This window comes from Chaetodon auriga, chromosome 20 (genome assembly GCF_051107435.1).
Source record: "Chaetodon auriga isolate fChaAug3 chromosome 20, fChaAug3.hap1, whole genome shotgun sequence".
Classification (NCBI taxonomy): domain Eukaryota; kingdom Metazoa; phylum Chordata; class Actinopteri; order Chaetodontiformes; family Chaetodontidae; genus Chaetodon; species Chaetodon auriga.
The window spans coordinates 8,978,389-9,233,696 of NC_135093.1; the positions used below are offsets into that span (position 1 = coordinate 8,978,389).

At 41.8% G+C, this 255,308-nt stretch overlaps 14 protein-coding genes and 1 non-coding gene across 23 annotated transcripts; 9 read left to right on the top strand and 6 right to left on the bottom strand.

The window, feature by feature from the left end:
* The first annotated feature begins 4,018 nt into the window (after nucleotides 1-4,018).
* On the top strand, nucleotides 4,019-8,161 carry LOC143339440 (ras-related protein Rab-5C-like). 2 transcript variants are annotated; one of them, XM_076760668.1, is made up of 6 exons: nucleotides 4,019-4,176; nucleotides 4,775-5,131; nucleotides 5,768-5,919; nucleotides 6,261-6,383; nucleotides 6,503-6,596; nucleotides 7,222-8,161. In XM_076760668.1, the coding sequence occupies exons 2-6, from the start codon at nucleotides 4,963-4,965 to the stop codon at nucleotides 7,347-7,349; spliced, it is 666 nt and encodes a 221-aa protein (XP_076616783.1). In that variant the 5' UTR covers nucleotides 4,019-4,176; nucleotides 4,775-4,962; the 3' UTR covers nucleotides 7,350-8,161. The 2 variants fall into 2 exon arrangements, with proteins under 2 accessions (XP_076616783.1, XP_076616784.1); XM_076760669.1 differs by having other exon boundaries at nucleotides 4,036-4,176; nucleotides 4,779-5,131.
* trnal-cag (transfer RNA leucine (anticodon CAG)) lies at nucleotides 5,297-5,379 on the top strand. Its single transcript has one exon. It is a non-coding gene; the product is annotated as a tRNA-Leu (tRNA).
* An 8,185-nt stretch (nucleotides 8,162-16,346) lies between the features above and the next one.
* On the top strand, nucleotides 16,347-83,658 carry LOC143339258 (zinc finger protein 385B-like). Of its 2 annotated transcripts, XM_076760426.1 has the most exons (9): nucleotides 16,347-16,489; nucleotides 44,055-44,336; nucleotides 72,349-72,503; nucleotides 73,311-73,418; nucleotides 77,343-77,520; nucleotides 80,925-81,293; nucleotides 81,414-81,616; nucleotides 81,786-81,884; nucleotides 82,171-83,658. In XM_076760426.1, exons 1-9 carry the CDS (start codon nucleotides 16,447-16,449, stop codon nucleotides 82,399-82,401), a joined length of 1,668 nt encoding a protein of 555 aa, XP_076616541.1. In that variant the 5' UTR covers nucleotides 16,347-16,446; the 3' UTR covers nucleotides 82,402-83,658. The 2 variants fall into 2 exon arrangements, with proteins under 2 accessions (XP_076616541.1, XP_076616542.1); XM_076760427.1 differs by lacking the exons at nucleotides 16,347-16,489; nucleotides 44,055-44,336 and adding an exon at nucleotides 55,413-55,845.
* A 1,060-nt stretch (nucleotides 83,659-84,718) lies between these two features.
* Nucleotides 84,719-92,897, top strand: LOC143339341 (dnaJ homolog subfamily C member 7-like). The gene is made up of 14 exons (XM_076760517.1): nucleotides 84,719-84,799; nucleotides 87,015-87,103; nucleotides 87,336-87,460; nucleotides 87,604-87,717; nucleotides 87,880-87,954; nucleotides 88,342-88,460; nucleotides 88,693-88,846; nucleotides 89,322-89,486; nucleotides 89,664-89,755; nucleotides 89,856-89,929; nucleotides 90,018-90,164; nucleotides 90,258-90,413; nucleotides 91,292-91,366; nucleotides 91,473-92,897. The coding sequence occupies exons 1-14, from the start codon at nucleotides 84,729-84,731 to the stop codon at nucleotides 91,508-91,510; spliced, it is 1,494 nt and encodes a 497-aa protein (XP_076616632.1). The 5' UTR covers nucleotides 84,719-84,728; the 3' UTR covers nucleotides 91,511-92,897.
* Nucleotides 92,898-93,629: 732 nt separating this feature from the next.
* Nucleotides 93,630-111,772, top strand: aclyb (ATP citrate lyase b). Of its 3 annotated transcripts, XM_076759465.1 has the most exons (30): nucleotides 93,643-93,802; nucleotides 96,351-96,532; nucleotides 97,219-97,341; nucleotides 98,930-98,992; nucleotides 99,402-99,592; nucleotides 100,473-100,552; nucleotides 100,859-100,989; nucleotides 101,233-101,351; nucleotides 101,441-101,577; nucleotides 101,867-101,928; nucleotides 102,383-102,500; nucleotides 102,754-102,908; nucleotides 103,202-103,295; nucleotides 103,541-103,597; nucleotides 104,246-104,275; nucleotides 106,216-106,357; nucleotides 106,456-106,624; nucleotides 106,734-106,838; nucleotides 106,959-107,155; nucleotides 107,279-107,360; nucleotides 107,474-107,584; nucleotides 107,678-107,805; nucleotides 107,894-107,987; nucleotides 108,386-108,540; nucleotides 108,649-108,799; nucleotides 108,908-109,051; nucleotides 109,255-109,368; nucleotides 109,596-109,678; nucleotides 110,171-110,247; nucleotides 110,331-111,772. In XM_076759465.1, the coding sequence occupies exons 2-30, from the start codon at nucleotides 96,374-96,376 to the stop codon at nucleotides 110,423-110,425; spliced, it is 3,366 nt and encodes a 1,121-aa protein (XP_076615580.1). In that variant the 5' UTR covers nucleotides 93,643-93,802; nucleotides 96,351-96,373; the 3' UTR covers nucleotides 110,426-111,772. The 3 variants fall into 3 exon arrangements, with proteins under 3 accessions (XP_076615582.1, XP_076615580.1, XP_076615581.1); XM_076759466.1 differs by lacking the exon at nucleotides 103,541-103,597; XM_076759467.1 differs by lacking the exons at nucleotides 103,541-103,597; nucleotides 104,246-104,275 and having other exon boundaries at nucleotides 93,630-93,802.
* Nucleotides 111,766-118,068, top strand: klhl11 (kelch-like family member 11). The gene is made up of 2 exons (XM_076759468.1): nucleotides 111,766-113,717; nucleotides 114,775-118,068. Exons 1-2 carry the CDS (start codon nucleotides 113,167-113,169, stop codon nucleotides 116,357-116,359), a joined length of 2,136 nt encoding a protein of 711 aa, XP_076615583.1. The 5' UTR covers nucleotides 111,766-113,166; the 3' UTR covers nucleotides 116,360-118,068.
* A 506-nt stretch (nucleotides 118,069-118,574) lies between these two features.
* Nucleotides 118,575-124,248, top strand: LOC143338741 (7-methylguanosine phosphate-specific 5'-nucleotidase-like). Of its 2 annotated transcripts, XM_076759355.1 has the most exons (10): nucleotides 118,575-118,770; nucleotides 119,415-119,489; nucleotides 119,661-119,759; nucleotides 120,176-120,245; nucleotides 120,387-120,433; nucleotides 120,596-120,681; nucleotides 120,935-121,024; nucleotides 121,323-121,485; nucleotides 122,377-122,577; nucleotides 122,673-124,248. In XM_076759355.1, exons 1-10 carry the CDS (start codon nucleotides 118,768-118,770, stop codon nucleotides 122,790-122,792), a joined length of 954 nt encoding a protein of 317 aa, XP_076615470.1. In that variant the 5' UTR covers nucleotides 118,575-118,767; the 3' UTR covers nucleotides 122,793-124,248. The 2 variants fall into 2 exon arrangements, with proteins under 2 accessions (XP_076615470.1, XP_076615469.1); XM_076759354.1 differs by lacking the exon at nucleotides 118,575-118,770 and having other exon boundaries at nucleotides 119,409-119,489.
* On the bottom strand, nucleotides 124,209-131,270 carry fkbp10b (FKBP prolyl isomerase 10b). Of its 2 annotated transcripts, XM_076759351.1 has the most exons (10): nucleotides 130,873-131,270; nucleotides 130,412-130,557; nucleotides 128,415-128,604; nucleotides 128,053-128,198; nucleotides 127,159-127,348; nucleotides 126,920-127,065; nucleotides 126,473-126,662; nucleotides 126,241-126,383; nucleotides 125,621-125,784; nucleotides 124,232-124,514 (listed from the first exon to the last, which is right to left on the bottom strand). In XM_076759351.1, the coding sequence occupies exons 1-10, from the start codon at nucleotides 131,067-131,069 to the stop codon at nucleotides 124,320-124,322; spliced, it is 1,707 nt and encodes a 568-aa protein (XP_076615466.1). In that variant the 5' UTR covers nucleotides 131,070-131,270; the 3' UTR covers nucleotides 124,232-124,319. The 2 variants fall into 2 exon arrangements, with proteins under 2 accessions (XP_076615467.1, XP_076615466.1); XM_076759352.1 differs by lacking the exons at nucleotides 130,412-130,557; nucleotides 130,873-131,270 and having other exon boundaries at nucleotides 124,209-124,514; nucleotides 128,053-128,242; nucleotides 128,415-128,523.
* Nucleotides 131,271-131,955: 685 nt separating this feature from the next.
* On the top strand, nucleotides 131,956-137,525 carry LOC143338740 (endoplasmic reticulum protein SC65-like). Its single transcript, XM_076759353.1, has 7 exons — nucleotides 131,956-132,566; nucleotides 135,175-135,324; nucleotides 135,496-135,667; nucleotides 136,290-136,418; nucleotides 136,528-136,673; nucleotides 136,832-136,915; nucleotides 137,068-137,525. Exons 1-7 carry the CDS (start codon nucleotides 132,096-132,098, stop codon nucleotides 137,230-137,232), a joined length of 1,317 nt encoding a protein of 438 aa, XP_076615468.1. The 5' UTR covers nucleotides 131,956-132,095; the 3' UTR covers nucleotides 137,233-137,525.
* Nucleotides 137,526-137,539: 14 nt separating this feature from the next.
* Nucleotides 137,540-163,787, bottom strand: adam11 (ADAM metallopeptidase domain 11). Of its 2 annotated transcripts, XM_076759350.1 has the most exons (27): nucleotides 163,417-163,787; nucleotides 162,951-163,102; nucleotides 160,033-160,109; nucleotides 159,433-159,499; nucleotides 153,538-153,620; nucleotides 153,214-153,271; nucleotides 151,480-151,543; nucleotides 150,532-150,671; nucleotides 149,183-149,257; nucleotides 148,907-148,978; nucleotides 147,419-147,585; nucleotides 146,732-146,816; nucleotides 146,482-146,572; nucleotides 146,067-146,118; nucleotides 145,627-145,726; nucleotides 145,300-145,371; nucleotides 145,062-145,154; nucleotides 144,800-144,880; nucleotides 144,389-144,439; nucleotides 144,211-144,274; nucleotides 143,903-144,008; nucleotides 143,678-143,797; nucleotides 143,107-143,275; nucleotides 142,866-142,980; nucleotides 142,289-142,379; nucleotides 140,410-140,427; nucleotides 137,540-139,507 (listed from the first exon to the last, which is right to left on the bottom strand). In XM_076759350.1, exons 1-27 carry the CDS (start codon nucleotides 163,472-163,474, stop codon nucleotides 139,492-139,494), a joined length of 2,337 nt encoding a protein of 778 aa, XP_076615465.1. In that variant the 5' UTR covers nucleotides 163,475-163,787; the 3' UTR covers nucleotides 137,540-139,491. The 2 variants fall into 2 exon arrangements, with proteins under 2 accessions (XP_076615465.1, XP_076615464.1); XM_076759349.1 differs by lacking the exon at nucleotides 137,540-139,507 and having other exon boundaries at nucleotides 140,245-140,427.
* Nucleotides 163,628-172,539, bottom strand: dbf4b (DBF4B-CDC7 kinase regulatory subunit). The gene is made up of 13 exons (XM_076760450.1): nucleotides 172,471-172,539; nucleotides 171,723-171,925; nucleotides 171,424-171,615; nucleotides 170,847-170,897; nucleotides 170,654-170,723; nucleotides 170,309-170,373; nucleotides 169,966-170,005; nucleotides 169,793-169,838; nucleotides 168,609-168,740; nucleotides 168,285-168,423; nucleotides 168,048-168,181; nucleotides 166,432-167,917; nucleotides 163,628-163,768 (listed from the first exon to the last, which is right to left on the bottom strand). The coding sequence occupies exons 2-13, from the start codon at nucleotides 171,870-171,872 to the stop codon at nucleotides 163,628-163,630; spliced, it is 2,646 nt and encodes an 881-aa protein (XP_076616565.1). The 5' UTR covers nucleotides 171,873-171,925; nucleotides 172,471-172,539.
* Nucleotides 172,540-174,598: 2,059 nt separating this feature from the next.
* On the bottom strand, nucleotides 174,599-175,975 carry LOC143339064 (gap junction gamma-1 protein-like). Its single transcript, XM_076760066.1, has one exon. It carries the CDS (start codon nucleotides 175,973-175,975, stop codon nucleotides 174,599-174,601), a length of 1,377 nt encoding a protein of 458 aa, XP_076616181.1.
* An 11,459-nt stretch (nucleotides 175,976-187,434) lies between these two features.
* Nucleotides 187,435-193,306, bottom strand: LOC143338578 (putative phosphatase phospho1). Of its 2 annotated transcripts, none has more exons than XM_076759044.1 (2): nucleotides 193,218-193,306; nucleotides 187,435-190,870 (listed from the first exon to the last, which is right to left on the bottom strand). In XM_076759044.1, exon 2 carries the CDS (start codon nucleotides 190,832-190,834, stop codon nucleotides 190,067-190,069), a length of 768 nt encoding a protein of 255 aa, XP_076615159.1. In that variant the 5' UTR covers nucleotides 190,835-190,870; nucleotides 193,218-193,306; the 3' UTR covers nucleotides 187,435-190,066. The 2 variants fall into 2 exon arrangements, with proteins under 2 accessions (XP_076615159.1, XP_076615158.1); XM_076759043.1 differs by having other exon boundaries at nucleotides 187,435-190,866; nucleotides 193,218-193,300.
* Nucleotides 193,307-195,340: 2,034 nt separating this feature from the next.
* LOC143339405 (synaptic vesicle membrane protein VAT-1 homolog) lies at nucleotides 195,341-210,721 on the bottom strand. Its single transcript, XM_076760608.1, has 6 exons — nucleotides 210,100-210,721; nucleotides 204,595-204,802; nucleotides 200,868-201,038; nucleotides 200,572-200,661; nucleotides 200,188-200,426; nucleotides 195,341-198,717 (listed from the first exon to the last, which is right to left on the bottom strand). The coding sequence occupies exons 1-6, from the start codon at nucleotides 210,478-210,480 to the stop codon at nucleotides 198,526-198,528; spliced, it is 1,281 nt and encodes a 426-aa protein (XP_076616723.1). The 5' UTR covers nucleotides 210,481-210,721; the 3' UTR covers nucleotides 195,341-198,525.
* Nucleotides 210,722-213,608: 2,887 nt separating this feature from the next.
* LOC143339492 (rho-related GTP-binding protein RhoN-like) lies at nucleotides 213,609-244,196 on the top strand. Its single transcript, XM_076760749.1, has 5 exons — nucleotides 213,609-213,944; nucleotides 215,195-215,282; nucleotides 235,397-235,506; nucleotides 240,035-240,169; nucleotides 243,113-244,196. Exons 1-5 carry the CDS (start codon nucleotides 213,840-213,842, stop codon nucleotides 243,365-243,367), a joined length of 693 nt encoding a protein of 230 aa, XP_076616864.1. The 5' UTR covers nucleotides 213,609-213,839; the 3' UTR covers nucleotides 243,368-244,196.
* Nucleotides 244,197-255,308: the final 11,112 nt, after the last annotated feature.

Here is a 255,308-nt window from a genome sequence, read left to right on the forward strand (position 1 = left end):
ACTTTGGGGGAATTTAAGAGGAAGATTGGTGCTCACATGCATTTTAGGGAAGTTTCGTCAAATCAGCGTTCGCACTGTCGAGCTCCAGCTGAATTTGGTTATTAGGATTCATCCAGTGCACCTGTGAAACTTACACTGAAAAGCCAAACTTTTAGAGCTGCTGCTGCCAAATTTCAAAATGATTCTTTTAATTAAATCATTAACATAATCCCACATATACTCGCTGCACAGTCACGGGGAGGTTTGGTTTTCTTTGAAAGAAGGATTTGCAGCTCTTGTTTCTCTCATCAGTGGCTGTGAATTCAACAAGTTTTTGGTTAATCCTTTTTTTTTTTTTTTTTTTTTTCGGCCTGATCTGTCTCGACTCTCGATCCGATTACATAAGTGAACGTACAGTATCTTTCATGTATTTGTTGAGAGAAACTCAACAGCAGCAGCAGCAGCAGCAGCAGCTTCAGCGCTCCTGATCCCGGTTATATCCATGATTGTCAGCTCTTATATGTAAATTTCATTCAAGCAGTTTCATTTTTTTTTTCAGTCAGTGCACACAGAAGTGAAAGGAAAGAACATTCATGATTCATGTTTATTTTGGGTCTGATTCATGTCTGCTGGCTCTCTCGTGTCCACAAAGCGGCTTCTTGTCAGAAAACAGGCACATACAGTACAGCCTGTGATCAATACAGATTCTATGAAACACTAAAAGTGACGTGCCTTCTCCCTATAATGGCCTTTTGATGATTATTACAAGACTTGATTTAGCTAAAAACAAGTCAAAGAACTGATATTGTTCACTTTACTAGGAATTGAAGAGAGAATCTGGTTGAAAACGAACAAACATGAGAAAACATCTCAGTATTGCCTCATACTTAATAGAAATAGATGGCAGTACATCTGTAGGGTTAATGATCTACCACATTGTGCAGTGCCTTTCCTGTCCTTGATGAAATCAATGTCCGAAAAACCCAGATGTCAAGATCAGGAATTTAAAATACACTGAATACACAACAGCAATGATGAAAATTGCGCAACAAAAGTGGATAAAAAGGACGGCAGGGCTCCAACACTCCACAAGCACCATTCATCTGGTTGACTCAGGTGGGATATCTTTCAGGTTTTTCAATATGTGGATTGTAAAAGTGCTCGGACCTTTAATTCAGACAGCGTGGTGTCTGATCTTCTCACACTTCTCCATCCTTTTCTTCACGCAGGGACTTGCAGAGACGTGACATTGTGAAAACATGAAGACGGTGATTCTTGCTCTCGTTGTATTGTTGGCTGTCAGCCAGAGTGAGTTCACCTGCAAACCTGCCGTCGGTTTCGCCTAAATCAGAACAAAGCTGCAGGCCTGGTTTGATCAGGATGATAACATTTCTTCTTTTTTTCTCCAGGTGAAGCGTTGAGGTGTTACTGTGGAGGCGTGAAGCAATGCTCGAGCTCTGTGGAGACCTGCCACGGTTCAAACAACGTCTGTGGCAGCGTCATCATTTATGCTGGACCCAGTAAGTGTTTCAGTCTTCACTGGGCCTGAGCAGCAGTGAAAGACCATGCTAATAAGAAGCAGAAGAGGTGAACATGTATTCCTCCCACTGATCGTTTTCCATGTTTTCACAGACGTCAGCTACTTCAAGGGCTGCATGTCTTCCAGTGATTGCGATATACTGCATCGTCCAGGGGTCTCTTCTGCCACATGCTGCAGGACTGACCTGTGCAACAGATAAATAAACGCCATCGTCTGACTGTCAGCAGATCCTCTGATAAATTAACATTCTGCTGCCATGGTGTGTGTATTCTCATATTATCATATTAAATGTGTTTCAAATGTTGCTGATTTTCTCTTTTCACACCTCCTTATTCTTCTCTTGGAGTTTTCTCTCCACGACATTTTCAGTCAAACTACAAGTTCCAAGATCAATTTTCTCATTTTTGCACAAACTGTTGTTGTTATAATAAAACGAGGAAGGATAAAATAAATAAAAGAGCTCATGAAAGTCTCCATTGTGAGTCAAATTTCAGCTGTAGGAAAACTATTTAGGTTAGGTTCATAATTGTGCAGGTGGGCAGATTGTGCTTTACTGATGTAAAAATACTTCCACTTTAAAACTAGCATTAGCATTCACTGTGTTTTGTACAAACATGACACTGACTAACCTGCTGGTGGATCAATGAGGTCATAGCAGGTTTCCCAACATCATGTCTGGCCTGGATAAGTCACTGTTTGTGAATCATACACTGGATTTGCATCGATTGCTCAATGAGTCCAGGTAAAAACTCCAGTAGTGCTATTTACCAGCTGAGGGATCTCTCAGTCAAGGTTTTCTCTTTACTCTTGAACCTAGAAGTAAGAAAGTGTATTCATTAAAAAGGCAAAAATGAAGCAATAGTAGCAGCAGTGTCATTTAGGCTGTAGGGCACTTCATCATATTTTCCAATGAAAGGGCACCGTAGACATCACTTTATCATGTTTTTCTTTCGCACTGGGCCACTGTTGAGTGCACTTTCATATTTCATCTATCACAGGAGCATTCAAGAGGGCACTTTTGCACCGTTTCACAGCATCATTAGCAGAAGTTACTCAGATCCTTTACTTAAGTTAAAGTGGCAATCGCACAGTGTGGAAATACTCTGCTGTAAGTAAAAGTGAAAGTATTAATTTTTATGTCACTGATCCAAACGCAGGGTTTTCACTTTCAGTTTCAGTTAAGCTTAATGAATCCTTTGTTTTAGCAGTATGTACTGAACTGTGATTTTTCAAATATGACAATGAAAGATTTGGAGCCGTAGTGGGTTTCCCAGCATCCATGTCTGGTCTTGTGAGTAGGCACTTTTAGAGTTAATATTACACTGGATTATCGATTGCTCAGTCCAGATGAAAAGGAAGCTAGCAGCACACATTTGAGGTATCAAAACTCCAGCAGGATAATTTACTTTATCTTTTATAATACGTAGATTATGACCATGCTCCCAGTAAATAACAGCATTTGATTTCTCTTACTTAGCTCAGACAGACAGTGATGCACATGAGACATTATGAAAACATGAAAACTGTAGCCAGGGTCAGTTAAGATGCAGAAAACACAACAAACCTGCAGTGTATTTTTTTTTTTTTTTTAAGTTGAATGATATCCTTCGAAGCCAGGTGGCACAACACTGTACATTATTGTGTTTGCAGCATGTTTGTTGTGTCTGTACAGTATGTGATTTTATAGCTAAAGCTCAATAATTTTGGCAGTTTTTGAGATCTTTCCATTTTATTACCGGTGAAGAATCTCTGGTCCAATCACACAAAGGGTCTGCTGAGTTTCCTTTTTCTCTATCACATTGCACCACCTTGTGGGACTGTAGATGAGATGCTGAAATGAGTGTTAAGGAAGGAAACCCATAATGGGGATTTCACTGTGTGTTGTTTCAGTATGTATTTAGAAGTGATGATGTATTAATGACAATCCATAATTTTTTTTTTTTTTTTTTTTTTAATTTTATTCTTTTTCAGTCAACAGTTCAGAAATACTGGCATTGCATTTGTATACATTTAGAGTTCCTAGTCTGAGAAGCCAATAAATAAGATAATCAATTATTAAAAAAAAAAAAAAAAAAAGCAGAAAAATGTGTGTGCATAAAACATATTGTCATCTGTCCACATAATCTTAAAGATCACATAACACTTGAGCTTCTGAGAGATTTAAAGTCTGTGATCATTTTCAAAAGCTGATAAAAAATGGATTAACCTTTAAATGTCCGCATTTATATGTGCAGTTCAGCAACCATCACACTTTTTTACACAAGTATTCAAATGTTTGATTCTGCATGAAAATTTCAGATTACATTTTACCATATTAAACATCGGGAAACACATTTTTGGTGGCCAACAGATCACGTTCCCGTGGTTAAATGTTAAAATGCCTAAAAAAAAAAATATTAATCACACCCTAAATTTAAAAACTCATTATCAGATCACTGTGATTCGCTCTACTTCTGACGGACCACTATCCGGCCATTTGATTGGTTGTGATATTGCATCACATGACAGATGAATCCAGGAAGTATTTTGGTTTCAGAAGGCGGAAGCGTATAATTTACTGAACCTGAACGTGTTTTGGGAGAAAACGTTCTTAACGAGGAGCAATACGGTTCGAAATACTATTCACAAGGCGGAGTGGATATTACCTTTCGTTGCTGGTAAGAACACCGACGTGTTATTTGTCGCCTTTTAGCCTTTTTCCTCGTTAGCCCCGGTTAGCATTGCTAACTCGCCTCGTAGCTAACTTCCATCTGGTTCTGTTTTTGTCTGCTTGAACGATCAAAGTTGAGAGCAGCAGCTTTAGCTGCTTTTCTGATGCAATCATTTGTTTCGCCGATTGTTATTTTTGTGTTTTTAGCTTTTCTCCAGACTTTGTTTAAGAGAATGTGATGTACAGAAAGAAGATAGTTTATAATGATAGCGGTGTGTCAAGTCAGTTAACGTTATATAATCAACTTTTAAAGTGTTTCTCAGTCAGTGTTTGCGGGACTTGATCTTCAAACTTTTTTAGCTGTAACATTCAAAGTCATTATTACTTACCGGGTTAAATGGTGACTGGTGAAAAACTCACTGTCATGATGAGAGACACGAAATGAGTGTTGGCTATACAAGATTGCTGCTGCGGCTGACGACTTTTTCCACCATCTCCTAGTCTACAGATTACTTTCTCGTGCAATTAATTTACCGTTTTCTTCATAAATTTTCATAAAGCAGTTAAAAACTCTCCCACTCTGATTTTCCATGTTATTTCTCAAGGTAGTCTGGGTCACTGGGGTCACTCCATCACTGCCCACCCGATCCTGCTCTTCCCACCGGTAGTTTGGCTTCTGACCTCGTTCACCATCAGTGCCTGCGTGTCCAGACTCAGCTCCCGTCTTCACATCTCGTTAACCTGTAGTTTCAGCCCATCTCTGGCCGTCTGATCCGTGACAGTTCTCTTGTCAATGGCTGGGCGCGGTGGAGGAGCAACCAGGCCTAATGGTGCCACAGTAGCAAACAAAATCTGCCAGTTTAAACTGGTGCTGCTGGGGGAGTCGGCGGTGGGCAAGTCCAGCTTGGTGCTGCGCTTCGTCAAAGGCCAGTTTCATGAATTCCAGGAGAGCACCATTGGAGGTAGGTGACAAATACCTGTTTCTAGACTTCATGACTTCTCGACTGAATTGTTCCTGTGTGTATATAAAGAATAAATCAGGGAATAAAACCACCAATACTCATGCCAATACAATACCTAAGAAACATACCTGTGTTCTTAAATGCTCCTTTGAGAGTGTTTGACATGTCAGGATGGCCGAGCGGTCTAAGGTGCTGCGTTCAGGTCGCAGTCTCCCCTGGAGGTGTGGGTTTGAATCCCACTTCTGACATAGATGTTTTCCCTAATTCATTAATTAAATAAAGTCCTATTTTATAACAAGCAGCTGTACATTTAAACCAGGAATAATCAATCACCGTAGACGTCACTCAGCTTTCTTCTTGTGGTACCTACGCCGAAGAAGTAGCTCAGAAAATTCTTAAAGGTCCTCTTACTAGCTATTGTTGAAGCCTTCAGCCACATGTGGACCTTCAAGCTGAGTTTCTATTTTCACACATGTTGTTCCCAAAGTCAAGAATGAGCTTATTATTTACTGTTTGATCACACATCCTTGAAGCACTTAAGCATTCAATGCATGCCTGAACAGGATCTTCCAAGAGGATGGACTCTGGGCTAATACGTTATCATTCCACTGATCTTCGTTGTCCTCCTCTCCTCAGCTGCCTTCCTCACTCAGACTGTCTGCCTGGACGACACCACTGTGAAGTTTGAGATCTGGGACACGGCAGGTCAGGAGCGCTACCACAGCCTGGCTCCAATGTACTACAGAGGCGCTCAGGCGGCCATCGTGGTCTATGACATCACCAACACAGTAAGTTTCACCTGCAGGGCAGCAGAGGCCGGCAGTCTTATCAGTCAGTGGCAACATGATGAACTGGGATGGGTTGTTGCTTAAGTTTTGTTGTTACTTTTAGGTGTACTTTAATGTTTTTTCTGTATTTTTAGTCATCATACGTCTATGTTGTAGTCTAAAATTAGACATGTAGGTGTTGAGACTTGTGGGTGTTTTGAGGTGACGTCTTCATATCAGATGTCGGTCAACTTCTTCCAAATTTGTACATGCTGCAAAGTGAAAATGTTCCATCGAAGCTATAGTTGTCATGTGAATACCCAAGGTGAGAAGAATATTGATAAAGTTTGCTGCTCGTTTAGGATACTTTTGCACGAGCGAAAAACTGGGTGAAGGAGCTGCAGAGACAAGCCAGTCCCAACATCGTGATCGCTCTGGCTGGAAACAAGGCAGACATCGCAAACAAGAGAGCTGTAGAGCTTCAGGTATGAAACATAAAGCAGCTCTGCAAAACCTTATTCTGAACTAATTATATCATAGAAATTGTATTAAACTTGTCAGTAAATGTCTCATATTCTCCTCGATGTCTAAATGATGTTCTTAGGAGGCACAAGCATACGCTGATGACAACAGTCTACTCTTCATGGAGACCTCAGCCAAGACTGCCATGAATGTCAATGAGATTTTCATGGCTATCGGTAAGTGCATCATTCTGTTGAGTCAAATGTCCCTTCCCACTCCTCCCACAGACAGATATTTCAGGCAACAGCTTAGTTTACCTTCCCCTTACTTCTGCAGAAAAGCTGAATTACACACAAATTTCAAGAGGAGAAAACTGACACAGCTTTCTCAACCTGACCTAAATTGAGTTGGTGCTGTTGGATTTTAATTGTAGGTTAAGAAAAGACAGTACCCGGAGGGAAAAATAATGTCCACACCGGTTCATTCAAAATCAAATGAAACTACAATATTCAGATCTGAAAGAGCCACTTCCCTCTAAGAAATTTCGAGTAACAAGACCAGTAACATTGACATTTATGTGAAGGAATACTGAAAATTCAGCATTTTTAGGCACTAAAATCCCCAAAACACAGCTGCTAGCCTGCTGCTAATAAACTGACCTGAGCAGCCAGCATAGCCTGTAACTTCAGTTCAAACAGTAACTTGACATTAATTAGAGCTGCAACTAATGATTATTTTTATTGTCGATTAATCTGCTGAGTCTTTTCACGATGGATTGATTAATCAATTAGTCAACAGAATGCGACCATTTGCAAACCCTTTGTCTTGTCCTTTGAAACACCTGCGCTCCTGTCCCTGCAGCGAAGAAGCTACCGAAGAACGATCCTCAGGGCGGAGCTGGACAAGGGGGCCGGACCCGGACCGGAGTGGATCTACAGGATGCCGCTCCTCAGGGGCGCAGCAGCCAGTGCTGCGGCGGGGCCAATTAGCAAGTAACGATGAACTTAGTGAGCGAGCCCTGAACAGCGATTTAAGGACAGCACGTAGCTAAAACCCAGAGAGGCAGGAGAGGCAGAGCCACTCGCCACCCCTGCACTTAAACTGAGATAACAGATGAGATTATCTGGATCCTCTTTGATTTACGGAACATTTGTTTTAAAGAATCATAAGCTAGAGGGAATTCCCATGATCCCTCACTACTTCTCTCCTGTCTTTCCCCAGTGTTTCTATCTACCTCCCTGTTCATCTTCAGCCTCTGTCTCAGTTGATTGATTCTGTCTTAAAATCTTTTTTTTTTTTTTTGAAGGGTGATGCTGAGTTGTTTTGCCATTTTCCCTTTGTTTGAGTGTGTGCGTGTGTGTGTCTGTTATGTATGTGTATGTATTTAGTACATACACATACATGTGTGTTGGCAGTTTACTTTTCTACTCTTGTCATTTCCCTCTACATCGATCATCAAGAAAGATACAAATACCCAACTGTTAATGCTGAAACTGCAAATGACAGAGCAATTAATCTTAAGGATTTTGTCTTATTGCGATTTATTTTGCAGCATTTTGTTGTCTGTAGGGACCCGGACACGACGCAGTGATGAGGAAAATTCTCGACTTTGCTTATCGAAGCTGGTCATGATTGATAGGCTACACATCTGAAGATGTCTCTGAACCGTGCAGCAAATGCAGTTGTTTGCATTCATTGTGTATTGATACCTGTAACACCAGAGAGTTGTTAGCCTTTTTTTAAAAAGAAATGTGAAAATAACTTGTAAATCTAAAAAGTAATAAATAACATGAAAGATTCATTTTGTTTTGAGTTGTTTTGCAGTGGTGTGGTGTGGTGTGGCGTTTGAGGACATTTCCAGTGTGTTTTTTAAAATCTGTTGGTGGCTTCAAACTACTGGTGGAAGAAGCAGTGCCGCCTCTATGGCCACAAACAGTTTTTAGATTCAAAAGACACCATGTTGGCTCAAATAGAGAGTCACGATTCGTGTCCTGGGTAATACATTAATCAACTGCTTCGTGCTAATTCTCTTTTACTGTAAATTGGAATCAGATCTCATTAAGATTATTTTTAATAGTTTTTTTTTATTGATTGGATAACTAGTTTTTTAACAGATAGATCTGCCTGCCTTGTTGAATTCAGTGTTAAAGTCAAAAGTCTGAACAGGTGTTGCAAAAAGGGTGTCGGTATGATTATGTGAATATGATTTGTCTGAATTCTTCATACAACATGCTGATAGCATTGCAGGTGTCAGTATGTAAAATAGTGGCATCATAGCTGATAGGAAGACACAGAGCATGTGTGTTTACCCAAAATATGGCTGCCATGAGGGGCAATAAATCGCCTTTATGGCGTCCATGGGACGGATTCTGGCTTGCACAGTAAGAGCAAGCTACTTTAAATAGATGTATTATTTTGCTAAATACACATTTGACTGTATATCATGATCTTGTTTGCCAGCTCACTCAGAAACATGGCGAGACATATCATGCCTACATTCATCCTGCCTGAACTCCAAGGAGCATCAAAGGGTTTTAACACAGTCTGAAGTTCAGTACAAGGAGTCCATCATTCTAGATCCGTTTTATTCCTAGATCTTTGTTAAATGATGGAACAGATCCTGAATGAAGATACTAATAAACGTCTGAATCAGATATTTGCCCAAATGCAATGCAAAGCCTGAAAGGCTGCAAAATAATCAGAAACAGTATCAGTAAACATGTCCAACCACTAGATGGCAGCATCACACAGGTCCAAAGAGACACATGGGTTTTCTTGAATACATCTGAGACCCTTACATGTGGTCATTATTTCCTAATAATTAAGAAAACACTTTAGTTCTGCTGAACTTAAACAATTAGTAACTGACTTAAAATTAATCTTTTTTTCTAACTGATTCAACATCAAAGTCATTCGTCAAGCAAAAATGTCAAATACTGTGTGTGTGTGTGTGTGTGTGTGTGTGTGTGTGTGTGTGTGTGTGTGTGCGTGCATGTGTGCGCAGAGCACTGTGGTTGAGCTTTTGGCAAAAATATGACCATGTTTAAATGAAGAAAGGGACAAACTCATCCTCATTTTAATGGCTTGAAGAAATTTAGTACCCAGTTGGTGTTTGCATTTGCATGCATATCCATCTGTGTGCATGTGTGGAAGAGTACAGTGTGTAGATCGACTATGCGAAAAGCCATTACTGGCAAAGTGAGGAGAAAAATACCGGCGTGGTAATGGCGTGCTTCACGTGCGCCCACCTGATTATTCTCTGGCTTGTTTTAATGCAGGGTTTCTCTGGGTTAATGCAGCAGCTCACTTTGTTGTGATGAACGGTGGGTGACCTTTTAATAGAGGTGCCTGAAGCTCTTTGAGGTTTTAAGTCTGTTAGTTAAAGAAACTGTATAATAAATGGAGTCCATGCGGCAGAGGTGCTCTGAGTCCGCTAAGGCTTCAGAAATGTATTTGTGGCAGTGGTGTGAGCGTTTGAGGATGCAAACTGTCAGACAGTGGAAAGTCTGTCACCAAACAGTCACTCTTGTGGGTTCATTTGGTGCACCTTGCTAAAACTAATGCAGTCTTGGGCAAAAATGCAATAAATCATCAGGCATGAAGGTCAGAATTTTCTATTATTGTTAAGAATTGATTCAGTTGTTTATTCAACGTAATGGTTTTTTGGAGGCTCATGATTGTGCTGTTGCAGTGTTGGCAGTGCAGTGCAGTAGATAATGTTGATTATTTAGCACAACAAACGGTCAGTAACAGTAAAGAGACATGATGTCATAGACTATTTTAAAGTGAGATGGTAGCTGAGTGACATTCGGTTTCCTGCTGTCACACAAATACTTGACATTGGGCGTATCAAGATGAACAGTCACTTCTGTCGAAGACACCTTTCCTCAGTTCAGTACACTCAGAGGATTTGCTGATACAACCTTTCTTGGTCGGGTTTGACCAGTAGCTAACATTACTGTCTAATATTAGCTCATAAATTTAGATTTTAAACTGTGTAACTGACATCACTGAGCGTGTCCACTGATTGGATGACTCTTCTCTATTTGTGCTACTGTTACACTGTGTTTTATCATTTAGCATTATCTGTTAATAGTCACTTGTGGCCTCAGTGGTTGCTGATCGATAAACGTTACGCAGTCTAGTGTCATCAAACGCTTCCACTGGAAGTTCCTCATTATGTGTCGCTCTGGGTGTGAATTATTGATACATTCACACCCAACTAGCAAATCCAAACAAGAAGTCAAGTATGACATTTTTTAACTTTAAGTTCATGAATGGATTCACTCGTGTTTTACCCGGAGATCGATTGCTTTTAAAGGTTTCTTTGTGTTTCAGTCACAGGTACAGCACATTAAAGTCTGTTCTGCCGGTCTGACCCTCCATGTAAACAATAAAACTACAACCAAGTAAAGATTTTTACACCAGATGAAATGGTGTAAACCGTTTTTCAGGCTGACAGCCCCGCTATTGTGGTTTTGATGCCTCAGACCTAACATTAAATCCGCTTTTAAAGCCATTTCAGCACACACACACAGACACACACACAGACACACACACACACACACACATACTTGCCTCAGAGACATGCAGCATCTCTGCCAAAAGCAGGCGGCAGCTCTGCTCACAGTAAATGATTTCTCATTTGTTGAGCTGTCAATCAAGACGTGTTCTGTCAAAAAAGAAACTAATTTCATACTTGGTGTCTGTGAATCATAATAGTGTGAGAGCTGGACTGAAATTGCCTGTGTTCACAGGAAGAGATTTGCAGAATAAAGGAAATGTGCCCTGAAAATAAATGCAGCCGCAAACCTTTTACGCATTCACATCATTCGGTGTTTCTTTTTTTTTTTATGCGTGCAACAAATTAAACTGGTAAAATGGCCCAAACCTAGCTTTAGCATGGTGTGGTTGTCATAACAGCAAGGTTTTCTGTGTTAGCTTTAGTACTGTAAATGTGTTTTTCTTGAGAAATCACCAGCCCAGTTCATATAGACCGAAAACAAACATTTCCAAATGCTCACTCTGATGGATTCCTTCTATCTTCTTGGACAGAAGGAAATGTCATTAAATACCAAGGGCACAGGGACACGGTATCTGGATTGCTTTCTGTGATTTCTGCTGATAGCGTCGTGCGTGTGATGTGGTGCAATAATTGTCTCTTATCTAAAATGAAACATCGAACAGTGTTTCCACTGGATAGGATGCTGGTGAGGAAGGAACCAGCCTAAAGCGCAGTAAACAGTCACTGAAAGGAGAGTGATTCTTTTAAATATCTTGCATTATGTTGCGTTGTATTTGCCCAACGTTCACACTGTCTCAGCATACGTTTGCACAGACGTATTCAAGTCAAGCAGTTGAAAACAAAGTGGCTTGTTTAGTAGAATACTGAAGACAGTTCAAGTTTTCTTGGTTCCTAATGCAAAGGATCTTAGTGTGAAACTAAAAAATATAAAATCCACATATTCACTGGAGCCAGCTTGTTAACTTAGCATAAAGACTGCAAACAGGGAGAGCCAGCTGCTCAGAAAAGATTGATAGCATTCTCGTGCATGGACAGTGAATATGAAGCTATAGTACAGCTAGCAGCCAATTAGCTTAGCTTGGAAACTGAGAGAAACAGCTAGCCTGGCTCTGTCCACAAGGTACCAAAATCGGCCCAGCAGCTCCTCTAAAGTCCATTCATTTACACATTTTATCTTGTTTGTTCAATCTGTACAGACATTGAAGTGTACAAATGGTAATTCCCCATCTTAAGGGGGAAATATCTCTTGGCTGGGGTTTCCTGGAGTCCCCCATGTTTGTCTTTCAACTGCTTCGAGCCAACGAAAAGTCCTCAGATTACCCACCTTAAAATGGCGAGCGTGTATGGATCATTCAAGGGAGACATGACATGATAATTATTGGCATTTAGAGGTGTTGTTCAGTAGATTTAATTACCTTATATTGAGAGAGCCAAGCTAGCTGTTTCCCCCTGTTTCCAGTCTTAATGCTAAGCTAAGCTAACCAACAGCTGGCTCCAGTGAATATTTGTATTTCCCAGAAGGTCACACTATTCCTTTAAGACTGAGTGGAAAAGATTTTCTTTTGAGCACGTATTAAAAACCATCAAGCCTCACAGTTTTCCCAGGTACCATGTTTCCACTCTATGAACTCTTCATCTCAAAGTTTAACATCTACAGAGCACAATAGCTCAGCTGATGAGGGGAGATTTTTTTTTGTTTGTTTGTTTTTTTGCACACTCACACTTTTCCCAGGATCAAGAGGACCAAGGAAGAAGGTATAGTGGTAGGATTTAAAAATCTATCGGAGCGCTTACTTGGCTAACACTGCAAGATTTTCAATGCTTTAACTTTGTTATTGAAGTCTATTCATGATTTTTGTTTCCAACTAGGCCTTAAAAATGTCTGCTTGTCTTCCCTTTGGCACTTTCTCTTTAGGGAATCACTGACATCTCGAGCCTCCATTACTGACAAAACTCAAGTGTGCTTGAGTGACATTGACCCTCAGGGACAGAAGGACCAGTAGAACAATGATGTACACTTGAGGAGCACATCTTACCCAGAATTCATTGTGATCATTTCCAATTTTCATCAGTTGGTTTTCTGCAAACCTTTCGCCATCCTTCATTCTCAATCATTAGGCCTGCCCAAGAGTAATTGCGTTATTTGTTAAATGCTCCCTCAGACTTTCCCCCGCTCACTCTGAAAGTGTCCACCTATGATGTAGATTCGTATTGCTCAGTGTCAAAGAGAAGTGAAGTAATGCATATTAAATGAGCCCTGGGATACATTGAAGGTCTGGCTCTGATGACTTCATAAGGGTTTTTCAAAATAAAAGAATGACATAGAGAAGGTCAATCAAAGTCATGTAGATAAGACAAGATTGTGGTTAAGTTATTTGTAGTAATTGTAGTTTCATTTAAATGTATATTTGTAATAATGTCACATTGTCGAATCAGTGGAACTCGATAAAACGATTTAATCAATTCAATTCAATGAATTTTTGACCTGTAAGTAAAATAAAATAATGGACACATTTCATATCTTACATGTGTCACGCATCTATGTAAGATGATGCTACTCTTCACCAGTCATTACAATTCACAGACACCTCTTTGCCTCACATCTTGTTTGGTCATTTTCCGTGTCGTCATATCCACAATTGCAAATTAGCTCAGAAGATTTTTAACTTTATTCAGAAATGTCAGTTTAACTTCCTGACCTTACCTTAAAGGTACATTATGCAGGAATTGACGGTTACAGTTTGAAAAAGAGAAAAACAAAGAGTTTTCGGCGCTGTGTCCGCCATTTTCGTGGCTTCCTCCCTTGGATGTGTGGTGCTTACAGTCTGGTACCTGGTCTCTACCTCTTCATGAAGCCCCAACACCACCTGCACACTGTTATGTGCTGGCGATGACAAACCAACCACCCAAAGGTTGCAGCCCAGAAACATCCAGCAAAACAAGAAGAAAATACAGGCAGAGGGCAGAGTCTCTGCAGGTAAATACACCACCACACGCTTCTAGTGGGTCATAAGTGATGACTCAGAGGGATTACTTTTGTTTGAGTCTATACATTTTTTTTTTTTTTTTTTTTTGGAAAATCCTGCATAATATACTTTTGAATTATAAAGAGTTCATAATGGATGTTTATTCATGACATCAGTCAGGGTCTCCTGGCTAATAAATGATCAAAATGCTCCTTGCTGCAGCCACAGTAGAGGACTGATACCTGGACCTTCTGTATATCACACTGAGTCAGAAGTTGATTGCTGTAGTCACGCTCAAATACTCCTTTCTGTGGAGGGTTACACTGTTCCAAGCCGTGAACTGCAGTCATTATCTGGCTCCATAACCAACACAGTGGTGCTATTCTCCTCCACAGTCTCACTCCATCCTTTTAAATGAACCGCTCTTATCCTTCAAGTGCTATCTCAATCAAAATTTGAAGCCAAAAGACAAAGTGTTTTTAAAAAAAAATGTTGCCATAGTGACTAGTAAAGTAAAATTGAAATGTGTGGGGCTGAGGAGCGGCTGGGTCCTCGATAATTGTGGGGCCAGAGGAATAAAAATGTCCCTTTAATGACAGCACTCAAGATGATGATGGAGCTGAATGCTGGTATAAACTTTGATGCCGGGAGCATGTTGATTGGACTCGAGCTTCGTGGAAATGGAACCAGATCTGCCCAATAAATCCTCACCCAGCCTTCACAACAGGAGGCTGATTCTGCTATTGTGGGAGTATGCAGTTTGAGCCAGCTTTGTGTGCATGTGTTTCTGCATATGTGTTGTTTTCTTTTGTATCCACGCGCACACAAGCAGAGACATCAAGAGCGCTTGATGAGCTGTGATATCTTACACCCTTGTCTCTGTTTGCATGTGCACACAAGCAAATGTGCACCTTTATTTTTAGGGTGGCTGCCTTGCGGTGGGGTCGAGCAGGGTGCCAAAGGACTTCAATGAGAAGGACATAGCGCAAACTCCAAGTATGTTTCCACCGTGCATCCATCACTGTCTGGCTGACAGCTGACCCAAATGCACACCACCAGGTCGGCCGCCACACATACAGGCATGTGCCCGCGTCACTGTACTCCCAAATTCATGTGCAGGCATCTGCTTTTGAACATGGGCCAACAATGTTAATGAGGGGTCTAAAGGGGGTGGGATTAGGGAATGATGGCTGGTGATAGGCCATGAAGCACACAAACAGGACCTAAAGGTGGAGAGGATTTGACATGCTAGAATGATACAACATTTTCCTTTGACCCCCTCCACCAATTTATCTTACTCCAAGTGGCTGTTATGTGGCAAAGGGTTTTAATAGAACTGTTTATGGATGTACATTAGCATTGTTTCAAGACTGTAAAAATGCTTGTAGGTGTTTTCCAAAGACTTTAATCGATGTCAGGCAAAAATGTACAAACTGCAAATACACAGAAGAGTTAAATCTTTTCCTGAGACTGAGGGTTTTAGCTTCCAGTCTTATAAGCAGGCAGATTTTTAAAGGGGCCTCCACAGATTTCACATATACGTAACCCTGATGATGTCACAAATTCAAAACAGAAACCTACGTCGGAAACTGGAGAGGTGACGTTTGAAAGACATGGGCTTTAAATCTGGGCATGACGGGAATGGTCTCAATTCAATTCAATACAATTTTGACTGCTATCGCTCAAGTCCCCCAATTTCTGCTGAGGTACAAAATGAAATCCCTGCATAAACCTTTAAGATCTTCTCTGTTGTTACACTATGAAGCAGAGCCTGAGTCGGCAAATATTAGCATATGGTATTGTAGATAATCTGGTGTTTTTCCGTGTGAGTCGTATACTGCATGTTTTCAGGTAGACGCAGTGACAACATTAAATGGTTTGTTCATAAGAGAGCACAGATACACTTAAAGTCTCCTTCAGTGCATAATGGCACAAATTTGAGGAATGTGTATTTAATATGTTTATGTCAAGTCCTGTTGTTAAAAAAACATATATCAATTGATATATTATTATCAGACTCTGACCAAACAGTGAGAGCTACTGGCCTAAAAAAAAGAGAGAAAAAAACCCCCCCACTGTCAGGCTGTACTGGTGGGTAATGTCTCATTTTGTGATCATATGAACAGCCATGTTAAGGACACTAAAACGCCAAGTCTGTGTTTATTTAGTATAAAAAACTGAAATTTACTGGGAAGAAGAAGTCTGACATCCCTGGAAATGCTGTGTCTACTTCTGCATTTCTATTCAAACCACTGCTGTGAGCTATAAGCGTAGCCATAACCCTTTAAAAAGTTCCTCATTCTGCTTTAAGCAAATCTAATCTTTTCTAAAAAAAAAAAAAAAAAAAAAAAAAAATCCAGTCTCATAACGTCTTACCGCTGCTCCCAGATCAGTTTTCTCACACCCATCGATTTCAGCTGCGCTTCCCCCCCCTCTCTCATCCTCGCGCGCAGCGATTTGGTATCTCAGTCGCGCAGGCGGCATTGGCACGGCGCGCGCACTGACTGTACCCGCGTGGTTTGTCTTTTCTTGACTCGCTCGCGGGACTGAAACGCCTGCCGGTTGAGCTCGCGCTGTACTCTGTGACAGCTGGAAATGGACAACAGCAACGAAGGAGCCGTGAAACCGTCTCACACAGGTAGGAAAACGTCTTTCATTCCTACATGTCGAAGCTGTTTGCGTTGTTTTGGACGCACGGAGTCTGCTCCCGCCTGTCGACTAAATGTTTCTACAATATGTCTCTGTGACACGAGGTAAAAATTTCTGTTATTTTGGCCAACGCTGCCACAAATTAGCTGGTGGACAATTGAGGAAGCGAGAAATCACTTTAATGTTAATACCGACAGGAGTGTGTCCGTCGGTCTGTAGGTGTCTTACTTTTTTTTAACATAAACATAATATTTCCTCAGTACGCGCATACTTGTGTGTTTTTTTTAAATAACGTGGTTATACTGTAGTTTTTGGACCAGGATGTAAACATTTTGCTCATTTAAGTTCTTCAGTTACCAGCAACGTTTGTTTTCGTCAAATTAAAACTGTTTCAATTAATTACTATTAGAAAGTGAAGTTATCGCTGATCAGGGAGCAGCTCTGCCTTATTTTTTTTTTTAAAAGGTGATTTCTTGCCTATTGATAAGGTCAAATGTTGTGAATCTAGTTCATGAATGGATCCAGATCCAGTCCAGGGATTGATTGGCTCTGTCCACAGAAGCCTTGTGTGTGTGTGTGTGTGTGTGTGTGTGTCCTTGTGCAGATGCCTGTGTGTGTCTTACAGTCACCTGAAGTATTTTGTGGAAGAAGCTGGAAATTAGAGGTACAGTCAGACAATAGGAAATGGACACAGCTTCAACTGTGGACACTACAAAAGACAAACATTTCCCTGTTTCAGCTGTTAACAGTCTGTTTCTTTGAGGCCATCACCTGCCCTTGGTCCCTTACAGTTTCTTGCTTAAAGGACTGGACATATCTAGGGAAGGTGTTGCTCAGGTGGTGGAGCGTGTTGTTCATTAGTGGCGTTGGTTGGTGGTTCGATCCGTCTGTGCAAGACTGAACCCCAAATTACCCTCTGTGAGTTTATGTTGGGGGAGGCAGAGGACAGATATCTGGCACAACTTCAGCTCCTTCCAGGCTGCATGAAGAAGGGAGGAACTCCTGCCACACAAGCTTATCATCAGCCTGTTTCACTTGTGTAGGTGTCCCACTGGCTGATGTGTATCTTCCCATCATCCGGTTATTTTCTCCAACAATGTATTGATTGTTTGGGTGATAAAATGTAAGAAAATAGTGAAAAATGCCATCAGAATGTCCTAAATCCCACGTTGACTCATTCAGGGTGTTTGATTTGTCCAAAACCAAAAGGTATTCACTTTCACATGATTGAGGACTGAAAAAAATATTCATATATTCACATTTCAGAAGCCGAGATCACTGATTTTTTGGCATTTTGCCAAATAAAAATGGCTTAAAACATGTGATTGCCTATTAAAGCACCAATTATTTTTCTATCGACTGACTCATTGAGCAATTGACTTAAAGTCTCAGCTGGACACATGTGCATACTCGCCCATATCCTTCAGTATGCTGAAGCACCTTATGTGTCGGTCTTGCTCGTGGTATTTCAGTTCAGCCTGTGTTTCTTCCTGTACATGTGTGTGTCTCACACTGTCATTACTGTGTGTTGCCATGGCGTACTCAGCTGCTGCTCAATTCAAGCAGAGTAGACCCACTTAAACACCCAGCCCCGTCCACATCATCATCTTCTGCATCCTCTTTAAATGACCTTGCTCTCCTCCGTCCCCCTCTGCATCGGCTTCAAACCTAAATGGCTCTAAATGACGCCCGCCCGCCTGCCAAACACCGCCGCATCGCCGGAGAGATGTTCTTTCCAACTGCATGCAAGCAGTCATTTTCGCTGTGAACAAAAGGTCCTTGATTCATCAAATCCTGCACCTCCTGCTGCCCACTCTCCAGAGTGATGCTGTAATTTTCACCAGCTCTCCCCCTGTGTGAGGCTGGGAGAGTTTGTAGTTTTTTTTGTGCCTTTGGTGATTCTGTCGGGCTCTTAGGTGTGCTCACAGCTGGACCACACTCACACTATCCAAGCAGCATGAAGGCTCAAATTCACCATCTTCATTAAGAAAGGCAAAGCTGACTATTTAATACTCAGCAGACAGATAAACAGGTGGATAACAGCTTTCTCAATAGGTAATTGTTTAGAGGCTGCTTTTGAAAGAAGTGAGTGCATCTCGAGCCCTCAACAAGGCCATTTCAGTCACTGGGAGCATAAAAAAACAGTTTCACCAGACCAGTGCAGAGTGACCTGAGAGGTCTGGTTAGCTCATAGCTTTTAAGCAGGTGCAACAAATTGCACTGCAAGACCACCCAGTGCTTTGTGGGTGAAATAAGTATTCTTAAAGGCAATTATAGGGAGCACTGGAGAGCTTCCTGGAAATAAATCAGCTGTACCTGTCTTCCCTGTCCTGTGCTCAGAGCTTAATATTTTCTGTGGGAGTTCGGTGGCTCATTTCACAAAAGTGATTTGTGGCTACTGCTCACATGCAGATCGCAAGTAGTGGAAACAGTTTATGAATCAATCAGATGATCAGCGGAACATTAATGGGTGACTGTTAAACAATCAAAAGAGCAAACATTGTCTTACGTGCAGTTCCTTAATTGTAAGGATTTGCTTGTGATGGTAAACTGAATATGTTTGGATTTTGGGCGGGTCCAGGTCAGCAAAAGAGTTTAAAGAAACATGGTTTTAAGCGAATATTTCTTGTAGAATTGTAGAATTTGTTGGTCCATTTCTCAAAACTCTCTGACTTTTGCAGCCTGTCTGTGACACTCAGATTTACTATTGAGGGGCTGGTAGATGTTCAGTTTGAAAAGTTAATTTCCCACCTCTGTAAACGGGTCGTAGAAATATATTTTGGTCTTTAAAAGCTTGAACAAACAGCTTGAGAAGCATGACACAAGTTTTTAGCAAATGCTACTCAAACAGGAGTATGCTGTGTGTTGGTTGGGGACTGTTTACGAGCTATTGATTTGGTGCTTTAGTGATTATGTTCAGCCACAGGACTGTGTGTGTGCGTGTGTGTGTTGAGTGATCCACTCAATATAACCTACAGTGTCAGGTTGATATGATGGGGGGGTAGTTCACTCCAGCTGGATTCAGGCATCTCTGGAATGGTTCATTAAAATGTCGTTGGAGTTATGAATGTGTGGCTTTACCCTTGTTTCTATTACATCTACCTGCATGGCCAGAACCTCACACACTAAAATCAGTGTGTCGTTATGTCTCCTCGTCGTGTTTCAGATGTCTATGAGTTGTTAGCAGTTTCACCATAAAGACATCTTCCCTCCGAACTGCTCAGATATTTTAAATGATTGTTGGAGGCTCAAAGAAGATGGAATTTTACTTTTTACTGGTAATATCTGAGTAGGAATTTGAATGTGATACTTTTCCTTTAATGGAGTATTTTTACATGGTTGTATTGGTACTTTTACTTCAGAGAAGGATCTGAATACTTCTTCCACCACCACTTGTGCTGTCAGGCCAAAGATCTAGCAGTGCCCTGCATCCTTCACCGTCCTGCATCTGACAATAGGACACATTCACCGAGCACTTCTCTCTCAAACGCTGGTGATGAAGTTGACCGACCAGCCAGACCAGCCATCTTTTTTTCTCCCTCTCTAACTTTCTCTCCCACCTCAGAGCGTTCGCCTCTGTACTTTGACATTTGGCTGCTGCCGTCTGTCTCAGTAAAAACCATCAGCTGTGAAATTGAGAATAATCATGTGGAACGAGATTGGGATGGGAGCAGCTTGAGCTCCAGCCCTTCACTGTCTATGGACTCATGGCTCCTGCTGATAAAGTCCACCAAGGATTGAACAATCACCCACAAAACATTTTTTTCTGACGTGTCGGGAATATTACTTTTTGTCATCAGCATGACCCAGCAAAGATTTTCCTACAAGACTCGTCACTGTCAGGCCTTTTGGAGTCGGGCTGGTAAAACGACCAGTAATTAGCCAGAGCTGTGTTTTCTCTCATTGGTAATCCCAAATAATATTTACCCGCCATGGGGTGTGACATTCCTAATGTGTGTGTTATCATCCCAATGAATGTATTCAAGTTTGACTAATGCATCACTACCCATGACACCCAAACTCGCACACGAATCTGTCTGTCTTTATCTAAAGAGCCTCTAGATAGTTGGCAAGAAATAATGCAATTAAACAAGGACAATACACATAAATCAAACAGTCTCTGCACTAACATTGTACTGAAACCACGTGAGAAAAATACAAAAACAGTGTATTATCCTAAGTCTAATATATGAAAACAATCGGACAAAGGGTGATTATGCTGCTATCTTGCCTGCTCTTTGTCACAGAGAAACATGGTTGTATGCTAACCTGAAATCATATTATAAATTATATGAAAGAGGTCAACGTGTTGAAACTACAAACATGTCTGTGAAGTCCCTGTAGGAATAGTATGTTATGAATAATAAGGCTTGAAATAATAATATAGCTGAAGGCTTTGCTCGGAATCAGTAGGCGGTCAAGTTCATTCATAAAACATAACCTTTTATTTTGTCTCTTTTACAACCTTTTCTTTACATCCTGAAACCAAATTACAGAGAGCAGACCACATGAAGGTCGCAGTTCAGTGGCGCTGAGTGAAATTACACTTTCAGTACGCTTCCACTAGCACACATCTGGCGCTGCTTTCTAAATGCAGACAAATAACTAATCACACTGGACAAATTGAAACCATCCAGGTTGAAATTATAGAGTGTTTTTGTAAGGAATAAACTTAAATTAACCTGCACAGACTTGTGTATATATATTTAAATTGTTATTTTTTATGCTCTTATTTTAGTAGATGTGTCATATTTTAGTAGATGTCATGTCATGCACCAATTTCACCAGAAAAGATTCCTCGTATGTGTAAAAGCATTCTTGGCAATAAAGCTTTTTCTGATTCTGATTCTGATTCTGATTCTGACGATGTCTGCTTGAGCTCAACATGTCGAAAACTTTTATCAAAGTGAAATAATATTATGTTAAAGGGACAGTTCACACAAAAATCAGAGGATAATAGCTGTAGAGATGTCTGCCTTCTCTTGAATATAATGGGCCTGGATGGTACTCGGCTTGTGTTGCTCAAAGGAAATCATGACATGGTTACTCAAGATAATCCACAGACCTTGTTGTGGGGACTATTTTCTTTCTACCGAACTACAGCCATGAAGTGTATCGCTGCGCTTTAGAAAGTGTGCATCTACTCCCCTTACCTTAGCCTGACATTGCTACCTTATGGACATTGGTTTATTGCTAACCGATACTGCTAGCTAACGTTACGGCTCAGCAGAGGAGGACGCCATTAATGTTTACATCCCTCGCTCTCATGAGCCTCGCATCCATGAGTAGACACACGCTTGGTGTACGCACCCACATGTTATTATTTCAAACTAAACCCATCATTTTAGTGTGTGCCTGTCAACTCTATAGATAAACGTTCATGTTTTTCACTGACAAAGTAGTAGTTAGTTTTAAAAGCATGTTCTGTCTCTTAATAAACAAATGTAATGACATTAAATATCACACTGAAATCTCAGTCGTGTCATTTGGGGTCGTGGTCTTGAACACAGCTCGTTCAACACAATTATCATCTATTTCAATATAGAGTTTCTTTAAGAAAGGTTCATAACAAATACTACGATAATAATAATCAAATAAGTCTCAGTCAAGCTTGAAAAATGTCAAATGAATTTGTCGTTGTGAGACATTTATTCTACTTTCCCACAGTCTTACACTAAAACACGCTCCGTCTTAGGATAGTTTATTATGGGATTTTTCACTGTATCTGTGACTGTTGGACTTCACAGAGGACGCTTTCAGGAACAGCAATCCATTACAAATACTTCATCATGCAGTAAATTGCTTTTCTACAAATATTGCTTATAGCAGGGTTGTTAAAGGTGCACATGGAGTTTACCACCTGCTCTGTGATATCAAGGACCACAGGTCTTAAATCAGTCGGGGCGGTCCACCAATACATGGCAGAGCACAGCATCAGACACTCCTCTCACCGCAGCCGCAGTCTGTTTGATGTATCAGGGGTTTAATTTCTCTAATTTCACTAAACACCTTCATTAATACTCGTTTAAGGCTAATTTCAGGCGGATTTTTCATGTTGTGCTGTTGGTGTAACCTAAAAATGGTATTTGTTTGTACTTATGAAACCTTCTCAGACCCAGTTAGAAAAACATAATTTGCATGTTTATTATAAAGTTGCTGAATATCTTTTCAAAGGCACCGTATTTTGAAGTGCTAACTCACAAAATTCTTAATATGCTTATTCTCAATTTGGTGCAGATCAACAAAACAAACGACTAAAGACTAGGAAAAACAAAAACACCTGTTTGGATCATTCCACAGGTAAACAGGTTCATTGGTAACAGGTGATAGTATCATGATTGGGTATGAAAGGGGCATCCTGGAAAGGCTCAGTCGTTCACGAGCGAGGATGGAGCGAGGCTCACCGCTTTGTGAACACATGATTGGATAAAGGATGTTACTACATGGGCTCAGGAACACTTATGATTGCATCGTGTTTTTATTTACATTTTGCGCAGCATCCCAGCTCCTTTGGAATCAGGGCTGTAATTATGCTGTTTGATATGTAGAAAAGAGAGCGAAAATATAGGTACGAGAAAAATGGTGCATATGATCAATATGCACTGTACTGCGTTGTCACAGTCACCTCACAGGAGCCATTTTCTGCCCGGGAGTTTATTGTTGCACCTGCTGCCTGCGTTATCCAACACGCATTTCCTCTGCAGATGTCTGATAGCAACATGGAAAAAGTGACAGAAAGACAAGAAATGTTTAGACAAAGGACTTCTGTCTTCCTTCTGTGCAGCTAATCTGGCAAAAAAATACTCCAGCATCAGACATAATTTGAAATCGACTGTTGGTGAAATGACAAACCACGGTCACCCTCAGAGGAAGCCTCCACCAGTAAATGTGCAGCTTACACCTTATCACAACAGACTCACAACAGATTGCTCTTTCCAAACCTTCCCCTCTGAGTCTGCCTCACCCCAGACACACTGAAATGGATTTCTGCTTAAGTCTCCCATCAAAGATGTAATGGCTCTCGGGCTGTGTCATTACAAGTCAGATGACAGTCTCCTTCACACTGTGGCAGCTTAAACCTGCCTCTGGACTGATAACTGTGATCCTTATTTGGCTGCTTAGAAATGAAGACAGGGCAAAGCCACCTCCCCGACTCCCTGCTGATCACTCCTAACCTCGTGTCCAGACCACAAGCATCCTGCCACGACGCGTTCGCGTGAAGACGATGCTCATGCGACACTGAAGTGATTGTCCACACCAGTTCTGTCAAAGCGTTGAGCAGCAAAGAAGCAGCCAAAGCTTCTGTGCATCGATTTGTTTTGATATGTGAGTATTCATGATTGGCTTTTCTATCAGCACAGTTGCATATGATTGACATTTAAGTCATTCATAATTTTACACTGAACCTACTGGCGAAGTTGGCTAGTTTCATATTTTAACCTACATTAGCCCATGAAGTTTGAGTTTATGAATAGCTTAGGTTGCAAAATGTTGGACATCAACCTCATGTTTATGTGTGTATTGTTGAAAAAAGAGACTTAGAGCGTAAATACACGCTTCAGGTGAAAGGCAGCTGAGACAGCAGCATGAATTAAAATGAAAGCGTATCTGTTGCATGACGTGCAAGTAAAAAGCATGTCTGATCCGCTCGCGTTCTAGACACGGGGAAACAAATGTCTGTCAGCTGGAGCTAATGACTGAAAAAGAATCCTCCAAGGTGCTGCAAAAATGTCACATGCCCACAGAAGATCAATGTCGTACACATGCAGTGACAGCGCGAGCAGGTCAATACTTGGCTGTAATAAACTGAGAACTGAAGAGAGACTGGCTTTCTGTCTTTAATGTTTGGTTACACCTACTGTAAGTAGTTTTCACAGCTCACATATATCACTGCATCGACAGCATGAATCATGTCCCCTGAGGTTGGATCATCATCTTCCCTGTTGAGAAAAACATGAAAGTGTTTTTTGCCAGCTGCTGGTCTCATGTGAAGGAATCTGAAACCACATAAATGCTGGCTGTCAGGAACGATGCAGTGCTTACAGACCAATCCTCTTCCTCACACACAACAAGCTCTTCTGTTGTGGTGTCCTTCAATGTCAATGCACAAGGTGCTAAAGTATACACATCACACAGAGAGTCCCTTGATTTCTACATCTCCATCTTTTTTGAAAGTGGCGTCACGTGCTGCTGCTGGAGTATTTTCCCCAAACTGCTGGTGGTTAGGCTAGCAACACCCAAAAAATGGTCTAATGCACATCACATTTCAACCAGTGTTCTGAAAAACAAGCCGAATGTATGTAACATTAGCAGTCCTGATGGATAGTCGCTCTTTGAGTCGCTGTCGTGTGGACAGAAGGATGGACAGACACTGTGAGGGCTGTGTGGGAAGTTGCATTTTGGTACAGTCCATTACCTCTCCATCTCCCTGTGACTGTATCGCAGGTGCAGATTCAACACAGCAGGCAGCAGTATGAAAATGCTTCTCTTTGTGTGTGTGTGTGTGTGTGTGTGTGTGTGTGTGTGTTGTCTGTGCATACACGTACGTGCATGTGCAGCTGTGCAGATGCGTGATATGGCCGCAGAGAAAATGTCCTTTGTATGATTTTGCTCGATTTTATCTTTGAGAATGATGTTGGCTGATCATGAGTTGTGTGAGGCTAATGTCTGAGTTTTGATCTGAGATGAGGACGTGTTAAATTTGGTCAGAAAAGGAGCATCGTGGCCATTTTGAAACCATTTCCGTCCTCGGTTTTTCCTTGGATCAAACCGCTTTGCTTCGCACCTGATTTGTCATGCGGTCTCTTCTTCTGGAATAATTCTGCTCTTTGTTCCTCCATTAAATGGTGTGTTACAGTCTCTCTAATGGCTATTACTGCTGAACACAAAAGGCCAGTCAAGCAGGCCAAATTAAATGGTCGTTAATTGAAGGAGCCATTATAGCTTGGCTTTGCTGCTTGTCTAGTGCCTTCAGCTTCAGTCATGACTGAATCACAGGGAGCTGATGGAAAAGCCTCCGGACTGTTGTCCACTAACAAGTTATGATCATTGGTCATTTGACTGAAATGACTTTCATTAATTTACCATTTGATTTCCGGTAGAGGAAGTGTTTTGTGTATGTTCTGCAAGACTTGAAATCTGCTGCCAACTCCATTCCCTGTGGGGCATTTAACTCCGGCGGATAGATGATCGCTCTTTAAGGTAACAGCTGCTGAGAGCTCCATATTGTTTCATAATGCAAGAATAGTAGTGGAATATCGCAGTTAAATATGTTTTTGTTGGCCATTGCGCAGGAAATGTCTGTCAGGTTCAAGACTTGCTTTTAATATTTGGTCGTGTGGCTGTTTCACTGTCAAAGCCAGTTATTCTTATCTGGTTTTCATACAATCAGAAAGTAAACAGTGTAGTAAAAGTTGGGCCTTTAGTTAGAGGACATTTCTAAAAACATTCATGTGAGGGCATATCTGATGATGTCTTATTCATCTCATACTGTGGGAGAGTGGGACCAGTGATACAGATGAAACAGCCCAATTCAGAGGAAAGATAAGGTGAACATACACCACGAAAATGTCCTTTTTAGGTTGTCACGACCTAGATTGATATAGGTCTGTGTTAAGAGGTTGCACCATGTCCATACGCTGTGCAGCAATGCCACAGCTGATGTGTGTCTCTTCAAAGATGTCGAGGCTACAGTCACTGCAGAGATACAGTGTGGACACAGCGAGAGCTGTCAGTGATTAGCTTGGGCTGCTTTCATCCCAGAGGTTTCTGAAACCAGTGGAGATTGTTGAAAGTGAAAACAGCATTAAACCTGCAATAAGGAGAAACAAGTCATGAACACTGACGTATCATCACCTTTTAAGCTGATCTGCTGAACGTGTCAGCAAACAGTTGCTTATTTACACATCCAGCAATTACAGAGCAACATTATCATTCATCTGGAGTCGTATGTAAGTTCAATATTCACTCCCTTTTAGCTCTGTTTCCGGTCTCTATCTGCTCCTGAGGGAAATATCTGGCTTTTTCTAAAGAGCTAGTCTCTCTCTCTCTGTTTATTTGCTATTTGGTGCTGAGCAGGTAGTGCACAGTAGGTTTTTAGTTTCTTCGCTGAAAGCACCTGACTGCTGTGGTGAAAAACAATGCTGTGTAAGTGGTGCGAATGAGATAAAACAAGTTGTGGGCTGCACAGCTAACTTCTTGCATCAAGTATAAGTCCGGACTATATAAAAATTCAGGCAGTGTTTGTCATTAACTGCCTTTAATTATCAGTTTAATTGTAAGAATTTGATCCAGACTGATTTAAGTGACAGTGAAATGTCTGGTTTATTGGTTTCAAAAGCTGTCCAGGTGCTCCTTGCCCTACCACATTAAGGAACCAGTGAGATAATTCAGGCAATTAAACCCATTTTACCAAGGGAGTGCACCTAATTAAAAGTCAATCCAATTTAGCCCGTCAGGTTTCCAATACGAGTCAGCACAGATAAGAACGTGGAGGATGAATGATTCGAGGAATGGGAGCGAGAAAGAACAGCGATCTTATCTGGAGCCGACTGTCAATGTTGGGATGATTTGCTCCAAAAATAAAACACCGCTGAGTTTCTTCACAATGTGATGAGATACCTCAGCAGTTCTCACTGAAGTGAGGAATCATTTAATCTAAGGTCTAAGGCAGGATAATTATTAATGCAGGTAGCCAAGAATCAGCAAAATAACACTTTTTTACTATTACTCTTTTGTGCTATGACCCACCTTACACACAGTATTACCTCTGATGTCTTCTGCCACAGAGTTTATTGGCTCTGTGACTGTCCACATTGTTTTACAGAGACATATAACGTATTACTGTAGTATAGTACAAATTCCTGTTTAAACCTTCAGCAGCTGTGCACCAAGGGGAAAAATATGAAGTCATCAATCAGGAAGGAAAAAGATGAAACAAACCAGAAGTCATCAAAATAGTTGTCAGTTAATTTCCTGTCGATCGACTAATCAATTAATCATCTCAGCTTTCGTTTTGAATGTACTCTTCCAATTGTGAGTATGCGATGGCTGTGTGTGTGTGTGTGTGTGTGTGTGTGTGTGTGTGTGTGTGTTTACGTGCCTTGAATTTTATGTGGTATTGATTTTACTTTGTTGGTGGTAGTTTGGTTATTTATGAATTGGGATCTGAGTCCTTTAATATTGGTTATCTGCTGATACCGAGTCTCATCTGCCTCTTATATTTACTTATATGTTGATGAAATTTGTGTCTGACACATTGAATAACTGAAAGTTTAACAGGAGAACGTGACTGCATGAAACTCAGTCTAACTCTGTTGGATGTGTTTGAGATACAGATCTCGGCTGCACAGCGATGGTGCAGAGTGGAGGTTGTTCCCTCACAAAGGATCTTTGACGTCGGCTGTAGAGATAACACGTGAATCAGACAACAGGCAGTCGTCCTGTTATCAGGTGACTCACGGAAATAAAGTTAATTAGCGACATCTGATATGAATGGCTATGACTGTTTTGTACATTTCTTTTTGCTAATGATAATTAGCATCGCCGCTTAGCGAAACATGCATTTTGCCAAGCTGCAGCGTCTGAAAGTCATTTTTCACATTCACACACTTTAATTTCCACTCACATATGCAGCAAAACATGACACTGTAGAGCCTGGCTGTTATTAAGGCCAACACATAAAACAACAGAGTACAGTACATTAAGGATGAGCATTTGATTGGCTTCAGTAAAGCCTCAGTATTGGCTCAGGGCGTCTCGAGTGTTAATGAGGTGATTTGAAAGATAAACTGATCAGCTCAGTGTTAGATGATGATGTAATGGCTTAATCTCTATATTCATGTGTTTTTTGCTCACTCTGTGCCGTCTATATTAAGAGCTAGCAGCTACAATGGAGCCTCACTACCAACTTCACACAATGTATATTTATCAGCTGATGAGCTAGACATGGGCGAGACAAATGACACGGAAAACCACCCCAAACACATCTCTTAGTCATCCTCATTAGTCATCCGTGCCTCCACGGTTCCCTCCTCCCACCTCCTGCTATCACTTCACATGGAAAGCATATGTTTCCCCTCCAAATGGAAGGATTTTCTGCTTGGCATGCGATCAGTTAGCATAAACATATTTAGCATTTTGCTGAAGTTCTACAAATAGCGAGAATGTAACCTATAGAGCAAGAGATGCACCTAGAGAGGGAGACAGATTGTGATAAGTCGCCTGTCTGTGATTGAGATGTCATGAATCCCTGTTTTAGCCTGTAGTATCAGTGTTATGCCGTCACTGATCTCAGAGCTGTCAGGAGCAGGAAGCCCAATGTGAAAATAGGCAGGAAGTGGCTTAACCCTGCTCTGCCCCGGGGTCCTCTCCAAATACGAACACGTGTTCACACCCATGTGTCGCTGCCAGGGGAATTGAATGGTCCTGCATCAAAGAGCCACCCCTGTGGTCTTCATTGGCAAGTTTCTGTTCAAAGTTATTTTCAGAATTTAAATACTTCGCTTCCTTCAAAATAGACATTTGGCAAGCTGCTGAAAATATAAGTTAAAGGTGGGACGCCTATTTATAAATAAGTCACACTTGTGGGAGGTGGAGTTATTCAGCCAGACAGCAGATAGAGCTTGTGAAGACAGCTGTGAGACACCGAAACCGTCGCCTAATGACTTTTTCTCCATAAATGGCCCATGACTCCTGTTTTGACATTGTTCCAGAAGATACTTCAGAAAGTCAATGACATGTCAAGGTCCTCCAAAACACGGGTGATAGCAGAGAAGGTAGATAGTGTACACGTTCAAGTGTGAGTACAGGTGAACGACAAAAGCGGCAGACAGAAAAAAAAAGAGCTGTTCAGCACATTGAATATTACAAGTTCCCAAAATTTAATGCGGTAACATTTTGACCTTTGGTGAAAATGACAGCGCCACCGACAAGGATAAGACGTACATAAAAGCATATACATTTTAGCCTATAGTCCTAAAATAGGCTGCAGCCTATACACACTATATATATAATTCATGTTTTTCCAGGTTTGTGATGCTGTTGCAGTACAAGAAGAAGAAATCTGTTGCATTAAGAGTCTAAATTTGGCTCAATGTATTATGCATTTTCATGTGTATAGTAGCTCATTTGGGATGACTGCTTATTTTATACACATCTCTTCAAGAATGGTTAGAAAAAGTAGCTGCACTGGCTTCAAACATCAGGCACTGAACTAACTAAACTTTTTAAAAGAGGTAAAACTGACTGACTGGAGTGAAGGTAACTTGTCTTTGGCATCTCCAAGACTCAGCAAACAGGGGCTGAAACAACCAGGTAAATATAGCCACACTGATCTAACACATCTGGTATTTTACTGTGAGTCAGCTGCGCTCTTCACCTTGAATGTGCACATTTTTACAAAGGCGAGTTGTTCGGTTAATGAAGTGAATCACAGCGAGCTTTAGATTTCATCTTCAACATGGACGATAGCAGCTGCTGAATCCTTGTCGTTAGCAGGGTGGATAGCACAGCAAAAATAATAGCTTGACTTTAACACCACGTACTGTGTCATTTCGCACATTTTTTGGCCTCGCTTAGAGATGCTAATTCTTGCAATAAACCCCCTTTGTTAAATGTATCTAAAACTATTAAAGAGAATTTGGGTCAAGTCTTGTTTTGAGCGTGGAAGGAAGGAAGAGGAGGATTACAGCCGACTGCAGGCCGATCCGTTCAGCAGCCCACTCTCCCTGACAGGAAAGGAGAACAGCGCAGTTGTCTCAAATAATCCATCTTATTATAATCAGCCACATTTTTATGATCCTCAGCCTCCCTGGATGATCTTTACAGCTGGTCCTATTTATTTAATGCATATGCTGACATAATGTTAGTTTGAGGAGTGCACAGTGAAACCTCACAGAGGTGATTTGTCAGGTTTGGTTATCAAAAGCTTACTTATTTCGCACCAAATGATTTCTTATCTAGATTATTTTTATGTTTTGATTTCTAACAGCATATTTGGGAATTTTAAATGGAAGAGTGGAGCTTTGCTTGACCCATTTAGAGTTGTTTCTTAGCGGTGTAACACATAATTAAAGCAGCGGATTACAAAAATATTACAAGCTAGTGTGGCGCCAGAAACATGAGATACCATCTTGGCTTAAAGGAATCGTTCTGACTGGAGCCAATTGGTTAGCTGAGGCTGGAAACAGGGGGAAACAGCTAGCCTCGCTCTGTCCAAAGGCAAAAAAGAAACCAGAGGCGGCTCTAGGAAGTTACCACTCCGAGCCAGGAAATAGTCCAACACTTAATTTTCTACTTCAGTTCTGACACTGATTAAACAGCTTAGATGTAACGTGCTGATTTTGGAGGTTTAGAGGTGCTGCTAGGTGGATTTCATTGCATTGGGTAGAAGCCAATTATCTGTTTCCTTTGTTTCCAGTTTTTAATGCTAAGCTAAGCTAACCAGTCGCTACCTGTATCTTCATATGTACCAGACAGAGATGAGGGTGGCTTTGAGCTTCTCATCTAACTTTTTTGAGAGAAAGAGAGAAAATAAGCAGATTTCCCAAAATGCCAAACAGCGTGATTAATGACTTGTTTGATTCCTCGGGTGTATTAATAGAAAGTCTTGTACTGAATGCTGCACCATATTTTTGCATGAATTGTATTCACCCATTAGATTATTATCAAATTCTAATTTTGCTCAGCAGGGCACTTTCCTCTTTTCCCGTTCTTGCTTTTTTCTTGCTGTTTGCATGTGACTGTAAGCACTGTTAGTGTTCCAGCACACTGCTGTCATTCATGCACAGGTCACATTTGCTTTGGTCCCCACTGCAGCCTTAGGGCTCTCCCAGATGGCCCATGACAGATGCCCACTATTGCTGTTGCCCTTGGTTGGAGTGCAGTCGCTGCCTCCAGATAAAAAAATAAAACTGTCCTTCCCAAGCTCCCCCCTCTCAACGTCCCAGTTCTCCCACTTGTCCTAGCAGTAGATTCTCATAATTCATTTTCCATCGTCCTCTGTCTCTCGTGTGTTTTGGTCTGTTTATCTACTGCTCTGCCTTTACTTTCCTTATATGTTAAAATCTCTCTGTTTGAGCTCCTCTATCCCATTTTGGTTTTTCCCAGCATCCTCTCCTCTCCTACTGCATCATTCTTCATCCTTGGCATGAACCCATGTCCTCTGCTCCCTTTTTATCACGGAGCTGGATGCTTACCGAGGGTTTTAGCCACATTGAGATGTCCTCCCTTATATCCTTTAGGTCACATGGTAGAGACTCATATCTTGTTATTTAACCCTGCGGTACTGAACCATCTGTGCCATATTTGCAGTGAAAGGCTACCTGTGGTGAAAGAAGGACGGCTTATTAGCTTCTCAGTAAACATTTTGCATGTTTTAGCCTGTTTTATGACTGACAGTATGACTACATTACTGCATGCACGGTGATAAGATACTCTTTTTTCAGATCATAAGGAAATTAATGGAAACTGATTGCCTTGTCCAGCGCAAACTCTGCTCTGTGTGGGTTATTTTTTCCCTGTTTCCATATGACTGGAAATCCAGGCAGTCCACATGGCCATATGCTAGAAGGCACTTCAGTTTAAGAGACTCCACCTGGGGGAAGGAGATTACATTTTGTCATTCCTGACTGTGGCCCACCTCAGCTGTGTTTACGTGGAGCACAGAATTATCTTTAAGTGAATGTGTCGAGGTTTGTGCTAAAAGAAGATTAAGTGGAAGGACGGGGATTTATTCAAAATAGGTGGCGACTGGGTTTGTCCGATTATGAAACAGTTTGTGCCAAAATGTGGCCCATATTAAATTTCTTCTAGTTCCCTCCACAAATGTACGGTTGTTTGAGAAAACAGCAATATTTGGACAATTGAGAAGATGCCATTTCATAATTTACTGCATCACTATATAGTAATTGTAATACAGTAAATACTTGATAATGGTTACATCATCGTTATACATAAAGCCGTGGGTTTCACTCATACATAGGCGAAAAGTTGTCCCTCTTCATCTTCTCACCGACCTTTATGAGTCTGTTGCCGAGAACAGGGTCTTACCTCTGGGCCAAAGAAGAGGGGCTTTGCTACTTCACACTTTCCTTTGGTTGAACTTGACACACGCTTTGTTAGTTGTCGCCGTTGACAGAAATGCATCACATAATCCTACACATAAACACGACAACAGCTGCCGGCATCTCATCGATCCCGAACAGATAACATGCTGCAGCTGGTCGCGGTGATGAGGCTGACCTTGTGGTGTGTCCCACGCATGATGGTCTGTGTCGGTATAATAGGTGTGAGTGCATCTTAGTGTGATTGACCTGCTTGTGTTTGTATTAGCCACGTGTTCTGATGCATGCAGCATAGGTGAATCAAAAACTCTAAATATCGGGTAGATGTGAATGTTTGTGTATCTGACGAGTGGAAGGAGCTTTGACGTGTATAAGTCGTACATGTCATGGTTTATTCTTACAACATTCGTCTTGTATTGGGGGGAAAAAAACAGCTTTCCCTTATTAAAGGATATTGTGCCCGTACTCTTTATACTGCTTTGGTCTGTTGCACTGATGCCTTGATTGGGCTTTTAGTTCTCTGCCTAATCAGGATCGGTACGGTGGTGTCATTTCTTTTTCCTCTAAACTGCTCACTGATTTCTCTCTTCAGTTTCTCATCAGCTTCCACTACTGACACCCAGCCATCATCCAAATCAGTGGTTCCCGGCCACGGGGCTGCAGACCAATGCCAGGCCACGGAACATTTGCCGTCAAGTGTTTTTAGAAAGAAGGCGTTCACAGTGTCGCAGTGGAAAAAGAAAGCTTGAGAGAGAATCCTTGCTCCTTTCTCACAGCTGGCCAATCACAGCGTGAAGTGTGGGCATACTGGGTTAACCTTTATTTTGGTCCCTCCACAAGACAACTCTGCAAAGTCGTCTATATAAAACCGGTGCGCTGTGCAGAATCGGTCGGAAACGCCCAATCTGAATGATTCCACAGAAGAGTCTTGACTGTCCTCTGGATGCCCCTGCACAGAGGACAGAATCCATAACTTGAACATTCAATAAGGAAAAAATAATGGAGCACAGTTTTAAACACTGAATATTCATTTGTCCAGTGACCAGCTAATGGATTTTAAAATTCAGTAACCCTGTTAGATTGGGTGAGTAGCCTGCATTGGCAAATCCTGTACAACACTTAGCCAAAGAGATGACATGCATGTGGAGTCTTCCAGCACATCAGAGAAGGTGACAGCTGATTGGCTGCTGCACCTCATATCTGGCTTGCTGTGACACTAGACTGACAAACGACTTGGATTGTACACACTTAGCTAGAGCAGGTGTATGAGTTTGTATGTGTGTGTGAGTGGGTGTCCAAAATGAGCATGCTTGGCACTGCTTTTTTTTTTTTTTATTATTGTTTTTGATAAATCCTGTTGTTCTGTTGTATGTTACAATGTGTGTGTGTGTGTGTGTGTGTGTGTGTATGTGTGTCCTCAGATAACGCTGGTCTAATTAAAGAGCTGGCATGTCAGAAACCTGCTCTCCCTCTTTGTTTAACATTGGATCTAATCTGGTGTGTGTATGTGTGTTATCTGGTGCTTGCTGTGAGGTGTATACAAGATAGATAGAGACACTTGTTGGGAACCCGGCCAAGATACCCCAGAGGAGTGTGTGTGTGTGTGTGTGTGTGTGTGCCATGGTTACTCATGCTACTGGTGCTCCACAGCATCTTGTATTGCCATAATTTTCATAGATATCCTTATGTTTTTCTAAATAATCTGTCTTTTAGTGTCACAAAAGCATTTTCTGCTGTACAGCATATGATATGCTTTTAAGGTAAAACACTGACTCTGGTAAACAGACTGCTGACATGGTTCCTTTCTAGTCTTGCTGACCTCTCGGAGCGTTTTACAACACAAGACAGCGTTCACCCATTCATGCAGTCATACGCCCCTTCCAGAGGCTGCCATGCAAGGTGCCTCCTGCTCGTCAGGATGAAACCGCCCACGTTGTAATTAGCGGACGACTACGTACAACCATACGCACATGCACAGGGTCCTCCCATATTCCCAGTGCCAGTTGAGTCCAAGGGAAATGTAGAGACTAAAAATATGCAACCTCTTAACAGCTCCCACTCACTTACCTAACAGAGTGAATCACTGCATTATATGAGTGGAACATTTGCAAATGACCTTGTCATAGAGATCTGACAGAAAATAGCACTCATGCTGCGGGATTATGTATGCCAGCACAGTTAGTTATGTATCTATATAGTATGGGTATAGTGTATTTGTGTGTTGTTCTGAAGGTCAAGATATGTGGATGTTAATGTCTTGAATGCACCTGTGTGTCTCTGTGTGTATCTCACTTGTGTGCAATCATGCTTCTTTGAACCCTCCAGGTGAGTCATGCTTCTCCTTGAGCTCCTTTCGTAATAAAGAGCTCTTTGTCGTCTTTATTTTAAACGCTGAGAGAAATGCTCACGCAGCTATAAGAAGCTTTTACTAACTAGTTGGCCTTTTCATTAATGTATTAACCAAATTATTGCTTATAAGCACACCTGCTCCTCATTTCCACATCAAGCAGCACCTACACAGATACAGCACTCATCAGCATTTGTGTATCAAGGCTGCAATTAAAGACAATTTTAGTCATCAAATATTCTGCTGATTGTTTCAGTTATTATCTCTGCTTGGCGTAAGCGTTTGGTTGTGTGTCTCCGTGTGTGTGTCTGTCCGCAGCTAATCTTGGATGCTACTGGACACACTATGATTTTGTGCACATTTAAGATTGAATACTCAAGGACGTCTCCTTGTTGCTGTGATTCACACTTTTTCGCGATGGATCAACGGCTTCAGTTAAGAATCTTGTCTCTGCTAGAGATAATGCACCAAATGCGACTAGGCTCAAACCAAGGCTTACCATGTCCATCACAGGACACATTTTTGACCTTTGTTGTGGCTCAAAAACTGACATTCATGGAAAAGTTTGACCTCGTGTTGAACTGGAGCATCTGCAGATACAATTTGTCATGATCCGCTAAAGCTAGGCCTGATATGAGATGGATAAATGCCTGTTTTTGTTATCTGTACCCCCATATGGACTCCAAGCCTCTCTGCTCCATTAATTGTTTTGTCTTTCAAAATGCCCATTATTTCAGTTTTTTATCGCATAAGTCAAAGAAAAGCAGCAAATCCTCATATTGGAGAATGTGTAATGAGAGCATTTCCACTTGCAACATGACTGAAATGATTAATTGATTATTAAAATGAGCTGTTTGCTGTCCTGCTAATTTATGATTCCTGCCTTTTTTGTTGTTTTTTGGTCTCCACTCCCTGTTGTCGATTTGGGCTTGGGCTTCTTACACAACAAAAATTGTTGCCATGAAACGTAATCCGGGCAGGAATTATGCTTCCCTGCAAAATGTAATTGGGAAAACAAACTACATGTAGCAGTATATGTAAATGTATTTTATAAATGTCATTTCCAGCAGACAGGGCTGGTTGTTGAGGCTTTTTTGAGTCCACATTACCCTTAAAAGAAACAGTTGGATCCCAGTTGTTCCCACCACCTTGGTTTTTTCCTTTCACCCTTCGGGGACAGACATGCACATATTAGTCACATTATGACTCATTTTTGTGACTGGATTTGGGACTGTCGAGGTTATAGTTGTGAGGTGTAACAGAAAAAATTGTCTGAAAATGGCAGATACACGAATCTATATTGTAGTTCAGTGCGGTGATGAATACATCTCATGTCACTGGACTGAAATCGGCCTCGCTCTGAACACTCACCTTCAGCTCTCTGCAGATTTTACAGTCTGTGTTGCCCACGTTTCCTCACCCGCCAGTCAGTAAAATGTGGCTTTTTGTCCATTTCTTCGCCTGCTCTGCACAAATTACAGCATAATTGAGCTGCGGTTTGTGTGGAAAAGGTTCAAATTCAGATTTTCACTCAATGCGTGGGGTTGCCTAGGAACACAGCTGTAATTGTAGTCCACCTGTTGTTCAGTTGTTCAATATTCATTTCGACTGTCAAGACTAGAAAGAGCTGCCGGTGTTGACGTTTTGTGTGGGGTGTCTTGTCTTTGGAGATGATCTCCATATGAATTTATTGCACATGGACACGCTCATCACTCAGTAAATATATCCGATGTAGTGAAACAACTGGATTATTACTCATATTCCTCCCCTGTCCGCTTTTTCCATGTCAGGCTTTATCTGCTGTCGTCTGCTGTCGACGTAATGGAACAGTGACGACAGGTGTCGTGGCGAGGGAACTCATCTTGACCTTCGTGTCTGGAACAATGCCATTTTGAAAAGAGCATATGCTGAAACATCTCAATAACAGCTGCCTTGTGTGTAAATGTTGTTGGCCTCAGTCCACCTCTTCACACATCTGGGTTAGACCTGCTCGTTCCAGGAAGTTTCCTAGATCGCAGACCTGAAAGAGCTGCAAAAGTTCACAGGTTCAGGTGGATTAAAAGCCGGGAGGGGTGTTGGATTTTTTCTGCATTCATTCTTAAAGGCCAGTCTAAACAGAGGACTTGGTTCTCTGAAATATATTCTTAGACCACCTTGTAGTTGTGTGTGATTATCATGGATTTCACAGGTGTTGGCTGTGTAGAGACAAATGGGCAAAGTGTATGATTAAGGAGCAAAAAAGCATTACACAGCCCAGGAGCCTTTATAGCGTAATGGATATACAGTTACAGGGAATTAAGCACAGCTATATATAGATAAGTGTCATGCTTCTCTGTGTCACCTTGAGAAAATTTAGGACAACAGTCCACATGCTGACAAGCAATTTTATCATATAATAAAAAAATGAAACAAGATGTTTTTATAATACTGAACCAGTTGAAGACAGAATTAAAAGCTGTCAAGCATTTTTTTCTCACATTAATTTGAATGTTCCCGGAGTAAAACTTGATATTTCCCAAACTCTTTGACAGTTTATTATTCCTAATAGCTCTTATACACTTCACAGCGCCAAAGCCTTTCTTGCAGCAGGCCTTCATTTGTCAAAGCTTGGTGATAAACACGTTCACCCCCGTTTTGAAACCAGAGCACATGGAGGCAGGCAGCACATCATACAGATGGGGAGAGCAGCTTGCTGGAAGCAGACTGAACAGGTTGTCAGTTTTATAGCTGCTTGTCAGCCCAGTGCCCACCTGGTTGGACCGTGAGCCTCTATCCACCATCCCACGTTGAGAGATTAGCATTGATAACACCTTCATGCAAACACTGATAACAAAGTGATTGTACAGCTGACAGAATTTAAAGATGACTGTAGTTATTCCTAGCAAGCACGGGGTCTTGTTTTCCTTTTATATCTTAGCTATTCCAAAACACAACATAAGAGGCTAATGGGAATGTCGTTAGTTTTGCAGGTATTTGGTGATTAAAAAGTAAAAAATGTAAATTTTACCCGATGGTGGTGCTAGAAAGTAAGTTGTTACAGTTCATCCCAGCCTTTAACAAATCTTATATCTGTTGAGGTTTTTCAGTTCTACCAGACCGACCAACATTTCCGTCCGTCCATAGAGCCACATCACCAGCATGGCCAGAAAACATTAAAGTCCAGCACACCCATTCAAAACACCCAGGACTTCATTTATTTTGGATGATTAGAGATCTTCTTGGGGGCGTGTTGGCATGTGCACGCTGTGTGTGATTGACATCCTCCTCCACTCTGTCAGATTCGTCGCACCTGCCCCAAATTACACCTTTATCCTTCTTATTGGTCCAGTGCCCACGTACAATGCCAAGCATAGCTCTGCCCACATTCAACCTGAGCAGGAGTCCAATCAGGATAAGTGAAAACACCTGTGCGGGTGTGTTAAATACAATCTTAAAATTGATCTCCTACTGGCTCCCTTCCTCTGAGCACATAATGTCCTAATGAGCACGATCTCAGGACAAGTTTTTGCTGTTCTTTGACCCCAAAGTAGGCTCAATGAGAGACTGATAAAGACACATACACACACAAGTCAAAAGGCAAAATAAGTGATTCCTCATTACGTAGGCACCCACATGGAGAACATTACACTGTAGCTACGAGTGAGTCCCTTGATAGAGAGGTTTATGAGGTGACAGGTCATTTCCATGCAGCTGTCTCAGGCCATAAAAGAAAGATGCTGAGCATGCTGTTGGCAGGCAAAGTTAGTAGAGTGTTACAAAGAGATGAGATTGACCAGCAGGTAAATTATTACGATATGTGTTGTTGTGTATGTATGTATGTATGTATGTGTGTGTGTGTGTGTGTGTGTGTGTATGTCTTGATTGCCTGGTGACATGAATCATTAGTTGGAATCCTCTAACAAGATGCAGATGCAGGAGGTCACAGCACAGTAGAGTATTTGGGACACTTTCTACTGTGCAGAGTCGTGATAATAGCACAAAATAACAATAGTTTTGGTGCTCAGGTGGACTTAGTGTCAGGTGGGTGAAAGAAATTTCATTGAATGTACAGTTAGTATTAAGATATAGCCCCCTTGCACTATATTTTTTTAACAGGAACTCTTATATTTTAGTATATTAAATGCCTTTTTCTTTTTCTGTATTTACGTAAGGATATCAGGGAATTGCTCAGTGATTTTTAACACATAAATATGATTTTCTAATGCTAATTGTATCCGGTCAAGAAAACACAGGCCTCCGGGTGTCAAGCTGATATGTTTATGACTTCAACTTTATAAGGGGCATCAGGTCAGAGAGAGTGAGTACATGAAGCAGCATTTATGACCTGTGCTTTATATTCTTGGCTTTGATGTAGTCTTCCCTCATCTTCAACTCAACAGCCAGACAGGCCGATGAGTGCTGGTATTTAAAGAGAGCTGCTGAGCCAGATAGCTTCAGTACTAAGAGGACAGCACAGCAGATACTGTGCTTGCAGATAAACACACTGAGCATCTCACAGACGTCCTTGTCATGACACCATGCGACAAACAAAATAGTTCCATAATGCATAGAGATCTTGCTGGCTGGGATTTATCTCCAACCACAAGGTCTGTAGACACTTTTTGAGTACACTAATGTACACCAATATGTGTATTTTTGTGCATCTTTTACTGGTAGTATTAAGTTATTTAAAGTGTGTCAGTTCCCCAGTTCATTTGCTCCTTATCACACTTCTTCTATGAGCACAGGACAGTAATTTATCCTTTGTGATGTATTTATTTGGGGGGTTATTATTAAAATTAATTAATGATGGACCCAGAGGAACAGCTACAGCACAGTCAAGTATTTTACAGCTCCATCCTGGAAGTGCAGGAAATCCAACCTGCTGTTTTATTAGTTAAATAAATGGTTCTGTCTGTTCTTGTTAGTAATAGTGGGAATGTAATAACACAACATAATCTAACATGTCTTTTATCCTTTTCAAATGAAGGGTCATGGGACTTGATGTGTGTTTCTGTCTGAAGTGTATTTAATGGTATGTGTGCTATTGGCAGATGCAGATTTGTCATCAAACTTTGCACTGATGCTTGTTAACGTGAAGTCACCTTGATGAGTTTTTGTCATTTCTATCTCTTTTTACCATTCCAGTCAGCTAATGTTATGAACGATGACTGTGTGCAGCATTGTTTTGGTTCGTTTTTCACTTTCTATGTTGACATCGGCCTTAAAGCTCTATGTCATAACTTGCACAATAACAAGATCTGAACACAGCCTGCTGTGATTTTTGTTGATGTCAGGAGATAAAAACAACGAGCGTGTGCCGCCTGTTGCTTGCAGATCAAGAAGAAATGACATGCAAAATGGAAACGACATTACCTTTATTTTGTTCATTGTAATGATTGAAAGAACAACAACAACAAAAAAAACCCTGTGCACGATCAATCAGTTTTTCTCTTTTCAGGCATAAAGGAAGTACAAGTGGCAGCGTGGATTTTTGAAATTCACAGTTTATGGCTTTCTGGAGTGAAAGAGCTTTGACTGTTCTTTATAAACACAAAATGCATCAGTTCCTCCAGCAGACCATCCAGTACATCACAGATCTGACTGGGCCATTTTGAAGGATGTTAAATATTTTACATGAAGCTGCAAAAAAGAGCTTCAGTCACTTTTTGTGAGGGGTTGTCACTGACTGACCGGTAACTTTATCCATTTGGCCCGTAATACAGGACTGGGCTGTTCCCAGCTGCCGCACTCAGGTGCCAGACAGGCAGAGAAGCCCTGGCTGCGATACAGAGTGCCAGCAGAAGCGAGCAGCTGCTGGCCGGCCGGCCGGCAACCTGTTTAAAGATGTTTTGTAATGGGGCTGTCAGGTGCCAACTCCGACTGACCACATAAAGATGAGTGAATGGAGCAGGTCGGGCGGTTCCAGTGTGATAGAGGGTTTACACCTAGACTGCTGGCATCAGTGGACGGTTTCAGACATTAGCCAATAAGAGCGGCTGACTAGCGCCCAATGTGGATTAAAGACGGTGCCAGTGTGTTAAACCAGCTGCTTGAAGCCTGTGTACATTCAGCATTTAGATAAATGCAAGCATACTTTTCTAAAAAAAAAAATTGCATTTCTATTTTAAATTGAGAAATCACAAACAAAAGAATATACATAAATGCAAAGTAAGTAAGTTTATGAATTGTACCGTATATTGCTAATAAGATTTTACCTCTACCGACTAGTTTTACTTCATCATCTAGGATAGTTTTTATTTTGACATGTGACTTGTAGAAAAAAAGGATCTGACATATATGTCTATAGTACATTTTAAAATATAAGGTATATATATAGTGTCACTGTATGTGCCGCCAAGCTATTTTAACACCTGTTATATCATTTGATTCAGGTTTCTCATTGAGCAAACATTTATTTTATTTGTTCTGAATAGAGTTTCTCTATCTGTTTGTCTGAAATGCTGCAAAATTATCTTAATGCAGAGCTCACTGAGTAGCTTTTTCCAGAGTTTTCAACCACATCTCACTGTCTCTGTCAGCAAATTAAGTCTGTTGTTGTTTATCTTTTATTTACATGGGGCAGTGCATGACAGTCTCAGCAGTGGTATCTTAATAACATGAGACAATATGCGGAGGTTACTTCAACAGCTGATTTTCAGAAAATCCCAAAACACACTAAAAGGAGACAATACAGATAAAACGTTTGAAGGACAACTTCAAAAGATGAGTAAACTGACTTCCGGCAGTTTTCGCATCCGTTTTGCATGTCGATGCAAACCACCTTAAAGTGAGTTAGACGGCCCACACCTCCCTCTGACTGACCCGGTCTGCGGTCTGCTCATCAATACCTTTCTGAGATGCAGGACCGTTTACTGAGGAAAGACTTCGGAGGCAAGAGCAAAAGTCTGAGCTCTTATCCAGCAGCTGTCTGACAGAACTGAGACACATTTTGTACATCAGACAGCGAGACAGCAGCAGCATATATCTGCCTCGGGCTGCAGCTTGTTTGGGCAGGAAAACAATCAATGTGTCGTGATTAAAAAATGACGTGTACCTGCATTCATTGGCATGCAGTGATAAACAGTAACAAGTAAGACTGGGCAATAATAAAACATTTACACCCAGTAGTACAGGAAAGATCAGTTGCTTCATTAGTTGCACCCTAAATTGAATTTCTTTGGATGGTTAAATGGACAAAAAAGCTATTTGAAGACATAAACTTAACTCAAAGTATGCTTTCAATAGCCCAACAACCATTAACCAGTAACTAACTGGTTACAAACGCTGTATTCTTCTGGTCAAAGCCACCAGACTCCGTGTACAGAAACAGTAATTGAAGTATAATCAAATAGTAAATCTGTGACTTTAGAAACAGATTAATTGCATTTGCATATAAATGATGCCTTATAAAAGAAATATAGAAGAAATGCATAATTGAATTTGCCAATTAACACTTAAAAGTCCAGCTCTTAGAAGTCAGCAGCAGGAGCTCTGATTGGTCAGCTATCTGGGTGGTCATTTGGACACATTGGTGAATTATTAATCACATGAGGCTGAAAAATAATCTCATTTAATCCTCCTTCACCCCTCCGTTTAACGTATGTTCACACCTTTATATTTAGGAACCTGTCGTTGCTCCTTCTTCATTGTTTACAGCCCACTCACCTGCAGAAAACATCATTATTAGATGATTCTGCAAATCCAGGATTTTGGCAAGCTCCTCACATGGCAGCATCACCCAGAGAAACACAGCTGAGCAGAGATGTTATATTTAAACCTTGTAATAAAATAAGAAAATGTTTATTCTGGAGAGTGGGTTGACTTCTGTCTAATCCTGTCTCCAAGAAATGTATGAATTACTAAAATTGGCTTCCCAATTAATCACTACTTGGATTATGAGGCGATTTTGTGCAATGGCAGATGTGGCCAAAATAAAATAGTGCTGGTGCTAATGTTGCTAACAGGACCTTTTATATGTTACCACATAAATGTAGAGTTAATCTTTTAATACACTGAGGAACCAGAGGCATCCGAAGGGGCTACAGAGGTCACTTCTCCAGGGCTGCCTGTATGTTTTCACCATGTGTTTTTGTGGTCCTGGTTCGGGTGAACACCTGCTTGTGCAGAAAAACATCACCATCTTCTCCAGCGGTTACTCGTGTCTGTATCCGCTACCAGAGTCAAACATCATTCAAGTAATCACGGTGATGGCCTGCAGCTTTGAAGTCCACGTCGCTGGTCGGAGGCCGATGAATTCCAGTGAACACATTTCCATACCGCTTTCATCTCTCCACCAGTCAAATTGAATTTTTTGAACCTCAAAGATTTCACAAATGATGGTGTCTCTTTGATGGGGGGCTGCATAACGCTAAGCAGACAATAAAATTTCCAACACCACGAGGACTTAATTGATTCCATTGTCATATGAGCAGCTCCAAAACAAAGACTCCAGTTAGACTTTGGGTGACATTTCCACATTCGCAGCAGAGCTCGTGCTTCGCTGCAGCTTGATTTACGCTGTCAGTCTGCCACAATCGCTCAGCCATTACAGGTATTAAGGCTGTGTGCTCTCGCGAAGAAACATGTCGCTTTGTGTACCCCGGGAATGTGATAAATAGAGAGAGGCTGGAACGAGATACTTATCTACAGACTGCACGTGTCTCTGTTGTAATGCTTCGATGTGTGCCAGAGAGAGGCCGTTCTCTTCAGCTAATGGACGTCTAAGGGCCGGGTCATACGACAGAGTGTTTATACCGGTGTTTATCTGACTGTCCTCTTAATTTGAGCCCTTAAATGGGGACATTACATTTGGACATATTGAAATTTGTACATGCTGACAGTGATGTAGATAAATCCAAGTGATAAGCAGCATTTGTCTGCCTGTGAAATATCTCTGTTTAGTACAATGAAATATCGATGTATTATAATGGTGGTGCAGCATAAAATTGCAGTTTTAATCCCACAAAAGGAGAAGACCAATGCTGCTCTGAACAGAGCCGTGTTGCTCTGTTGCCCCCCTGTGGAGGCTGTGACGCCATACAGACTGCACATCCTGATTTAAATGTCTTACATGGGAGCTTCGTTGCACCTGTTTTACATTAAATTTCAACACCTCTGACTAATGCCCTCCGTGACCTTTTTTTTTTTCCCCCTCTCTCCAGATATGAAGCGTCCAAAGAGTCCCGACTGGCTGGACGGCAGCCCTCCTCCCAAGAGTCAGGAGGGACAGGAGGAGGAGGAAGAGGAGGAGGACGAAGAGGAGAGGAGGGTGTCAGCAGGTCACAGGGCCAAACGAGAGCGCCGTCAAAGCAGCAGCAGCAGCAGCGCCACGATGTGCCAGGTGTGCAACATCCAGCTGAACTCCAGCGCCCAGGCCCAGATCCACTACAGAGGGAAGACGCACCAGAGGAGGCTGCGCCGGCTGGCAAAGGCGGTCAGCACAGGTACAGATGCACTGATTTCATGCCCTCAGCACTTAGACGAGACTGAACTGGGGAAGACTTTCTGATATTTACTCCTTATGAATTGAATGAATGGCTCTCATCAGAGCGTCTCACTCCATTGGATGAATATAAAGCTTTAATTTGAGCCCTTTTTTAGAGGTGTCTGATTGTTTCTGGTGCTGGATGGGAATTGATAAGATTTTATTGATACCAATGCTGTTATCCATTCTTCATATCGATCAATTCCCTTATTGATCTGATAAATTCTAGATGAGCTGGCTGTGGTTGATGTTATTATTATAACAGTTTCTTCCTCTACACTTTCTTCCATGACTCCTTCTTGATGCAAGTTTCCAGCAGCGTAGATGCACGAGTTTGACATCATTGTTTTGCACCTGTCAGAAAAACATGCAGGCACCGGTAAAAAGAACCGATAAGCTCAGGACGAGTTGGAACGGTTCTCAACAGTTCCAGTTCTTGATTCCCACCCCGAATGCGGTCTATATGAGTGGCTGGGTGTACCTCTGTACTGATTTCTTCTGCTGTCGTGTGCTCTCTCTTGCAAAAGGGGCCACTTTATCCAGCACAACAGCTCTACCGCTGCCATTTACGAAGCTTATAATGGCTTATAATTGACATGCAAGCTCAGCCACTGTTATGATTTCATCCATAGCAGTGCTGATGAAGACTGTGTGACACAGCTGAAAGCTAATTTCTGAGGCTTGCATAATGATAAATTCTGTATGTCAAAAGTGAGTCATATTAAAATGAATATTACACAAGAATATTTGTGAGCTTTAGCAGACGATCTGCATTTTTTACTGGCTTTTCAAGGCAAATTAAGACGACTTAACAGAGAGAAAGAGGCCAAGTGGTCCCTTCACGAATGGACATTTCCCACAGCAGACATTTTGATTTGCCTTAACAGGAAAAGCACAGGTGTAACTAATAACATTAATGATGGCTCCATTACATAAGTGTCCCAGTCAGCCGTGCTGGTGAGACATCATGCACAATACCAGAGCGCTGGACCTGGAGCACATAAATGGAACATGTCTGTTATCTCAAAGCTGCCACATTAAACTTAAAGCAGCTGAAAATCGTCACAAAGTAAGATTATTGCTGGAGGGGGACTGGAGAGTTTTATATTTGCTTGACAACACTACAAACTGCCTCAAAATGACTGCAGCTTAATCAACAACTCTTGCAGCCTGAACAAAAACAAAACATTATGAACTTCTTCAAATTGATATTTGCTGCAGGGCCCTTGTATTGTCAGTGGTTCTTTTATTTTGACATCCTCTGTGTTTTAATGAATTTTTCCTCCGTTGACGGTCTGTTTAGAAGTGCTAGGAACATATGCTGCTTTGTCCCAGAGCCTCATGCTTCTTGGTGCCGGAGTTTGATATCAAGAAAATTTGCCCAATACCTGCGAACAGAATAAGCATTGTTGTAGGTGACAGTCCAGGTACTGGGTTTCCCTTGGGTTTTGTGCTGTATAGACAGATGAAAGCAACAGAAAAAACAAAAATACAAGGTTTGGAGCCACCACAGCCTGTCGGAAAAGCTTTGTTTCTCCTTGGAACTTACTTTGCAACTTATGCAAATACAGACTCTCCAGTAGAAGTTGTGCTGTTTGGTGTTTTTGGGCCAAAAAAAATATAAAACAGATACTGAAACTGTACCCTGATACCTAACACACCTTGTTCAGTCAGGTGTTTGTTTATTTTGATTTGTCACGATGTTGCAAATGTTCACATCTGCAAACCATGAGGGGTGTTATGCATTCGGTATATATTCACTATTCCAGAAGAGCCCCTCGCCGATTCCAAGCTTTTTCTGCACACCTGTTTTGATGAGGAGCCATTAATCACCTTCACTCACCACCACCTGTGTCACTCTGCCACGCTGACCAGCTTGATCAATCAGCGCTTTGGGGGGAAAAAAAAAGGCCTCTAATGAACAACTGGCCAATAAGATGCAACTTTTTAATGTTGATTTATGAGGCTGTCTCTCTCTGCAGGCTTACCCCACATATTTAGCTGTTCCCATCTAACACAGTGCATGAAAATTAATACTATATCCAGTGTTTAATTTCTCCTTCACTTCAAACTCATTTTGTTATCATCAGAATGTTATTGACTTTCTCTGTGTCAGATAATAGCCTTTGCAGATCATCATTCATACTTAAAAGAGTGAGACTGGTCCAGTGCATAAGAACAGAAGTAGCGGGGTGCATGGTCCCCGTTTTCTGCTCTCTGTATGTCTGCCTATTGTATTTTTGACTTTCCAGCATCCATCAACAAACTTTGACAAGGCTTTGACGTTAGCTGCGGTAACTTTTATGGAAATCTGGGTCAATGGCCAATTTTGTCCATCTTTTTGGTGCAGAAACAGACACTTATGTAAATGTTATTCCCTCTGTAGCAGGTGAAAATGGTGACTCCATATGGGTGAAGACACATGTCTAAATATCCTAAAGAGCTGTGTCTGATAATATGTCTATAAACTAGACTACATAGTACACTGTTAATTGAGATTTTGGACACTTTCAAACAAATGGTGCAGAGTAAATATAATGCACGTAACACAGATTGATGTGGTGCAGCCATCCATCACTTCTAATAAAGACAGATTGTATATCAATCAAGACGTCTTCTAGTTAGAATTAGTTCACGCTGCCTGCCACCAAAAGTAAAGCCAACAGCAGAAAGAGCAGTGTTTAATCTATGCATACTGTATGTGTTGCATGTGTTGTATAATTTAAAGGTAATCTCAAGTCATAGAGAAGCATGTTTAGTCTGGATTTTGATATGCACATGGCGTCACCATGCAGACCGTGCACAGTGCTCTGCAGTGGCTTCCTTTGTGATCCAAAGAGTGTTGACCGACTTGACACAATTTATTGCTCATTACTCACTGCACTGAAGATACGGTTTGGCGCTCTGACTATTAGGATCCGTTGAACTTCCCTGGTGCACATTCAACTACTCTTCTTTGACCTGACACATCTGAGCCGCCACTGATCCCTTGACTCACCTCAACACACTAAATACACCTCACTGTGACATGTACTTGTCTTCTTGTGCCTATTTGTGTTTGCATTTTTGTACTTTGGTCCTTGTGGGAACAAGTGAAAGCTGTTGAGTAAGAGTAGTTTTGGAAAGTGATTCATATGATCTTCAGTGTTGAAGGGCAGTTTAGATTTAGGACTTACATCAAAAGGAAGAGCACAAGTGTAAATGATAAGAATTGATGATGGTTGAATTCCATTTAGCTGCTTCAGTTTCAAGGTCCTGCTGTTTGTTCATGATCACTTATAGTATATAGTACTTCTCGCAGGGACTTACATGCATACTTAACTGTTCTATACTAACAGGAACTGTTGCTAAATGAATTTGACGAATGGAAATCAAAATGGGACAGCAGTTTCCATCAACAGCGCACTCAAAAATCAAGCATTTTTAGCCATTGTTTCAAGTATACTTAATGTCGTCACTTTTCCTTATAAGCACATGGAATTGGGTCGCAGCTTATGTCTGATCGTGGATCGCTGTAGCCCATCATTTAGACTGTGTTGGCATATTTATCTGACTGAGGAGATTTATTATCTAGAGAAAGGAACGAATGTCTTACAATGCCACCACGAGCTGAGAAAGTGTGTATGGCCTTTTGAATGTGACCTCCATTCTGCTCCAGTTTGCTGGCAAGACAGCAGGGAGCGATTTGTTCTTTCAGATGAAATGCTTCCCTTACTGGCACATTTCTCTAAAACAAGGGGAAAATTGTGCAGTAAATACTCCCTACCATAATCCCCTCCATAATGAACACTCCACAGTATTACAGATACAGAATTCGCTTCTTGTTTTACTGCAAACACAGTGGTGTTGACTTATGGAAGTATTTACCACCACTGCAACTGTTTTAAAATGTTTGGGTTTTTCGTTTTGATGTCGAGCATTGCAAAAATTCATTGTTTATTCACAACGTGCCACATGTTGAGACCGGACGTGTGCATCAACTGCATCAACACTGACAGAGTTTAAACACCCGACCTGCTGCGGGCCACAGTGTCAGAGCCATCTCCTCCATTAATTGATTGTTAAGATGAGACTCACTCATGGGCAGCTTGTGTCAGTCCCTCAGGGTGAAGGGCCTCTCGTTTCCCCACATGGGGCACGGAGTGATTTCACACCTGCCGTGTGTGAAGCGGTTAAATGAACCCTACAGCGCTGGATCCCTTTTGTTTGGCTTGTTGTCAATTTGACAATACCACAGTCAAATTGAGCAGTAAAATAACTAAAAATAGCCGCGAAATGGTTTATTTGGAGCAAGAATAGACCAAGACTGCAAACAGGAAAATAGCCTGTATATATATATAAGACACAGAGTGCCTAATTTTTGCCAGTGTCCTGTACTTCTTTGTCATATTTAGGCCTGAATTATGTTTTTTTTAATTACTGATTCCTATAACAACTTCTCTTTTGAGTAACTGTTTTTGGTCTATAAAGTGTGAGAAAACAATGAAAAATGCCCATCATATGTCAAAGATATCCACTTTAATTTCACCAAACAGAGAAAAGCCAGACCAGGGACCAGAGTTTTTGACACTTAAATGATCAGTTATCAAAATAATTGCGTATTAGTGTTCGTGTCTAACCAGCAGAAAACCTCCATGATGAGTTCACTGTCGTGCAATGTAGAGTTGTTTTTTTTCCCCCATAGAGCAAACAGCACCTCTTAATGTGGTAGCTGATACATCAACATACAACGTGACTCATGACTGGATTAAACAACAGTCTTCAGGCAGAAAATGGCAGCCAAGCAGATCGTCTGTTAAACCTTGTAAACAAATAGGAGGGACGACTCCTGCAGACAAATTCACACAAATGCCAGGTTTTATATAATATCTCCCAGTCTATTCTCCCTATCGCCTATTTCACAGTGGGGGGAAAAGGAGGACGAGCCAAGTCAATTAAGGTGACTGTTGGTACAATTCAGTCTGTGCTGCGATGAAACCAGCCTAATAATACCCATTCCCTTCCCTTTATTTAGCCTCATGAAGTGATTGCTCAAATGAAAAGAGATTTTAATAGGGTGGTTCTCACTGGGAGCCTTTTGAAAAGGGAACGGACCAAAGCACTTTCCACCTCTTAGACTCACACTCGGCTTCTGAACCAGTTGTTTAAATTCAGGGGTCATTGTTTCCAGATTTTTGCCGCGATGTGTGTTTGTGTCATGCCATCTCTGATATGTGTGTATGTTGCACACACAGGCAGTCAAACATAGAGATACAGGAGAAGTGTGTGTCTTGCTTTGAAGGTAAATTTGCACAGCTCAGCTTGAACTAAAGACCCAAAGGGCAGCACAAGGTTAAACACGCCTGGAGAGAAAGAAATGAACGTCTTCTATCGCCGGCTAAGATCACTGAATGCATTTATTATCTCAAACGTCATCTCTTAGGCACAAAATCAGTTTAATAAACTGGGAAACTTCGTGAAAGAGCCAATTTTAAGTGGTGGAGGAGATTGATCTTTTTATATCAGATCAGTCTGTGAAAACTCTTTTCCCTCTGGCGGAGCGACCGGAGCAGATGAGGTTAACAAAACCCTCGCAAAACCAGAATAATAATCAGACCAGCACACTCTGCCCATATTTTCAACGCTCATGCCAGCTGGGTGGACGAATCAATGAATATCTAGCAGAATCCCAAGTTAACATCCTGTCATTCAGTGTTTGCGCGATGTCGGATATTAAAAGACAGGCAGCAGAATCTCGCTCTCTAATAACATTAAATTATGAAATTGATGTGAAAATGTATTCCTGGGTTCACTGTGAGAAGCGTGAAGGTTTCGACAGCAAAAATAAGTTTTAAAATCCATCAGTGATGCAGCAGAAGAGAGAGCAGGAAAAGCTGTCTTAACATTTTTACCTCCCTGGTGTTCTGTCTCTTTCTGTTCCCTCCGTAGGAAATATTAACATAAAAGACACCTACAGTATTTTTACATGACAAGTACAGATACTGTAGATGAAGCCAGAACATTTTACTGTACATTTCCCACATAGCCTGACGTGGCTGCCAATCCAGAGTCCAGGGTTCAGTTCTCGCCGGTGGTGCTTGCAGCTTGGCTCCACCGCAATTCTTTGTTTCTTTCTGTGCGCCCGATATTAGAGGTTTTCACAAGTCCACCCCATTGTAAGTAACTGAGACCTGACCCAGGACCAGTCGTGCTCCTTGTCATGCAGGTCCAACTTATAGACGTCCAATGGATCCCTATGCATTGCTTCAGGTTTCAGTTCATTGTGTCAGCATGGCCAATACCTCAGTTCTTCTAAGAGAACATGAAGCATCAGCCGGCGTTCTCTTGCTGTTCTGGTTGACTGAATTTAGCGATAACTATTTTTTCAATGTTTTGGGCAGTTCGGTTATATTACTGGACCTATGAAAATATCAAGGTTGGGGTGAGAAAGTACTTGTTCCAAGGGCTGTACTTGTAAGCATAACCCAAAGACAAGCTTTTCACTGCTTTTCCAGCTTTTTGTACTCCCAACATGTATTATTCTTCATCTTTTTCACACATAACCTGGGCTGGTTTAATATCCCCCCTGATGTCATTCATCTTTTATCCCTGCTTCTGGTCTGACCAAGCGACAACCTCTGGGGCTGAAAAAATGAAACCAGTGGTGAAATGCCCAAAACTGCAGGTCCTTTACAGCAAAAATAAAAGTAAAGAAAATAAATAAAATAAACGTGTTTACAGCCTGGCACAAATCCTGTTCCATAGTTATTGTCGAGTTCACTGCTACAATAAACAATAATAACTAGCATAGCATTGATGTTCGCTAGCTATCTAAAGTGAATATAGGTAAAGTAAAGTAAAAGTCACGATATGCCTCTGCCTTTATTGTAACTCTGGAAAGTGTCCCTCACTGTGGTCTGTCACTTTGGCTGTTGACGTGTTGTTCCTCTGACATGGCATTTATTCGTTCAACAACCGTGGCACCGCGGTGTGACCTCATAAGAAGCTAAAATGCTCCTGCAGCTCTTCTTTCTTTCATTCATCTCCAACAGGATTCAGAGAGGAGAAGACAGAATAATGTTCTGAGCGAAGGATAAATGAGCCGACTTTGAAAAGGACAGTTGTGAGAACACGGACACATCTGTTTGGGAGAGTCTTCCCCCGTCTGCTCCCACATGTACTGTATCTCCAAAACATGTTTCATCTAAGAGGGTAGAAGGGTGATGGGTTCTCCTTCTACAGATTCTTCTCCCTCTAAGCTCCTAACTCTGGTCAGTGTCGTCATTGTCTGACAGTGTTTATTTTCGCTTCATATTTGTAGTTGCGGGTGGCCAATAGGGAGCAGCAGTGGCATTTGTTGCCTGAGTTTTTCCTTAAGACCGTGCTTCTCCCTTGGCTTTGTGCTGTTTTACTGGGGTGTTTATGTTGCCTGATAGGAGATATCGCCTTAAAGTATAAAGTCAGGGATTACATGAAAGACTGTGAAATCATTGCCTGCAGGCTTACTGCGTGCACTGATTCGTATCTTTGGCTATTTCTGCTGTATGCCCATGTACCTGTGTATGCGTCACTACACCTCTGGCTAAAAATCCAAGTTTCGTAGTAACCTAATGTGACTGTACTCGGATTTTCAGTCTTCTTTGATTTTATTTTTCAAAGTGAAGCTGTTCAAACACACACATCCTAAATCAAGCCTGAAAAATAATGTTGTTCAGAGGGTGACCTACAACATTTCCTCCACCGTTTATAACAGTTTTCCCACTGAAAGGGAAAATTAAGCCTTTCTTCTTTCTGGAACAAAGCTTCCCCTCACTAATGGAAAATCTCTAAATTTCTCAAATGGAGCACTGCAGAGTGACTTGGCTTTGTGTTTTTTTTGAAGGTTGAATCCTTCTCCTCTGTGCCAACATACAGCAAATATATGATATCACAAAAACAAGCGTGAAAGCAGCATGTCTGCAGGCGCATATGCACACACAGACACGCATGCTGGAATATAGTGTGCGAGCTGAAATGGGACATTTATCAGCTGGAGTTTTGTGCTGCTTGGCCTCATTTCATACAGCAGAGGGTGCTTAGCAAAAGCAGCCATTTTTAAGATGTCACTTGATCTGTCATCAGCGGCCATTCTGCACAGTCTGAAGGCCTGCAGGAAGGAAGGAGCGTAAGCTGGAGGCGGAGATGCAGAGACAGAATAAAAGGGGTGATGTTTTTTGACTCAGTGGCTGGCAGATCTGGCACCAAAACCCAGCAGGGACTGATGGCGTTAAAGCATTTTACAGTATTCCCTATGGCTGCAGCACAGGTCAGGAGCTGCCCAGGGAGCTGTACCTGGATTTTATACTCAAATAAAGCAAGTAAATAGTTCTTTTGCTATTCTAGATGTCAGTGCATTGGGACTGTGTTTGTGAGAACATGAGTCATTATCCTGCATGTGAAGCAGAGTCACGTGGGCTGAAGACTCAGTGAATATATTTGAATACTTGAAAACAAATATGAGGAATACTGGACTGATCTTGGTAGCGAATGTGTCGCTTTTTGTTTGGACGTTTGGTAAGATAATATAAGTTCATCTCAGTATTATATTATAATACAATATAATATGTCTTATGTCTATTTGGGAAGTGTAGTTATCATTAAATGGTTATGCAATTGGGTGCAATACTGTTAAAATGCAATGCTCTGTTTCCACCCCCCTGTCCTTCCATCACAACATTTGCTAAGTCAGTGGTTTCTATAAGTAGTTTTGCTCGTCTATATGTAAACTGAGGTACGCCGAGCCAATGTTTAATAGGTCCATGGCTAGATGAAAGCATGCTGTGTGTAGCCGACACACAACCGCTCTGCTCGAGGCCATCTCCTTGCACTTTCATTTGAATGCAGCAGCCTGAAATCAAGTGTAAAACTGTCAGGATTTGTCAGTGTTGTGCTTCCACACCACACTTATTCAAGTGGACAAGGAGCCAGCAAGGGGCACACAGGGCAGACACAAGCAGTGCATGTGTGTATGTGTGTGTATGTGTGTGTGTCTTGTATATGACATTTGAGGCCAGGGTTTCAGAGTACAGACTGTGAGAATAATTGTGTTTATTTGAAGTGATTATAGTGACTGTGGAATGAATAACAATGCACTGAAGCCCTGTCCTCCCCAGCGGTACATGCAAGCCTCTGTGTTGCCTCTACAAATATCCAGCCAAGTGCTTCTGGAATGAGTCGAGTTTTCAGATGCACTGAAACTCCTCCTCACCTCCTCTTCAGCAGCTAAATCTCAAGGTTAATGTATACCCTGAATAGAGGGATTAATATTTAAGAACATATCCACAGTGGAAAACGGACACAAATTGTTTCCCTGAAGGCTGTAAGAAGCTTTAATGACACTCTTTCACTTCAGTAAAATTTCTGATACGACAATCCAAAAATACCATTCAAGTATACGATGTACATTTCAAGTTAATATAAGTAACTGAATGGTTAGAGTAGCTGCTGAGACCATTGCTGTGGTTAACACATTGCAACCATTTACGGTAAATATCACACAAAAAGCTGAAAATACTTCATTCAGCTATGAAATGGCCTGTTAGCATTGTGTTGGAGCATGACACAGAACTCAGAACCAAACTCCGCTCTGCCGTGTGTCAATAAAGTAATCATCCAAAGATTAGTCCGGAAAATGAGCAAACTATTAGGTAAACAATAATCTCTCCCACCTGCTCATTACAGTAAACACTCTGTTAGAGCTACGCGCTGCTGGTTGCTTAATCTTAAATTAGCACTGAGAAGGGAAAGAGCTGCCCTATCAACCTGCTGAGCTTTCACGATTTGTTTTTTTGTAATCCGTTACAGTGTTAACTCTCAACTGGGGTCTTCTGATAATGTATCAGAAAATAGATGGAGATTAATTTGCATAAGAGATACAAAATATTTACTCAGTCAAGTTCCTTTCACCTCTGCAGACCATCAGATGCACCTGTGAGGTATTGTTCTAACAAATGAAAAGGCACATTAATAAAGAAATAAAACACACATATGCTGAATTCAGTTTGGGGTTTTATGACCAGTATCTTATGGTGGCTAACGTTAGCTAATGTTAGCAAACTGAAGATATCATGTAAAAACCAGTCTGCCGACCTCATGACTCTTCTTCTACTTATGTGTTTTTCTGTTTACAATTAACCTGAATTGTTTCTGGTGTGGTTTCTGTAGATGTTGAGTTTTATCTTCTCCATTTTCGGCATTGTGCTACATGCGTCTCTACTTCCTGTTCCGGCCCAAAATGCAACACTATAGCCGCTTCAGCTCCCCGTGTGATTCATCAGAAACATGTTGACAGATGCTACAAGTTGAAAAAATGTAAATATTTATAAATGAGAGGGTGGTCAGGAGAGGGTTAATCTTCAGGAAACATAACCAAGGTTTTCTGTAGGAAAACGATACAGCACACAGTTCATTTGAATATTACTCAGGCTTACTTGGCCTCCACACTAAACCACTGCTGTTTAATTATGATCGCAATTATATCAGTCACACTGAGGTGGTGGTGAAAAAAATAATGACTTTGTGCTGCACGAGTGATTCAGGTGTTTTGATTGAAACCTCTGCATGCTCAACCTATTGGAAATGTAAACAGGAGTGTGGAAATAATTGATTCTCATCAAACAGGACTTTGCAATCAATCATCGCAAACACCGGTCTGCCGTGTGATTCACGACAATATCTGTTCTGCTGATGATGTCGACGTATGAAGTGTATCACTTGGATGAGGATTGAGAGCTTTTAAATGTGTCTCCCTGCGTGGCACAGCTGCATTTTAAGCAGGACTGTAAGCAGAATAGAAGCAGATTGATAAATGATGCCTATTGTTGTCAAGTAATGCCAGGAAGGAAATTACATGAGTGTCCTTAAGGGAGCATGCAGGTGTGAACCATGAATAGAAAATGCTGCTGTGAAGAAGAAGTAGAAGAAGGGAGGTAGGATGTTCATGTTGTTAATAGCCAGTCCTCCGCCGGCTCTCTCTCCCTCTCTTCCCCCTCTTTCTCGCTCGCTCTTTCGCTCTCTCTTACATACTCGCACTGAGAAGAATACACACTTGCTCTTCAGACTGTCACCATCACACTCTCAGCCTCTTCTCCCTCTCTGCCGCCTTTCAGTCCGCCTCACCCGTTCTCTCCTTCGCCTCATAAAGGGCAGCGTGATCGGCAGAGCGCGAAGCTTTTTTAATTGAGGCACATGTGTGTCGTTCTTTGGCGCCGGCAGTTTGGATCGCAGCCAGGATGTGGCGCTGACTGAGAAAGGACTGCCATTTCACCTCAGTTTAGAGACTCAAAGTGTTGGAAAGAGACACAGTAGGAAGAGGGTTTTCAGCGAGGAGGCACTTTGTTGGTTTTTGTTCAACTTCTCTGATGGGAGATAAACTGGCAGCAGAAGCCTAAGTCAAACACAGAAGAGAGCGGCAAGCAGAGGAATCACAAAACACGTGGAGATGCTGTTTGGTAAGACTGTTTGTTTACTCTCACAGCCCATGTATGTGTCAGGATCAGTTATTTATGGGCATGCAACAATGGCTCACAAGTAGAGGTTTTATCAGGTTTTATTACTCTTGAGCTGTGATGTGTTTGTGGGTTCATCTGCATAAATGCATGTGTGACTTCTCCCCTGTCGGCGCGTGTTTTACAATTATGACTTTACATCATTGCTCAAGGGCAGGCTCAGTCTCGTGCCGACCATATGTCCCCTTCCAGTCCCTCTGCATCCAAAATGATTTCCTGGCCTGTTTGTTTTCCTAATTGACCCCTTTTGATGAAGCCAAGTGTGGAGTTCAGACCAACACAACACTGTCGCTCCCAGATGTGTCGAGTCATTTTAAAGCCACACAAGAACAGCGCTGATATCACTGTGCAGATTGCTGGCAATTATGTCTTTACCTCCCGAGGGAAATATGCCCAGATTAGCTCGTATAATTGGAGCCTGTTAAAGATAAAGGCAGTGTGGGGATTTTTAGTCATTTGTGTTTTTATGTTTTGGGTTTTTTTTTTTCAGCTAAGGGAGCAAAATGCTGATTGCATTTAGGGTTTTTAAATTTAGAGCTGCTTTGGTTTTGCTAAGTCAAACAGCACATTCTGGTAGTACACATGCACACTGTGCCGGTCTCAAGTTTGACCTCTAGATAGATGAATGCAAACTGAAGAGTAAATAAGAGTTAAACACGGATATAAGTAGACCTGAATGATTAGTCGATTGATCATGATATATCGTATTTATCCATTAATGGTGTCACAATTATTTCCTTCAAAATTGCCAAAGCTAGTTGGTTTCAGCCCCTTAAATGTGATGAATTTCTGCTTTCTTCTATTTTATATATGACTTAAATATGACTTAATTGATTATCTTTGGGTTCTGGACTGCTGATTAGACAAGACAAGGAATTTCAACATGTCACTCTGGCCTCTGAGAAATTGTGATGGCCAGTTTTTGATATTTCTTAGACAATTTATGGACAAAATAATTTAGCAGATTAACCAGGAATGAAAATAATTGTCAGTTGCAGCCTCAGATATGTTTGTATTATTAATTTCGAATGAAACCTGAGGCAAAGTGTTACAGTATTTGATGAGGATGAGGAGGAAATTGTGATTTCTCATCTCTCAGAGACAGCAGAAAGTTTAGGTGTAAATCATGTGTACACATATGCATTCTGTGATGTACTTCAAAAGCCTGTGGACACATACACACTGGGCTGTGTGTGTGCCTGGATAGACATACTCAGAAGTGTCTGTGTGCCAGCTCTGGATGCTTTCTTCTTTAAATGGCAGATTAGAGAGATCAAAGGGAAACAGTTAGAGAGGAGATAACTGTAGAGTTTTGCCTGGTGGCCATGCTGCAGCTGTCCCCACCCCTCCACCCCTCGTCAAGAGCTCCATTTGGAGGCTGCAGTGACATCCTATGTGTATAAATCTCCTTCTCTGTTCTCGGCATGACATGTAAGAGATGCGATGGTGTTTGAAATTCCTGGAGAAAGAACACGTTTCTCATATCTTTCTCTACGTCTTTTGTTTAAAAGTAGTAGACATAAAAAGATATGTAGCAGAAACTGGAGGGGTTACAATGGTAGTGTTGGTATTCTGTTGGCTTAATACACTGGATGAAGCCTTTATAATACAGTACACCAGGAGCACAATAGTCTAATAACAAGAGGTCAACCAATTAATTGGTTGGCCCGTTAATGACAGTGATATTGGCCCTATTAATTTGCTATTGACTTTTTCCAAACTATTATTACTATATTGACCTTTAAAAATCCACCAATGGTCAACCTTGACTAATAACAAGCATTAAGAACTCTGTGTGTTATTCCACCTAATGTCAGTATGACGTGCTGACTGGTTTTGGTACGACCCCGATTGTACCATGTATCACACATCTGCTTTATTTATGTTTTGCACAGCGTCCCAACTCAACTTTTCTGGAATCGGGTTGTAATTTTGTTTTCAGAGGTTCACAGCACCTTTGCACCTAAAATGGAAATGAACTGCATCCAGTGCTGTAAGACGCCAAAGATGTGTGTTCATGTCCGGCTTTCTGGATATGATTCCCAATTGCTCGATGATACAGTAGAAAAGATGAAACACAGAGCTGATATGATAAAGCTAACCAGGTAATACAACAAAAGCATAAGCTCTTGGTAGAAATAGGTAAAACAAACAGACCAATGAAACAGGTTAAAATGATGAAAAGCCCAAGTTTTAAAAGTTGAGTCAGATTTAAAAAAAAAAGAAAGAAAAACATTAACAAAATCATTTATTATGACATTGCAAAATAATTTATTCCAGAGCTTTGGGGCATGTTGTCTTCTTTAGTTTTGAGTTGAGTCATCAGCCCCCTGTTTGCCCTCCTACATATTTTCTGTTGTTTTTCTACTGCCAACTAACAAATTCTGGAAAATGTCCACATACATTTAAAAAAGAAGAACAAGAAATGGGTTGAGATTATAATAAAGTCTGCAGTGTGACACCGGCTGGTTTGAGCTGTGTCATATAACATCTTCATTCTCTTTTAAAACTGGTGAAACAAAAAGTCTGCACTAAGGGCTTGTTTGTGCTTGTGCAAAGCCCGACTATGTATTGTCAAAAGAATAAAACTATGCATTCTCCCACCCACACATGCAAATGATTTCCTATATATCATGGGTTAAGAACACCACAGAATATCTTATCATCTTAAAATAACCTGCAAATTACCTCGATGTTCCCATTTGTCCGGCTTTTACTACAAATCCTCTCGCTGTGGAGCCATGTTAGCTCATTAATTGACTCAATTTTAAGTATTAACTTGAGGAAGAAAAGCAAAACCTTTAAAAGAATGAAAGGTATGCGTGATAAAGTAAAATGTCTATGTAGAAAATTAAAAATTTGCAATTTGAAATTACATAATACAATAAAAACAATATTTCTGTGCATGACTAAAGAAATCCACTTTTCTTTTGCTCAAAATAATTTCTTAGGCACATATGACATTAGCCAGGCAAATCAAGTGTGATGTTATGACCCATCATATCATCTATGAGACGTCAATCTGTGTTCTGTGGGGGTGAAGAGACACAGAAAGAAAGCAAGTCCTTGTTTCCTTGTTATGGAAAAGTTCGTCAAACTGTTTGAGGAGACAGAAGTTCATGATTCACTTTAGATGGGACCATTAATTTTCCTGTTGGGGCTCAAATTCGCTATCCAGCAGCGTTAATGACTCATTATTCTAATTGTAGGGTAATGAGTATGGCGCAGTATGGCTTTAATTGCAATACTGATAGTGCAGATTATCTTAGAGAACAAATTTAATTAGGCTACTCAGTTCCTTGGTGTCGGTGGGATCATTTTAATTTATTTGTGCCACAGCAGTATCTGAAACACCCGTCATCAGCGTGGAGCCGAGTTTTCAGACAAGTTCAGTGCAGATAAAATATGATATGCTGACATTGAATTCAGACACACAGTGAATATGCATATAAAGACAGAGGGCTCTATTTTCATGGCAGTGCAACAACTAGCATCAGCAGCACGGCGGCCGCTGCGCTGTCAGTGTGGTATTTTGGTGCTCAGTGCAGAGAACACAGCGCACCGGTGGGAGGTTCGTTCAATGAGGCAGCCCTAAGAACATTTTGTGATTTTGTAATAATAATGATGATAATAACAAAGTACTTGATCAAATGTGCAGAAATACGGCAATAATTCTTAAAATGCAAGTGAACTGTTTTGATTAAACTCTCACCAGCCAGTAAATGTGTTTAAGTCACCATGAAACAGCATTAAATGCCATTAAAAGTGGACCGGAGCTGTTTTTTACTCTATGAAAAGCTTCCTCTGCAGCTCATTGAATCCCTGCATCCATACAAAGGCAGCAGGACAGATATGTTGAGAAATCTGCAGCGTTTGAGCGCAGTGTCATTACGCAAGCTCACACACGGTGTTTCCCTTAATCAACTTACATGCAGATGACACTGGCTTCTACAAAATAACCCCACACACCTCTGCACTATTTTTGAGAGGCATTATGAAGGAAACATTGCTGTGTCATTTTAAGATATGATGTAACCATTTACAGTGTAAAATAATAATAATAATAATAAACTAATAAACTCACATAAAAAAGACACTGAATGAACATAAAAAGACAGATGGAAAAATAATATGAAATAAGATGGAGAATAAAACACACTTCGTAAAAATATAGAAAAAAAAGACAATGCATAGCATGACTGTACATATAATGTACATATACATTACATATAATCACACATATATATAAACATTTACAGTACATATAATCAAGTAAAATACAACAATTTAAAAGAAGTACAGCTTAGTAATTCAGAGCTAGTTTAAGGCTGAAGCGAAGTGATCAGTAGAATTCTGATTGAAGTAGCATCGGATCAATGCAGTCATATAAAGTGCTTCACCGCTGTGTTTTTATTATTTGTTTCTTTCGCCATCAATTAACTTTCAGAAATGCACAGCTTCTGCCTCTGGCTGCACATATGTGGTCCTGTGCGTTCACATGCTGTTCTGCAACAGCGTGACAACAATATCATTTCCTGCAGAGGCCCATTTGTCATTTGTCGAGCCCGTTGTTGTGATGGTTTCCTATGATTGTCACAGCTGTTTCAGAGCTACGAGAACAGTGATACGACTGGCTGAGAGCATAGTTATTAAACACGACACCCTCCAACGTATACTCACCTTCAGCCAGCCATTTTCCGATGTTGTACAAACGTGAACCAAAAGTGTGCTTGGAGATGCCGGTGCAGCCAAAAGCTTCGCGTCCATTGTGGCATTTGCACAATTAAAATAGGGTCCAGAGTCTCAAAACAGTGTTACCTGTTTGTAGACATTAATTATGTGAACACCAAATTTGTCCATTACACAAGAGTTAGTGAGAATAATCCACACAGTCTAATTGTTACACTTCATGCTCATTTCAGATTTTATTTCTAATTTTCAGGAGCACATTTCAATATAATATGCATATAATCTAAATAGATAAATGCGGCATCCGATCCAAATTTTTGTGTTATTCCAAGTCTGCTGCAGAGGCTTGCATCAAAACATGCCCTCCTTTACCTCAGCCCTGCTAACCGAGACTGACAGCCCCAATCAGTCATTGTAGAGTGTTGACAGTGTGAGTTTGATTAGCCTGACTGGTAATGACTGCAGGAGTTCAGGCAGACACACACACACTTGTTTCTGTCACTTAAGAAGACATTGGCATTGACTTACACTCTGAATGCTTACCCCTATCCAAAGCATGCACTATATACTGAACCCCAACCCTAACCTTCACCTAATCATCATCAGAAAACAAGTTTTAGCCAATAAAATGTGATTATTACAGGTAGTGTGTATATACACTGTATACACACACATCTTACTTCCATTGTTAATAAAAGTGTGTGTGTACAGTTAATATGAAGTGGTGTATATGTTAGAGCTGGATATGTTGTGCGTGAGCTGTTTTGTGTGAGTCTGTAATAAGCATTTCGATGGTGGCATGATTGAGTTAAACAACATGCAGTCAAAAGCTGTTGAAGGATTAAGATTCACGCTGTGATTTTCTCTTCAAAATCATATCAAACTTAAGTTAGAGTGACTCACATCCTGCATCAAAATGAGGGCAAAATTTTTCCAAGTGTATCCTGGGAATGGAGCTGCATGCCAAGACCAACTACATTTAGTCATTTTAATGGTTTAGACACATGCCATGGATTTCTATTACTTTCTGGATTTGCCAAGAAGTCATGCAGCCTCAAGATATCTGGTAACCAGGGATCTGCTGCGGTTCAGCATCAGGCCATTGTCACCAGGACTATGAGAGTGTGATCTCGGGGGTCTGTAGAGGCCATGTGGGACTGTCTGTTGGCCACATAGTGACAACACTTTTTTTTCCCAAATATAATCAAATGTATTTCCTTTTCAAAATAATAACCCAATTTAAATGCACATTAAACCTCAACTATGTAAGTCAGCAATTTAAGGGCTGGCTGGGAGAAATTTACACAAGAAGAGTGTGACAGACATGGAGGGTAAATGTGAAGGGGCATTTTTCTGCTGACTGTCAGGAAAATACTGGGGAAGAATTCAGACAGGGCAAATTGATTGAACTTGTTTTTCATCAGATTTGACTCTGGGACCCCAGGCCTGCTTCCCCTATCGCCCTGACCTCTCTTACCTGCCCATGTTGTATCTTCCCTACTGTTAACAATATATCCATCCGTCCAGAGCTGAGTCGTATGGCCCATGATGCCCTATAATGGATTTCCAACAGAGCAAAAAACCATTAACTTGTCACCAGTCAGTATAAAGAGGTAAAAAATAGGGCAACGTTCCAAAGCTGGCGATGCGAATCAAATCTGAGAAGTCGGACAGTGTAGAAGTAATGTAAAAGAGAGGTGATCTTATTTTATTTATTGTTAATTAATTAATTTAGGGAGCATTTTCATTGCCGTCAACTTGATCGACTAGTCTGTGAAATATTATTCTTTCCTATGAAATGTTTGATGCTATACAGGTGACTGTTAATACCTGAATCCCTGTCAACAGACGCATGAGCAGCATCCGTCATCCGGGTATCGTGAGGACACATTTTCATGATATTCTCTGTAGATATTTATGGAGGATTAATGTTTTGATGATAACCATCGGGCATACGTCATCACAATTTGATAACTATGAGATTTACTGAACGCATTCAACTTCCAGGACGAAGTGCACGATTGTTCGACCACTAAAGAGAGCCACTGTATCACATCTCTGTTTGGTTTTCATTTGCACTTACCTGACAGAGTCCTCCTGGGACAGAGCACTGTGATATGAAGAAAGGATATCCAGTTCAACAACAAAACTAAACAGTCAGTCTAAATGGGATTCAGCACTCGGGCAAAATGACAGTTTGTTCTGCTGAAGCAGTTTTTTTCTGTGTCACCACCTTTGGGGAATGGACTCTTGAGGACACTGGCACTGATATACCTTCCATGTCCTTCAAACAGGAGGTATTAGCCCGTGGCTCTGCCTCTGTCTGAACCCCGCTGTCTACATAAAGTTTCAGTGCCATAGTGGCTCAAGTGGCTCAAAAACTGCTTGCTTGGATGTGGACTATTTCTCACTTTTGACATGCAGAAGTTGGCTTTGCACTGTTTCTGTCTCCTGCTGGCTGCTGCAGCTTATGTGTCCTGCTGCTGACTGCGGACATTTTCTATTTTCTTGAGAATTAATCTCTCTTTGGAGTGATGACATACGACTGAGGTCAATTGTTACAGAAACCCTTAAATGGCAGTTTAAGATATACACATGAACACTGCGCCACACACACTCAAACTACACATTCTGTCAGCAAAATGCATTCACATTTCGGCATTTGCTGAAATGCTGACTTGAATGAAAAGATTGTGCATCCAAATCTGGTGACGTGCCTCGAAAATCAAGCAGAAAATGCAAACCTGCTGAAATATGCAGCTGCCAGGAGACATGACGATGCCCAACAATGTTGACTGCAAAATCAAGTGTTCTCTGTAGGATTCATTCAATACACTGTCAAGAGTGTGCATTATTAGATTAGCTCATGCAGCCTTTTGCCTTTTTCTTAAGAGAGAATCTAAATTTTCCCTTTTAGAAAGGCTAAAACAAAAGCAAACTCTGCCGAATATCCCTCTTACAGCTGATACACATGGGCATGGATGTAATGTGTCATGTAGGCGGGCAGAGCAGATTTTTTTAACTGCTACACGGACTCCGTCTTTGCAGCTTGTGGTTGCAGGTTGTGTGCGTATTTTCCCAAATGATAGTGCGTTTGGCTATGCAGGGTTTAGAAACTAGGCTATGTTAACTGTTACTGAATTAATGAACTGGATGGTTTTAACAGCATCATGGATACACATTGATTTCATTGATTTATTTCAATGTGAAATCTAACAACACCCACAAGGTTGCTCTGCTGCGTCACATTGCCTCGGGTACAAAGAGGTGTTTATTTTAATCATTTCTAGACAGATTGTTCTCATGTTTTATGTTTACCTGTTAGGGGGCCACGTAGCCGCGGGCAGAGAAACAAAAATAGACCAGCCATGTGAAAATAGAGACGAGCAGCGCGATGACCACCAGCTGTGTTGCAGCTTCTGTGGTCAGTGTGTGAAAGCTTCAGTTGATTATAATGGACGCGCTGTGCTATGGGCGTGCTGCGACAGACGTGTTGCAGTGCGTCCATACCCCACGTATTTCAGCCATTACTACAGCCTCATGCGCATCACTTCATCGTGTGGAGAAAGCCAAAGCTTGACAGATCTACCGTGCTTAGATACAGCAGCTAAGCTATGACTGGACAGTGACGGTCTTTTGACTAACTATGAGGCATTGTTCTCCTGACTTTCAGGCTTGGCAAACTTTTATGTCCTTTAACAAACAGACTAAACTAGAAGAGCCCCAGAACATGCTCTTTCTGACCTCTGTAATAAATTTGATGATGCTAGCTATCTTCCTTAATGTTTCCCTGATAAACATCTTTAGAGATGTAGCAGTAAGCTGAGATATTGCGATTCTCATCTCTGAAGCCGCTAATGGAAGATCCTTCAAACTCACTCCACCAGGCACGCAGCCAGAGAGGAGCATCGAGACAGAAAGCTGCTAATTACTAAGTTCATGGGGCGGATAAAGCTGCGACAGACTTTAAATATCAATAAGTATGTGCCGCACATCTGCTGACTGCCTTTCAGCAGGTCTGATTGGACTCAGGCTTATCTCAATTCAAGCAGATGGTGGCAGTTTATTTTAAGTGTGCTTGATACAGACGTGCAAAACACTATGGAAGGGTGGAGGGTCGGCAAAGGAAACAAAACACAACACAGCAAACACTGCTCTATCTGTGCTGCCCTGATAGTTCAGTCATGCTCATTTCCCAGCAGATCAGCCTTATCTCTCAGTGTTTGTTTATCCTTTATGGCCACGGTGCAAAAACATATCAAAATCAAAAAATGTTAACGGCCGAGTACAACGTGCATTGAATCTGATTTGACAAAGTCTCCTCGACATGAACAAGATACAGAGATGAAAGTGAGAGTGACTCAAATGATGCTTCGCCAGAACATAGCAAGAATATTACTTTCTTAATGTACCAGACAGGGCAGTTATTAAATTGAATTCGGTGCCAGTGTTAACATTAGACTAAATATGATGCCTTGTGGACAATCTGTGGAAATAATTTAAGTCGCGGCAAGCCGACAGCCTCCTGTAAGGTTGTGGTTAAAGAGATATGCATTGCATTGTGGACGAAAAGACTGTTAACATTAGGAATTTTGACCCTTAATTGTTTTTAGTGTTGACATTAAAAGCTGCTGCAGCTTGTGTCCCTTGCAGAGTAACCACAGCATCCCATGATATTTCTTTGACCAGAGGACACTAGTCCTGGATTTCACCTTGAACAAATTCAATAGAACTTTATGGACCCTGGGGTGAAAATGGGCCCACAGTGCTCCCGTTGAAAGTAGGACAGATTACCGCGGGGAGCCTGATCTGGGCTGGATGGTTCCCCGCAGGTAGAAATTCTCATGAAGCCAGCGGCTCTGCCAGCTGCGGCTGTGTGAGTTTAAATAGACAGTGACAGCCAGCGGGAGAATCTGCCTGTTGGCCGCCAGTCGTGGCCTAAATGTACTTTGTCACAATAAAGATGATTTATTTAAAGACCACTCAGTGCAAGGCGGGGGCAGCATTTTAAGCCATCATGGAAATTAGGCCTTCACTCTCAACCGTTTTGTTTCCAGTGGAGGGAGCTAAGCGGAGCTGTCAATGGCAGTTTTAATGGATGCTAATTCATCCTCCAGAGCTCATCATAAATGCCTAGTTCTCTGCCTGTTGTGTAAGCAATGAATGGCATCATCATTACTGCAAAAGCGCAGTGCACTAACCACTTCTGTTTTATGATTCAGAAAGCTGTGAGCCTCATGCTTTTATGGAGTCGAAAACATACCATTCAGTTTTCATTATTCGACGATGTGTTTTGCAGGCTTAACAGCAAAACACTGTCAGAAGAGGCAACACTTTTTAGCATTTCACTTCCACATTCCCCAGTGCTTAATCCTACCTATTCGATTTAACCATTTGTTATGACAGATTGCTAGTCTGCAAATAGAAAGATTACGGTTGGTTAAAGATAAGAGTGAGTGGGATTTTCTGATCTGCACCTGTAGAATACACTGTGCAGTGGTGACAGTAGTGAATGCCAACGAAAAAACAGCTAATTTTGTAATATAGCTGACAATATTAAGTATTCATGTTCTTATATGGTGGGGAGTTCTGTTGATTTAATATGTTGTCTGGTGCTGTGATTGTGCTGACACTGCATTTATTATCAGCACAAGTAACTCATTATGTCAGAAAGAAATAGTCAAACATTACCAGAGATCATGGCCAGGTGATTTTGTAAATTTCAGGTAAATGTAAGCATTAAATGTTCCTTTACATCTTAAGTTAAATAAACCACATAAAACAGACTGAATTCTGTCTGAAAAATGCAGGATTACAAAGCAGGAACCCAGACTGTTATTCTTAGCTCATGAAAAGTAGACATTCTGGTTCTTTGAAACATAAACCTTTTTCATTATGAGGGAAAAAGATAGCAAATAAAATGAGTCTTGACTCAGATAAAGCCTGAGGGATACAGAGAAGCTGGAGCCCAAACCTGTGAGGTCAGGCCAAATCGAGTCTCTCAGGAGCAAAATAATCTGCATTTCTTATAATCTTCATAATCTTTGCAGTTTTCCAGCTGCTTTTTGTCTCGCTATAGATTATTCTTACACCACAACGTCATGGTCTCTGCCACTCAGACTGAATTTGCTCCCGTGCTTACATCACTCTTCAGAGATGCATAATTCATGAAACATATTTTGCTGTAATAATATAGCAAAAATGTTTTTAAAGCTTTTCACATTAAATTCAGCGAATTGAATGCATTTTTTAGTCATTAATGTCACAAAGCATTAACACCAAACAGAGGAAGCTCATCAGGGGATGTTAGTAGATGTCAGAAATTAGAGTGTGCCTCCACACCGCCATGTTGGTTCAGACTGAAGACAGAGTATCTGGCTCAGACAGATCATCCCGGGAAATGCATTCACCATGAAAGGAGCCAAAGCAGCCTTTCCTCTCATGCTTTTGCTCTGATTCGCCGCTATGAAAGCGTCTCATTCCCCCCTTTTTTTTCCACCCTTCATGAAAAGATGCCATTTCCTTCCCTCTGTGATTGCTGTGATGTTGAGTCACCCAGAGGCTAATCCTGAAAATAATAGAGATTAAGCTTTTCCCCCAGTTTTTTCAAGGTGCTATAATTTCTCCAGCTCATAATCTTTTATCCCTTCTCAATACGGGAAGGTTGGCTGCTGTGACCTACACTCCCAGCCTCCATGAAGGAGCTATCTTCCTGCTTAGAAAAAAGAAGTGAATACAGATTAGCAAGCAGGAACTGGCACCTTTTTAAAAGGTTGAATTACTTTTTTAGCAGCAAGAATGAAGAGAAAAATCAAAATTGACATTAGTGCAACTCCCTGCTCAATTGACTGTTAGCTAAACCCCCGTCAGGAGCAAAAAGTGTAATAGATTAAAATACATGTTTGTATGCTCGAACCCTGCAATCGTTAGCATGTCCGGCTAACTATCTCACCTACGATCATAACTGTGCATCACTTCTACGAGCACATTATTAACTAACTACATTAGTGTGAGCGGTTACAGTTTAATTATCACTCGTTACTGTTCATTACTGCAATACAAGACCAATGATGTTTCCATATCTTACACATGGATCATCAACTGGTGAGCTAGTTTTTGTAGGTTTAGTGTCATTCTTTTAGCATCATACATGTAGCCATCAACTGCATTTTTTAATGAATCAGCTAAAAACATACAAAGGCCAGCTGGACTGGAGTTTTGAAGCAATTCATAGAGCTAATATGAGCTTAATTAGCTTGCTAGCTAGAGTTGATCAAATCTGCCAATGCAGACTGCAAAATTCAGATGGTCAAATCAAGAGTTGCTAGCTAGAAATGAGTTTACCACCAAGAAATAAGCAGCCACAAAAGGCAGCATATATCGAGGAGAGTGCAGACCAACAAGATGCTAAAACTAGCAACAAAACTTTTCTCATTGTCAACAATTTGCTTCCAGTATGAATAACAAGAAAAGTATTGCATATATATATAAAATGCATTGTATATTTGAAACTTAATGAATTAAAATTAAGCATTTGTAAGTCTTCCTCCTCAGTGTAGAGTAGAAGTGTGTATTGCATGTGAGGTAACCTTAAATGGTTAACTGAACTCCTTGACTCAACCTTTGTATTTTAGGGTATGGGTGCAGTAATTGAGTTCATGATTTTGAGCTCATGAAGCTCTAAAGTGATGAGTGACTATTTATAAAAACTAATCAAGGCCTGCTGGTTAACACATTCCCAGCATGATTTGATGAAACTAATATAACCACAGCTTTAATCCATCTTGAAGCTTTTGTGACATTTTCTGTACGCAAACGAGACGGGTAACTTGAAAGGGAAAGTCTCGTCAAAAGCGTGTTCCTCTTGTCAAACGATGTTGTAGAAATTCTCACAGATGATGGCGGTTTCTAGTTTGTTCGGTGCAAAATGCAGTTAATTAAACGTCTTGCCCTGCTGTGTCTTGTGAATATATGCGTAGGAGATTAATGAGATCAATTTCAGATTTGTGTAGGAGAGGGAATCAGCGTCCCCAAAAGTCATACTGACAGGCAGATTTAGCACATCGGCCTAGCGGAGAGAAAAAAACAGTCTCATCAGCCCATGGTTGTCTCTCTGTCTCTTCTCTTTCACTTTCTCTCATTTCTCGCTACTCTGTCATTGGCTCTCATTTCAGCATAATGCAATTCAATACACTTTATTCGCATCTGTGGTACATAAACGGTCCTGGTGGAGCGTTCGAATGAAATTGGAATTTATCAAAAACGAAATCAGATCAGTAAACACATGTTACTTGTGTATGTTTTTGTATCCGTGTGTGTTTCCCAGGGAGATCTGTGGTGCACATTACAAATGCAGGATCAAATAAACTGTAATAATCAGTTTTAATCCCTCCTCTCATTTCAAATTCTAATCTAAATAGCACGTTATGCTGAAGTGCCTGTAAATCACTGAATAAACAGAATAAACAGCAGTAAAAACAAGATAAGACCACCAGTAATGTAATGTAAAATGTTTTTGATGAAGACTAGGAGTCATTTGGTTGATAAGGAGGCACTTTTTTTTTTTTTTTTGGATGTTTCACAGTGATTCTAATAGGCTGCCGTGTTTTTCACTTCAAAGTTACACATTATTGAGTCAACATTTCTTGCCACTTTAATTTTTCACACCTGTCTTTGAACACTGGACTGTCCAGCCCACCTGTAGTCTTTCCTATTTGTGACAGCCAGGACTTGTTTGTCTGACTCTGGTTGCGTTTTTGGTCACATTCGTCTCTTCTCTGTGGTGTGGAGATATAGCTGCCAATTTCAATTCATGGCTTTGAATCAGATAGAAATTCACTTTTCCCTGTGTTTGCTATTCAGCGTTCCAGACAGGCAGTTTGTTCAATTTTGTGTCTCTCCGCTTTGAGATTGTGATGCAGTGCTGCTCTGAGGTTAATCCCTCACTGGTGTGCTGGAGTTATTTGGTTGGTCAGTCTGTTGACCAGCTGCGGGAATGAAGTCTTTTAGTAGTTCATCTTTTTTAGTGGTTTGATTCCCAGAATGGAAAATTTCAATTTGACGCATGCACAACTTTAGGCTAGCAGTGTAGCTCCAGGGATATCAACATGTTCCTCCACACTGGTCCAGACTGAAATATCCCAACAACTATTAGATGCATTGGCATAAGATTTTGCACAGATGTTCAAGTCCTGCTCAGGATGAATTGTAACAACTTTGGTGCATGCTTAACTTTCTGCCTAGATCCATCATTAGATGAACATTTTGATTTGTCCAATAGTTTTTTTATTTAATTCCAAATATCTGCAAAACTAATCATCAGCCCCAGCTTGTATTTAGTGATTGGCAAATTCAGAGCAAAGATGGTGAACATAGTATACCTGCTAAACATCAGCTAGTTAGCATTGTCAATATAAGCATATTAACATGTTAGCAGTTAGCTCAAAGCACTAATTTTCCAAAATACACAATTTCATGTTTCACATCCATATGCGGCATCTGCTTGAGTCGGATTTAAAACAAATCCTTGCAGGCTTTTCTCTTTTCTCTTCGGCCATATTCCCCTGAGAGTCCCCTGAGACATTTGTAGCTGCAGGCCGTGATAAAACAAGACATTCTGTGTTGGGTGACATCCACTGCTGCTGCTCTGTTGGTTGTCACCTAAAGTAAACGCCGGGTCACCTGCATGGAACAACACGACATCTTGATCTCTTGCTCACCTCTTCTTATGTGACACCTAAAATCATGTGCCTTAATGAACATTTCTCTCTGCTTCACTGTTCTTAGAATTTATTTGAGCATGTTTTGAATCTCTTTTCCCTTCCCCTTCCTCTGTTATGTCTCTGTACTCAGGCTTTAGGAACCATTTTGAATATGAGCCCAGATTAGTAAAAAAAAACATGCTAATGCTCAAGGACTTTCAAACCTGCCTTATCCCCAGAGATAAAACCTGAAATCCAGAGGTGAAAGAAGCAGAAAATTGGGGGAAATTGCTTTCTTGTTCCTGTGCTGTGTTCCTGCATCGTCAGACTCAAGCTTTAAGAAAAACTGTATTCACTCTCTGCAGTATTGAGAGAAAATGTCCAAGTGCTCATGAACAATATACTTTATGATAATCTATGTTGTGGTGACGTAAGAAAAACTTCTTCATTTCAGTGGTTATCTCATCCAGAAGGAGATTAATTTCTGAGTTTGGGTAAACATGTACATTGTGGGCTCCTCACATATCTTTCCTAAATCCAGAGTTAGTGAGTCATCTCTCTTCATCCTCCAGTTGTCATCTGGTATGTTAATACTTCTGGCTTCATCACTCAATTTCATTCAGTTTCTCAATGCAGAAGTTCCTCCGACCAGCCAGTGCTCCCTTCATTTCATCAAACTCCTCTTGACATTTTCCAACCTGCAAAGGCCAAACCTCCCCTCCACCCTCAATAACCGCAAATTTTAAACCCACACTAATTCAAGCCAAGTCTGTCAAGTTGCAGAAAATTGTATTTCTACACTTTGTCCTTTTTTGACCTCAGTGTGTGTGTAACCAACAGGTTTTGAAGTCAAGTACTTCCTGTGAAATTTAGTTCATTCAAGAAACACAACAAACACAAGATTTACATATAAAACGAGTCCATATCCATTGCCAACACATCCTCATACCTAACCAACCTATGGTAGTTACTCTCAAAACTGCATATGTGACTGTTGGAGAGGTCCGCCTTCGTTGCACCAGGCCTTCAAAAGATGCCAGTTTGCTGAAGCTTAGGCACCGACACTACATGGTTATGTTTAGGAAAAGATCATGGTTTTAAATAAGTATGTTACTCTTATGTACGTGTTGTAATGTAAGTCTTAATAACCTTCTTGCAGAGTCAACCTATAGAGTAGTTTTTCTGGTTAGGACGGGCTCTCCATTGCTTACCTATTATTGATTTTAACTCGTCATTTACTCATGACCTTTTATCGTAACGAACCTCAGGACTGTTCAGCACACGGGCATTACAAACATTCTGTAATCGCCACGCTTATGTAAGACATTGTGCATTTTAATGTGAGCACGCTAATGTTTACTTTGGGTCTAGACAAAGGTCAGCTGCATGCTCTTTAAAGCATGAGCAGTCTGAAAGCATTTAGGTCAACCAAAATTAAAGCGTGACAAAATGAGAGGTCATGTGGAAGGGCCAAATTTGTTGGTGAAATTGCTGTGGGATTCATCAAAGCAAACACTACAGAGGTAGAGTAGGCAAGGACACAGAAAACTGGTGAGCAACATAAAGGATTTTAGGGTATTTTTTTTTTTTTTTAAAAGTGGAGTCTATCTGTCACCTTAGGCTTTTAAACCTGTTTGCAATTCTTTTCTCTTTATGTTGACTGACCCATTAGTGGGATCTAAAGAAGAACTACACAATTGCACACAGCAGTGCTGTGCTTAAAGGCCAGAGACATTTGTCAAGATAAACTATGGACTTGTAATGCAGGAAAAGGCCTCACGAAGCCTCTCATCATTTATCCCCTGCTATTACTGAAGTCATTAAAGCTTTACTGAGTGAATCATTCACTGTGGGAATGGGTCTTGATGTCATATGCAGTGCGCTAAACTCTGTCTTTATCCTTGTGTGTGAGGATGTGCAGGTTTGGTAACCTCAAATGAGTCTCTTGTCTCTTTGCAAATCCACGAATGTGTTCAGATAGTGAATCTTAACAGGAGTTAAAGAAAATGGCTGCGGCAGTGATGTGTTTCTTCAAATGTGATCATCCCTGCTGTAGGTGCCCTCTCCCAGAGCCAGGTCCACCCACTCCTGGGCTCCCTGCCTCTGCCAGGTCGACCCCTCCAGCCGCAGACTCATGCCCAGCTGGAGCACTTCCTGCCGCTCAGGGTCAACAGCTCCTCGCCGCTCAGCCTCTTCCCCAATTTCAACACGGTATGATGTCACATCTCTCTCGTACACACATGAGGCGGCAGTGAGCGTTCAGAAAGGGTAACTAAACTCTAAGGGGTTTGTTTGTTGGTAAGCAGAACTATTAAAGCTTAAACAATGTTATTTTACTCAAAATGTGCACTGTGTAGCCATGTTGTATCGAAAATATCTGCATAGGCAGGTTCAAAACATGACTTTATGACTCCAATCAGTGGTAAAAATATGAGCGAGACGTCCCAAATATAACACTTCTCTCTCTCCTTCTCACACGCATACGTATTTGGTCTGGCTCTAAATGATGAAGCGGCAGATTTTTATTGTCTACATGTAGCTTTAACCCTTAATGAGACAAGTCAGAGCAATGTGCTAAATGCATCAGGCATGTGGGAGGCAGGGAGAAGATTCCTGTCTGACACCTAATGCTAAAAATATGACTCAACTATGTGACACAGCTGCACGGTGGGGATTAAAAATATGAACGGAAGACGGGTTATTTAAAAAGTGTGAATTCAAGACTGCAATTTGTTCATCTTTTATTTTAAAAAAATGCACAGCTTAGATTCATTCATAACATTTAATCACACAAATCAGCACTGACAAAGTGTTCATCACGGACCTGAAGGATAGTGGGAGTAGCGTAGATTATTCTCTGTATCTGTGCTCATTCAGGGCCTGCTCATCAATGGAAAGAAAAAAAAGGACGACATGCAGCAAAAATCCCAAAAGCCGGACTTGAACTGCATCTTACAGGACTTTTTCCTCAAATCATTTGACGTATGTGTGTGTGTTTGTATGTGTTTTACCACATAGATGGACCCCGTGCAGAAGGCAGTGATCAACCACACCTTTGGCGTGGCTCCACCCAAGAAGAAGCCCATCATCTCCTGTAACATCTGTCACCTGCGCTTCAACTCCACTGTAAGTCAGATACTCGTTCAGCCCTTTCCCCCCAAATCACAGAGGAAAACGTTTTGGCTTCTTCCCTTGAGCTTTCCTTGAGCTGTCATCCGGTAAACTGGATAGAATAAAGACTCAAAGGGAGGCTGCAGGGAGGTGGAAAAATACCTTTGACCACTCAGCTCTTATCTGCCTGTTTGTTTTCTGCAGAATGTAGTCATACGTTAAATCACATCAACCTGTTACGGATTTTTATGTGATAAAGTGAAGGCAGTGTTGAATCAACATTATCTCACTTTCCACACTGTCAGACTCTCTTGATCAAACACTGTTCACACTTTAAAACACAAGCATGAGCTATTATCTCACGGACTGTCATCTAAAGCTCATCTTTTGATTATTTTTGCATCACATTTCATATTTTTGCATCCTATCGGTCTGCAAACAATCTTGGAGCAGACTATTCTTCTTATCAGCCCGATCACTATATTTATACAGCTTCCATTTTTTTAGTCGACCAATGTGTTCTTTAAAGGAAACCAGTCAGCTGGTTGCTTTTTTCTCCTTATCACACCTCCCTATTCATATTCATTTGGCTCCCATTCCTATGGAGTTCATTTATACATATTTGCATTTATATTGTTAGGAGGAACCTGGCGGAATGACAATGACTCTTCTTTGTGTGAACTGTGAAAGTTGAAGGAAGCGGGACACTGGCTCGAGCTCATTATACCACCCTTACTTCCTCAACTGTCTCCTTCTTCTTGCTCTGTCTGTCTCTTTCTCTCTCTGCCCTGTACTTTTGGACATACAGTGATGTTGTCAGGAGTCTGTTTTCAGGCTAACAGGCTCTCTCCTCCTCCCCTCTGTGTTGCCTGCAGCTGAGCTGAGAGTGCTGGTTGACCCAGGAGTTGGATACCAGGTTACAGGCAGGTACCAGGTCCCAGCAGGGGGCTGCACTGAGTGGCTGGGATTTGCACTTGACGAGGAAAATTGACATAAAGGAATAGTTCTGAATATTGCAAGTCTTTTCAGATTTTACACTCACTGCTTGTGTAGTACATAGAGTAGGTTTCACTTTCACAGTCATTCATAGCTTATTTTCCATACTGGACGCCCAGTGCTAGCTCTGCTAACGAGGCTAATGAAAGAATTCTTGAATTTGCCAAACATGATATATTATAAATGGGAATTCAAATCACATAAATAGAGATCGCTTAACATTGCAGTGCTATGAATTCAGAGATTGTCAATATTCATTATTTAGTAGTGGTTAAACTCTACAGTTTGGCATTTCATGAAATTATTGCAGCCCTTCTTTGCTTCGACCGTGCGGTGTTTTATTGCACTGAATGTGGGCCTAGTAAGTGGAAAGCTGGAGCTGTTTGTTTAGTATGAAGACTGAGATGGATGACTGTGAAAATGGGATCTACAGTACATGACCAGTATGTATAAAAGAGGAATAGACTTGAAGGTTTTCAAATTATTCCTTTAAGGCTGCTAAACTCACTGAAAAAGCATGAAAGATTCAAGCCTGAAGGATAACACATGATATTCTGATTATGCTGCCCTTTCGTGGAGGACAGTTGTTGCTCACTGTGTCTGAAGAGTTTGGGCATCAGTGGTGTGAGAAAGCATAAAGGTGCTTGAATCAAGGTCAGCGGAGGCCAAGCAGTCCTGACAGTCTCCTTCAGGTGTCTGCAACTGAAGATCTTTGTTTTGCCATCCTAGGACACTTACTCTACGTGTTATTCTCTGTTGAAGTTACTATGGTGGAACATAGTGAACTCATACTACACTGGTAGTATGCAGATGGGGGCAGATTTCATCCCTCTGACTCAGTTGAAAATCACGCTGAATGGTTAGTGTGCACTGACATTCAACGTAGCCAAAGGGTCGTACACCCTTTGCTCAGCCCTGTATTTTGACCCACGGTGGTACCCTTTCTGTTTGTGCAGCAGCCAAAGCTTTATGCAAAGTGTTGATGGGGGCACTTGTGTCCCACCACGTTACGCACACGGTCACTTAAAGATCACCTCTACACACTGAGCTCAGAGGCCGTGCTGTGTACAGTGTGTGCTTTGAAACTGGTAACGATAATTTGAGCGACGGCAAATTATCTAACAGCCTCGTGTGAAGCGAGATACTTGGACTCGGACTCTCTGTTGATTTAGGGAGTGCGTTTGTGTCTTTCATATACAGAAAGGCTCTAGTGTTGCAAAAATGTGTGCTCTTAAAGGATAAGGCTGGTTATGTTTTATGTTTTTATTATTGTTTAAAAAAAAAAGCTGTGAAGAGAACAAACCAACAGTGCCTTAGTCCATCCAACTTCCCTGCCTTGTCTGTGGCGCTCGAGCCCATTCATTCCTATGTGAATGTTTAAAAATCCGTCATATGGGTTCATGTTTACGGCTAAATAGTTTCCTCAAACAGCCGAGCAAACAGGAATAAATAGACCATTTGTTATGGACTATTTTCAGCTGAGGATTAATACACATTTGAGACTCTAGTGAGTGTTTACTAGAGTGTGAATTAAAAATAAATGACAGCGGCCGTGTTCGTTGTTATGAAGGAACAAATGCAACAGCGTGGCTCATTTATGCATTTTTAATAGTATTTGGACACTGGAGGAGTTAGATATATTTGGCTCAGGCTCAACATTACTTGTTAGTAAAATCAATTAATGATTGGTTTTGGAGGTTTGAGGGACTGTTTGACAATACGAAAAATGTAGAATATCACCACGCCTATCCTTTATGACTTCTGCTTGTTCTGTACACTTCATGTCACATGGATAGTTTGCTAAAGTTGCTGAAGCTATTTGAACTTTTAGAGATTAGGTTATCAATATTTTGACATGTCGCACTAAGAAAGCACAGGCTCAGATGATAAAATGAAAGAGGGCTGAATTCCATTTATTCAGTTTCAGGGCCCCGCCATTGTTCATGCTGACTCACGTCACACTGTCTTGAGTTACTGGGACACTTGAATAGAATAAAGCCATCGTCAATGTTGTTAGTAACATCTGTGCTTTGAATACAATGGCAAAAAAAGGCCTATTTATGTTTCTTCATCTGTAAAATTTTATTCGGTATTAAACACCAAACAGGTCTATTTAACCTAAGTGTAAGTTAGAGAAAATATGGCATAAATAAATAAATCTTACTCAAGGTCACCTTCTTTTTCTTGGCCTTTTAACCACCTCTCAGGTCTTTATCAGCAGATGCAGTTTGCTCATTTGCATATTAAACACTGTAACATATTGTGTAGATATATATTGTTGTAGAAAACAAGAAAAAAAATCTACATGATTTACTTTATTGCTGTTTGTTTCCTTACGTTAAGAAATGGATATAAAATGTATGAATTTGATGTGTGAATGGTTTACCAGATAAATGTGTTCCGCTTCAGTTGCTCTGTTGGTGCCCTTCTACTCGCTGGAAGCTGATCTTCCTCTGTAGAGCACATCTCACTTTATCTACAGCCATCCAGAGCCAATTTGGGATCCCAAATCTGCATGCATCTGTTGTCGCGCTGCCACAAATGTGTTTTCTCTCATAGAGGAAGGCACAGGGGTCATTCTGTGTTACAGAATAACGGACACAGGCCATTTTGTGTCAGAACGAATCAGTGGAAAGACGAGCCACAGAGCTCAGAGGATGGCCATGAGATGCCACGAGTCCAACTGATGCTCATTTGTGCACAACGATGATGATGATGATGATTAAAATGGTGATGTGACTCTTCCTCCGAGTCAAATGCTCAATCGCATAATTTCTCCCCAACTCAATGGAAGCATGTGAAGTCAAAGCGATGGAGCAGATGGAAAGAGTACAGTTCAGTAATTTAATTATGTCAGTGATTCTGTTCATATACTGTACGCTGACTTTCTCCTCTGTTTGTTCTGCTCGCGTGTGCACATTTGTGCGTGTGTGTCATGGTTAGACCCAGGCGGAGGCCCATTACAAAGGTCACAAACATGCTCGCAAGCTAAAGGCGTTGGAGACCCAGAGGAACCGGCAGAAGAACGGACACAGTCCATCCACAACAGGAAAAGGCCGAGAGAGGCCTGTGATGGGAGGAGTAACGGTGCCCACAGACTCGCATTTGAAACACATAACAGGTATAAATCTTACTTCTTTTTTTAAAGGCACCCTTCTCTTCTTCCTCTGAGTAATTAGCTGTAATTTGAGAGACGTAAGCAGTAAGGCTTGGTAGCTGCCACTCAGCTGGATAATTACCAGCTATTACCTGTCCTGGTATCATTGGCCCTGTCAGTAATTACTCCCATCAAGTAAAGACATTCTGCTTGATGAAAAGCCTTAAAGCTCTTTAAAAGAGATGCTATCTGAAGAGGGATGTAGTGGTGTTGCTTTCTTTGATTTTAATTTTGGTTGTAAATCTGCAGTGGCTCAACACACTTGCAGTTTCTTGTTTTTATTATGACATGTGATGACACTTTGCTAATGGACATGTCAAAGGGTGTATGTGTTCTTGTCAAAATCAGGCTGAACAGCAGTGGATGAAAAGAAAAAAGCAGGCAAGACTTCGTGTATATGGAGCCATCAACAATGGTTAACGCTAGCAGTAACGAATAGCATAGCAGATCCACAGAAATCTAAGCAGATATCTGTCAAATTGAAAAATAATTTTTAGATATTCACCTCTAGTCGGTGATTTTAGGGGAGATGCCATCCGCCTTGTTAGCAAAATGACCAAAAATGCATCCCCCTTTGTTAACATGCCATCCCCCGTCTCCATTCCCCAGTAACAGAGAGCGTGCAGGGGCAGAGGGGTTGCTTGTATGTTAGTCTAGTCTGCCTGAAACATTCATCCTTTGTGTGATCGAGGTTTGTGCAAGGTAGAATCTATGAACACAACCATGGCTCTGAATTATCATCCATTTAACTGTTGTGAGTATTGATAAATCAATGGTGCTGTCCATGGTGCTGAAGTAGCAGAGGGATTTGTGATGGCGCCTTTTTTCGCTCAGTCCCGCCTTCTCTAAGCTAAATAATATAAATACTCTGCACTACATCGCAGCCCATGTACACTCTATAGAGTAGTGTCACCTCCATGATCAAAGTAGCGACAGAAGAGCAAGATGATCACAGAGACACACTGCTGCCTGTAGTATGATATTTCTATGATCACAGGTTAGAATTAGGGGAAGGGTAAAATGTGTTGATTGGTGGTGTCGGGGCAGGGGGTCATATAGTTATCACCCATGCTAAAAATTCACAAATCACAGACTGTTGACATAATGTTGATAGTAAATCTAAAGCAAAACAATTTCAATTAATCGTTTAGTGTATGAAATATAGTAGTGTGGAAAAATGATCATTACAAGTTAGAGAACCGAAGCTGATGTCTGACCTGAACCGCTCAAAGCTCAGATATTCAGTTCAAGAACAGCAGAAAACAGAGAAAGGCAACCAGCTGCAACCAGCAAATATTTGTCACGTTTGCTTCATTTAAACACCCAAATGATTATGTGATTAGGAGAAGTGTTGCCAATTAATTTTCTTTTCCATTCTCCAATTCATCTGTTGATAGTTTCTGCTCTGAAGATAAGCCGGGTTTGAAAATAGCTGTGCCGTTTGCTTGGTTGCTTACTTTGGTGTTCAGCACAGCACACAAGGCAAAAAGGAGAGGCACAAGAAAGTGCTCTCCAAGCAGGTGAGGCGTCTCAGGGCCAGGTGTGGGTGTTTAAGTTAAAACTGGGTCCTTGAAGCTTTGATGAGAGTAAATATCTGAGGACCACATCTCCCAGGTATGAACTGAAGGCCACTCATTTCATACTGCACTTTATCCAGCTTTTTTGTGTATAATGCAGTTACATGCACAAAAATGAAGATATGCTCGGATATGCCTCCACCGTTTTTGTGCACGTGATCTTTACTTGTCATTGTATTACGTTCAAAATCATTAGCCTGTAAAACCCACCATGTATAACCTTCTATCATTGGTGTATACTGCACTTTAGCTTTGTAAAATCCCCCAAAATTCTAACAAAATACAGAAGACACAAGTGTCCTTGCAGCCCTGGAGCCTTTTCATATTCTTAATGTTATAGCTGTTGGTTCCTCAACAGCATTACCTGTGAAAGAGCTGCTGTAAGAGCAACAACTTCGCTATCTTGCAGCCTCACTGTGTCACTCCTATTCTGCCCGACTGAAAAAATTAACTGTCTTCCTTTCTGTACTCTGTCTAGCTTTCCTTTTCATTATTGATCTTCCCCCTCTCATTTTCTCCCAGCACCTATCATTTTCGCTCTAACCACACAATGATAAGCTTGTTACATTCAGCCGTTACCATGGTTGTTGATTGATGGTGACAGAGGGAGAGAACAAATGACGGAGAGACAGAGAGACGGAGAAGGAATGATTGAGATGGCAGGAAAAGAAGAGGAGAAAGATATTAGAATTAAAGAGATGATGGAGCAGAAATGTAAGTAGACGAGGACACAAAAAGGTTAAATGACAAGTTTACATGAAAGAAACAGATCAAAGAGGGATCGATTGGATAAATCTGCTCGGTGTTTGTTTCGTAGAGATACACACATGGATGTACAAGTGGAAATTAACTGCAGTCTGTCACTGGAAATGCGGTGCTCGCTATCTCAGTCTGTGTATGTGTATGTTTTCATGTATTCATCAATTATTCTCTTAGTTTAGTCTGTCAATTCTGTGATTAGATGCCATGTTGTTTACTATCATATTGACATTACCCCTAAATGTTTCCGTATCAGTAAATCAATTCAAATTCAGAAAATGCAGGTAGTTCTGTAGCTCCTCTCAGCTCTTTGGAGCTGATTAGCTTTTTTCAGCTCATTGTTTTGGTTTTAGGCTCACAGCTTTACTGTTGTGGTTCACTCTCACTGCTCTCGTAGCATCAGTTTTGGCCGCAGCTGGTTGCTGTTTTCAGTGAGAAAGCTCTGATAAACCAACTATACGTGGCCTGCCCAGCACCAGATATTAGAGAGTTAGCACCTAGCTGGCAAACATAGTGGAGATTTTAGCAACTTCAGTGCCAGATATTCTTCTCGGGAGTGGGTAGAGACCAAAAACGGAGTGAAAAGTGACAAAAGTGACACAAATGAATGCTAATGCTTTGTTTCTGCAGGCGACCATATAGGCTTAGAAGATGATAATACTCTATGTCAGTGTTGTGTCTGCAGCTTGTTTCTGCTGCCTCCAAGTGGCCGAATAACTGGCTCAACATTAAATCTGACATGCTACAGACACTCCTCTGTGGCATGTCAGATTTTCCTGGCACTGCACGGTGGAAATGTGCAGCTCCAGGAAATGGAATTAAATGTCAGTTTGGTCAACATGTCCACGTTGTTATGTCTACGTTTTGTCCGCTAACGTCTGTTGAGCATGCCAGTTGTCCTCCCCAAAATAATGTAACATTAGATTTTGCTTTCACAAAGGTTTATCCTTACCCAGATAAAGTACCAAGATAAATATTATAATGTAATACCAATTGGGTCACAAACTTCTGTGTTTGTTCATCTGTCCACAGGCCCAAGTACTTCTTCCCAACTTGCACAGCAGCAACCAGAAAATGGCCAGAGGAGCCCACTGGCACCCACTCCTTCCTCAAAGCCTTCATCCACAGACTCTTCCTCGAACTCTCCTCAGCTCTCCCCACAAATCTCCCCTGGCCCTCAGCTGTCTGATCCACCTTCAGACAGTCCACCTGTGGAGAGGGGCAGCCCAGCCACCAGTTCAGCCTCACACTCTGACCCTCAGGGGAGCACCTCGGGAGTTGAGGAGGAGGTGTTGAAGGTGACGGAGGCTAAGGAGACCAAGAGCAACAAAAAAAATCTCCACTGTCTCACGTGCAAAGTGACGGTCAATTCCACCTCCCAGCTGGAGGCTCACTGTAGTGGTGTGTACTACAGAACTACTGATATTAGTTAATACAGTTAACATTTGTAAGCCATTTGTCGTTTGATCCCTGTTAGGCAAATGCCACGAAACTAACATTTGCTCATCCTCTCTGAATCAGGCTCTAAGCACAAACACATGCTTGATGGTCAGAACAGCAGCCAGTCACAACGCCGGGTCAAGATGACATCATCGCCCAGGCCCACTTGCCGAATTAAGCAGCGAATGGGCAGCAAGACCAGAGCAGTCGTGGGTATAGCAAGCCAGCCCTTTCACTGTGAAATGTGCCAGGTGTCTGTCAACTCCGAGACACAGCTGAAGCAGGTATGTGTGATAAAAGTGACTAATGTTACTACTGACCACTGCATTAAATTTAATAATGCACAATACATATCCTTTGTATCCTAAAAGGAAATAGTTGTTGGTTCCTTGGTGTGTTAGTCAGAGCTGCCTTGACTGAATCGCTGTTCTGTATGTCCCTGTCCCCTTTTAGCACATGAACAGCAGGAGACACAAAGAGCGTTTGGCTGGGAAGCCTGTCAAGGTGAAGTTCACTCCCTATAATAAACTACAGCCCAGTGCTGTGTTAGCGGTAAGAATTTGTCAAACACACATGCACACTCTCACACACACATTTCATTTGACTACTGTTATTCTTGCCTATAGCTTACACAGTCATTAAAGAGCACACGCAAACAATGCGTACACATATTCGGTGAACATGTTGAACCTTATGTGTGCTAAAGCATGTCAGCATTGTCAGTGTGAGCCTGTTAGCATGCTAATTGTATAATTTACCTCAGTGTCTAAGTACAGCTTCACAGAGCTCCTAGCATGGCTTTAGATTGTTTCGAATGAGTATATTTCTTTGGTTTCAGACTAAACTGGCCCTGCAGAAGCAGCTATCCAAGGCCCTGCCGGCAGGGTTCCTGACCAGCCCCCTCAATCCAGCTGCCTTGTGCACAATGGCATCTGGACCCTTGGCACTACGGCTGCCGCCGGGTCCCACAGCCATCATCCAGGGTCCCCTGATCAGCCCCACACTCTTCAGGCCTGCCCCAGGACCTCTGAGGGCCACACATGCACCTATCATCTTCTCTCCTTATTAGCAATGAGCCGAGGTAGGCTGGAGGACCTACATTAGAGGGGACCTAACCTAGCCAAAGCTGGACCAGCAGAAAGGTTTATCTTGGCACAGGAAAGACAAAGCATGGTACCCCCTGAGGGACAATGGGACACTATGCAGCGACTGCGAGGGCAGCATATCATCATGTCAGCTTTGGCAGGTTCAAGTCATCAGAAGAGTATGCACAATCCCCTGGTGTAGATTGAGATTTCAGCGCTGACTGACCCGTGTCTCCCCCACCTTAAAAATGGATGGACCATCGCTCAGCTGTTTCCCTCCAACAAGCTGTTGAGTGCATGTTCCCTGGGGTCTGGACCCCTCTGGAAGCCATAATGACAAGCATCTTTTAGCTTTATTTGTAAGACAATTATAGATTAATACACTAGGATGTGTAAATGTTAAGTGGTAGTTGCCAGAATTCTTTCAATATGGGAGTTTTTTAGTTGTACTCTGGGAGAACAAGTACAATATTCATTCCTGCTTTAGTTTTCATAACCAAATCAAAATCAAGAAAGTCCATGAAACTGGTTGCCTCCATATACCTGACTTCCACCAATGAAAATACAAAGAAGATCCATAATTTTAGATTGCTGACGATATTGCATCTCAACAATTTGATGTCTTTACAGCCATTGTTGGATATGGATGCTTTGTCTTTATAGTTTATTTTAGATAAATACATACATTCATTTTTTTCACTGTGTCTGTGTCTTGAGGTGACAATCAACCACCGCTCTGATATGATGCCAAGAATACTCGCTATATGGAGACAGACGACATCTAATGCATACAATGAGATGGTTTCATTAAAAGTTAGGAAATTTGAAATTTCTATTTCTTTGGCATGAGCCGTTACAACAAGCTCTTCACGTGATGGCTTGATAAACAAGTTACGATTTTGCAACGGCTTGATGCTGTTTGTACGATATGAAGAGACAGGCTAATGTGTGCTGTTCCCCCAAAATTTCAACGATTCAGCCATTTTTAAATGTGTCTTTGATGTCTTTATTAAACTTATTATTTTGTTTAGAGTTGTATTAAAAAATGTTCTTTCCTTTTAGAAATCCCTCCCACCTGATTGTGCTGAATCATCCTAAGCAATATGTATTTTTGAAGTGTCACTTGGTGAAATTAATGACTATTGTAACTGTGCATCAATTGCAATAATGTAAATTATTATGTGCTAAAAAATGTCAATACTGTATTCTATATGAACTTATAAATTGTACTGTTTTTTTTCCATTGTTGTGCCAGTTTCTTTTTTCATATGGAACTATAACTTGCATCATCAGTATAATGATAATTATCATTATTATGTTATTTCAGATCACTCATAGGCCAGTGAAAATCATTAGCGAAACAATACAAATGAACTTGGACCAAAATAAATGCAAGTACAGTGTAGCCTCTACTATAAACTGTACTTATGTGTGGTGAATCACTGAGCATATGAAAACAACACGGGAGTATTCTTATTGCTTTATGGTACTGTAGTGCCCTCTAGTGGTATTTTGCTAACAAGAAATTTAAGATAAGGACCTATATAGACTAGAGAGGCAGGAAGCGGTCAGTGCTATTTCCTGCATTTATATACATTTATATCAATCTTGCAAAAAACAAATAATGAATAAGATTAGTTGCCATGCTCGTCATAGTGATGGTAGTATGAAAAAAAAAAATAGAAATGCCATCTTTATTATTGATCCATTAACCCTACTTAACATATTTAAAAATGTTCTGTTTACCTGATGGAGACCCAGTAAACTGGGATTGGTAATATTGTGTTTGCTGAATGTTTACAAAAAAGATTACCTGTAAATGAAAATATAGACTGAATGAAGGTTTTAAATGACAAAAAACAGGGATTTTTTTTTTTCAGCTCCCAGCATTGACATTATCTATATGCAAACTTTTCCACAGCATGTCCAACTGTTTCTTTGTGGATCATTTCATATGGAAAATCCTGGTAGCAGCAGCCTGACCACCACGAAGACACACAAGCAGGTGTCGCTGCAGGCTCACAGGTGAGCTATGACGCCTGCACGCAAGTTCATGAGTTGATTGAAAAATGATTACAAGTAGAAGTTTATGGAATGGTTTAAAATATACACAGCTGGATAAAACAATATTACATTACCTTTTTTACACGTCCTGCTTTTCGACAGCAACATAAAAATATTTTATATTTTGGAAGCTACTCTTTCATTTTTGTAGTGGCCTATTTTCTCATGACCTCAAAAAAGAAGAGAAAAAAAAACGCTATCAGTACCCGGAAATTACGTCAGCTCATGCTCGTTCTTTCCAGAAAAAATGGCAGCTGTTGACATCGACGTGCCGGTGGACACAGAACCACAAATCCGTACTCCGGATGACCTGGAACGGTAAACACATATTTGCCAGCTAAGTTTTATTGTGCTGTGTGTATAAAGTGAAAATAGCCAAAGATTTCCCGACTGAAAGTAGCCGCCATCAGCTGACAAGGCTCGCGCGACCTGCACGGGGACAAGCTAACCAGGCTAGCTTGCTAGGTGGGAAACGGCAAAAGTGTGTGCGGGTTTTTATTAGATTTTAAGTAGTTGTCGTAAGTGGCAGGCGTTGGTGTTATCATCAGTTCTTCAAATTAGACGGCAAATTTTGGATGAAGTTGAAGTTAATCAAGAAAACCAAGCCAGGCGAATTAGCGTTTCGTAAGCTCAGCCTCAAAAAGCAAACGCTATTGTCTTTTGGGGCTCCCTAGTTAATGAACATGTTTGGTCGTGAGCATTTTAAAATCTAATCACGAAACAGAAACAAAGTACATCAGTGCAGTTCACTCGACATTAGTAACATACACTGTTGCCGGACAGCGGTTAGCAGATAAGGCTTCCATCTTTCGAGAAAGTTCTCTACGAGGCAGCCGGATGGCTTCAGCGTCGGCTAGACTCTGTACGCCGACCGTGAGATAAAGTTACAGCTATTATCTAACCTAAGAAACTTTGGTGAGTGAGTGTCTCAGCTATTTCAGCAGAAGATGTCGTGATAGGATGCCGAAGTTTTCAGTAGTTAAAGCGACTCAACGATGATATCTTCTGAAGGTTTTTGTAATGTTTCAGCTAGCTGTGTAGCTTCCTCTCCGGATGAGGCGTCTCTGACGGTGCAGTTCTATAGGTGACTTATCATACATCTGACCTGTATTACATAAGTCCAAGTGAGAAGTAAGACATTTGTTTCTGATTAAACAGGATGATATGTTTTTGTTTTACTCTATAATTCGGTGTCGACAAGCAGTATTAATAAATATTAGGCTCCCGGACACGTGAAATATAAAATATAGTAATGGATACTCGCATTAAGTGCTTTGACCAGTCGTTTGGGATTGAAATAAATCAAAGTACCATAATGATACTGATAATAATAAACTTTATTAATACATCACTTTTCAGACCAAAGTAACAAAGTGGTTGAAGCAGGGTTAAAATATATCGGGGCTGCAATGAGGCAAATACAATCAGACAATGAAAAATCTACAAATGGAATAAAATACCCAACAATAAATAACAAAAGATATCAACAATAATAGTGATAAAACTTACTTACTTAGTCTTTAAGTTTTTCTAAACAACAAATTAAGGGTCAGTGTGGTTATTAGGGTTAAGGACTATTTGACCACTGAATGAATGCACATGTACTGTTACCAAACTCTAATACATTGGATTATTAGCTTTTTGTTCACTATGGGGATGTTCCTGGTTAAAGAAATTTGCCATTACATAACAAACTGTAATCATGCAAAGAGATTAGTACTTTTGCCCATTTTTTGGCCTGTTTTAGACACTTACCTTGGTGTAACTGATTGGGGTGCAGCCTGAATTGCAACATGCTTTAAATGCTTGAACCCACAGAGAGCAGCACAGCAGAAGCTTCGTCCTTAAGTGAATGAGCTTTGATTTACCCTTACCACATGGCTCTTTTGACAGGACTGCTGCAGATAAATTTCACTGCTATGTTTAGTACAGGAGCTGTCAGGACTGTGTGTACCCTGCTCTGCTGTCCCAGTTCCAGGTGTAACACACCAGAGTCGAGCCCTTTCAGACTCATTCAGACCTCATTTGCAAGAAATTCTCTGAAGGATACAAATGGTTATTAGCAAACCAGCTGGTCTGGCTCGATGACCGTGACTTAACCCTCAGAACCCCCAAGCAGTTTCTGGACATTTTTTTGCTCTTGTGATATTTTTCTTTTACTCACTATGGGCTGTTTCCACTGCGGTATCTAAGTACTGCAACTATGGAAACAGCACAATCATGGCTACAAGTAGAGCAAACTCAAAAATGTCTTTTGTGAAGTATAACAGAATTAAATGGTTTGTTTGTTTTTTCAGAGTCTGCTAAATTGTAGTGAGACATGTAGAATAAAGTGATTTTGATTAAATAACACCATCTGAATCTTAGATTTGATTTTAACAAGCTAGCCTGAGCAAGTTGATCGTTTCTAAATCACTTTCTGTACATCTTGACCTGTGGAGGACATTAATTGGTTGACTGGTTTTTTGCTGCATAGTTTCTTTGTTTATACTGTATCCACCTTAACTCTGGCTTCTGTTTCTCCTCTCTCCAGTCAAGCTGAATGGTTCAAAGAACAAGGAAATGTATTCTACAGCCAGAAGGATTACTCTGAGGCTTTCAACTGCTATACTAAGGCCATTGGTGAGATTACCACAAACTTATTCTTATTGCTGGAATTATTTGAGTACGTCTCTTGACATATTTTCCCATGCATGTGCCCTTCATGCCCTTCAATTGTGTCTGCTGTTTGTACTGACGATATATTTTCAGTAAAACTCAATATTTTGCAAGGATAACTCTACTGAAATTGTAATGTAAATTGTACCCATCTCATTTTGCCTGTGTGACATGGATTTTTTCCTTTTATCTTAAGATACATGCCCCAAAAATGCTAGTTATTATGGCAACAGGGCAGCCACCCTCATGATGCTCAGTCGCTTTCGAGAGGCCCTAGAAGACTCCCAGCAGGCTGTGCGGCTGGATGACTGTTTCATGAAGGTCAGTTTGAACAGACTTCTCATCTAGGACATCATCTTCATTCTCTGCCTTGCACACCACTTATTATCTCAAAACCCCAGTTGCACTTACTGAATACAGAGTAAAATGTCCTAAGCAGGAAGTGTACCCCTCTTGTCCCACAGGGTCATCTGCGTGAGGGCAAGTGCCACCTTTCTTTGGGAAATGCCATGGCGGCCAGACGCTGCTTTCAGAAGGTTTTGGAGCTGGAGCCCAGCAACAGAGAGGCTGAGCAGGAGGTGGGAATCACTTGAACTTATCACATTTCATTTACTGTAATTACTGTATAAGAATTCATTCCAGAGACTGAGCACAGTCTTGAAGCCAAAGATTGAACCATGCAAACCTGTCTAATATTGTTGCAAAGAAAGTGCTGATAGATGATTGCTGGTGTGTTTTAGAATAAGACTGCAGCGACTCTACTGGAGTTCGAACGGATGGCGGATTTTGGCTTTGAAAAGCGGGATTTCAGAAAGGTACTGTGAACGCATTCTCTTTTTTTTCCACCAAACTCACAAACAGTGAGTCTTAGTTAATTTGTCATGTGATCAATTTTTTTTATTGTGGTCTGACTTGGACTTGGCCAATGATCATAGCTGGAAAATATAAGCAATGTCTGTGGCATCTCAATATAATTTATGAGTTTTTTTGGTTTGTAAAAAACTCAGATTTGAGCACAGACATGCTGGCAGAAGTTTCCAGTACTGAGGTAGTTAAAGAAATACTGTGACTGCCAGTCTAAGAGTTTTTTTCATAGTTTTACAGAAACCTCCTGATTGATGTTGATGTTTACACGTTGAATAGCTTGTTTGAATGGAAATGCAGCATTTTTATATTAATAAGTGGCTTTTGTCCTGATCCAGGTGGTGTTCTGCATGGATCGGGCCTTAGCTGTGTCTTCTGCCTGCCACCGCTTCAAGATCCTCAAGGCTGAGTGTCTGGCTCTGCTGGGACGCTATCCAGAAGCCCAGTCAGTAGCAAGGTAGGAGAAACTGGTATTAGTCATGGTGTTCAATTATTTTGTTACAGTGACATCGTTTTTTGGCCTCTGTCATTGTGTTATAGGACTAACGTCTTGGATGCTCATAAGATTTTAATATGAGATCTGCTTGAGTAGCTTTTCAATGAGAAGGATGGATTAGGCGTACAAATTCTTAACAGCATTTTTTTCTTTCTTTCTTTTTTTTTCTTTTTTACAAAACTTTCTCTCACAGTGATATCTTGCGAATGGATTCCACCAATGCAGATGCACTCTACGTTCGAGGCCTGTGTCTCTACTACGAGGACTGCATCGATAAAGCTGTACAGTTCTTTGTCCAGGCTCTGCGCATGGCACCTGACCACGAAAAGGCCCGGCTAGCCTGCAGAGTAAGATTGTCACTTTGCCTCATTCCTCCTCCTTTATTCGAAAAAAGAAGTGAACAGATGTGTGGCTGACCGCAGGATCGAGAAAGTCTGAGAACAGGATTTTTATTTTAAACAATCAAATAGTTTAAATCTCTTATGTAAGACACATGTGTACAAAAAATGACCAAAATTACGTGACTAATTCTGCCAGTGGTTGTAATGGTTGACACTAATGTTAGGGAACAGTGAAACAAATATATTTGAATGGACATACATATGTGCCTGTGGGTGGCGCAATACATACTGCTGCCCATCATTTTACACTAATCTGCTTGCAGTAGAGTGCAAGGAAGCTTAGCAATGTGCTCTCAAAGGCAGTGAAGAAAAAGATGACTGTTAGCAGGTAAACATTGATGCTGGCAATGATGAAAAGAGCAGCTTTGCTGATTTATGAGGAATATAATGCATTTGACTTGACTTTCTCTCTTCCTACCAGAATGCCAAAGCCTTAAAAGCCAAGAAAGAGGAGGGCAACCAGGCATTTAAAAACAACAACTATGAAGCTGCCTACCAGCTGTATACAGAGGCCCTGACGATAGACCCCAACAACATCAAGACCAACGCTAAACTCTACTGTAACAGAGCCACGGCAGGAGCAAAGGTAAAAGACAACAAATCCATTCATGTTCGCCAAATTATATATTAACAGCGACAGGCATTTCAGTCATAATGCAGTCTGATTATTTGCCTGAAAATAGCAGCCTAGCACAGTGCTGTGGCTCTTTTAGCTTGTTGTCTCCAATCATTTCACTGTAATTAACTTCTTCCTCCCTGACAGCTGAATAAACTTGATCAAGCCATTGATGACTGCACCAGTGCAATCAAACTAGATGACACTTACATCAAAGCCTACTTAAGAAGAGCTCAGTGGTATGCTATACAGTCAATATGAGCTTGTTTTTTTCCACTCATTTATGTATTTTGTGGTTTAGCATTGTGCAGTTTTTGAGTGACTTTGTGTTTTCCATAGTTACATGAACACAGAACAGTATGAGGAGGCAGTACGGGACTATGAAACAGTTTACCAGACAGAAAAAACGCCAGGTGAGCTGCTGTCTTAAGTTTTGCTACGTATATATACATGGTTGGTTTTTCGCACTCCCGTAACTTGATTTTTGTTTTATCTCTCTAGATCACAAGCACCTGCTGAAGACGGCACAGCTGGAGCTCAAGAAGAGCAAAAGGAAAGATTACTACAAGGTGCTGGGAGTCGGCAAGAATGCCACCGAGGACGAGATCAAGAAGGCCTACCGCAAACGGGCCCTTATGCACCACCCAGGTAGTCATCCTGGTGTTTACACAAGAGACTGATTTCGATCATAATTGGTGGTTATTTATCTTATTCCTGTTGTTTTTTGTCATTGTCTTGCAGACCGTCACAGCGCAGCGACTCCAGAGGTGCAGAAGGAGGAGGAAAAGAAATTCAAGGAGGTGGGTGAGGCCTTCACTGTGCTCTCGGACCCAAAGAAGAAGATCCGCTATGACAACGGACACGACCTGGATGATGACGGCTGCTTTGATGGGAGAGGTATGTGGTTTTTGTTCTTTTATTTTCTTTGGGTGTTAGTGGAACGATAGAGAACATCCTGTGATCAGCTTTTCACACCACTTATCTGAGAGGAAGACATTTCAGAACATGGCGACATGAAAAATGACCCGTTCTTGATGGCTGAATAGACCTTTTTAACAGCAGACATAGTCTATTTTGCATAGGAACATTCCTAACTGAGTGAAATGACCTGTAAGTATGTAAATGGCAGCCATGATAAGAGCTGGTTGCATTCCCTAGATGCAAAGGACTGATTGCTTCCTTTCATATCTCCTTCAGCGTAGGATACACTGAACCATTCTTTATGAAAGGAAAGATAATGCCATCCCAGGCCTGGACACAGGCTACAGATGTGACCCAATACCAGTTCAGAGATCAAAGATGAGAGAAGCCTAAACATGCATCTGTCCTCCTGTTTATCACTGTTAACAGACACACATACACTTCACTGATAAACCACAGAACACAGTACCATTAGGCTTCATGAACATGCACACACACACGCACACAACGTGCAAACATTCCCATGCCAGCCTTGATCGTCCCCTCAAAATCATAAAACCTGCCTCTGGATCATGCCAAGAGTTCATAATGTTCATACTGTAACACACTATAATGACAGCAGCACTTTTTTCTAAAATGATCTTGATGTCATCCATTTTAATCAGCTTTGTACTTCTACTCTGCTACATCTCAGAAGCAAATACTGATGACACTTTTCTTTTAAAAGTTGTAACGTCTGTGTACAGTATGTCAAACTGCCTGCTTCATCTCCATATTGTGTTTTGTTTATCATATTATCCTGAAGGTCATCATCACCTGCTAATCCCACTATATTTGCCTTTGCTCTTCTTCAGATTTTGATGCAAACAACATCTTCAGGGCTTTCTTCGGTGGCCATGGTGGAGGATTCAGTTTCGATTCCAGTCCAGGTATGATGTCTTTATTTTTTCCCCAGAGTAGACGTCCTTAACTGAAGCACTGATGCATTGACATGATCCCGTTAACCAATTTTTTTCTTCCTTGTTGTCCACCTAGACTCTGCACCTGGAAATTTCTTTTTCCAATTTGGCTAAAGTGGAGCTGCATATGGCAAAATGAAGCCCTGCAGTGGACAAGATGAAGTCGGACTTACACAGTCACCTCACGATGCTCATTCTCCTGAGTGTCTTGCAAAACTCTCCTCACTTTTCTTTTTCAAGAGGTTTTTGATTATTGCAGTCACTCTTAAATTTACACCCTACATTGATCCTAACAAGTGGAAATTCAGAGGTTTCCATTTTGAATCAACATTGTAAATAAAGAAGTGCTGAAGAGATCTTTGAGAGGTTTCGATCAGCTGATCAGAGCATGTCCCTATTACCAAAATCAAAATGATATTAAATGTAGTCTAATCTTGTAAAACTGCCTCAACCTTCATAAAGGTGATCAGCATTAAGAAATGCATTGGAATTGTAAACATCATGGTTGATAAATCTTAGGAGACACGATGTGGTATTTTAGTTTTAAGGTTCTCCTCAGACCTCAGCATGTCTCTATAGAGCAAGAGTCAATGTACTGCGAAAGTTCAATGTAAAACTGACCTCAGGACAGCCTGTTAAGGACAGTGCTAGTCTGTTGTGGGTTTATTTCCAGGTTTTATTGGCTCACTTGCCAAATATAGAATCAACTTGCAGGGTTTTTGTTTCTTCTTCTTTTCTTCATGCTGCATTGTGTATTTGACTCGAATGTTAATCGTTGTGTGTCCATAATTTTTTTTTTTCCCTTCCTCAGTCTTCCCTCAACCTATTTATATTTATTGTACTGTATATTCTGATTTGTATACAGCAGAATGCCAGTGTTCATTGTCATCCTCCTCACTTTTGTGTTTTGAGACTCATTTGTAAATGTTTTCCACGTCATCCTCTTCACTCCCAGACTGTGAGGCCAAAATCAACATACATGAACTACAGATTGTCTTCTGTTGAAAGCACCAACCACACATCTGTCCCATTTATCCCATTCAAATTCAAGCGGTGCCTTAGAAGAATGAGCAGATCAGTAAAACTTCAGCATCAGACGCTGCAGAGCCACATCCTATTCGCAAAATGCAACAGTTGTGTATAGCATGTTTTTTTTGTTTTTGTTTTTGTGCTTTTGTGTCAGGAAAGCATTTTTCATATCTGGCCAGGAAATTAAACTGAAAGTAAATTCTTCATCCTGTCAAACATGAAAGACTGAAATTTTGTTTCATTTGCCATCAATCACACCAAGCTTTCCTCCACCTTTCCTTGTCATGCACGTTCGGTCAGTACAGCCCTTCCCCTACTTGTTCCACCTGTTTTAAATAGACACACGTTGGTAGGTTGGAAGCTTCTGTTAATAGTTGTGTCACTGAACTATGTATCATTTTTAAAACCTGCCACAGTATTAACAAGTTGTGCTTTTCTTAATGCAAAAATAAAGGCTTGTCTTTTACTGTAATGCTGGACAATTTCTTTATGGCATAATTTCATATAATCTTTTTTCAGATTCTTTTTGTGTGCAAGTAAGTACATTTACTCATACTTCAGTACATTTACCAAGGTAGATGTTGAGCTTTTTACTCCACTACATTAATTTAACATCCATATTTATTTATTTATTTAGTTTAGATTTTACATACAAAGATACAAACATTCAATATATTCTGTTGCATTGTTATAAACTATGCAACAGAATATACTGTAAAACTAATTGAGTAAGTAACTACATATTGTGCATATACATAAACTCATGAAATTCAATGTTCTTTCCATGAAAAGTGCAATACAACATATGACAGTTTCTCATAAGAATATTGGCCATAGTATTTTTGTGGGCAGTAGTATTTTAATGTCGTTTTTAGTATTTTTATAATTGTGCATAATGTACATATACGTAGTTGATTTTTTATTCTATATCCTGTATACTTTTTATCTTGACCCTTCTGTGCCGGTGTGGGATCAATGAAGGCTTATCTTATCTTATCTTATCTTATCTTATCGAACACACGTCAACAAGAGCAATGTTTCACGCGCACAGCAACACAAGTTTAGACACAGGTATTTTTCCATTCCTTTTAATGAAATAAAGCAAAGCTAAAAATATGATAATTTTATGGTGATTTACACATGATTCTTACTATAAGGATGTGGGTGTAACTGACATCACCACGTGACCCCGTTTAAACCAATCAGGTGCCGTCATGGACGTGTAATCGGTCGCCAGATTATGGTGCGACAGGACAGGAGTGAGGTGGCAACTGGCAGGGGCAGACTCTGCAACAAGGAGAAGTGACTCTTTAGCTGTGCCGTTTTGCCCAGCACCCAGTTCCTGTGCTTCAAGGAGGTGCTACTTTCATTGACAAGGTAACCGTTTTCGCCCAATTCTTTTCTTTTAAACACCAACGGTAGTTAGCTTCTCTTATTACCGGTCAGCTAGCGGCTGTCTGCACTTGTGTGAGGCTACAGCCGTTAGCCAGTCAGTCAAGGACTTCAGGTTAGCGAATGTGAGATGCTGTGAGGTTTCTCTGCAAAAAAGAAAAAAAAGAAAAAAACTGCAGTCACTGTCATCCTACTAGAGTCAGGAAAGACGTAGTTGTTCGTTAAATTGTTTTTCTTTGCTGTGAAATAGGGTTAATACGCAAAACTGAATTGATGTAACGTTAACGCTAGCTAACTGACCAACATTCGTCAATAAGAAAAGCAGAGCTCATGTTAGCTAACTTGTCATCATCCGCAAGCAGCTCTCCCTCATTTGGCAAGCTTGACATTTCAGTCATGCCTCACTCTGTTTATCTATTCGTTTTCTCTCCTCTCCAAAAGCTGTTCCTTATTTACACACTTGGAGCCAAACTAAAGTTATTGAACTTGCTTGGCTAGCTAGTTTTGGCTACAAGCCGTGGGAGTGGGTGTGGTAGCTCGTATAGAAGCTTCATTCACTTGTATTGACCTGACGCTCATGATGTTGCACGGTGGCTTGCACGGGAAAAGTGATGGTATAGCCCTGCCTGGTTCAACAAACAGCAGCTGTGTCTGAAGCAGTGTTCCCCCTCGCTGGCCCCTGTGATGCTGCTGCCTCCAAATCCCAGTTTCCTTCATCTCAGGAGCCTGTACATTGACACTAATTTCACGGCTCGATGGGTTCAAACAATGGACTGGACCCGTGGATTATGGCAGGCTAAATACTGGGACATCTGCCCCTGAGAGCATGACAGGATAGCCTGCTAAGCTAAATCCTAGCCAGACTACCCCCAGGTTAGATGTCACAGTCATCTTACAGACTGACTTTCTGTTGAAGTGCTGCAGCTGACTAGCTACTGCTTGCATTTCAGAGGCTGAAATAAAACCCCCCATTAAGTGTTATCAGTTACGCAGAGGCAGAAGAGTTATGTTATGTTATCAAGGCTCACTGCTTATCGCTGTTTGGTTTGTTGTGGGCTGTTCCACACACCTGCCTTTAAGAGTTGTATCTGTAAACTGTGGAACTGTAAACTGTAGGCAGCAGGCCAAAGAACACATGGCCTATAAATGCATTGGTGTATGTTTGTCAATCGAAGCAGCATTTGCACTGATGGATTGGCTGATCAGGTCTGACAACATACGCTGAAACAGGAATGTCAAGACCATCCGTGAAACCTGTTGTCTTTGTGTAGGCTCATCTCTTTCCTCGGACACAGGTATTGTTTTGAAATTTCTAAACGTGTTAAATGGCAATGCTTGATAGGTTTTTTTTTTCACAGAGTTTCTTGTCAGTCTTTGTGATCATATCTTGTTTTTGTCACTGATAAACCTTATCTTTTAACATGCAAGTGTGCCTCTGAATTTGGCCTGGGTGTGATTAAGTTGTCTTTTTTGCGTGGTGTGTCATGATCTTGTAAGTAATGTATCAAAAACTGCATCTAGGGCTGCTCAATTTTTCCAGAGTGAAAGGTGTTATCCAAAGATACTCAAAATACAGCATTTATACAACAGAAAAAAACACATTTGGGAAGCTGGAACCAGAAAGTTACTGGCATTCTTGTTTTGAAAAGTGACTGAAAGAATTAACCAATATTTACAGATGAAAAATTCAGTTGTACTACTGTAAAATCTGTGCTTTTTCCAGTGGCTAGCTGTGTTAGCCTAAACAGAGAAATTATGTTTTCAGATGAATGAAGGCTTTTGTGCACACCATTAAAAGAAATAAGCAAAGAGGAACTATAATCAGTTGGTTTACTGTGCCCAAAGGATACTATCTTATGCAGCTTATAAAACAAGCTCATTTTTCAGCAGTTCTGGTGCATAGAACCATCCATAGATCTTGGAGCATAACTGTCTCCAGGCCTGTTTTTGATTTTTTAAGCTGCTTTCATTGCCAGTCCAGTGTATTGAAAGAATATGTGGCCATGCAGCACAGCACAGATTGTAGCGAAAGATTTATCACTGTGAAAATCTGAAACACAAAAGAGTGTTGCTGGTGAGGAACCAGAAAGCTTTAGAAGGCCAATTGAATTCAATAAACACGTGATCCCTCAGATTAAGGCTAGTGAGTCTGATTTTGTAAAGCAATGCTGTGTGACTGTTAAACTGTTTCATTATAACACATTTAATCAATTTCTTGTTCCCAGTGTCCCACATAGCATGTGCACAAAGCCTGGATCAATTTTCAAGGATTTCAGATTTTCCAATAGGCACGCAACACCATGAAATACTGTAACCAGACCCTTTGAATCACATCGTACTGTGTGTACTCCTGTCCATCATGGCCCGATAGTAGCCCCCATCTTGGTTGAACATCAGAACTGACTTGACCCATAGTTTGTAGTCTCTCAAAATGTATCTGTGCTTTGTTTTTGTTTTGTTTGTTTTTATCCATCAGTATAAACATGATGATGCAGTGACTCTGAAATTAACTGCTGACTTCCCTCTCCCAAAGGTCCTGTGCTATCCAGCGCTGCCATGTCGGCGAAAGCCATCTCAGAGCAGACAGGAAAAGAGTTCTTGTATAAGTTCATCTGCACCTCAGCGGCTGTGCAGAACCGCTTCCGCTATGCCAGTGTCACCGCGGAGACCGACTGGGACCGCCTCGCACAGGACCATCCATGGCTTCTCACAGAGGTAAGGCTGCTGCGACAGGCTCGATACAACCTCAAGAGCCTTCTGCTAGCCTATCTTGGTTCTAGAGTCTTTCTGCTGCTAGCAAAGGAAATTGAAATCATGAGGCTAATTACATACTGCACGTCACTGAAACTCAGTGTACACGATTTGCGGGATATTATGTCATTACCATCACAGCAGCATGTGACTGTATATTTAAATGCCTTGAGTGACTTATGATTTTGTGTGTACTTCTGAAAATGTTTAAAGAAATTAGCACTTGTCTAGCAAAAGCTAAGCATTTTTTGTGTTGTTGGATAAGTATGTCCTTACAGCCTGGGACAGCAGACAGTGGGCATCAGTAATAAGCTGTTACTTGTGTACTGTATTATACACCAAAATTGCTAAACTAAACTAGGGTGAACAAAGGCATAAGGAGTGCTCTTACCATTAACATACAGCTGAAACAAGAATAGTTCCTCTCTTCTTTGAGCTATCTGTGTGTGTCCTTTCATTAAAATTTCTTAGAAAGTAATACGTACACATGTAAAGCTTGTTATGTTTTTTGTAATGGTGAAATTCTGTGATACCAATCACCAATATGACCAATATCACATTTTAGGCTGTTGTAAGTTTTGTTTGTCACGCCAGTATTGATGTAATCTGAAATCTGTGGCTTATCTGTCTTCCACTTGCCTCCACTGTAGCGGCTGGTGGTCAAGCCAGACCAACTAATCAAGCGACGTGGGAAGCTCGGCCTGGTGGGCATCAACCTGGACCTGCAGGGTGTCCAAGAGTGGCTCAAAGCCCACCTCATGAAAGAGACCAGTGTGAGTTGACTGTAATCTCTCTGTTTTAGTGAGTGTTTAGACCAAAAGCAGCCAGGCATTACTTTTGATGTGATCCAGGAAGTGCAGCTGGAGTAACAGTAATACTATGAGGAAGGATTTTACTTCTCTGGAAAGTTATTTTTTGTTGTGAACAATTGGCAGGTAAAACAATACAAATAAGATGTTGACGTTAGATAGTAATCTACCAGAAATATGTACTTGCAGTCAGGCAAAAGTTGATTGAACCTTTTAGATGAACGACCCTCTATTTTCATTTGCCCTCTGCTGTGCTTGTCCCTCCACTGTGTCAGTGGAGTGGAGTGATCCCATTTGAATGAATGGGCTCTATTTGTTTCATTGATGTTGGTCTGAATGCAATGTCTTGACATCCAGGCAAAAAGCAGCCAGTCTTTTAATGAAGGACTAACAATTCTGTGTTTGTATCCCTGACATAATTTAATTTGCTCAGAATCTGCTCAGACAAATATCCAATACTTTATCAGTGTACCAGCTCACCAATAACTTGATTTTCTTTGGTGTTGGTTTATTCTTGGATGGATCAGTAGTTAGAGTTATATATACCACATGGTTCCTGGCTCTCCAGGGATTTCTCTAATTAGGTTGTAAATCAAGATAACAATGCAGCCTCTGAGTCTGACCCAAGAAGTAAATTACACGACTCCCATATTGTGTTTTGTATGGCATCTGAAGAGAATGTAAGCTACAGTTCCTTTCTGTTGGTGCCAGCATATGGACCTGTCATGTCAATGCCAGAGGCCATGGGCTTATGTATAGATTTGCCAGGTCAGAGTTTATGTCATGCAGTTGAGGAGGATGGTCTATTCTGGTCCAGCATAAGTGCATATATATATATAGGCTGGTGACAGAGGAAAAAACAACAGTGTGTTAGTGAGGCGTTTGGACACCATGGGCTGCCAGAGCAGCTTTAATGCACCTTGGCATTGATTCTACAACTATCTGGAACTCTCCTGGAGGCATGGACATCATTCCTCGAAGTGCTGTTCAGCATGTCAGTCCAAAATCTCTGACTCTGACTGCGAAGGCCATAGAATATGATGAATGAACCCTCTTTCAGAATCACTTAGATCTTTTCCTCCTGCCATCATGATACAAATTCAAAATCAACAGGGCCTGCTCAGCATTTTTATACATGCTCCAGAGCATGATGGGATATTAACTGCTTAATTGTGCCATACAGTACCGTACATGGCACCTGTGTGGAAGCATACACGTTTGTTATGTTTCTCCACTCATTTAGGGTTTTCCTTTATTTTGTCACTGGTCTGTACATGCTGTGCTGCACTTCAAACAGGCTGATTTTATTGTATAAGAAAGGGAATTCATACACCAACCATGCCAGTGGTCATAAACAAAACAGGGTGTACAAATATAACTAGACATAGTAATTTGGGACAAGGACTCCACTCTCCTTTACAGAATCTAATTTTCCTATAAGAAAAGGTGTTGCAAATAATGCAAATAATAATTTTCCATAGTGCCATTTACTTCTATAACTACAAGTAAGTTAGACTAACGTTCTTGTGGTTTGTGACCATGTCTTGAATAGGTGGGGAAGGCAAAGGGTGTCCTGAAGAACTTCATCATAGAGCCTTTTGTTCCACACACACAGGTAATGTATGCCAGTTTCATGTGTTTTGGCAATGTTATCTTTGAAAGCCAGGTCAAGTTTGTTTGTGCAGCCTTTAATCATAGACAGACTCTCAAAGAGCCTCGTAGACCCATGCTAACCAAGGGAGCTACTTATTATCCCACTCAGCAGGACAGGGAACATCCAGAGCCAGGACACAAACGCTACGTTGTGTGATTTTGTATTTAGGTCAGAGTTGCATGTGATTAGTTGGCTGATTTCTTCAGTTTTGGGAAAGTCAGCTTGGTTAAAATAGGGAACTGCAGGTTACTCAAGACTGTTGCTGAAAGAGCTTGTCAGCCTTTTGTAAATAATGCTCTGCTGTTTGTAAACTGAATCTGTGAAAATGTGTTTGTGTGTCTTTGTATTGGCCCTTAACTGGCCAACCCAGGAGGAGGAGTTTTACGTGTGTATTTATGCTACGCGTGAAGGCGACCATGTGCTTTTCCACCATGAGGGAGGAGTAGAGGTGCGTGATGTGGACGCCAAGGCCCAGAGGCTGATGGTTGCAGTGGATGACAAGCTGAGTGAGGACCAAGTCACAGAGCAGCTCCTCATACACGTTCCTGATGATAAGAAACAGTACGGACACATCCTTAATATATTCATTTTTATCCTCCCTGAAAGGTCTACAGCAATTTAACAGTGAAAATCAGACTTAAGGATGTTTTTTTTACCTACATGTTTAAATACAAAATAATACCAGTAGATAAAGCAGTATATGACAGAGTGGTATACTGTATCTGAATCATCTTGTCCTTCAGACCCAAGTGGGAGGCCATCTTATATCCATTTGGTGGGGGGGATTGAAGGCCACCTTGTGATGTGACACTACAGCAATTTTGCAATTTCAGTTTGATAGATATTGCAATTTTGTGCTTATTGTATACTGCACAATATTCTGTACCCAGGGCTGCTACAGATCACTCTGCTGACTCAACTTCACCTGAGAAAGCCTTTGATAAGAGCTGCTTCCCCCTCAGCCAATTATTGCTACAAATGCAATGCAATGGTAACCAGCCATGTTTTTATATCATGACATACATTTGTTGTCAGTGAAAACCTGGTTGGTTTGCCCATGAATCAAAGAGGCTGTCTGTCTCAGTGCAGCTTGTGAGTCCTTTGCTGTTGTGTGACCTTGAGTAGTGTGTTTTAGATTATTTCCCACCTTTTCCAAATACTGTTCCCAGTGTTTGGAGAACATTCCGATCTCTCTTTCATGCAGCATAACTTTTTCTCGCAAGCTCGGTGTGCTTCACTGTGAATTCTATCATTGCTGCACTGTCTGTTATAATTGGCTGCATTTAGCATAATTGTTTGGCAAAATATGTTATATTTTTTTATGTATTATGGATAGAAAGCATTGGACTGCACTCATTAGTACTATAATAAGACTTGTTGTTCACTCTTCTGTGGTGATTTTAACCTTTATGTTGTTATGTTGTTTTCTTCCTTCTTGAAGAGTCCTGGCCAGTTTTATAGTGGGCCTCTTCAACTTATATGAGGACCTCTACTTCACCTACCTTGAGATCAACCCTGTGGGTAAGTTTTTCTTAACTTACCTCTCAACTGTGCATGTTTATTCATTTCTACTGTAAGACTCTCAGAAACAAGATCCAGTGTTATTCTTCATTTTGGGATGATGGAAACAGTTTTATTACTCCAACAGCTCCATTTGTGCATCAACAATTCAAGAGAATTAATTAAGTACTTGTAGATTCATTATTAATTTAATAAGTTACTAATTTGTTCACATTAATGGTCAGATCTACCACTGATGCATGCTCTTCTATGGCTTCTTTATTTGAGGAAAACATGACTTTTTTTAAATTTTATTTTCTCAACCAGTCGTCACCCAAGATGGGGTGTACGTCCTCGACATGGCAGCCAAGATTGATGCCACAGCAGATTACATCTGCAAGGCTAAATGGGGTGATGTGGAGTTTCCACCACCCTTTGGGAGAGAAGCATATCCAGAGGTAAGATCTGAAGGACGATAAAGCGTGTTTTTATGTATGTGTGTATTAAGATTGATTGGCTTATAATACTGCTGCGTGTTTAACTAAATTGATCTTTTTCGAGGGACCTTGAATTTGCTTAGACTGGCATTAATCAGAAACTGAAGTGCACAAATAGCTTGAGTCTCAGTTTATGCCTCCATCCTTGGCCTTGTGCTCTTATGGACCAGAATTGATTTCCACAAAATGATTTGTTGATTGTAGGAGGCATACATTGCTGATCTGGATGCAAAGAGCGGTGCCAGTCTGAAGCTGACACTGCTGAACCCTCGTGGCAGGATCTGGACCATGGTGGCTGGAGGAGGGGCTTCTGTAGTCTACAGGTAGTCCATGTATTTGTTTAGAATGGTTTATTTCAAGCCTCTAGCTACTAGAACCAGGACTCTTGACTTCAATCTTTCCTCCTCTTCAGTGACACCATATGTGACCTGGGCGGGGTGGATGAATTGGCCAACTATGGGGAGTACTCTGGTGCACCCAGTGAACAGCAGACCTACGACTACGCTAAAACCATCCTGTCTCTCATGACACGGGAGAAACATCCTCAAGGTAGGTACATTCATCAGGGCGTGTTTCTTCCAACAGGGTCAAAAAAAAGTAGGCCAAAGGTGAAAGTGGGTGGAGGGAGTGACCAGGCTCACTTAAGCATGGAAATCTCTGTTGGATCATTCTTCTGCAATGTGAGCTGTTTGCTCTCCTTTAGTGCGTCGCAAGAGCTCTGTTCACTGTGTGTATGTTGCCAGCAACAGACTTCATGGCTGTCACTAAACTCTTACTGGGGTGTCAAGTATCAGTCCTGAGCATGTTCCTGTCATATCACCCCTTCTGTCTCCTACAGGGAAAGTGTTGATTATTGGAGGAAGTATTGCCAACTTCACCAATGTAGCAGCCACATTCAAGGTGAAACACATGAATGCATAAAACACTACATGAAAAGTAAACTATGGCAACATGATTGTTGATTCTGGAACAGTTTGCTTTGCCTTCAAGCTGTTGCTGAATGTCAAATTTTAGGGTCCAGTTTAAAGAGGACACACACTCAGCTGCCAAGCGTAGCTTTGATTCTATTAAAATACACTATCTGTGTTTCTGTGGCAAGTTCAGCACCACAACTCATGAATAATACGTAACAGCACATGATACATTAGTGCCAAATGTGAATAGCACGAGTGAAGCAGATTAAGATTTGCATCTTACTTTCTGATGTGAACATGTTAACTGGTGTTAAGTAAACAATACTGCACATTTCATGTGTCTCTGAGCCAGTTTTACTGGCTGACACACATATGCAGATATGTTAGAAGGATCCAAGGTCTGCGATCCACATAGCTGACCTGCCTGTCTCTCTCGTCAGGGCATTGTCAGGGCCATCAAAGACTACCAAGGTCCTCTGAAGGAGCACGAGGTCACCATCTTTGTTCGACGTGGCGGGCCCAACTACCAGGAGGGGCTGAGGGTGATGGGTGAAGTAGGTGAGTGAGATGCAGCTGAGAATCAGAGGGAACAGTACAAAGGAATTAGTATGACTGGTATGGAATTTGTTATTTTGGTTTCAAGCAATTTTAAGATTATTTTGTTGGACTGCACATGATTACAAAGAGATGTGATAATGTTTTTGAATGCATGCACAGGTGTTATGAGAGCATGAATGCCAGCTCAAGTTATTATTTTTTTAATATAACCTTCTAAAAATTGAGTTGTTTAACTGTATTTCTCTTTCTGCAGGGAAGACCACAGGCATCCCTATCCATGTCTTTGGCACTGAGACCCATATGACAGCCATTGTTGGAATGGCTCTGGGCCACCGGCCAATCCCTCACCAGCCCCCGATGGACGCACATACCGCCAACTTCCTCCTCAATGCGAGCAACAGTGCAATGGTATTTTCATTCAGTAACACGCTGAGGGAAAATCATTCATTATCTTTTGTACTCTCTATTGGTGTATTTTGGCAACAGTCTCACTAAAGACAAAATGCATACAACTCTGTATTGTTACTGCAGTACCCCATAAGGCACATAAGACATTTAAGATGATGTTCTTGTCTAAAATACATACCCGTCAACTTGAAATATTACTGTAAGAGGGATAGTTTCTTTCTCATGCCCTCATTTCTCCTTCTGTGAAGCTTTGAATAACATAAATGTTAATTTATGTCTATTTTCTGCACCAGACTCCAGCTACAACAAGGACGGCTTCATTCTCTGAACCGAGGACGTCCAATGATGTCACCCCGGCCAAAAAGTCTAAAGCGGGTCTTCCAGCAGGTAACTAACACAGCGGCACTCACCTTTCCACTGCTTCTTATCGGCGAGACTCCATTTGTACTCATTCACTGCTGCTTTTTCTTTGCTCCTTGCGTCCTGTATTTCTCCGCTCCCCACCCCCGCAAATGCCATCAATGCTGTTCTGCATTTTAATTTTGTATCTATTTGTCCCTCCTCCTCCTCTTCTTGTTTTGCTGCACAAACTGTCCACTCACCTTCATCTTTTTCATGCTTGTTTCTCTAAGACTGTCTTCATTCTATACTGTGGCCTCTGAAGAATGTGGTCACAGGCGATCACAAAGGTAAGTGATAGGTGTGCCATGTCCACACTGCGCTCGGCTGCCCACACACTCTACACTGGTTGACCCCTTTTTTTTCCTTCCTCTCACCTTCCTCATCTTGGTAGGAAGCGTGTCTGTGTGTGGCCTACATGTTTGCATCAGCTCAGCTCAGTGGGTGTATTATATTCTTCAGTAATAAGGTTTTTTTGTATTTTTTTAGTCATCCTTGGAATAATTAAAAAATGGAAAATTGTAGACAATCCACAAATTAAAGCATATCATCAGTTTTCCGATGCGAAGATTCACAAGTACAAAAATCTGTAGCAGAGATTTATCCTCTTTAGACTGAGTTATGTGCAGTGGTGACTGTTGTGTTAGAAGTCAGATATTCAGCACAGGCTATGTTGACATTAGATTGTGATTGTAGCTAGACTATACCTTTTAGATTGCTTTTCACAGCAGCACAGAAAAGGCATGCTCTGTAGCAGCTGAGCTTTGCATGGTCTTTCCTCTGGCGTGCTATTTATGCAGCGCTTTCAGAGATGACACACAGCTGACCGAATGCACTGAAGTCTGTTCAGCGAATGAGATGAAGATGCACTCATTATTTTCTCCTTTTTTTGTGCTCATTTTGTCGTATTTTGTGTTCCCGTCCCGTGGGGATCACAGAAGTGCAAGCCTCATCAGGTTGCAGCGGAGGTATGGAAGGGTGTGAAAAAACCTGTCTTCCTGCCCTCTCCGCCCTCTGTCCACTTCCCCCTGCCTTCCCACCTTGCCTTCCCAGTCTGTCCCTCTTTTTCACATTCCTATGATGGCTTACTGTCCTTTAGGGGTGCTGTTTTGCATCTTGAACATACATTTGTTAAACAAGCATTCCCATCCAAATTGACTTTGGTGAATCATGTGGAATTAGTCTGGAACATCATACTATTATTGGAATTTAATTGTAGGAGTACCTCAAGACAACACCATGACCCACCACAGCTTGAAGAAATCCATCATTTCAAGTCAGTCATCCCAAAATCAGGGTATCTACAGGTCCTCAACAGTTTTAAGATGCATTGAAATCAGTTTTCTCAAAAAAAAAAAAAAAAAAAAAACAGCCTTCGTAGCTTTATGGATCCTGTAAAAACCCTGTAAAACATAACTCGTCACTCTACAGCCATCTGTGTTAAAGAAGCAGTGATAGTGCTGGGCAGTTGATGGCTCTGTGCACAGCTTCGTTTGGATAACAACACAAGGCAGTGAGCCTGGACAGAGAGGACAGACATGGGATGACTGGAACAAATGTGTGGCAAAGTGGTGATTAACTTAACTGCAAATCCTTGAAATCATGTTGTCGACTAACAGGACACTCTGCTTCAAAACAGAACACTTGACCCTCTTCAGATCTGTTGCAGAATAATGTCTTACTTACTTTACTCTTTTACTTTTTGTCTCAGCTCAGTCTGGCCTTTTTCTTGCACTACTGCTGCCTTGCTGTGGTATCTGAACTTTGCCTTGAAATGTGTTAATTAGATCACTAATAGACTGCTGTGTTAGCAACACTTGTTTGGTATTTCCACTTGGTAATTGACAAGTGGGATGATGTCAGTTACCACAGCAGCTTTGACAAACATTCAGTAGAAAAAAGCTTCTTGCAAAACAATTTTCATCTAGAAACAATGGATATAAAAACACTATTGGAAATGCATTTAAAAGAGTAACATTTCTTGTATTTCATTGATGTTTGGTCAGACTTCTTGACCACAACCACAAACTTTTACCTCAAACACAGGTGCTATCTTAATTTTATCCTGGAGGTGGGTAAAATAACGGACTCTCAGAGGAACTTACAGATGTCAGTTCTACTAGGCTGAATGAAATGGCAGTATGTATGGCATCTGAATGACACTGAATGTGTGGGAAAAAAAACTGCAGAGTTAGTTAGTACGTTAAGGGGGGTTAACGCTTTATATTAAGGTACACATGTACATATTCACCATTCCCCATAATTTCTTATGAACATTCATATTAGTAACACATTGGCTCTTTATTAGTCTTTAAACACTTTGATTTTCCATGCCTTTTTCTGCATGACCATATTTAACAACTACTAGGCCATTAAGTTTTCCTCAATAACCTCCTAATTGCTGCTTATTGATAGTAAGTAAGGATGTTGTTCTACATAAATTACAACCTTAATAATGTAACCCTGACCCTCACCCTCTACAACCAGAATAAGGCATTAATAGGTGTTTTAGAATGACTAATAAAGAGTCAGTGTGTGACTAATATGCATACTAATAAGCAACTAGATGAATATGTGTGTCTTTATATAAAGTGTGACCAAGAGGGGACATGTGTGAAAACTGACAACATATGTTTAAAGCCAGCAAGCTGCATCAACAGAGAGAAACATGACCTGCCTGTTGTGTTAACAGTGGTGATTTTGTAACAACAAACTCTTTATGAACATGAAGAGTTATTTTGTCTACCTCCTGTATCTCTGTCCTCAGAGTGAGGTCTCTGTGTACTCTGCTTGTTATCATCCACATCCCTGCTGTTTTCCCGGGCCTGATCCCTGCCCCCTCTTTCACCCTGTGAATATTTTCATTTCAGCTGCCTCTCTCTGCCTCTCTGCCTTCTCGTTCCTTCAGCCAAAGCCACCACACTCTTCAGAAAACAAACAAAGGCCATAGTCTGGGGCATGCAGACACGCGCGGTGCAAGGCATGCTGGACTTTGACTACGTGTGCTCCCGGGACGAACCCTCTGTGGCAGCTATGGTCTACCCCTTCACGTAGGTTCACCAAGGTTAAATTACAAACTTGATACTCCACTGATTAACGAGTGCTTCTGTATTCATATCCTTCTGCCTTACTTTTCTGTGTTGCCCAGTGGAGATCACAAGCAGAAGTTCTATTGGGGCCACAAGGAAATCCTGCTGCCGGTCTATAAAAACATGGCCGACGCCATGAAGAAGCACCCCGAGGTGGACGTCCTGATCAGCTTTGCTTCACTGCGCTCAGCCTTTGACAGCACAATCGAGGTTATGCAGTACCCACAGGTACAAAAGACATGCTGTACTATTCTGCTTCCATACAAGCCTGTACGTCAAATGCATAAACATGCAGTTCAGCCAGACATGAAGGTCTCTTATCCACCTGCGCTTTCAGATCCACACTATTGCCATCATAGCTGAGGGCATCCCTGAGGCTCAGACGAGGAAGATGATCAAGATGGCTGATGAGAAAGGCGTCACTATCATCGGCCCCGCTACGGTATGCAGACAGAGATATGTGTCTAGATATGCTTAATCCTCAATGTGTGTGAGCAGAAAATTAGCTCAATCAGCTTGCACATGTAAGTTCATTTGATACCCTTTATTTTCTGTCACCTAGGTTGGAGGCATCAAGCCCGGCTGTTTTAAGATCGGAAACACAGGTGGCATGCTGGACAACATCCTGGCTTCCAAACTTTATCGTCCTGGCAGCGTGGCGTACGTGTCGCGCTCCGGGGGCATGTCCAACGAGTTGAATAACATCATCTCCCGCACCACAGACGGCGTCTATGAAGGTGTGGCCATCGGAGGAGACAGGTACATTTGCAAATGATTTGCTGAGGCGTGGGGGACAGTTGTCCTGTTGTTTTTTGGATTTTTAGAAAATTTGTCCCAGCTCCACAGAAAAAAATGTCTTGGGTTTTGGTTCTGTCTGTCCAGATACCCAGGCTCCACCTTCATGGACCACGTCCTTCGTTACCAGGACACTCCAGGGATCAAGATGATAGTGGTGCTGGGAGAGGTGGAGTAGCCCTGCAAATGTTTCTATTTTCAGATTTACATTGACTTGAATTTGAGTATTTTTTTTTCTAGGTTCATGTGTAGTTAAACATTTCTTTCACTCGATTAACCCAGATTGGAGGCACAGAGGAGTACAAGATCTGCCAAGGCATCAGAGAAGGCAGGATAACCAAACCTGTGGTGTGCTGGTGTATCGGAACCTGCGCCACCATGTTCGCTTCAGAGGTTTGTTGCCTGTGTTGAGATTTTCTTGGATTTTGTTGTTACCTAGGAATGCTGAGTTCTTGAACTCAGCCTGTGTAATCCTGTCACCTTCAGGTTCAGTTTGGCCACGCGGGGGCTTGTGCCAACCAGGCTTCAGAAACCGCAGTGGCCAAGAACCAGGCCCTGAGAGACGCCGGAGCTTACGTACCAAAGAGCTTTGATGAGCTTGGAAACGTCATCAAGTGAGAAATTCATCAAAGTCATAACAGAGTTTGTCCCTGAGTTGTTATTATGGTTTTCCACTGACATGGTGTATATATGGTGAAACAGGACTGTTTATGATGAACTGGTGACCAATGGTACCATCGTTCCGGCCCAGGAGGTGCCTCCCCCAACAGTACCTATGGATTACTCTTGGGCCAGGGTAAGAAGCTTGATCATTGATCCTTGATAAACCCAAGAACTGCTTTTTATTTCCTCCACAGCATGTGAATCTTGTAGAGTAACAGTTTAGAGCGAGAAGGGACAGGCACATGATTTGTTGTTTATTGAATAATTGTGACCTTGGTATTTAGTGAGTGGGAACACTCAACATTTGGAAAAACAACTTGTCAGTGTTCTCTGGTGGCCAAAATATGTAATGGCACCACTGTTTCTATTACATCCAACATATCAGTGGCATTTCTATACGATCATTTCTTGTTATGTATCAGCTGACATGTATACCGATCTCTGTTTCACACTGTGCAAAAGTTTTCACTCTGTGTTTATTACCTGTGTGTCGAATCTTATTTGTTTCACTCTCCACTGGACTTCCTCCAGGAGCTGGGCCTGATCCGTAAGCCGGCCTCTTTCATGACGAGCATCTGTGACGAGCGAGGTCAGGAGCTCATCTACGCTGGCATGCCCATCACTGAGGTCTTTAAAGAGGAGATGGGTTTAGGAGGAGTGCTGGGCTTGCTTTGGTTCCAGCGCAGGTTGGTATGACGACTTGACCACAGCTAATCAGTTACTGAGAGAAGAAGTGTCAGATTTACTGTTTTTATGAATAGATTTTCCGTGGAATAAGCTGTGTGTCTGTGTAGGTTGCCACGCTATGCCTGCCAGTTCATTGAGATGTGCCTGATGGTGACTGCTGATCACGGGCCTGCCGTCTCTGGTGCGCACAACACCATCGTCTGTGCTCGCGCCGGCAAGGACCTTATCTCAAGCCTCACCTCTGGCCTGCTCACCATCGTCAGTACTGCTCACACACAAACACGCGCACTGACCTCCTCTCGTCTTTGATCACCCACTTGGGCACGTTGCTTCTGTACTGAAAAGTCACTTATTCATAAATTACAGGGGGATCGTTTCGGCGGTGCCCTGGATGCAGCTGCAAAGCAGTTCAGCAAGGCGTTCGACAGTGGCATGCTGCCCATGGAGTTTGTTAACAAGATGAAGAAAGACGGCAAGCTGATAATGGGCATCGGCCACAGGGTCAAATCAGTAGGCAGCTTTTTCTCATTACCTCAAGTTAGATTATAGTGGAAAGTTAAGATTATACGTCTGAATAATTCTTCTTTATTAGATTTAAAATAAACAAACACATGACATTTTCACTGAAGAGCTTCTTCTGATTTATCTCACATGAATTCCTTGAAACAGGACACAAAGCTGTAATGTAAAACACAGTCTGTCTGTGTTTTCAGATCAACAACCCGGACATGCGCGTGCAGATTCTGAAGGACTTTGTTAAGCAGCATTTCCCCTCCACCCAGTTACTTGACTATGCCCTAGATGTAGAGAAGATCACCACCTCCAAGGTACAGCTGAATGAGCAAGAGTGAAGCAAAACACGGGAAGAATAAATAAAATCAAAATGGTCAATCGGCTGAATCAGTTTACTCTCAAACACACACAACATTTCAGAGTGACAGCTTTGGACAGTGTGCAGAACAGTTCCTCCTCTCTATGGTAAATTGGGGAGAGGTTGGCCGGCTCTCTGATATTCCTCTGACATTTAGATAAATTGACTCCTCTTTCCTCTCAGAAACCCAACCTGATCCTCAACGTAGACGGTTTTATTGGCGTTGCCTTTGTGGACCTGCTCAGGACGTGTGGTGGCTTCACACGGTAAGAACATCAAACTGCTCTGCCATGGAGAGACTGGTGAGGTGCAAATGTCAGTCCAGTAAGGTTTTTTTTTTTTTGGCCTTTTTAAAGGGATGCATTTCATCACCAATACACATTCCTTTTGATGAAGGAATTTCTGACATTATATGCTTAAAAATTGTAGGTGCAGTATCTTATCCCTAATCCCCAATTTACTGTTTACGTGCACTATATAGATTTAAAATAAATGGTTTATAATGTAGTTGTAAGCAAACACAACTATAACTTCTCCTCTGAGGACATATTTTCTGTCATTACAAATGTATTTTACAATATTGTCATTTGTTATCTGTTAATACAGTAACCTCCTCTAGTGGGTGCCCACAGGAGGTGTTAAGAACATGTATTATTCATAGATTGAATGCTAAAAGTCCGTTGTCTGTGTTGTTGCTTTCTGTGTTGATGGCACAATGTCCAGTATTGTCCCTCACATGAATGTTGAACTGCTTCCAGAGATGAGGCTGACGAGTTTGTGGAGATCGGTGCACTTAATGGGATCTTTGTCCTCGGCCGCAGTATGGGCTTTATTGGTGAGTCCCATTCAGACAGAGCCATGACACTAACTGTCCAAGTATGAAAACAAGACGTCTGACTCGAGTGTGTCTTACATCAGGGCATTACCTGGACCAGAAGAGGCTGAAACAGGGTTTGTACCGCCACCCCTGGGATGACATCTCCTATGTGCTCCCCGAGCATATGTCCATGTAACCCCTACATCACAGAATGGGAAGCGCTTACAGGTGTGACTGCGCTAATGGGACAGGCGGCATTGCACATCTCCCTTAACGTATATATGTACTGTCCAGTTACAACAACAGCTGCCTTGGGAAAACTGGGTGGATGATTCTGGAAAGTGGAAGTACTGTCTGACTGAGGGATCTGGGTAGAAGCTTTCAATCTAGTTTTTATGGCAAAAAAGGGCAAGTATATTTTCAGATTTTGTTTTCTGCCAAGTATTTAGTCTGAGATGTAACTTATTCAGTTGTGAATGAAGAGTCAAACCGATGCACGCTGCAGCAGTTACACGAGCACAAAATCAGTTAGTACTTCCAAAACACACAAACAAAAGCAACAAAACCTGTTTTGCATAAGCGGTACGAGGGCAGGATTCACAAAGCACATGTCGATCCTGATTCCTGCATCAGAGTCTGATTAGTTCATCTGCAGTAACAGCTGCTCATCAGAAATGTGTTCAAGCTCAGCAATAGAGAAACGTGTCTTTTTTTTTTTTTTTTTTCTTGCAACAACTAACAAAAAAATAATTTAATTTAGTCATCGTTTGCCTGTTTTAGGCATGTACGCTCTCTGTCTTTGAGTCCTGCACCTTAGTTTAAATACTAGCAAGTCTAGATCTAATATCCGTTTTAAATTCCTTGTCCAAGTTTCACAAGATCTTTGTCATCACAAGAGAAACCAAAGTTATTTTTAGGAGTCTTTGTTAAAAGTTGACAAAAAGAGGAAAAAAAAGCAGGGTCCTGCGGTTGATGTTACAGATCTGATCCAGATCATGTGTTTTTGAAAAAGGAATCATCGTTATGGGATAAAGGAACAAAACTCATGATTTACGTGTCACTCCACCATTGCCTTTCCTAGAGCGACCCTATTTACAGCCCAGGTTGTAAACTGGTGGTTGAAATTCGTCGGCTACTGTAAAGTTAGACGCAGTTTTGAGGTGTTCACGCAAAGTACGAATCGACCTACTCCTGTCGTTACTTTGAATAACCGTTAATGGGAGAATGTTGAAGTATGAAAAGGAGACAAACAAAATGCTTCATGAATGAGCCCTGTGAGTCTTTGAAAGCTTCGTCTGGCGAGGGACCATGAAAGCACTTTTCTTTACTTGGGAGATTATTGCTCATAATATGGGACGTCTGCATTCACCGAATTCTCCAACTTTCAACTCAAAACGCTTCGTAACTGCCCACACTACGGCCTGCTGTGTTTGAGCTTTGTTTTTATTTTTATTTAACTGTGGAAAAAAAAATGCTTTGTTTTTTTTGTAATATGCTGTCATATAATAGTATAATAATAAAGAACTTCTTGTTTTACTTTTCATTTTGGCTAAAGTGTATAATATTAATATTTGTTGTAGGTTAAGAAGTGAGTTGGAGGTTATTTGAAATCTGACACCACATAAAAACAAGGTCAATAACTTTTGCACATACACTACACACAAAAAGTTAGGGATATTTGGCTTTTGGGTGGAATTTACGGAAAATGTAAAAAGTTCACGCTACAGTGCCATTATATCATGAACGTAGGGCATTTAAGTAGAGGCATGCAATGGTGATTTCCTCATCTCAAACAATTTATTGAAAGGAAAAAAAAAGCCAGTAACAGTGGTGGGTATACCACCACAAAAAATGTCATTGTCTCAATAACTTGTCATGTGCCCTTGAGCATCAATTACAGCTTGACAACGATGTCTCATGCTGCTCACAAGTTGACGTATTGTCTGCTGAGGCATGGCATCCCACTCTTCTTGAAGGGCGGCCCTCAGGTCATTGAGGTTCTGGGGGTACAGTCAGAGTTACGGGCCTCTACACAGCGACTCAGCTCATCCCATAGGTTTACTATGGGATTCAGGTCTGGGGAAAGTGCAGGCCGCTCCATTTGAGGTACCCCAGCCTCCAGCAGCGGTTCCCTAATGATGCGACCTTGATGAGCTGGAACCTTGTCATCCATGAGGATGAAATTAGGCCTGTGTTGTTCATGCAGGGGCACAATGACTGGATTAATGATGTTATTCAGGTAGTATGGGCTTGTCACTGTACCATTCACAAAGTGTAGGGCAGTTCTGTATTGACTAGACATGGGTGTCGTCTTGGTCTCGTGATATCAAAATGTAAACAGCATGATGAAGAGGACTGTTTAAATACCAATTCTACTGGATATATATCCCTAACTTTTTGTGAGTAGTAGTACAAAATCCAAAATATTATTATTTTTTCTTCACAATTCATGCAACATTACAGTCTGCACAGTATAAGGGCAAAACTGGGTCTGCTTGCTGTAACATGCCAAACAATAAACGTGATTAAAAACTAATAACAGCCACAAAATATGACTGAGTTCATGGACTGAATGTCTGATTTATGTTTTATGATGTTACACTTTTTCAGCAGATGCCTAATCAAGGATGCAGCAGCCCAAGTGCAGTTATATCATTCGTGACGCGCATGCGCGGCAGCGGTGTCTCCCTCAAACAAAGTTAAATTTATCTAAAATAGACGTATTCATGCGTCATACCGACATATAAAAAAAAAACGATTTTATCTCGGACTCTTCTGTATTTGTGTCAGGTACATGTGTCCTGTGCGATCATGAATATTAGCTTGAATTTGAGAGCCTCCCATTGACAGTCCTGCAAAAAACAGAGCATTTGGAATATCCTTAAAGACGGAAGTGAGCGCTCCTGTTTTCCGATCGGGACCGTGAACGCTGCATGCATGTTAGTTTTTGAATGTTTATTTGCGTGTGTCATATATGCGTATGAGTTCATCCCAAAGATAGTTCAACGCATTCAGCTGCCCCCGAGTCTATCCCGCTGCGGCATGGCAGCGGCAGCGGAAAGGCCGGAGGAGTGTAGCCAGAGCAGCGGCGCACCGGGGGCGCGAACAGGTGACGGGGAACCGGAGGAGGCCGAGGAGTTCTCCTGCTCGGCCTACTGCTCGGAACTCTCCCGGCGGCAGAACGAGCAGCGGAAGGCGGGGCGGTTCTGCGACGTGACGCTGGTCTTCAGCTCCGGCGGAGTGCCTGAGGAGAGGGTCCAAACCTTATCCGCCCACCGCTCGGTGTTATCCGCGGCGTCGCAGTACTTCGCGCTGCTGCTCGGCGGACAGTTTTCAGAGTCCGCGTCCGGCCGAGTGGAGCTTAAAGAATGGAGCTCCGCGACGGGACCAGACCCGGAAACAGTGCTGAGAGTCGTACAGTTCATGTACACGGGAGAGATCAGGGTGACCACTGCCAATGTGCACGAAGTGCTGGAACTTGCTGACAGGTAATTTTGCTTTAAAACCATACATTTAATCAGTATCAGATGTTTACACACGGGAGTGTTGAGCAGGTTTGTGTGGGAAGTGAGCCACACCTTGTCTGGTGTCTTGTCTTCATTCTACCAGCAGGTGTGACTTGTTTGGAGTTCATACACCTGTGGAACTCGGCACTCCATGGTTAGCCAGTGTCCGTGTTTTCAGTATGAGGACATCAGTCAGCAAAGTGCACTTAGCGGCAATATGAGCCAGATTATCAGACAAAGGCCTGTATGTTGGGATAAATGATGGCCCAGGTCTTGCCCGATACTCTGTATGATCTAATTAACGTTGAAATAACAGGAAATGTCTGTCACAATTTCCCTGTTGGAGGATCTGGAGCCACTGAATTTTTGATCGCTTTTGATAATGAAAATAGTTGCCAGTGTCAAATATGAACCATTATATAGCCACACTACTACCAGAGAGATCCTGCTGGGAATAGAAGTGGCTCATATTTGAAAGTTACGCATTACGTGTCTTGTCACACCCCCATGGCACACCTGCACAGGTGTTAGAACTTTTGATGGACCAGACCTGTTTTTCAGGACTTATTCTCCTGTGTTGTTGCGCATTTACTATTGTTAATAGATGTTATTCATGTCATAACTGCACCCCACGTGAGCCTGGGCAAAGGTCAGATCAGCCAGAATAATTGAAAACTAAATTTCAGCCCCTGGCAAGTACGAAAGTTAATAATGGCTGAATTCCATATAGCAGCATCAGTTCCTTTTGTTGGTCCTTTTTTTTTGTACCTACTGGCTCGTCATCACACTGTTTGGCTTACTGGGACTCTTGAAGTGAACATCATTAGTAACACTTGTGCCTTTTCTACTGTGACAAGTCAAAATGCCTCATGTGAAAAAGGCGTATTATGAACGACCCATTGCAACATTGAGAGACTTTGTGCGTAGTGTACTTGCAATGATATTGATAGTCTTTAATGTTGTAATGCGTGACACATTCCTGCTGCAGTCCAAACTCTTGATACATGAATGGTCTGGTAATTACGAGATGTTTCTTCAGGTTCCTGTTGGCGCAGCTGAAGAGTTTCTGCGGAGAGTTTCTCATGAAGAAGTTGAGCTTGTCCAACTGTGTCGCCGTGCACAGCCTCGCCCACATGTACACCCTGGACCAGCTGGCCAAGGGAGCCTCTGAGACCATCAGGAGAAACTTCCACAAAGTTATCCGCAACGAGGAATTCTTCACGCTGCCATTTCACCTGGTGCGGGACTGGCTGTCGGACTCAGAAATCACAGTGGATTCTGAACAGGAGTTGTTCGAGACCATCGTGAAATGGGTGCACCAAAACTCAGAGGAGCGAGAGGCGCGTTTTGAGGAGCTGTTTAGGCTTTTAAGGCTGCCTCAGATTGCTCCTACCTACCTGACACGGGTGGTGAGAAAGGAGCCCTTAGTGGCAAACAGTGCAGCTTGTTTGCAGCAGGTGTCTGACGCCCTTGAGGTCCATGCCATTCGCCTTGAGAGCCTCAAATCAGCTGATTTGGAGTGCGGCACCTCCCACACAGCATCATTCCAGCCACGTTTTGGCCAGAACATGGATGTGATCATGGTAGTGGGTGGTGTTTCAGAAGGTGGAGACTATTTGAGTGAGTGCGTGGGCTACTTTGTCGCTGAGGACCGTTGGGTCAACCTGCCTCACATCCACAACCACCTTGACGGACACGCCATCGCAGTCACTGACAGCCATGTCTACGTGGCAGGCTCCATGGAGCCAGGCTTCGCCAAGACGGTGGAGCGCTACAACCCCAACCTCAACACCTGGGAGCAGGTCAGCAGCCTCAGCACTCGCAAGCACTCCTTTGGCCTCACATGTGTCAAAGACATCCTCTACAGCATCGGCGGTCATGGCAACTTCAGTCCAGGCTTTAAGGATGTCACTGTCTACGAGCCTGAGCAGGACGAGTGGCAAAATCTGGATCCAGCACCAAAGATCCTACGAGATGTCAAAACAGTGAGCGTGGAGGACCGCTACGTGTACGTGATGGCCAGGACCCCTGTGGACATGGACAGTGACGATGGACTGAGCACTTTGACCACTTGCTATGATACAGAGAGTCACAAGTGGCAGGAAGTGGACTCCTTACCGCTCATCGATAATTATTGTAGATTTCAAATGGCTGTTGCATCCACCAACTTCTACCACACAGCTTCCTGCTGCGCCAAGAGCTACAAGGTAACGGTGGAGGCCGCTAAGCAGAAAATAAGCAGAAACATCCCTGAAGACATCCTCGACAGTCTTCCTCCAGAGGTCCTCAGCATGGAAGGCGCTGCTGTTTGCTACATGGGCGAAGACATATTCATCATTGGCGGGTGGAGGAACAGCAACAACATGGACAAGCAGTACCGCAGGGAGGCCTACCGTTACTGTGTCGAGAGGAAGCGCTGGATGCTGCTGCCACCCTTGCCTCAGCCACGCTGCCGAGCCGCAGCCTGCCACGTTCGCATCCCGTACCAGTATCTGTATGGCTGCCAGCACTACCCCATGCCCCAGAACCTGGCTCGCCAGCGAGACCGCATGCAACAGATGCAGCAGCTCCATCGCCGCACCCTCACCCTGCGCAGACAGCTGCAGTCTCAGATCGAATGTTGAGATCGGAAGCTGTGACGTCCTGCACTTAATTTGCTGGTAAATGCCTTGTTGTTACCAGTTCTGTCTTATTTTTTGCCTTTGCATTTTGAGGTGAATTGTCTGCATGGGTTTACATTGGGCTGCATTGCTGGAAAGAAAGACTGAAGGTTACAATGTTGGAATCACTGATGTTGAAAAAGAGGAATTAGCCAGACAGCCCACTAGATTATCAGTCTTAAATAATCATTTTGGCCTTATATTATTAGCTTATGCCTTACTTTTATTCTGCTAGCAAATGATACTGTGATTGCTGAGGCGTTTCCTGAAAAAAAAAAGATGCTGATTTCATTGCTAAACAGCTTAGCTTTTTATATGTGGTCTGTGTTAAAAACCTAAATGATGTCAACACATGTTGTGGTGCAAGTTCGAGTAAAACTGCGGCCGTTCTCAGTGACAGTTTTCTGTGAAATTTGGTGTCCATGTAAACCGAGCAAAGGAAATGTCTACATTTATTGTGATGTAAGTCAGACGAGCAAACAACCAGCTGAGAAAAGAAGCATGATCTTTAACTTTACTCTTCTCACTACTTGCATCTAATTTCTCTTCTACCTCCAGTTTCCACCTTGGTTTTACTTTGTTTGCACTGTAGAGATTGAAATATCCAACTGTTGATTGTATGTTGTGTATGCCCCAACTTGAACCAGACAATCATTTATCAGACTTTTTGTAGCAAGAATTAAGTGTTGAGTAAAGCACATATTGGGGAACAGGGTGTTAAGTGATTATATGTTTGCCCCACATTAAAACTTATGCCTCCTTAATGTAGTGTTGCACTAAAACAGCTTTTCACAGATTGCACAATACTTTCATGGCCATTCCAATAGATGTGTAGAAATGGATGTGATGCATTTCTTAAATAGTTCAGTGGTCAAAATCCTAATAATGAGAATTCATTGTTGGCAAAAGAAGCTCTATTTCTATTTAAATGTGGTTTGTTGGCGTTAGTGGGCTCGTTTCCTGGACTCCTGTTTTAATGTAATGTGTGAAACACATTAAACCAGGAGGCTGATCTGCTTTTGTGCTTGGGTCTCTACATGTTTCCAGTTGTGCCATAAAATCCCAACTGCCCCTCATTGATGCAGCTGAATTCGTTGTATTTTCTGCACTAAAGGCCTTTGAATTGTACAGTGTTGCTTTTTTCTTTTTATTGCAATCCTCTGACTAAAAACAAAGTGTTGTGGGACCAGCTGCTGAGCTCACTGTATTTCTCCATTACTGTTGAAATTGCTAATGCCTGTGGTATCCCGAGCCAAGCTGTTTATAAATATTATCTAATTAGGCTTTGTGAGCCTAACATGTTTCCAGTCACATACTGTGAACAGAATTGATTGCTGAATGAAAATCATTTGATCAGTTCTTTGTGGACATTTTGGATTTTACAAGTATTTCCTCATGCCACATGCACACAACCACAGGATGCAACAGAGCACACAGACAGATTTTAGTGACTGGCTGTAGTTTATTAATATCACATTTGAGGCTGGGTTTCAACCTCAGGTTCTTGTCCCGGTTTGATCATTGGAAGAGTTGATTTTAGCTTATGTATTTGTTAGTGCCATATGTGCATATTTCATGCAGCCACATGTGCTGTTACATATTGTGCCATGCTGTGTAGGCGCAACAGCTGCAAGTGTACAGACATTTGCAATAAATGAGAAATAATTAAATCAGTTTGTTGTCATCTCTGAAGATATCTTTCTGTCTGCCTTTTCCTTAAAACACGAGTTATTGTGATTTCAGTGGTCTATATGTACAGATAAGTTTCATGAGTAACAATAATAGCAAATGGATTTTTTAATGAGCAATGTATCACAATGCAGGGAATCATAATATGGAGAACTTTATGGAAACTGCGTGGAAATTTACACGAAAAGCCACTGAAATATTGCTGATTGCAGCTTTTTAATTTACTGTGGCTTCTTTATCAGTCATTCTCATCAATGTGATGTAAATATGCTGGATATATGCTCAACTAGCTAAAACGCTAATTAATGTGAATGTGTGATTTTTTTTATTTAAATTCAGTTTTAAGTTAATTCTATGTCTATTACAAGTTATCGTATTATTTATTAATTGAATTTTTTTTATATAATACATTTTTTATGTGATATGATTTGGTACCACAGGGACCTCAGGGAAGTAGGAACAAAAGTGTGTCGGAACTTTTCTGTTTCTTACGTAGGTGAGGGGCAATACTGCGGGTGCAACAAGCCGAGAATGAAAACAAACCAAGCCGCCGGTCGCCCGTACTTTATTTCAATATTATATCGTTTTAGATAAATACAGCACGTCTTTTTAACATGATGTATTTTTGACAGTTGTTCCGAATAGGAGGTTACACCTCGCTGACGTCATTTCTCCGTTTGAAAATGGTGAGTTGTAACGGCCCATGTTACGTAATCACTGCAGGCGTACACAGCAGCAGCTAGCTAGTCCAACGGGCTATGAAAAGTTTAAGTATTTTCAGATTTGGCATGGTAGAACAACGATGTGCAATGTTCTTTACTGCTTTGCTATGCTGTTTTTGTTTTACGATGTTAAAATCCTTCTGAACACGGACATTTAATCCGACTGTGCTGCTTTATCAGGCACTTTTTTGTGTTAAGCTGTACGTTAACTATAGACTAAAGCTTAACGTATGAGCACTGCTGTTTGAAGCCAGTAAATTAGGCCTAATTTAAGGCTTTATGAAGAAAAAAAAAAAAAGCGATATTAATTTCCTTAAAAGAACAACTCAGTTTAAATGCAGGTGAATGTAGATTTATTTTAGTTTTTATCACTGGAAACTTTGTTCTCCATATGTTTACCTGTGAATAAATGCCGTGTTTTTGCATGTCCAGCTGAGTTGGTTAACAGGCCCATCTCAGGGTTTAACTATACCAATTACACTCTGTCTGTTTTACCAAAAGTACCAAATTACCAGGAATGTGCAGGGAAGTCTTTAATTACAGTTAAATAGCAGATCTGTAAAATAAATCATTACCCAAACGAGTTATCCCCTTGGCTTCACATGCAGATATACCACATCCCCTGGATCTACACACCGGTGCGGACTGTCCTGGCAATCTGGCACCAGCTGACTAAGACCGAGGTGAGGAAGCGTTACACAGCGAAGTAAACATAATTCTGAACTGAAAGTGTCCATGCACATGAAAACTGAAACATATTCCAGTGTGAAGCCTCCCAGCTCTCTTCCTTCCCCTGGGACTGTGTCTGGATATGCAGTAAACGAATTAATAACACTAAACTCTCTCTTGCGCAGATCCCAGAGCTGGCCAAGTGCTCAGTGCTGATGAGGGAGCGCAGCAGAGTGGAGGAGACGATCCACGCCATGCAGCGTGCAGGTGCAGGCAGCCTGCAGGTGAGTGGGAGTATATTCTGAAGCTAATGAATGAAATGACACCACAACACAAAGCTTCTCTGCATAGAAGGAGCGAGTGGGGATACTATAGCCAGCAGTTAATCACGCACATGTATATGAACACCAGAGACGATACTCTATGGTAGAGCAGTCCTTTAAAATGTAAGTTTTAGGGACTGAAATTATATTTTCCTCCTGTTCCATGGCCAGAATCTTACAACTCAAAGGAAAGCAGATTGCTGATAATCTGTCCTGTCAGTAGTCCACTTGTTTGTCCATTTGATTTTGATCAATAAACTTGAGAGTTTTGAGCCTTTATGATTGAATATGAAAAACCGAAAGTGCACCCTGCCCCCACAGCTTGAACCAAAGAGCAGTGTGTGTTTGCTCAGTTCTAAATTGTCATTCTTCCTCAGGTAATCTCAGACTTCGATATGACACTGACCAGATTCGCCCACAATGGCAAGAGAGTGCCCACCACGCACAGTAAGCACACGGACAGATAACAGATAACACAGATAACTGCCTCTGTGAAATGATATGTTATCCTTTTGTCCTGTACTGTTGGCGTTTGTGTCTTGTGCTTGTCTGAAACCATTACAAACATGCCTATCTTGCTTTTTGCAGACATCCTGGATAACCGGTTGTTGATCAATGAAGATTGCACGAAAAAGGTAAACATGCTGCAGATGTAAGATCATTAATTAGTGTACTATTTAAAATATAATGGCTAGAAAGAACTATTAGATAAACTCATATCAGCAAGTACATGTTGATACTTCCCTCGCAGGTGGTCTGTAAGTATGTGTTCACTATGTTTTGTTGGTCCACTGTAGATGAGGGAGCTGTTGAACACCTACTATCCCATAGAGATTGACCCCAGCAGGACTGCTGAAGAAAAGCTGCCTTTCATGGTGGAGTGGTAAGAAACAGACAGACTGATGTCCATAATAACCCTTCGTCATACTGTAAAATTAATGTGTTCTTTGACAATGACAAATCACTTGTGATGACTTCTGTCAGTGTTGTTTGGATCAGTTGGACTCAGACATTTCAAGCATATGTCTTCAGTATTTGAAACTGTCAGTGTTTAGAGCTCCAGTTCCTGAAAGGACTATAGAAAGTCAACCAGAGCCGACACAGCTGTTACATTTGTCATGTGCTGCTCTCTGCAGGTGGACTAAAGTCCATGAGCTGCTGATTCAGCAGAGGATCAGGAAGGACATGCTGGCCCAGGCTGTCAAGGACTCCAGCGCTATGCTCAGGTACACACTGTGCTAAAATTTCATATTAACCAAGACCCTCCTTCTCTAAAGAAAACACAATTTGTCCACAACACCTTCAATTGTAGTAAAACATTGTCGAATTTTTGGTAGTTTTTCATGATGCTCAAGGCAGGCAATTGTATCCATATATAAAGCAACATTAAACACTTATTTTTTTAACTTTATTAGATTAATAATACACAACACTGGTTCCAAAAAAGTTGGGATGGTGTGTAAAATGAATAAAGGTGTTTTCTTCTCACATTGTTGTTGCTTCCTGTGCGTGTGATCTCTTCAGGGACGGCTACAAAGTGTTTTTTGACCGCCTGGAGGAGCACCAGGTCCCTCTGTTGATCTTCTCAGCTGGTGTTGGAGACGTCTTGGAGGAGGTGATTCAGCAGAACCACGTCTTTCATCCCAATGTCCACATCATCTCCAACTACATGGACTTTGACCAGACTGTGAGTTTGACCACACCAGGCTTTACAGGGATTTCATACCATGCATGATGTTTAAAAAGTTGAGAAGATCTTCCACTTCTATTTTTTTGCTGCCTCGGTGAAGGTTTCATTGGTTTATTAATACCAGTGAAACCAAAACCATTTCTTTCCATCAGTTTATTGATTTCCAGACATGAAAAACAGTAACAGAATAAAGGAATTACATCAAGCTAGCACGAAGCAAATAAAATAAAAGCAAGCAGTATTACTGGTGTAGTATTTTCCATCATGGGCATCATGTTACTCCTCTTGGCTGTTAATAGTGATCAGAAAGCATAACTTGATGCACTTTTAGTGCAACATTACCATGGATTTTTAAACAAGAACCAACATGATTTTTACTCCAGCAGCTTCAGTCTTTGTATGAGGTTACTGCAGTAGTGGAATGTAACTCAGTACTTATACTCAGGTACAAATTCTGAGCTGCAAACAGGCCAGTTTTCTTGACTTTTTAGAGATTTGTGGCTCTTACAGGACAACGCTGCTGCAAACATATGACCTTATAGAAAATCATGCACTGCAGCAGATTGAACTACTCAACAGTGTATTAAGTTTTTAAAATGAGCTCAACCATAATCATCTTCAGCATTGAAATGTGACATAGACATTACTACAGCAGAAATATTAATGCAAAATATCACATGTAAGAAAACACCGACAGGGACCTTTTTACTGCACAGTGAATACTTTTACTTTATATACTTTAGGTACATTTAGCTGATAATACATACATACAGTACTAACATACTTAAAGATTTTTAATGCAGCACCTTTATTTGAAGTATTTTTACAGTTTGTTATTAGTATTTCTTCCACCACAGTACCTTAACTGAACATTGTCTTGTTAATAAGGGGGTCCTGCGAGCCTTCAAAGGCAAACTGATCCACACCTTCAACAAGAGGGAAGGGGCTCTGTCCCGGGCAGCTGGCCTCCGAGAGCTGCAGGGTCGACCCAACGTGCTGCTGCTGGGAGACTCTTTAGGAGACCTGACCATGGCTGACGGGGTGTCCGAGCACCAGAACATCCTCACCATCGGCTTCCTCAACGACCAGGTCAGACTAATGCACAGTGTTTTCCTGAGATTCCTCATCATCAGCACGTTGAGCCTCAGAACGAGGGTCTTAGCTGTTTCTGTTGTGTCTCTCAGGTGGAGGAGAGAAAAGAGTCGTACGTCAGCTCCTTTGACATCGTTCTGGTGAAGGACGAGACGATGGACGTTCCCAACGCCATCCTCAGATACATTACCTCATCGAGAGACAGCAAGTAATACACACAAGGAAGAAGCGGACACTTTAGGACAACATACACACAGATGGACTTGTTCACTCTGTGATGCATGCTGGACAATCACACATCATCACTTACCTCAAACCAGAGTAAAACTCTTTCTTCTTCTTAATGGAGTCCCCAGGATGTCGTGATAGCACAAGAATAGAATCTACAACCTTGACCAAACTCAGCGAAGGCAGGGATTTATGTCGTCTTGTTTCAAGTGCAGCCACTCAGCAACCTCTTGAAAATGTCAGTGTAAACATTGACAGATTATTTCTAATTTTCTGTCCTCTTCAGGTCAAAGAAAAGTTCTCATTTTTACTATTTTTCATACTAAATTTTACTTCACAGTATGAGGGTGGACTGCATTTACAGATCTTTTGCATAAAGCTCATGTACGAGAAATGTTTCTTGGTCTTCCATGTTCCATGTATTCTACTTCATACTGTCAGTTAACTTGCAGGGTGCAGCAAACTTGACAGTGATGCTACCAGTCTTTAAGCTATTCTAGCTGCTAATACGTGAGTTCATTCCACCTTTTTTTTTTTTTTATACGGTGTAAAGAAACACATTCATGCTAGCAGTCCCAAGATGGGAATATCCAAGCTGGGATGAGTGTGTTTCTGATGAGTGTTTTGTCTTCGCTGAAATGCTGTGAATTAGGACTTAACATTGAGCTAGGTGCTGTCATAATCGATGAACATGGACTTACTTGTAGTGAGCTAACTTGTTAGGTCAAGTTTATTTATCACACATTGATATTTTCTCGCAGGAAAATGATGATGGACTCCTTTAATACTGTTTAAAAAACATGTCTTGGAAGTCATGTGTGACTCTAAAAAATGTGAACTATCCCGTTATTCAACATTTAACATCACCTCTGCATGTTACCAATGTCTTACAATGACGCTAAGGTTGTCATTAGATGGCCGTGATTCACGTTGTACCTTTTAAATTCTTTTTTTTACCAGAAATTCATCAAACCCATGTTAATATTTTCAATCCGTTAAGATTGTATCAACTAAAACCAGCCTGTTTTTCAATCTTAGCACACATGCAGGTGTAGCATGTGTTGAGATCTTCAGATATTTCTGCATTAGATTAAATACTTGCTTTTCAAAATGACTAATACTTTTACTGTGTCACTAATTTGACCCCATTGTTTTCTAGTGTTTTAGAGCAACTTTTTAGTGTAAAAGCTGCTCATCAAAGTTATTGTATAATTTAATTTCTGGTGCAGCAACACATGCCAGGCGTCGAAAATGAAACAACTGTGGTTTTCTTAAAAACATTTTAATGTGACTTTCAGGGACAAAAAAAGGTGCTTGTTTGGTTTTCTGAAATACAAAAATCAAAAACAAACATTCAACACAAAACTCCACAAAAAGACCGTTTGCACTCTTTTCCTGCTCGGTGTGGTACAGAAAGCATTAAACCATGATGGAAAAGTCTCTCATTGCTTGTTTCTTTTTTTAAGGTGTTGGGGTTTTTCCCTGAGAGAGAATGAAAGGATTTGTCCTCCTCACAGCTCCTCATGCCTCACCTCTTCCCTTTCTTTGTCCTCCTGTACCTTCAGTTTGAGTTCCTCGGCCGTGATCACTCCGTCTTTGTTTCGATCCTGGTTCTTGAACATGTCGGCAATAACCTGCTCCACGATCTGTCCAGGCTTTATGCGACCTTTGCCCTCTGCCACCTGCAGCTTGATGAATTCCCCGAACTAAAACGTGTCAAGGATAAAAGAGGGTCACTCACAGGCTGCACCACTGATTTTAAAACCTGTGTCTCTGTTGAAGCGTTAATGAACGTGTATCATCAAAGTGATCTTTGAGGGTAAAAGACAATTATTTCTCTGCATGTTCAGTCTTGTGTCGCTGCAGTCTTTGTGGTAATCCCACAGCTTTCAACTCGAATTTAACTGACTGCTGTCCTGACTTTTACATAAAAATAACTAGAGCGCTTATTCGGACATAAAAATTTCATCAAATTAATGTAAAGAGGTTCATTTCCTGGCTTTTCTTAAGCTTTCAATCGCATCATATGACCTTGATCAGTAGATTGATTTTGTGCCTTTCTGAGCATTTTAAGGACATCTTGTGAATATTGGCTTCCTTACTTTGCTCAGAAATGGACATTTAAAAGTCTGCAGCACATTTCCATGACAGCCGAGCAACTGTCTGCTGAAGATCAAGAGATATGATTGAAAGCACCAGGATCAGCCACGAAATGGGCCTTGAGGGGAGATTATTTACTCATCTGGTATTTCTGAGGAATAGTGACACAACCAACAGTGTCGTTCCTGATGAAACCACCAGATGGTGCCAACATACGAGTTTTCAAATCCCAGTGGGTTTCATGATAGGATTGATCAGTGATTTTACTCTATTTTAATTCTATGGTTTTATTTTACTTCGATTTAGAGGGAAATACTGCACTTTTTACTTCACTACCTTTCTGGGTGCAGTGTACTTGAAAGTTTGCAGATTGTGATTTTAGTTAAACCTTAACTAACAACAAAATTCTACTTTTTGACATGAAAACGTCAATAATAGATAACATGGTGGTAATTGAGTATTTTTTACATGGTGGTATGGCTATTTTTACTCCACTACTTATTAAAAGTAACAAAAAGCATGAACTTAAGCAGTCAACGTGTGGGATCCAGAATATTTAAGTTACACTAAAAGACGTCAGGTGACCGTGTGTGGAGAGATTTGACAAATTCAGTGCAATAAAGCTGTTCTACCTGCTTCTTGAATAATAAATATGCTTGGGGTCCATCATCTGCCCTGTGAGACGATGCAGGTGGTGGTCACAGTAACGTACCTCCTCCAGCGGCACCTCGTTGTTCTTGTTGGTGTCCAGGGCTTCGAACAGGTTTTCAGGACTTTCCTGGAGCCACACGAAGAGGTAGCCGGGCGGAACCCCCTTCTCAAGCCTCAGCAGTTCAATGTCAAAGACCAGCACGGCACTGCTCGGCACACCAGTGGCTGACGGATGGAAAGCAACAAAAACACTGAGTATTCACCCTGTGGTATTTGTGAAGAGTTCACCTCTGCATATGCAGGACTACTTGTTTAGTTATTGTCTGGAACAGGTGTAGCTTGAATCTACATGTTTTAAGTCATAGCTACAAGTTTTTAGTGTTTACCTTTCGCATTATTGTTTTCAGTTTTAAATTATCACTGATTTTTTAAACCGAAAGACCAAAATGAAGTATAGCTCAGGACTTTAAGAAGCCTGTCAGGGTCCAAAATAAACTAAACTGGTCTTCCTCATACGTTCCTCATGCGGGCAATTAGGTCTGAAAATCTTCTCATGAAAGTCTGACAACATTAACTTCAAACACCTAAAAACTGGTTCTGATGTTTTACACGCAGCCTAATAAACATCATTAATCAGATGAATTATCTGTGTGTTCAGTGCGGTGATCTTTCAGGTCTCACCTCCTTTCTCTCCGTGGCCGAGGTGAGGCGGCACCGTCACCACCCTCCTCTCTCCCACACACATGCCTCGCAAGCCCTCGTCCAGCCCGTCGATCACCTTGTCCGACCCCAGCACCGCATCCTGAACGTGCTCGTAGTCGTGTCTGAGGACGAGGTTGATCCGACAGATTACGGCGGGAATTCATTTATATTGATCTAAAATAAATATGCAGGGTCTGGGGGGGGGACTCACGAGGAGAAGAGCGGCGTGCCGTCCACCAGGGTGCAGTTGTAGTGGTAGTGGACGAGGTCGTTCACCTCGGTGGTCTCATTGCACGCCTCGGGTTTGTGGGTGATCTGGACGCCAATTGTGTCGTTGGGGTTGTGGAAGTCGATGACGTGAATGTCGAACACCAGCACGGTTGACGGGGGGATGACGTCACCTGGACGGACCACATGGTGATGACTCGCAGTGTCAGGAAACGGTTCGCTCATATTCAGATACGACACTAATATTTACTGAATAATAAAAATAACATTAAAATCCCATCACATTTTTGAAAGATTGTTTTCAGTCTGTATGAAATATCTATTTGGTTCGACCCAAAATCTGAAAATGAACAATGAAGCAACAGTCATGACTAAATCAATTCAGACAGACATCTTACTGCGCGCTGCAGGAGAAGCTACTGTCACTGACCTGCTCCTTGCTCTCCATACGCCAGGTGTGGAGGGATGGTGACCCTCCTCCTCTCCCCACTGCAGACCCCCAGCAGGGCCTGGTCCATGCCCGCGATCACATACCCCATCCCGATGTAGGTGTTGTACGTGCTATTCCTCTGGTAGCTGTAGGAGTAGATGAGAACAGTTTACCTTCAGTTATTAGTATTAGACTGAAGCGATGGGTATGAACCCTAAATGACTTCGACCTGAGCTCACCTGGTGTCAAAGGTGACTCCGTTCAGGAAGGTGCCGTTGTAGTGGTACCGGATGTAATCCCCAGCCACAGTCCTGCGTGTGCACGACTCAGGCACCACCTGCTCGTCAATGGTGACGTTGTCCTTCGGGTTATGAATGTCCACCAACAGGACATCAAACACCAGCGTCGCCTGGGAGGGAATCTCTGTACCTGGAGAGCAGAGGGCGGGTGGAGAGTTTCAACCTTCACACCTCCCGACATCCAGCGACAGAAGCGGCGTTTTAGAAACAGGGGAGTTTTATTTTGGTAGTTTGGGGAAAGCAGGAAGTTCAACACTATAAATGTATGTTCTATCTCTACATGAATGACTTATGGGATTATTTATCTCATCTTTAGCCTTGGCCTGCAATCCTGAAATGGTTTACTCTATTTTCTACCTTAAAGGTGTTTTGTGGAGTTTTCTTGTAAACAAACAAAGGTTGTGTTTACATTCTCAGTTTCTCACCAGAACACACTGTATACATCCCAGAGGCCTCACAAACATGATGAATGCATTTCCTCCCTCATTAATCATGTGCAAAGCTGTTTACATGATGTTAAATTGTGCATTATTTACATTCATGTTTACTTACACATGCGTCCTCGTGTAAACAGACGGGGACCCACTCCTAAAAACACTGCTGTATAGCGATAGCAGCTTGTAATGGCAGGCTAGGGGAGCTTTAAGTGCTATGAAGACATGTATATCATTTTATTGATAGGGTGCGATTTGGGGGATTTGTCTGCTGACTCCTTGTCTTTATAACATTATTAATTCCTCTGCGCTCTAATCCCCTGTTGTTTGGAGGGTTAGGCTGTGAAACAAGAACACAAAGTCATCATTTACTCTCTCCTCCGCTGTCATTTGTACTTGCCTGATCCTTTTTCTCCGTAAGCTTTGAAGGGTGGGATGACAATATGTCTGATCTCTCCCACACACATGCCCAGCAGGCCCTCATCCATGCCCTTGATCAGCCAGCCCTCGCCCACTAAGGTGTCCTGGGTCTGCTTCCTGGTGTAACTACGTAGGGCTCATACAAGCGCAAAGTCAAACACACAACACACCTGGATGACAGTACAGACACAAAAGACACGTATTCGCATAAGGCTTTGTGGCAGAGCGTCAGATAAGGATGAGACTGTGGGGGTCTTGCTAATCACTTTGTATATTGTTAGAGCACTTTAAACAGGAAACCATTCCCCCAAAACGCCAACAGTCACACAAGTGTGAAATCACCTGGAGTCGAAGACGCTGCCGTCGAGCAGAGTGCCGTTGAAATGATAGCGCACGAAGTCAGTGCGCATCACAGAGCGCTTGCAGTCTTTGGGAGTGCTGATGGTTTTAGTGACAACCAGGTCGGCTGTGTTCCACAGATCCAGCAGGTGGACGTCAAATACCAGGGTGGTGTCTGGAGGAACCACATCGCCTGTAAACATGATCAGATGAAGGTTAGGATGCACGTAAACAGTAAAGACATCAGCATTAAAGGTGCAGTGTGTAGAATTTAGGAGCATTTATTGGCAGAAATGTATTATAACAATTATTATTCCACTGTCCAATAATTACTGCTTTTGTTTGGTTGTTTTTGTGAAAAAAATGTCTAAGTTACATGTGAAAATGTTGCTTTCCTCCCCCTGCTGCTCTGATCTCCCCCCTCTCTCTCACTCCTCTATTTATTCAGTGAATTAAGGGTGTATCTCAACTTAACCAGAGTTAGCGGTGATTGTTGGAACAGCGACTGATGAACCAGGAAGGTTTTTGGTGAGTTTTATTGTGTTTCTGCCGAGTTTGAATGAAGTGGGTTTTATGATGATAAAATTACTGTTTCTATAAATGGAGCCTGGTGAGTTTGGCGAGAGCGGCAGCTTGTGGTTAAACAAAAACGATCTTAGTCTCAAACAAAAAATTATCCTCTCCATAATGTTGTCAGACATTTATAACAATCTGAGCCTGACAGTGGCAAAAACAAACGCTTTCAGTGGATGAACACTGACGGTACGCAAACACCAGGAGGGATTACATTGCAGCCCGTTTCGAGGCTGCTGGCTGCAGCTTCTCACTCAATACTGGACCAACTTCAAAACACTGGTGTCCCCATTTTCACTTTCACATGAAAATGTAGGAAAATAAGGTCCATAAGAACATGTAATGGTAAAGGTAGCTGACGGGAATTTCTCCCATTTGTTGGAGACATCGAAACCTTGCAGGACGTGTGGATCCAGACCATAACCCTGATGCATCGCCACAAAGTTTCAGCTGCATTTAAAATGCAATTTGATCATTGAAGCATGTGATTATCATTTAAAATGGCTCTTGAAATATACACATTTGGGGGGAGGGGGCAATGTTTAACCTTATATATTAAAATGTGCACAGTTTTGACAGTTTTCTGAACGTTTTATTACTTTTAGAGGTGAGTTTAAACTTTCATTCAGGGAAATTTGCCTTTTAGGAACATCCCTAAAACCTGTGAGACTAATTGGTCTTGTTCTTTGCATTCCAGTGCTAATCAGCAAATGCTAGCATGCTAAAATAAGATGATGAACATGGAAAACATTATACCTGCTTAGCAACAGCATGTTAGCATGCCAGTGATAGCATTTAGTGAAAAGCACGACTGTGCATGGCTGCAAAAACTTTGTCATCTTGTTGGTATTTACTGATTATATCTCATGGACCTCAACACTTGCACACGCTATGAAGAGTCTGTCTTTTCTATGTAAAGCACTTTGAGCTGCAACTCCTGTATGAAAGGTGCTATACAAATAAAGTTTATTATTATTATTATTATTATTATTATTATTATTATTATTATTATTAAAAGTCTCCCAAATAGTGGAGAAGATGGGGGTCCAGGGGCAAAAACATCTGCTATCTGGAACTCCGCCATGACCCAGGTGTGATGTTTGCCTGCAGTTCGTGATCATTTTCAATAGATGCAAATGCGTTTAAGGGTCTGCGCCATGTAAGCGTAATATCAACTGAGATATAAACTGAAACTACATTTTGACACAGAGCTCCTGAGAAGGACATGTAATAAGACATTTTGTAGTGTGCACATGAACAAATCTGTGATTAAACACCGTGGAGCCTTCAGGGCCCCTGAGGGTCGGGGGGCCAACCTGAAATCTGTCTCTGAACATTTAAAAAAATCATCATCATCATTATTTAAACCTGCTGCACAGCTCCGACCTCCCTGTAGTGCAGAGGCAGATTATGTCATTTTGATTTACCTGCACCGGTGCTTCCGTAGGCCAGGTGAGGCGGGACGGTGATGGTTCTGCGCTCATTCACACACATGCCCTGCAGCCCTTTATCAATGCCAGCGATGAGCCGGCCCTCCCCGAGCAGGCCCACTTTGGCGTCTCCTCTCTGATGGCTGTGAGGGAGGTTCACAAAGGCAAAGGAAATGTCAGCAGTAAGTTAACTTAAAGAGGATGGAAACTCTGGAGAAAAGACTAAATCTTTAGTGCATGCATGTAGATACTCATTAATATTCTTTTCCACATCTAATTTTGTAGATATCTTTTTTCACTCCTCTGACACGACACCGCTGCTGCTGCTGCTGCTGCTGCTGCTTAACCAAACATCGCATCGGATTGAATGGCCACTGCAGCATAATTACAGACTTTGCACTCAGAGTGAGAAAACTAAAATGAATGCATTCAAGACTTTCAGCTGCAGATGAACTCACCTCGAGTCAAATGTCTTCCCGTCGACAAATGTGGCGTTGTAGTGATAGCGAACATAATCCCCTGTTTTCGATTCTCTGGAGCAGACTTTGGGGATGAAGTATCTGTCCACGACTACATCTCCAAGCACGGGACTGGGATTACACTCCATACAAGACCACGTAGTGAGAAGGAAAAGGGCAACGTAGCGGGAAAACATCTTCACAGATTTACGTCAGATAATTTACATGTACTCAAGACAAAAAAAAACATATGAACAAATAATAACACTTGGCACAAAATTGATCAGTTTGAGACCGCTTCACGCGGAGGGCCGAGGCTGTAAATGTGGAGCAGGGCAGCGGTGTCTGGCTGCTGTAAACGTGGACAATCTCCAGGTTGGTGTGCAGAGTTTTAACACAAGGAAGGAATGTCGTGTTTGGGTGGGAGGCTCCTCTGTCAAGCTCACCACAGCACTGTAGAAAAGGAAAGAGCAGTACTTCCTCAAAAAATAAAAGACGATCCCAATGGAAGGAAGGTTTTGTGGCTGGAAGGAGAAATTAACCATTTCCTCTTTTTTATTTTGAAAGCACCATCGTCCATTGTTCTGTTCGGCTTGACTCTTCGGCACCGCTGTATACAGCTGCGGGGCGCAGAGAGATCCGCCTCTCTGGATGAGCCTCTCAGCCGTAAAGTGGCCTGAGAGCCCCCAAAGTTTCAGTTTTTCATTAATGCCGTGAAAGTCAGCGGTAGAGGCGATCTGAAGAAGAGATGAAACGTTCCAAGTGGATCAGGATGTCTGGTGTAATCTGGCATCTGAGACAATACATAAATACGATACATTACACCGAAGAATGTGTAATTATATCCTTAAAAACCCCACAGAAAACCTCTCATTTATAACTTATGGGGCTTAAATTTATAAATCTCATCTCATACAGTTTTATTCATCCCGTGAAGGTGAGGGAAAACATGCATGAGTAAATAATGAACAACACTAGAACAGGATGCGCGCAAGCGGTCACTTTTACGCACGACGTTTTGTGCCAAATAAAGAAACACAGCAGTGCGTGACAGCTGTCGGCCCCCACTGAGAAACCCGAGCCGGTAACATCTGAAAGGCCCAATCCCGGAATTCCCACAGACCCCTAAGCGCTTCAGCAGACCACCACACAGACACGGGAAAAGTTACCAGCCGAAGAAGACGAAAGAGGAAGCGGACTAATATGTCGGATATTATCTTATCATGGTTGCATTTTGCGCACGAGGGTACGCACTGTTGCTTTGTTTGACCTTTGTTTTTATGTCAGCCGCACAATATGAAAACTACAAATTCAGAAATTTCCCCAAGGAGGAGCTCATGCCCCTTACGGCTGCGTATGGATTGGCTTTGGACTATTACGCAGCAGAGAAGTGGACGGAATCGATCCATTATTTGGAATTGAGTTTGCGCTTGCACCGGCTTCTTAGGGACAGCGTGAGATACTGCATGCTGCACTGTAGCAGCAGCAGCAGCAGCAGCAGCACACATGAAGAACCGTCCTTTGCAGGAAACCGGGATCTCCGCGTCTACTGGCACGTTATGATGAGAGCGTCCTGTCAGAAGAAATGCAGGGCGCACTTCCCCGCTCTGCAGTTCCCTGTCCCCGGCAGACAGATCCTGGAGGACTTCAGAAGAAGGTCCCCCTACAGATATCTGCACTTTGCACACTTCAGGGTGAGACACTCTATTTAAGGACACCTTATACCAATACATCATACCCGTATCTTCATCATCACCCCTGACAAATGTTTTCACATTATTCTACACAGAACATACTGTTCAGCACCGGTACCGGTCCGTGGGCCATTTGGTACGGGGCCGCACAGAGAGACTGAACAAAAAATATTTTATTGATCATCAGAGTCTGAAAAAAGTTTTGTTTGATCTGGGATCGGTATCTGACCCGACACACACACACACACACACACACACACACACACACACACACAATATAATGATAATGATAGTAACAACGACCCGGGATCTGACCCGGGACACACACTAATGATGATAATAGTGATAACAGCTGGGTCGAGTCAGCTTGAATTAACGGCATGATCTGGAAGAGGGATCTGACCCGGGACACACACACACACACACACACACACACACACACACACACACACACACACAGAGTTGTAATAATAATAATACTAATAATAACAACCTGGGACGGGATCCGACCCGGGATCTGACCCGGGACACACACCACTACTACTACTACTACTACTACTACTACTACTACTACTACTACTAGTACTACTACCACTAATAATAATAATGATAATAATAACATCAACAGCCTGGGCTGGATCAGTTCCTGCCCAGGGACACACACTAATGATGATAATAGTGATGATAACAGCTGGGTCGAGTCAGCTTGAATTAACGACATGAATCAGTTTTTCCAGTATCCGACCCGGGATCCGACCCGGTACCTACCCGGGTCCGACCCGAAACTTTCCCGGATCGGTCCCGGAACTTACCCGGGTCGGTCCCGGCAATGTTCCGGGAAATTTCCGGGTCGGTCCCGGGTAAATTCCGGGAAATTTCCGGGTCGGTCCCGGCAATGTTCCGGTAAATTTCCGGGTCGGTCCCGGAAAAGTTCCGGGTCGGTCCCGGCAATGTTCCGGTAAATTTCCGGGTCGGTCCCGGAAAATTCCCGGGTCGGTCCCGGCAATGTTCCGGTAAATTTCCGGGTCGGTCCCGGAAAAGTTCCGGGTCGGTCCCGGTAAAGTCCCGGGAAATTGCCGGGTCCGACCCGGGACCAGACCCGGGATCCGACCCGGGATCCGACCCGGACACGCACACACTAATAATAATAATAACAACAACCCGGGCCGGGATCTGACCCGGGACACACACACTACTACTACTACTACTACTACTACTACTACTAATAATAATAATAATAATAATAATAATAGCGACCCGGGTCGGTATCAGTCCCGGGATCTGACCCAGGACACACACACACACACACACACACACACACACACACACACTGACAATTATAACAGTTACAGTCAGTAACATCGTGCGTTAGAGCAGCGGTTCCCATCCACCGGCCATTTGGTACCGGGCCTTACAGAGAGACTGAACAAAAAATATTTTGATCATCAGAGTCTGAAAGAAGTTCTATTTTGAAAATCAGTTGCATCCGCGTGTGCCTCTGTACACATGTCAAACCCTCGTCTCTGTCGCGTGATACGGTAATAAAACAGTAAGCCCACAAGCTAGTAAAAATGAGTAAAAAAAACAAACGTCTTTGGAGATCTTCTTCAGAGAGGAGAAAAGGCCAAATGGTGAGACAGAAGAAGAAGAGCGTACAACTTCCAAGAAAATGAAAGCTGCATTTAACAGACAATATCAGCAGTCCTACTTAAAATACGGGTTTATCGCTTCAGATGATTCTCACGCACCAAGCCCGCTCTGCGTAATATGTAGCGACAGGCTCACAAATGAGGCAATGAAGCCTTCTCGTTGAAGAGAAACAAGCGCAGGACTCCCACTAATTACAGCAACTACATTCAGGGTAAGTGAGTTGTATTTTTAATAATTTGCCGTTTCTATGCCGGTCCGGCAAATTATTGCCTTACGTGAAACCGGTCCGTGGCGCAAAAAAAGGTTGAGGACCGCTGTTGTAATGCATCTGTACCTTTGCCCATTTTGCTGGTGATTCCTGGAAACTTGTTCAAGGACCCCTGACACTTTCATATCCACATACGTATTGCCTGAAGTTTGTCGGTAAATGTCATTCACTGTACAGCAGCGGTCCCCAACCTTCTTTGCGCCACGGACGGGTTTCACTTAAAGCAATAATGTATGTGTTTGTGTGTGTGTATCCCGGGTCAGATCCCGATCCCAGATTAAATAAAACTTCTTCCAGACTCTGATGATCAATAAAATATTTTTTGTTCAGTCCCTCTGTGCGGACTGGTACCTGTCCGTGGCCCTGTGGTTGGGGGCCGCTGCATTACAATTTAAAAAACTGTAGACTTAATAGTAAATATACAAAAAGTCAAATTCTAGGCAAAGGTGTCCTTAAAGAGAAACAGTTAAATCTTCAGTAGGAAAATGTCACTTTTTGCCACTGAGGCTGCTGTATTAAAGGTGGCTGACTGACGGGGTTCAGAGCTTGGGATCTGGCTCAGGACCATGTGATCACCTTCTATCTCCAGTCCCTGCATACATAAAACTAACTAACCAATTCCAGCCAAATGCAATCACTATCAACAGTCGCCCTAAATGCACCTGAGATAATTCAGTGTTTATCTCACAGCTGAATGACCTGCAGAGGGCTGTCCCATGTGCCTACACCTACCTCCAGAAGAACCCGGGGGACCAGGAGATGCACCAACTGATGGAGGAGTACAAGAGCCAGTACGACCTGAGCGGCTACCTCACCGACCACGAAGAGCAACCATACGAGGTGAAGACAAGCTAGTTCAGTCCTTCATAAACCATTTTCTGTATAGAAAGCATAATAGAGTTCAATACTACACAAACAGCGACAGAACTACTCCCACCAGCCTGCTCCTCTCCTGCCAGCTGTTTCTATCGTTCTCACAGGTTCCTCTGACATCCCTCATTTCCTTTATAGGCCTCCTTTCTAAGAGGAGTGACACTCATCAGTTCGGGTGACTACAGCAGCAGTGTTGAACACATGGAGGAAGCTCTGAGGCTCTACCTGCAGGAGTATGAGCTCTGTCAGGCAGACTGTGAGGGCATCAGTCAACTTTCACCAGACAGTGATTTCTACACGATCATAGCAGGTCAGTACGCAGTATTTGAAAACAGCTCAGACGATCAGACTGAAAAGAAAACACTACAGAGCATCTGAGAGACACCATGAACGCAGCAAAACTGGACCTGAGAATGAATGTGTCCACGTTCTGGTGACATCTGGGTCCTCATGATCCAGTTTGTTCTGTTAGTGGTGGAGAATTCTTAAATACTTATATACTCTGAGTATTTCCACTTTACACTACTTTATACTTCTACTCCCCTACAATGTTCTACCTTTGCATTTGTCTATCAGCTCTAGTCACTACTTTTTAGATTAAGATTTGACACAAAAAGCCAAAACACATTTTTAAAGAATAAAGATTAAATAAAGTTGAACTAAATCATATATAATGAATGGAATGAAATAAACTACATAAAGTTAAATAAACTGGATGGAAATATTCAGCTGGTGACGACTGGACTACACATTGATGCATCAGTATTAACAATCTAGTATTATCATACATATTCAAGTATCAGCTGTAGGGTCTATTTTTTCAGCAGGACGAATACTTTTAATGTGGATGTGTCTGAAAACTTCTCCTGTCACCGTCCCCGTTTTAGTTTCATGACCGTCTCACTAATCACCTCTGCTCTGCTGTCACACAGACGTCTACATTGACACATTACAGTGTCAGCTGAAGTGTGAGGAAAACTTGATGCCAAATGTTGGAGGATATTTCGTGGAGAAATTTGTGGCCACTATGTACCACTACCTCCAGTACGCCTATTATAAGTGTAAGTTTACCATCAGCAACTGAGCTTTTCATCACTGGATCATACTTCTATATGACATTAATATTTCTCACCGACACTCGTCTGTGTATCTGCTCTTCTCTCCGACCAGTGAACGAGGGCCGCAGTGCGGTGCCCTGTGCGTACAGCTACTTCCTGTTTGAACCTGAAGACCAGGTGATGGAGCAGAACCTCCAGTATTATAAAGCCTACAGTGAAGAATGGGGCCTTCGGTCAGACCACTTCACACCCAGGATGGTGAGAGGAAAACTCTGTGCAGATAACCTGGCTCGGCGATGTGAAAACACACTGTAGATGGTAGACGAACACAGAAAAACATGGCTGAGATACAGCTCGACACCGTCGAGTTAAAGGCAAAATTAAATGGGCATTTTCATTGAATGCACTGTTTGCAGGAAGCTCTCAAACACCACAACCAGACTATTGCTCAAAAGCAGATGCTGATGTTTGCAGAGAAGTACTTAAAGTTGGATGATGAGGTGAGATTTTATATTTTATACATCAGGGAAATTACAATCAATTTCAAGGCTGCTTGACACATGATCACGTTTAGCAGTGTTGCCATCAGTGCAGTGACTTGAGAACAAAAAGCTTGTTTGCTGTCTGAAACAACGTTTTTGTGTTATTTCAGGATTTTCTTGGACCAGAGGAAGCTGCACTATTGGCCTCGGAGTCTCCTGATGTCGAGTTTGAAGGGATGGGAGACTACGAGGAGTCCATCTACGCTAAATGGAGGCAGCCGAAGGGCAAAGGAGACGCTGGGGACCAAAATGATGACATTAAAGTTAAAAACTAAATGCTAATGCTAGCATAGCAACATGCACATAATGATAGTGCTAACAAGCTAATGATTAGTAGGTATGATGTTCACTATGTTCACCATCCTAGTTTAGCATGCTAACATTAGCTACTTTGCTGTAAACATAATGTGCGCGTGCATGATTCAGAAGGTATTTGGTTACAAAAAAGGGCAATATATAAATACAATATAAAGTATTTGACAAATTATGACCTGACAATGATGTATTGTGTGATAACTAATCATCTGAAGTTCAGCTAAACACAATAAACAGTCAGTTGTCAACAGACACACAGCAGCACAGTCAGTTATTCAGATAGGTTTTAATTCATACTTTAATATACAGTAATATGAGTATTTACATAGAAAGCTAATACTGGTTACCTTCCTGTAAGACTAAACTACGTTGACTTTCATGAGAGAATGGTGCCAAAATCCTTTGATGAGTCCAACTACGATGTGTGGCGGTAAACACAGTGTGACCTTTCAGCCAAGTCTGTCCTTGAGTATTAGAGTTTATACAGTAAGTGTGTACGGAATAAAGAGTTTAAGTATGATTAAAGGGATACAGTGACATTTTAACCATCGTCTGCGTTGACAAATTCTGAGAAGATTTTAACCTCACCTGAATAAAGGTAACATATTCCTTTGATGAAGTGCACGGTCAGTTAGGAATGTCATTGATCCTTTCTATTGACTTCCACTCAAAATGTCAACATATTCCTTTAATGCTACTGGCAGTGTAACTTGGATCATCTCTTCTGGCACCTGTGCTATTGTACAGTTCCTCGTTGCAGTCTTTGTGTACGCTATCAACCACAGGAATACGTCCTCTAAACCTGATTTAAGACTCTCTGATGTCCAGAGAGGATAACTGGAGAGCGTGCTGCACATAAAAGCTGCAGAATTGGACTCTGTATCATTTATGACTGTTGTTGTTGTGATGTTGGTTTTTTTGTCTTGAACACACTTTGGTGATTACTTACTTCTTAGTGTACATATTTATTGCTTATTATTATAGATCTGTTCAGTCAGAATTTAATTATCTGAAGCCATTTAGAGAGAAAGCATCTTTTTTTTTTTTTGCCATTTCTACTACAGAAGCCAAATCATCATTGACGTATATATGTGGAATCGAGGGAGATCCTGTGTTAAATCTGAGCTTGGAAACCTGTGATGTAGGTCGTGATTTTGCAGCTTGAAACTTGAAAATCTCTCAGAGGCTTGTGCCCAACACCAGGAGCTCAGATTTCCCTGAAATGTACGAACTGCAAAGGTTTGAACCCCTCTTTGCTGATTACATCTTCAAAATGAGCAGTTTTAGGCTGAGAGGCAGGAAGAGTCTTCTCTCTCCTCACTTGTGCTTCAACTCGGTGCCGCAGTGAGTCACTGCCGTCTAAACGAGTCGACCTTATGATACACTATGTACATCAGCACCCATGTTCAGCATACTCGTATGCATATTGGTTGTATATGGATTACGTATCATACAGCAGGATAAAACATTCGGTGTGCGCATGTGCAACTGTCTATCTGGCTTGGCTGTGGAGACACAACTAGCTTCCTTGCAGGCCTGAACTATACATTCGTACATTAATGCATATTATGTAGAAGCATTGATTTAGGACGGACTACTGTTTGATAATGAAAGGCAGCATAAGTACGGCTATTACTGTGGAGTGTAAACGCCTAGCATACAAAAATAACCCTCATCTAGACAGATCAAATGTCAACATTCACTATTTGGTGATATTTCTACACATCTATTGCAGTTTTTAAAGTCACACCACTGAAAGGAGGTGGTTGTGCTCTCCATGAGGTTAAATATGTCAACAGAAGGATCCACAAAAAAGTCCAGACTAGGAGACGCACATGGGCTTGGTCCATGAAATCACTTAAAGGGGCAAAGAAATAACAGTCGATATGGGAGAGGGGCAGCTTTGACTAGTGGAGGAGAAAAGAAGTTGGGTAAACAGACTCTGTGTGTGTGTCCTGGACCAAAAACAACATCTGCTTGGACATTTGTAACCAGGCGATCCCTGACAGCCATTCAGATCTAGTGGAAAAGTGTCCTCAGGGCTTCCATACCACAGTTAAAATAATAATAATTTGACTTTCCAGGAGTGAAACATCAGTGAAATCAGAGAACGAAACAGAAAAGGTTGTAGGGCTCAGAAGTGGAAGACATGTTTGTTTTGTCTCCTCAGAGTGGACTGGACACAGTGGAAGGCAGACAGGACAGCACAGAGATACGAGTCAAACTCCCGAAGATCTGGAAAGAGAAGAGGAATGAAGAAAGGAGATGAGGAGATAAGGAGGGGAAGATAAAGAGGTGGAGGGAAGAGAAAAACACTGAGGAATCTGATACAAACTGACAGGGCGACACAGATTAGGGCTGTGACGAACAATCATTTTCATTATGTATTCATTTTCTGATTATCTCTTCCTTCACCGTGTCCGAGAGCTCAAGGTGTCTCCTTCAAATGTCTTCGTTTAGTCTGACTCACTGTCTAGAACCCAAAAATATTAAACCCACTACAATATAAGACAAAAAAAATTCTCACATTTCAAAACATGGAAGCATCAAATGCATGAAAAAGATTAAATCTGGTAACAAAATAACTGCAGACAAAATTGACTAATTAATTAGTGGACTAATGGCTGCAGCTGCAGATAAAATCCTAAAATAATAAGTCAAATAACCCCCCAACAAAACACCTTTTATTACTGAAAGTCTTACGAAATGAACATTACAAAGTCGACACTGCAGCTATATTCTAGAAATGGCGGCTAAGTGAGTGAGGGGACATGCAGTGCAAATAATAACGAAGCAAACGAGGATTATTATGTTTGATTATTAAGTTTTGTGTTGCAGAGGTATTTCAAACTAGCATTAGCTCTATAGTAAATGCTGTGGTACGTGTCATTGGTTCGTGCTGTATGCTTGTGCCGATATAAATAAATATTAGATAAAAAATGTGTGAACTATGGAAAACAAGGCCAAAGAAGAGGTGACAGATTCGTGGGTGTGGGCTTGGAAATATCTTCGAGTCAGAGATGCAGAAGCAGAGGATTCTTATAAAACAGATGGCATTATGTCGACAGAACGAACGGCGATTCAACACTCTGATAATGTTTTGGTGTCGGGATCAGGACTGAAAGGCGGGATCGTACCTTCCTCTTCGGATGTTTCTGGATCCGCAGTGAGGCAGGAACAGACAAAAAAAAAAAGAAGACAGAACAAGTGAAGTAGAGAGACAGGTGAGACGACCGACTGCTGTGTCATATGAGCAAGACGCAGTGCGGAAAAAGAGAAACATGCAATGCACCCAAGGCCTTAAAAGCGCAGCGTTAAACAGGCATTTGAATCTCCCATCTTTGTCTTTTGTTATCCAGAAAGTGAACTTGGCTGCTGAGCAACTTGCAGCTGCAGATCTGATGCTAATCATAAAAGCTACCATCACCAGATGAAGAATGAAGATTTCAGTTTGAGAGGAGCATTTTTGTTTCTTTGCACCGTGCAGGCATGTCACAGCAAAGCTAGCATGAGGCAAGACAACAGTGTAGAGAGGGAATAAAAACAAACTACAGAAAGAAGACCTGGAGTCAAACCCTGTCGTGCAGAGATGAACATGATAAGAGCTTGTTAATCTATTAACCTGGACTGGATCAGTACCAAACTTAAAAGAGACATCCACAGACGTAGCATTGCACTTGACTCACAAGGGACAGTTAAAAATATAAATCCACTTTTTATGCCACATATTCTCCCTCCTTGTCAAACCCTGGTGCCTACATTACCCACAGTGCAATTCAAGTGCTAACAGCTCAGTTGGAGATTCAGGTGTGTTTGCTCACAGCAGCTAACATAGCCTCGAGCACAGACAGGGCAGTAAGTTTCTTAAACCTGCATTCTTTCTGATGGCCACCTGGGGGCGACTCCACCCGCTGCAGTCCAACTGGATGCAAGCTCATGAGAAAAAGACCTTACTTCTCACTTCATGTATTACCTCAGTAAATAGTTTCCAACTAAGTTAACGGTCTCAGTCTAGTTTTATGTCTTCTTCAGTACAGCGTGACGTTGAGTTTATGAATTATGATCCCATTTAGAGTCAAACAGATGATAAAGCAGAGTATGCTTTAGTGCTTGGCAACCTCATGATTGACAAGTCGACAAGGGATGAGGAGTGAACAAGAGGTCTGGTAAGATCACTTTTGTCAGATTCCCTCAGATATGTCGTTTTCACACTGAGTGAGTCAGTGAAGTTCCTTTTTGAGGGACACACAGAGTACAAACTCTTTCATATGTTTAGTTCATGTGGGGTCAGAGATTAAAGCAGACTCACTTGTGTATCCAGTATAGAGCTGCAACTAGTAATTCTGAACATTATTTACACAATTAAGGTGCTGACTACATTTATGATTAATGAGTTAATCACTGAGTCTACACAAGGTTCACAAATAGTGACAAATATTAGTCACAATTTTCCCCCCAAAATGGAACATTTTTTGACTGAAACATAACAAGAACAGGGATACAACTCACTATTACTTTCATTTCTGATTAATCTACTGATTAACTGGCCCATTAATTGGAGGAGTAAGTTAATTTTTGGCAAATTCGTTTGAAAAAAATTACTCAAACAATGTGTCTATTTCTGTCAACTGACTGTTTCAGCTCTAGTTCAGGATTTAGCTCATTGTGAGTTTCACAAATTTAGCTTCTACAGCTTTTAGAAAAGTAAACACACGTTAAAAAGTGGTGACACTCCTGCCACTCATCTCACGCCATGATGGAGATCTCATCAAAAAGCTGACTGGCCAAACGGACTAATGAGATCGACTCATGCTGCCTTCCTCTACCAGACCCCGCAGATGGAAACCATCTCCTGCACGTCCACCCGCCTTAATAACAGACCCACGCGGTCTCTGGTTGTGAGTATGGATCAGACAGCAAGCACAGGAGCATTCAGCAGCGAGCCGCAGGCATGTGTGTTAGCTGACAGAGGAACACAGCAGGCACACACAGATGGAGGCATGCCAGAGCTCTTACTTAAATCCCCAGCCAGTTCCCCCCAGGACTATCGCTGCCAGCAGAATTGCACCAGCAACGGAACCTATTATGATATTGGTACCACTGGGACCTGTGGGAGTGAAGGAGTCAGCCAGTGAGGGAACAAAAATAAAGAAAAACATGTGAGAGTGCCAAAAATCTGAATCTGCTGTTTAAATGTTGGATCTCTATTGACTGTGTAAAGCATCAAAAAGTAGAAAGTATCTGTGTAATATTAGATGTTTAGTGTGACTCAAAACACTTTCAGCCAACATGGAGAAGTAGAACAAAGATGATCGGGTTTGAATTGTGCTAAAATATCCTCCAGGCCGCGTGCCCTGCACCATTTATTTATAATACAGTCCTCTAGTGAGAAGATACAGCAGGATACTTCTTTGAAACATGTACATGTGCCAGAAAACACAGCCTGCAAGTCTCCAAATAGGAAGCTCACTCTGTGAATGCACATTTCTCCATGTTGCCATGGTTTGTCCTTAATATGTTATCTCACAGATGAGGAGTCACGGTAACTGTCCTGTGGTTGACCATGTGGGTGCAGACCGCTCAGTGTGGTTACCTCTGTATTTCTCTGGACCCTCCGGCGGAGTGGGGATGGGGATCGGGTCAAACACGCTGCAGTCCTTCCCAGTGTAGTCTGGATCGCAGATACACTGCATCTCATTACTGCAAGTCTGCGGGACAGAGACGAGAACATTTTATCTCGTTTACTACCCCAAATGTTTGTTTTGACCAGTGAATTTCTAATGTTGTACTGCAATAAAGCAAATGATAAAATGTTGAGGTGGGCCTGGACTCACCCCGTGGTGGGAGCAGATGCGTGAGGACGAGGAGCCCGGGCAGGTGCTGAGGTTGAAGGTGGTGACGGGGAGGCAGCGACGCTCCAAACACATCATGTTTGGCCCACATGGCATCCCGTCCTCCACGTAGCCCAGATCCAAGCCGTCATCCAGCACTGCATGGCCGCCCCTGTGGGTCACATTAAATCAGGGTTATTTTATTCTATTTACCTCAGAGTCACCCAGCGGACCTCGACTTTTTTTGGAATTCATTCTCTTTCTTGTAGAACTTGTGCATCAGGAGTGTCTACTTTGTGTTACAAGTATTACTTCCTCATTTGTTTTTTATAGCCTGAAAGTACCATTTGATCCCTACTGAAGGTGTCGGGTTGGGTTCAAGGCTGAATTATCCTTCGTAGATCAGTGCTTTCTCTAAGCGCTGTTTGGCACCTTTTTCCTCCCATCCCCCTTTCACTTTCTCTCTTTTTTCTCCAGGATCCACACTTTGAAATCCTACCATCTTTTGCACACGCAATACAAAGTGCATTTGTTAGTCCCTCAATTGTGGTTCAAACCCGCCAAGCTGCCTCACCTGCAGTCCATGTATCTGTTCTGATGGTGGATGGTCAGGCTGGTGAGCTTCCCCTGCAATTCACCAAACCTCGGCTTGGCTGTCAGATTGGTGCACAGCAGCAGACCACACAGAACGTCTCTGATGAGGCAGAAAGTAAGACAATAATGTCAAGAAACCTCAAGATTTAAGGCTATCAATCCAAGTTGTTTTTTTGATTAAAATCTCATGCATGTGTTCACTCACTGCTTGTTGCATGGCACCCATCCCTGACCACTGGTGTCCGGGCCACAGTTTCCTTTCTCCGTGCCTTCAGAGTTCAGCTTTTCATAGCAGAACCTGTCAGCTGAGTCTGAGGAGACAGAACAGAATCTTAATGGACAACAAATGGTGGCATTGCTGGAATCATTAGCTCTAACTGTTAAAACGCTTTTCAGAAAATATAAAAGATTTAAAAATGTGAGCGCATGACGGCCACAACCAAAAATTCCCGTTTTAACCACCAGAGCCATGCAATGTAGAGAATTAAAGCTGAGTATCTAATCCAAACCTACTGTAGCCCCACAGAGCCCTGCACTGGCCATCTCTGGTCTTACAGCGTCCACCGTAACAGCGACCCTGAGGAAGAGGAGGGAAATGATGATGAAGAGAGGGCAGACAAACCGAGAAATATGTTTTATTAAATGCAGCAAGTGAAGCAGAAGGAAAAATTTAACAACAGCATAACTTCACCTGTCCAGCATCACACATGTAGCCATCCAGTTTGTGGACATTATGAGGACACTGCGAGAGAGAGAGGGAGAGAGAGGGGGAGAGGGGGAGAGGGGGAGGGAGAGAGAGAGAGAGAGAGAGAGAGAGAGAGAGAGAGAGAGAGAGAGAGAGAGAGAGAGAGAGAGAGAGAGCTTTGCTGCATCAAAGAGACACCCGATCAGAGCTGGGATAAATCTGCCTTTTTTGTTTTTGCAATATTATCTGTCCTTGTTTGCACTTTCTATGAAACATTTGGCAGAAGAGATATTATATCTCAATGAGCTCTTTCTGGTTAGATAAAGGATAAATAAATAAAAAAGGATATTTGTCCTTTCAGCAGCACGTTGGGTTTCAGATTTCTTAAGTACAGATGTGTTGGGGGGCTTCTTGTACCTGACTGGAGTCTCCTGTGCAGGTCTCAGGAATGTCGCAGTCGTTAACGGCATCACGGCACGTCACACCTCTCAGCTCGTACTGTCAATAAACCATGAAAGAAGATGAGGGAAAACAGAGACAGGCCAAGAACAAAGAGGGCAGAAGAGAAAGACATGTGGGAGATGACGATAAGAGAGACAATCAGGGCCTTAATAAAACTCTTTGTGACTACTAAACAAATCAGTCCGTCAAAGCGGTGGAAGGAATTAAAGCAGCTCACCTTGCAGTCCCTGCAGCAGAGCCCGTTGCTGCACATGGCATTGTGGGTAAGGGTACACTTCTTACAGCAGTTGGCTCCACTCCGTGCACACTCCTACGGGTCAGAGAGGGTTTATAGTGCATGTGTAGATCATCATTGTCATCACTGACATCACATAATGAAAATGATTTCAAAACATATTTTTGTAGTTATTTTCATAGGCTGAATGGGTGAAATTAGTTAATTCAAATCTACTCACCACTAATGAGCCACAGTCACATTCTTCCCCTAACTCCACATATCCATTCCCACACTCTGGTGGGTCTAACAACTACACGAAAGAGAGAAAAAAACATGTAAGGAAACTATAGAGTCACACGATAATGAATAAGGATTTACTCAGTGTGTGTTCAAAACTTAAAATGTTCAACCAAAGTAAAACAGACACTTATAGTTAGCAAATTTGCTTTGATTGTTTGTCATACAATCAAAAAAATCCTGCTTCGTTAAGAAGCTTTTCACATTTCTATCTATGTGCTTAAACCCCCCAGCAGAGCCTCTTTAATAATGACCGAACACGTCTCACCTTGTTGGGCTTGTTGAAGAGACAGCTGCCTCCTCCCTGTTGGAGGAAGCGCAGGTACTCGTCTATACTGCAGCGAGAGAACTTCCTGGGCAGGTGGTAACTGATTGATACGAAAACAGAAATCACTGGAATAATTTGCAATGTTTCTTAAAACCATCAAAAATGAGAAAAACCTGTAGTCCCAAGTTTTGTTATTATTTCACCCAAATAAAGATGAGGATGGGAACTTTCACCTGCTACATTTATAGGCTACATCTGATGCTAAGACATGCAGGAAAGGAAAGAGAATATCACAAACATCTTGTAATTAAAACCTTTGATGCATTTGGACCGGTGTGGAATATGTTAATCTTTGTTTGCACAGACTCTTGTTGTCTTTGAGAACTCTTCCTGAACGAGCAACAGGCCTCAGATTCATTTATTGTACAATAAGTGCGTACCCTGTATCCTCCATGATACAGCCCAGCCATGGATCTGGACACCTGCAATCTCCTGGACGCACACACACACAGACACACAAAAACACTTCTGTGGTCACGACAGGCCTTGGTGTGACTGCACAAAAGAAAACATTTTTAAAAACTTCTACTTAAAAACTTCTGCTCTGCTGTCTTCTCACCACTTGGGGGAGCTGTTAGTACACCAACAGCGGCCGAGTGTTATCTGTCCTCAACATTTATTTAATACAGTCAAGTTTCAGTGCTGCATAATCCGGTTAGACTACATGAGTTGTGCATAAATATAAATAACCAAATATTACAGGAAGGAATAGTTTAAAAAACAGGGGAAATCTAAAAGCTTGAGAGATTGTGCTCTCATCAATCAACCCATGCCTGCAATGTACGTGAGCCTTACCGGCAGCCAGCCGCTCTTTGCTTCTCAGCATGCCGATGTTCTGGCCAAGACTCTGACACAGTGTGATGGCCATGGGGCCCACACTGCCAAACTGAAGACACGCACACATAAACATCATTTTAACAACTTTTAACAACTAGACGAGAGCAAACTGAATTACAGGCTCATGAGAACGATTCACTACTTCTACAAAAGCTTCATTAAACAAATATCAGGATTTGCAGCTTGTCTCAATCTTCACAAGTCGCACCTCATTGATGCCTCCACCCCTGGTGATGGAGCAGATGCCCCCGATGTAGGCTGCCTCACTGTGGCGGCTCATGAACGTCCTCCCACTGTATAAAGAGAGGGAGACTGCTATTATAAGATGGAGGAGATGAGGAGGAAGAAGAAGAAGGTGAAGAAGGAGGGAAAGAAGACAAAGATGGAGGAAAAGGAAGGAGAAGGCTGGAGGGAGATGAAGAACAAGGAGAAGGAGGAAAAGGTAGTAGGAAGAAAATGAATGAGAATGAGAAGAAGATGAGAAAGGAGGAGGAAAAGGAAGGAGAAGGAGGAGAGAGAAAAAGAAGGAAGGGGGGAGGGGGACGGGGAGGGGGAGGGGAGAAGAAGAGGAATAAATGGGAGAAGAAGGAGAAGACAAAGAGGAGGGAGGAGAAGAAGAGGATGAAGGGGAAGGAAAATGAAGGAGGAGATGAAGGAGAAAGGAGAGGGGGAAGAAGAAGAGAGAACAAGAAGAAGATGGAAGCAGGGGAGGTGGGGGAGGAGAGGAAGAATTAGAAGAAGTAGGAGAAGACTAAGTGGATGAAGAGGAAGAAGAAGAAGATGAAGAAGAGGAAGAAGAGGAAGACGAAGAAGAAGCAGCAGCAGCAAACAGAGAGGCAAGGAGAAGAGGTGGAGGAGGACTGTAACAACTCCACCAACGAACAACTGAACCCACGAGAAGAGGTGCACAGCGTCGCAGCGCTTCTTGATGCTCTCCTTCCTGTACTTCATGAAGTCACGCAGGGTGAGCAAGGCATCATCGCCCACAGAGACCCTGTTTTCAGCAGACCAGGTTTCCATGGCCACCAAGACAATGCGAGTGTTGAGCTGCTCCTTGTAGATCTGAACACATCAGAGGAGAAATAAAAGAGGGAGAAATTACACAACAGGTGAGGAAGTGAGAACAAGACACATTGAGGAAATTCAGCTTCCCCTCATGCAATGTTTAAAACGCTGTGAAACACTGTGGATGATGGAGACGGTTGCATATGTCTAGTTTAGACATGAAGTGGGAGAAGGCAGGCAGCAGAGGACACGAGCACACGCCTGCATCATCTTCTGCACTCAAATATATATATATATATATTTGATCCCTGAATCACCCCTGTGCTGTATCCAAGGACACATTTTCCATCTTTTTCCAAGCATAGGGTGAGGCACTGGGAATATTTATTTATAAAGCTATCCTTGGTTAACCTCTCCCAACCCTATACATATTATCATGCAGAGTTGTTCTTGCAACTGCTGCCGCAGATCATGACGCGTATTTGTCATCCGTCCCTAATGCTTGTATCACATGAGAAAGAAAGCTTTGATGTTCTGCGCTGCAATAATCCGCAAACTACAGGAGCTGTGACATTCGAGAATTTAAAATACATCAGCTTTAGACTGAGTGTGAGTCACGATTCTGAAAACCTCTTCATTCCTTGACCATTTTACACAAATTCTTTCCATCTTAGTATCGATTTGTCTCCGTTAGATTAATAAAGATTCAATAAAATTAATGAACATAATATAATGATGCAATGTGTTGTCGTCATAACATAAAACCTCCTGTATATTCTAGACAATCAACCTCAGCAGCTACATTTCCCTTCAACCTGCTTTCATTTTTATCCATTTATGTGAGCAGATTTCAGAACAATCAACGCAAACTGTAACTTAGATCAAATGCTTGCAAAGTGGGTACCACAGCAGCATAAGGTGCTTTAAGAATGGATCAGAGATGCTGCATTGTCTATTTAATAACATCTCACTTCACACAGGAGGCAACAGGGCAAAGTGCTTCCCTTACATTTACGCTTATTGTGATTCTTTTCTTTGGTATTTAAGTTGATTTTACTGTGCTGAAATTGCTTTGAAACAAATATATTTAATATAAACTACATTCTTCTGAATACTAAAGTCAGTACATATAATTTATTTTTCAGTTTAAACATTGAAATCATTCACATTACAAGCTGTTAAATGATTATGATGAATATTTGTCATTTGTCAAGGTCAATGGAAGAGTCAGAGCCAAACGAGTGAAAGATGTGTGACAGTAAACAGACCTAAAAGAAATTCTGACGTACAACAGCCTTCAGCACAAAACTGAGACAAGTAAAAAAAAAAAATTATACCAGACAGAAATAAAGCTTATAGCAACAGTATTTTCACGCACCGCATCGGCCATGTTCACCACCGCTTTGGCAAAGTTCTTCGTCTGGGTGGCCGACCGACGGAGCTGCACAAACTAATGAAAAGGAGGAAAACTCTGTTAATGCCTTTCATCTATTTTCTGCGCTGATTATAAAGCCTTAACGGTCTTTATCAGAGCACCACATGATTAATCCTTATTATAATGGGGGTCACACTCACTTCTCATTATTGCCTTCATGCAGCAGCTACAGAGATAAGGAAAAAGAAAACGCCTTGGAGCCGTAAGCCTCACACCTACCATTTCATAGTCGTTGACCACCATCAGCTCGATGTACTTGGTCTCAGTCTGGACGGTGCGCTGACCTCGCCTCACCTGGAGGGGGCAAAAGAAATCCACACAGCCAGACGTTTGAGTCCTCTGTCATAATCACCTTCACACAGGACAAACAGACACACAAACACACCTCACACACACACAAACCCAGCAGGTGAAACCATTACTCACATGCAGCCCACACACACACACATGCTGATGCTGCTGAAACTCTAGTCTTTGTCCTTGAGAGGGCAACAACAACTTGGAGACCAACAGTCATTCATTCATTAAGGCGAATATTTGGCATCTGAAAAGATTGGCTGCAGCTTCTGAATCCAATTTGTTCAGGAGCTGAACAAGAAATAAAACTACCGCATCTTAGCCATGAAGTTGGTGATGACAATGTGACCATAAACCAACAGAAACAGTGGACAAAATAACAAAATTAAAACCCAAGTTGAAATAAAACTGAATTATCCTTTAAATTATTTTCTATTTAATGTCTGTAAATCAGTATGAGCCTACAGCCATGCTCGCAGCTCTGTGAGGCTGCACTTACAGGCATAGTGGTGCTTTGAGCTACACGCTAACATCGGCATGCTAACATGCTCACAATGACAATGCTAACATGCTGATGTGTAGCAGGTATAAAGTTTACCAACTTCATCATCTTACTTTAGCGTGTTAGCATGCTATCATTTGTTGATTAGCCTTAAACATAAAGCACAGCTGAAGCTAATGGGAATGTCATTAGATTTGCAGGCTTATTTTGGTGCTTGATGATCCATCAGGGATAACCACAGTTATTAAAAGTTATGCTGATGCAATGCATTGTTGATATTTTAGTCTGGACCAAAGTGGTGGACCAACTATCAGTGACATCCCTAGAGTCTTGCAAGCATGGCTTTAAAAGCCCAAACTGACGCAAAAGAGGACATTCATATTCAAAACTGTCTTTCATTAGAGCAAAAAGCTGGTGAAACTCTCATATTTCAAACTTCAAACCCTCAGTTTGTCATGCAGGCTTTCCGTCCAATCTACAAGTAATCAAGTGGTATCACTTGAGTAAATTTGTCAGATTTTAGAAATCTCCTTCAGACACTTCTCCCTTCTTTTTTTTTCACTTATCTTGGCATTCTACTTTCATTAGCATGAAAGCTGAGACAGGCTATCAGGATGTGTGTGGCTATTTGGCATCATCTGACAGTCTGTGAAATATTAATTGTGTTTGCATATCTCTGCTCATGGTGACACTTGCTGCAACGCATGCGACGTGTTCCTGGCGGTCCATCTGTGTGAGTACGTGGAGGTGTGACGGTCTGAAAACTGACTTGTCTCTTTGAGCGTCTCAGGACTTCTGCAAAGACGGGCTTCTCCTCTTCAGACCAGCCGTCTCCATCCTTCAGCTCCTCGTCTCCTTCACTGTGGCCGTTCGTCTGCCCCTCAGGCTCTGTGCTGTTCAGGGAGCATCCTGGGAAACACACACACATGCACACACACACACAGTAAGTGCAAGTGAGAGAGAAAAGTGGCGAGTCATCAGTCCAGGGATGGATGCAACCATGTATTTTAGTCCACCAATCTGCTGGAGAAATCAATATCACACAGCCAGCGGAGGAGAGAGGAGGAAAGGGGAGAGTGTAACTGGCCGAATGCAAAGGGAGAGAGGGGTGAGGAGGAACGGCAGGGGTTGGGTGACAGGAAGGAGAGGGGGAGATGAATCCAGAGAGGCGGACGAGTGTCAGGGACAAAGAGGAGAGGCGGAGAGGAGGCAGCCAAACGAGACATTTAGCAAGGGCGAGGAGGGCAGCTGGACAACCTGAGGAGGACACTGCAGTGTGTGTGTGTGTGTGTGTGTGTGTGTGTGTGTGTGTGTGTGTGTGTGTGTCAAGAAAGAGACAAAAGCAGCCAAATAGCAGAATCGCATCACGGAACATTTGATTGTTTTATATGATCCAATGTCAAGGACAAGGCTGAACATGTTGTCTCCAAACAAGTAACAGCAAGCAGCCTTTAGGTTTGTCAGGAACGAGCTGCCTCCTGCCGGCTCTCGTCAAAATGTCATCTTTTAGCAGCAGAACACAGAGCAAATATGGACCACGTCACAATGAAAGTCGACAACTTGCATTATAGCTGGATTTCAGCAGGCAGATATTGTGTCACTGAGGTTTAGGATTCAGAAATTAGAGGGCAGACAAAGACGCAGGGATTTTGTATCCATCAAACTTTTATCTTTGCATTAGAAGAGAGTTTCTCCGTAAGCCTGACGGTGGTCCTACCTGGACAGGGAGGTGGAAAGAGGTCGATGTCCGGCATACGATAGACAATGTGGTCATTCTGGTCCTGAAAAGCATCATAAGAGTGTGACAGACAGAGAGAGGAGGGAGGAATTAATCTTTTCTCTGCAGCTGGAAAAGCTGAAATGTAATGCTGTCACTGAGTTTAGAGTTAAATAAAGTTTGTTTTATGTTGGAACTTCTGAGAAGGGTATTCAGAAAAGCCAGTTTTGGGGTCAACATCCATGTCTGCCTGAACAGGAAATGGAATTCCAGATACAAAAATGTTAAATTTAAGTAAAACTTCACATTAAGCCAAAAGAAAAACCTGCGTCAGACCACAGCAGACAAGCGAATCACGTCAGAGCATCTTCTCTTTGCATTTTTTCTGCAGTAATCTTTACTGGCGACAGAGTCGGTTGTTAATCATTCCAGGAATGTGACAACAGGAATAAGAAGTGATGACAGTTACTAAGACCGAAGTAAGACTCAGAGTTTAAAGGGAAGAAAAAACTTTTGATATTCAAAACATTTTAAGAGGTTTAAGGTTTTAAATGATCTAAAGCAGCAAAGTGTCATCAAGGATAGAGAACTGTCACAATCCCATTCGCACTTTTTTCCGTGGTAATTCTGAATTGAAAAGGAATGAGTCTGTAAGTACAACCCAAGTCCAAAAAAGTTGGGACAGGAGCGACTAAAGACTGGGAAAGATGTGGAATTGGTAACAGGTGATAGTGTCTTGATTAGGGCATCCTGGAAAGGCTCAGTCATTCACAAGTGAGGATGCAGTGAGGTTTATCAGAGCATGGATATATAGACCTGAGCAAATCCTAGTTGTAGCCTTAGATTTACTAATACCAAATGCACTCTTATAGAAGTGATGACATCCCCTCAAACAAAAGGAAAACATGCTTTTAAGATCGTTAAAGCCTCGAAACGATGTCCTCTCATCCTGAACTTTAGTCCTCAGCTGTGCGAGAAAGTGCTGCCGTGTCCTCTGAGGCAGAGACGGCTCGGGAAGGAAAGTGCTCTGATGCATAATTAATCAATCACCGGGTTGTCATAATGGCAATAACACTACTGGACACTGTGGTACACTTGAGCTGGGGATAAATACTTTATGAAAATGACCCATCTGAGACAGGGAGCGAAAGAGAGTGAGGGAGCTTGAAGATGAGCTGGGAGGCATTGATCCATCCCTCCAGTCTATGTAATTGAGCTGTACTTCGATTACCGTGTGCCTTAATGGAAGAAAAGCTCAGCCTCTTTCACTCTAAACACTTTCCTCCCACTCCCACCAGTCACACATCTATTTCTCTTAAACACTAGATCTATTCTAAAATCAAGCTGGAGTATTGTCTCTTCAGAGATTATTTTAAATGTCTCCTCTCCGTCCCGTCTCTGCGAGGTGATGTCTCCCTCAGATATGAGACAGGAGATGTGTTTCAGTGGAGGTGGATTGTGTGTCAACTCAATACTTTCCATACAGCAACTCAGAGATAGAGTAACGCTGTCTGGACTGACGGTAAGTCATGGAGAGATATGGAGACGGACAGACGAAGTGAGACTGTGGCAGCTTCACTGTAAAGATTTCAACCACATTTTCATGACGCCGCCAGTTTTCCCAGACCTCACTCACGCGACCTTGATGCGGCCTTGATTAAAATACAAGAAACTAGACGTGCATATTTACTAATAGTCCAACTAGTTGATCCACTTTGCCGGGTCCTGACTCACCTCGCCAGTGCCGACAGGTTCAATGCCATACGAGAAGTTCCCATCAGAAAACATCCCCCTGAAACAATCAAAGCATAGCAGTGTGTTAGAGTATGTCTCTGGATGTTTGTGTCCGTCTGTGCTGTTGGAGGTGGATGACGGGATGGCAACCAGGAGAGGTTAGAAGAGAAAAAGCTCTGCATATACCACCTATATGCCCAATTACATATACACAATAATGATGGATCCTTATAGTTCATCAAATGCAATGTACATTAGAATTAAACAAACATAAATCAGATGTATGTTTTGTTGATAGTTTGAAATCTCAGTAGTTCAACTTACCGCAGGCCGTGGCAGGTGGACAGAGCAGCCCAGGAGCCTGGCAGGCCCCGCAGACGGCCATGGTAGTAGCAGTGCTCTCCACCCTGGAAACAAGTCAGAGATTACAGTTAGACATTGAACTCTCCATCATCCAGTAACATGTTCACTTCAAATTTCAAAAAATTAAACCAATGCTGGCTGTAAAGATCTCCCAGGCCCCCATACACAAAGGCCAGGTATTTATGGTCAGCCGGGGGCCTCCAGCCGACCTGGTGGGTCGGCTGACGGGTATCAGTGCCTACTGTATGACTCAGCGTCCGGGAAAACCTACACCCACAGAGGCTGCAGTGGATTTCAGTTTCACCAATAAAAAACTGTGCATATTGTGTGTTTGTGCATTTGAGTGATGGAGAGAGCCATTAAAATGCAAGAAGGGCAAAGCAATGCACTCCCTTCAAACGTTTTTAATGAGAAAGTTAGGTCTGTGCATGCACTGACCTCAACATTGTAAGTAATAAAACCCATTGTTTTGACTTAATCAGTGAATTTAGCAACAAACCACATGACAGCAGCCATTTCAGTTTCCTGTGGCACAAACGGTCACAGCCAGAAAGTAACCCACCTCAAGGTTACAGCGTGTAAGTGGACACTGAGGAGGTGGATTATACATGGAATCATTCAGGTTCACCAACTTGGCAGGACACTGGATCTCAAAGAAAGACTGTACCTCTCACTTATACAGAAACCTGACCATAATGTTCTCCTGCTGATGCTAATGAGTTTTTCATTCAGAAAAAAACAAAAACCCAGCATTGGCTGTAGACTCTTAGTCATGTTGCAGTATGTTTGGTCTGATTCTTATGATCTAGGCTATTTCTGCTTTGTTATCTCTCTCATTGAATTTGTTGTCCAATACAGGTTTACCAGTTGTTTCCAGTCGACCAACTCCTTGTCTTCAATGGCTAATGGAAGTGTGTTTAGCTAGCAACATAGCTAAGCACGACGAGTGCAGAAGAGTTAATGTAAAATTTAATGGTTATGAATGTACAATATCCTGTAAAGTGAAGCATTTTCCTTGACTTTAGAAAGCTCTCCCAAACTCTACAGAAGACACACAACTCCTTTTAAACGCTGACCTCTGAGACTGACATGTAAAATCAGCGGAGTGCCCCATTCATAGAGGATAAAATCATAACCTTTGTTCATGTCCATGCCACTTTCATCTGATAATTTCATCTTGGAAGAACTGCTCTGAGGTGTTACCTGTGCACCTCCTGCTTCCAGATACCTCCACCTGATTATTCATAATCCCCCAGAAGGCTGGATGATCATGTTTTGAATATAGTGTTTCCACGCTGCCTCTCAGAGTACAGGAACGATCAGATTACGACAATCAGAGAGGAGACTTGCCGCTGTCAGTCAAGTGACACGTGCATGTGTTAAAATGTGCGAGCAAACAAAAGCAGTTGAGAAGAAAATAAGCTGCCCGTGGCAGGCAGAATTACACTCAGGAGAGGATTTTTTAAGAATCAAGCAGACATCATCTAAGTGACTGGAAATTACAGTCACGTGCGTTTGTTCGGAGCTACTGAGTTGGATCTACGAAGTGTGTGTGTTTGTGTGAGCAGTGTGTGAAAGAGAGGGTCAGTTTCAGGTGTTTGTAATGAACCCCAATAAGTCATGTCTGCCACCTGAGCCTGCTGTTGTCTGGCACGGCTGACAGACCAAAAAGAGAAGAGGCGGCGTGGAGCTGCTGTTCTTTATGCTTGGTCGACCTTTAGTCTGAGCCGCAACTCAAAAATCTCTCAGACGTCCTGTCAAGTCGAGTGCACACTTACAAAGATTAATTTGACATTGCAAGTAAGACTTCAGCACGGCTCATTCAGTAACAATGAGCTGTTTCTCGGCATTAAGTGGCTCCATCGCTGGATCTAAAAATGAGCAACTGCACACGAGATAGTCAGCTCTGTTCCTGTCGATGAGAAATCAATGGCTGCCCTGGTTGTCTGTCTGTTGTCTGTCAACTACGGCATCCCGCTTCATGTCAGTCACTGTCACCTGAGAGAAAGCTAAGATCGGAGTTTTCCAGCATGGGGGAGCTTTAAATGAAGCAGCATCTGTCTGCATGTCCAGCGTGATGTCTCAGATATCAGACGACATTGTGCTGGTTTGCATTTAATGAAATGTAATGCAGTTAGTTTTGATGTTTTACACTAATCTGATCACATTAAGGAAGCTGTTAAAATTGCAAACCTTAAAAGGCTATAATGGCTTCACCACCAGCTCCATGTGAAACTGTAAGGCTTCGACTTACAGACGGGTAAAAAGCGTCTGCTTCAAAATCAAATGAGCTTTCAAATATTCGTACATCAGCATCTCTTCAACTGGTCGGAAATGCATCGCAGTTTCTCTGCTTGAGGACCTTCAGGGATGCAAAGATCACAAACAATGTCTTTGGAAAACTATTAATTTCAAGTACAAGGACTTTACAGCCATGCTCTGTGAGGCTGCTCATAGGCACGACACTTCGAGCTAAATGCTAACAACAGCATGCTAACTTGCAAACAATGACAATGCTAACATGCTGATGTTTAGCAGGTCTAATGTTTCCCGTAAGCATCATTTTAATGTAGCTTGCTAACATTTCCCAGTTAGCAAAAAACACATAGCACAGCTGGGGCTCTTCAGATTGCCATTAGTTTTGCAGGTTTTTGGTCCCTTGATCATTTATGGAATCATTTCAAAGCTGTGCAACGACAGAGACAATTAACTAAATATAAAAACCACTTCAATTTCGTCCTTGTATGTCTCACAGAGCTTGTTTAGATTCAGTGTCAGTTCATTTGTTGAGGAGGAAAAGGACTTTAATCATTCATACAGAATAGGGAGACGTCCCACAGCACTTAGTCCGGGGCAAGATAATAAATAAATAAAAGGTAGGATTACAAGGCTAAATGGAGGAAATCAAATTGCCTAACACAGCAGACACACGCTGGCTTTGAGGAACTGAGTGCGCTTCTCAGAGCAGATGTATGCGCTTCAAATGAAGGCCACTCACACAGGCAAATAAATCAGACTGTACCGAAAATCATGGATTAATACTAAAATATAACCAGAGCTGTGAAGACAGGGACATGTAAGCAGGACAGAGGACATAAGGCGTGAGTGACAAAATGAATGAAATAAAAACTGCTTGCACCCACAAATGGAGGCAAATAAACAGCTACGTCCTGCAGAGTCAGGAAGGATTCAGATTGACAACATAAACTAACTGAATTAGAAAAGCAGGAGTTCACTCGATGTCTGGACTCAGCATTGTTGGGCTGGGAGGAGCGGAGGAAAGGTAATGAAACAACAGGAGCTAATGCAAAGTGAAAGGATGACAAGACAGAACAAAAGCATCAGTTGGGAACATCAGACGTCCTCGGTGAGTAAGACGAGCACGTTCATTCCCATACGAGTCTTTCAGATACAATAAAGCCACACGAAGACAGACTGAATAATACAACAGTGAAACTATTCAGGAAAAAACATTAAGAGATTTAGATGAAAACTTTCTGCCCACCTCCCTCCGATTGTGTTTGATTGCAGCTAATTCAGGTACTGAGATTATTATTCACAAAGCAATGCTGCAGCCTGACAGAAGGAGGTAAACACTGTCTATCAATTCATTAGACTGTGAATGAAATGACTGGTACTGAGCTGAAGCCATCGTTTTCTCTCCACCGATGTCTTGTATGCTCTCAACCAATCAAAACATACAAAAGAGTTTGTCTGGAAAAAAAAAGAAAAAAAAAATCTGCTGATTGTCAGAAATCGAAGAGGCAGGTATTCAGCAGAACGCTGTCAAATATATAACAGCTCCTATTCTATCCGGCCCATCCTCAACCCTAATTCAATTCCTCCTTCAGTCGTGTGTCATTGGGATTCAATCCGAACAAGCCAGTCACCCACTCAGTGCAATAACACGGATCCACGGGGACCCATAAAAAGGTGACACACAAAGGCAGGAGCAATTTATTGGTGTGTCAGTAAAACTAAATAAATCAAGCTGGGGATGGAGGTGGTGGGGGAGGGGGCTGCATACACCAGGTCCTTCGTCCTGGATGTAGAAAGGAAACGTCCATGGAAGCAATTTGTGCCTGTTTATGTGTATTAGAAAATTTGCAGGTATTTACATACGTTTAGTTGGCGCAGCAGTTCAGACATGTACACATAACAACTACTTCAAGACTAAAAAAGCAAAACTGACTGAATAAAACTTTTGTTTTCCCCGTTAACATTTCCCTTCTACTGATTTTAATATATGCCATATTTATCTAATGTCATTGATTTGCTTCTCCTGATGGACAAAATATCTACATAAATGAATTTATTTGTACCATATTTCTAATTCTTTCAAAAGCTTTTGATGCAGAGATTCTTCATTAAGTAAATTAGCTGCATCAAAATCATTTTTATGACTAATGGTTAAAATTCAAAATGTCCAACACAGTTATCTATAAATTAAATATTGTTGTAATATTGATTTAAATTATATATTTGGAGAGCTAGTAAACAAGTTAATTTGGGACTTTTTCTTCTCCCTGCACACAATATTCCACGTCTTTTATGTGTTGTTGTCATTTGTTTGATTTTAACCTGTGAAAATAAACCTCTAACTCAGTGATTGTGCTGTTACATCTGGCTCCAAAGGTCAGGGCAGAGGGTGGTTCTGGGATTCGGTTTTGGAAACAGACATGATTTGAATTCCCCTCACGACACGACAAAACAGACCCTAGCTGCTGCTGCTGCAGCTGCTGCTGCTGCTGACTGCTGGTACTCATGGCAACCATGTACTGATTGGTCAGGTGGTCTTTGCCAGAGAAAAAGAGAGCGAAAACGACAGAGAGAAAGAGAGAGAACAGGAGCGACAGAGGCTGAAATAAAGCAGAGGATACAGACAGAGAGGTGGTGTTGAGAGTCGAGCTGCCTGCATTGACTGCCTGTCTCTGAGACGTGTAAACAAACTAGACCCAGAAACATTATTACAGAGAGGGCAGTGTGCTCAGATTCATAATGCACAAGAGAGAGAGAGAGGACAACAACAATCCAATCATCAGCCCGTGTGCCGCTGCGGCTAGAAAGCTGTTTTTGGACACATATGTGGACTGATGGGTGGAAGAAAGCAGAGCATGCAGCAGAACAGCTCAGTCAGCTTCCACACACCTGAAGCAAAACGTCTCCACGGCCATTTACACCAGCCTCAAAACATTTCAAAACATTCGCCACTTCTGTGAATTCCTACCTGCGGGGCAAGATGAAAAAGTGCCGCTGCTGTTGTTATTGAGTCTGTTCGGTTTCACTCAGAAGGAATACACCCATTGGAAACAAGCCACACTGTAGTAAGCACTGACACAAAGTCAATTTCTATCAAATCAGCTGTGACGGAAAACTAACTCAATGACTTCTATTAAATTCTGACAGAAATGAGCGTGTCGGCATTTGTTAATGAGTTGGTTAAAGGAATAGTTTGGGAAATGTGCCTTAGCATTTTCTTTACAAACATTACAAGAAAATCGATACCACTTTTATATAAGAATGTATCAAGCAGCCGGTTAGCTTAGCTTAGCTTAGCATAAGGAAAGAGGAGGAAACAGCAAACCTGGCTCTGTCCAAAGGTACAAACCCTTTAGTCCTACAGACCGAGGGGTAAACTGGTGCTGTTAATTTGTGAGGTTTTGAGGTGGATTAGATAGATTTTGTTTCCTTTGGACAGAAACAGGCCATCTTAAGCCAAGCTAAACAGCTACTAGCTTTTACTGTATTTACTATACAGACATTAGAGCGGTAATGATCTGCTCATCTAACTCTCAGCAAGAAGGCAAACAAGTGTACGTCCTAAACTGTTGAACTATTTCTATAACATAGTCTTACCATATTCTGCAACAGCTGCCCGTCCTCGTCATAGTGACGCTCCACATAGTCTGTAGACAAGAGGTTGCTGGAGAGAAGAGGAAGGAAACGTGAGAAAAGGCGCATTTGGTTTCAACCAAAATTCAGCACTTCTGTAACTGTTTGACATGGCAAGATCGAAGCACTTTGTGACTACCAGAGGCCAATACGTGTCATTATTCGTTATTATGATTTGCGCGAATCTAGATCAGCAAATTGCTGATTCAGGAGTAAAACCCAAATGTGCGAAGATTCATTTATTCTAAGTGCTTAAAAGCCAGTGAAAGGTATGACATAAATTCAGCCCATTAGAGCAAAATGTGTGTCGTGTGAGAGGAGGGGGGAGGGGAGGTATACATGCAGAGTGTCGTTTGGCCTGCAGCCAGTTTGTATAATGCCAACACTAAGCACATACAGCCCGATACTGTAGGCGAGCGGAGAGACGGATGAGGAAAGACCGGCGGTGAGCGTATAGATGTGAGTACGCTCATGTCAGCGACTGCTGTAAGCAAAGCATCCAACACTGGTTTGTGCCTCTGTGGGGCCGATGCATGCATGCTTTGCAGGCATGTGTGGACTTACTGGTTGAGTTCCAGGTCAAGGATGAAGGATGTGCCAAAGGCCTCCACCAAGAAGCTGCTCTGGGCCAGATGGATGGGCTGAGGGAGGGATGGGAGAAGTTGGGAGAAGGAGGCATAAGAGATAGGAAAGACATTTTATTAATTTACCGAGACTCTGATTTAAGTAGCAACAAAAACTCAGAGACATTGAAGATGACTGATTACATCTGTTGAAGGTTTCAGGAAAAAAAGAGTTCAGACAATATTGTTCACTTGAGTACATCAATGTAATCATTAGAAATCAAGTCTGGCATTCTGCTCCGATCTCATTCTGAACACATTTACACCTGCACTAAAATGCGCTTGTCCTTATCCATGTACAACACTTGTGCTATGACACATCAATCAAACCGTGACCTTAAAAATCCCCTGGCTGTTACACTCGACAAGGGACAGTAAAATGTTCTTCCAAAAATCCAGGTGTTGGGTTTTGTTTTTTGACGTGTTCCTGGAGCTGTTTCACCATCATCCATGATTGGGTTTATCTATTTGTTTTTTTTTATTATTATTAAGGCTTGCCCTCTAATGCCCAATCAAGACAATTTTGAGTTACTTTGAGTGAGAGACCACTGGAAGGGGATCCCTCTTCCAGGATGCATACATGCATGCATGTGCAGAGTGGACAAATAGTCAGGGCACTGGCAAATAAACGTGAAGACTTCCAGTGATGTGGGGTAGAACACAAACTAAGCATAAGAAAGTACTAAAAGCTTACTTTAGATTAATAAATGCATCTCTCTATGTCATATCCATGCATGGTGTTTGTCCCACACACCGTCTCAAACAAAACAGACACTAATTTGTCAAGTATTTCATGCTTTTGGGAAACTGTGACTCAGATCTTGTGGATAAAATGTGACAGAGGGTAGAAGACTGATGGGTGTTCAGTATGAAATAATTTAACTAAAGCAACAAAGACTCAGATACTGAAGGGGCGTCTTCCTCCAGTAGCTTCTCCCTGAAGGCGAGACAGCCTCATCCATCCCTGAGGCTTTTTGGATAAAGCTGGTTGTTGGGGCTCATCAGCTCTGGCTAACCTTGCTCCAAGGTGAACCCCGTCCACATTAAATGACAGAGCTCTGTGGTGGCTCCCATCAGTGCTTACTGGCCAGCTGCAAGGCAGGTCTCATTAGTATTGCCATGCACTCTCTGCAAACCACTTAGTATCAATCTAAACCTCCACTGGGTCCATATACTGAACAATAAAAAGCCCACAGTGGTGACTGTGAGCAGAGATAAGAAAGCTGCATCAGAGCTCTCACTGTGAAGATTATTTATTGTGTCTTTATTTCAACATCAAATCCCAAATATTCAATTTTATATCAGTATCTCAGCTCAAGACACTGAAACGTACAGTCGACTGAAACAAACAGGATGACAATTTTGACTGTTTTACAGTATAAATGCAAAATATTTACAGGTTACAACTTCTCAAATATGAACATCAGCTACTCGCTGTTGTTAAGATGGAAGCATTATATAGGTTCTTAAAGGCCAAAAGATTGCTAGTTTAACACAAACAAAAGAAGCTAATTAACCAGAAGCTGAAGCCTTGTTTGTTTTGATGAAGACGTTGACCTTCATCTTAGTTTACAGTAACACTTCCTGTTGAAGGAGCATGAGGTTCCAAACAGTGTGATCATCATCATTTTTGCGAAACCTCTCGCCTTCCACAGTCATTTGAGCTACTGCTAATATAAACATAATTATCATAGCAGCTTAAAGTGCAGCGATGAACACTTAAAAAAAAGCATCACGACATAAAACAAGTTGTAAAAGATCATCATTGCACAATGGCATTCATTTTCTTTTGAACATATAGCTCCTAGAGGGACACTGGAAGGACTCAATCTAAATTCACATGCTGCAGCATGGCAGCATTCAGACATGGAAAACAACGCTACACATCTTCCAGAGGGCTCCGACGGTCTCAGAGAGAAAGATATCATGAGACACTGACCTCAGAGGGTAGCTCAAGGTCAGACCCGTGTCATATCCACTGACCGGCCAGCTGCTGACTGACAGAGAGTGTTCATAGCGAAGGTAACGAGAGAGGACAGGTAGAGGTGTGAAATATTATCTAATGGACTGGAAAGGAGGAGGCAGCTAAGGGGGGGGGGGTGGGGGATGAATTTTCTGCCCTGTTATGGCCTGTGCCAGCTGGGCATTGTGTGTGTGTGTGCGTGTAGTAGTAGGAGTGACACACACATGACCTCAAAAGAGGGGACAAACAGGGGCAGAGTAGGTAAAGGCTATAGTTTTAGAAATCAGCTGTTTTATTGTACTTGTCTGAATATATAACAGTGTTTTTCTCTCAATTTTCCCCTTTCAGCTCATTTATGTATCTATCTTATTGTGGGAACATACAAAATGCAGTATGTCTTGATACTATCTCGTCTCACTGTGGAAAAACTGCAGTAAAAGCAATAAAAATTTGACCACAGAAAAAGCAAACAGCTGATTTATCTGTTATCTAGCAAAAATGTGTGAACTGACGCTTTTTCTTCGATTTATCCTGCTCATCTCATTCTTTGTTTGGTAGATTTCAAGTTTCACTGAATTCCTGGAGGTTGTACAGTTGACTGGGATTGATTCATCACCTCATTTTTGTTGAACGAGCTCAGCCATTCTTCACATGATGAACGAACCTCCTCCCTAAGCAGCTGAATCAAGGTCTACTCTTGCATTCAGTCCTTAACATTCAGCATGCATGAAGCCCCTCTACTGAGGAGACCTTGCTCAGTTTCATCTCATCAACTACTGCACAGAGCATGTTGAACACTGGGATCAAATGAAGGGGAGTAATAACACAAGTGTGCTCAGCTCTGGTGGCCTGTCTGGATGGATGTGCACCAGGTGACACATGCGGAGTAAACCCACCTGCACTCCGGCGGTGTAGTTGTTGACCCGGGTGTCCAGGCGGCTGTGGAGCAGCTCCTCCTGGGAGTGGATCTGTTGCAGGAGCCGCTTGGGCTGAACGACTTCTTCTGCGGGCGGCAGCCTTCCCTCCAGACTCACCCATTCCCTCAGACCTGCAGAGGACACACGAGGGGGTTCAGTGGAACAAGCACAATGAGACGCCTGAGAGCAGCCCGAGCTGTGCAGAGCTCAAAATCGACGGTTTTAATGTAAAATGTGTTATTTCTGCCGTCCTCTTGCGGGATTAAACAGCTGCAGGTGAGCGGCTTGTTGACACCGATGCAACAATTACACGGTCCTTGATGTTGGATATCGCATGTTAAGTGGCTGCAATAGTGGACAAAAACTACTCATTCTTCTCATTCTAAACACTGAGCATAGGTTGCTTGGAATAAAGTAAATCATTCGGTAAAAACAAAGGCTTTACCTGTCACGGAGCACCGCGCACACACTGCAGCGAACAGCAGGCATCTCACAGCGAGCATGATGCTCACATAGTCCTAGTGATTTCCTCGGTGCAGCGCCGTTAAATGAAGTGGAGAGAGGCGTGAGCGGAGCTGAGGCTGCGGGACTGTTGTTGACAGTGAAGACAAACAGAACAGCTCCCGCATCTCACCTCCTTTTCCGCCTCTGGCGACTTAAGAGCACCCTGGCGAGGCTCCCTCGTTCGGCTCCCACAGCATGGTGCGTGTTGGTGTCGCCAATCTCCGCCGCGCGATCGCACGTTCGGCCTTTCTGGGATCGCTCAAGGCAATGAGGCTGCGCGAGGAGCCGTGGACCTGGAAACAAGGAGCACGTGGGGGTTGGCGGGTCCACCCACGCTCTTTGATGACACCTGAAGGGGTCCAAAAGTCGGTACGGGGACCCGGGGAAAACAGCTGATAAACCGAAAAAACCCCACAAACCATAAAGAACACTGAATTTCTTTCAGCGTTAGGAAATATGCTAATAATTAATGGAGAAGAACAGTTTAAAATGCATACCGCGTTTTAAATGCATGTGATATGGCGCTTTAATCAGGTTTGTTAATAGCCGGATAAGCATACTTGCTGTCTCAGTTGATTAGAATAATGAGCAAACCTGACCAAAAACAGTTTCACTGCTGTTTAGTCATGACTACTTATTGCGACAGAGAAATCCTGTGAAGTTCACCTTGTTTTTGCCAAGTCCTTCATCACACAGATGTAAAACCTGTGGACTTCACTCTCCACTGAATGTCTCACATCTTAAATATAGAATTCTTTTTGTCTAATTCAGGATTTAACATTCAGTCTTGACCTTGGAAACGGCAGATAATTAAACAATGAGCATTCAGTCCCAACTTTAAAGCCAACATGGATGAGAAGCAGTTCTTAAAGAGAGCTTAGAGGAATGGAAACGTACTCTTTTACAATGAAAACTGGTTAACTATTGTATGACAGAGAGCTAGAGAAGAGCTGGTGAATGGACTTTCACATTCACTGCGTACACAGTGTTCACAAAGAGCTGTTAAAGAGTGAAATCTCAAATTGTTACAGTCCCTGCTCTCATTACAACCTTTGAAAACACATTTAGCCTCTTATATTTATGTCTGGAACCAATTCAAAGGATCAAACATGACTAGAGACTACAATCCATCAACCCCACACACACAATGTTGTGAAATGGGAGTTTGTTGACAAATGCACAGAGTACCAGAACATTTGGGATTTTGTGCCTTGTATCTCACTTGAACTTGAACACTCAGCTCCCTGTTTGCAGTTACAACATCACAAGACACAATTTCCACATTCCATTCGTCTTTCCGGCGAAGTCTACACAGCACACAACCACCAAAACATCTCCCAAGTTAAAGGGTAAGATTGTTCTCCCTTCTTTGGTGACAAACTGCTATGGTTTTTGCCAGGACCCTCATACAAAGGATCTCTTCAAACCAGCAAATCTAGATGCTCAGGGGTTACGTAACAAGGCTTGGAGATTAGATATCAAATACTGTTCATATTAGCTGGAATCTGGGCTGATGAACAGGAAACATGAACCCTCTTTTGCCCTTGCTTCATCTTTCCCTCCCCATCTGGTTCTCCTTTAGTCCATAAACAGCCTGCATTTAATAAGACCACTGGAAAAAAAATATCTTCAGCATACCACTTGTCTGTATGCATGCAACAACTTTTCTGAACAATGCAGCACGAAATGTTAATGTTAAAAACATTTATTTCATAAAAACACTGTACAAGAAATGACACGGTTCCTGAAGAGAACTGCAGGTCTTCCACACACTGAGATCATGTGGTGTTTCTCTTTGCTTGTTTCGTACTACATCTGTGTTAAATGTCCATGTAAGATATGCAGAAGATTCTTTCTTGAGTTTTTTCTGCTCTTGATGAGCAATGACAAGTCTTTAATGGTGATGTGGACAAACAGGGAGATTCCACCGGCCATGTTTGTTCCACTGGCAAATTTTGTTGATTTCGTTGGATTGGATTTTGCCATGGATAAGAAGGCTACATAGTTAAATGGTTTGGGTTTTGTTTTTGTTTTTTTTGATGTGATATATGATAAAGAGTCTGCACAAGGTGTTTAATTTTGAAAACTGAGCAGATTCTCCATACTATTCCTGTGTCTGACTTCCTGCCCAGCTCAATCTGCTCTGTGCAGCTTCTGTCAAAAATAGACTTGCTGCGTATTTTAAGCGGAACAGAGCAGAGAGTCGCTTCTTGGATGCGTCTCAAACGTGCAGCGGCGCATCTGGTGGAATCACAGGCGTTGCCTAGAATGGCCAATCAACTCAGGCAGCCAAGTCACCTCCAGAAAGTGACGTAGCAATGCCCAAGTGTGGATAATGAACCTCCCTGTAGCTGCAGCACAGTGCTGTGAAGCAGCCACCGCTCCTTGACAAATCCAACCTTTGGCCCACCTTCAAATGGCAGGAAAAGTCATTGAACATCTCACAGGTTGTGCAAGTCTTCCACTCCAAAAAGTCCTCATCAACACCAGCGTGAATGGGATCTGATCCAGAGGCAGCACTTAGAGTAATTGAGTAATGCCCCCTTCAGAAAAGCCTCATTAAATTCTCAATACCACCATGTGTTCCCGGACATAGCTGCTGAAACACTGCAGTCAGCAAGACATACAGAATATTGCTTGGCGTCCTGTGCACAAGGAGGATGAGGAGTTCAGAGGAAAAATTATAATGGATGCTCTTCAAATTCATGGGAAGATGCAGACTCCACTCTGTAACATCTACCATAGCAAAAAATCTAATTAAAATAGGAATCTGCACCTCTAAAAGCAGCAAAATGCTGTATTAGCTTGCACTAAGTTTGAGATATTTATTCAGTGTACATTTCATAGAGCTTAAGAGTGCGGCCCACTGTTTCTTGTGGTAGGATATGCAGCTGCAAAGTCAAACACTTACTACTCAGGAAAATCATAATCAGTGCTGAACCTCAACAATTTGTACCACAGTCCTGGAAAACACAGAGGGGTCCATTTCTTCCCCACACAGTGACGTCCCCGGGGTTGACGGCTGAAGGACAGTGTGCAGACGCGACTCATAGCTGGTGTCGTGCATCCAGGTGCACGGCCTGTGGAGAAGATCCTTGTCGAGCTCGCAGCTCTGCTCAGTGGGCGACGGAGGAGCAGGGGCCGGGCCCAGCCGTAGCAGCAGGTCACAGTCCCAGTCAGAGTCTGATGATGGAGAGAGCGCGGCTAAATCTGGGATGAGGGCGGACTCGATGCACACGGAGGTGGAGTGGGATAGTGACCGTTGAGACTCCTGACTGGAAAATGTATTGTGAGATTTATCATTGTGAGACTGAAGCGGAGGATCAAAAGTCTTCGGTTGTGAGAAGGGTGGCCATGATGGCTGACTGGCAACACACGTGCCACCATGGCCTAAAATGTCTTTTTGATTTGGCACCTGCGTGAAATGCTGTATAGCAGGAACACACAACATGGTAAAAATCTCTTTTAAACCAAGTGATTCCTGAGTGTATGCCGAAGAGGTCTTTGGGTTATGGCAAGACTCTATCATCTGACTGGGGACCTTGTCAGATAATAAACAGCGCTCAGGTGCTGCTACAATGTCACTTCCTGGTTTTAAAGATTTATGCCCCCGTTCAGTCCAGCTACCACCGTAGTCAAATTTTGCCGTCATTCTCCTCCTTTTGCTATGGCTGTGTTTGGGGCTGGCCGATCTACAGCGCTTTTTGGGGTTTGGCGCCATGGTTGACTGTCGAGGGAGGGAACGAGATCGACGTGAAAACAGTGTGGCGCACTCCAAACCATTGGTGGAACAAATGATCCCACTAAATTCTAAAAGACTGTCTTGGTTTGATCCCATTAATCCTTCAGCGTTTGTTAAAGGCTCAGAGGGAAGAAGCAGGTTAGAAATAGGAATTGTGACAGCTGGGGCAGGCCGAAACACACTTTCTACAATGTTCATTTCACAAGCGTGTCCTTCCTCTACCTCATCTGCAACATACTGTTGAGGACTGAGGACAGGGGGCTCCGAGTAAATGCAGTCTGGCTCCATAATGTGGGAGGGATAAGGGAGTTGTGGGCTGAGGACTGGAGGCAGGGAGTAAGGGTCAGTGCAGGGGGAGAGATGATGAGAAACAGGCTGCTGGCTGGCTGAGTCTTCGGCTTGTGGTTCAACATCCAGTACAGGCATGGTTGGACTTGAAGCACGAGGATGGCTGCCGGGAATCTGGCAGTCTGTGTCAGTGATGAAAGGCTGAATGTCAGCAGGTGGAGTGGCTGGATTAAGGATGGGAAACTGAACTCCTGGTGATGGGCTGCCTGGTCCAGGGGCAAGAGGACCCCTAGTAGGGCTGGATATATGGGCAATAAAGGATGAACCTTGTCTCTGCAGGGCCTGAACAGCATGCTCCGTCTCAAGGTCGGTGAGAGGCTCCAGTTCTTGCATGAGCAAGGGAGTTGGTGGTCTATGAGAAAACAGAAAATACTAAAAATCCACCATTTGAAACACAGAAAACCCACTGCGGTTCAGTGAAGAAGCAAATAAGATAAATTTCTAAATATTAGGACATTGTTAGTTTAATAGTAGAAGCTCACCGGTTCAGTGTTTCTTGTGCTTGTTGAGGTGGATTGGGGTCAAATCCCGGAACCATTTCAGCCACGAGTTGGTCCACCGCAGTGTAGTTTGAGAGATCCAGCACAAATGCACGATGCTCATCAGACTGCAAGTGCTGCAGTGGACAACAAAGACCACAAGTCACAGATGTAAACACAAGCCGAACAATGAAGGAAACAAAAAATGTGGCCACAAAGGTCACTCTTAAAGTTTTCCACCTCCTCCAGATTAGTGAAGGGTTGATGACAGCATTCACAGTAAGACAGGTCCTTTTTGCGTGGCTTCCAAGGTGAAGGGCTGCAGCTGAGAGGGGTTTGAGATTTGTCCTGAATGCTCTTTTCAACCTTTTTCTTCTCCCTAATTAACCAAGAAGAAATCACAATTGTGATAAATCCTTCATAATACTTTTTACTGCATTAAACAAACTTTCTGAACGGACTGCAGTTTACTTGCTGTTGCATGTTTCTTACATCAGTGCAAGACCCAAATGAACAAAAACAATGGCCTATACATATTCTGCAAATAATGCCAGTTAAACAAACCTTGTTTTATTCTCTCCTTGATCTTTCCTTTTTTCAAACTGAGGAGGAGGAGGAGATTCAAAGGGACTAAATCGGCCCAAGTACCACAGAGTGGGGAAGGTCATAGACTGCATATGCAAAGGCCTGTATTTCCTGGTTAGACAGCAAAACAACAGAATTTAATACACAAAATTTAATAATTATGCATGGAAAAACACAGTAAAATACTGTAACACTGGCCATCTGAATGCAGGTAGAAGAATTGTACATATATATTATATAATAAAATATTTCAAACCACTTCAATACAGAGTTTGAGATTACACATCTGAGATCAACCCCAGAGAGACTAATATTCAAATGTTTCAGATGTCACAGGTTCAATTTCTGAAAAACAATGACCTATGCATTAGCCAGAGCACTTCAATTAACTGAAATGAGAGGACAAATGAAAAGACCTGTTAGCACTTAGAGATCCCCTGCAGGAACAGGCAGTGGAGCTCACAAAGCCCCATCAAAAAGAAATCGTATCCGCTTGAGCCCTGGGCTCCCAGGGAGCAGCATCACTGAGGGGGGCTTGTCACATTACACGATGGGACTCCTTAACAGGTTCAATTAAGAAAATCATCTGGACTGAAATGCAAACCTCCAGAACTCACGCCCAGTGGGGTAGGAAGGGCAGAAACACGGGGACAGGTCACTGCCACTCATTGTGGTTTCACTGTCATTATGCATGAACCGCAAAAAAGGATTTCATCTGATACCAAACAACCATTGCATGAACCTGGGCAGGCCTAAAAAGTTAATTTCCCTTTGCTGTGCTGAAATGTAGCTCATCTTTCTTGATTAATAGGAACTAAAAACAGGGGATTAGAGCAGGTATAAGCAATATTTTACACTAACAATGTATCAAATGACACAATGAAAACAAGCATTAAGCTGATGCTGAGCATCAAGCAGCAGACAGACACAGTTTGCAGCTAGCTGGTGAACATAGTAGAGTATTTACCAGCTAAAGAGCCAGATATTTCTCTCTAGGGTTGTAGAGACCAGAAACATAGCAGAAAGAGAACAAATATTGACCTTAACACTCATCAAATGATCAAATTAATGCTCCAACAATACAGGATATATAAATACACAACTGTACCAAACAACTTCACCAAGGTTCAAAGGTAATAAACTGAATGAGGGATGAAACTCACCTGCTCAAGTCTTCAATTTTAAGATAGGGAGACCTCAAAGCTCCAGCTGTAGACCAGGAGAAGTGCAGAGGAACAGAAAAACAGTTAAATATACCCATACACTAATGGCCAGGGAAACACAGTATAGTTGGGAAATAAAGGCATTAGCAGCACATACGTATACATAAACTAACCTTTGATGACGTGAGAACCTTGTTGTTTGGTGTAAGTCCTCTGCATTAAAAAGAAAGTTCAAAATAAGACTGGGGGTATATAAGAGCAAAGCCACATGTCCATTACAGTAATTCAATAGTTCTATCTGCTTTTCATGAACCTAAACAAAGTTCATTGCATTTTACATGTGAGCTTATTTAATCAAACTCCTTTCTATCCTTTCTCTAAAAATACATTTTCACAACTTTTTTGCTCTTTACCAATTCATTCATAAATGATTTCCCTGATTTTCTTTTTATGTGAAATTGCTGCTCCGTTTGCATATCCTGTGAAGTGAAAAGACTTTCAGCCCAAACACATTACCTCTGGCCTCTTGTGCACCACGCTGAAGCTCTCTCGAGTCAGCTGTTTCAAATACAAAAGGACATCTGATTCTACATTAAGGAACAACATAAACTCACAAACTGTTCTGTGATTAAGAACGGGATGTTTCCATCCTGGTTAACAGCAGATTTCCTCAGCTTGCATCAGTAAAAAAACAGCGACCAAAACATAAGCACTCACATGGTGCCATCTGCTGTTAGCAAAGGGTTCACTGCACTACAGATTTGAACACACAGAAGCCAAATAAGAGTTTGCAGCGAATAATGTTATTACTTTGATATGGAATCCATCTCTGATCACCACTCAATGTAGTCAAAAGGATACCATCCACATACAAAATCTTCACTCCCCATGAGTGAGCATTGGCCAAAACACTGCTCCTCTGGAGTCGTTCCTACAAGACAGCATCAAATAAAGGCGACAAACCATGTCAAACTTCAGTATATCACCAATACCCACAGAACAAAAAAGCCATCAGATCAGCATGATAAACCATATTTTAGCTGCACTGACTCACATTGTTGCAAATGGCTTTTTCAAGCAGGGCCTTCCCACGGCTGCCACAAACCTGTAGAGAAATACAGCACAGCACAGAGATTTCATTCTACCTGATACCTCTCAGTAACATCCTCTGAGATAATGCCCAGACAATTTGGTGATTATAGACAAAATCAATGTAAGTCAGAATATTTGACATGTGTTTGCTTTTGAATGATTATATATAGCACCATTAATTCCTATTTTTTACTGAATGTTTTTCAGAATTTCTCATAGATGTATCAATGCTTGATTTCTACAGCAAGAAATGGATATTCTAAACAACAAACAAATAAACACAAAAACATGCACTGGTAGTAGAAACAGAGGAGTTCTATCTGATTTATATTATGTTAATATGCATACGTAACACCATAAATTAATTCAAAAGAATCAGCTGGTAAAACTGACTTCACTTGAGGAATATTAACTTTCATCCTTTCGTGATTCTGTTTTGCAAATTATCAGGCTAAATAGTAATGAATAATATTTATTTAGTACCAATACCGTTGAAAACTGTACACAGTTTTAAAACATGCATTAGTGATGCTCAGTACCGTTGGTCTTGGAGTTCCTGGTCGCCGTTTCTCATTGCTGAGGACACTCTCTCGTGTCATTATAGGACGCTGGGTGTCCTCACTTGTCCTTGTTGCCCCTGCTTTGGCATCTGTACAATTTTGCTTCTTCAAGAACTCTTGGCTTCCAGTCACAAGGAAGCTCACATCCTTGTGCAGGAAACTCTCAACCCGCTTCAGATTAAGAAGGAGACACACACAAAATCTGTTCATCAGTTTCTGCTGAGAGACATCTGTCATAGTCACTCTGTCATAATGCCTTTTTATTCACACAAGCTTACCCCTCCCAGAAGAGATATGGCCTCCAAAAGCAGGGCTGTTGAGCGTTTCCTCACACTGTCCAGGTAGAAGGTCTTCCCCTTTAGCTTCTTCTGTCCAGGACACAGTGAGCCTAAAAGGCCTTGCTCCTCTGCACACTGTTGGTGCTGCATGATCCTGGTGCACTCAGGGAGCTTACAACTTTAGAGAATACACCAGGATCCTACTTAACAAGAGAGAACAAAGCATAAGTGTTAATTAAAAGTCCAATTAAATTCATTAACATTTGACAGAGACCAAATGAGATCTCCTATCAAGAGACAGACAGTCCTTCTATATAATAATAATGCTTAATAGCTTTGTTGTTGCTGAGTGTCTTAACGCAAGGTCTCCAAGAAACAGTGTATCAGTCTCCATAATCATGCACATTTCTAAATAACTTACTTTAGTGTTTCGACAACTGGTAACAGTTATGGTTAAATGTCATCTGGTTTCCTCTTGATGGTCAAATTGAAGTAGAATTTGCAATGACGAGCATGTTTACGTGCCAAAACACAGCAGCGCAGTACAAGCACCTACCATTACCATTACCATTAGCCCCTTTCCTCGTTAGCAAACTCCGATAAGTCAGCGTTAGCTGACATGAGCTAGCTTAGCATTCATAGATATAGACGCCAGGACAACAGAAATCTAATTCGTAGACTGGATTATTGCTTGTTAAACTGTTCGCCATGTCGTCGACGCACAAAGAAATAAAGATGGCTCACTTACGTTTTGGTATTGTTCTAGAAAACTGAGACACAAAAACTGTTGCTATTGATTCATCCAAAACCGGTCGACGACCAACCGCCGCTTTTTTAAAAACACTGGCGGAGATGTGAACGTCACATCCGGTAAGACGCTGCCTTCATGTGCTGGCTTCAGACTTCAGAAAGGCAGGAAACATTTCAGTTATTTCAGCGATTCACACAGTGATGATTCAAAATGCAAAGTAAGGAAGTGAAGTGAAATGAAATCAAGTTTGAGTTTGATTATCAGAATCTTCTCTCAAGTCATGCTGTTGAGCATCTTTCTCAAAGTCCATGACATGCTTACGTTTAAGATTTATGTAATGTTCTGACACTACCCTAAACGCAGCACATATGCTGTCGTGGTGTTTTTATCCAGCAGCTCAAACTTTCTTAATAAGACACCAAGGAAACAAGCTCTCTTTTGTTCGCTTTCTGACTTATCTCTAGGACGCAGGTGGTTGAAGAATAAAAGGAATAAAAAATAGTTATCATAAGTAAACCAATAATGGTAGTTATCATAAGGAGGACTTACAAAATTAAAGATGAACCTCAAGAGAAGGCCTGAAATTTGAACAAATTAGGTTACACTTGCTTTAGTAATGCGTTACTTCCCTCTCAGAATAAACATTATAAAAGTCTATTAGTGGGCCTCTCCAACAGGGGTAAAACTGTTTAGAAAGCCTAACATCTATTAACTGAAAGTACCAAAACGTTTCATTTCAATCTTGGTGATTGAAGCCTGCCTTTATCAGCTGGACCCTCGTTGATGAATGAATACTACGTTCATATTCCTTCCTGACCAGCAGGGGGCAATATGCCTGTAAATACAGTCATCGACACTGGCAAATTGAATCTATATACATTCCTACATGTACTTAACTGTAACAAACATGATGATTTAAATCTAAATAGGTTTTATGCTTTCATGACACCGACATTGTTAAATGTAAGACAAAGACCACAAGACAAATATAATAATACCATTTCTTTATTTAAAACATGCACTTCTTGTTTATAAAAATATTTTCACAAAAACACTGGCACAGTGCAAAGGACTAGCCTTAGTAACATTTCAATTTGAAAATATGCAAATAAAAGTATGTATTAATGAGAAAAAAAAAAAGAAAAGAAAAGAAAACCAGAGGCCAGATGCTTTAGGCCAGATATTTTCTTTTTTTACAGAAACTACACAAACGAATGTACTAATGGTTGAGAAAACCATCATAACACAAACTTGAAACAAACAAAAGTTATGTCAACAACTTGACAATAAGACACTGACAACAGTGTGAACAGTAGGGTTAGGTTATTAAACTTTGCAAACACTTCATTTACCGATGCATTTCAAAATCTGTTAAAATATTAATGAGAACTTCCTCTCTCGCTCTCTAAAAAAGGGTTACACTGTAAAACTATCAACTGAAAACATACTTTTCTTTCTTCAAAGCTGGGGAAAACATTAAATCCACAGTCAACCTGGGTTCGTGAAAATATCAATACAAGTTTGCATATTCAGAAACAACAACATTGTTGAAGCTTAACCTCTGGGTGGCAATGAAACTCGTCAGGCAGACGTCCATAGTGTCAGGACATTTTGTAGAAAACAACTCACTTATTCAACAGTTGTACATAAAGTGATGCAGATTCAATAGGAAGCAGCACTTTGACTCTTTAAGTAAGGCACCTTAAGTTACAGCGTGGAAGCCTCTGCATACTTACCAGGAATCAAACACAGCATCAACATCTTCCTGCAAAAGCAGCTATTGTGATGCTTCTACTCTAAATCAAAAAGTTGCATTAGAATCACTATCTGTAATGTATCTGCATGAACATGTGTTGTTTATTATCCCTGCAGCTGTTTAGGTTTATAGATTTGTGGGTAAATTATTTGTCTGTTTGATCCTTACAGGATGGAGCTATCAGTGAACTGGTACAAGATAGACACTGGCACTAATAATCACTTATTATGAGTCTAATGGTATGAACACAATTGAAAAGAATGTAAACTTGTTGCTGTGTCCATTTTTTATACTCAGTATAGACAAACACATGTAAATACTACATCTGTCTGAGAAGCATTTGCTTTGTTTAAAAATCATAAAAACGTTTCAGATCCACTCTGAACCCTTTATGACTCCATATTTGCTGCCGCTGCTGGTGCTGCCGCTGCCTCTGTCTGCGTCTGCCTTGCTGGAGGCGTGTTTGGAGGCCTGCCGGTGTTTACGCTCACGGTGAGGCTTGCTGTTGTTACTGTGGCTTTGTGGCTGGCTGTAGGCCTGACTGTCAGCCTCCAGCCTCTTCTGAGGCGGACAGGTGTCCTTATGAACACCTCTGGGGGCGTCTCCCATCCCTGCTCTGCACAGGTTTTCATCATTACTGGTGTACTGCTGGCGCTCCTCCTGGGCAATGTTCACGTGGTTCTGCCGGCATGCCATCTTGGCGTTTGTGAGGTCAGTGATGGGTAGCGGTTGCTCGTGGTGCCCTGTAGATACCGGAGGAGGCTTGATAGCGATGTTGTACCCAGGTGGAGCTGATGGTGCATTCCAAGAAAAAGGGTAACTGCCATAATCCTCTCCGCTCAACCCTGCCTCATTACGAGCTCCTTGTCCCCTTGTCAGCCCGTACAGCTCGTCGTCGGGGAGCTGCATCCGGCGGGACCGTATGATCTCACAGATGGTGCCTATGCCCAGGTGAAGCATCTCCCATATATTGAGTGCCAGGCAAAGCAGGGAGACCGTGTACATGATGAGGAGGAAGATCGTTTTCTCAGTGGGCCGTGACACAAAGCAGTCCACGTTATGAGGGCAGGGCAGGTCTGAGCACACGTAGAGGGCGGGCACAGCGAATCCATACAGGACATACTGTCCACACAAGAAAGCCACCTCCAGCAAGGAGCGGGCCAAGAGCTGAAGGACATAAATCCGCATGAGTCCATCCTCTTTGATGCGCTGGCGCCCATCATGGCGCACCTTGGCCTTCACCTTTCCATCACCGCTGTTTTCTTTTGCTGCTCCACTACCATCACTCTCCTCCTCTGCCATTTCATAGATCATGGGGTCTTCCTCTTGGTCATCCTCTGCCTCTTCAATGCCCCTGTGCTGCTTTCTGCCCCCGAGATAGTGCTTCTTGGGTTTCCTCCGGGAAAATGCCCTCGCTCCTCCGCTGTCTGCCTGCTCCTCTGCGTGGGCGATTTTGTTGACGGCGTAGCCCAGGTACATGAGTGATGGGGTGGCCACTAGGATGATCTGGAAAACCCAGAAGCGGACGTGTGAGAGCGGAGCGAAGGCGTTGTAGCAGACATTCTCGCAGCCCGGCTGGCCGGAGTTGCAGACAAACTTGCTCTGCTCATCGTAGTAGATGGACTCTCCTCCCACGGCCGTCAGCACGATGCGGAAAACAATGAGGACAGTGAGCCAGATCTTGCCCACAAATGTAGAATGGTTGTGGATTTCTTCCAGCAGGCGAGTCAGGAAACTCCAACTCATGGTAGTGGCAGGGAAACTACAGTGAGAGGCAACATACACCCTCTGCTACTCCCCTGTGGAGAGAGCAGAAGTGATTAACCTCTGTACCATGCTCACAACACTATAAGCAGAGTATCCACTTTAAGTCAAATAACGTTGCCTTATAAAGACAAAATATCTGTTTCATCTTTTTTCTGTGTGTCTCTCAATTTGTCTCTCACCCCCCCACGTACACAGAATAAATTGAGTAGTTTTAATGCTCCAAATAAAGGCAGCCCACACTCTTCTGCCGTGTTCACAAAGTATTTTAGCTCCAAGCACTTTGTCTTTCCCTCAGTATACACGGTTATCAAATAGTGCATTTCTCCACAATAACAACACGTTTATCCTTGATTCTTATAATAGCTGTGCCCTAAAGCTCATGTCTAAACATACCCTTGGCAATAGTACACACAGGGAAGAGTAATGACAACAATGGAATGTCTAACCATAATTGCTATTGTTAACCGAATGTCCCTGATAGGCGTTTTACATTCTCTGAACATCCAGATGTTCCGTAAACTAAAAACTTTCTCATCTGGTTTGAGAGATAAAACCTTTTTGTGCTGGACTACTCCTCCACATGAGGAGTAGTGGTGACAGCCAGGGTACTAGGGAGACTAATACGTATAGTAAATGTGTGATTATTTCTCAAAGCTTTTTTGTGGTTTGTTGAATTATTGCTTCAGTAAAACCTTTACTGTCAGGTTTTTATCAGCTGTGTAACGTGAATTAACTTCTAACTTCCGAAAAACCAAAAACCATTCACTGCTGATCCACAATGGAACTAGGGTGACATCATTAATATTTTTATGTTAATATATAAGATTATTGGTGCCTTAACATCACAATCCTATGATATGGCTTTCCTTTAATATGGCTCAGCTCCACGCGACCACGTCTTTCTGCCGTCATTAGCTACACAAGGCCAGCACAAAGGTCTGAAAAGACGGAAAAAGCAAAGAATGAAACCACGCTATGATTGTGTAGAAAACACACTGTCCTCTCTCAGCTGAATTTAGATGATAAAATCCTTGTTATGCTAAGTGAAGTAGACCACCTTATACTGTATCTAACCCTGAGAGAACTCTGTTTAACCTGCAGACATCCATCTGCCCAAACCCTCCTCAGCAGACACCTCCACAAGTCACTCATGTAAGAAGAAATCTACAAGGTTCAGACTTCTGTGGGGCAAACAATGTCTGCCTGTGTGTGTATGACTTCAGAGGGTTTCTCAGGATAATGTGCAATCCAACAATTGAGGCTCCTGCACAGTTGCTTGTAAAAAGATGCAGATCCATCTACCAACAGGGGATGGAGACTGAGGCAAACAAGGTCAGGTGAAACAGGAACAGCCTTGAGGTCGAGACTGTCACGGTATGAAGTCAATTATGTTATCATACTGTTTGGCAAAAATGAAAAAAAAAAAAAAAGGTTTTTGTGTTTAGGGCTGAAAACAAAAAGCCATTCTTTCAATCAGATTGCAGTCTGATCTTGGATCCACACTATTTGGTCAAATTAGGCCCTCTGGTTATTTACATTGGTGGGCCTCACTGCATGAAAACACAACATGAGCTTTGCTTTATTTATTTATTTGCTTTGTTTTATGGCTGAAAATGATGAATTCATCAGTAAATAGGTGGAAAATGAATCTGTGACAACTTGACAAGTTTCTTTAAAATCATTCAAGAAAAAAACAAATATTTGCAGCTTTTCAATTGTGAAGATTTATTAACTTTATGTTTAAATTCATTGTGCTTTGAACTGTTAGTCGTTGGTCAGACAAAATAAGACATGTGAATGTGTTCTGGTGGGCTCTGGGGAATTGTGACAGCTTTCACTATTTTTGGACATTTTATTAAGTGAAAAAAATATTATTGTTAACAGACATACGGACACACTGTCGCATTGAGTCAGTGTGACATTTTATCAAAGAAACCCCCCGAACTTCTCTGAATCCAGGTCCATCTGCTGTTAACATGCTTCCTCATGTCTCACTCCATACAGAAAAAAACAGTCCTGAATACCTCATTAAGAGTCCCATGCCCTCTAAAACTGCACATCTGGCCACGTTGTGTAACGTACTATTTGGAGACCCAGTAGCACAACTATCACCACCCAAACACAAGTCTGACTGATGGCAAGAAACTCCTTCATATTGTTCAGTTTCACCTCAGCTCATCAGCAAAGCAAATCACACTGCTGCACAGCAATAGAGAGGAAAGCAAATTGAACTGCAAGCCATCATTCATTTCATGTCGTAACAAACCTATGTGACACCGCATTTCACAATAACATGTACAAAACACGTTTAGGTTTAGTCGATCCTCTTGGATGTAAGTAATGACTCAAAAATAAGAACTTTGTCCATGTTTTCACTAAATCAGTCAGCAGCCAGACAACAATCTAACTTCACCATGATGACTTTAAAGGGAAAACAGAACCTCATCCTCCCAACACAGACACAAACAAACAGAATAAAAAGATGAACACGCTTTGATGATTACCTTTCAGTTGTTATGTCGAATTTTTGTGATAAACACACCATCCTCTTTCATGTTACATATGTATGCACCAAACCAGAAGCTGCCATCAACGCTTTTGGCAAATATCTATGTGAAACCACAGAATACGGCAGTAAGTGAACCAGAAATTGAACCCCACAGATATGTCTTTAGATAAAACATTGATTCAACTCAATTCGTTCTTTGCTAAAAAATCCTGCCTGGTCTTAAGATGTAGCCACAGCTCCATAGCCCACATTGCTGGTAGTGCCACATCGAATGCCTGAAGGTGAAACAGTGCATTCTCCCCAGATGTCTCCCAGCCCCAGACCAACAGCCTCCAGTTTCCTACAGTGCCAGTAAAAGAGCTATGTGAGAGTAACTTTAAAGAGCAGACAGCCTTGCACAAGCCTATCTATGACGGCTTCAAGCTGTGAATGTGAAGGTTCGTGGTTTCCCTCAAAGCAGTAAACGTGATACTCCACCCAAAGTCTATCTTTTTAGTATGAAACACTCACTCACTATTAACTTAAAAGGCGACTGTAAAAAGTTTGTAGTTTGCTGACACTGCACCTCCTTTTTTGGGTGTATTTGGGGAAGGTTTTTTGTCTTGATTAGAGACACACTGTACAGTAGAAAGCTGATGTGGAAAAAGAGGGAAACAGGAAGAGGGATTGGCAAGAGGAAATAGTGTTGTGGGGTGATCCAAGGAATGCACCAATCCACAATGACACTCAGTAAGATGGTGCCAGTAAGTGGGCAAGCAAAGAAAAAACTGATGTGATTGTTTAGACATGAATCATACAACATATACCATGTCTTGGTCACCCAGATGCCCTGAGACTGGATTTACGATACATAAATCAGAGCACAGCCAAGTATAAACTGGCAACATTAGCAAGCATTAATAAAGACTAAATCAAAACTCAAGAGCAATGACAGTAACAAGCAAAATAAATTTGTTTCATTACGATGCCTTCATAATCACATTACATAACTCTCTGCAAACTTACTTGAATAAAATAACGATCTGTCCCCAGGAAATGCTACAGCGAAGGAGCGCGAGTGCAATTACCTAAACTTTAGACACAGCATCTCCCATCACTTTATACCCAGACATGGAGCCCACAGGGTACACGGGTCATCCACTCAAACACGTCAAACCACACAGAAGATGCACAACATAACGTGAGTGCGACACAAGCCTCTGGCATGGAGATCTAATTTGTCATACTGAAGAAGCCAATACTATTGTGCTGTGCTTGCATAAGTGATCAATCACCCAGCTAAAATGAGCAGGGAACTACCTAGTCTTACTATATGAACTGGAGAATTGGTGACTTGTTCAAGGACATCTTAATCATTTTATCACAGTAATTATTTTGCTCTTTTGCCCAGTGTCAGGTCTATTAATAGCACATAGCAAAGACTATTTGCTCTTAATTATATGTTGAAAACTCAATGGACTGCATTTTTGGACAAACTACTACACTTATTTTTCATACATTGGCAATGGTCATGCAACTCTTTTTCTTCTTTACTACAATTAATATCAACACCAAAAAAACAAAAAAGTATAAATCTTAGTGTCTTCATCACAACGTCTGATGAATTTCAATTCTATGTATTTTGCAAAGTTGAAGTCATTATTACCTCTTTTTGTTTTATTCTTCCTATCCTCGTTCCCCCGGCCGGAGTTCAGAGATATTTCAAACCCCATGTGCCTGCAAAGTGAACAGAGATTACACAATCAAACATCGATTTAATCATATTCACCTCAAGTCTTTAATTGGACAGGAGGAACGATAATTAACAGTTTCATGGTGATTTTCAACAGCACATGCATGTAAATGTTCTCTAGCTTAAAAAATACTGTATGCAGAAAGGCTAAACAGCTTTTTCAAACCAACACAGCAAGCCTGCACAACCTCAGATGCAGATAATTATAGAAACAATTTGTGCCGTATTTGATTTATAATTTCACTTTGACCAGCTGCCTTAACATATGTACATACTGTACATCAGTGTGAGTCCAACAATGAATCATCTCAGGACTGACAGGATAAATTCAGTTCAATAAAGGACAATTACAATTGATTTAATCAATATACCTCTTAATTTCTCAGGGATTTGACAGGTAATGTTACTGCAAATAGTCAATTAATCAATGGAACAGAAAATTAATCTGCAGTAATTTTGTTAATAGATTTATATCAGTTAGTTAATTAGTTAATTCTAAAGATTAGTCAAACATCCTTTGCTCCAGTTTTAGAAATATGGATCTTTGCTGCTTTTATGTCATTGTTTCCTTGGCTAAAGCTAATGAAGTTAATTCAGTATATTCAGGTTTTGGATTTTGCTGGTCAGACAAAGCTTAAATGACTAATTAAATGAAATATTTGCTGAATTGATCCAAACTGAAAACAAAACCTCAGGTGTCAGAGGACCTCCAGTTGTGGTTTTAGATGCTAGCAACGTTAAGCTAACGCTAAGTTTAGCATAAGTTCAGAAAAAACTGTCAAGTTTACAAAAACATGCCTATAAAGCTTCTGAATCACTTTCAATAATTATCCAGTGCATTTGTCATATTACAGTAACTTACTTGTAAAACATAAATGGACTAATTTAATTTATAGGTGGGTCACTGAACATATCTTAGCAAACATTAAGTTAACATAACTAGCTAACGTTTAAATTAGCTACCCAAACATCATCAGTTGACGTCCAAAAGAAAGAAAAAAAAAAAATCAAAATAGAAAGACAAATCTTACGGTATCTGTCGTACACGACCTTTTCCCAACAACATCTAAGTAATTTTTCCCTCCAACATACTTTCACAAGTCACAGGACGCAAACACGAAGGTATTTTCACGCCTCTGACGTGAATTCAGGAGAGAGTTCTCACCTTTTCCGATCCGCTGCGCTCCGTCAGAAAGATGGATCAACTCAGCAACTTCACAAGTCAACCGGCAAGAAACGCGACGTCTGTGCAGGACAAACATAATCTTCATCGCCGAATTGCAGCAAAAAGCAGGAAATTTACGTTCACTCGTTGAAATGAAGTCAAAGTCTCAGCTGAGTGAAGTTCTGGCTAATTTCAGTGTGAAATTATCTTTTTTATCCCGGTGCCTGGACTGCTGAGGGGGAGAGCCCGACTGTATGAGCAGAGGAACACGGCTCGGTGCAGAGCAAGGAGGGGCTTGTGTGTGTGTGTGTGTGTGTGTGTGTGTGTGTGTGTGTGTGTGTGTGTGTGTGTGTGTGTGTGTAAAAGAGAGGGAGGCAGACAGAGTAAGTCAAGCATCATAAAGCTGTTTCTCTTATTGACATGTCTTAATGGTAGTACAAAAGCTCTCCATTCTCTGCTGTGCAAATTCATACGTTGTTCCCAGTTCATATGAATTATGGAGACATGGTGTAACTATGAGCTCCAGTGAACGGCACACCTGCGTTTGTCTCTTACAGCATCCATGACTACACATCACCTTTTGTATCTGCAGCTGAATGCCAAACAAGTCTGAATGGTGTGGGAAAGACCAGTTCTACTACTGCTATGCAAAAAGCATTGTACAGACATGGTCCATGACTCTGGGGTCACATATTGTCTGAGTTTATAACGTATTTCCTTCATCTTTGTCTATCTGTCATCAAGGGCATGTGGAAGATTATCTCACAACAAATCAGGGCTTTAAATGGCAGATTTATCCACAACAGACAGGCACTGGTTTATCAGCAATGCACAGAGATGCTTTATGATTAGCTTAATGCAGCAAAGAATGTCAGAAATGTGTTTTTAAACGTGCATGTCTGCGACATGTCTTTGAGTGGAAAGCTGTCCTCCAGTTCCTTCTCATTCTGGCAAACTGTAGAGAGTTGGTCATGAGTCAAGGCTTCATGAGAGGGGCAAAGACCAGAGATGTCAGACAACACATACATTTACCACATTGTTGTCTTTAGACAGAGTTTGAGCCTGAGCAGACACCCACGGTTTGTTTCATCATCCTCCATCAGGCTTCGGGTACAAATCATGGATCCGGGAAGTTTGTTTTCCTCGAGAACTTTTCACCTTCTGCTATCAAGCCCCCAACCGGGAGCCTTAAAGGGGCACTCCGTGAACTTTCCACATGAAGGTCAGTCAACTCTTCATGGAGGATACTACTCAACCTGTAGAAACAGCTGTGTGACGTGGTCTGTAGTTCTGGTGGGAGCTTTCTAAAGTGTTATAAAACAACCCTAATGCTATGATCAGCCTGCGCAGACATGTGGGAAGTCTAAATATAAGGATTGTTAGTAGGCACTGAGGCTTTAATGAAAGATGCCATCTAGTCGCAATGTGGGAATTGTAAGATCCAATGTTTCTTGACCCATGCTGTTGACAAAGGTGCTCCGACGCCATCGTTTTGTCTTTCAACTTCCTGTCTACATCAGATGTAGGAATATGTTGGGTTGTGCAGTTGACATTTGCTGCTTTGTGATCATCTGCCACCTGACATTTTTTGCAAATATCTGAGCAGTTTTATAATATAAAATACAGAGCAAAGGACTGACAGAGGTGACAGAACATGACAGACTTTCTCCAACAGCAGTGTGGCAAACCAATTATTTATGTCGCTGCCTTATTTTGGTGTCTTAGGGATCTGCTGGTCATGTTTCTAATGTAAAGGTCATGGTGACTGGTTTGAATGTGTTGGTGTTTTGTGTTTTATTATGTGACACAGTGCTGTTAGCCAGGTGAACTAGTTGTAAGCTAGTTGTAAGATAGTTAAAGCCGAACATAACGTTGCTCCAGAGATAATCTTTTTAATCTGATATGTGTGATATGTGTGATGTGTCATAAGCTGCTTCAATTCTGATCATTCTTTTTAAAAATCTGTGCCTCTCAAGTTCCTGAACTTCAAGTAAATGTGAGGATAATGAATTCCTGGACTGCCCCTTTAATAACATCAAGGACTACTTTTGCCAAAAAGATTATTTCATACTTTTTTATATCCCACAAGAAGAAGTGCTGTATTGTATCGCACACTGTACGACCTCTGTTCAGTTTTTCCTGTTGCAGCTTCTACAGATAACTCATGAAGATTTTATAGTATTCAACAACCTCAAGGACATACCAATACAATATAATCATTGTGTCTTCTGTGGCTGATGACCTACAAGTGAAGAAATTCTTAGTTTTATCACCACCGTTTATCTCAAGGACATAGACAAGTGTCAGCTCCCGCAGCCCACGCTTCCTCCCTCCTTCCCATCTCCATTCGTTGCTCGCTGACTGTTTCTGCCTCTGCTCAAAGCTATTAGCTTGACTTTTGGCTGGCATTGTATTCTTAAACTATCAGCAGAGGAATCAAACACAGAGGACTGGAAACACTTACAACCCTAATCAGCCTGATGGGGATTTGGCATCGGAAGTCCGCATCCTAATTCAGAGTGACCTCGTACAAGGCTCAAGTCCCTTAACTGAGTTATCTTTCACCTCAGAGGGAGTAATAGAATGGAGAAAAATCAATGAGGGTATCAATAAAAGCAATCATTGGATAGCCCTGCCAATTTAAAGCATTTTAACAATCGAGTGTGTTGTGTTATTTGTGGAGGGAAGGGCTGCATCAGCTGGACTGTGGATATTGACAGGGAGGTACAACAGGCTGACATTGACGAGTTCAAGATCCTCAAATACGATTTGTCATCATTCTCCACAGATTGATGTTAACTGGGTTATCTATGCATTCACTTACCTCTGGAGGTCACTGAAGTTAGGGTTGGACAGCAAGTCATCTTTTGCCAATTTAGTCGTAATAGACAGAGCATGTACTCTTTGCCTAACAATATCAGCCTCAGTGTGACCCAAATTGAAGGATCAATCCGGGTGGGATCAATTGAGCTGAGAGGTGCAAAAGTCCAGAGCTAACAGAGAGGGTTTCCAAAGAGCGATAGCTGAATCATATTGGCAAAAGAAGGCAATACGTAAGCTACAAAAGCAAAGTGAGGGCTGCAAGTGTTTACGTGTTACGTTATCGTGGACTGACAACAGAAAATATAATGGTAGACAACAACAATGACACGAAATCAGCCCTACGGACAGAGTGACAGAATACATCAGAGAGAAGGAATCAGATGTGGAGAGAGAACAATGTTGGAGAGACTGGTTGCAAAGATAAGACGCATGACAGTGCGTTTATCTGATCTGACAGAAGTCAAACTAGAAAAGAAGAAGGGCAGTATAGGGGAAGAGATAAATTAGAGGTTACATGCATAAGCAAGGTTATGGCGGGCGTGATGGACACGAAATAGACTGAATTCCACGCAAGTGAGAAAGCTGCATCAACAGATGACTTGGCTGACTTCAGCAGCATCTCAGACTCACATGGTGACATGGAGCACGCACATACACCACATGTCATCTCCGTCACCACAGCCCTGAGCCTTTGCTGTCATGTTCTCTGAGAGTCGTTTCATTAATTCACATCAACGCTACTGTTTACGCCGAAGGAGCCTCATTCTGAGGCTGGCACATGATTTTCTCATTAATCCAGAGCAACATACAGGAACCCCACACTGGCTTTAATGTGTGGTGACAAAAGTCCTTTTCTGCGCAGGACACAGCGAAGCAGTTTCGATAGAGGTATGTCGACTTGGCGCCATCTTCTGGTCAAGATGTACACTGAGGTTGTGCACATACTGTAAACCATCGGTTGCCAAACCTCTTGGCTTGTCTCCTTTTAAAACAAAGCAACACACTCCCAGCTCCTTGTCACTGGTTAATGTGGACATGAGTTCGGGGCAGTTCATTTCACAGGATTATTTAAAAGCCTGAGGAGCTGAAAATATGCAATTTTACTTTTATTTTGCTTGATTTTTATTGAATGGTGGTGAAACTTTGTGCTTCCACCTTTACCAGAAAAACCATCTGTGGGGATTTCTTTAACATGCTAAATATAGTCGTTAGTCACTGATGAGTCACAAGAGACAAAAAAGACACACCAAAGCTTGACAAGTAGGAGTTCATATTCCACTGAGAGGGAAAAGTATTTTCTGCGTAGAGCTCAAACTTCTCTAGTTTTGATGAAAATTGGTGGTACAAGGCATGCAGTTAATAAGGATGTAAATAAGATGTTTAAGGAGAGGCTGACACAGCATAATGGAAAAGTGCTATTACAAAATGAAGTAGGAACAGTATGACCCAGAGGCACATGCTAGACTTCATTCAGGCTTCCAGAATCCAGTCAAGGCTGAGGTGGATGTTGGTTTAAATGTCAGAAATCAGCACATCCTGCACAAGATATCAAAGAGTGGCAACAGATTGATGTGGCCTTTACCTTAAAGACGACCCAGCAAAACTCTCATCGTTGCTTCTCCCATTGCCACTTGTAGGCTGAAATCAGAAATTAGTCACAAACATTTGACAGTTTCTTGCTCTGGCTCACATTCATACTGCTGAAATCACCCTTTCCACCGATGTTCAACCAAAAAGAAGACGCAGTGTTTTTTAATTCAAGTATTCTTCTTCCTTTTTGAAACCTGGTGCCTTCATTACCCACAATGCAACTCGACTGCTGACAGTTCTGTCAGAGGTTCAGGTGTGTTACGCTAGCATTGGCTAATGTAGCTTTGAGCTGCTAGCCTCGAGCAGAGGTGAGTTTTCTGACTCCACACCCCCAGGTTTTTTTTCACTTTTTCACATACTTGCAGTTGTCAGTCCCAAATGACTCAAGTGACATCACTTGAGGCAATTTCTCAGACTTTTTAAAAAAAGCCTTTTTCACAGTAATGCTCCCCAAGACCTGCAATCAGACTTTGATGTGTAAAATTGGTGGAGTTCGTCATTGATGTAGCCACATGCTCCCTTTCTACACCCAACCCGCTGCATCCACTGAAGGTCACTATCCTGTCCATGGTGGTGGCACATTTATTCATCTCATCGCTGATGTCCTCTCATGTCATCACAGCTCAGTGCTGCTGTCCATCTGTCCTCTCCTCCCACCATACTGCTGACTCTCTACCCACTGAGCTCCTCCTCTCTCTCTGCGCTCTCGTCCACTCTCCTCTCATCCTGCCCTTCTGTCTTCACGTTGTCCTTTGGCTGTCTGAAGCCATGCGAGTTGAGAAAGTGGCCTGAATGACTCCTCTCACTCCAGGTCTTTTCTGTCCTCCTCTCTCTGCTTCTGCTTCTGCTGCGAAATCATCCTGTCACCTACTTTGAGAGGACACATTGCGTCATGGGAGGCTTCTTCTCCTTGTCCCTTCCCCTAAATCACTCCCCCATTCTCTTAGAATTTCTCTGACACCGGCTTGACTTTGTCTTTCCCAAAGCATTAAATTAAAACAAGTGACATCAACACATGCATACCAGTATAAATCCATCCAAAAATTCAAGGTGGTGATCAAATGTCTTTCTTTGTTTCTGAGCAACAATACAAAACCCCCCAAAAATTCTGCTTACAGTGACATAAAACAGAGAAAAGTGGCTAATATTAACATGTGAGAAGCAGTTTGTTTTTTAGGGGCTTTTGCTTTGAAAAATTACTTCCATCGATTAATTGATTGAAATAGTTGCAGATTTCTTATTAATCTACTATGTTTTTCATGTGAAATAATAATTAATATCTAAAAATTGATATTTAATTCATATCCAGTTTATACTTTACACTCCCTGAAGTCCTTAAAGAATATGACAATTTTGGTGATGACAAGTTATGATGAAACAAACACACCCTTAAGAGGAAACTAGATAGTCAAGTCATGAATGTGAAACACACAACGAAAGCAGATTCATTAGATAATGGCTTTATGTTCCTGTTACAATGATGCATTACACACAGAACTGGATTTTTGATTAAACACACACACACACACACACACACACACACACACACACACACACACACACACACGAGATACGGCAAACCACAAAAAACGAAAAAGCAGCATTTTAGTCAAGCAGAGTCCTAACATCACATCATTTTATTTGGTTGTCATCAAGCCGTGATTCTAAAGTTGCATTAAAAACACTTTAGTTTGGCGGTCTGGGGTCAATTCCATCCCTGAAAATGTCAAGTTTTTCTTCCTGTTTAACCTTAAATCTCTTTTACATCAAATCAAGACCACACTGTTTTATTATTGCAGAAAACTCAGTGGAAGTTTTACAGGTACACAGACAGTTAAAACAAATTAAAATAACCGTATTCCTCGCTCTCAGAGCTTTAATCACAAAGCTCTAGATTTTGATCTCAAAGAACGTCAGGATCAAATGCTGATTACGTCTCATCCACATTTATACTTTTTTTAATCACAAAGGAACATTTTGTTCTTAGAGCAGCAGTTTTTTAAAAACATTTATTATTACGTTTGCTCATTAACACTTCTTCTGTACTCCCTGAGAAACTAAAACACTGGTTAAAGGAAATTTCCAGCACTTTTACAGCATAATGTTTAAGGCTAGAAGTATTTCATCAATTAACAAACTTATTACTGTTTACTGCTTTTCACCCAAACTCTCTTATTGTTAACTGTAATGGCTTGAAGATGTACAGTCCATGGATATGGATGAGACATTTTTAAATATCTAAAATACAAAATTAATGCAAATATACAGTGAATTATTCATAGTACCTCTGGTTACTAGACAGGACCAAAATCAGTGGGTGCACACTGACATGGAAACCTTAAATAGGCTGCAGAAGTAAACAAATGTACAGTGTACAGTACATGTCCTATTAGTAATTTAGACAGCTTATTGGATGGAAAAAGTTTTCACACAAAGATTGAACGAGATATATTTCACAATTTCCTGATTTTAAACATAATATTAATGTCCCTGTGCACCATTTACATGAATACGAGCGCTCCTTATTGATATTTCTTGATGTATTTTCTAGTCCCTGTCATGAATTTAAAATGAGGTTACATGTTGAGTTAATACGCAAACGTACTGAAGAGGCTGAAACCCTCGTCGTCATTCACTCACAACACTGCAGTTTACTGGAAACACATTCAAGCGTCCCCAACTTTAACAGACAGCTCCTTATCAATACTAATATCCACTGGGAGTTTTTATAGGGTACAAGTACACTAAGTGCTAATAGAATTACAACTAGAGATTAAAATCTTCCAATAGGTACTTTGCATTACACTTCCTCCACTGTTCCACTGGTGTAATGTTGGGCCAAAGAGCAGGCGTATGGCTACAACGTTCCCTTTGGATCTCATGCTGGTGTAGATTACCGTTGTATAATCAAGCCCCAGATTAGGTATCAGTAATGACTGGTGGAGAGAGCGCAGCTACCGTCACCTTATACCTGCTCTATGCCGACCTTGTCCCTGCCTGACACGACATGTGTGGTCTTTTGTCCCAGGCAGTGCTATAACACCTGATCCTACTTGTGTGTCCATCATCGAGGCCTTGAATGCAGCGTTAAGTGTTTTAAAAAGAAGCCTGTCAACACAGAGACCCCCATGAATGGAATAAGATGTTCCCTCATCATTCACACAAAAGTTCATGGCTAAGATTGCTTAAAAATGTCAAACACACTGAGATATTCAAATGTAAATTACATTCGCATTGACAGTGATGGTGTGTTAAATGAGCTGGCTGCATCGGATTTAGTTCAGTCCAGAGAACACGAGACACAACTTTGGTTAAGATCTTCAGCATTTTGACCAGACTCGTAAACCAGAACTTAGTGCATCAGCAATGCTGCATATCACCACTGTTGATCAGGATGACCTTGACCTGTGAGCTTGTTGCAATGAGAGTCGAGATCTAATACTGAATACACATTTAAAACCATTATACTCTTAAGGAATAGTCACACATTTTGGGAAATATGCTTATTCGCTTTCTTGACAAGAGTTAGATGAGAGGACTGACTCCTCTCGCTCCTCTGGACGGTTAATATGCTGTTGGTTATCTTATCCTACCATTAAGACTGGAAACAAAGAGGAACAACTAGCCTGGCTCTGTCCAAAAGTAAAAAAAAATCCACCTTTCAGCAGCTTTAAACTCACTAATTAACATGTTTATATCTCTTTTCTCAGTAATCTGGACAAAAACCAAAGAGTAAAAAATGTTTTGTGGTCAGTTATGGACCAAACTGTCTCCCGGCCGGGTGCAGTGACTTCTGGAGTCATTGGAGACACATAAACCTCCATAAAACCCCAACTTGTCATTTTTATACTTTGTTTTTTGCACAGAGTAAACAAGTGAACTGTAACATGTTCATTTGTCAGCTTTTAAAGTCACAGTTTTTGTTTTCTTTGTACAGATTTTTCCCCCCATTTCCAGTCTTTATGCTAAGCTAAGCTAACTTGCTGCTGGTTCTAGCTACAGGTTTATTGTGCAGACATCACAGTGGCATTTGTTTTCTTATCTAAAAGCAAATAGGCGTATTTCCAAAAATGATCTCTTTAAAACAGCTGATTCAACTCAATGCCCATGATTTGGTTACATTTTAACGGGTTGTACCAAGTGTGGCCGGGGTAAAAATCACGCATATCGTGCTGCTCACCAGGACAGGGGTTGGTGCGCCTTTACTCTATTTGCCCCTCTTTCACTCTTTCTTTCACACAAACACTAATCTCATCTCTCCTCCATTATCTTCTTCAGGCAGTCCACTATGTCCTCACCACTAACCCAAGGAACAATGTTTGCCTTGAACATGGCTGCCTGGGACTGCAGTAGCCTGTGCATGGGGAAATCCCTCCTGGGGAAGGCTGTGTCCCGGGGCCCCAGAGCCAGAGAGGGGCAGATATCATTGGCCCCATCTCCGATATAGAATACCCTCTGGAAGGGAGTGCCACCGCGCTCCTTTTGTCGGCCTGCCAGATACTCCCGAAGGATCACCTGCTTGCACATGTTGTCAGGACAGCCAGAGCACGAATGGGAATGGAAAGGGAGCAGCACGAGCCGGCCCGTCGCATCAAAATTGGCCGGGTTCGTGAAAATCTTCCGGAAAAGGTGACGCACCCCTGCATACTCCAGCCACGTTTCAATGAAGTACATGTTGGCATCGGAGACCACGGCCAGCTCAAAGTCCTGCTGGTGGCTCTGCAGATACTGGAAGAGGTTCAGCAGGCCGGGTGTGGGTGGGATCTTCTCCACCGCCGATTGGATGGAGACCTTTGACACGCCCTGCTCCGCCATATAAAGCAAGACCTTCTGCATGTGCTCATTGTAGTGCCCCTCCCTGTAGCTATTTTTCAGCCAGTCGGGAAGCTGTTGGCCGGGCAGCGCACGCACCACAGCGTCATCGCTGCTCTCATTGATGATGGTCTCGTCAAAGTCGAACAACACCAAGAAGCGCGGCTGCTGCGGCGCTGCACGTGTTAGGTTTGATGGAGCTGTCATCTTCAGTATGTGGAGGAAAGGGTGAGTGGTCCCTCTCTAAGAAAAGAGGAACGAAAAATTGTCAGTAGGCTTTTTTCTTTCTTTGTCAAGGACAACAGATGAGGAGCTCTCTGCTGTTTTATGACATCTTACTCTAAAAATAAAATGTCAATGGCAGGATGCCAGTTTGACATCACACTGTGTCCAGGGTTCAATTAAACCACAGCACTGAACCACACAGGGCTGAGGAAACATCAGAACGCATAAATACTCTTAATTAGGCTATAAGCTGTTTGGGAAACATATGTTTACAAGAGGACAGGAAGGGAACGGTTTAAATTAAACACCACACAAACAGGATGCTCATCACACTGCTGAAAACAACCTTGAAGTAACTCATGTTCATTTTCCAGAAAAGGCAAAAACTGTCTTTGTTTAAATCACGATAGCCGCCTCTCATATGCAACACATAGTCAGGCACTTCCTAATCTCGCTGCAGCTTTCCACACAGACATTCTTTCATTCCTTTAGGATTGAAGGGAAAACAAACTCAGTCAGACGTGAATTAATGCATGCCAGATCTCAGACTAGAGCAAATTCCATATGTACATAGCTGATGTATTTGTAGCACAAGGCTTTCAGTGTTGCAGGCATGTGGAAAAGCGTTACAGCATACCTTTACCATATGTGGAGTGAATATGAGTATATGACAAACCACCAGTGGTGAGATGTAAAACAGGAAGTCTACTTCAATATTGTAGAGTTACAATTATTACTTTTGTTTGTATTTACATTTTATGCTAGTTTGTACTTACTATGGGTTGACAGCTAACCACGATTTGACGGATAGCCACTTATTTGGTCAAAATCGAGCCAAGACCAGACTTTTTGACATGTTTTTATCATGTGAACATTATTCCCCCATTACAATGTGTAATTTGGGGGTGAAGAAATGTGCAAGAAATGAAGCCAATGCCAAAAGTGCAGTTCCTTGAATGGCCACTTGAAGCTGGCTCCAAAAGCAAGCCAGTCCCCCAAATATCAGTTCTCCTACATGAGGTAATTAGAATGAACTCTGGGTTGGTGCATGCTGGTTGATTAGTGCTTCCAGACTTTGAAAAAGACTTAGCTGTCACGCAAGAAACATCTCATGATGGTTAGAGGCAACGAGCTTTCCCAAGACCTTTGCATCAGCATTGTTAAGCAACAATGGAGGGAAATAAAGGTGTTGGAAGGCCCAATCAAGCAGCAGACTTAAACCCGATGGAACATTTGTGGAAGATTCATCAGCAGGAGCCCGATCTTCAAGGTTTAAAGACGGTCTGTGAACACGGTGAGAGGTTAGGGTCTGCATACAGGAAGCGTCTTGAAGCTGTCATTGCAAATGAAGACTTCTCCACCAAATATTAAATACATTTCAATGAGCCTGCTCCATCCTTTTTTCCCCACATCATCCCACTTTATTGCACATAACGTTTTCAATGGACTGGAAAATTGCAATTTCTTTAGCTGTAGAGTTTTGCAGAGTTCATACCAATGCCTGGTCTCAATTTCATGTGAATAGCTGCATTGACAAACCAGCTATATGGCACAAACTGGCACCAATGTACAGCTATATTCAGAGTAATCCAATGCAATTTAATAATAATGGAGAAAGAACACGCACTGCATACCCTGATGAGCTGAAGATTGTGATCTAAGAAGGTCATGTGCCAGAATATCCATGCCCAGTATTTAACTGGCAGCTGGCACAGCTTGTATGCAAAGTCTAAATGCACGTACTGTTATTGTGGCAGAAGGCATTGTTTTAATATTATCAATAGCCTGGAATAAAACTTGGCACCATATGATTAAACTGACCAAAACCACTTTGAATAGAATATATCCTTTTTTTATATGCAGCTCTTACATTTTAGGATGTTATATATAAAACTGCAAAAATCTACAGTACACCTTAAATTACATGTTTTAATGGAATATCCTGGGTTTGCGGGGAACCTTGGCCTGCCGGGACATGACGAAATGCTTACATACCGTTTTCCACCACAGCTGACTGTGTAATAACATCAGACCAGCGGGTTTGGTGCCCAGTCATCTAAATGTTCTGCAACCTGCAGGTTGGCTGCAGCGACGCATTGTGCCAAGCGAGCGTGCTCTCCCTCAACAGCTCCATTATTAATAGGGCATATTTACGCACTAAGCAGTCTAATTTTAACCCCGGAGCGCTATTCCTGTATGGGAGGTTACCGCTGAAAGTCATTAGCGCGGCTCTGTCAGGAGTCATTAGGCTGACCGGGTCTGTCCGAGCGGCGTAGATTTGAAGGCAAATTCAAACAGTAATATCACACACAGAGACTCTGAAAAAGAAAAGCCTGAGCGGAATAAGACACAAAATCAGGCCTACCGGGGGTGGGCATATAAGCAGGGATGGTAGACGAGGTACCCGGCTCCGGCGACCGCATCCCAGTGACACGGCAGGATTTTTTAAAGGAGACTCCCGCAGCAGCACAGAGGGTATTCCCATTTAAAGCCACTGCGTCAAGTTAGACAGCGTGAGCAGAGAACTTCCGCCGTAACCTTTCAGATTAAAAGCCTCCAGAGAATAACACCGATCGCTTTAAAAATGACAAGTAGTCGTGAAAGACACAGACCGTTGCACATCCATAGACATCCTCAATTTTCATTTGATTCATGTCGTCAGTAGTCGAAACAAACAAATAATTTACAAATAGTTAAATCACACCTTTCTGACAAAACTTTTGCTGACCTGTGCAAAGCTTCAATAGATATTCATATTTTTTTTTCTTTTTTTTTTTTTTTTTTGCAATCATGAGGATTCCAGCTGTCTTCATGTTTCTCCTCAGGCACTTTTAGAGCGAGGCCTTTCCTCCTGTAACTGGACACCAACAGCCATGTAACTACCTCCTAATCTACAGTGCTGTATATTTGCTGAATTTGCATTCAAAGTACAATTTAGACTGATACTCTTAAGACAATATTAACAGCCAACTAATAACTGACTTTTATACAGCTGTTACACTGTGGTAGAGACACATGTTGCAGCTCTGAAAAACAGAAGTTGTCACTTGCAAGCTGGAAAAGTTCATCTAAAAATAAATGGAAGCATTTCTGTTGGCCTGCGTCAGCGACAAGTATGAGAGTGTCATCCGCTGCAGACAGCTGAGGGTTAAACAAAGGACATCCTCCAGTTTCCCAAGATCATGTAAAATATCTGCTGTGCAAAGAGCTGAACAAACTCATAGTGAGGTAAGAACAAGATAAGCACTCCGAGTCACATTCAGTGCTGATACAGACAGGAGATAATAAGCATAATGCTATCACAGTATCAGAACATCTTCTCCAACCTTTATAGACACACTAGCCCCCCATCTTGATGTAATGTCTCATGGCACATGTACTTTACAAACTTGCATGTACTGTTTCACTGTGGTAAAAAGAGGCATCTGACTCTTTCAGTAGATGCAGATTGTTACCCTTTAATTTCTGGAAAAGTTGAATTAGTGCCTGAGCTTCTAAAAGCAATAAGTTAGAGGTTGAGATGTACATTTTGTCGCCGGCTTTTGTAAAAAGATAAATCTCCCTGTGTTTCACATTAGCTAATAAATCTCAATCCTTAATACTCCAGACTTCAAACAAGTCTGTTCATATCTTTTGTGCTAGTCTTTCCCAAATTAAAAAAAGCAATCTTGCTATTTCTGTCCTGCACTATATCACATGGTTATTTTAGCCTGATAGAAGAATGCTAGCCCTGATTAGCTATGCCACAGTTAAAGAGCACCTCCGGGCGTGTGATTGTGGGAACTTCCACACAAGCTTTGGTTTCTTGGACAGGAGGAAGCTGCATCAGAGACGCTCGGGAGGAATTTTCTCAGGATGGTCCAGACATGCCTGATTCTTCTGTACCGACAGCAGCAGCACTGCTTCTTAACTCAATTGTCTGCGTTCAGTCTTGTTGCCTTATAACGGGTCAAACACAGAGGCATGGTCCTTTAAGCTGTCAGTGTCTGCACAAGGACCCCTGCTGGTGGTCATGCATGTTCAACCAAATTAATATTAGATACTTGTACTACTACTACTACTACTACTTCTACTTCTACTCTACTAGAATTCAGAGGGAAATATTTGAAAGCTTCAGTTACAAGTTACTTCACAGGCTCAGATTCATAACACAAAACATAATCAACAAATAAATGATAATGTAGGTTAAGATAAGACTTCATTGATTCACAAGCAGTATATGAAGTAATTAAAATCAGCTCCACCAGCAGAAACATTAAAGAGATGAATACATTAAGGCATCAATGCTTATAATCCAGTGATATAATACAGATTTTTCAGGAATGAATTTTTATTTTTGGTGCTTTAAGTATATTTTGATGGTAATGCTTTTGTACTTTTACTTTTCAGTGTAGGACTTGAGTGACTTTTCTTTTTTCTTACTGGGTCCACTTGAAGTTCCTTTAACCAGTACGGAATCAATTTAGTAATTCACAAGCTCAGAGGAACATGTGTGATGACACTTTAATAGCACAGACAGGTTATGAACAGTGAGGACAAGTGTGAATAAAGTTTGAGTAAAAATGAAAAGAGGCATCATCATCACCATCAGGAATACAGTAACACACAGGGGCATGACACTGGAGGGGTGGGGGTGTGGGAATAAGGAGACTGAGGACCCACAGAGGATGTCTATGTACAGGGTCCATACACCCTCCTAACACATGAAGCCCCTCAGTAACAGCACACAGAACGGTCATCATCACATTTATTATACTGCAAATTAAACACACTGGTTACTGTACACACGTTTAGCATGAATGAGCAATACAATGGTTATCATTACAAAGGGTTGTTAGAAATGTCTTTTAACATCTATTATTTTTTTAGTTTTCGTAGAGTTTTTTAAACGATAGAGCAGAATATGTAGTTTGTGATGGTTTCTTTTTACCTGAAGGACCATTAAACAAACATGATGTCTGATTTGGATGTCGAGGTCGAACTGAGGAGGATCAGGTGTAATTAGGATGGTTTTCCATTCATCGGTTTGTGAATACAGAGTCCCATAAGGTGATATTTAACATGTATGAATGACCTTTGTTTCATCTTTCTGCTCATTTCCCGTCACATTTCATACATTTATTATCAAGAGACAGAACATCAGGAGAGAGATGAAACAAAGGTCATTGATATGTGCACAATAAAAGATTTAAAAAAAAAAAAAAAACACTTTCCAGGACTTCAGGAGCTCTGTAGAAACCAGATTATTTCATTTTGTCTTACATCTGACACTTCAGGCCACATTACATTTTGCTCATAGGCAACAGAATATTGTAACGACTTCTTAAATGCACAATCTCGCACTGACCACCAGAGGTCCCCCGATGCACGAGTGAATACTGTAGCTGTTATGTTTGCTGTGAAATCATTAAAGGAAACATGACATTTTTCTCACATTCGCTCACTGCACACCACTTCAGAAGGTTACATTTTGGCACAAATGTAGTTTTGTTGCTCTATTCTCCTCCCGTCACTGCAATCAGACATGTTAGAGCTGTCAAATCTTGCAGCATGCAGAAATATAAGCAGGCTCAAAGGTGTCTTTATGTGATTTATCTTCACTAACTGCTTTAAAATCTGCTCAAACCCAACATGCTCATTAGTTAAACTCCTCTGTCTGGTTCAGTAGTTAAATCATCACTCCAGGTTTGTCTATCTGCACGCAGGCAAACATCAGGTGTACGAATAAGCAGAACAACGCCCCAAAATAACGTCTGAAAGATTTTAACCTGGGAGTTTTCTAACCAGATGAACTTCTCATGGCCACACCGAGACAATTCCAGTTCCCACTTAAAGTCCACATCAGCTCTTACTTCATACCGGGCGACGGAAACCTGGCCAAACTTAACAATACTTGTCCAAGTGGCCAAAAGAAGAACAATGTAAATAACATAAAGTATTATCTGTGCAAGTTTGTAACAAACGCTTTGGAAAAATCCAAACAATGTATGCTGGAGAGCTTTTTAGCATTCAGCTCCAGAGACAGAGACAAAGCAGGAGTGAGAGCGTGGGGAGAGGAATGTGAGGAGCTGCTCTGCTGCCATGGAGGGAAAACTCCTTCTCCTCAGCGTCTCCTGCGTCACAGCATTGAATTACAGCCACAGCTGGACAAAACATCTGACTGACTGAGCCCAAACTCCACTGTTTCAGGTCAGCCTTTCAAAGAAAGCAAGCAAGACGCAGCAAAGCATCATCCCAGCTTTTCTTCTTCTAACCTACTCCCTGTGTGCATGTATGAGAGGAATCACAGAAACACATCCTGTGCTGTAGCTCAGTGAGCAGAAATCAAGGCAAGAGATGTGGCTTGCCAAACAAGTTTAGCTCAAGTTCAGCATCAGGAAGTTTGGAAGAAAACCCAGAGGTGACGAGCGCCAAGGCAGGGAAGCCCTGTTAATTGTTATTCACAGTTGGCTCGACGGCAGTGGTGAAAGCTGGCTTTAAATCCGGCACAAATATGTGAGAAAATGGAGCAATTTAGCTAGAAAACAACAGCGACCTGGGCTTTGGTCTCACGACATTCATGAAAGAGGAGAGGACGCGAAAACACACTTTCATAATTATATCTGAGTCGTGCGTCACGATGCATGAAACCAGTCTAACGATCACGACACTGATATTTACTGATAAACAGGTTTGGTTTGATTACACTTATTCAACACTCCATCAAATGAATACTCCGTTACAGGATCCAAGGTTACCGAAGCTCAGTAATGTATTCTGATTACATTCAAAAGACATCGCCTGATCTGAGGTCTGACGCCGGTTAAAGGAAAAGGGCCAGTATGCATATGAAGCCACTCAAAGTAGATTTCTATTGTTCTTCAATATGTAAAAATTTGACATAAAAACATGTCATGTTTTGTTTTGTAGGAGAAAACTGGATTGGATTTTGATAAAAGCATAGAAATTAATTGATTTTTAATAATAACTGATTAATGATTCTTAATATGTAAACTTGGCAGCCAGTTATTATGGAAATGCTTAATTTTTTGGGTCGACCTTTGACACAAGACTCAATTAACCACATCACTGAATAACATACAAACATTTTATAGCACCTCTACAGATTTAACCATTAAAGATCCCAAAGAGCTTTATGACAAATTTCTTCCAGCATATTAGCTTTCCTCTCGCATGCTGCAACACAATTAAGCCTAGATGATGATGGCTGCAATGCATGATGGGTAGTCTAGTCTAGTAGCCACTCAGGCTTATTTTTTCCACATTTTTTCAAAGTTTGGGATCATTTCTCAGACGTTTCATACATACTGGCTCTGGTTTCTTACTGTTATGAATATTACGTCAGAGTTGTTGTTGAGCTGTTATCATGGCGACTCGACAGTTTTGAAACCACACCCGTTTGCTTTGTTTTTAGCAACCATCTGTAATCAGAATACATTTTTTCCTTTTGTAATGTAACAGAACACAATTAATTTTTATTTCAAATACAAGTATCCCCAACAGACACTGAACTTTAGACATATTGCACGACAAATTCTTCATAAACATTTGAAAATACTGACAAGGTCAAAGAATTCCTGGCACCTCGCCTCTTTTCTCTTTCCTTTTTTTTTGAAAAACAGGGAACTCATTGAAGATGTGCCTGAAAATATCACTCCAATAAGCACTCTTACTCAATCTTTCTCTGCTTTAACTTCCTCTGTGGCCTCTTCTCTCTCCTCACTGACGGCAGCTTCAGTTTTTTCCACGTTTTCTGCCGGCTCAGGGTCGGACTTTGGCTTCTCTTCCTCCCTCTTGGCCTCGGGAAGAAGGATGACTTTCCCAATGTTTTGGCGTTCGTGCATGCGCCTCATGGCATCCGCCACCTGAGAGAAGACAGAGGAGCAGAACGGACGTGCACAATAGGTATTTTTTCCTCTAAAAACAAGTCATTTAAACCCTGCAGAAGTCTCTCTGAACACTTAAACCTGCACTGGCTGATTTTATGGGACACTTGTGAGCATCTGAAAACAAGCAGTAAACACAACACTGACATACACTGACCTTATGAACCCAATATGGAGTTTTAGCAAACAGTTACTTCTTGACACATTGAGCAGACTGCTCTGCTAAATCCACCAGGTAGTCACAAACTTTGCCTGCCGTTTGGCACTGGGCAGGTGTCATTAAGTGGTTTATCAGAGCTTTTTGATCCAGCAGAGCTGCCTTATCAGTCTGGAAATTATACTGATGAGAGTGAATGAAAACAGTAAAGTCACAGGCTGTCAAACCAGACGCTAAAGAGCTCTGTAGAGCCAAGCAGAGGGGCAGAATCAGGTGTTAATTCTCTAGTTTCATTAATACAAGTGACATTATTAGATCCATTAGTAATAGAAAAGTATTGATTAAAGCAGATTGTGCTTTAAAACTTTTTATATATCTTGTAGATCCTTAAATAAATCAAATCCATCAAAAACAGCAGCATGCTTCCAGGGTAAATAAATCTTAAATGATCATCTCCTGAAGTCGAGGAGCAACATTCATGACAACAATGGCGACCTGTGCTGCATATCTCTGCCCTAAGTCATCTGCGCTTCCTATCGTTTCCTTCCTCAGCTATTGTCTGTTTCCTGCTTGCAAACCCACAGCCAGGATCGTCTTGCATCACGCTGCCGTAGATCCTTGAAACCAGTCGGAGAAACTCAAAACAAAGATACCGCCGCAAGCAGTGGATGCCACGGCAACAATTTGGATGTCACCTAGCAACGGCCCTTAAGTACCGACACATATGATGGGGGGGGCGGGGGTTAGTTCGTCTACCTATGAGAGATGGAAATGAGGAAAACACCAGAAGGAGTTTTTCTGAAGGTTGTGACACAGAGGAAGCTTCAGTGGAGCTGAAGTGGATTTACATTCACCTCATGTGTGCATGTGTGTGAAAAATTAATGTTACCAGTCAAACCATTAAGAAACGGTTTGACATGAAATGTGATTATTGACTTGGCAGCGGTGAACTGGTTTCATGGTATACAGCGATATGAGAATTGAGTCAATGATATGATAAATGTTGATTCAATTGACATTTTGGGGGAGGGGGGGGGTTATGTGTTGGACTGAAAAATAGTCCCAAACATAACCTAACATAAAAATGTGAATCATCGTTAACTCTCAGCCAGAAAGTGAAAAAACATATTTCCCAACATGTTGAACTCAAATATGGATTCACTATCATTTTATTTAATTTGTAAAGGTTGTCGTGGTGGAGACTGTTTCACATCAGCCTACAGCGCTATGGTGCATGCTTAAAAAATTGTGTCCATTTTCTACGATTTTTACATGAACATGATCCAACTGACCTCCTCAAAGTGATAGCGCGAGTCGATGCGGGGCTTGATCTTCCCCTGCTTGTAGAGCTCCAGCAGCTTGAACATGGTCGTGCGCAGGAGCTGCTCGTCGCTGACGTAGCCCAGGTGGAAGCCGCAGACGGCCTTGTTGGCCTGCATCAGTTTCAGCGTGGTGAGAGACAGCTGGTTGTACCAGGTCTTTGCCATGGCCAGCAGGTTCTTCTTCTGGCCTGTCACACAATTAGCTGCACCTTGAATGACGGACAAAGGGATACATCAAGCTTAATGTGTGTGTCTCATTATAAAACTTTATCCTTACAGTAATATAAAGATAAAACATGAAGACACACTCAACAAATGCATTGAAACATGTTTTTCTGTTCCTGAACGTCTTACCAAAGACTATAAGCGTTCCCAAAGGTTTTAACAAACTAAAACCTTTTTGAGTGTCTGAACCACCGAGTGGGTCGAGGATGATGTCCACTCCTGCAGGGACATAGGATAAAAAGGGGAACAGAGGGGACGGTAAAAAGAGACGAGGAGCTTTTTATGTCTCTTCATCAACTTGATATTCAGGAAAAAACACTGAAATATGGTTAACATGAATTTTGAAAACATGGACCAGGCAGGAAAGGTAAGCACGTGTGTTTTTTGTGCTTTTAGACGACAGTGTTGTGTGTGTGTCTTCTCACCCTTTGGGCTGATTTTGCGGATTTCCTCCACGTAGTCTTTGGTGCGGTAGTCGATGGGGTGAGTGACCCCACCCTGGGCGATGATCTCATGTTTGGAGGCTGACGCCGTGCCAAAAACGGTCACGTCCTGCACGGTCTGACACAGCTGGGTAACGGCGATGCCGACGCCACCTATCGATGTGCGGAGCAGCAGCACAAAGAGAAACGGGAATGGCAGCAACTGCAGGTGTTTCACTTTTCACAGGAAAGCTTTTCAAGCTCTGCGTGAAACACACTCATTTATTCATCAAACAATGAACGGCTGTAAGTGCTCATCTCACTGAAAGAATGACTGAATAAAGCTACTACCTGGCTGACTCACACCTGCCTTTAATACTGTGAATCATGATATACAGTTTTGTTCGACTATACAGCAACTCTGATTTCTGAGGATCGGAACAACTTGAGGATTAGGTTTTCATCACTGTGCAGTTCAATATGTCACACATACGCTGTGAATAGAAGAGGTTTTCCAAGATTTAAAACTTAAAGATGCACCCAGATTTGTCCTTTTGCAGAAAATAACTCAACTAGCTCCACAAATTTTATTATATTAGGAGACAGACAGCGTTTTGATCCATTTTTATCTGATCATTTGGGCCCAAAATATCATACAGTTGCTATGCAGGCGTAAACCCGTGCAAGGAAAGCCTGTGTAATGCCAGTTAAACAGCTTCATCAACCCCACTGATCCCCAGTGTCTCCCTCATTCAGGACTGTGCAGCCAGACATTGTTCAAAAGCACAGAGCTTTATTTTATACGCTAGCTGAGACACCCAACTCTCTGAAGATATCAATCACATCCAGCTGAAATACAAGGATGGACACAAAAATATAGTATCTTCATCTGATGGATTGATGCAGCCATAAAAACATGGATGTATTTCACTCTGTGTAAACATAATGCAGTGTTGGAACAAGCTGATGCAGTATGTATATAATGTAGTATGGATGTTACTGTCAGACAAAATAAGATTATATTTCCGCCTCTGAGCTACTTAATGGAAATCAATAGGGGGAAACTTGATTTTAAGGGGTTAAAAGGCCATGCACGTAGGGTGGATTAAACTTTCAACAGTGGTGGGATTAGATTCATTTCTACTCCAGAAGGAGTGGTGACATTACATCCACAGTGGTGGGTGATGTGATTTTATGGAGGCTTGGAAGAACAAACAGCTGAAATAGCTGTTAAACAGTGAAGGGTTTTTCACCATCATGGCTGCCTGGGTGTGCCTGCCCTCTCCATCACCCTGGCCTCGTGTGGCTGATTCATACAGGTCAGCTAACAGCCACCCGCCCACTCAACGGCGAAGCCTGGCCTTTGAGAGGGGGGAAGCAGAAGAGCACTAGACCGTGATGGCGGACTCTGACGGTAACTGACCTGTACATGTGGATTGAAGGGTGGCTGACAAACACTGAGCGATCTGAGTTACTGCAGCGTTAACATCTTTTACACCTTTAATGCTGAAACCAGCCTTTAATAAGTAACTTCAAATCAAACAAAAGCTACAGATGATGAAAATGACATGAAGAATTGCAGCTCTTTAAATGGCCGTCATTTGAGCTGATGTGCAAAGCTCCGGCGTATTGAGCACATGGCAAATTGTTGCCATGTAATTATTGATTTAAAGAACCAAATCATCTGTCCACCCACTACCATCTAATGTGCTGAGAGCCAATGCTTGTCTGAACTAATAGCCACAAAGCAGACTTTTAATTTGAAATATTTATCCGAGCTCACAATTATTGGGTACACACTGTGTCAAAATTCCCTGTGCTCCCATATTACATGATGTGCTCGTAATTACCATAATTAAACAACTGAGCTGGATGTTGAAGACGTCTCAGTGCCCGTCTGAAAGGTTTTTTCTCAGCAAAGGTGAGGTTCAAATACACCGCTGATAAAACAATCCCACCACAGGATCTATTTAGTAGTTTTTCCAGGGCTTTCGATCGTATCACATGATCTTGGGCAGCAGACGATTGTTTTCTCAACTGTTCAACAGTGAACTCTGAGCTGTTAAGGTGACATTGACGAGAGGTCCTTTAAATGATCAGAAAATAAAAAAAAAATTCATGGCTGCTGGGTGAACTCCACCTGAAGAAGAAGGTCACGTGATACGATGAAAAGCTGCTTAATAGATCTTGTGATGAGGTTGTTTTCTTAACTAATCACATGACTGCAAGCAGAAGAGAGCTAGCAGCATGACGCAGGTCCTGGGAAAAGCATGATGTTGAGATGGTTCTGCACGTTTCTTACATCACTGACCAGGCAGGACGTCCGAGCGCAAACTTCAAAAACGGTTGTGCGTGTCGAACACTTCCTAAATCCACACTTGGGAATCATCATGAGGATTTATTAGCCAATTTGAAGCGTGAGTCAACACCAGAAACAAGCAGATTACTCCCTGGTTAAAAGTCCTGTAAACATGCATTTCTATAGAACATTAAACATTCATGATAAAGTAACTATGACAACAATTAAAAAAAAAAAAATCTCTAGGTTTTATTCATTAAGAGCATAAGGACTGTGCGGGTGCAGTTTGATCAGGTTTGACTGACAGCACCTAAACAACCCTCTGACTGTCACCTGATTCTGACTCAAAGGCTGCTAAATCCTGATTGGTCATATGTGACATCACTCTTTCCCAACTAATCCCCACCCACTTTGAACCAGCGAGAGGAGCAAAAAACACAGAAATCTTTAACGTGAAATAAGTAAAAGACTTCAAACTTTGGCAGACAGGAGCGAGCTCATGTTGGATCCCATCGCTCATGCTGAGAAGATGATTGAAGAAATCTGTTTTGGGGTCTTTCAAAGATGCGTATACTCCCATCCTACTGTGATTAATGCAATGCCACTAGGATGTCGGTTATTTAAGCACAATCCTCGGCAGTAAATGAGGCATAATTGCTTGTTATGCGGTTGAAGCCCCCTTCTTAAATGTCAGGTGTTGCCAAAGCAACCATGCCTGATAACGATGCTGATAAGTTCTTATGAGACCATTGCAAACACACACACACACACACACACACACACACACACACACACACACTATATCCTCACCAGTGACCCACGGTCTCTTAGCTGATAATTTTTCAGGACAGGAATGCGGCTGCATCCAGAGAAGTGATTAGTGACCCGGAGTGAATGAGCTGTGTGACTCCTCACTTCATAATTCAATCATGGGGGAGACCGCTGGGGATGAATCGTGTTTGAAATCACAATTATGACTCGTTTTCTGTCACCATTTATGTCAGAAAGGCAGAAAAATTGCCAAAACAATTTTCATTAGTCCAAGGTGACGCCTTCACATTGCTTGTTTTGTCCAAATAAGAGTCTAATGTTAAAATATATTCAGTTTACAAGGACATAAAACAAAAATAAGTGGCAAATCCTCATATTTAACCAGCAAAGCTTTAGCATTTTTGCTTAATAAAGTGACTTAAACTGATCAAATTATCACAATTATTGTCAATTTAATCTCAGTGGAGCATCTCTTTGATGACTTGGTATGTGGTTTCAGGACTAAACAGCACTGATTCTGCACCTTATTTGCTTTGCCACATAAAATAAAACAGATTTCAACCTGTTTGCTCAACCCTGATTGTTTTTGGACCAAACTGGGGGAGATGACACAATATGCAAAACAAGGCTCAGTGCATTAATATGTGCTGTGTGTCTCACCCGCTGCCATGTGGACGAGAACGCTCTTGCCCGGCCTCACGTTGGCCATCTCAAACAGCATCATGTAGGCGGTCATGTAGTTAACGGGAAGAGCGGCACCTTCCTCAAAGCTCATCTGCTCGGGCATGGGGAAGGTGCGGTCTGCGGACACGACAACAACTTCCTGCCACATGCCACTGCGGCTCATCGCGATGACCCGATCCCCCACCTGAGAAACAAAACAAAGGAGGAGACGGAGGGAAACAGGTTACTGGGTGATATGTGTGTGTGTGTCCACACTTGAGTAATTCACAGCAGCAGACATGTTTGTTTCTTCATGTTTCAGTTCTTGACATCAGATTTACATGGAAATATAAAGGGCTGTGTCTCCCACATCACCAGAGAGACATATTTCTCACTGACTTCTGTGATATCCAGCCACAAAAGACAGTTCTGGTTTAATTTGTCCAGCTTTTGACATATCTAAGTAACTGCCTGTTCCACCACCACTTTGCTCCCGTCTTGAGTTTTAGATAATGAGGCTGTTTTTGTATTTTTCCCCACACAGTGCCGTCAATCGGGAAACTGAGGTCAAGCAGGCAGGAAGTCCTCTGATATCTTTGTTGTTGAATGACATGAGGGACGGTTATTACACTGTTCACCTGTACAAAAGATGGCAGGTAACTATTTCACATATCATATATATCACACATATATGAGGTTGCATAAAACCTGCTGCATGTGCATGAACTGCCTCTGTTCATATGAGCTCAGACAAGGGGGCTTATGGGAAATGTTGTTCCCACTTCATGTGCTGCTTTCTTAAACAGACAAATGCTGTTATTAGCGTATCACTGGCGTTGCGAAACTTTCCAACAAGTGGAGAGCAAAGGAAAGACGCCTGATCTGATTGTGCTTCCTGTTCAAACAGCCTCAAAAGCTGTGAGCGACACCCACTTCCTGCCACACACAAACCCCTGACAATAGGCAGACGACACACACATACACACACAAATATTTACACATTCATAGAGAGTGAAAACAGAAGCTCCCAAAAACACACTTAGCACGTCAGCCTCAGTGAGATAATTCCAACATGGCCAGTTTTGATGCTTTGACTTCCACCTCAGATGGCACGCGCCTTTTCGGGTTGATTACATTTCTCAACCCTCGTCTTATGAAACACTTTCAAGCACCCGCTGGATGACCTCAAAAATGCATGATAGCCAATTTGAAAAAGGCTGAGCTCAGTTCCTGCACAGATGACACAAACTCAGGCAACTGAGGGGTAGGACAGTGAAGTTTATGTGGAAAACTGCTGCTGATTTAAATTACTCACTGCAAAACTTAAGCTGGCAAAGTCCACGTGACAGCACAGTTTTCCTGCTGTCTCTACACACAAATGGCCAGTGATGGAAGAAGTACTCAGATATTTTACTTAAGTAAAAGTAGCAATAACACATTGTGGAAAAAACAAACTCCACTAATCCCACTTAGATAAAAATACAAATGTATCATCAGCAAAATGTTAGTTTGGGTTTTTAGTTTGTTAGTGTTGTAATATTTAGTTCAGATCCGAACTAACCTGTTAAGACACCAAAAGTCACATGATAACACAAACTGATTGAGCCAGCTGTGCCAGCAGCTCCCCTGTCCTGCGATGTAAAATTACTGGTTTTGTCAAAGGAGTCTGGTAGCTCTGAAGAGAGCGATAGAAGAGGTTCAGCTCCCCAAAGTCGATGCTCCTGCCGGCTTCCCCAAACTGGGCGGTGCAGACCTTGTCCCCTGTCCTGCTATATTGTTAATGCTGATGCAGTGCTGATGTGCTTTTGGAGCTACTTTTGACTTCTTCATATACAATTTGGTAGTTTAGTCCAGTGGTTTCCAACTCAAGGGTTGGGCCCCTCCAAAGAGACACAAGACAAGTCTGAGGGGTCGTGAGATGATTAATGGGGTCAGACAGAAGAACTTTTCTAATCATTTTTAGGACTTTTCTCTAATCTCTGCTATTATTTGTGAAATATTGGGTAATTCTGGGCCTCTCATGGGCATCTGAAGGTTAGTATAAGTTGTGATGTAAAGGCACCTAAATATTGAATAAACGTGTCACTTTCCACCACTACAGATGGATTCCTCATCATATGTTCATTCTACAGCGTGCAACGTCCTGAGCTGATACAGAACACATGGCGACAGCCTCTCATCACATTATGTTGATTAAAGAGTGTATTTGCAGAACAGATGGTGGACTTCCTTCAAAGCTCCATCCTCCAAAATATCAATCAAGTCGTGAGGCCTAAACATTGACTGGCAATGCATTTTATCTACCGTGGAGACATCTGCGGCGAGGTAATGCTGAATCTGGAATGTGGAAAGACGAGCTGTGAATGGGATCCTACATCACACATCTGCCCTGTCTGCCTTCCAAACGTCTTATGAAACAGCCACACCCTCCCGTCCTCGTCTGCGGAGGTCTCGCTGCTGCAGCCCCGATCAGCTCCATCGGGCTCCATGTATCCCACTGCAGTCCCACCCAGACTCTTACACCAACTGCCTCGAGCTTTTTTTTGTTTTTTTTCCACCTAAACATCATTTCAGTGCTGATACATTTCAAATTCTTTGCCTTATCCTTGTTTGACACACCGCCTCCTGCAACTGTTGCATGTGCTGTTTTGCTGCTTCTTTCCAACAAGGAGGAACGCACCACTCCCCCTATAGGATTCCTGCTCTCTGAAAATGGAGACAAAGATGAAGGCAGGAATGAGAGGAGGGTGAGATAGGAGTGTACTATGTGGAGGAGGAAGAGGAGGAGGAGGAGGAGGGAAATTCCATACCGACACAGAGGGACAGGGAGGAGCCTCAGTAATTTACTCATGTAAAACTTAATAAATGACAGCCTGGAAAAGACGCGTCTGAACGAAAGCTGACGCCGAAGTTTCATTTAGATTGACAGGTAAGACAAGAAGGAAGCATCAGAGCACTTGAAGGCCTCGTTCACACCACAGCTAAATATGGTTATTGTGCCTCATGTCAGCACTTAACATGGTCAAGTTCGCACTCAGAGTGGTTACAAATGGGAGCGACAACCAGCAGGAAAACATCCTCTTTAAAACAAGTCACGACAGCTGACTGAAGTCCTGTGAAATGAGCTCGATGGTGCATGTCAGGGTGCACACAACCCCAACCCGTGACACTGGAAAAGGTTTGTTTACGAGACTTATCGCCGCTCTGAGTGTCCTTACAAGATCCTTTAAGGCTCCTCCAACAATCTGGATGAAAAACATTCTGTCTGCTGCACGATAGAAAAGACATTCACACAGTTTTCTCAAGTTGCGACTGCGTTTCCAAACCAGCGAGCCAGAAATTACACTCATACGTCCTCGCTGCACAGAGTATAAACATGATATTTTGCAGGAAAAACAGTGGATGGTAACATCTACATATGCCAATGTAACTGATAACAGCATTTTAATTTTGTTTCAAGGTGAACAAGTAGAGCAAGGAGACATGGTGCCAAGCTGCCGCCTTTGTTTGGATAAGAAACAACAGGCGCAACTTGATAAACAAATTGAAACCCTTTTTTATCGTTCAACAGAAAGAGTATTCTTCATCCAGATGATTAGAAGAGTCTTCGGATTCGGGAAAGTGTTTCTTAGTGATCATCTGGATATGTATTATTCAGAAAATCTGATGCACAGCTCTGAAACTCAAATCTACTGTGAATACATGAGGGGCACACGCAGGGGCTATAGGACGTACACAATGATTGCACAACTGTGCAAATCTCCGTGAATGTTTTTTTTCTTCTGAAAACACTGGCAAGAGTAAACAGCTCATGGTTCAGCTTATTCGGATCCTCAGAGGGAAATGAGCGAAAAACATCAGAGCTCTGCCTGGCAGTCAGAACAATTAATGCAACTCTTATGAACCCGATGACACAGCTGAAAAGTCCTGTTACTCATTCAGATGTGAGTGTTTTCCGTCTCCATATTCATGAGCCCGCGCACGCAGAACACAAGAGGCTCCGGTTAAAGACTAACAGTGACGGCGTAAAACATTCTCCTGCTTTGATCCTTTGTGCCAGTGCAAGTAAACAAGTCTGAACCTCCGAGTGAAAGCTGGAGAGTTTTTGCAAAAGCTGCGACAAGAAGTCATGGAGGTCACTTTGCAATGAGTCACTATGGATTCATCCTTGATATGTTGCTGTAAAAATAAATATGGTATAACCAGTGGAGGCTTTGGCCTGTGGATGCTCTGAGATCAGCTCTGCCGTATCTCTGTAAAATGTGCTTTACCTGCAGGGAACAGGTATCTGTGGGCTTCAATTAGATCTGCTGCTGGCTGGACATAAATCAAAGGCACTCACAACAAGCAATATCAGGCCCTACCACCAATTTCCACTCTTTCAGACACCTCGGAAAGCAGAAACAGACACAGAAAAACAAATTTGAGGCTCTCAAATCTGGGCAGATATTGGCAAGAGGGTTGTTTTTATGAATCTAAAGGGGGCACGGACACAGAGCGCAAAAATATTCAATATTCAGGCTAATATCCAGCAAATCTCGACCTCTGGAAAAGTCTTATCGGGGAGGAGGTGAATGTAAATGTGTGCTGCAGAGAAAAATGTGAAAACACTTCAAGGACACACTAAATCAAACACTTACTATTCACAATGCCAGGATGGTAATTTTGCTACAAGAAAGCCTCTTTGCTGTGTTTTAAATGAAGACAGCACATTGCAGGGAGGATGTTTATGGAGGAGTGCTGTTTTTCAAATCCTGCATATGCAACATGAAAACAGTAAAAAGACTCAAATACCTCTGTGCAAACAGACGGTACTGTCAGATATGGAGCTGAAACAACTATTTCAATAATCAGTGGTTTAAGGTACTGGTTTCCAAATATTTAATGATCCCAGCCTCTCTGTTTTGAGGGTTTTCTGCCTCTCTGTGTGTTGTATCATTGAAATCTTGAATATTTCTGGGGTTTGGACTGACAAACAATTTGAAGAGATCATTTGTGGCATGTTGCAACAGGTGTTTTTAACTGTTTTCCGACTATTTATAGACCAAACAGGATATAATCTGCAGATTAATCGATAGTAAGATGAATCTTAGAGATAATTAGATATACTTCATGCTGTGTAAATAATCTGGAATGTAAACATTTTTGCACTATGGTCCTACACAGAAATGAGAGGAACTTCTTTATAGACTTTCCTTCAAATGATCAGTGAAGTCATGGCTCTCGATTTCTCGGCATCTTTCACAAAAGAAGAGGTGGAACTAATCTGGTTTAGTGTTTGGAAAAGATGACCAGCGCGTCTTGATCAGGAAGGAGAACCCGTGAGTCACTGAGGAACAATAGGATGTGCATTTCCAGACCAGAAACACTTGTCAGTGAACTCAGCTGATGCAGGTTTAAATCAAAATCCCCAGCAGCTCCACAGCACGATTGCACATTGTTCGTGCGCATTCTAGCAGCCTATTTTGAGGACGTACGAGCACGCAGCAGGTCTTTACTCACTTTCCGGTCCTTCACATCCTCCCCGACTGCTTCGATGACCCCGGAGCCCTCCATTCCCATCGTGACAGGCGGGGCGGGCAGCAGCTCGTACAGCCCCTGCCTGCCCAGCAGCTCGGCGAAGTTCAGCCCGCACGCCTTGACGCGCACCAGGACCTCTCCAGCCTTCAGCTGCGGCTCGCTCTGCGCCTTCACCTGCAGCTTCACTTTGTCGTAGCCGCCGTACCCCGTCAGGACCAGAGCCCTGCAGGGGAGAGGCTTCTCCTCGGCTGCGGGGCTGCTGGCCGACGCCTGCGGTGCATCTGCGGCAGCTGGCGGAGGTTCGTCGGGCTTCTTCTCCTGCTCAGGTTGTTGTTGCTGAGTTGGAGCCGATTCGCCAGACATAATAAACCACTTGTGATGTGCGTCCTTTCAGATTTTCAGTCCAGATCAGTAGTTCTGCCTGTTTGGGCGCTTCTTATAAGAAATAAACAAATATTTCTAGCAGAAAGTGTCATGCAGTAAGTGTCCGTCACTCAAGACACTCCTATCCTTTGTAAAAAAAAAAATGAGATTATTGCTGCGTGCGTGGTTTCCTGTGTGTGCGCTCCGCTCAACAAGTGACCGACGTCAAGACTACGCATTTGAAACATCAATTCCGGTTTGTCTTTTCATAATAAAACTCGAACTTTTTGGGATCGTCATAAATACTGTGAATAAAGGTACATGTTAATCATTACAGACAAAATTGATTGTAGATATCTCACAAATTAAAATTGATAAAAGAAAATGTCAAAGGTCTTTACTTTTGAACAACAAAAAGAAGAATTTATATGGAGTTTTCAGCGTACTACAAGACATGTTACAACAGAAAAAGTACAAGAAATGTGAGCAAAGGTTGAGTAATCAGGCTACATTTTGTCTATGTGTGGGTGCACTGTTTCCAACTGTCAAAGCAAAACGTTAAAGGCAAATACATGTTCTTTTTGATATGAAATGGACATAAAGCAGACTCCAAATGTCAGCGGAGATATCACATTCAGATGTCATTTAGATGGCTAATAAAGATAAAATTTCTCAGTGGAATTAGCCACAATAAATTGTAGTTATGATGTACTCGATATTTAGGTCTATCGTGGATAAGATTCCAGTTACAAACACCGATTTTATACCTTGAAAAAGCTTTTATTTAAATGTCAGATATTATAACTTCCGGTGTTCTTCCACTTGCCTGTGGCTGTCTTGACGCAGCTGAAAAAGTGACCGTTTCGTTTTATTGGCCAAATGTCAGGGAGCTGCGGTGAGCTCCAAACCCCGGACACTGGAGTGCTGCAGGGATCATTTGAGCTCACAGCTGGAGGAGCTCAACAAAATTATGATAATCTGTTATATACAGATGTAGATGAATTATGTTCTGATGGCAATTAAAGCAAAAAAGTCTAAAAATAATAAAAACTTCAATAAAATTTTGAAAATATGGGAGCCGATCTGAGGTGGGTTTAGTCTCTATAATCACTTTTATTTTGGAGTGACAGTCCATATAAGTCCATTTATAAACTAATATTGTACTTGATTATTCTAATAGAAAAATAAAGGACATCCTGATGTATTCTAATAATATTCTACAATATTCTAACAACTTTCCCATGTAATCTTGATGATGTCTAAGGATTTGTTTTTAAATATTACAACAATTGTTATGAGGATACACTCAGGTAAAATATCTAATGCTTCCTGTATGATGGCAATTACTTGTTTTCACCACCCCTATACCCACACAGTCTGTGCACAGAGCTGCCTTCTCATCCTGTTATAGTGGCTGTCAGATGGGACAGGAAGGGGTATAGTGAAGTTGCAGTTTTACACATCCTTTCACCCTGTTTGAGTTCAGAGGAGGCTGCCACTGAGACTCTGCACACGAACACTGTTAAACACACAACCACATCGCAACCATCAGCTTACACACACGCACTAACCCATAACACAGCTGCTACAAACATGGTGTTGGATGGGTAATGTGTGATAAGTGGGCTAAGTGTTCTCAGATGCTCTATATTTTCCAGACATAGCCACACACACACACACACACACACACACACACACACACACACACACACACACACACACACACAGTCACTCTCAGGATGCTTTTGAATGCACCATGTGGCCACTTGTTGGTGAGTAGATGTTTTACATCCCGTTGGAGCTGCTGTCAGCCACATTAATGCCTCAAAGCTTTTGGAGCCATAATAGCCTATATGACATATTTTACTTGGGGACCACATGTTCCTCTAAAAAAAAAAAAAAAAAAAAAAGCAATTCAGATCGGTTTCTAATCTCCCTGTGGATGTATTTAAAATGGAAGTTCAACCCATGAAAGGAAAGCATGACACTATCTGCATTTCTGCTGTTGTTGGAGTTAACAGCTGTAACTTACACCCAATTTATATAATAAAAGAGGCAGCGGTGGAATATAATAAGCACATTCAAATGGTGTATACGCTTACTCAGCATAAGCACAATGTCGAGGTGTTTGAACTTAAGTATTTCCATCTTCTGTGACTTTATAACTCTACTCCACTACATTTATCTGACCCCTATAGTAACTTGTATTTTACATACAAAACCTGTGATGACCTGATGAACTATGAACTGACAAACAACTGAACGTCAATCATCTTTAAATGAGTGGCCTTCATTGACAGACTGTGTAGCCTGTGGAAAATAAATTGCCTTCTTCAGTTTGGCCAGCAGATGGAGCTGCAGGTCTGTCAGGATGTTGTTCTGCTGCGTAGAGCCAGCTCTGTTTACCCAATGACAAGACTGCAATAAAGTGGATAATGTAGTTGAAGGAGACATTAAAGTGTGAGAAAACCATTGTATGTATGAAGTATACATGATTAAGTTACTGATAATAATAAAGCACTGCAAATATTCCCTTTACCAGTCACATTGTTCATATTGTCCATAATATGTCAGATTTTCTCTTCTATGTGAATTCAGATCATTTATAACTTATGATAACTCACAAAAGGCGGATACTGAATTTGCATAGAAGGCTGAAGTGACTGCACTGAAAAACATTCACAGTTCACCAAACCAGTTACAGGAATACCGGAAGTTTGAGGATTACGGCTTCAAAGTAACAGCACAATAAATAAATTAATAAAAGAAACGTTACATTATTCATCCTTGTATGTCCACCTATTCCTACACCAATATTACTGAAACCATATTAATCACCTTCTTTAGGCCACTTTGGCCTTAGTTCTGGTTGTATGGTTAGAGTTTGGTTATTATGGCCACGGGACCAGTTCTACTGCTCTTGATTAGTTTTGATGCAGACAGACTGCCACAATATGGGTTAAAAGTTGTGCTTTTTAATATAATAGCCAATGGGCCCACGAATTCGGTGTATCCATATGGAAAGAAACATTTATCGGGAACTTTTGGCACATCTACGCTTTTATTTTGAAAGATCTCGCAGGAAGCCAGTCCCCAGAGACGCTCCTTCACAGGTATTGAAGCGTCTCACTTGTCCGGGAGAGCAGAGGAGCTCAGCATTGCGCAGAGCATGTAGTCGAAACTACAGCAGACTGCGGTACTGAAGTTTTTGTCTGTTTCGGACCTGAAGTGACTTTTTCTTCTTCTTCTTCGGGAGAAACATTCACAACCTTTAGAGCTCCCCTTCGACACTCAACTTGTTTGGAGCTAAATGACAAGTAGGCAGCGACACGGAGCCACTCAGTGATACCCGGGCCACGATGGAGAGCAAGGGATTACTTCGCTGTAAGATTGTGGTGGTCGGCGATGCGCAGTGTGGCAAGACGGCTCTCCTCCACGTTTTTGCCAAAGACTCGTACCCAGAGGTAAGACACAGTTTTCATAACGCGTGAGTGATGACTGCAGCGCAGGTGCGTAAAGTCTCTGGAACCATAAGGCACGACAAGGTCTCCATCCAGCCTGACATTTCCAGGAAAACTTCAAAACCCGCGTATATCATCTAAAATATTGGAAATCACTGATGCCACACAATGTTTCATTTATTTCTATGCGACTTATTTATTTTAATGCGCTTTTGCTCCTTTCATATTGGCGAACTGTAAATTGGTGATTTCTTTAGACAGACAGTGTTTTTCGTTATTACAGGATTTTGCTCGATCTGTGTGATCTATCATAACGTAATAACTGGATTAAATGAATACATGTGCAGGCTTCAGACTGGCGCACATTCAGTTGCACAGTTGCCACAGAAAATCCGGGCTCTGTGCGCTTTTGCGCATCGCGCGCGTCAGCGGCTGTCACCGTCTGTCGGTGTGGGAGCAGCCTGGTCTGTAAATACTGGTTTGACCACAGCAGCAACCAGTGAGGCGAACGGGCCCACAGCAACACACTGAACCACCGGCTGTCTATGCATTTTGTGTTGTGAGACATGAAGGATTAAATGTGCAGTTACAATGTTTTCATATTGGACTAAAAACTGTCTGATGATATTAATCAAGATAAAATTCACAAAATAATCTTCTGGACTAGTTCATTTTAGAGATTTAGAGCATATAGATAACGGCAGAATCAATCTGACCTCAGTATTTTGTAGCTAACATACACTGTTCCATGAGCAGTGCACAAAAAAAATCAATTGATGGTACGGACCTCATCTCATACTCATCAGATCTGTGTTGTGCTTTTGCTTGATCTTAGAGCATGCTCATGACATTTTCAATAAATCAACAGCACAAAATATAGTGAATTTGCTGACATTTGATTAAAAATAGCAAAAGTACCTGAATGTGATGTACTGAAATGTCCTTTTTACTTGTAGAGTTTATTTTTCAGTTGAAACTCTTGAACCGTCGAGGATAATGAAATCAAAGCTTGTTGACCTAAATTTCTGAATTTAGAAATAGGTCAAAGCTCAGAATTGGCCTCATCTACTTTCCACACACACACACACACACACACACACTATCTCATGCCTCTGATGTTCAATCGTCGGCGCCACGGCTGCCTAATTAAGATTTTTCCTTCCTACCTTACATTATCTTGATTTAAATCTTACAATGTACACAACACCCCTCTGAGCTTTCATCTAATTTTAGCCGCATGTGTCTCATTTCAGAACTATGTTCCCACGGTGTTTGAGAATTACACAGCCAGCTTCGAGATCGACAAACAGAGGATCGAGCTCAACATGTGGGACACTTCAGGTAAGACGAGCTCGGGGTTTGGTTTCGTCCTTTGTCTGGCATGATTATCATGCCAGTGTGACTCAGCCCGTGACGAGCTACTGTATCTGCAGACTGGCAAACAGATGACTCCTTGGAACGTTGGATCAGAAACATTAGCAACTGGATGAAGTGTGTCCGAGCACTGCTGTGTGTTTTAAACTGATTGACTTCCCCTTTAGATGTTGATTCAGCATCAGCAGACACTGATCTCGCCTGTGTTCATACACTATTTGAATAACGTCACTCCTATCATTGCTTTAAGAGTTAATTTGACAGTTGTGGTTTGATTTGAACAGCCGCTTCAGAGTTATATCATCCCTGTGAGAGGATAAACAACTTGTCATTCAACACTTTGCCTGCTCCAAGTAGCTGTCACGGCTTCACTTGAACACTGTAAAACTAGCTGCTTGCATGACTATATTATGTTTACAATTAGGCATCTGACCAAGTCCACTCAACATGACAGGTTTTCCAGAGTTGAAGCAAGTGGATGTTGTTAGACTGAGTTAACAAATGTTGATTGCAGAGTTGTTTGTGTACTCGTGGTGCTGATATAGCTCCTGGGCAGCTGTTCAAAACTGTGAAGTTAACTCTAATCTGTGAGGGCTGATGTCGTAATATTGATTTTTGGGCTCACAAAGTTAGTATTTTGCATCTCAGAGTCATTTTGCATTTTTTACGCTGGACTTGAACAGATGAGAGTTTGAAGAACAGTCAGATTCTTTCAGTCTAAAACAACTTTCTCCCTTTTGACAGCCTTCAGGCCCTTTTGCATTTCATTTCCACTTACATAACAACACCCAAAAACTTGTTCTCACACATCCACAGAGCGCAGATTTAACGTGCAGCGTTCCATTAACCTCCACCCATGCAGACATACGTATAGAAAGACCAGCTAGACAAGCTGGAGATTAAGAGCTGCAGCTGCTGAGACTGGCGTTGCCTGTTGGTTTGCAGTGGGTGAGGCCACTCCACTGTGTTTAAACAACACCCTCTGAAATTGCTGGTTGTTTCTCTCTCTCTCTCTCTCTCTCACACACACACACACACACATACAGACACACCCCTTTCTCTCACTGAGCCATGTGGTGGATAACAATTACACTAAAGGAAGGCTTAAACAGTAATTTACTCCACCAAACCAAAAAAAAAAAAAAAATCATCTTCTTGTGTGAAACATGTGCCATTCAGGACTTTATGATGTCATTTTAATGGAATCTCAATGTCTCAATGGACGCTGAACATAGTGGATGTAGCACTCCCAGGTGTGAATGTGAATACCTTTATGAGTAAGATGCAAGGTGTTTTCCCAGCAAAGCTTTGCTAAACCTTCTACATAAATAATTTGAACATGCATGTGCTACCGTGAGAGCAACATTACTCTTAATAAGGGATACTTTAAAACTGCTTTAGAGGATATATAGTAGCCAAAGGGGTGTTTTAAAATCTGGCAACCCAAATATTGAATTCATTAGTGACTTTTTACTGATTTGTAAAGCAATAATTACTGATTTATTAGTGTTTATATAACCTTTCGCTATGACATAGAAAGTAGCCCAAATTTGACTGACAGTTGTCGTGATAAAAGTAAACAAAGGACCTTAGTGGCATCAGGGATTAAAGGGATACTTCATAATTTTGGAAAATACATAAATTCACATTCTTTCCAAGAGTCGCATGAGAAAATTGATACCACTCTCATATCTGTACAGTAAATATGAAGCTACAGACAGCAGCTGTTTAGCTTAGCTTAGCATGACGACTAAAAACAAGTGGAAACAGCTAGCCTGGCTCTGGCCAAAGGTGATAATATCTGCTTACCAGCACCTCTAAAGCTTACTAGGATGTTATTTCTTGTTTGTTTCATATGTACGAACTGAAGTGTGAGAACAGCAATTTGTGAAAGTCACTAAACTCTGCCAAGAAATGGTTCAGGACACAAACACCCATAAATCCACAACTTGTTTTTACACTTTGGGTTTTGTACGGAAGAAACCAACAAGGTACAAGTGATAATAAATAAACTTTACTGTGTTTAAGACAAAGTAGATTTTAGAGGTGGTGTGATTATATACAAAGACACGATGAGACTTGAGTTTGTGAAGGCACAAAATGTCTCAGTTTGGGCAACAGATTCAAGCATGTCCCAGAGATTTATGAGTCTGCTTCATAAACTTCATTCTTCATTGTAATTTAGCTACATCTTATGTCTGTTGCTAGCTAGCTAGAAATGGATGTTAGCTGTAAATGTGTCTGACCACAGCTATGGTCAGTACATCTGTTGCTAGCTAGCAGCCAACGTCCATTTCTAGCTAGCAGCCAACGTCAGTTCCTAGCTAACAGCTAACAGCTTGTGTCCGTTACAGTAGAGGTCTCCAGTAGATTTACAAACCAATCTCTAACACAGAATCTTTAACTGAACCACCATTATCAGTGACCGGACAAAGCCAGGTCAGCTAGCTTTAAGCTAAGCTAACTGGCTGTTAGCTGTAGCTTCATGGTTATCGTACAAGGGGAAACAGCCAGCGTTGAGTTGCATCAAACTTCTCAATTCTGAGCAAGAAAAATAAATAAGCGTCTTTCCCACAATATCAAATCCAGACATTGAATGATCTGGATTGTGGTAGATGATCCATGTCTGACCCGAGCTCCCTCCCTTCAGCCTCTATAAGCCACTAAGAAGAGACAAGCGCGTTGCCTTGCAGCGTCCCTGCAAGCTATTCTGGGTCTGTCTCAGGAGACAGGTGCTTTGGCAGCTACATCAGTATAACTACAATTCCCCCTGGTACCTGCCTCTACTTACTAATGACTGAATAGGGGGGAATTACAGTCACTTGGCGTGCATACAAGGATGTGTGTGTGCGTGCTGCTGTAACAGTGGCTGTAATACCCTTGGGTTTTGAACTTCTGTTCTTACTTACATTTGCTATTTCTTATGCAATCATAGCTTTGTTTGAGTATGTTCTGCTAGTGAGTGTATTCCCCGGCATGTGCAGGCATGCGTAAGAGACAGCCTGGCAAATGTTTGTTGTAGCATTCAGTTTGTCTGCGTATGTGACGATCCATGGCATGCCAGTGTGTGCAGTTTGCATGACAGCAGTAAAACAGTGGGTCGAACTCAGACGTCGAACAAGTTTTATAGAAAAATCTGCTGTGTTTTTGTCACCAAGTATCACATTAGTTTAATTCTGAGTGGTTGAAATGGCTGTAGCTGGGGAGAAGAGAGGGCATGAAGCCACAAAGTTTGAGACTTATATAATCAAATGACTTCAACGGAGAATGCAGGGAAAATGGCACCAATAACACGTCAAGTTCATTCAGAAAGAGCCTCGTGACAAAACAGATTTGTTGAGTGACTTCAGAGCACCAAAGGATGCAAATGCAGATGATAAAAAAGCACAAACTCATCCGATTTTAAAGCATAAGGCCAGAGCTCCGGTGTGGATAACAGATAAGAGGAGGAGGAGTAGGCTGAGTGTTGTTCAGGCGTACAGAAAGGAGCGAGTGTTAGGCAAGGTGCCAGAGCGAGCCTCCGAGCTGCCCTCTCATTGTGCAGAAACAAACAGTGGATTTAATTAATCAGGCACTTACTGTGTGACCAAACACTTGCCCTCTGTCTCCTTCATTCTTCATCTTGCTACACCACCCACTACCTCTTCAACCTCCTGCCTCTTTCCTTTACATCTTTGCATGCTTGTTTTCAGACTCGCTGCCAAACTAAATTCCCCCCTCGGTCTATTCTGTGTACATCTCTGTTGGCCTTCATTCTTACCTCAATCTCTCTGCCATCTTAATCTCTCTCCATGGCTGTCTTTCACGCTGTGTTGTATGTGACACAGAGTCAAGATTAAGATCAGAACAATGCGAGTCAAGTCGAGATTCAAAGTGCATCCTTGGCCTTGGAAACAGCAGTTGACTAACCTCTCGCCTCCCCTCGATGTTTATTTAGCCGCTGTGGAGCTTTTGATCATATCACATGATCTTCCTCTGCGCAGCTGTCATAGAGTTGGAGACGTTCAAATGTCCAGTTCTCTGAGCACTTTAAGGACTTTTAAATCTGTGTTGGTTTAAAACTTGAGATTCAAGTAAGAGAATCACTGTGGTCCGCCATTGCAACAAGGGGTTGAAATGGTACGGGAGGGACAAAAATTAGCTGTGAGCACCAGTGGAACCTCCTGTATCTCCCACTCTGCATGCATTGCATAAATATTAGAGATTAGTAATTGTGCTAATTGGATTAAACTCTAATTAATGTAGGAATATCATCAGGCACAATATGAACTGAAACAAGAGAAGCCTGGACTGCCCTCAAGACGAAGCCTTAAGATTAGGCACTAATGCTGGTGTCACCTGAAGCAAACTAATTTGCAAATAATGAAATTACCAAAATGGCCTCATGATGAATCCTTCCTGGCCCCTGAGGGCCTGGGATCTTGGGGCATTTGCCTGCTTTGCCTTGTTGGTACTTGAGCCTTGAAGTGACACTCTTCCTAGGCCTGATAATCAGACTGAATTGCCATTTTGTTTCACTTCATTATTCAGTCTGACATCGTGTTCATGTTGGCCAGTTCGAGTTTGGGTGGTTGCCATAACCAATCAGTAGTGGGTGACATATCCGTCCTTCTGCCGTCCTTTTCAGTAGACGGCGAAGCTGCGGTGGAGGCTGTTATAATACAACACTGATGTATTATAAGAGCTGGATACTCAAGATGATGTCCAGTCATTCAAATGAAAATTGCTCGGTTTTCCTCTGTGTTTGCGAGTCCCACCGCACATGTGCACCTTTTTTGTATCTCCAATGAGCAGCATGTCCATCTTGCCGATATTATTTTTGGTAAACAGGGAAGCTGTAGCAGCAAGCAGCAGCCATACTAACCCTTATTACATTGAGCGGATTCATACACTGATTTGAGAGTTGTTATTTCCGGTCGGTGATTTGTTCATTTTTAACAGGCGGGATGGTCCAAACTCTAACCTTAACCCTACTAAAACTATATCTGTAGTCATGTATCCCCTAAAATATTTTGTTACAGAGGTGGTTTGGTCTGGGAGTGTATTGTCAGCAGCACAGATGCTACTGAATGATCAGAGAGATACTATAGGAATATTATATGAATACTGCAGGCAGCACTGTGTCTCTATGATCCTGTCTGTATGAGTATTTGTAGAGTGAAGTTTAGAGAATATTATAGATCCAAGATGAAACTAACAGAAAGGCGGGACTGAGAGAAAAAGGGCGCATTCAAGAATCCGTATGCTGCTTCAGCACCACGGTCAGCGCCATGGATTTATCAATACACAGCTCAGTTAGGCTACCGATATTTCAGAGCCGTGGTCGTGGTCATAGATTCTAACTTGCACAAACCTCAGTCAGATAAAGGATCAATGATTCAGGCAATAGACTAGACTGACCTGCTGTTCATTTCTTTATGTTGACGTACAACAACTAAAACAGATTCAGAGGTCTCGAACTACACTCGTCCATCAATCAGACACTCAACCCCTTTCCTCTGTATTTGCCTATAAGTCTTCCTTTTTCTGTGCTGTATGGTGCCAATGTTGAAAAACAAGTGCGTATTTGGAAGGGAAAGCCTGTTGGGAAACACTTAAAAATGAACAAAATCATCTCTCCTCATAACAAATTAGCAAAGCAATAAGTTAAATTCTCTTTTGAAAGAAGCGTCTGCAATATTTTAATGTGCAATGGACCTTGCGGAGTCATCAAAAGGCAATTGTTAGCTCAGATTACCATAAAACAAAGAAACAAATTAGTCTCAAAATGCAAGCATCGCTGGTTATGATGATACAGCAGTTGTTGTGTGTTGAGGGAACTTTGCTCTCCAAATACGAAGACGGAGGACTTAAAATCTGATCCTAGCCGACCTCATGTGCTATAACACAGTTTCACGTCTGGATTTGCCCTTCTCTGCACTTTTCCTGCCCCTCTCTTTAATTTCACTCACTCTGTCTGATATCCATTCTGGCTGCCTCACTAGTCTCTTCTTCTTCTCTCGGTTTCCAACAAGTCAAGGTCAGGAGTCCCACTGTATTGGGCCACTGCCCTCTCAGCACTCTTGCACTTGATTAGCTTACCTTGCGTTTTCTTTGTCCGTCTCTCTATCTGTCTTTACTGTATGGCCCTCCTCCACCTCTCGCTCAATCTCTTCCTCATTTCCTCTGTGGCAAAGAAAAAAGAAAAAAGAAAAAGACTTGGTGCCGGGTCTAATTTCACCACAGATTGATCTGTTTCAAGCTGACCGTCCCGCAACGTAGCAACAAATGATTTTTATCCAGCGTGCATGTATGAGGTGGTTTGCGGGCGACTGAGTGCCACTGGTCCTGCTCAGTCTCTTAGTATGGTGTATTTAGTTATATATTTCCTTTCCTCCTGCACTGAATGCCCTCTGTGACTGTTCAAAACAGAGCCAGTCTGACGTGAGCCCAGAGAAATTCGGTGCTCACAAGCATCTGCTCAATTATCAACCAATTTGCCAATATACGGCTTAAAAAGGTCATAAATTAGATTTAATACGTAGACTCCAGGGGTGACCTTTCGATTCTTAATTAATCATCTGGTGCTAATTATGAATATGCTCTAAAATCTCCTTTTTTCTAGGATCCAAGGTAATTACATATCATATAATAATGTTAAACTTATTAAAACAGATCTTGTCCTGCTTCACCTTCTAACTTTTAAGAGAGCACATGTGAATGACTTGTCAAGCCTGAAAGTACTGAGGTGGCAAAACAAGTTTTTTCACATTGCTCAATCAAAAGATGGAGTATATTTAAAATGTGGTGAAAGGGAGCCGCAGCGAGGTTATTTCTAAATGGATGGCAGCTTCAAGCCCACCCACGAGTCGAGTTATGAGAAAGTGTAGATTTTAACTGTATATTTGAACATAGTGGAGCATTTAGCAGCTGAAGAGCCACATATTCCCCCCAGGAGTTGGCAGAGAGCGAAACAGAGCTAAAAGAGAGTGAATATTGGATTTACATTCATCAGAAACACAATTCCAAACTAATGCCAGTGGGGCTCTGTTTGTTTGATCTGTAAAAAGGCGGAAGAAATGATATGTTTGACAAATTAAAGTGATAACATGTCAGTGCTGTGTTTATAGTATGTTTCCACTGCTTCCCAAAAAATCTGTTATTGCAGGCTTAAAGGACTCCTCTTAATGAAGCTGGTTTTAGCTTCGTAATTCACATTTTAATTGTAGTCGCATGGTGACTAATTATGCAGAATAATTAGCCACTTCTCCACAACATAACCATTTTGTTCATGATGCAGCGACACACATAACAGGGTTTGAAATTAGGGTTTGAAGTTGAGCTGTCTTGGCTGAACCTGCACATTTTACTGTTGCTGCGAAGAAATACAACTTTGGTTGAATTTTCCTCTCCTCTGTGGGCTGACGACAAAGAGACATTGTTGTTGCCTGCGGGTTACTCTTGCCACATAAACGCAAGCCTCCAAAACACGCTGGTTTCACAGCTGAGAAAGTGTGAGGTAAGAGTCAATAAAGCAACTGGATCAACCTGCAGTGTCACACCTTGAAACAGTGAGCAACGGAGGAATGCATTGAGGTTTGCCGCCTTTAACACTGTCCTCCGGGCAGCTTCCTGTTTAGAGGCACGTAACCTGAACTGTGTGATACTTCCTTGAGGGCCTGGCAAGTCAATAAGAACAAATCCGTTTTTAAACACACACGGATGCTCGCTTGTGCACACGCTCGCTATACACATGCTGTTCTTTCTGTCACATACTGTGCAAACATCACAGGCACACTGTAAGCCTTTTTAAGACCCTGTTGCATCCATCCATCCATCCATCCATCCAGGCTTCCCAGGTTGACGGAGTCTGTGGCTGAGATTGCCTTAACAATCCATCATTCATTCATGAGCAGCTTTTATGACCCCAATTACATGTTGGCTCTTTGAAAGCACTACCCAGATGTGCTCCGAGCGAGCATCTGTGTGTGAGTGGCACCTGGCTCCGTGGCGGGAGTGGAGAAAATAGCTTGATGTGTTGAAGCGTTTCAGAAGCTTTTTGGATAGGAGTGCAGATAGCAGGGGAACTGGGTTTTTAGTGCAAGTGCTGTTGGGGTTTTTTTTTCTCTACTTAACATGTGCAGGGGTGTGTATGTTTGTGTGTATGAGAGTGAGTAAGTGCTCTGAGAGATTAGAGGAGTGGGAAAGTATATAAATAGAGGCAGTGTGGAGACAGAAGGATATAGTGTTGGGTTTTAAGAGCGCAGTCATGTATAAGAGAAAGCAGGCCGAGGATGGACTAAATGAGTGTCAGTAGGTTTTCACGGTGCGAGCCTGAGCACCAGTCATCCTGGTCTGATTCTCCTCTGCTCACGCAGCCCATTAGACGACCAAGGGTACATTGAAAATCAATGGCCTAGATGCGTCTCCACTCTCACTCCCGAGGGACAGGCGGTCTGTCTCTCAGCTACTGGTGCATGTGTAACTGAGCAGTCTGTCAAAGAGAGACGGCAAGTCTGGATGAACTCAGTAATGCTAACTTTTAGATAAGACTTTTGCACTTCTAGCATTCATTTTTGTTTCGTTTTCAGCTAAACTTATTCACTTATTTACTCAAACTCTCTCAGGCAGCCTCAGCATCTTCGTCTGTCATGCTCAAAAAATTCAATTTAACTTTTCGTTTAGATACAGAGGCGCTGTCTTGTGTCCGTCATCACCTTCTTTGTGTTTTTTAATTTGCAGTTTTCAGATTTTTAGCCAACAATAAGCAGCCAATGCTGACATGTCCCACAACACATCACGTATAGGCATGTTGAAACATCCATCAGCCACAAAAACGTCCATTTTCCGTCTTCCTAAACCCTCATTCTATATTTCAGCTACAGCAGCTCGTTCTCATTGTAAATAAGATGTCTTTATTTATGCCAGCGGTTCATTTTGTAAAGTATAATTTAGCTGGAGAGCATAATCAGCTTGTTCCATCGATACAGAAACAGGCTTTTTTCTGTATTTTCCCATTCATTCAGACTGTCTGTTTACTGTCAGGTGATAAGGCACCGTGTCTGCTTTTGCTTTACCCTCTCAAGTACATTTTTCTAAATTATCTTTGTTTGAAGAAACATCTCTTTTCAAAAACACCTGTAAACATATTATCCCTCTTTTTTTGAATCTCTTGTCACATGGCCTGATAAGTCTTTGTTGGAACAAATGTGTCTGCGTTATGTGGTAAAAGTTTGGCCATGACAAAAGACAGGCACAACAAATTCAAAACCAAAAAAGAACAGAAAGCCCAAACAAAAAGCCTCCCCAGCCTGCAGCGGCTCCCTTGCTAACGCGAACATTTTCGACGGTAAAGTGGGTGAAATAGACGTCGGCTTGAAGAACTCATGGACCGAAGTATTTTTCATACACACTCAGCGTCTTTCGTCATGTTTTCGACTTTTAAAGAGTGGCTTAAAACCACAACGGCGCAGTTGTTACATTATGCGACTGGAAAAAAGTAATTAGATTTTGTAGTGCACTCTGTTTAGACACAAAAACACACAGGGGGCACTCAAGGGGTCTATCCATCCACTTAAGACCCTCTCTAGCCCTTATCTATAATGCAAGACGTAGCTATGACCACTCCATTCAACCCCCAACACCTCAGCCATTACTGAGACAGATGGCTGGCAGTGACCCTATTCCTACTGCACTGCGATATGCTGTAATTTCTACCGCACAGTAGTCGTGTTTCCTGGTTTTGTTTCTGTATTTTTGTTTTGTAAATGGCTTCGGTTCATCACAGCCGTGAGAGTGGCTTCACTGAACACGACAAACCCACGTCACAGGATTGATGGTGGTTCGTAACGGTGGATCAGATCCCGGACACACTGAACAGAAGAATCCATTAAATTGTAAATTGAAGTTGAGTTCACTGCCGATAAAAATGCTAGGCTATTTATTGTTACCTTACAAGGATGATTGCCTGGAGTGGTACATCATATACTGTAGTTCAGAGGCTCTCAACCTGTTCGTCTGCATCCCCACAACACGATCAGATTAGCTCGAGCACCCCTTCATCTCCACCACTTGTCATGTTCCAAACATGTTCATATAAAGGGATTCTAAACCTGCTGTTATTCAACACTGTTGATTACGTAAAGGTGGATTTTAACATAATACAGATACTGAAGTGATCCTATAATTGTCTACGTTTTGGCTTGGTCTCTTTTCTTCCCTTTTTTGCATTCAAACTATGTGAAATGGCAGAGGCTGGATGTCTCAATAATCTTTTTTTTTTTTTTAATTACTTTCAGCAACTCGTTTTACTTTCTGTGCTCACAACTCATTAACAGCATTGGCTGTGTGCAAGATCTGCTAATTCACAAGCTGGCAAACTATGAGAGCACAGTCATACTCTCAAAGGTAAGGTGGCACTCTGAGTGCTTTTTCACCCAATTAATAAACCAAACACAATAGAAAACTTTCAGAATCCCAGGAAATAGCCAGTGCACTTTACAGTTTGTTCGTTTTAGCACAATCTGTCATTGTTTGTTTTTTCAGTTGTGTTCATAAAAATATTAATTTTCAAGTAGTTAATTTCTTCATTTTTTGAACCCAGCCTCCCTCCATCCTTTCTCTGAATCCCTAAACACATTTCAGGCACATATATTGTTGCCTCGACTCTCAACGTAAAGGTTTTTTTTGTAGATTTCCTTATTTTTTGTACTTTTCCATTGGCTGTAGCACGTTGAAACCTCCTGTCTGAAAGGTGAGATGCAGTAGAAGCTGCACAAAATGTTTGCCTTCACTAAACAACATGTATGGATCAGAGGTTTATGTATTCTCAGGCTTTAAAGCTCGGGATCAGGGCTGCACACGGGAACATAAGGCTGCTCAGACAGCATATAAAATCACAGCAGGAGCTGGGAGGTTTAATGTGATGGGGAGATGCCCAGATGTCAGTCTCTGCCCTCTGTCATTAATTTTAAGGAATCCTGCAGGATTACTGCTGATTTCAGGCAAAACTCTGCTCACTGGCAGCAGCCTCCCTCTGTGCACACTGAATTAGAAACATCATGCAGAGTTTTCACCATGGACTGCATAAAACACAGTCTCTGTGACGTCTCCCAGAGGTTTCTGAAGAGCCATTGTGGAGCTCGGTCACTGTGGCTCCAACCCTCACCGTATTGGCAGGGCCTGGGCAAAAATGCCGATGGTTGGAGTGTGGGTAGAGCTGAGGCGGGCTGAATGAAGCCTGGTTGCTAAAACCTAGAAGCTAGCTGTCACTCATGCCCATAATTATGCACAACTTTAAGCCTTGATATAATAATTGTATAAAAATTCCCCCCCTGTACAGTTATCCTGAACAGAACATTAGCTTTAGAGAGCCAGCCTCAAGTGGCCAATTGAGGAACTGCAGTTTTTGGCACCTGTGCATTGGCTTCATTTTTCAGCCCTGGAGGTTTCCACTTGGTTTTCACTGATATCCAGCTGAGCTTTCTGTTACAAGTCTGACTCTAAATGAAAAATCTTAACTTCCATCAGACTTGAGTAACGAATGAAAGTTAGCCTGAATCTCTGCCTGTTGACAGTCAACACATTCAGGAAGCACATGTCACTATCAGTGCTGTGAATGGTTGAACAACAATATCATAACCTGACGATTCCCAACAAAGACCAGCTGCGTTCATCATAGACTTCTTTATTTCATATAGAAAACACACATATACAAGCGTGTGTGTGGTATGGAAATCAAAATCCTTTGTCACATTGTTGACAAGCACATTGTGCAAAGACCGTTTGCCTCTTGATATAATCGGCAGCACCGGCATCACTCATCCCTCCACGCTGCTTTTCAGACTATTGTTTGCTATTCAAGCAGAAGAGTGAGCATGGCAACAAGCACAGCGTATTCCAGTTGCATGAATCCATGATTTATGTACAGTTAAAATGGACCAGGCTTAGCACAGATGAGAGCTTGTTTAAAATCATCATGAAGGTCAGTCAAACTTTGAGTTGAATTAATCACTTTTCCTCTTGAGGACTGTTTTTGTGCATGCTACAGTTTGATCACATTGTGAAAAATACCGCTAGCATTTCCTAATGCTAAATACTAATATAAGCACCTTTTATCATAGAACCGCATAAACATAACAGAAGTTGAGGCGTTTAATGGAATGGATAAAGACCAGTGAATCAGAAATAATCATCTCCTGCAACGTCATATAATTTTTCTGAGGGGACTTTCACATTAAAATACTGCATTAAAAGCTCCCCTCAGAGCCACACAAGACATTAGACAACAATTGGTGGATTGGCCGTTTGAATGAGACGTCACTCTGGAGATGAACACATCAAGACACTCATTACCTCAAATAAGATAATTAACAGTCGCATCGAATTAAAAAAAAAAAAAAAAAGTAATTACATCGACATCAGTCAGACATCCATCGTAGGATCTGACCTCTCGTGCTCAAAGGGAGGCCTGCTTTAATCACATGGCGGACAGAATGAGAATGGAGGGAAATATATCAGGAGTGACACCTACATGTTAAAATGATGGGAAATTTGAATGCAGTTCAGCACAGGGAGTGAGAGACAGAGCAGTGTCTGCTCTGCAGGGTGTCTCAGACTGTTTATGCGTATGCACTGAGTGATTATCCATGCTGAGTGTGTGTGCGTGTGTGTGTGTGTCTCTACCGAGTGGACTCTATTATTGTATGATAATCATCTGAACGTACAGGCTGATTTCTCTTCTGTTATTTACCAGGTACTTGTATTGTCCCCGCATTTCGCACAGCATGAGTGCGTAGCAGTAATGCTTAATCCCTGCGGGTGGTGTTACTTATATGTTCACGTGGTGGAAGAAAACTACATTAATCAGCCGCATTGAATTGTACTGCCATTTCCTCTCTGGATGTATATCAGGAATTCAGACCTGGATGAAAACCCAGAGAGGCACTATTTCTTCACAAGGACATGACTGGAACAAACAGGATTTTGAAATGAATGAACATCTCTGTTTCGTAATGGAAGCTGGCAGACAAAAATGTCATAAGAGAGGATTAATAATGATTTTCTGTGCAAACATCTCAAGGTGTGTTTGTGTGCCTTCTGAATCACAGAGAGCCACGAATACCGAAAGATACGACATGCCGTCTGCTTGTGTCTTATCAGTCACTTCACAGCTTTGAGCTTGACTAACCAAAGATATTTCCGAAAATACAGCGGTGGATGTTTAATAATGAGTCCTACAAGTTCAGACAAAATGAGAAAAAGGAGATATCTCCGGAGCATGAAAAAAATCACTAACGAGATTTACCATATTTAACGTAGAATAGATAATATGCCTCCCTTCATTTCATAATTAAGAAACCTGCCTAGTGGGGCTCATTAAAGGTCGCTCATTAAGAAACTTTATTTCATAAAAAGCTTGTGTTCCTCTAAGCTGCACCTTCAGTACAGTCTGGAATATACAGACGGGTGACAAATTCAAGAAAAAAGCTGAATAAATGAGTGTAGAGATGTGAGAAAAGACTCAAGCCATGAGGTGTCACTGAAAGGTTTGATGAAAATGATGTGAATCGAACGGCTTTGGCCTTCACGGTCACCCACTCCGAACCAAACCGAACACCTGAGGATGCATGTTCAGTTCTTATCTGCATCCATTTAGTGCTGAAGTGCGTCTGTTTGCCTTGAATAAAACCCTGAAACATTCTACTGTACAGACGACGGCAACAGATGTTCATTTTGATGTGTTAGAATTTGATAACTTTGTCTCAAAAGCCGGAATAATAAGGAAAACTGGACTTTTTTAACTAGCATTCATTCCGATTCCTCCATTATTATAAAGACGCAGCACAGGCTGATTTAAATTAACATCTGACGGTGACAATGACTTAAATTGATTGTCTTTATTTTTGCGTTCTTATCTTTCATGTTTGAGGAAGCATGAGCTGCATTTTGAGTCTGGCGTGTCGTAATGTCTGGTTTCTTGTTGGCCCCTGCAGGCTCAGCACATTATATACATATGCATGACTAAATAATAAGAACTTCATTCATCCATACACTGTATGTAGTCATTTGTACAGTGTAGTGACCTCCCATTTTTCTCCATAAGGACGACATATGTTTTAATCCATCAGTGCATCACATGTTCTTTCTCGTTATTGAATCAAGTCTGGTGATTTTAATATAGCCAGTCTTTTGATCTGGTTAGATGTTATTGGTTGCTGCAGCTGTTCTCAGCATAATTATATGGAATTCAGAGGATTTTTGTATTGAAAACTGTGATCTGAAACAATGAGTCAATTAATCGATGAGTTGCTTGTCAGTAAATGAAGGATTCTCTCGTTCTGGCTTATCAAGTGTGAGGATCTGCTGCTTTTCTGTGTCTTATAAGATAGTAAACTGAATCGTTGTATTTTGGACTCAAACAAAATAAGCAATTTGTCACTTTCAGCTGTAGAAAATTGTGATACTGAAAATAAATGTAAATAAATTTGCATTCCCTGGATTGGTACATCTGCCTACTGCACCTTAAGTACTCCATTTGTCTGTGTGGCATGTTCGGTGCGTGCGGTGGGCGTCAGCTGACATCAAAAGATGCAACCGGTGAGTGCAAAATTAAAGGATCTCACTTAGGGGTTAGTAACAGGAACAGGATATACAGACCTGGCCACTCCTGTGAAGAGGCCCAGTCTCGTGGCATTAAAGGTGGATTACATACCAGCTGTACATTTTCAAAGCATGTGGCTGCATTACTGCAAGAAACTTTGGTGTGTCTCCTAAAAGATAAAATCAGGACAAACCTCTCGAAGCAGCCACTGAATCCAAGAGACCTATCTGTCCATAGCAGCACACAAGTGGATTACATAAAAAGGGGATGGACTTCACATGCTTACAGCAGCGTGTTGTCGTGAGCCACCAAATACACGAGAGAAAAAGCTTTTTGTAAGCTTCAAAACATCAAAAGCATGACAACCCCATGTGGAGTCGCAGCATGGTGTTGCTTTTTCCCCGGCCTGTAGTGCGTCACTGCGCCAAACGTTGTACAGCAGCCTCACATCTTACACACATTCGACGTTTCGTTGGCTCCTGTTGAGTCAAACTTAAACGTATACCTGAGTGTGATCTGTCACATTCGTAGTTTTCATTTACAGAGACTGCTGGCAGGATATTTCAACTTCAGGCCCTCTGTACCAACCGTTTTTTTTTTTTCCCAGTAAATATTTCAAAAAGTGAAGTAAATGAGCCGTAAAGCGCTTTAAATGACTCTTATTGTCCTTTGAGATAGCTGAATGAACATGTAGCACTCCAGCGGCTGAGTGTCTTCTCGAGTTTGTTCTTGATCAGAGCGTTTTAGACAGAGACAGATGGGCTGAAGTTTCTTTGCGCTGCTGCTACGACAGCAGGAATCTTCCCATGAGGGGCATCATGCTACAGGTCCCACAGAGGGTCAAAGAAAGCCCATAGATCAATACGCATTAGCTGCTGCTCGAGAGCTGAACAAGGATTAGTTGACATCACGGAACCTTGAGGCTTGCAGTCTCTGTGTGTGTTGGTGTGAATTTGTTCCTATTATGAAGAGTCAAGTAAGCGCCGCCATTATCCAAGATTATGCTAATGCCCGTTTTATGAGTAGTGCAGCTGAATTCATTTATAAGCCTGAATGATTTCCTGATTTCCTACATTTGATAATAATGAATGTGCAATAATGCTCAGCCTCTTTTTTCCAGACTCTCAATTCTTAGTGGCATCAAAATGAGGATGACTAGTTATATTCTGCACGTGATAGACCTGTGGTGAAATAACTCAACACTTGGTTTGTGAAAGGAGTAGTTTCACATTTTGGAAAATACACTTGTGCACTTTCTTTCCAAGAGATAGATGAGACTGTTGATTCCACTCACATGTCTGTGTACTAAATGTGGAGAAAGCAGGCGATTAGCTTAGCTTAGCACAAAGACTGGAATCAGTGGTAAGAGCTAGCCTGACTCTCTAAACCTACAAGTACCTGTAAAGATTTACCATCTACAACCTGCATCTTGTTTGTTAAGTCTGACACAAACCGTACAGCAAAAATGACACCACTAAGTTACACTAAGTGATAGTTAGAGCACATAACCGCACTCCTGATTTTATGTTACTGTGCAGACTGAACAAACAAGGTACAAACAAAACCCTGCTGTCAGTCTTTATGCTAAGCTAAGTCAATCACCCCCTGGCTTAAACTCTATACCTAAATTTGCAATAACCAACTTTCTGGCCACTTGGGGGCAGCAGAAACAAGCTGTAAGCACAATACTGATAAGTTAGCAAAATTTTTAGCAAATGTTTATCTATTTATCCATCCTGCAGGTATGAAGGGACATCCAAATTTATTAAGAGTCATGGATGAGTTTAAGTCCAATATTCACTCTTGTTTTATTGTCTTTATTTTGTTCTCCACTAATTCCTCAGGGAAATATCAGGCCCTTCAACTGCCAAATGCTAAACTGTAGCTAGTCGCTAACTTTGTCTGTCTGCCGTTTGATGCCGAGTTTGTGGATCTATTGGTACTTTTTCTTGTAAACAGCCGCCCTCTGTATCTGAAAATGCTGATGAGAGCCGTGAGAGTGAACCAAAATACTGAAATTGTGCGTCACAAAACCAAAGTGCTGCAACCCTAAAAGTAAAAGGGTTAAAATTCAAGTTAATATGATCCATTGTTAATATGAAAACAATGATTATAGCCACTTTAACTGCAGACATGAGAGTGGTATTGATCTTCTCATCTAACTCATACAATGAAAGCAAATTAGCGTATTTCCCAAAGTGTCCTATTACACGTGTATGTAACTATTCCTTTAAGAACACTTGTAACATCTGTACAGCCTCCTGTGTGTTTTCAGGACGCTTGATGACACAAACCAAACGCCTCTGACAGCTTAATTTACTGGGTCTTTTATTCAAAGCTGCGTTTGGAAAGTACCTGTTTTTGGAACCACTGACGAAAGGAGGAGAAGGATTCAAGTGCTGAGCGACGTGAATCTCGGGAGAGTCGTGATGCTTGTTTATTCTGGCGGTGGTGGGTAGACTGAACAGAGGAGGACTTGGCAGAACAGCAAACAACTATACGCTAGAGAAAATCAGTCAGTTAAACTCTATAGACGAAGACGAAGTAGACGGAAGAGCGGGTGCCACATAGCTGCATTAGATAACGCTGAGAGATGTTTCTGCTGATTAGACTGATCCCTGGTTACCTCCCTGCAGGAGATTACACTCCCCTGATGCAGTGACAGATGCAGAGTGCACCACCTGATCAGCCCTCTGGACAGTTGATCTGAAAACATTCGTGATCTAATTTGCCAGCCGTGTTGTTGTCTCACTCTGTTTCGCTGTTTCATGTCCCAACTTTTCGAAGGGAGAATAGATTTCCTCCTCCTCTATTTCTGCTTTAAAAATGTAGATGGGTAGGACGAGGCTGTGTGAAATGCCATTTTAAAATTACATTAAATCATAATGGAGTTTCATTATGTTATTATTCACCATATTGCCATGCTGTTTTTTTTTTTTGTTTTTTTTTTACTCTGTCTGCATCTTGCCTTGGGAAAAGTTTGAAGCTTAATTGTCTGTATCTTAGGGTTTCATACTGAGAACGCTGAAAAAAGTGCTGTCAAACTGGGTCGCTCACCCTCGTTGACTCACATTTTGTCCTCATTGAAGTTATTTTTCAGCATTTTCTCTCAACAGAATATATTGAATTTGCTTGAGTTGCACTTTCACAATGATGCCTGAAAATATTGCTTCCTTGTTTTAATGTTAATTATGAGAATAATACATTGTTAATTAACCAATTTAAAGGTACTCCATGCAGGTGTTTTTTACATGTGGGTCTAAGTCACGCATGCCTATATGTGCTGGTAACGTTGCCAAGAAGTACAGCAATATGCCAGCAAAGGCAGAGAAGAACTGCTAGCTAGTTAACATAGGTGTAAATAACATTAGTTATTATTAAGTGTTGTTATTATAGCCTTACACCCATACTGATATTTGAGAGTTTGAAAAATCAGGTATCGGCCATCATATTTCCATTATTTTTCTTTTACATTAACATAACATAAATATTATTGATGAGGATCCTTTAAATTAGTTTTTTAAGACGAGGTAATAAGAATTGTTGACACCTGGAATACAGCCGTGAGTGAGCCCATCATTGCTCTGGTTGGCTCTGTACGTGTAATCATTTTAGGTGTGTGGGAAAACACATTTCTTCAAGTATTTTGCATTGGTCTGCACGAGTTCTAATGATAGCAGCTGACCAAGAGACATAACTCTGCATAGCTGTAGCCTATATAGGCCCGATGTACTAGCAAAAGTGCTGACTAAGCAGCTCTGCAAATGACTTCTTTTACAGCGTCCCATCCTGCTGCCGAGATTGGGCCCGCAGTATTTCATAAATACAGTTTGCATGGCTTCAGGTGGGCTGAGACGAAGATCTCTTGTTTTTATACACAAAAGACAATAACACGTAGGAGAACGTCACTAATTCTGACATTAAATGTGTTTTCACTGTATGTATTTTTCCCATATGTCTGGCATCGGCACAAACTAATGAGACAACACTGTCGGTAACAATCAAAAGGGAAATGTCGGCTTTTTCTGAACTGTCAGAAAACTAGCAGAGGAGCAACAGTGGATTTTTACTGAGACAAAGGCTCAAAGTTTTTAACACTATGGTTCATCACAGCGGCCGTCTGATGCAGAGGTGGAGAGCCGGCAGTTTGAAGCTGAGCTGTAGCTGTCAGCTCGCTGATGTAGACCTGCGGGAGGCTTATGGGGACCGTCGGATACACGTCCACTCTCCCCTGCTTCCATCGCCCTTTATTGAATTAATCAGCCTCATTTTCTTTGGACTTGATATGCACTAAGAAAATAGAGATAGTGTGTGTGTGAGAGAGAGAATACAGTGTGTGTGTGAAACCCAGGAGCAGGAATTAGTCAGACAGACAGGGGAAAAATGGTTGTGGCCTTTAGTTTGACATTTTTGACCACAGCAACACACACGCACAAACATGTGTTTTGCTTTAGGGCCAAAAACACAAATTAGGGTAGATATGGCTGCTTTTTTGGGCACACATGCTACACCTGTATATTGTCCTCCAGGTGCGTTGATGTTGTGTAATCTAAATTCAAAACGACTTGGTAGCTTAAAGAAAAATTCTTTCTTTCCCGACATTTTACCCTCTGATTTAACTGACAGGCTGTCCTTCACTCAGTGCAGTAGTACAAACAGTGTGCGCGTGTGAGACTTATTTTTCAAACTGTATTTTATATTTTACACCAGTGCCTACAAGTGGTACTTTCCTCTTTATTCAAGCTTCGATATCATTGCATGCAGATAATCAGGTGTAATTGGGCATTTGTTTAGAACGTGGACTCTTCTGTTAAGTTGTAGCAAATAACAGTAACAGATCAAAGTAAAAAGTAAGAGTCTCCTTCGGCTTTTCAAATTAAAAGTTAGTTCCAACTTTGTTGCGCGAGACGTAAACATTACGTTTTAATGTTTGCACTCTACGTGCGGCAGGGGCTCAGATTCATTCGGGCTCTATGGGAATTTTCTGCCGAACACATTTTTTGTGAAGTTGCCAAAGCCCTGTGTTCGGTGACAAAAGCACGTAGTGTTGGAGACAATGAGGCAAACGGAGACGGAATGTTGTCCCCTCTGGACAGGAATGTGTCCCCTCACTCGGGTCACAATGCTCAATTCAGGCTGAGCTCCCGGCGAAAAAACATGCCATTCTGAAATACCAGGTGACGCTTTGTGTGAGCCATTCATTATAACACTGTCACACGTCCGTCTGTTGGCTTATTCAAGACTGTCAGACGCACAGACCAGGGGTTGTGGACGAGGCCCCTCTTTTTCCTTTCGAAAGCAATGAATCACACCCACTCATTGTCATCTGCACTGTGGCTTAGTTCATGGTAATTACATTTAATCATAGTTATTACTGCCGAAGGTGCTCTGTAATGACTCATTTTGTGATAAAAAAAAAAAAAAGGTAACTCTTCAGCAAAGTAACTGAATTATATATAATGCACCTGGAAACGTTGGTCACGTCTTTTGTCGCCCACAGGTTCAGCCTACTATGACAACGTGCGGCCGTTGGCTTATCCTGACTCAGACGCTGTGCTCATCTGCTTTGACATCAGCCGTCCAGAAACGCTGGACAGCGTGCTGAAAAAGGTCAGTATCACATTAACAGAAGCGTGAATGTGTACTGTTTAATTGTTTTTTGGAGCATAGCTGAGACAGGTTTTGGGGTATTTTCTGTCTCATCGGGACAGCACGCAACCGAGTCTGATATTTTCAAGTCTGTGTCATTACAATACTCACATGCCGTGTGTACTACGGATGCTCCTAATGACTACTTTATTATTTTAAATGGCGGTGAAATGTGAGGCACTGTGCATCAGGGTTTCCAGTGAAACTGGATCTGGTCCAGTGTCCTGGACCCTATTTTCCCACATTTTTGTGTATAAGTGACTAATGGGGACACCAATTTTTGAAATTGTTCCAATATTGAATGACAGCACTGCAGCCGGCAACCGCAAACCGGCTGCAATGTAATGCCTCCGGCCGTCAATGTACATCCACTAAAAGTGTTTGTGTTTGTCACTGACAGACTCAGATTGTTATTCTAAGTGCTTGACAACGTTATGGAAAGGATAACTTTTTGTTTAATCAGAAACAGCCGCTATATCACTCTCACCAAAGCCACCAGACTCCATTTACAGAAACGGTAATTTTATCATCGTACACCTCATTCAAACATGACAGAACCAAAATAAAACTCACTAAAACCTTCCTGGTTCATTTTTCCACTGATCCAACTATCACCACAAAGTCCGGTTAAGTCGAAATAAACCCTTAATTTACTGAATCAATAGAGGAGCGAGGGAGAGGGCAGAGATCAGTAAGCAACAGAGGAAAACAACTTGTAAAGCCAGAGTATTAGTATCGTTATGACAGGAGGTATTTAAATATGCTGGACTATTGTTAAATCTGCCTTTTGGCCGCTAACGAACGAGCGGTGTGAGCCGCGAACATCAAATGTGCGTTTGACCTTTCAGGCCGCTGACATTCCTGCAGTCCGCACCATCGCTCATCAATGACCTCATCAATACGAGACAAAACACTGATCTTTTATGTTGGACAAATTCTCACATCTACAGGGGGTCCACTTGAGAACTAACTTGAACTTTGACCTTATCTGATGACCATAGTGGTGGTGGTGAATGAGCTGATCTCACAATGCATGCACAGGATGCCAAAGTGACATGTTGAGGACTCACTCTATTCAGAGTTTAGAGACGAAACAAATGCTTATCCTGTCGAACCTAAGTGCTTCAGTATTGTATATTTTTTAGCTTATTTTCCATCTGCAAGCTTCTGTTCTCCAATAACGCCCCTGCAGTACATAGCACTTTTTCTCTTGTCCTTTCTGACAGCCTTCTGCTTAACCAGTTCTGGCACCCTCCAATTTTCCTTGTGGAGGGACTATTTCTTTCTCAGCATTGCTAAGCTGCAAAAATACCCCTTGATTCCTTATCATCACTTCTCTTTTTCCTTTTTGTGCCCTTTGTTTTCTTCAGTCCAGTGCTCATTCAGATCTCCCATGTTAGAGCATTACCCGACCTAAGATGTTATCCCAGTCTCTGCCTGGCTATCACCTTTTCTTTTAATGCTTTCCACCCTTGCTTTGCACCTGGCAACGCTTTCTCGCTTTGTGACTAGCAGCCTTTTCGATGTCTTCTCAGTATTTCTTTACCCCCCGTCTGTTTGGATTGAAGTATCAGGTTATTTGTGAAGGAAATGAAGGAGATTACGAAAGCTGTGGTGAGGTCATCTCTTCATCCAACCTTCAAGGCTGCGATCGACAGCGCTCAGCTTGCACATGTGAGGTCATTACAAAGGCCAGAGGCGGCACAAAAACTACAAGCACAGTGGCAAAGGTCTGTGATTGTAATCACTGGTTTCACTGACCGCTGTTGAGGTGTAGCTGAATAAAGCACCCTGGGGTCAGTCAGTTTAATTACAGCAGCAATAACGTTTCATGATCTCAGGAACCCGGTGGCACAGCTGAAGCCAATATTTCACAAATAGATCACGAGTTCAAATTCTCCAGCACAACTCGACCCACCTCAGAAATTTTTGCATAGTCAACAAAAACTCTTGAATTTAAGTTTTCAGCATGCTGACATTCTCAAAATGACAGTGCTAACATGCTGATGTTTAGCATGTATCATGTTTACACATGTAGTCTGTTCACTATCTTAGCTTAGCAGGTTAGCTCATTCTCCAGTTAGCCATAGACCAAAGTATCGGACAAAGAGAAATTTGAAATGACGATGGTGTTAAAAGTTGTAGAACAAGAACGTTGGTCCAAAATCTCATCTGATTCAATAGACATTCCACTTAAAACCACAAATGTCAACATCACGGTGGCACTAGAGGAGAAGCGAGGAGGATCATTAAAGTCATTAAAATATTTCAGTCCACAGTGGTGGACCGAGTGACCAACACACTCAAATTGCCATCCCCGGAGCCACGCTGCTGAAAAGCTAAAAATACCCACATCAGCCTCAAAAACCCAACATGTGTGATATGTGTGCAGTCATATAATGTTCTTTCTCAGGCCATTAAACCCCCCTAAATTCACAGGAATATTACATCAATTATAGCCACAGCATTTCCTGGTGGTTTTGATATGTGGATTGTAAAAGAGTTACCTGAGCTGCACGCACGCATTGAAACTCAGCTGTCAGCTGAAGTTAAAAAACACCCTGCCTCCATTTTCTTCTTTTGATAAACCAGACTCTCTGCGTCGACAGCTCGCACTCTGCTCTTTATGTGGGACAAAACTCACCAATTCTGAGCATTAACACAAACAATAAGCCGCTCTGCCTATGGAGCCTTTGTGACTCATCTAAATTGCTGCCGTTCACCGGTTGCGCGCTGTTCGGCGGAGGGGTCTATTGAAAGGCAACAGCTCGCTCCGCACAACAGCACAACACACTGGAGCCCGTAACAGCAGCGACGCAGACATCCAGGAGAAAAGATCTCTTTGTAAGGGAGAACAAATGGAGCGACTGTGCGAAGTGGTTGCCTGTGCCATGGTGTGAGGAGATAATGACTGGAGTCACAGAGAGACAGACAGCGATAGAGAGAAAGAATTTAATAGTTTGAGTCATGTCAGAGGGGTCTGTCTCTGTCTCCTTTCAGCCTTTATGACCATGAGCATCATGCTCTTGAGAGCTCATGTTGTAGCTAACAAAACAGCTACATGTACCGTCTCAAGGATTTGTTTCTCATCATGTTTGCACGTCTGGAGATTGTTATGTCAGATTCTCATTTTAGGATGGAGCATGCTACACATTCAGAGCTCACAGCCTGAAGGATCATACCAGTGTTTCTTCATATTTTAGGTTGTTGTGTTCAGACGAGCAACAAAAAAAATGCAAAAGTCTGTTGTTCCAGGCTACAAGTGAGAAGACGTACGACAAAGCAGGAAGTCCAGCATATCAGACACATGATTTTACAACACTGAAAAGTAATCAAGGCAGCAAAAATATGCAGAAACATTGGCGCGGTCCTTTAATGTTTACACAGTTTTGTGTTACTGAAGATTTATGGAATTTGATCATCAGGGTTTTCTTCTAAAAGCAGCTTGAATTTTCTCTCAAATCTAGCTCAGTATGAGGGTTTGAATAGAGAGGTCGGGTTTTTATGCTGTAAAATAATTGCTGTTAATGGTTGTACGTGCAAGAACTTTGTTAAACTACATATTTCAACATTACGACCGGGGCTGAGTATTATTTTACTGGTGCCAGATAATGAGCCAAAAGCTCTCAAACGCTTCCGAAATGAATTCAATCTTTTGACACAAAGCAGCTGTAAAATCACTTTACCTCAATAAAATACTAAAATGACCAAAGATCAAAGTACAATTAAACAAGAAGAATCTGACCTAGCGTTTAATGGATGACATATTTCTGTCAATACTCAGAAAAGTACTGAGGTCTGAAGCCAAATTTGTAGCACAAGACATTCATGATGACATTTCATAAGAGTGACTTAACACCAGACAGTGCTTAGGGCACCTGTTACCACACCTAACAGTGATGTCACAGTGTGCTGCAGTACACCTGTACATCACTGCAGCAGACTCTCACAGGGTGTTCAAGTTACACTCTTCAAGCAGAGCTCAGAGTTTGTGACTTTGAAAGAAACAGTTTCCACGTTGAAGAGCTCTCAGATCAGTACCTCTTATGTGAGACATTTAATAAACACACCTGTCCGGAAATCCGTGCATACCCTAATCTGAACTGAGGCTTTTTTCAGGGTTTGCACGGAGCCTCTTGGTTCCTGGAAATGCTGCAACATACCATGATATTTCTGACAAAGTTGTGGTTCCAGCAGTTTGATTTGACTTGCCTGCTCAAAGCCTTGCCCTTAAACCCATCCAGCACTTTTGGATGAAATGAAACACCAACTTTATCCCATCATCAGTGACTGAAAGGGAGCAAATCCCTGCAGCCAGACACCAAAATCTTGTGAAAAGCCTATCCCAGAGGATCAGAGGCTAAACAGAATGCAGTGTCCAGGTGTCCACATACTTTTGGCCACACAGTCAAGTATCCTCAATTCAACCCATATTGATTTCTAAAGGACTTTGTACTCACATGTAATGTATTTGTCTGTTGGTACACAGTGGCAGGGCGAGACACAGGAGTTCTGTCCCAATGCCAAAGTGGTGCTGGTCGGCTGCAAGCTGGACATGAGGACGGACCTCAACGTCATGAGAGAGCTCGCCAAACACAGACTGATTCCTGTCACCCACGAACAGGTGAGGAGCGCAGAGAAAACGCCACTCGTCTTCTCAACGTGTTTGTCTTCATTTTCCACGAAAGCCCAGCCAGCATCTGTGAGCATCAGACCTACTTGGAATTAACTGCCGTCCCTGCTACCGAAGCCTAACAGCGCCAGCAGTAATTCAGCACGTGTGAATAACTGAGCTGTATTTATTTAACATCATTATATTTGTAACATGCGTGACATATGGTTTCCAGTATCCAGTCCTTTGTAATTTTCCACTGCAGCGACTTTCATTTGCCTACAGTAACACTGATTTACGTACAGATTTAATAGTATCATCCCAGACAAATGACAGCCATTACTTTGTTCCCTTGTGCACATAAACAAAACTTCTGAAAATGAATTCCGAGGGTGACATTTGCTTCAGATCATAACTTCCATAAATACAGAAACACGAGGAGTATAAAAGAGCTGGGACGGAGCAAAGGAGACAAACAGCAGGATGTGCGATAATACAATTGTTTTTCTTTGTGTCTTGGAGCAATGAACAGTGGCACACATGAATTTTAATAGCCTATTTTCATGTAAATTTGAATTCCCACTTCTTGGCAGCCTTTTGTCAACACATTAATATTTTCTCATACCTCCGACAAAGCAAAGGTAACCGCCCTCATTTTCCCGTCAGTAATGGCATCAGAATCGGTCCATCAAGATCTCTGATGAGTTGCATAAAGTGATTCATCTCCAAATTAACAGAAACCTTTGATCACGACAAATGTTTTCCTGAAACTGTACCAGCAGCAATTTTCAACTTTGAAACTCCTTCTTTATTTTCCATTCACTCTAAACTCCTCACAGTCAGGCTGCTTTTACCTTGTTTGGCTGGACGTGTACTGTAGCTGTTCACTGTAGTTCAATTGAAAAACACTTAAAATAACCATCCCAAAGGCACCCAAAGCATGTCTTTAGCGTACTCTTATATTTGTCCAATTTCGCTGCATCAAAACTGGGTGAAAACCATGACTTAACATCATTTTAATTACCTGTTTTTGCCAAAATGTGAACAATCAACAGTGAGAAACACCCACAAGACAACACATTTGAGGCTGCTGGTTTCACAGAGCCCTGAAAAGAAACTCTGTGGTCAAACAATTCACAGCACTGTGGCCTGACTTGATTGATATAATAGAAGAAGATGGAGAACAGAGCAAAGGTTGAGAGCGAGCTGTGCTGAAAAGTGTAGCTGTAGAGCTTTTCTCAGTGGGCAGCATTCAAACGGCCGCAGTGCAAACTGCCACAAACTGGGACCTTTTCATTTCAGCCACTTGACCAACTGATGTGATCCCCAGGGAGAAATGCATTCACCACAATGATCTGTACATGAACTGTGTGACTACTGCTGTAATCAGCTTATGGGTGTCAAAAAAAAAAAAAAAAAAAAAAAAAAAAGACTTGAAGTGCTGGAACATTTCCAGTAATGCAAAAATAATGCAGCCTCCCTGCTAGCACAGCTCGAGCCTGTAATATTTTTCATAGAGGGGGAAACAATATCAGCACATCCTGCTGTTAGATGCTCCCTCAATATGGAATAACTCTAACACTGATGTCTGAACACCTACGCTGTCGCACAGTGTAGATGTTTCATTGCCAGAGAAGTTGATGAATCCAATTGATGACACACTCCAATAGAGAGACAAACTCACAAAGGCGCCAGAGCAGAAGTGTTATTTAGCAATACAAAATCTACATTATTACAAGATGCACCCGAGAAGGACAGGTAAGCCAAATGAAAGCACCATATACATATAAGTTCAACCAGCCGAGATTTAAGATGCTGCCAACTACTACCGGGAATAAGCTGAGCTTTTACGTTTGAGTTATACAGTTGCACAGATAGGCCTTGAATATTTCATAGCTCTGTGGAGGATCTCAGCTTTCTGTATGCACCAGCTAGCTGTTATGCCTCTGATGGCGTAGGCTTTTATTAAGTGGGAAATCTTTACTGTCCATGACCAAGACCAGTGGTCTGATATCCACAAAAGGACAAGGTAGGGATGATATAACAGCGTGTAACAAACAGTGATGAGAGTCCGCTGTTTGTGCATTAATGCACTCATAGTGCTGCTTTCCAAAACCAAATGTAACGCTGTGTAAACGCTTAACTCTGACTCTGCTGGATTACAGGAGGCGTCAACAGTGTTCCAGAGGTTTGACATGACATTTAAGAATGCAAAAAGCATCGTTTCCACCACATGACCCCTCCGTCTCTCTCTCTCTCTCTCTCACACACACACACACACACACACACACACACACACACACACACACACAGTTTGCTCTAAGTACCAGCTCTCAGCAGCTCTCTCTCTGTGTGAGTCACCTGCTTTTGGACTACAAACAGAAACTGAAGCATACAGGTGGATAAATGTTTGAATTTTAAGGCAGCACTAATCTTTTTTTATGCTAACAACTGAAAACTCAGAGGGTGGTCATGGCCAGGATTACTAACAGGCAGCAATTTTCCTCCCTGTGAAGCATTTTAGGGTTGTTAAGCTAATTGTTTTGGTTTTACAACCCACAAATTTACTGTTTTGGTTCAGTCGCAGTGTTCTCATCAACCTTTTTCCTGCTGCAGCAGACAGCTGTGCAATACCTGCTTAACACCAAATGGCAAACAGACAGTTAGCATCTAGCTGGTGAACACAGTGGAGTGCCTGCTTCCCTCAGGAGTTGGTGGAGACCAAAAATAGAGCTAAAAAGGAGAGTAAATACTGGTGTTACATTGAAAATGCTGTGTCAAATGAATAATGTGTAAACAGGCTACCTGTATGAGGTCATTACTTATCGTGTTGCGTTTACAACTTGATCCACTGCCTCCAAGTCTCCCCCCTTAAAATAAATTAATGCAGGTTTAAGTCCTCGCTGTTTATTTGTCCTCTTAACGGGCCCATTTTCTCTATTTCTCTGCTTCCAGGGCACTAATTTGGCAAGGCAGATCGGTGCCGTGGCCTACGCAGAGTGCACTTCGAAGTATTCGGAGAACAGCGTCCGCGACGTTTTCCACGTCACCACCCTGTCATCTGTGTCCCGCATCCATCGGCCTCAGCTCAAACGTGCTGGCTCACGTCGTGGCCTCAAGCGGGTCTCCCAGCAGCCGCCCCGGACTGAGATTCACGAGCACCCACCTGCCATTAGAAAGGACCGGGCCAAAAGCTGCGTGCTCATGTAGGACCAGAGTCTGCGAGCCACCTGACCGGCGTGTGCTGATGGACATGAAACCATACTGCACATGAACTTAATTTATTGGTAAATTCTTGTCAGATCTTTGCACTGCATAAAGGACGAAAACAAGAATGAATGCTATCCTGTGGAGTTTCTTTGAGGAATTGTTTGTCCTTCTTTAGCAAAACTCTCCTTGTTATTTTTCTCTGTGGCCGTGTTCTCATCTGCGGAGGTCATTGTTGTGGCAAAAGCTGTTTTTCTTTAATGCTTTTACCTGACCAAGTGGACAACAATGGTCATGGACACAAACAGGCTGGTTTGCAAATAAAACGCAAGGATAGAAAAAAGTGAGTTTGGAGATTAAAGGGAAAAAAATAACTGGAAAGATCACCTTGCAGGAGCCAGCAGCAACAGTGCCGGTCCTGACCTCTTTTATGTTGTTTCCTGTTTTGAAATGCTATTCTCTCTTTAAGTGTAAGTAAAATGAAGCACAATACGATGCACGCAAACTGCTCTGAGTCATTCGCAAATGCCAGGAAATGAACTCTGCTGTTCCACTTCATATGACAAGCTGAAAAGAAAATCTAGACAGATAAAAAAACAAAACAAAACAAAAAAAAACTCGTGGGCTGAGATGACACTAATTTTCTTAAACCACAAGTGCTTTAAATATTGAAAAGTGAATAATCACTCACCACATACTACTGAAGTGTTGTGAAATTAATCTTGTTCTAATAATCCTCACTGGGAAGGAAAGTCACAGGGGGAGCAAAGAGGGTGACTGTTACAGTATGTTGTACATGTGATAATGAAATAAAAAAAAAAACTTCATCTGCTGAGTGTTGGAACATCTTTCATATGGAATTCAATTTGGCCTTGATCCTGAATTACTGTGCTCAGAAAAGTGAAGCGTATTAATGAGAAATCTTCGATTTGTTAGATTTTTGTCTTAGCCAGAATTTTTCTTTCTGCATCTGAATCCAGTGGAGCCGAGAGCAAAGCAGTTTGAGCTCTGAACACAACAGAAGATATCACTTTCTACTTGAAAAAGTTTTCCAATCTCAAAAGCACAGAAATACTGACAGCAAATAACTTTGCCGTAAATCAACAATGTGCACTAGACCACCTTCAGATAAAAAGACACATCATCATAAATGACGTAAGTGGCCAATAGGACATAATGGTAAACAGAAACACACACTCTGAACTTGTGAATCATACATGTCATGCTCTTGCCTGTCTAAGTAGGGATGCAGCTGTAGCACAGCAGTGAGGTTGCACATAGGCACAGTGGTGCTTTGGAGCTAAATGCTAACATGCTGTTTGGCATGTTTATCATGTTCGTCCTTTAAGTTTCAGCATTGTAAAAGTTGCTAATTAGCACTAAACACAAGGTACAGGTTGAGAAGGTGAGGTTGAGCTTTCCAGGTATTTGGTCATAAACCATAATATAGGACGAATAAAAAATCTGACGTGATGATGGTGCCAAATGAAACATTAAGGAATCACCAAAGTTACTGCAATTCATCCACTGGGGACCATGAAAGTGTAAAACTAATTTCATGGCAACTCATCTAGTAGTTGTTGAGATACACCATTAAAGTCACTGAAGTGTTTGAGACAGAGCGACACTGCCATCATTTAGTGTGACTAAAAGAAGACAAAATAACACATCTGGTGTGAATGCAAACTAATGCTTGGACAGGTACGGCTCTCTGCCTACATTACAGTGAGCTGGGATGTAAGCCTACAGGTCATCTAATGTCTCGTTGGCAACTCACAATGCCACATCAGCGTGCTCACACCTGTATGATTTGTGACTATAAGGAAGATGACATGGAAATAACAAAATGTCCGTACACCTTTTCAGTAAAAGGTTGCACTTCAAAGGTTAAGTTTTATGATGAAACTGCCTATAAAGCCAGACACAGTGTGGGTACACTAGAGGGCCTGGTTAAATGAGCTGGGTGTCTGTTCTTTGCTTCAGCAAGGGTAGGATTCAAAGACAGTTAAAAAGGCCGAGTAGATTTATGATGGCACAGTCTGACACCCACTGCAGGACCTGATGATATATCAAAACATCATTTCACATTAGTACCGGGCTTCCATAGGAACGCTCATCACACTCTTGGCACGTCTCACTGTGTATCAATAAACGTCTCTCCCACCTGCAACTGCTGGCCACTGCCTGGCTGCAGCAGATTAGCTGCACATACAGCTGATTTACTTAAACTTTATTTAATCCTACAATTTATCAGTCACAGATCAAAATGTCTGCGGTGCAATATGATTTTCAAGCTGATTTTCAGTCCTGTGAAGTCTTCTAGATCTATGGGCTTATAATACAATGCGGCACTGAAGCTGGCAGTGTATTCCATCTGTTTGAGGCATCTGCCCTGACCTATTCTCTTTCACCGTTCAGAGGATCATCTGAGTAATTGTTTTTGAAAGGGAGCCAGCGGTAATATATTGGGCATGTTGCGTCGGAACTTATAACACTCGCATATTTTTGTTATTGAATTGGCAAAGGGAGGAGGATGCATTGTAACCATGCCTCTTCAAAAGGACTCTTTGCTTTCCTGCCTTTGATGTTCACAGAACCAGCCAACATTTGTCAGCACTGGAACAAAAATGATCAACTTCACATTGCCATTATTTTCACACTTATACTTTAAAACTACTCAGCAACATCACAAATATGATGAATATGTTCCCCTCATATTTAAAACGAATACAGCTGATGTGGACTGTATTCATGAGCCTTGTAGTCTGACCTTTAACTGTGACTCTTGTTCCATTTGTTTCCCACCACCATGGATAAGGCCCTGCGGCAACTCGCTGCCTCTGTGAGCAACGGCAAAGTGACATTTCACAGCATCGCTGCCACGTTGCCATGCAGGCAGCGCGAGGTCGCACCACATGCCTGAGGAGAGACCGAGGCAGGCCTACAGTCGGGGGGGAGAGGACGTCCGCACACAGGGAGAAGCTACAATTCCATAACAGTATATGACAACATCTGCATAGTAATTTAATCACAAGTGCTACCGGTGGTTAATAATGGCTGGTCAGACGCACGGATAATGACTCCCAGTAGGGTGGTGTTATTTTGAACACATTGCATGAAACACTAGTTTATTATTCACATACAGAGTCAAATTCTCTTTTATCATTATCATGGAAAGAATAAGCCTTTTGGCTAGCTCCGCTGACATAATAGGAGCAAATTATTAGACTTGAATTGAATTAGACTTGAAATTGAAATTGCAACTCTGATACTCCACACTTCAGAGCTGCATCAGCTGCAGCCCTGTGAAGGACCAGCGACATCCAGTTAGGGGAGAAACTTGCATAACCTCAGCCTCGGGCACTGGGTCAGCCTGTGCTGCGGTGGAAGAAATGTTTGTTGATGCTACAGAGAATGTGAAAGATGTCACTTTGCGGTCTCTTTAGCCTCCAGCTGAGGTGAGCAAACATATTTGGCAAACAGTCATCGCTCTTGTCCTTGCAGCCTCACCTGGCTCAATGGCATTCCACTCAACAACTAAGTAAGGCTGTGGAGCGACTGCAGAGCATACTATAGCTAAAGCCTTCTAGTGTATTAATGGGGACAATTTTTCAGCAGTTGTCAGATGCTTCCCATTTCGTGGAGGGGATTTGTGTGAGAAAAGCAGCCAATATAAGTGGGTATGTGGAAAAATGAACTCCAAATGGGCCAGAAGGTATGAGACGTAAGACCACAGAGAGAAAAAGACCATTAGACTCCCACATGCACAACGCTCTGATATTTTGTTCTATTTTTTTCAATTGTCAGAGACCACAAAGGACTTCCAGCTTTACATTTTATCTTTATGCGTACAGGTTATGTGTCAGTGTACAGTATCGGTATTACCACCAAAGTACAGCCAAGAGTGTTCAAAGTTTGGTCAGTTTAAATAAGACGGGATAGGCTATAGTGTTTTCCACATTTAGATATCACTCTTAGCCGGAGGCGCTGACATTCAGAAAAATATAGTGCAGTTCTGGCATAAAAGCAACCAGGGATGAGTCCTGAGAAGCAGAGTGGATTCAAAATAAGAGCAAATAGAGGAGGAAGATGAAAGAGAGAAGTTTGCAACTCAGAAAAAGTTAGTCTGATGAAGTCCTAGAAAAGGGTTTAGTCGATAAAGGAGGGTGGGTGGGTGACATCACTTTACTGCCTAAAGTGAGACAACAATTCAAAACACTGAAGGGTCTGAAGGTACAACCATGATGGAGAAAAGTTGGGACACTGTGCAAAAAGTAAATAATAATTATTTGGGAAGAAACTGTGTTGACAGACAAAGGTTTAAAGAAGCCCATATAGTGATATCCTTTATCCAATCATGTGTTCACAAAGTGGTGAACTTTGACTAACAGAGCATTTGCATTCTTAGTCAAAGTAGTAGCGTAGCTTTACAGATGATGGTCCACCACTTCCTGACTGAAATATCTCAACTATTGGACTGATTGTCATGAAAGTTTGTACAAATATTCATGGATCCCAGAGGATCAATGCTACTGATTTTGGTAATGTCCTGACTTTTCTGCCACCACAGGGCTGACATTTTTGAAGTTTAGTGAAATATCTCCACAACCATTGGATAGACTGTCATGAAATTTGGTAGTAACATCCGTGTTCCCCCCGGGATGAATTGTAGTAACTTCAGTGGACCCTTAACTTTTGCAGCATCGTTAGGTCAAAATTTTGATTCGCCCTATCAGTCCCAGCTGTAGAGATGTTTCACTAAAAATCTCACCCTCGCTGTGCTGCTGGAGTAAAGTCAGTGTACTCCATCCTCCGGGACACATGAGTGTCTGTAAGATTGATTTTGCCATTTCTGGAGCCATGAAAGTAGCATAGCCGCCTGTCTCAGACATTTGACTGAAAATATCAGCAAGGCAAGTCGACATGCATGCCTCAAAAAAAAAAAAAAAAAGGTCTCGTCATAGCAATACTGTGGTTTGTCTCTTCAGAAGAGTACTGAAGACCAACATAATGGTGACAGTCTGTATAATCCAGCAAATGACTTGTTACTTTGTAAAAAATGTGCATGTGCATCTCCTAAATAAAGGCACTTGAATGTACTTCATTAATGCATGCCTTATTCCCCAAGGGGCATATTCTCCTTTTTTGCCTGTGGTTAGGATGTTGGCTAAGACCTAAGTAGCTTTCTCTGGGCCACTTCAGCAATTAAGGCTTCAGCGGGATTTGAATCACAGCTCTCGGGTGAGAGGACGACGCCACCAACAACTAGAGAAGTGGTTCTCAGTCTTGTTCCTCAGGATTCAGAGCCCTGCTGCTCTTCAATCTAACCATCTAATCACAAAGCATTTACCTGGAATGCGAAATGAATGTCTTACAGAGAAGCAACAATCAACTCCATCAACAACTTTGGGGCTTCGAATCCAGTCTGCGACCTGCATTATAAGTCCCCTGTGAGACGTGTAAAATAATGTGAAGTCACGCGCGGTCATGTGAAAAGTTCACATGTAATTATGGAAATTCTGATATGCAAAATTTATTGTTTTTTTTCTGCACAGGACGGGACTTTGTTTATGTACTTTGGAGTGAGACAGGAGTCTATCTGAATGTACTGCTTTTCCTGCATTATTATTATATGCACCATTATCTTGATACAAACACACTTTGCAGGGGGTCCATTTTTCATTTTAATTCCACTATAAAGCAGCACTGATCAGTGACCACCGAGGCTCAACCCTTCTGCATCTTTAATGCCCTTCCTGCTTGCACAGTGTCAGCAGCCATAAAACTGCACCCTAATGCTCTGAGGGTGGAAGATGGCTGACAGCACTGCTCTATTATCGGTTCAGTTTTACTCAAATCCCCGCTTTTAACATCACAAGCAAAGGGAATTAGGTGAAATAAGGCTGGCAACAAGCATCAACCACCCAATACAAGCAACACAATGGCAATGTCATGATAATGGTTGCCGTGTCAGTGGGAGAGAGTGAGTCATTAAAAATGCAGGACCCATTTAAACAGTATGTAAAATTGAGCAGATTAAAAATATATGTGCCCTGTGTCCATGAGGGCTGAGGCTTCTCCTTCTGTTCTCTCTGCGCAACAATGAAGGCGGCAAATTTGTGGAGCCAAGACGAGTGGGAGCACATGCACAAAACAAAACGCAGCTGCGCATACAAGCATGCATGTTTCTGAAATTGGATTTTTACTACGGTGGAACTCTTGCAAATTTAACTAGGAGTAAACAGCGCTTGTACTGGAGGGCCTGACTTGTTAAAAATACAGTTTATTCCAACTATGTAAATTCAGTGCCCTTCTTTCTACGAGAAACTTTTGGAGGCACTATGAACTTGCTTGTGAGGAAACCGAACCGGTTCATTTTCTAGATAGTTTCACTGTGAAGTTCGTGACCCGGCTTTAAGGACTTTGTTGAAGAGACACTTGTTGACAGTGTTTGGGTCGCAGCCAAAGGGTGCGACCAAAATACTGTTAAAATACTTTTGGAGGCTTCAGGCCAGCAGCTAATGAGGATCACAGCAGCAAAGTGTGAGAGCAGTTGGGGTCATCGTGAGCAAGTGGGCTCATTTTTCACAGCAGCTAGACTACAGAGAGCTGACATGTGCTTGTATGTGATGTGCACACGAACATCAAAAATATCTAAAATAGCTGAATGATGGTCATTAACAAGATCTGAACAAAAAGCTTAAGTCTTCTTCTACCCAACAAAGCTGGTACCTACTTACCTGCTAGCTTTTCCAGGTGTAACACTATTTTATTCTCTTGCAAAAAAGACAGAATTCAGGATTTGGAATAAAGACTGTTTTTCAGTTTTAGCATTTCCTCCATGCTGTGCAATACTGACCTGTGACGACCCTAACATATCAATAAACTGTCTGAGTTTAAATGCAGGCCTAGAAATAACAGTTACTTCCATTGTCAATAAATCTACCACATATTTTTTCAGCTTCATGATAAGTCTTTTGGCTCATAAAAAGTCAGAAAACAATCAGAAATTCTCAGTCCAAAACTCAAAGACATTCACTTTTCTGTCATAAAAGATAAAGAAAAGCAGCAAATGTTCACATTAGAGATGCTGTAACCAGGGAATTTTTGGCATGTTTTGCCTGAAGAGTCTACAGCCACACTAGCAGCTCGGTGAGGCTGCACTAAGGCACAGCAGAGCTAAATATTAATGTAAGCATGCAAACATGATTGCACTGACAATGTGAACACGCTGATGTTTAGCAGGTATAACCTTTACTGTGGTCACCATCTTATTTTAGCATGTTAACTTGCTAACTAGCTTTCTAATTTAGCACTAAACAAAGAGCTGAGGCTAATGGGATTGTCATTAGTTTGGGAGGTATTTGTTTGATACTACATTTGATGACCAAACTTAGAACCCCAATTAAAGATAAATAGGTAAAAACATGAGCTTCATTGATTTTTGTATATATATGCTCATCCTGAATTTGACGCTAACAACACATTTCAAACAAGTTGGGACAGCAGCAACTAAAGAGGTAAACAGGTTCATTGGTAACAGGTGATAATATCATGATTGGGTATGAAAGGGGCATCCTGGAAAGGCTCAGTCGTTCACAAGCGAGGATGGAGCGAGGTTCACCACTTTGTGAACACATGATTGTATAAAGGATGTTACTACATGGGCTCAGGAGCACTTTGTAAAACTGCCGTCAGTAAACACATTTCATTTGCTAATGATTACATTCTGTTTTATTTCCGTTTTACACAGCGTCCCAACTTTTTTGGGATGTTACCGAGCCTAAAGCCAAACCGCTAATGTGGCTAAAAAGTCCTTAAAGAATTGATTATCAAAGTCCCTGCATGTTAATTTTCCGTCAAATGGACTTAGTACTGCAGTTTTATTGGAATGATTATGCTAAGAAGAGAAAGGACAACACGACATCTGGGTCTTTCCAGTGCTTTTGCTCTGATAGTTTCCCTTCGCACAGTCTGTGATTGTTGTTTCAGCTCTTGCAGGTGTGGAACAATCCCCAGCAAACACATTCTTGTACCACTGTAAAAAAAAAACAAAAAAAAACAAGACCGATTGTTCTCCTTATCCCGAATTTATCTGGGGGGTAAATTACTGCCCTCAGGTGTTTGAAGCAAATGCCAATCTGCTTGTACATGTTTGCATACACGTACGCAGATGTGTAGCTTTGCAAACAGGCAACCACGTTGAAACATTCCAGATGGCCAAGCAGATTGTTTTGTGCTAATTTCCCTAGTGAAACGTTTGAACAGAAATATCATACACGATGGGATAACCCAGTCCATGCTGAGGCATTAAGACTCAACAACTGCAGACATCTAACAAGTAACCTACTTTTCACACAAAGACCTACACAAGCATGCAGCCATAAATCTGCTACTGGTGAAGAGGCTGTAACAGAGAAGTGTCTTTAGCAGAGGAAGTACACCTCGTGACCAGTAAATTACATTTAAACTGGCTATTGCAGTACTGCAAGTACCCTCAGTGATTACTGACACTGAACTGGATCAGTTCGGATACCAATCTTCTGCCTTTATCAAGAGGCTAAAATGTGCCACTGAAAAGTTTTGGCTTTTATTTTCAGCCATGCTGGTGCCATTACTATAAGGATGTCAGGCTGTCAGTCAGTCGGTCGGTCCACCACTTTGGTCTGGACTGAAATATCTCAATGCTTGGATGTGGAAGTGCCATGAAATCCTGTACAGACATTCATTTTCCCCAGAGGAAACTCAACTCGACTTTGATGATTCACTTAGCTTTTCCTCACCCATGAGCTTGAAACATCTTGGTAACCTTAGGTTCATGGCACCACTTTTCACCTCATATGTCAAACCAGCAAGTCAAACATTAGCATTTAGCTCACAGAGCTGCTAGCATTGCTGTAGAATATTAGTCTTGTCTTGTGAACAGTAGTCTGACTTCTAAGTGACAAAATCTAAGTTATAATTACTGTTAGACATGGGTTCAGGTCACTGTTGACACTGTGCTGACAAATCTTTTGTCATCTCTCAGGGTCACCAGCCCTTGTGTCTTTATTAAACCAACAAAGCACTCAGGCTAATACCATTCAGCTAATTGTACACTAAAAGACAGTGTTGCATTGTGCGCCTCTGCTCCGTATCATGCTGTAACCACAGCTCCCATACAGACTAACTGAGCTGAATGTACGCCCCGCTGCAGCTCAGCACTGAAAAATCAGCTGACTGGAGGAAAGCAGCGTCCTGACACTCCGGCGTCTGGCACCACACATCTGGCATTCAAAAGGCCTCGGAGCAAACGTGCTGACATTACTGTTTCGTGTGGGCTCTTTCTCTATTTTCAGCCACCTGCTTTTTGCTATCTGTTGTGTCATAGCAATGAATGACACTGGATGCAGCATTTGTATTTACCCTGCAACCAAATGCCACTGACACACAAAACAGCTATTGATATTAACTTGTAGAAAGCATAAAAGTGTTCTCTCGAGGAGTTCAAATGAATAAAATCTGCAGTTAAAGAACAAAGTCTTGCAAATAATGAGTTCGTGTATCTGGAGGGACATTTGTGCCATGGTAAAGAACCTTATCTGTAGCAGATGTATTTAAAATGACCAACACTTTCAGCAATATAACAAAACATAAGAGGTTATAATCACCACTTTGGCCTTCAAGCAAATATCTACTCTATAGGGTTGATATAGGGTGCAGTCATTCAAGTTGACTCATGTCCTTGAGGCATAATTGTTCCAAGCTCATTCTGTTAGAAAAGTTGAGCGCGGCTGCGGGAGCAATATGTTTCTCTGCCCTTCAAACACTCACTCACTCACTCATTTCCACATTGTTTCAATCGGTTATGGTTTCGCAGATATGATTTCCCCTCAGCATCAGTTCTGGTTATTGCACAGATTATAATCACCGCTGTGCAAACCACCAGCGCTCACGCAGGGATATTGAGGTCGCGCTATAATTAGAAACATACATTATTTAGGTGGCATGTTTTCCACATGCAAAAAAACACGTTTGACATAGTGTAAGTGGTCTCATGTTTCATGGAAGTGGGAGAGAAGATCTGAAGTCATGAATGAAACAGTGACATTTAGAGAATCGTGAAATTCACGGGGACAGTCTAGTATGATTCATTTGCCTATCAGCACCTGCAAAGCTCAATGATTAACATGCTACACGTGTTTTTGTACAGATTAAACAAAAAAAAGAAGCAACATGTGAAGTCATGAGCTCCGGAGGTGCTGGGAGGTAGATTATTAGACCTTTGGACAGACCCAGGTGAGCTGTTTTCCCATTTAGCCCCTATGCTAAGCTATGCGAACGCTCTCCTATCGAGCTGCAGCTGTATCATCTACTTCTCTTCAAGAAAACAAGTACATGTATTTCCCATATTATCAAACAAATCTTCAGAGCTCTATATAGATGAGAATACACAACTGGCAAATCATCTATCTCCCTTTTACCAAGTCACTGAGTCAAACTTGTATGAGGTCTGCAATGAAGTAAGAAATATCTTCGTATTGCATTATCAATCGAGCCAAGACTCTTTGGTCATTGCGTGCTATTTCAGTATACACAGACAGATAACAACGTCTAAAACCCTGACAGTTTTGGTGTATAATGAACTCTACTCAAACAGCATGACTCTGGAATTTGCTGCCATAACTACACAACGTCACAGAGCTTGAATACCACATTCTAAGTTAGACTGAGTCTTTCGCCTGGAAAATGATCCTCCAATAAAATATAGAAGATAGAGATGGATAGGAGCCGGTGAGGCAAGAGTTGAAAGCAGTGAGCGTTGGAAGAGGAGGCAGTGGAACTTACACAAACTGAGTTTACAATGGGAAGAGATGTGTAGATCGTCTCCTCAGAAGCACATCTGTGCTGCTTCCAGCGTTTCGTTAGAGCGAAATGTGTTTTTGTTAGTGAAGAATTATACAGAATGAGACGACTGGATTCTGTTTATTACTTTATTATTTCTCTCAAAGCTTCACGGCCAGCCATTGATTTCTTACCCGTATATTAAAAGCAGGAGCATGTAATGAGACTGAAATGTTCTTTATGCTTCTTTACAGACTAAAAAATTTGCTATAAGCATGTAATTGATGAAAGTATCCAGGATTATATGAAAGTACTTTGTTGTTTCTAACATTTTGACAACAGTACTTTTCTGAGGAGTGGCGCCTAGATTTAATTTCCATTTTGACATTATAAACACATCATCCTCATACTGTGAGCACACGAAAAACCACCGTGAACTTGCTCCTGATTGGTGCCCAAAATGTCAACCGCATGTGAAACAATTAGTTTGAAGAGTTAATGAGTCAATCAACAGAAAATTAACAACAATTTTCAAGTCACTTTGCAGACTAATATCACCTCGTTTCAGCTTCTCACCTGTGAGGATTTGCTGCATTTTAATGTACGTGTGTGACATCTTTTGGTTTCTGGATGAAAGGATTTTTGGTTAAAGGATAAAAGAAGCACGTTGAAGAAAACATGTTGAGCTTTGAGGTTTGATTTGCAGGTTTAACTGCAACACCATTACATTCTATTCACCAAATCATCAAATACTTTATGTACCTTTACCGCTGCACACAAACAAGTGTTACAGCTGCATTATCTTCTACAGCGATACTTTAATATGGCCTTATTTTATACACATTTTATCATTTACGGGTACACGAAAAGCTTGCAGACAGCACACACACACACACACACAACACACACAGAGGCCATTCACACGGCCCATTCCTATAAATCTCGTCTCTCTCTCATTTCATTCCCACAATGGCCGTTCAATAATTCAGGAAAACTGCGCAGAGCATGTCGCAACATACAGGCCATGTTCAGGAAAAGCTACAGGCTTTTCCGCCATGACCAGAAAGCCGGCGTACACCAGGGACCTGCAAACAACAGCCGCAGAAACATGAAACAGCAG

Coding starts and splice junctions, on each gene's coding strand:
- aclyb (XM_076759465.1), top strand. CDS start 96,374: ATGTCGGCGAAAGCCATCTCAGAGCAGACAGGAAAAGAGTTCTTGTAT. Junction 101,578..101,866: donor ACGGGAGAAACATCCTCAAG/GTAGGTACATTC, acceptor TGTCTCCTACAG/GGAAAGTGTTGATTATTGGA. Junction 108,541..108,648: donor TTGCTTTGGTTCCAGCGCAG/GTTGGTATGACG, acceptor GTGTCTGTGTAG/GTTGCCACGCTATGCCTGCC.
- dbf4b (XM_076760450.1), bottom strand. CDS start 171,872: ATGCAGCACCAACAGTGTGCAGAGGAGCAAGGCCTTTTAGGCTCACTG. Junction 168,741..169,792: donor AAAATTGAAGACTTGAGCAG/GTGAGTTTCATC, acceptor CTGTCTAACCAG/GAAATACAGGCCTTTGCATA. Junction 163,769..166,431: donor CTGTGTTTTCCAGGACTGTG/GTACAAATTGTT, acceptor CCTTGTTTCCAG/GTCCACGGCTCCTCGCGCAG.
- LOC143339258 (XM_076760426.1), top strand. CDS start 16,447: ATGGACAACAGCAACGAAGGAGCCGTGAAACCGTCTCACACAG. Junction 16,490..44,054: donor CGTGAAACCGTCTCACACAG/GTAGGAAAACGT, acceptor CCCTCTCTCCAG/ATATGAAGCGTCCAAAGAGT. Junction 81,885..82,170: donor AGCCCAGTGCTGTGTTAGCG/GTAAGAATTTGT, acceptor CTTTGGTTTCAG/ACTAAACTGGCCCTGCAGAA.
- adam11 (XM_076759349.1), bottom strand. CDS start 163,474: ATGCTCGCTGTGAGATGCCTGCTGTTCGCTGCAGTGTGTGCGCGGTGC. Junction 153,272..153,537: donor TCCACCTGCCACGGCCTGCG/GTAAGTTGAACT, acceptor TGATTGTTTCAG/GGGGATGTTTTCTGATGGGA. Junction 144,881..145,061: donor TCTGCTGCAGGGACTGCAAG/GTGAGCTGCTTT, acceptor GTTTATTGACAG/TACGAGCTGAGAGGTGTGAC.
- fkbp10b (XM_076759351.1), bottom strand. CDS start 131,069: ATGTTTTCCCGCTACGTTGCCCTTTTCCTTCTCACTACGTGGTCTTGT. Junction 130,558..130,872: donor GGGAAGACATTTGACTCGAG/GTGAGTTCATCT, acceptor CCTCCCTCACAG/CCATCAGAGAGGAGACGCCA. Junction 127,349..128,052: donor TTACGGAGAAAAAGGATCAG/GCAAGTACAAAT, acceptor TCTGCTCTCCAG/GTACAGAGATTCCCTCCCAG.
- klhl11 (XM_076759468.1), top strand. CDS start 113,167: ATGTTAGTTTTTGAATGTTTATTTGCGTGTGTCATATATGCGTATGAG. Junction 113,718..114,774: donor GTGCTGGAACTTGCTGACAG/GTAATTTTGCTT, acceptor ATGTTTCTTCAG/GTTCCTGTTGGCGCAGCTGA.
- LOC143338578 (XM_076759043.1), bottom strand. CDS start 193,275: ATGCGGTCGCCGGAGCCGGGTACCTCGTCTACCATCCCTGCTTATATG. Junction 190,867..193,217: donor TGCTTATATGCCCACCCCCG/GTAGGCCTGATT, acceptor TTTCTTAGAGAG/GGACCACTCACCCTTTCCTC.
- LOC143339405 (XM_076760608.1), bottom strand. CDS start 210,480: ATGTCTGGCGAATCGGCTCCAACTCAGCAACAACAACCTGAGCAGGAG. Junction 201,039..204,594: donor TCTCGTCCACATGGCAGCGG/GTGAGACACACA, acceptor GCACATCGATAG/GTGGCGTCGGCATCGCCGTT. Junction 198,718..200,187: donor CGCGCTATCACTTTGAGGAG/GTCAGTTGGATC, acceptor GTCTTCTCTCAG/GTGGCGGATGCCATGAGGCG.
- LOC143339492 (XM_076760749.1), top strand. CDS start 213,840: ATGGAGAGCAAGGGATTACTTCGCTGTAAGATTGTGGTGGTCGGCGAT. Junction 235,507..240,034: donor TGGACAGCGTGCTGAAAAAG/GTCAGTATCACA, acceptor GTTGGTACACAG/TGGCAGGGCGAGACACAGGA. Junction 240,170..243,112: donor TTCCTGTCACCCACGAACAG/GTGAGGAGCGCA, acceptor CTCTGCTTCCAG/GGCACTAATTTGGCAAGGCA.
- LOC143339064 (XM_076760066.1), bottom strand. CDS start 175,975: ATGAGTTGGAGTTTCCTGACTCGCCTGCTGGAAGAAATCCACAACCAT.
- LOC143338740 (XM_076759353.1), top strand. CDS start 132,096: ATGGTTGCATTTTGCGCACGAGGGTACGCACTGTTGCTTTGTTTGACC. Junction 135,668..136,289: donor TTTCTACACGATCATAGCAG/GTCAGTACGCAG, acceptor GCTGTCACACAG/ACGTCTACATTGACACATTA. Junction 136,674..136,831: donor ACCACTTCACACCCAGGATG/GTGAGAGGAAAA, acceptor CACTGTTTGCAG/GAAGCTCTCAAACACCACAA.
- LOC143339440 (XM_076760668.1), top strand. CDS start 4,963: ATGGCTGGGCGCGGTGGAGGAGCAACCAGGCCTAATGGTGCCACAGTA. Junction 5,132..5,767: donor CCAGGAGAGCACCATTGGAG/GTAGGTGACAAA, acceptor TCCTCTCCTCAG/CTGCCTTCCTCACTCAGACT. Junction 5,920..6,260: donor TCTATGACATCACCAACACA/GTAAGTTTCACC, acceptor CTGCTCGTTTAG/GATACTTTTGCACGAGCGAA.
- LOC143339341 (XM_076760517.1), top strand. CDS start 84,729: ATGGCAGCTGTTGACATCGACGTGCCGGTGGACACAGAACCACAAATC. Junction 87,955..88,341: donor AAAAGCGGGATTTCAGAAAG/GTACTGTGAACG, acceptor GTCCTGATCCAG/GTGGTGTTCTGCATGGATCG. Junction 88,461..88,692: donor GAAGCCCAGTCAGTAGCAAG/GTAGGAGAAACT, acceptor TTTCTCTCACAG/TGATATCTTGCGAATGGATT.
- LOC143338741 (XM_076759354.1), top strand. CDS start 119,409: ATGCAGATATACCACATCCCCTGGATCTACACACCGGTGCGGACTGTC. Junction 119,490..119,660: donor ACCAGCTGACTAAGACCGAG/GTGAGGAAGCGT, acceptor TCTCTTGCGCAG/ATCCCAGAGCTGGCCAAGTG. Junction 120,434..120,595: donor ATGAAGATTGCACGAAAAAG/GTAAACATGCTG, acceptor GGTCCACTGTAG/ATGAGGGAGCTGTTGAACAC.